This window comes from Pongo pygmaeus, chromosome 16 (assembly GCF_028885625.2).
Source record: "Pongo pygmaeus isolate AG05252 chromosome 16, NHGRI_mPonPyg2-v2.0_pri, whole genome shotgun sequence".
NCBI classification, from domain to species: Eukaryota; Metazoa; Chordata; class Mammalia; order Primates; family Hominidae; genus Pongo; species Pongo pygmaeus.
The window spans coordinates 27,085,097-27,314,445 of NC_072389.2; the positions used below are offsets into that span (position 1 = coordinate 27,085,097).

Here is a 229,349-nt window from a genome sequence, read left to right on the forward strand (position 1 = left end):
AATGTGCTTATACAACTTTATGCTACTGCCAGCTTGACAGTTCTTGTAGCTCTACATCTTCACCAATACTCGGTATAACACAGCATTTAACTTTAACTAGAGATAAACCGATGGAAATATCCAAAGAAGTGTGCATGTTCCTGAAGAACATCCAATAAAGGGCCTATTTTATTCTTCTATTTCTGGCACTGAAAACCACTGGATGGCCAGATCAGGAAGGAGGCCTGGTACAACTCCCAAGGAGGCACGTGTCCCTCGGGTGGGCTTCATGTCCCAGAAACTCCAGAGAAGGGGTAGAGAGGTACCTTCTAGGCAAGCTGGTCTCCTCTGGCTTTTCTTGTCCCCTAGGGCTCCCTGCAAAGAGACAGAGCACAGCCTGGCCAGTGAGCAGTATCTCCTACTGCGCTTGCTGTGAGCCAGCCACTCTGCCCTCTTTCAGGAATTACAAAATCCATAGGCCCCCGGCATCCTTATTTATGTATTTATTCATTTATGAGGCATGATTTTCCTCAGCTCTGTTGCATGGGTCTCTGTGAAGGGAGCTTGGTGGGGGTGAGTGGCCCCTCTCTGGAGGAGGCAGGCCCCTGGTCAGGATCTTTGGGGCTCCAGGTCTCATGAGTGGGGGCCAGGCTCCCTAGAGAAACCCTTCTTGGCTAGGGCTGGGGAGCCCACCAGAGTGACCCAATCAGTTCTCAGGGCCTGTGATGGGGCCAAGTGGTTTTGAGAAGCCGCTGTTCAGCTCCATCCTAAAGAGCACTCATGTAAGTTGGGGAGGACGGCTGGGGTGCACAGCTCTGAGCTGAGTCAGACCCACCTCAGGACTGAGCCCAGCAGAAGGAGGCCCAGAGTCACAGACCATAAAACAAGCAGATGCCTCCCCTGTGCTGGTGGAGATGAGTCTTGGGCATCAACTCTAACAATTTCTAATGCACCCAGAAATACTGATTCACACAGCAACTAGTGAATAATAGCCTTTTAGAACTAAAAAAGCCTTGTATGATTTATTATAAAATAACATATGCATTTTACACAAACTAGAGGCACCATGATGGGCAAGCAGCAGCCTGTTCAGGGGCCACAGCAAGATTGGATTTCCTTAAGTGCAATACGAGTTACTGGCTAGGGTTTAAGGTTTTAGCCACAGAAAAGATGAATGTATTTCAGAGCAATATGGGTGGATTCAAAATAAGGTTTAGAACTAGATCAATTTTTTTTTTTTAGAGAGTCTGACTCTTATTGTCCAGGCTGGAGTGCAGTGGTACTATCTCAGCTCACTGCAACCTCTGCCACCCAGGTTCAAGCGATACTCCTGCCTCAGCCTCCTGAATAGCTGGGATTACAGGCACCTGCCACCAAGCCCGGCTAATTTTTGTATTTTTAGTAGAGACGGTTTCACCACATTGGCCAGGCAGTTCTTGAACTCCTAACCTCGTGATCCACCCGCCTTGGCATCCCAAAGTATTAAATTTTTTTTTTTTTTTTTGAGACGGAGTCTTGGTGTGTCACCCAGGCTGGAGTGCAGTGGCCTGATGTCGGCTCACTGCAAGCTCTGCCTCCCAGGTTCACCCCATTCTCCTACCTCAGCCTCCCGAGTAGGTGGGACTACAGGCGCCTGCCACGATGCCTGGCTAACTTTTTATATTTTTTTTAGTAGAGATGTGGTTTCACCGTGTTAGCCAGGATGGTCTCGATCGCCTGACTTCGTGATCCATCCGCCTTGGCCTCCCAAAGTGGTGGGATTACACAGGTGAGCCACCACACCCAGCCAAGTATTAAATTTTTTATTTGAAAAATCTCCCCTCTCCAAAGATCTCCCAGCATTTCTGCAGAGGTATCTACCTAGGTAAGGAGAAGAAACAATTCTTGGCCGGGCACAGTGGCTCACACCTGTAATACCAGCACTTTGGAAAGCCAAGGTTGGTGGATTCCTTGATCCCAGAAGTTCAAGACCAGCCTGGCCCACATGGTGAAACCCCATCTTTACCAAAAACACAAAAATTAGGCGGGTGTGATGGAGTGCACCTGTAGTCCCAGCTACTCGGGAGGCTGAGGTAGAAGGACGACTTGGGCCTGGGAGGTCAAGGCTGCAGTGAACCAAGGTGGTGCCACTGCACTCCAGCCTGGGGAACAGAGTGAGACCCTGTTTAAAAAAAAAATAATTATTTGTGAGGGTGAAATTTAAATACCTTTGTGCATAGCTATCAGTTATTCTTTGTTTTAATATTTAGTTTATTGTGAAATATAACACATATAGAAACGTACATAAAACAACACACAGGGCCAGGCCCGGTGGGTCAGGCCTATAATCCCAGCACTTTGGGAGGCTGAGGTGGGCGGATTACTTGAGGTCAGGAGTTTGAGACCAGCCTGGCCAACATGGTGAAACCCTATCTCTACTAAAAATACAAAAATTAGTCAGATGTGGTGGTGCATGCCTGTAATCCCAGATACTTGGGAGGCTGAGGCAGGAGAATCGCTTGAACCCAGGAGGCAAAAGTTACCGTGAACCAAGATTGCGCTACTGCACTCCAGCCTGAGTGACGGAGTCAGACTCTGTCTAAAAAAGAAAAAAAAATAGGCCGGGTGTGGTGGCTCACGCCTCTAATCCCAGCACTTTGGGAGGCCGAGGCGGGCAGATCACTTGAGGTCAGGAGTTCGGGAGCAGCCTGACCAACATGGAGAAACCCCGTCCCTACTAAAAGTACAAAATTAGCCAGGCGTGGTGTTGCATGACTGAAATCCCAGCTACTTGGGAGGCTGAGGCAGGAGAATCGCTTGAATCTGGGAGGTGGAGGTTGTTGTGAGCTGAGATCATGCCATTGTGCTCCAGCCTGGGCAACAAGAGCGAAACTCCGTCTCAAACAAAAAACAAAACAAAAACAAAAAAACACAGTGTAACATGTTATTATAAAGTCACTGCTCAGGGACCAACTTGCCTGCTCCTGTGCCTCTAGAGGGAAGCTCCCTCCTCCCACTGTTCTTTAGAGTTTTATATCTTAAGTACAGGAGTGAACAAACTAGGCCTATGCACCACATCTGGCACCCAGCCTTTATTTATTTTTTGAGATGGCGTCTCACTCTTGTCACCCAGGCTGCAGTGTGGTAGCACAGTCTTGGCTCACTGCAACCTCCGCCTCCCAGATTCAAGCAATTCTCCTGCCTCAGCCTCCTGAGTAGCTGTGATTACAGGTGCATGCCACCACATCCAGCTAATTTTTATATTTTTGGTAGAGACGGGGTTTCACCATGTTGGCCAGTCTGGTCTCGAACTCCTGACATAAGGTGATCCGCCTGCGTTGGCCTCTCAAAGTGCTGGGATTACAGACATGAGCCATGGTGCCTGACCCGGCCTTTTTTAAAATGAAGGTTTCGGCTGGCATGGTGGCTCACGTCTGTAATCCCAGCACTTTGGGAGGCCAAGGCAGGCGGATCACCTGAGGTCAGGAGTTCGAGACCAGCCTGGCCAACATGGTCAAACCCCGTCTATACCAAAATATAAAAATTAGCTGGGCGTGATGGCAGGCACATGTAATGCCAGCTACTTGGGAGCGTGAGGCACGAGAATCACTTGAACCCGGGAGGCGGAGGTAGCAGTGAGCCAAGATCGCACGATTGCACTCCAGCCTGGGCAACAAGAGTGAAACTCCATCTCAAAAAATAATAATAATAAAAAAAAGGATGTCCTTTTTTGTCTCTCAACCCCGTTTTTTATTTTTTTTATTTTCAGACGGGGTCTCGCTCTGTTGCCCAGGGTGTAGTGCAGGGGCCCGATCTTAGCTCACTGCAGCCTCAATTTCTCTGGCTCACATGATCCTCCCACCTCAGCCTCCCAAATAGCTGGGACCACAGGTGGATACCACCATGCCCGCCTAATTTTTGTATTTTTTGTAGAGATGGGATTATGCCATGTTGCTCAGGCTGATCTCTACCTTCTGGGCTCAAGTATCTCTCTGCCTCCACCTTCCAAAGTGCTGGGATTATAGGCGTGAGCTACCATGCCCAGCCCTGCTTTAATTTAAAGTGTATTACATTTGATATTAGTACAGCCCCTTCAGCTCTTTTTTGGTTACTATTTTAATTGTATCTTTGTATCCTTTTACTTTCAATCTGTTTCTGTATTTAAAATGTTTATCTTGTAGATAGCACATTGGTGGATCATATTTTGTTCTTTAATCCTTTCAGCCAGTCTGCTTTTCTTTCTTTCTTTTTTTGAGACAGAGTTTTGCTTTTGTCACCCAGGCTGGAGTGTTATGGTGCGATCTCAGCTCACTGCAACCTCTGCCTCCTGGGTTCAAGGGATTCTCCAGCCTCAGCCTCCTGAGTAGCTGGGATTACAGGTGCGTGCCATCAGGTCTGGCTAATTTTTGTATTTTTAGTAGAGACACGGGTTTCTTCATGTTAGTCAGGCTGGTCTTGAACTCCTGACCTCAGGTGATCCACCGCCTTGGACTCCCAAAGTGCTGGGATTACAGGCGTAAACCACCACGCCCGGCCAAAGTGGTGGATTTTTTTTCTCAGAAAAATCTATTCCATTCTTTTTCCAGAAACCAAATTTGTACAAGTTAACTAAAATAAATATTTATACTCTAACTTTTTTGTTCTGAGGTTTTACTGAGTTTTTAGAATTTTATCTTTACATGTTTAGAAAAATTAGAAAATATAGATAAAACATAACCAAGAAAATAATAACATCTTTCCTTCTGTTCAAAGTTCATTACTATTAGCCGAGTTCAGTGACTCACACCCGTAATCCCAGCATTTTGGGAGACTGAGGTGGGCGGATCACTTGAGCCCAGGAGTTCGAGACCAGCCTGGGCAACATGGCAAAACCCTGTCTACAAAAAATACAAAAATTAGCCAGGCGTGGTTGCATGTGCCTGCAGTCCCAGCTACTGGCAAGGCTGAGGTGGAGAACCACCTGAACACGGTAAGTCAAGGCTGCAGTGGCGCAGCCTCTGTCCCCCAGGCTGGAGTGCAGTGGTGCAATCTCGGCTCACTGCAACCTCTGCCTCCCGGGTTCAAGCGATTCTCCTGCCTCAGCCTCCCAAGTAGCTGGGATTACAGGCGCGCGCCCACCACACCTCGCTAATCTTTGTATTTTCAGTAGAGGAGGGGTCTCACCATGTTGGCCAGGCTGGTTTTGAACTCCTGACCTCAAATGATCCACTTGCTCCGGCCTCCCAAAGTGCTGGGATTACAGGCGTGAGCCACCACTCCCGGCCGGTAGTTTTCTTTCTTAGAGGCAGGATCTTACTCTGTCGCCTGGGCTGGAGTGCAGTGGCACGATCTCAGTTCACTGTAGCATTGATCTCCCAGGCTCAGGCGATTCTCCTGTCTCAGCCTCCCGAGCAGCTGGGATCACAGGTGTGTGCCACCACACCTGGCTAATTGTTAAATTTTTTTATTTTTATTTTTTAGAGATGGAGTCTTGCTATGTTGCCTAGTCTGGCAACATGGGATCCTCCAACTCATGGCTTTGAGGGATCCTCCCGCTTCGGCCTCCCAAAGCGCTGAGAATTACACACCTGAGCCACTATGCCCGGCCTATACTGTTTTATATTTCTTCAATTTTATTTTGTGGTCGCTGGAGATCTGTTTCCTTCTTTGATTCCCCGCACCGTGCTTCTACAGCTGCTCCATGTAATCTGCTCAAGACTTCTGCTGCATTCAGTTCAACACAGAGGAAGGAAGCTCTTAGGCCCGAGTCAGCCAACCAGACAAAGATCTGTTCTCATACCCAGGGGAGCTGGTCTCGCCACTCGACCCGCGCCCTGGATAGCTCCAGTTTGTGTGAGCGCGACCACCCGCAGCCGCGTGATTAAGAGCGCTCCGGGCCAAGCAGTCTCCGTGGGAGTGAGGGCGTGCGTGCGTGCGGCGGAAATCCCGCCTTCCGGCTCCCGCTGTTGGCCTTGGCCGCGGCCAGGGCGCTCCAAGTAGGAAGATAAGCGGGATTGCTGGAAGCGGGAGAGTCGGGAGGAGCAGCGAAGGGCTCCTCTTCCCCATTGGCTGCGCCCGCGGAGCAGCCTCGTTGCGATTGGCCGTACGCGGAGGGCGGCTGTCCCGCGTCGGCCCGCCCCTCGGGCCGCGAGAGGCGCCGGGATCGCAGGCGCCGGCTGAGCAAGCGGCTCCTGGGAGGCTGCGTCCGGACGCCCGCAGGGCGAGGCGGCCGGGCCCTGCGCTTCAGGTCCTGGCCTGGGGCACCTGGGCGGCCGGTGGCGGGGGCGGTGCGGGCGCGGGGCTGGCGGGCGGCGGAGCACGGAGGCGGGCGTGGGCGCGGCGGCCGCACCGCGGCCTGCGCCGACCGCCCGCGGCGCAGCCTCGGGCCTCTCTCCATCTCTGAAGTGGTGGCGGCTGTGGGTTTTTCTGCAGGCGATCCTTTTGAGTGATTTGTTTCACGCACGCGCCCTGCTGTGGGGTAAAGCGGCAGATTCATGCTGCTGTCATTTGTCGTTAAAACGATGGGCTCCCTGTCGTGTGTGTGTACCTTTTCGATTTGAGGGCAGGGGGATGACATTGTGACTTGGCTTCCTGTGACCGTCCAGTCTCAAGGTCTGGTCAGCGTGGTGCAGAAACTCGGCACACCCTGCCTACCTTGGAAGGAGGATTTCCCTTCCCCACCTCCCTCTCCCTCCATCTCTTCCCTATTTCCCTCTCCCCCCTTCACTCACCTCCCCAGCTCTTCTCTCCCCCCTTTCTGTTCTCTCTCTTTTTCCTTTTCTGCATTAAACCTTTCGGGAGTGTCTTTGTAAACGATTAAAAAGCGTTAGGTCTTCAACATATGTGTTTACTTGCAGGCCTGAGACCTGGTAGGAAGCTGGAGAAAAGATGCCCTCTGAATCTTTCTGTTTGGCTGCCCAGGCTCGCCTTGACTCCAAATGGTTGAAAACAGATATACAGGTGGGGTTTGACATGTGTTTTTGTTGGTGTGTTTCTGCTTCCATGTTTAAATTTCTCGTGTAAGGCTTTTTTAAGGGTATGTAAAGGGAAGTCAGTTGTATCTTGCTTAATTAGAGGGGCAGGTTTATTTCTTGTAACTTAAAATGTAACAGTTTTTATGGCTGTTTTTGTAGATTGTGCACGGCTGCCTTTTAATTAGTTTCTTGCAAGTGCACGAAACTTGAGATCTATGAATAGGCAAAATTTTTTTCCTATTATTACTGGTTAAGAAATCTGCCACACTCCTAACCATATCATGGTGACTGTTGTTTTTTACTGATAGTTTTTGAGCTGTTGAGTTAACTGTGGAGGGGAAAATTGGAGAAGTAAGTTGCAGTAATTATGGCCTATAGAAACTCACTCATTTTATGAGGTCTTGTGTTTGTGTTTCTGGAGAGACAAGAGTTAGTTCAGTTGAGCTGTTTGCTTTGTATTTGTAACTCCTTGTTAAGAGGAGTGCTCAGATTTTCGCATCAAGAATGTGAGGAAACAGTGTTGGCCTTAGATCCTAATTTTTTGATTTAATGAGATAATTGCAAGCTTGTCAGGACATTATTAAATAAATACTAACAGTAATATTTCGATAGTTCTTTACACCCAATCTACTTTTATTTGGAAATGGCTTGGAAAAACTACTTTTGGAACTCCTTATCAGCAGCAAAAAGAAGTGTTTGAAATATTTTGTGTGTGTCTGTGTATTTTCCTACTCCCTAAGGTTAACCATTTTAAGTATTAAGTAATCTGCCTTGACTGTTCATCAAAAGTGGTGTAGGCTGTTAAGCAGTAGTTGATCATGGATACTTACACTGAAGTGTTATTGCCCTTTCCTAATTTTTCTTTTTCTTTTTAAATAGGTATTGAGTGTTGGTAGATATGAGAGTCCAGTGTTTAGAACTGTGTTGTGTGGCCGGACGCACTGGCTCACGCCTATAATCCTGGCAGTTTGGGAGGCCGAGGCAGGTGGATGCCCTGAGGTCAGGAGTTGGAGACCAGCCTGACCAACATGGTGAAACCCCGTCTCTACTAAAAATACAAAATTAGCCAGGTGTGGTGGTATATGCCTGTAATCCCAGCTACTCGGGAGGCTGAGGCAGGAGAATCGCTTGAACCCGTGAGGCGGAGGTTGCAGTGGGTCAGGATCACGCCATTGCACTCCAGCCTGGGCAATGAGAGCAAAACTGTTTCAAAAAAAAAAAAAAAAAAAGCTGTTGTGGATGATGGGATTGTTATTCATAGTGTAATGTTACATAAGACAGAGCACAGAGAATTGGGTCAAGAATTGGTGTAGTTACTCTTTGGGTTTGTTTCTCTTTAAACATGTCCTTTGATTTAGCTATAATGGTCTGTTTTGTCATTTTAAGTGGATGGGAGAGGTGAGAGATGAGTTCTTTCATATTTCTGAAATCCTGAGATTCAGGCAAAGTTTTAATAATTGTTTTTGTATTAGTGTTTATGTATTTTGAGAAACTTTTTGGAGTAAAAGACTTTACGTAATGAAGTTTTTTTCTTAATAATTGTAATTTAATAACTGCTAAACATGAGTTCTAGTGTCTTGATCTAAAACCAGTTTAATGCTGAAGTGAGTTCCTGTGATGGGTTAGGCAGATAAACATACAGTGAAGCACCATTTATGTCTTAGAGGGCCTGTTGTTTTGATTTATTAAGTTTAATACGCAGTACTTGGCCCTTGTTACACATTTCCGATATGATTAGAAAGTCTTTTTTTTTTTTTGAGACGCAGTCTTCTTCTGTCGCCCAGGCTGGCGTGCAGTGGCTCAATCTTGGCTCACTGCAACTTCCGCCTCCCGAATTCAAGTGATTCTCCCACCTCAGCCTTCCGAGTAGCTGGGATTACAAGTGTGTGGCACCATGCATGCCCGACTAATTTTTGTATTTTTAGTAGAGACGGGGTTTCATTATGTTGGCCCGGCTGGTGTCCTGACCTCAAAGCGATCTGCCTGCCTTGGCCTCCGAAATTGCTGGGATTACAGGCATGAGCCACTGCACCTGGCCGAAAAAGAAAGTCATCTAAATTCCTCCTAGGAGTAAGGGAAATAACTAGGTTTTGGATAGTGTGCACCAGAGGAAAAATGTGTTACAGGTCTAAGTAGCATGAAAAAAGCGATTGCTAACCTTTGTTTTATGTTCCACCAGCATTGCTTGTTAAACGCAAGGAATGAATGGTTTTGTTTTACCCTAAGGAATAAGACATGGTTTCCCTCTTTGGGGAGCTTCCCTGTATATAGGAATTGCAGATGGAAGCCTTGTGCTCTCAGGTTTTACCCTTATCTTGTTGAGGATGGCTCTCCCAGCTGGAGTGGGAAGCGCTCCACTGCTTGAGACTTTGTATTGGAAACAGAATTGACACCTGGGTAATGAATAATACGTGGGATAGGAAGATGTTTCTTAGCCATAGGATTTAACAGATCTGTTTTCCACAGCTATTTTTGTTTGAAATGCCCTTAAAAGTTTTAGTAACTTTAGAAAGGAAGAGTTTTTGGAGTGTGAAAACTTTTAATGCTTGTGTGTTATAGAGATCACTTATCATCGACTTCTTCATCATAGACATTATTTGGATACGTCAGGCCCAGGACCCTACATCCAGCAACCTGTAACGCAGGGCTCATTTTATGCCAGGCATATATATCTGGTTATTACATATAAACAGTTTAATTGTTCAACACTTTTTTTTTTTGTTTTTGAGATAGAGTCTCACTCTGTCTTCCAGGCTGGAGTGCAGTGGTGCCATCTTGGCTCACTGCAAGCTGTGCCTCCTGCCTCATGCCATTTTCCTGCCTCAGCCTCCCGAGTAGCTGGGACTACAGGCGTCCGCCACCACGCCTGGCTAATTTTGTGTACTTTTAGTAGAGACAGGGTTCCACCATGTGGGCCAGGCTGGTTTTGAACTTCTGACCTCAAGTGATCCACCCGCCTCGGCCTCCCAAAGTGCTGGGATTACAGGCATGAGCCACCGCACCCGGCCTGTTCAACACTCGTTTCTGCTTGGTGTGTGGAGTTATTGAATCACCATGTTTTCCTTCACTGCTCTCATGAAGAGTAATACATTACAGAGCTAAGAGGTGTCAGTCACATCACTTTTTATTTTTACAGTAAACGTATTTCTAATCTGATGTGATTGGTAGTTTTTTAGCAAACCAAAAAGTCAGTTAAGCAAAGGAACCATAAAAAATAGTACATGATACCTTAAAAGCTTTTTATTCTGAAAACACATGCCTGTTCGCCAGTTTTCTTGTAAGGTAAAGGCGCATGTCTTTGAGCATAGGTCCAGAATGGAGTTGTCCTGCCCCTTCTTGCATAAGCTGCACTCAGATGAATTTCCTACAGTTTCTATTTTTGGGTTCTTTTTTAAGTGGCACATGAAATTAGATATGCATGAAGCAATTTTTTTAAAAACTTTTTATTTTGAGATAATAATAGACTCAGGAAGTTGTAAAGAAACTAGAGAGGTCGTTGTATATTTGCGCATACTGCCCCAGAGGTTACATTTTATGTAACTATAATAGAGTATAAAAACCCAGAAATTGAAGTTGGTACAATGTGTGTGCATAGTTCTGTGCCATTCTATCACGTCTATAAATATAACTACTATTACAATTCCTATGCAGGACTGTTTCATCACTACAAAGATCTCTCTCCTGCCTCTCTTGTGCCACCATCTCTAACTCCTGCCAACCACTAATCTGTTCTCCATCTCTATAATTTTGTTACTGTGAGATTACCATGTGATATGTAACCTTCGGAAATGATTTTCTTTACTCAGCATAATGCCCTCAGGTCCGTCAAGGTTTGTTGAGTGTATCAGTAGCTAAACTGGGACCATTTATTTGTCTCTTCATCTAATCAATTAAAAATGACTATGCATAAATGTAAGCTTTTAGAGTTAAACTTATTGTATATAAATATTGTCACTTTGGCTGGGCGCGGTGGCTCACTCCTGTAATCCCAGCACTTTGGGAGGCCGAGGAGGGTGGATCACTTGAGGTCAGGAGTTCAAAACCAGCCTGGCCCACATGGTGAAACCCTGTCTCTACTGAAAATACAAAACAGCCAGGCATGGTGGTGTGCGCTTGTAATCCCAGCTACTTGGGAGGTTGAGGCAGGAGAACTGCTTGAACCCAGGAGATGGAGGTTGCAGTGAGCCGAGATCATGCCATTGCACTCCAGCCTGGCCAACACAGCAAGACTCCGTCTCAAAAAAAAAAAAATTGTCACTTAATTCTTAGAAATATCAGTAGATGGCCGGGTGTGGTGGCTCAGCCTGTAATCCTAGCAGTTTGGGAGGCTGAGGTGGGTGGATCATGAGGTCAGGAGATCGAGGTCATCCTGGCCAACATGGTGAAACCCCATCTCTACTAAAAATACAAAAATTAGCTGGGCGTGGTGGCACGTGCCTGTAGTCCCAGCTACTCCGGAGGCTGAGGCAGGAGAATTGCTTGAACCCAGGAGGCGAAGGTTGTAGTGAGCCAAGATCGTGCCACTGGACTCCAGCCTGGCGAGAGGGCGAGAATCCGTCCCAGAAAAAAATAAAAAAGATCAGTAGATAAAAAAAGTATAAACATGAATATCTTGATAAATTCTGTTCTCAGGCTTTCAGGTTCATAATCCAGTTGATAGATGACATGTAGAAATAGAAGAATTTGTAAATATAGGAATCTTCATTGATGTTTTTAGGACTAGATTCTAAGGGTGCTCTTTACCTCTAATATCCAAATACGCTGCCTCAATAGAACAATTTTTGTTTTCAAAACTCCATGATAAAAAAGATGTAGTAACCCTGTATATGACATTTGGCAGGTTAATTGAGAGCATTTTGCAGCAAAAAAAAAAATAGTCTTTTGTAGAGACAGGGTCTTGCTTTGTTGTCCAGGCTGGTCTAGAACTCCTGCATTCAAGTGATCCTCCTGCCTTGGCCTCCCAAAGTGCTGTGATTACATGTGTGAGCCACTGTGCCTGGCCTGGTGTTTTAAAGAACTAACTTTTAACTTTGGTTCTTGGAAAAGACTAGTAATACTAGTTATTAAAAAAAAAAAAAAAAAAGGAAAAGGGTTTAGCCATAGGACTTTGATGACAATTCCTTTTTTTTTTTTTGAGACATTAGAGTCTCACTCTGTTGCCCAGGTTAGAGTACAGTGGCAGTATCTCAGCTCACTGCAACCTCCACCTCCCAGGTTCCAGCCATTCTCGTGCCTCAGCCTCCTAAGTGGCTGCAATTACAAGTGTGCACCACCACACCCAGAAGATTTTTTATATTTTTAGTAGAGAGGGGGTTTCACCATGTTGCCCAGGCTGGTCTTGAACTCCTGAGCTCAGGCAGTCCACCTGCCTTGGCCTCCCAGAGTGCTGGGATTACAGCAGTGAGCCACTGAGCCCAGCAGATGACAATTCTTTATGAAGAAGAAATTGAGTAACTGTTTAAGGCACTCAAGAAAAGAAAATGTGAGTAAAGTATTTTTTGTTCCAGCAAAACCAACTTTTCAGATGAAAAACACACAAACTTATCAATGAGCTGTAACTTTGGAAGTATTGTTCTCATGAGCCCTTCCTTAGGAATGGAGTGGAGAAAGATCTTTGGACAACTGGATGACTGTAGATCAACCTGCAACTGATGATGGGCGTGAAACAGTTATTTGTTAAACCTAGACTGCATGAGTGTTAAGGGAGAGAGCATGGCATAGCTATGTGCTTAGACATTGTAGATTATGGTTGTGACTGTTACGCAGTGTTTCTTTTGTTAATCTCATCCATCACAATTTTCACTTTTGTATTTTCATTTCTAGAGATTCCATTTGAGTCCTTTTTATATCTTCTGTTTCACTCCTTATAACATTTCATGCTTTCCTTCTATTAGCATAGGGAGCATTTCTGTAAGAGAGCTTTTAATGTCCTTGTCTGTGAATTCCGTAATCTCTGATCACTTCTAGATCCATCTCTGTTGATTGATTCTGTCATTTCTATTGATTGATTGCCCTAGTTATGGGAGCATGGTTGTATGCTTACTAATTTTTGATTGACTTCTAGGCATTAATTTTATGTTCTGTGCAGGATTTTATTTTATTTTTTTAAAGAGCCTTAGTTTTGTTCTGCCATACATGTAAGTTACATGGGGTCAGTTTGATCTTTTCAAAGCTTGATTCTGAGGTTTGTTAGGGCTGATCAACACGGCCTTTACTCTTGGGCTCATTTATCCATACTACGAAGGCAATACTCTTCTCAGGACTCCACCTGATGCTTGGTGTATGAGAAGATCTTTCTGTCCTTCTTTGTGGAAACACAGGCTTTTCCCAGACTGTGCATCATGGTGATGCTGCTTATTACTTTCTAGTGCTTCTTTCCCCAGTATTCCGTAGTTTTCTTAACCTATGCTCAGAGCAGTACTCAGACAGATACTCAAGGGGCCCCTCCACTCATCGCTGGAGCTTGCTGTATTCTTGTCATTTGGCCTACGTACAGCTGATCTGTCTCCTGAACTCAGCAAGTCTTTGGGCTCTATTTCGGTTCCCCTTTCCTGTGCTGCAGCCTGGAAGCTGCTTCTGGGCAGTGTTTCCCTTCTCTCAGGGATCCCAGCTCTGGGCTGTCTGTTGTCCAGTTTTTGGTAACAGCTTTTCGGTATATTCTGTCCGTTTTCTAGTTGATTATAGCAAGGAAGTAATTTCTACAGAATTAATCCTTTATAGGTGGAGGAAGCACAGGCCTTCCCAATCTGTTTTTAATCAAATCCATTGAGTTTTAAATTTTACTATTATATTTTTCTATTCCAGAATTTCTATTTTTTAAAAATATCAACTTTATTGAGGTGTAATTATATTAAACACATCCCTTTAAAATGTTTAGTTTGAAATGTTTGACAGTTTCTTTAACTGCCACTTTAGGTACTTTTTTTCTAGTTTCAACTTCTGTGTTGAAATTGTTAATTTGATCTTTTTTTTTTTTTTGACATGGAGTCTCGCTGTGTCGCTTAGGCTGGAGTGCAGTGGCACAGTCTCAGCTCACTGCAACCTCCACCTCCTGGGTTCAAGTGATTCTCCTGCCTCAGCCTCCCGAGTAGCAGGGACTGCAGGTGCCCGCCACCACACCTGGGCTAATTTTTGTATTTTTAGTAGAGATGGGGTTTCATCAGATTGGCCAGGCTGGTCTTGAACTCCTGACCTCGTGATCCGCCTGCCTCGGCCTCCCAAAGTTCTGGGATTACAAGCATGAACGGTGCCTGGCTGTTAATAGGATCTTTTAATTGCTTGACCGTATTAAAGGTAGTTATTTTAAAAGTGTTTATAAACCTTGTCTGACCCCATAGATTCCTTAGCTGCCTGTGTCCCTCTTGGTTGACTCATGCCTGTGAGCTGCCCTTCGGCTCCAGTCTCTGCTGTGATGTCATGCAAGAGAGTTGGAGTATGGCTTCCTGACTGGCTACCAAGGAGCCAGTGACACAGCCTGGAAGGTGTGGTGAGCGTGGGTGTGAATTCCCTGTGGTATGAACATTCACCACTTTAGAAGGAGAGATGAGGGAACTCAGTGTTTTTATTCCTCCCTTTTTTCTTTCCTCCTTGGACTATTTTATGGTGTAGTTTCTTGCAAACCTTCTGGAAAAGCCACATATGCCTAGTGAATGTGCTGGCTGAACAATTGGTTGTATTTGCAGCTCATTGAGAAGAGATGGCACTAACATAGGGGTCAGCACATTTTTTCTGTAAAGCACCAGCTAGTAAATGTTTATGTGGGCCGTACGTGCTCTTTTATAACAACTCACCTTGGCCATTGTCCTGCGAGAAGCTGCCAAACGTGTGTGTGGCTATATTCCAGGAAAACTTTGTGGATACCGGAATTTGTATGTCATATAATTTTCATGTGTTGACATACGATTTTTTTTGTTTTTTCTGAGGGGGAATCTTGCTCTGTTGCCCAGGCTGGAGTGCAGTGGCGCGATCTTGGCTCACTGCAACCTCCACCTCCTGGGTTTAAGCAATTCTCCTGCCTCAGACTCTGGAGTAGCTGGGATTACAGGCATGTACCACCATGCCCGGCTAATTTTCTTTTTGTATTTTTAGTAGAGACGGGGTTTCACCATGTTGGCCAGGCTGGTCTTGAACTCCTGACCTCATGATCCGCCCTCCTCGGCCTCCTGAAGTCTGAGATTACAGGTGTGAGCCACCGTGCTTGGCTGACATACAATTCTTTTGATTATGTTGCAACCATTGACAAATATAAAATCATTCTTTTTTAATATATATTTTTCTTTTTTTAGGAAATTAAAGGAAATAAGAATGGCTCCTACATAGGCAGAGTAGGCTAAAATCACGCTTAGCTGACTGTGAAGTCATATACCACATACCGTTGCTTCATTGATCTCCTTGTCTCGCTTTCCCACTTCCCTCACCCCATTGACCCGAGCTGACATCTGCTGAGCAGAGTGTCAACACTTCAGTTCATTCCTCAGGCTCTTCTTTCATGACAGAAGTCTTTATATTTCTGTTTTCAGGATCCACTCTTGGTCTATTCTATTGACTTCTATTTTTTTTTCATTTTTCAATGATATGGTCTTGTATCTTTGTCATTATTATTTTTGCTTGAGTTCCAGATATTGTATATGCAATATTGTAGCAATAAATCGAGGCTCTGGGTAACAATATCTTCCTCCAGAGAGGATGTTCTAGGCAATCCTAGGTCACTGCAGTCCCGCTGGAAATTGAGAGAATGCGGAACTGGGCTGGTTTTCTGTGAAGGCTGGTCTACTTCTAACTCACCTGTATTTCTGGTGTGTGGCCCTTTGAGGTTCCAGCTCAGAGCATGGGGTCTGCCAGGCCTCTTTCTCCTGTATGAGGGCCCTGGGAGTCTCTCAGAAGCTCCATTTTGCTTCTCAGTCTCATCCCTGCTTGCTTAGGTGGTTCTCTGGGCCTCTTTCTTCCTCTCAGGGGTCTTAGGCTTTAGGAAGACCTCACTCCCTTTGCTTCTCAGATGTCTTCAAATCGACGTACTTAATGTTCCTGTCTAACCTTTTTAATTGTTCTAGGAACCTGTTCTTAACATTTTTTCATATGTTGTCCTACGTTCAGTAGGTGTTTAGTGTTTTTCTGTAGGTTTAAGAAAAAAAGCTGTATACCTTTACTCATCTGCAAATATTTGAAGATTACTTTTCTGTCAAATGGTAAGGACATGAAAAGGAAACATTTTCTAACCTATACGTTAATCAGATATTCATTTGTTATATTATTCAGTTTTGGATTTTATTGCCTGACTCTATAGTTCTGAAGGCACTTTAATAAATACCTTAACGGGCCGGGCGCAGTGGCTCACGCCTGTAATCCCAGGCCGAGGTGGGTGGATCACAAGGTCAGGAGATTGAGACCATCCTGGCTAACGTGGTGAAACCCCGCCTCTACTAAAAATAAACAAAAAATTAGCTGGGCGTTGTGGCGGGTGCCTGTAGTCCCAGCTACTTGGGAGGCTGAGGCAGGAGAATGGCATGAACCTGGGAGGCGGAGCTTGCAGTGAGCCGAGTTGGCACCACTGCACTCCAGCCTGGGCAACAGAGCGAGACTCCGTCTCAAAAAAAAAGAAAAAATGCCTTAATGGTTTGCTTGCCTAGTCCTGATTGGTATTAAAGTATTGGTGGCCTGCCTATGGGAGCGTGAAGGCTTGCCCTGGCTGCCGTGCTGCAGGTGTGGGTGCGTGTTATGGTGTTGGTGGGAAGTGAATAAGCCTTGGAGTTGGGGCCTCTTCCCAAATCCCACCTCTCACAGCCTCAGTGTTGTGTGGCCTTTGGTCAAGTCATTGAACCTCTGAGCTTCAGTTTACTAACTTATAAAAAGTGAGCCTGTTACTGCCTCTTTTGCTGGGGTCTTTTGATGATGAAAGTGCCTTTACTTGCCATGTGGTTTCAGAGGTGTAAGATAGGAATGTGAGATTGGAAAAGACTGGAAAAGAGTTCTCAGCCCAAATAACCTAATTAGAAGCTTCTGGGATCTGAACCAAAAAAGTCAAAAGTTGAAAACTTACTGGGCACGTTTAGTTAAGTCAGCTACTAATAAAAAGCTAATTGGAGACAGTTGTAGAAATAAATACTCTCACTTTACAAATGGAAAGTCCCATTCATTTTTTTCTTTTTCTTTCTTTCTTTTTTTTTTTTTTTTTTAATGAATAGGGTCTCTGTCACCCAGGTTGGAATGCTGTGGTGTGATCAGAGCTTTCTGTAACCTCAAACTCCTGGGCACAGGTGACCCTCCTGCTGTAGCCTCCCCAGTAGCTGGGATTACAGGCGCGTGCCATGCACTTGGGTAATTTTTACATTTCTGTAGAGACACGGTCTTACCATGTTGCCCAAGCTGATCTTGAACTCTTGGCCTCAAGCAGTTCTTCTGCCTTGGCTTCCCAAAGCTCTGGGATTACGGCGTGAGCCACCACGCCCTGCCTGTAGTCCTGTTCTTATCAGCGCCACGGCTGTCTTCCAGTTGTTCCCAGGCTGCTGCTTCCTCAGTCAGGATCCTGTACTGTCTGTGATCTGGAGTGCTCTTCTCCTGGGCTTCACTTTTGCTTGTTCACAGTCTAACTCTGTGGAGACCTCCTCCAGTGAGGCTTGCTTTATTGCCTTAGTAATGTTCCACCTTTAAGGTGCCCAAATTGTTTTCTGAATGGTGCTTACCACTTATTTGGGTCATCAGTTCCTAGGAGGCTTCCACAGTGCATGTCCTTCCAGGAGTCCAGTCTCCACCTTCCAAAAAAGAATTCCTTGTCACTCAGAAGGACAAGGTCTGGCCTATCCTCTTCCTTCCCAATGCTACTCAGGTAATCATTGAAAGGTGGTGGTAATTATTCTTGTTTCCATGTAAACTGGGCTTCCTCCTTGGCTTAGTCTTTAAATGTTTCATCTTTTGGCTTTTTTTTTTTTTAAATGGTACCTCTGTAACACCAGTGTTTCTCAATCTAGGCTGTACCGCAGAACACTGATGTGTGGAGCCCAGCCAGTCTGGGGCGATCTCAGAGTGCTTTCAGGGCTGGGCAAGAGGTCTCCCCTCTCTGCTTGGGTGTTGGCATCTTCTCCAGGACATCATCTATAGTCCATTTGTTGACTACTCCCAGATTTGAGTCTCTAGCCCTGAACACTCTGCTAAGATCTGGATCTATATTTACTGAGGGTTGGTGGAGTGGGGAGGAGCTCCATGTTTATGTTCAGTAGTTAGTGCAAATCTTAGTGGTTAAAACGGAACTAATTCTCATTCCTCTTCTGTTCCCTCCCTTATTTTCCCTTTCACATTTGATTTCACTTATGTGATTTGAAATAGTTTCTTTTTTTTTTTTTTTTTTTTTTAAAGTCAGGGTCTCACTCTGTTGCCCAGGCTGGAAGGCAGTGGCACCGTCACGGCTCACTGCAGCCTTAACCTCCCCAGGCTCAGGTGATCCTCCCACCTCAGTCCCCTGAGTAGTGAGACTACAGGTGCATACCACCATGCCTGGTTAATTTTTGTATTTTTTGTAGAGACTGGGTTTCACCATGTTGCTCCGGCTGGTCTCGAACTCTGGGGCTCAAGCAGTCTGCCCACCTTGGCCTCCTAAAGTGCTGGGATTACAGATGTGAGCCACCGTGCCCTGCCTGAAATAATCATAAAGACTGTACTTCCCTGTCTTGACTTTGACTCTCATCCTTTCTTTTTTGGACCCTTGGTAATAGCCTTTTTTTTTTTGTTTGAGATGCTGTCCCGCTGTGTCACCCAGGCTGGAGTGCAGTGGTGCGATCTCCGCTCACTGCAATGTCCGCCTCCCGGGTTCAAGCAATTCCCTTGCCTCAGCCTCCCAAGTAGCTGGGACTATAGGTGCGTGCCACCACACCTGGCTAATTTTTTGTATTTTTAGTAGAGATGGGGTTTCACTGTGTTAGCCAGGATGGCCTTGATCTCCTGACCTCATGAGCCGCCCGCTTCGGCCTCCCAAAGTGCTGGGATTACAGGCGTCAGCCACTGTGCCTGGCCAGTAATAGCTTCTTAATTCGTCTTCTCTGTTTCTGTTTTCTGAAACACTTTAAGACACAGGTCAAATGTTGTATTCCCTTGAGTGCCTAAAGATAGTCTGTAATTCCTGGAGAATGGCCCACATGGAGCTGTGAGTTCTGGCCACTGTTAGCCTCTTATCATGTGCACTGTGCTAGGGTTTGGACTGAACCCCAGTGCACGTATTCACTGCCCTCCTCTGACTGAATGAGTAGAAGAGTCAAACATTTCCATTCACTCGTTAAACTTCAGGGGCCCTGAATGCTTTTGGCTCACTTTTTAATTTGATTTTTTATATTAATTTTTTAAAATTAAATTTAAATTTTTTTTTTTGACAGGGTCTTGCTCTATTGCCCAGGCTGGAGTACAGTGGAGTGATCTCAACTTACTGCAGCCTCTACCTCCTGGTCTCAAGCAGTTCTCCCACTTCAGCCTCCCAAGTAGGTGGGAGTACAGGCGTGCCACCACCCCTAGCTAATTTTTTGTATTTTTGGTAGAGATGCGGTTTTGCCATGTTGTTCAGGCTGGTCTTGTACTCCTGAGCTCAAACAATTCACCTGCCTTGGCCTCCCAAGTGCTGGGATTACAGGTGTGAGCCACCATGCCCAGCCTTCTGGCTAATTTTACAATTTTTTTGTAGAGACAAGGTCTTGCTATGTTGCCTAGATTGGTTTTGAACTCTTGGGCACAAGTGATTCTCTTGCCTCAGTCTTCAAAGGTGCTGGGATTAGAGATGTGAGTCACTATACCTGGCCAGGGCTCACTTTTTAGGAAGGAGTTTACCTCTCCCCCACCAGCTGATATTTTTACCAAAAGTCATGTGTTTTGGTTCCAAGTATGTTTATGGCAGTTATCCTGTTAGTGATGTGAACAGAAAAAATAAGAGTGCTGAGAGAAAGCTGTTCCTTCTACAAAAACTGAAGGATACTGGCTTGGTTTCTGTCGCTACAAAACAAGTTACCAAACACAAATTTGGCAGCTTGTAACAACAAGCATTTACACTCTCACAGTTTCTGTGGGTCAGGAGTCTGGCCATAGCTTAGTTCTGTCCTCTACTTCAGGTGTCACAAGGCTGTAGTCAAGGTGTTGGCTAGGGCACACTGTCACCTGGAGCTCAGGTCCTCATTGGTAGAATTGGATCCATTGTGGTTGTGGGACTGAAACCCTGGGTCCTTGGAGGCTGCCCCTCCCCACAGGGAGTTCATTGGCTGCTTGCTTCTTCAAATTGGAGACCATCTCTTCAGGACGGTGCAGGGGGATGGAAAAAGGGAGAGGCAAATGGAAATCAAAAAAGAGCATAGTGGTTATATCAGACCAAATAGATTTCAAGACCAAAACTATAAAAGGAGACCAAAAAAGTCATTATGTAATGATAAAGGGGCCAATTCAGCAAGAGGCTATAACTATTATAAATACATGTGTATATTCACTCAACACTAGATCACCCAGATACATAAAACAAATATTACAGCAAAGGAGAGAGATAGGCCTTAATACATTAATAGACGGAGGCTTCAACACTCCACTTTCAGCATTGGACAGATCATCCAGACAAAATTAACAAAGAAACATCAAACTTAATCTGCACTGTAGACCAAATGGATTTAATAGATATTTCTAGAACATTTCATCTGATGGCTGCAGAATGTACATTGTTCTCTTTAGCACATGGATCATCCTCAAGGTTAGATCATATGTTAGGCCACAAAATAAGTCATTAAAAATTCAAACCTTGATACTAAAAGCAGACAAAGACACATCAAAGAAAGAATACTATGGGCCAATGTCTCTGATGAATATTGATGCAAATATCCTCAACAAAATACTAGCAAACCAAATTCAGCAATACGTTAGAAAGATCGTTCATCGTGGCCAAGTGGAGTTTATCCCTGGAGTACAAGGATGGTTCAACATATGCAGATCAATTGATGTGATACATCATGTCAACAGAAGGATAAAAACCATGTGATTATTTCAATTGATGCTGAAAAGGCATTTGATAAAATTCAACATCCTTTCATGATAAAATCTCTTAAAACTGGTTATGGAAGAAACATACCTCAACATAATAAAAGCCATGTATGACAGACCCACAACTAGTATCATACTGAATGGTGAAAAACTGAAAGCCTTTCCTCTAAGATCTGGAACATGACAAGGATGCTCAATGTGGCCACCGTTATTCAACATAGTACTGGAAGTTCTTGCTAGAGCAGTCAGATAAGAGAAAGAAATAAAAGGCCTCCACATTGGAAAGGAAGAAGTCAAATTATCCTTGTTTGCAGATGATATGATCTTGTATTTGGAAAAACCTAAAGACTCCACAAGAAAATGATTAGATCTGATAAATTCAGTACAGTTGCAGTATACAAAATCAACATACAAAAATCAGTAGCATTTCTGTGTGCCAACAGTAAACAATATGAAAAATAAATTACAAAAGTAATCTCATTTACAGTAGCCACACATGAAATTAAATACCTAGGAAGTAACCAAAGAAGATCATTACAAAGATCTCTGTAATGAAAACCCTAAAATGCTTCTGAAAGACATTAAAGAGGACACAAAAAATGGAAAAATACTTCATGGATTGGAAGAATCAATATTGTTAAAATGTCCATACTACCCAAAGCAATCTACCGATTCAGTGCAATCCCTAGCGAAATACCAATGACATTCTTCACAGAAACAGAAAAGAAAAAAATTCCTAAAATTCATTGTTGAACCACAAAAGACCCAGAATAGCCGAAGCTCTCGTAATTGAAAAGAAACAAACTGGAGGAATCAGATTACCTGACTTCAAATTATGCTAGAGAGCTATAGTAACCAAAACAGCATAGTACTAGCATAAAAAAAGACACACAGACCAACGGAACAGAATAGAGAATCCAGAAACAAATCCGCACATCTATGGTGAACTCATTTTCGACAAAGTTACCAAGAACATACAGTGCGGAAAAGACAGTCTCTTTAATAAATGGTGCTGGGAAAACTTGATATTCATATGCAGAAGAATGAAGCTAGATTCCTCTTTTGCCATATAAAAGTTAAAAAAAGTATGTTAAGTATCTTCTCTGATCATAATGGTCTATAACTAAAAATCGATAACGAGGAATTTTGGAAACTCCACCAACACATGGGAATTAAACAATATGCTCCTGAATGACCAACAGGTCAGTGAAGAAATTAAGAATGAAATTAAACTATTTCTTGAAACAAATGGCAATGGTAACCCAGCATACGAAACCTGTGGGATATAGTGAAAGCAGTACTAAGAGGAAAATTTATAACTCTAAGTGCCTAAGTCAAAAAAGTAGAAAAACTTCAAGTAAATAACCTCATGATACATCTTAAAGAACTAGAAAAGAAGGAGCTAACCAAACCCCTATTTTTAAGGACAGAAATAATAAAAATTAGAGCAGAAATAAAATGGAGTTGAAATGAAGAAAATAATACAAAAGATCAATGAAATGAAAAGTTGGTTTTTCTAAAAGATAAATGAAATTGACAAGCTTTCAGGCAGGCTAAGAGAAAAAGAAGACCCAAATAAATCAGAGGTGAAAAAGTAGGCATTACAACTGATATTGCAGAAACTCAAAGGGTCATTACAGACTATGAACAGCTATATGTCAATAAATTGGAAAACCTGGAAGAAATAGATAAGTTTGCACGCTGGGCATGGTGGCTCATGCCTGTAATCCCAGCACTTTGGGAGGCTGAGGCGGATGGATCACTTGAGGTCAGGAGTTCGAGACCAGTCTGGCCAACATGGTGAAACTCCATCTCTACTAAAAATACAAAAATTAACCAAATGTGGTGTTGCGTGCCTGTAATTCCAGCCACTTGGAAGGCTGAGGCATGAGAATCACTTGAGCCTGGGAGGTGGAGGTTGCAGTGAGCTGAGATCATGTTACTGCACTCCAGCCTGGGTGACAGAGTGAGACTGTGTCTTCAAAAAAAAAAAAAAAAGGAAAAAGAAATGGTAATTTCACAGGCACATACAGCCTTCCAAGTTTGAACCATGAAGAAATCCAGAACCTGAACGTACCAATAACAGGTAATGAGATTGAAACTGTAATAATAAAGTCTTCCAGCAAAGAAAAGCCCAGGACCCAGTGACTTCACTGCTGAATTTTACCAAACATTTAAAGAACTATTACCAATCCTAGTGAAACTATTCTGAAAAATAGAAGAGGAGGCAATACTTCCCAATATTACCGATACCAAAACCAGACAAAGACATAATCAAAAAAACAAAACAGGCCAGTATCCCAGATGAACATTGATGCAGAAATACCCAACAAAATACCAGCAAACCGAATTCAACAACACATTAAAAACATCATTCATCATGACCAAAGTGGGGTTTATCCCAGGGATGCCAGGATGGTTCACCATATCCAAATCAATCAGTTTGATACATCATATCAATAGAATGAAGGATAAAAAAACCATATGATCATTTAAATTCATGCCGAAAAGGCATTTGATAAAATTCAATATCCTTTCATGATAAAAACCCCAAAAAAACTGGTTATAGAAGGAACACACCTCAACGCAATAAAAGCCATATACAACTGACACACAGCTAGTATCATACTGAAAGGTGAAAAACTGAAAGCCTTTCCTCTAAGATATGGAACAAGACAAGGATGCCCACTGTCACCACTGTTATTCAGTATAATACTGGAAGCCCTTGCTAGAGGAGTCAGATAAGAGACAGAAAGGCCGGGTGCAGTGGCTCACACCTGTAATCCCAGCACTTTGGGAGGCTGAGGTGAGTGGATCACTTGAGGTCAGGAGTTTGAAGCCTGGCCAACATGGTGATACCCTATCTCTACTAAAAATATAAAAATTAGCTAGGCGTGGTGGCGGGTGTCTGTTGTCCCAGCTACTCGGGAGGCTGAGGCAGGGAAATCACTTGAACGCTGGAGGCGGAGATTGCAGTGAGCTGAGATTGTGCTGCTATATTCCAGCCTGGGCTACAGAGCAAGACTCCATCTCAGAAAAAAAAAAAAAGAAGAAATAAAGGGCATCAAAATTGGAAATGAAGATGCCAAGTTATTCTTCTTTGCAGATGATTGTTATATTTGGAAAAACCTAAAAACTCCACCAAAAAATGATTAGAACTGATAAATTCAGTGAAATTGCAGGATACCAAACTAACATACAAAAATCAGTAGCATTTCTCTCTCTTTTTTTTTTGAGATGGAGTCTCACTCTGTGGCCCAGGCTGGAAAGCAATGGCGCAATCTTGGCTCACTGCAACCTTTGCCTCCTGGGTTCAAGCGATCCTCCTGCCTTAGCCGCCTGAGTAGCTGGGATTACAGGCGCCTGCCACCAGGCCTGGCTAATTTTTGTATTTTTAGTAGAGACAGGGTTTCACCACATTGGCCAGGCTGGTCTTGAACTCCTGACCTCAGGTGATCCGCCTGCCTCAGCCTCCCAAAGTGCTGGGATTACAGGTATGAGCCACTGTGCCTGGCCAAATCAGTAGCATTTCTATATGTCAACAGTGAACAATATGAAAAATAAATAAAGAAAAATCATTCCATTTATAATAGCTACAAATAAAGTAAAATACGTAGGAATAAGCCTAACCCAAGAAGTGAAAAGATCTCTACCACAAAAACTGTAAAACATTGATGCAGAAAATTGAAGAAGACACACAAAACAGGAAAAGATACTCCGTGTTCATGGATTGGAAGAATAAATATTGTTAAAACGTCTGTACTACCCAAAGCAATCTACAGGTTCAATGTAATCCCTATCAAAATACCAGTGACATTCTTCACAGAAATAGAAAAAAAAAATCCTGAAATTTATGTGGAATTACAAAAGAGACAGAATAGCCAAAGCCATCCTGAGCAAAAACCAAAACTGGAGAAATTGCATTACCTGACTTAAAATTATACTACAATCACTTCCTAGTCTTTTTTGGCTTAGATCAAGTGCAAAGTTTACTAGAAAGGTATACCAAAACAGCATGGTACTGGTATAAAAACAGACACATAGACCAATGAAACAGAATAGAGAACCCAGAAACAGATCCATACATCTACAGTGAACTCACTTTGACAGAGGTGCCCGGAGGATACATGAGGGAAAGGATAGCCTCATTCATAAATGGTGCTGGGAAAATGGGACACCCATATGCAGAAAAGTGAAACTAGACTGCTATCTCTCACCATATACAGAAATCACATCAAAATGGAGTAAAGACTTAAACCTAAGACTTCAGACTATGAAAGTGCTAAAAGAAACATTGCACTGGGTAATGATTTCTTGAGTAATACTTCGTAAACACAGGCAACCAAAGCTAAAATGGACAAGTGGGATCACATCAAGTTAAAAAGCTGTGCAGCAAAGGAAACAATCAACGAAATGAAGAGACAACCCACAGAATGGGAGAAAATATTTGCAAACTACCCATCTGACAAGGAATTAATAACCAGAATATATAATTAGCTCAAGCAACTCTATAGGAAAAAAATCTAATAATCCAATAAAAATGGGCAAAAGATTTGAATAGACATTTCTCAAAAGAAGATATACAGATGACAGGCAGTATGAACAGGTGCTCAACATGGTTGATCATCAGAGAAATGCAAATCAAAACTACAATGAGATATTGTCTCACCCTAATTAAAATGGCTTATATCCAAAAGACAAGAACAAATGCTGGCAAGGATATAGAGAAAAGGGAACCCTTGTGCACTGTTGGTGGAAATGTAAATTAGCACAGCCATTATGGAGATTAGCTTGGAGGTTCCTCAAAAAACTAAAAATAGGACTGTCATGATTCAGCAATCCCACTGGTAGGTATATACCCAGAGAAAAGAATATCAGTATGTTGAAGAAATATGTACACTCTAATGTTTATTGCAGCACTATTCTCAATAGCCAAGATTTGGAAGGAACCTAAGTGTTCCTAGCAGATGAATGGATGAAGAAAATGTGGTATATATGCTCAATGGAGTACTATTCAGCCATAAAAAAGAATGGGATACTGTCGTTTGCAACAACATGGATAGAACTGGAGGTCATTATGTTAAGTCAGGAACAGAATGTCATGAGCCAGACCCAGAAAATCAAACTTTGCATGTTCTCACTTATTTGTAGGAGCTAAGCAAATGAAAGTAATTGAACTCATGGAGATAGAGTATCATGATGGTTATCAGATACTGGGAAGGATAAAGTGGGGGTGAAGTGCGGATGGTTAATGGGTATAAAAATGGAGTTAGATAGGGCTGGGCACAGTGGTTTACACCTGTAATCCCAGCTCTTTGGGAGGCCAAGGCAGGTGGATCATGAGGTCAAGAGACCCAGACCATCCTGGCCAACACGGTGAAACCCCATCTCTACCAAAAATACAAAAATTAGCTGAGTGTGGTGGTGTGAGCCTGTAGTCCCAGTTATTCAGGAGGCTGAGGCAGGAGAAACCCTTGAACCCGGAAGGCAAAGGTTGCAGTGAGCTGAGATTGCACCACTGCACTCCAGCCTAGTGCCAGAACGAGATCCGTCTCAAAAAAAAAAAAAAAAAGAGTTAGATAGAATATATAAAATCTAGTACTTGACAGCATTACAGGGTGACTACAGTCAATTTATTGTCCATTTAAAAATAACAAAGTATAATTGGATTGTTTGTAAAGTGACGGATAGATGCTTTAGGTATTGAGTACTCCATTTACTCTGATGTGATTATTACACATAGTATGCCTGTGTGAAAATGGCTCATGTAACCCATATATATATGTACATACAACTAGTGTGTATCCACAGAAGTTAAAAAAAAAAAAAAAAAGATGAGCAAACATCTGTGTCTCTTTTAATTAAAAATGGCTTTTTTTTTTTTTGCCAGACAAGGGAGCTTCTGTCGCATACGCAGTTTTCAGAATGGATGCCTTCCCCCAGTGTCTGAAATGCTCCCTTTTCCTGTTGTGGGAAGCCTTTTCTGACTCACAAATATTGACAAGCAAAGGTGTTTTTGATTTTGATGCTCACAGTTATTATAATTATTATAAATTTGGCCAGGAGTCCCTATCAGTCTTTGAACAGCTGTTTTTTTTTTTTTTTTTGAGATAAAGTTTTGCTCTGTCACCCAGGCTGGAGTGCAGTGGCACAGTTTCAGCCCACTGCAACCTCCACCTCCTGGGTTCAGGCTATTCTCCTGCCTCAGCCTCCCAAGTAGCTGGAATTATGGACGCCTGCCACCGTGCCCAACTAATTTTTGTATTTTTAGAAGAGGCGGGGTTTCAGCATGTTGGCTAGGCTGGTCTGTAACTCCTGACCTCAAGTGATCTGCCCGCCTCAGCCTCCCAAAGTGCTGCGATTATAGGCGTGAGCCACCGCACCTGGCCATGAATAGCTTTTTCTTTGAGGAAACAAGATATTCCAGGCTCATCTTTGTCTGCCCTGGCCCTTGAATCTACTTATTTTTCCAAGAGCCCTAGCATCTTTTATTGGGAAATGGTTCTGAGAGACCAAAATCTGGATGCTGCTGTCAGATTGCCTTTGATTCTAGTCCTTTCAAAAAACAGAGTAAGCAAATATATTAAAAAATAAAGTTCATAGATTTCCAATTTAAGTTGTTTTTCAAAATTTCTTTGATTTGATTTTTTTCCTCTTTTCCACTGAAAACCTTAATTTTTTTTTTTTTTTTTTTTTTTTGAGATAGAGTCTCGCTCTGTTTACCCAGCTGGAGCGCAGTGACATAATCTCGGCTCACTGAAACCTCTGCCTCCTGGGTTCATGCTAGTCTTCTGCTTCAGCCTCCCGAGTGACTGGGATTACAGGCATGCACCAGCACACCCGGCTAATTTTTTATATTTTTAGTAGAGATGGGGTTTCACCATGTTGGCCAGGCTGGTCATGAACTCCTTACCTCAAGTAATTTACCTGCCTTGGCCTCCCAAATGCTGGGATTACGGGTGTGAGCCACCATGGCCAGCCTAAAACCTTAATTTCTAATAACATTTAATACTTTATCATAAACATGTTTTATTGTATTTACATTGCTTGATTGTGCAACATGAAGTAGTTCTAAAATTGACAATATTATCAATACCAATAAATATAAGATTTTATTTTTCATTATAGTATATTCTATTAATGATATATAGTTCAAAAGTCCCTTGACATACTTTTCTTTGTATATGCACAGGTTAATTTGCATGTTGCCAGTTGTAGGTTTTGCTTTTTTAAGATTTAATTTTAATTTTTGAAGATGAAAGTCATGTATGTTTCAGAAGTAAAGACATATAAAGTATACTCACAATGTTGTTGCTTTTTCTGGTCCTGCTGCCTTTGCCCATGTCCCCTCCCCATTTCCCCATAGGTAGTCATTGGTACTTGCTTTTGGTTTATCTTTTCAGAGCACATGCATGTCTGTGTGTTTGTGTGTGTGTCTTTTTTTTCTTTTCTTTTCTTTTTTTTTTTTTTTTGAGACTGAGTCTCGCTCTTGTCACTCAGGCTGAGTGCAGTGGCGCGATCTTGGCTCACTACAACCTCTCCCTCCTGGGTTCAAGCGATTCTCCTGCCTCAGCTTCCTGAGTAGCTGGGATTACAGGCGCCCACCACCACGCCTGGCTAATTTTTTGTATTTTTAGTTGGGACGGGGTTTCACCATGTTGGCCAGGCTGGTCTCAAATTCCTGATCCCAGGTGATCTGCCCCACTCGGCCTCCCAAAGTGCTGGGATTACAAGCATGAGCCACCTCGCCCAACCACGTGTCTTTTTTCTTGTATGTTACATAAGAGGTAGAATAGTATTTACACTATTATGTACCTTTTCATTTATATTTCTTGGATGACTTTCATGGAATGTAAAATGATTAAGTCACTAATTCAGTAAATCATTGATTTTATTACTGAATGATTGAATACATAAGGGGGATTGAGATTTTTTTCCCATATCATTCTTTAAAAATTGCAGTGTGAGTGTGAGCACTCTGTAAGCTTATCTCATTTATCATTGCCAGCTTGCATTCACAAGAGATGGGCTCTGTGGTCTGTGGAATGAAATGGTTAAAGATGGAGAAATTGTATACACTGGAACAGAATCAGCCCAGAACGGAGAGCTCCCTCCTAGAAAAGGTAAGGGCCTTTAACTAGTGTTTTTTATTTTGTAAAGACCATTATAAAATGCATTTTATAGAAATTTTGTAATGTGCTTTGAGCTTACAGGAGTTTTGAGCTTAACTCTTTGAAGTTTTGCTTTTTACTTTGGAGATTGTTGTCTAAAATGGTAGTTAATACAAGCTGCCCGGATTTTATTGTTTTATGTGAATTGAAGGCATTTTTATTGCAAAACCATCTTGCTGCATTTGTGGTGTTCTTTGGGGGTGTATTAAACCCTTTTTGGAAGCCTTTGGCCTGCAAGGAAATGCCATTGAACAATCTTATTTAGGGTTGTAGTTTTGAATGCTCAGTAAGACTATCATTAGGTTGTTCATAACAGTGGCTGTGTTTCAGAGTCCCCATTGAGGTTTAAAAGAAATGGGTGCTTGTATACACCCCAAACTTGTTGAATCTGACAAGATCCTTGGTTGAGAACTGTTGTTGAAGTTTGTTGGTCCCCCTACTTGAGAGTCATCAATGTGGATAAAGCTACCACTTTAGAAAGTATTTATTCTAAGTTGAAATAGCTCAGTTGGGAGAGCGTTAGTCTGAAGAAAGTATTTCTTCTTCTTTTTTTTTAGGACAGAGTCTTGCTCTGTCGCCGAGGCTGGAGTGCAGTGGCATGATCTCAGCTCACTGCAAGCTCCACCTCCTGGGTTCACGCCATTCTCCTGCCTCAACCTCCCAAGTAGCTGGGACTACAGGCGCCCACCACCACGCCTGGCTAATTTTTTGTATTTTTTAGTAGAGACGGGGTTTCACTGTGTTAGCCAGGATGGTCTCGATCTCCTGACCTCGTGATCCGCCCGCCTCAGCCTCCCAAAGTGCGGGATTACAGGCGTGAGCCACCGCGCCTGGCAAGTATTTCTTCTTCTTTTGTGGAATGAATTGGAATGGTGTCCACTTGAAAATACATGGGGATCGGGCGCAGTGGATCATGCCTGTAATTCCAGCACTTTGGGAGGCTGAGGCGGGCAGATCATTTGAGGTTGGGAGTTTGAGAGCAGCCTGGCCAACATGGTGAAACCCCATCTCTACTAAAAAATACAAAAATTAGCCAGGCATAGTGGTGGGCACCTGTAATCCCAGCTACTTGGGAGGGCAAGGCAGGAGAATTGCTTGAAGCCAGGAGGTGGAGGTTGCAGTGAGCAGATATTGTGCTACTGCCCTCCAGCCTGGGTGACAGAGTGAGACTCCATCTCAAAAAAAACAAAAAACAAAAAACAAACCATGGGAAAAAGTATTAGTCTCCCTTTTCAGTTTCGGTGTCAAGCAGAATTACCCGTGTTGTTTTTTTAATTTATTTTTTATATTTGTTTGAAAATATTCACACACACACACACACACACACACACACACACAGAGTAACTGACAGACGTGTACAGTGAGTGACTGCAGACCCACCTCCATGTTCTGCCACCGTATTTGGCTCCACATCCTGCTGTCTGTCCATCCACTGTTTGTCTCATCTAGCTCCTTAGACACTCCTGTATGTAATTGATTCTAGTTCAACTTTGTTTTTGACTTTCAGGTAAAATTTATATATAATGAAATGCATCTATTTTGAGTTTACCATTTCACAAGTTTTGACAAATGTAACGTGTGTAACCCACATCTTTATCATGACTCTTGCTCAGAAAGTTCTCTGGTGTCCTGCCCCTTCTTCCCAGAGGAATAGCTGGCCTGATGTTTCTCCAGCATTGACAAGTTGTGCCTGTTCTAGAACTCCATAAATGGAATCATGTAGTCAGGTTCTTCTGTGTCTGGCTTCTTTCACTCTGCGTAGTGCTTTTGATTTTCATCTTTTTTTTGTTTTTAACAACATAATGGGTTTATATTTAATATAGCACTTCTCATCAGGAGGTGTTACTCAGTTAATATAAAGTTTTTTTTAACATTAAATCTCTTTTCCATGTCAATGTCTACAGTGTTTTTTTCCCTTTAACATTAAGTCTTCTCTCCATTTCAGTATTAGATACACTGAATACATTTTTCTAAATGATTTTTTTTTCTTCCCAGAGATAAAAGTTTCCCTTTTTGGCTGACTATTGGATATCTAAATACAGTATTAACTTGGGAGATGACAAAAGTCTAATAAAAATACAGAGAACAGACTCACTGATTTAGGAGGCAGTGATTACAACTGAACAGTGGCAATTTCCTAGGATTCTGGGCAAAATCCATTTATGTACCAATTTGTTCCCATTTCATGGAGTCAACTCAGAAAGTAAAACTCTCCTCCTTACTAATTCTTGGAAACTTTCAGACACCAAAGCTTAACGTTTAGTTTCAGTAGCACAAAGGTTTTCAGGGTGAGGTTTCATTCATTAGGCCCTTCAAAGTCACATCTGTTCATTTTTTTCTTTCGTGCGTATACCCGCAAGCAAGTACAAATGCCTGTAATACTGAGAACCACACCTTTAACGAGAGAGCAGTTGCGTCACTGGCTTCCACTGCCTTGATAACAAGCAGCACCAAAAGCAGTGACATAAGGACTAAGGACAGTTGTGTTGAAACTGAGGTCATGATGTTGGGATCTTGAGGGCTGAATGTTCCAAATAAATGGTATATATAGAATTCTCTCTGACTTGAAATTTTCGCTTTCTGGACCTCTGGATGCTGAGGCTAAGAGTGTCCATATGACAGTGTCTTCCAAGACAGGAATCAGCAACCTTTTTTTTTTTTTTTTTTTTTTTTATGTATCAGTAATTCATTCTGTATATTTTAAAAAGTTTTAACCTCTTCTTCCTAGCCCTCCAGTATTTGTTTATAAATTAAAACGTTTCCCAAAGTGTTTTCTGTGAAACAATAGTTCTAAAAGGTGCTCTAAGAAAAGCTAAGTACATGGCAAAATCCAAAGTATATGTTTTATTCATTACATTTGATGAATATTTTTTGTGTGTTTTTTCCTCTCGAGAGGGAGTCTTGCTCTGTCGCTCAGGCTGGAGTGCAGTGGCATGATTTTGGCTCACTGCAACCACTGCCTCCCGGGTTCAAGCAGTTCTCTGCCTCAGCCTCCTGAGTAGCTAGGATTATAGGCACCCTCCACCATGCCCAGCTAATTGTTGTATTTTTAATAAAGATGGAGTTTCACCATCTTGGTCAGGCTGGTCTTGAACTCCTGACCTCATGATCTGCCTACCTCGGACTCCCAAAGTGCTGGGATTACAGGCGTGAGCCACCATGCCTGGCTCACATTTCGTGAATTTTTTTGTCCTTTGTTCTTTTAAAAATCATGGTTAGAAAGCAGAGCATAATTGTTCTTTATGTAGATCCCAACTGGTTCGGGGTGTTAGGGAGATGTTTTGACATTCAACAAATGTTTTTGTTTTCCATTATTAAGCCTATGAATGTTTTATTTTATTTTCTGAGACAGGGTCTCAGAATTTGTCAAATGTGTAAAATTTATAGCCAGATGTAGGGTAGGGGTGGCCTACTTTCTCCAAAGGGCCAGATAGTAAATATTTTAAGGTCTCAATGGACTCTATGGTCTCTGTCATAGCCATGGGACCTTGCAGCTGTAGTGCCAAAGTAGCCACAGACAATACTGCGTCAGCGGGCAGGGGACGTGCATTCTGTAAAGTTTATTTATGGACACAAAAGATGAAGTCCTCAGAATGTTTGCAAGTCACAAAACACTGTTTTCCTTTTGATAATTTTTCAATTATTAAAAAATATAAAATACAGTGGCCGGGCGTGGTGGCTCACACCTGTAATCCCAGCACTTTTAGAGGCCGAGGCAGGCGGATCACCTGAGGTCAGGAGTTCGAGACCAGCCTGGCCAACGTGGTGAAACCCCATCTCTTCTAAAAACAAAAAATTAGCCGGGGATGGTGATGCACGCCTGTAATCCCAGCTCCTTGGAGGCTGAGGCACGAGAATCACTTGAACTTGGGAGAATCACTTGAACCTCGGAGGCAGAGGTTGTGGTGAGCCAAGACTGTGTCTCAAAAGAACAACAAAAGTAAAATACTTTCTCTGCTTTCAGACCATACACAAAGAGGCTGTGGGCTGGGTTTGGCCCCTGGGCTGTGGTTAGTGACAGCACACAGACACACACACACAGACACACACACACACACACACACACACACGTAGGGCAGAGTTTGAACCAGCACCTGTCACACACACACACACACACACACACACACACGTAGGGCAGAGTCTGGCATTTAGAACCAGCACCTGTGTTCTCACCTGAGCTGTGTTCCTGGCTGGGTTCTAGTCTGTATTCTGTGACATGAGGTGTCTACCTTGGTAAACTGGAGGCTGTTTTAGTTTGCCTTCCCATTGGCAATCTGTCACGTTTCTGTTGTTCTGTGTCTTTGTTAGCACTTGATGTTATCAGTATTTTTTAGTTGAGCCATTCTAACAAGTCTAGTGGGATCTCATTGTGGTTTTAATTTGCACTTCCGTAATGGCTAACGATGCTGAATATCATGTTCTTTTTTGCCACTCTTGTATCCTCTGTGAAGTTTCTGTTCAGATCTTTTGCACAGAAAAAGCTGTGTCATGGAACTAGTAAAATAACCAAGGAGAGGTTGATTGAAGTTCTGTTTATAATCCTAGAAGATTCCTGCCCTAGGGATATGGGATGGCTGAACATAGGACACTGACACTGGACAGATGAAATAGCAGTTTATTAGTCACGCATGCTCACAGCCCTGGGGGTGGGGGACACTGCATGCCACATGGGGGCTGCACTTGGGAACAGAGTGAACCACCAGGGGCTGTGGGAGGCACATTTTGTAGTAAGAAGAGGGTGAGGTGACCTTGCTTCCATGGGAAGTTGTGATTGGCTTGTTTGAATAACTCTGGGCCCTCAGGGATGAGCAGGCTGGGGTCAGGTCTCCACGATAAGGAGGTTGTTTGGCTTTGGGATCTTATCTGTGGGAGCAGAGCTTGGGAGAGACCTTGTGGTTAGGCTATTTGAGGCCTTCTTGATTTTACCAACATCAAGGCAGCACGTAATAGCCTTAATTTCAGGCCACATGAGACATTCTTCTATATCTACTTTCTGTAGCACTTTTCAAAAGGTTTTGTCCTTCGTGTTTAGCAGTTGATTATGATGTGCCTCGTCATGGCTTCCTTTAGGATATATCTTGTGTGGGCTTTGCACAGATTCTTCAATCTGCCTAGGTTTATGTCATTCGCTGAACTTAGGAAGTTTTCAGCCATTAGTTCTTTGGATTTTTTTTTTCAGCATTCACCTTTTCTCTCCTGTTATTAACCTGTGGGGTCTGTGCTAATTCTGGGTAGTTAGTTTCAGAATTGAATTGCACTGTGGGACACACAGCTGGGTGTCGCAGAGAACTGGAGAATTGCTTGCTTGGTGCAAAAGTCCATACATTTGGTGTCAGAAATGTTGTAAACAGAGGAACTGTTTCCTTTGAGATTTTTAGATACTCATTATTTGTAATCTGGATGGGGTATCATGTCTTTCACCAATTGAGATACATTTTTCTAATTATGTTGTTTAGATGTTTAGTCACAGCCTTCTGTGATGGAACGTGTTTACACTTCAAGGTTAAGGTTAGTTGTCTCTTCTCTTCGCTTACTATGTAAGGAGTTTTATGACAGTTGTTTTTGACTGAAACTGTCAAAAGGAGTAAGGAGTTTTATGACAGTTGTTTTGACTGAAACATTGTCAGTGGCCTAAAGTCATTTTTCTCAGCTTTTCCTTTGTGTCCCAGTGCTCTTGAATTATGCTATCAGTGACAGTGCCCCTGCATAGCAGTGCTTCCCGGTTGGCAGTGGAGTAGGGCCTTGTAAAGAGTTAAAAGATTTTTGAGTCATACTCCTGTTTTACACCCTCCCTTTTCCCATGGATACACAAGCATTGGGACTCACGGGATAAAAGCAATTGGTGTGAAATTGAAGTAGGTAAATATCAAAGACTTAAGTTTCTCAGTTGAGAAATGTACTAGGAAGTAGATGGAATATCATTTTGGAAGACATGCTTTAAATAATTTGTTATATTCGTTTCTTTTTTTTCTATTTTTGAGACAGAGTCTCGCTCTGTCACCCAGGCTGGAGTGCAGTGGCGTGATCTCAGCTCACCGCAAGCTCTGCCTCCCGGGTTCACACCATTCTCCTGCCTCAGCCTCCCGAGTAGCTGGGACTATAGGCGCCCGTCACCATGCCCGGCTAATTTTTTGTATTTTTAGTGGAGACGGGGTTTCCCCGTGTTAGCCAGGATGGTCTCCATCTCCTGACCTCGTGATCCACCCGCCATGGCTTCCCAAAGTGTTGGGATTACAGGCGTGAGCCAGCACGCCCGGCCGATATATTGGTTTCTTTATGAAAATTATACTGGGTCTCTTACAGGTATGATTGATGTATTTTATTTTTAAGTTGTCAAACATTTAGTTAATGATGTGTGTTGTAACTTTTCGGGGGGGGAGGGACATTTGCAGAGACTAACGGTATGACATTCTGAAAAGCGGTTACAGATTAAAAAAATTTTAATTCTGCAGATGATAGTGTCGAATCAAGTGGAACAAAGAAAGAAGATCTGAATGACAAAGAGAAAAAAGATGAAGAAGAAACTCCTGCACCTGTATATAGGGCCAAGTCAATTCTGGACAGCTGGGTATGGGGCAAGCAACCAGGTAATCTTGTGAATTTTGGCATTTTGGAAAGGTTGATCTGACGCTCCCTTTCTAAATAACTTGGATGGATTCTTAGTACTTTTTTGGTAACAATTTTTTAAAAAGTAATTAAAAAATTTAAATATTGTGGTAAAATATACATACCACAAAACTTACCATTTTAACCATTTTTTTGTGTACAGTTCATTGGCATTAAGTATATTCCCATTGTTGCCCAGCCATCACGCTTGACTAATTAGAGACAGAATCTCACTGTGTTGCCCAGGCTGGTCTTATACTTCTGGCTTCAAGGGATCTTCCTGCCTCAGACTCCTGAGTTGCTGAGATTTCAGGTGTGAGCCATCGCACCTGGCACTACATGTAACTTTTTGAGGAACCATTGAACTGTTTTCCACAGTGGCTACATTGTTTTACATTCTTGCAGCAGTATACTAAGGTTCCAATTTCTCCACACCCTCACAAACACTTTTTGTTTTCTGATGATAGCCATTCTAATTTGTGTGACTAGGTACAGCATCTCATTGTTTTGATTTGTATTTCCCTGTTGGTTGGTCATGCTGAGCATCTTTTTACATGCTTGTTGACCGTTTGTATACATTCACTGGAGAAATGTCTATTCAAATCCTTTGCCTGTTTTTTTTTGGAGATGGGAGTTTCGCTCTTGTTGCCTAGTCTGGAGTGCAGTGGTGCAATCTTGGCTCACTGCAACCTTCACCTCCCAGGTTCAATTGATTCTCCTGCCTCAGCCTCCCGAGTAGCTGGGATTACAGGTTGTCCGCCACCATGCCTGGCTAATTTTTTGTATTTTTAGTAGAGACGAGGTTTCACTATGTTGGCCAGGCTGGTCTTGAACTCCTGAGCTCAGGTGATCCACCCACGTTGGCCTCCTAAAGTGCTGGTATTACAGGCATGAGCCACTGCACCTGGCCCTTTTGCCTGTTTTTTTTTTCTTTTTTCTTTGAGACGGAGTCTTGTTCTGTCGCCCAGGCTGGAGTACAGTGGCGTGATCTTGGCTTACTGCAACCTCCGCTTCCCGGGTTCATGCCATTCTCCTGCCTCAGCCTCCCGAGTAGCTGGGACTACAGGTGCACACCACCACTCCTGGCTAATTCCATTTTTTAATTGAGTTTTTTGTTTTGGGTTATAGGAGTTCTTTATCATGGATGGACTTTCATAATCTCTTCCCTTTATCCAGCGCAGTAAAACCGATATATTTATTCTTTGCTTACTTTTTTTTGTGTAATTCAGTTTTTTAAATGTCTGATGCATTTTCGTTCCAATTAAAAATATACATAGAGTATTTCTTATAAAAGTGTGTAGATTATAAAAGCAGAAATTTCACCTCACTGCCCACCCCAATTTCAGTTTTCCTGTAAGAGTTAGCCACTATTATCCCTTCGGTGTGGATATTCAGACTTTTTTTTCCTTGCATGAACATACATATGTAAATGTACATATATAAAAAAATTTGTGACGCCATCCATGGTAACTCACGCCTGTGATCCCAGCACTTTGGGACGCTGAGGTGAGAGAATTGCTTGAGGCCAGCAGTTTGCGGCTGCAGTGATCTATGATTGTGCCTCTATACTCCAGCCTGGGTGACAGGGTCTCTGTCTCTTAAAAAAAAATTCGTATTTGGGGTTAATAGTAGTACCTACCTCATAGGTTATTATGGGATCAGTACAGTAGGCCAGACAAAGTGCGTATGCTATTATCTTGCATGTAGTAAGTACCAGCATATACTACCTGTTATCCAGAAATTTGCTGAAATGTGCCTTGTATTTTCTCTTTCCGTTTTGATCAGTCTTCCTAGAAGTTATCAGTTTGAGTTTTTTCAGAGAACCAGTTGTTGGTTTTATTGATATTGTTTGTTTTCTTTTTCATTGATTTCTGCTTTACTCTTTATTATTTCCTTTTTTCTGCTGGCTTTGGGTTCCATTTGCTCTTCTGTCTCTTCTAATTTCTTAAGGTAAAGGCTTAGATCATTGACTTTAGATTTTTTGTCTTTTCTAACAAGTGTTCAAAACTATAATATAAATTTCCCTCTAAGCATTGTTTAGCCACATTTCACAAATTTGGAAATGTTTATTCATTTTCATCTTCATTCGGTTGAAAATATTTTCTAATTTCCCTTTTAATTTCTTCTTTTACCCACTTATTATTTGGAAATGTGTTATTTCATTTCCAAATGTTTGCGGATTTTCAAATATCTCCTGTTAATTTCTAAATTAGTTGTAGTCAGAGAACATATTCTGTGATTTCAATGTTGAGGCTTGTCTGAAGCCCCAGAATATGGTGTATTCTGTGGAATGTTTCATGCACACGTAATAAGAATGTGGGTGGGTGCGGTGGCTCATGCCTGTAATCCCAACACTTTGGGAGGCTGAGGTGGGTGGATTACTTGAGGTCAAGAGCTCGAGACCAGCCTGGCCAACATGGTGAAACCCTGTCTCTACGAAACATACAAAAATTAGCTGGGTGTGGTGGTGGGCGCCTGTAATCTTGGTTGCACCCCTACACGTTAGTCTGGGTGACAAAGTGAGACTACATCTCAAAAAAAAAAAAAAAAGTGTATTTCACTGCTCTGTAAAGCTTAATGAGATCAAGTTGATAGTGTTCAGGTATCCTTGACTTGAAATAATTTCCTGCCCACTTGTTCTATTCACTGTTAGGAGAGGAGTTGAACTAATACACAAGATTGGCTTACTACATTAGTTTGACATGAATCTCAGAGGTCTTACCCGTTCCTGATTACTTAGTAACTTTAAAGATACAAGTAATATCCTCACTTGTGTGCTCAGGCAAAGTGGGGAGAGATGTGGGAGAGTCTGTGCAACTCCCGCAGGTCCGTCCTCTTTGAACCCCGCCTGAGAGATGAGACCTCTCACTGAGGTGTGTAGTCCTCTCACTGAGGTGTGTGGTCCTCTCACTGAGGTGTGTCATCCTCTCACTGAGGTGTGTTGTCATCTCACTGCACAGGAGCATTAAGGATGTGCAGTGTTTCCGTTTTGTAGTCAGATAGTTTATACACCTTAGGGAACGTTTTCCAGGGAGCCGTGTCCCATAAGTCCATGGATTTTAGGCATGTTTACCAAACACAATCCTAAACTAACCACATCTTGCTAAAAACATTTCATAGATAAGGACACTTCTCTTAGCGAATACCAGTCATTTATTTATAGAGAAGCCAGTCTCAGCGTTCTGGGGAGATCAGCCCCAGCAACTGGCTTTATTTCCCAGGAGTATCTCCATTGTGCTGGGGAGGCATGAAGAGCAGTTTCACTGCTTAGTTCCTCTTTCTTCTTCTGAGAATTGAAATCTCTCATGCTAATTATGGATTATTTTCTTTCAGCTCTGCAGGTTTTGCTTCATGTATTTGAGAACTATGTTATAAGGTGCATGCACTTTTAGGATTTTTACGTCATATTCGTAAATTTGACCCCCTTTATCTCCGGTGACATTCTTTGTTGTGAAATCACCTTGGTCTGACTACTCTCCTTTCTTCTGATTTGGTGTTTGCGTGGTGTGTTTGCCGAGTTTAGCTTTTTTCACTTTCAACCTTTGTGTATGTGTAAAGTAGATTTCTTTCAGGTATCATATAATTAGGTCTTGCTTCTTTATTCACCCAGACAACCTCTGTTTTTTATTTGGAATCTTTAGACTACTTGGGTTTAAGTCTGTCATCTCTGGCATTTTCAGTTACATCTTTGACTTGTCACTGTCCACTCTCAAATGGTATTACACTGCCTGAGCCATGGGGCAGTGCTCTGACTGTAGCTTCCTGCTTCTGACATGTTCTTGGTTGGTAGTGCTGCTGTGTCATATGTCCAAGTAAAACATGGTATAAATCTCACAATATGATGTTTTTGTTTTTGCTTTAAATAGGCAATTACATTTTTCCCCTCAAATTTGAAAAGAGGAAAAAAAAGTCTTTTTTTTTTGAGATGGGGTTTTGCTGTTGTTGCCCAGGCTGGAGTGTGTAATGGCACAATCTCAGCTCACTGTAACCTCCGCCACCCAGGTTCAAGCGAGTCTCCTGCCTTAGCCTCCCTAGTAGCTGGGATTACAGGCACGCACCACTGTGCCCAGCTAATGTTTTTGTATTTTTAGTAGAGACAGGGTTTCACTGTGTTTGCCAGGCTCGCCTCGAACTCCTGACCTTAGGTGATCCACCTGCCTCAGCCACCCTTAAGTGCTGGGATTATAGGATTATAGGTGTGAGCCACCACACCTGGCCTCTTTTTTTTTTTTTTTTTTGAGACGGAGTTTTGCTCTTGTTGCCCAGGCTGCCAGGATGGAGTGCAATGGCATGATCTTGGCTCACTGCAGCCTCTGCCTCCTGGGTTCAAGCGATTCTGGCTCAGCCTCCCAAGTAGCTGGGATTACAGGCATGCGCCACCACACCTGGCTAATTTTGTATTTTTGAGTAGAGACATGGTTTCATCATGTTGGTCAAGCTGGTCTCGAACTCCTGACCTCAGATGATCCACCTGCCTCGGCCTCCCAAAGAGCCACCATGGCTGGCCAGAAAAAAGTTTTTTATGTTAACTTACATTTTACCATTGTGGGCCCTTAAGGTTTTGTTTCTATCCTAGCTGCCTTGTGTTATAATTTTCCTTCAGTTTGAAGATCTCCCTTTACTATTTCTAGATCTGCTGACAGAGAAGTTTTTCCGTCTGTCTGGGTATCAATTTTGGCTTTATCTCTGACTCTACACAAATCACTTTGTCTCACCTTGGGCCTCTCATGTATAAAATAGGAATAAGTGGCCGGGAGCAGTGGCTCACGCCTGTAATCCCAGCACTTTGGGAGGCTGAGGTGGGCGGATCATGAGGTCAGGAGATCAAGGCCATCCTGGCTAACACGATGAAACCCCGTCTCTACTAAAGATACAAAAAAATTAGCTGGGCGTGGTGTTGGGCACCTGTAGTCCCAGCTACTCGGGAAGCTCAGGCAGGAGAATGGCATGAACCCAGGAGGCGGAGCTTGCAGTGAGCCAAGATTGCGCCACCTCTCTAGCCTGGGTGACAGAGCGAGACTCCATCTCAAAACAAAAAAAAAGAGGAATAAGTATAATGTAAATAATTAAAATTATATATAAAATACGTGAAAGTACTTACTCAGAGAGTTGCTGTGCAGATGACATGAAATAATGCATTTGAAGCTCCTAAGTCAGTGCCTGGCACAAATGTTTGATAAACGTTTGTTGTGATTTTAAAAATCTGTTGTTTTGCCTTTCTCCTTCTTTCCCCTCACCTAGGTATCAAAGTACCTACAGTTATGGGTGGGTAACTAGACCAAAAATACACCTTGCTTGCTCAGATTAAAGCCCAGCTTGTTGACTCAGGGCGGCTTTAATGAAGAGGGTTTACTTGGAAGCTCTGCTTGCTCACAGGTATGGAGCTTTCGCAGAACCGACTCTCTACCTGGCAGCCTTGAAGGGGCTTGGATTCAAAGCATATTCTTGAGCCACGCCGTCATTAATCAAACTGCAAGTGGAATTTGTAGCTGTTAGAATAGCTCCTATTTCTTTCATTCCTTTTTCTGTTTTTTGCTCTTTCATCTCAACCTAAAAAGAAAAACACATTAATTTGAGCCATAGGAATTTAGAACTTGTTTTTTCTTTTTCTTAGATAGGTTTGACTAAAGCTTCCTTTTTCACAGGTTTATTTTTTCCAACATTTTGTTAGAAAAAAATTATACAGAAAAGTTGAAAGAATTTTACAGTGCGCACCCACATACTCACCACCTGAGATTGTGCTGCTGGCATTATCCCACGTGCTTTATCACCGCTCTCTCCACCTTTTCGTCCCTCTATTCATCCATCAGTCCCTCATATTTTTTTTGCAGTGTTTCCAAGGAGACCTCTGGACACTTGCTTCTCAACATTGCAGCGTGTAGGCCCTCAGCAGGAGTTCAGAAGTGCACATTTCACAGTGAACCTTCTGAGAGTGTTGACAGATCACAGCTTTTCTTTTTGTCTAATGAAAAGGGCTTGCCGGCCATTGGGTGTTGTAATCTCTTAGGAGAGTAAACTCTTAGTAACTATCTAAATCATTCTCAATGACTCTCTCTGCTGTGTAAATAGGTCTGGGAGGACCCTTTCTGACATTGTTGTTGGCATAGGTTTTAGCTTAAGGTGTTGTAAATGCTGTTTATCAAGATGATGAAGTTCCCAATTTGTTGCTATTTTCTGAGAATTTTTATCATTCATGAGTATTGAATTTTGTCATTTGCTTTTTCTAAATCAATTGATATGTAATTATGTGATTTTTGTTCTTTAGCCTATTAATAGGGTGGGTTACATTGATTTTTGACTGTTGAACCAGCTTTACATTCCTGGAATGAAACTACTTGGCAATGATATGGAATTCTTTTTATATATTGTTTAATTCTACTTGCTAATAATTCGCTGAGTATTTTTGTGTCTATATATATATATAGTTCTGTACTTTGTACTGTCTTTAGGTACAGTACCTAATATTAGCTTCTTAAAATGCTAATATTAGCTTCTAATATTAGCTTCTTAATATTAGCTTCTTCAAATGAATTGGGAAGTTTTTCCTCTTCTAGTTTCCAGAAGAGATTGTTTTGAGTCTGTGTTAATTCTTTTTTAATGTTTGATGGAATTATCCAGTGAGTTCATTTGGGTCTGGTAATTTCTTTTTTTTCGGATTCTTTGAATTATGAATTCAGTTTTCTTGATAGTGGTAGGGCTATTCAAATGATCTATTTTATATTTGGTGAGTTGTGGTAATTTGTATTATTTGAGGCATAAGTCCATTTTGCCCAAGTTGTCAAAGTTACGTGTGTAGAGTTGTTCCTAGTAATTCCTAATTATCTTTTTTGGTATCTTTAGAGCCCGTTTCATCACTAATGTTGGTAATTTATGTCTTTTTTTTTTTTTTTGTCAGTCTTGCTTAGAGAGGTGTGTCAGTTTTATTGATCTTTTCAAAGAACCAGCTTTTTGCTTTACTGTTTATTGTTTTTCTGTTTTCACTTTGTTTCTACTCTTACCTTAATTATTTCTTCCTTTCTGCTTACTTTTAGGTTGATTTTGCTATTTTTTTTTTCTTTTAGGTTGTCGAGGTGGGCACTTATATTATTGATTTGTTTCCAAGTTTCTAATGTACCATTCATTTAGTGCTGTAAATTTCTCTCATCACCCACTGTAACTCTTTCCCATACATTTTGATGTATTGTACTTGCATTTTCTCTCAGTTCAGAATATATTTTAAAATTTCCCTTGAGACTTCCTCTTTGATCCATGGGTTATGTAGAAGTTTATTGTTTAGTATCTGAGAGTTAGGCAATTTTCCTGTAATTGTTCTCTTGTCGACTTCTAATTTGTTTCCATTGTTTGAGGGAACATATGCTGTGTGATTTTAATTTCAAAAAATTTGTTAGGTTTGTTTTATGCCTCAGAATATGTTCTAACTTAGTATTTGTTTTGTGGATACTTGAACAGATTATGTATTCTGCTGTTATTGGCTGGAGTGTTCTATAAATTTTGATTGGATCTAGTTGATTGACGGTGATGTTGAGTTCTATATCCTGGCAGCTTTTCTGTCTCCTAATTTTATCAGCTGTAGAGAGAGAGTTTGAGGTCTCCAACTATGAAAGTATAAATGTCTTTTTCTCCTTTCAGTTCTGTTCTTTTTGTTTGTTTGTTTGGTGTATGCACGTTTCGAATTGCTGTGTCTTAATGGTGGATTGACCAAGTTCTCATTTTGTAATGTTGCCATCTGTTCCTGGTAATTATTATTATTATTATTATTTTTGAGACGGAGTTTCGTTCCTTTTGCCCAGGCAGGAGTAAAGTGGCACGATCTCAGCTCACTGCAACCTCCGACCCCACCGGGTTCAAGTGATTCTCCTGCCTCAGCCTCCTGAGTAGCTGAGATTGTAGGCATCTGCCATCACACCCAGCTAATTTTTGTATTTTTAGTAGAGATGGGGTTTTGCCATGTTGGCCAGGCTGGTCTCAAACTCCTGAGATCCACCCACCTTGGCCTCCCAAAGTGCTAGGATTACAGGCGTAAGCCACTGTGCCCGGCCCTCCTGGTAATTATCTTTGCTCTGAAGTTTACTTTATTTGATATAAATGTAGCCAACTTCTGCTGTCCTTTCAGTAATGTTTGCATGATCTTTTTTTTTTCTATACTTCCATTTTCAGTTTGCCTGTTTGAAGTCACTTTCTTATGGACAACATGTAGTTGGATCATGTTCTCTAGTCTACTCTCCTGGTGTCTGTCTTTTAATTGATGTATTTAGACTGTTTACATTTAATTTAATGTCATTATTGGTAAACTGAGGCTTAACACTGCCATTTTGTTTTGTATTTTCTATTTCTTCTGTCTTTCATTTTTTCGGTTTGGTTCTTCCTGGCTCTTTGTGGTTTACTTGACCATTTTTAGCATTCTATTTTATCTGTAGTGTTTTAGAGTGTATCTTTTTGTATAGCTTTTTTAGTGGCTTTTCTAGGTAATATGTTACATACAGATTGAGCATCTCTAAACCCAAAATCCAAAATCTGAAATGCCCCAAAATTTGAAACTTTTTGGCACTCCAGCACGATGCCCCCAAATTGAAAATTCTATTCATAAGTACTTAGCATGAACTTTGTTTCATGCACAAAATTATTAAGCATGCTATCTAAAATTACCTTCAGGCTCTGTGTATAAGGTATATATAAAACGTAAATGAATGTATTTAGACTTGGGTCCTATCCCCAAAATATCTCATTATTTATATGCAAATATTCCTAAATTTGATAAAAATCTGAAATGTGGAACACTTGTGCTCCTGAGCATTTTATAAGGGACACTCAACCTGTGTATATATGAACACTTACCAGATTGTACCTGGTGTTGTCATTTACTAGTTTCAGGGATATAGAAACTACCTCCCCTGACGTTCCTTTCTGTTCTCCTGTTCGTAATATACTTGCCTTAAATATTTCATTTGCTTACATTGATAACCACATATGACAATGTTATAATTTTTGGTTGAACCTTCAGACATAATTTAGCAAAATCAAGAGGTGAGGGAAAAGTCTGTTGTATTTATGCATTGGTGTGCTTGTCATCTCCTCCTTCCGGAAGTTCCAGGGTTTTCTTCTTTGATGGTTGCCATTCTGCTTAGAGAACTTCCGTTAGCCTTTCTCTTGGTGTGGGTCTTCTGGTGACAAATTCTGTTTTACTTCCTCTGAGAATGTTTTACTTTCCTTTTCATTCCTGAGGGACATTTTTGCTGGATATACGAATTCTGGGTTAATGGTTCTTTTCATTGTTTGAAAAATATTTTGTACTTTCAGCTGGGCTCCATGGTTTCTGGTGAGAAATTCGCTGTCATTTGACTTGTTAATGCATGATATTTAAGGCAGTTTCTGTTTAGTGGCTTTTGAAATGTTTTGTCTTTTCTTTTTTGGCGTTTGATTATTATATGTCTTAGTTTGGATTTCTTTGGGTTCATCCTGTTTAGGGTTTGCTTACCTTAATCTGTAGATTTATGTCTCTTGCCAAATTTGGGAACTTTTAAGCCATCACTTCGTAGAGTACAGTTTCAACCCCACCTTCTTTCTCCTGTCCCTTCGTGAGTTCAGTGACCAGAGTTGTTATAGTCCCATAGGTCCCCAAGACTGTTTTTTTTTTTTTTTTTTTTTTTTTGCGGGGACATTTCTTTCTTTCTCCCTTCCCATCCTGTCCCATCCTGTCCCATCCTGTCCCATCCCGTCCCTTCCCGTCCCTTCCCGTCCCTTCCCGTCTTCGGAGTTTCTCCGTTTCCCAGGCTGGAGTGCAATGCACGTTCTCGGCTCACTGCAACCGCTGCCTCCCTAGTTCAAATGATTCTCCTGTCTCAGCCTCTCGAGTAGCTGGGATTATAGGTGCCCGCCACCATGCCCGGCTCAGTTTTGTATTTTTAATAGAGATGGGGTTTCACCATGTTGGCCAGGCTGGTCTCAGACTCCTGACCTTGTGATCCGCCTGCCTCGGCCTCCCAAAGTGCTGGGATTACAGCTGTGAGCCACCGTGCCCTGCCTTGGGGGCATGTATTTCTTCTGTGTTATTACATTGGGTAACTTCTATCTTTTACATCACTGATTCTTTGCCCTTTTTCCTCCATTCTACTGCTGTGTCCATTCACTGAGCTTTTCATTTTGGTTATTGATTTTTCAGTTCTAAACTTCCTATTTGGTTTCTTTTTTTTGTCTTCCTTTTCTTGTCTTAGGCTTTCTATTTTTTCATTTATTTCACATGTGTTTCTAATTGCTTGTTGAAGCCTTTTTATCATGACTGTTTTTAATTATTTGCCACATTATTCCCACATCTTTCATCGTGGTATTTCTATAACTGTTTTTTAAAATTTGGTTTTAGATCTTTCTGGTTCTTGGTATCATGAGTGAGTTTCTCAATGGAACATGTTGTTAGGCGACTCTAGGTCTTACTTAAATCTTCTGTGTAAGTGGTTAAATCTTTCTGTGACCCTGCTCTGGCCGGGGTAGGGCGTGCTTCACCTCATCGCTGGCAGCTGGAGACGAAGTCCAGGCTTCCCACTTTGCCTAGAGGCCCCTGGTTACTGTGAGGCAGGGGTAGGAGTTCTAACTCCCCAGTGGTGTCCATGGTTTGTGTATTTTCTCACCCACTGTTTTAGAATGTACATGAATGATGGACTGGGCAGTCAGGATTGCAACGGAATAAGCAGGAGGGTGTCAGGGAGAAGGGCACGTGGGTGCTCAAGGGCAGAGCTGCCCTCTTGGAGCTTTGGGGTTGTTTCTGGGCTCTGCAGCCAAGCAGAAGGGAGATGTATTATTTAAAAGTGGAAAATGCAGTGACTCTTCAGAAAGGGCTTAGCCCTTGAAGTGCTGGGCCAGCTCCTTGCCTGAAGGGTGGCTCGGTGGGGATGTCCTGAGAAGGGCAGGGGCACTGCTTTACCTGTCAGTCTTTCACTTCTCCATCTTGAGCCCAGTGTGCAATTCGGTATTCTTCATGTCGTTTTAAATAACGATTAGCTCTTAGCTGCAAAGCTCCAGGTCTCACATCCTACTGCTGGTGCTGGGCACAGTGTGCGCCACCCTGTGCCTTTCCAGGTAGTGAGTGGTGAGATGTGTCCCTCTCCTGCCTTCTAAGGCCCTCCCGTCCCGTGGAGAGCATATCCAGGTAATGGGTAGCTGGAAAACTGATGTCTTCTGCCCAAGGGGAGGCGGCCATAGGGGTGTTGCTATTACCTGTCAGGATCCAGGGCTGCGAGGCTGGTGGCTGGTTGCCTCCAGGCTAGTAAGCAGCAGAGAGGCAAGCACAAAAGAGACCAGCTCTCACCTCGCCACTGGGAGCTGTGGTGTTATAGGGGATTGGTGGGAGGTAACTTACAATTCCCCTATAATGATCTGTACTCTGAAGCAGACACATGCTTAATTGAAAGACCAGAATCCTTTGAATTATTTTGACTCATGTGATTGCCTTCTAGCTACTTACAAAACACTTCTTAGTGTGGAAATTTTCAAAGATACATAGAAGAAGAGAGAATAATATAATGAAATATCACTTACTAGTTAGAATGTATATTCTAACTGGTTATTTTATCTTCCTCTAAAATATGTCCATAAATGTGTTTCATGAGTCATGCATGCTGGGTAATTTTATCAAGACATCGTTTTTATTTTGAATTTGGTTTTGTAACATGAAAATAATGGCTAGTGTTTTTCTCTGTTTAGGAGGTGTGCTGCTGATAAATATTGACCAATATTGACTTCAAAGTTCTGTGTTAGTATTTTTTTTTTTTTTTTTGGGAGACAGAGTCTCACTCTGTCACCCAGGCTGGAGTGCAGCGACACAATCTCAGCTCGCTGCAACCTCCTCCTCCTCCTGGGTTCAGGCAATTCTCATGCCTCAGCCTCCTGAGTAGCTGGAATTCCAGGCACGCACCACCACACTCGGCTAATTTTTGTATTTTTATTTAACTAGAGAAGGGGTTTCGCCATGTTGGCCAGGCTGGTCTCGAACTCCTGACCTCAAGTGATCCACTTGCCTCGGCTTCCCAAAGTGCTGGGATTCCAGGTGTGAGCCACTGTGCCCGGCCAACATCTTTTGTATGATGTTTCCAGAGAGAGAGGCAGTGTGCCATGGTGGCTCAGAGTGGTCTCTGTCATGTGCCACACTTCTCTGTGTGGCCTCGGACAAGTTGCTTAACCACTCGGTGCCTCAGTTTCTTCATCCATAAAATGGATGGACAGCACTGCTTGACAGTGCTGGGTGTGAGGGTTGCCTGAGCTCATGTGTGTGAAGTGGTTAAAACCATCGTTGCCACATATCATGCCTTTGAGTACTACCTGTCGTCATCATCCATTTTCTCAACATTACAACAAACTGTGGCCACATTGTCCACAGGTGAGATGTTATCTTGTCTTGTGTTCTAGATGTGAATGAACTGAAGGAGTGTCTTTCTGTGCTGGTTAAAGAGCAGCAGGCCCTGGCCATCCAGTCAGCCACCACCACCCTCTCAGCCCTGCGACTCAAGCAGAGGCTGGTGATCTTGGAGCGCTATTTCATTGCCTTGAATAGAACGGTTTTTCAGGAGAATGTCAAAGTTAAGTGGAAAAGCAGCGGCATTTCTCTGCCTCCTGTGGACAAAAAAAGGTAACAATAAAGCGAAGAAAGAATCCTGATGCCAGTTAAATATAAAATTCAGACTGTTTTGTTTCAGAAAGTTTAAGGTTTTCAATATAGTCTGTCTTCACCTTCTGAAATTTATTGTTGCTTTCCCTTTTTGTATGTTTTGTATAATCTGGAAAATGGATTTGCCAATTTGCTCATCTGGTAACAGACCATGCTGTGTAATCTGTGTCATAATTTTATTTTATTCAATAAAATTTTTCTTTTCTTTTTTTTGGAGAGACAATGTCTTGCTCTGTCACCCAGGCTGGGGTGCAGTGGTGTAATCATAGCTCATTGTAACCTTGAACTCCGGGGCTCTAGTGATCCTCCCACCTCAGCCACCTGAGTAGCTGGGACTACAGGCACATGCCACCATGCCTGGCTAAATAAAAACAATTTGTGTGTGTGTGTGCGTGTGTGTGTGTGTGTGTGTGTGTGTGTGTGTGTGTGTGTGTGTGTGGAGATGGGGTCTTGATCCTGGCCTCAAGTAATCTTCCTGCTTCAGCCTCTCAGAGTACTGGGATTACAGGCATGAGACACTGCACTGGCTCTGTGTCATTATTGTAAGGACATTTTTCTGTCAGTAACTGTAGAAGCCAGGCACAGCTTTAGATCAGCTCAAATATAAATTGGAAAATGAGTTCTCAACGTTGTATATGTTTTATTTTATTTTGCTACTGGGTAGGAGATAGATTGTAATGTTTAGTGCCCAACTAGTTTCGATGCTTCATGTTTTTCCTTCCTAATGTGATTTTCTTATTCTTTTATTACAAGAGTTGCTTTTGGGCTGGGCGTGGTGGCTCATGCCTGTAATCCCAGCACTTTGGGAGGCCCGAGGCAGGCGGATCACCTCAGGTTGGGAGTTCGAGATCTGACCAACATGGAGAAACCCCATCTCTACTAAAAATAAAAAAATTAGCCGGGGCTTGGTGGCTCATGCCTGTAATCCCAGCTACTCAGGAGACTGAGGCAGGAGAATTGCTTGATCCCGGGAGGTGGAGGTTGTGGTGAGCGGAGATTGCACCAGCCTGGGCAACAAGAATGAAACTCTGTCTCAAAAAGAAGCAAAAAAAAGAGATGCTTTTGGGCATATGAGTTTTAATTTGTTGATGCCTGTTAATATATCACAGATTTCCCCTATTTGCTAACAGCCACTAGAATGTTTAAGGCTTATGTAAATTTATACTTTTCCAAAATGAAGCTATCAGACTTTTGTCCTCAGAAGGTTAAACTACAAGACTGCCAGATGAAACTTATATTTTGTGTAGTTAGGAGTGTTGGCTTTATTTGACTGTGATAGTGACTTTGACTCCCTGGAGAGCACATAGAAGGTACAGGAGGCAGAAAGAAACAAGAGCAAAACCCTGATCGTCTTGCTCCCCAGAGACAGGAGCGGTACTTGTAGGTTGTTTCCTTGTTTTCTTATGTTTTAATTTTTGTGTTTGTTTTCCTTTTTTGTTTCCTTATGTTTAAATATAGTTGAAATCACATTACAGTTGGCTCTCTGTATCTGTGGGTTTTACATCCACAGATTCAACCAACTGTGGATCGAAAATATTGGAAGAAAAGCAATAAAAAACAACACAACAATAAAACAAAGAAAAAACAATACAATATAACGTCTAATTACAGAGCATTTACCTTGTATTGGGTGTTATAGTAATCTAGAGATGGTTTTGTTTGTTTGTTTTGACATGGGGGTCTCACTGTTGCCCAGGGCAGTGGGGCCATCATGGCTCCCTGCAGCTTTGACCTCCTGGGCTCAAGTGATTCTCCCACCTCAGCCTCCCAAGTAACTGGGACTGCAGGCGTGTGCCACGATGCCTAGCTAATTTTTGTATTTTTTGTAGAGCCGAGGTCTCACTGTGTTGCCCAGGCTGGCCTCTTAACTCCTGGCCTCGAGTGATCTGCCTGCCTTGGCCTCCAAAAGTGCTGGGATTACAAGCATGAGCCACATAACTGGCCAATTTTTTTTTTTTAATTTGTATAGATGGGGTTTTGCCATGTTGCCCGGGCTGGTCTTGAACCCCTGGGCTCAAGCGACCCTCTCACCTCGACCTCCCAAAGGGTTGGGATTATAGGTGTGAGCCACTGTGCCTGGCTGAGATGATTTAAATTATACGGGAGGATGCGCACAGATTATATGCAAATACTGCACCATTTTATATCAGGGACTTGAGCAACCTAGGGTTTTGGTATGGAGCCAGGGTGGGGCAGGCCTGGTACCAATCCCCTGCAGATACCAAGGGACAACTGTACATGTTGTATTTTTGAAAATAGTTTTAGGGTAAGCTAAACCAAGAGACAGATGAGATTCCTGCCCATTTTGTAATAGGAGTGCCATGTCCTTTCCTTCCGTCCTGAGCGGCTGTGATGGTCATCAGTCAGAGTGTTATGTATGGGTGGGCGGTAGGTGCTAAGATTCTCCAAGCACTGTTGTGTGTTTGTCGAATCAAACTGAATTCCCTCAGCTGCAGAAATGGCTGAGAGCCCAGCTGATTTTTCTCTGCTGTTTTCTTTGTGATGACATAGGGTTGGTGGATTAATTGGAATGTATCTTTCATTAAGTGGAAGAATTCCTAAAATTTTAAAAAAGCCCTTTTTTTTTTTTTTTTTGGAGATAATTGTGGATTCACATACAGTTGTAAGAACCAGTATAGAGATTCCTTTTACTGTTCGTCCCGTTGCCCTCGATGGTAGTTAGTTGCAAACTGTGACACAGTCATCACAACGAGGGTGTTAACTTTGATAGCCTGCCTATGTTATTCAGATTTTCCCAGTTTTACGTGCTCTCAATTGCATGTGTATTTCTTTGCAATTTTTTCAGGTGTGGATTTTCTGAGACACCACCACTGTAATCGGTACATGGACAAGGGCCCTTTATACCCACATTCACGTCTTCTCTCCCCATCTTAACTGCTGGCAACCACTCATCTGTTCTCTGTGTCTATTATGTGATTTTTTTGACATTGGCTTTTAAATTTTGTATTATTGTTATTATTGTCATTTTTGGAGACAGAGTCTCACCCTGATGCCCACAAGCTGGAGTGCAGTGATATAATCATAGCTCATTGCAGCCTCAAACTCCTGGGCTCAAGCAGTCATCTCATTTCAGCTTCCTGAGTAGCTGGGACCACAGATGCATGACACCACACCCAACTAATTTTGTATTTGTAGAGACTGGGGTCTTGTTATGTTTCCCAGGCTTGTCTGGAACTCCTGGCCTCAAGCAAGATTGACTTTTTTCACTCAGCATAATCCCCTTGACATTTTCCCAAGGGGGTCGTTGCATATATCATTATTTCATTATGGCTGAGTAGTTTTTGTTTTTTTTTTTTTTTTTTTTTTGAGACAGAGTCTCGCTTTGTCGCCCAGGCCAGGCTGGAATGCAGTGGTGTGATCTTGGCTTACTGCAACCTCTGCCTCCCAGGTTCAAGCAATTCTGCCTCAGCCTCCCATGTAGCTGGGACTATAGGCATGCACCACCACACCCGGCTGATTTTTGTATTTTTAGTAGAGACGGGGTTTTGCCATGTTGGCCAAGCTGGTCTCAAACTCCTGACCTAAAGTGACTCACCCACCTCCTCTGACCACACTTGGCCCATGTGCTTTCTCTTGTAAGGACTGTGTGTCCTCTTACATGTCTATGTCTTGTGATGTTCATATTTCTCATTTAGGAGCAAAGATTTCCGTCTTCCAGGTACCCAGTGCCCTTCTCAGAGGTTCTTGTGTTTCTTCTCTCAGCTCCCGGTGCATTATTCAGGCACTTGAGGATAAGCGTGTGCTGTTGCCCCTGGCCAGCCGTGTTCTTCTTTGCCATTTTTATTACATATTGTATCTTGGGGAGATCCTTCTATAACATCCCTCTTTTTTTTTTTTTTTTTTTTGAGATGGAGTCTTGCTTTGCCTCCCAGGCTGGAGTGCAGAAGTGCAATCTTGGCTCACTGCAACCTTTGTCTCCCAGGTTCAAGTGATTCTCCTGCCTCAGCCTCCAAGTAGCTGGGACTACAGGTGTGCCGCCACCACACCTGACTAATTTTTGTATTTTTAGTGGAGACAGGGTTTCGTCATATTGGCCAGGCTGGTCTTGAACTCCGTATCACCTGTTTTTACAGGATTTCCCCTGATCATGAAAGCAAATTTTAGTAAATTTGGAGAATATAGTTTATAGTAGCAATACTGTAGTATTAGAAACATGATATAGTATAAAGTATAACATACAATTACTTGCTGTGCATGATTGAGTTGAGATTATATATGCATTTTTATTTTATTTTATTTTTTTGAGATGGAGTCTTGCTCTGTCTCCCAGGCTGGAGTGCAGTGGTGCGATCTCGGCTCACTGCAAGCTGCACCCCCCAGGTTTACACCATTCTTCTGCCTCAGCCTCCCTGTATATGCGTTTTTGTATTCTAGCCTTTTCTCTCTTGTACAGGATGATTTTTATGATGTACCATTTGCATAACCTTTTATAACACCTGGAATGAAACTGTGACTTGTGAAATTAACATGCACACGTAGTGAAAAGCTTAAAAAGACAAAGGAGGGTGATGAGCACCACCCTCAGAAGAGGGCGACTCCCCACAGGGTGGGTCAAGCATGCAGGGCTTCACCCGTGGCCAGGAGCAGACCCCGAGTGGAGGACGCCAGAGCTGGGGCGAGGGGGCAAGCCAGGCTATCCTTTGCGGCTCTGCTGCTCTTCTTCCAGCTCCTCTCCGGCCTGGTCTCCCATGTGGGGTTTATTCTCCCTCTGTTTATGTATTTATCTGCTTATTGTCTGCTTCCTCCCACTAGAATCTCACTTTGGGAGGTCATTTCATGAGTATTTTCCCAAGACATTTAAAATTCCTTATACATTTCTTTGATTCTTAAAGAGAAAACTTCCTTTACAAAAGACATTTGATGAAAGTTGTTAAACAACAAAACTAAAAATCCACTTGTGATCCTGTCACTTGAAGAAAACCATTGGTTGGATTTTGGTACACACCCTTTCATAGTATTGATTTTATTTAGTATCTGCACCCTCCGCTACTGACTGGTTGTATGTTCCGTGTGTGTCGTCTGCAGTTCCCGGCCTGCGGGCAAAGGCGTGGAGGGGCTCGCCAGAGTGGGATCCCGAGCGGCGCTGTCTTTCGCCTTTGCCTTCCTGCGCAGGGCCTGGCGATCAGGTACGGTCCCTGGTGTGTCGCGTTGTTTTGCTTCCCTAATGCATCAACAGACTGGGTTTTGAGCTCGGTTCAGCCACCATGTGCCCTTCGGCTGATCCCATGTGCTGTCTGCGCCTCAGTTTCCTTGCTTGTGAGATGAGAGGCTGCAGAGGCTGTTTGGCTTTTCACATCTGTGCTTTAAAGAAAAAAAAAGAGAGTGCATGCACCCCCACCCCCACGTCAACCACTACCATGGAACACCTGAGTACAGACTTAATTCTAGAAGGACAAGAAGTTAGTGTATTGCTCATGTGACAGCTGTGAAACACAGAATTGACTGGAACAACTGCGCTAGATTTTGGCCTGTTGAGTGAGGGATTGGAAAGGTGACAGTGGCGTCATCTCTCACTGAGGGGTGGGAAGCCCAGCGGGAGAGTAAGGGGAGTGGGGGGCTCCTCTGACGCATGTGTGCGCCCAGGCGAGGATGCGGACCTCTGCAGTGAGCTGTTGCAGGAGTCCCTGGACGCCCTGCGAGCACTTCCCGAGGCCTCGCTCTTCGACGAGAGCACTGTGTCCTCTGTGTGGCTGGAGGTGGTGGAGAGAGCGACCAGGTTCCTCAGGTCCGTCGTGACGGGGTGAGTTCTTTCCTTTCTTGCCTTCTGCACGCAGACAGCTGGTCTGCTTGAGGCTGGTTCTTACCACCCTCGCTTTAGAACTAAGAAGCCTAGTAGGTTGGTTTTTCACCTGTTTACAGCGGGCTGTCAATGCTGTGATTCTGGGTCTGGGTTCTCAGCTTTGCAGGTGATTTGATTTATGATACTCTGACTAGACCCAGGAAGCTGTGATACTAAATGAGACAGACAAGAGAGGATGCTTAGAGATTTGGCCATCAGTCATTCGTAGAGGTTTGAGTGCTTACATTGTGTGTCTCTCTGTGATGATTAGGAGCTGCTGTTCTGAGTGCGGAGTGGCGCTTGGTTTGAAGTCTTACAGATAATGTGGGAATAAACAACTACTCAAGATCAAATTCTTTAGTCCTGTAGCTGGTCTTTTTAGTGTAAAAAATTTTGAATAGGAATCATTTGTGTTTAAGGAAAAACATGAACTGGTCTTGGGTGCTATGCATTTTTGTTAAGGTTTTTAAATTTAAAGAAAATCTAAAATTCAACAGGAAGGACAGATGCAGAGGAAAAGGGAGGCCACTCCTCACTCTGCTTGCCAGAGGTCAGCATTGTGCCTTCTTCCAGCCGGCAGGAGGCCTTTGGCATTTGCGCCCCCGGCTCTGAGTCCACTTCCTGAGCCTGCTGGTGAAGGCATCGCCACAGAGTTGTAACACTGGAGGCCCTGAACATAAGGCTTGGACTTGATTTCAAAAATTCAGCTGTAATATTGATGCCATAAAATCCTTTCCTCTGCGGTCTTGGGATAGAATTTTAAAAAATTTATTATTGAGTAACATAGAAAAGTTAAAAATAGTTCATTGATCAGAGATAGAAATTAGTGTAAACATTTTGCCTCCAGATTCTCAGGTGGTTTTAGAAATTGGTTCTTTAATTCTGTAGGAGAATGCTGATACTGGTATAGTCTTACACGTCAGTGAAACTGGAAAAGATAGCTAGATATTCTTTTACTCATGTTTTAGATAATGAGATAAATTATTTTATGCTTCACATACTTGGAGTATGTCATCTACTATAATATGGTATCTGAGTGAACACTTAAAATATAGTTGTGTAAGCTAATTGTACACTTACAATCTCTGAATAAATTTGAGTAGCAAACATCAGAAACTTGATTCTAAATATTAAAAATATTTCCTTCCTTGGGAGGGAGCGTGTAGTAAACGTGTTAGTGTGATTGTAACCATGCTGTCTTTCTGGAGGTCGCTTTGTTCCTGCATCCACTGCTTTCATTTCAGGGATGTTCATGGAACGCCAGCCACCAAAGGGCCAGGAAGCATCCCCCTGCAGGACCAGCACTTGGCCCTGGCCATCCTGCTGGAGCTGGCTGTGCAGAGAGGCACGCTGAGGTGAGGGCTGCTGCAGATGGGAACACTTTGGGGAAGTGCCTCTGTATCCAAATACCTGTTACACTGTGTGCATTTCACTGAATCGTGTGTGACCGTGGTGTATGTGGTGCTCTGTACAGAAAACTAGGTCCCAGAGTTCTCTCTCTCTTTTCCTTTTCTTCACTTCCTTTTTTATGCTCAGTTTTCTAGCCTGGAAACTGTTCTTTTTTTTTTTTCTTTCAGTTTTCTTCATTTAATTATTTTTATTCCATGAATTTAAGATCCTAGAACTTTCATGTAAACGTGCTCTTTGAGCTTCTTAACTGGTCTTTCTTATCAGCAGAAGGCGGTGTCTTGTGCTAAAATCTCGGTGTCAATTCAGTGATTTAATTACCATGGCTTTACTTTAGTTTCCTTTCAAATCCCAAGTATTTGTTCACTTCTATCTAGCTATTTGCTTTTATTTTTGATCAACTGTGAAGAAAAGAAGTTAATCTGTTTTTACTAGGAATAAATATCTTTTCTCCTTTAGCCAAATGTTGTCTGCCATCCTGTTGTTGCTTCAGCTGTGGGACAGCGGGGCACAGGAGACTGACAATGAGCGTTCCGCCCAGGGCACCAGCGCCCCACTTTTGCCCTTGCTGCAAAGGTTCCAGAGCATCATTTGCAGGAAGGATACACCCCACTCCGAGGGCGACATGCACGTGAGTGTCATGATGGAACTTTGTGTTCAGGTGGCACTCAAGTCTAGTTATTTTTAAAGCAAGACCAGCGTGCATGTCCACGGCAGTGTTTTTCTCTGGCGTGTGTGTGTTTGGTGGTAATAGCAGCGAGTCAGATGAGACAGGTGTGGGAGGTCACTTGTTTGTGGAGAAGACTCGGATCAGTGAGCACTGACTTCCTTGTCAGCACAGAACCAAGCTTGAAACATGCACTTTTAAATAAATACCAGAAAAGAACAATGAAAATAGTGGCCTGCTTTGTTGGCCCTTCCTATGTACTGGGCTCTTTGCAGGGCAAGTCACCTGAGCTGTCACTCTGTTTGGTACCAGCTCCCCCCTTAACAGGTGTGGACACCGAGCTGGGGGAGGAGCAGGCGTGCGGGGCCCTGGGCCTAAACCTCCAGGACTGCTGGTCTTTACATGTCAAGTACAAGTTGGATTTTGCCAGTCTTTTTGGGAAAGTCTTAGGCATTCCAATATCGTGCTTTCGTTTAATTTTTCTATTATTAGGCAGTCTTTTTTTTTTTCCTTAGATGGAGTCTTGCTCTGTCGCCCAGGCTGGAGTGCAGTGGCGTGATCTCGGCTCACTGCAAGCTGGGCCTCCTGGGTTCACGCCATTCTCCTGCCTCAGCCTCCCGAGTAGCTGGGACTACAGGCACCCACCACCAAGCCCAGCTAATTTTTTTGTGTTTTTAGTAGAGATGGGGTTTCACCATGTTACCCAGGATGGTCTCGATCTCTTGACCTTGTGATCTGCCTGCCTTGCCCTCCCAAAGTGCTGGGATTACAGGCGTGAGCCACCATGCCCAGCCTATTATTTGGCAGTCTTTAAACTAATGATAATAGGGCTCTTCTGCCTTTAGAAGAATTAGAACTATGATTTAATTTGCAGATGAAAGTGGGTGTTCTCCAGAGTGGGGAACATTTAGATTAAAATAAAGGTTTTGGTTTTAGATTTCAAGGCCAGCTTGAGATGCTGTGCTGGGTTCCCACAGAGGTGGTTCTGCCTTTCTCCAGGGGTCCTAGGCCTGTAGGGTGGTTTGGTTGTGTTAGTAATCTGTGTGAATCAATCTTACCTGTGGTATCATAAATGTGTACATGCAGAGTCAATGTTGTGTACGTGTATACAGCAAATTTAGACATTTGTACAGTCAGTTTATATGCTGCATAACTATATAGCTGTATAGTATAACCGTATCATCAGCATTGTCATTTGATGGGTCAAATGAGTCAATACCAAAATATAAAGAGTGGTTAAAGGTTAATTGTGTTACTTTAATTTTTCCCACCATTTCTGAATGTTTGTTTACTTTTCCTTTCTAGCTTTTGTCTGGCCCTCTGAGCCCCAATGAGAGTTTCCTGAGGTACCTCACCCTTCCACAAGACAACGAGCTTGCCATTGATCTGCGACAAACGGCGGTTGTTGTCATGGCCCATTTAGACCGTCTGGCTACGCCCTGTATGCCTCCGCTGTGTAGCTCTCCGACGTCTCATAAGGTATGTGCAAGAACCGTGTTCTCCGGGTGTTTTGTAGCTAGTACCACTTCTAGGTTCTCATGCTGGGCCATTGTGGAGACTTGCTTTTTCTGGTATTGGTAGGGGGAGCTGGCCTGTGGTTTTTAAACGTGTTTGCAGTTGAAGGTGTTATCCGTGTTGAGAGTGAATGATGAGCAAGCTGAGGCACACAGGCCTGGGGACCCAACCTGGGGGCCCAGGTTCCAGGTTCAGGTGGCACAGCCCCAGAGAACTCCCCTTTATCCACAGCCCCAGGCCCTCCCACCTTCTGCAGGGGGTTCCACAGCCTTCTTTATACTCTGAATGTGGGCTGTCTTAGTATGTAACGCTGGTTATAGTAGTGACAATATAATTATATATTATATATTATATATCTATATTACATATCTATCTATCTGTCTATCTATCTATCTATAAATAAAAAGAGTGGGTTCTCCAGCCTGGCCAACTTGGAGAGACCCCGTCTCAACTTAAAAATACAAAAATTAGCTGGGCGTGGTGGCACATGCCTGTAATCCCAGCTACTCGGGAGGCTGAGGCAGGAGAATCGCTTGAGCCCAGGAGGCGGAGGTTGCCGTGAGCCAAGATCGCGCCATTGCACTGCAGCCTGGGCAACAAGCGTGAAACTCCATCTCAAAAAACACCAACAACAAAAACAAACACAAATAGTGCTGCAAGGCCTGACCTCAAACACGTGTCCTCCATGTGTGCATGCATGTGTGCCTGTGCACATGCATAGGTGAGGATGCACCCAGTGTGGGCTGGTTGTCACCAGATTGCTCCCGTACAAGTTGATTTCTCTCACCACCAACATGGATGCTGGTCTCCCAGCCTTGTGTGTGGGCTTTTGGGATTTTGCCTGCTAAAGCACAAAATGGTGACCCTGATATAGTTTGAGCATTCAAAAATATATTAGTATTTAAGGGCCATTTATAGTACTTTTTAATGGGCTCTGTTAAAATGATTGCAATGGAAATGGAAAAATAACCTGTTCAGTTGCTTCATCATACCTGTTAAATGAGGTAATACAGCATGGTACGAGCTATTTTGATGTTTTGAATCAGCATATTTTCTCTTTATTTGCTTTGTTTTTATCTTGTAATAGCTCAATGTTACTCCCAGCCTTTTTTTTTTTTTTTCTGTTGTAAAAGAAAATGTGTACTTTCTTATCTTACAGGGATCATTACAAGAGGTCATAGGTTGGGGGTTAATAGGATGGAAATACTATGCCAATGTGATTGGTCCAATCCAGTGTGAAGGCCTGGCCAACCTGGGAGTCACACAGATTGCCTGCGCAGAGAAGCGCTTCCTGATTCTGTCACGCAATGGCCGCGTGTACACACAGGCCTACAATAGTGACACACTGGTGAGTGTTCTGGGCACCGCCTGCAGTGTTCCCTTGGGGGGCAGGGTCTGTCCTACAGATGCACAAGCTCTGGTGTTTCTTTAAGCCATTTAATTTCTGAAGATTGATAAGCTTCTGCTTATTGTATATTATGTTTAATGATCTCAGTTGTAATATTGTCAAGATTTGGGTTGTGAAGATTAGGAAGTCCTTACAGTGAAACTCATTGCTAATCGTGAGATTCCCATTTGTAAACTCATTTTCCATGTGTAAACTCATTTGATGTTGGGGCCAGACAGGTGACAGGTGAGGGAGTTGGGCCTCATGGGGATAGTGGCAAATTGGGACGTGGCATGTTTTCATTGAAGCGAGGTGTTCCTCCCTGTCGGGTGCATGTCTCTGGGCATGGGGCTAGCTGCCCTGTCCCTGCATCGGCTCTGGTCTTGCTGCAGAGCACTTGGAGGCTGCCCGCTGTTCTGTTGGTGCTGGGTGGGAAGGGCTGGAGAGCCGGCCCCGTGGCCCCCAGAGACTTATGCCCCACTTCCAGTTAGAGCAGGCTTTGCTTGGGGATACATGATAACGGAGAGCTGAGCTGGTTTCATTTTCCTTGGACTGATGACTACTTTTCTTCGTATTTTTCCTTCTTTAGGCCCCACAGCTGGTCCAAGGCCTCGCCTCCAGAAACATTGTAAAAATTGCTGCCCATTCTGATGGTCACCATTACCTAGCCTTGGCTGCCACTGGAGAGGTGTACTCCTGGGGCTGTGGGGATGGCGGACGGCTGGGCCATGGGGACACTGTGTATGTATTGCTCATTTCTGTAGGGGACACACTCTCCTTTTATGTTGCTGTATCCTAAACAGGATGGAGCACAGAAGTGTGTCCAGGTGTTTTCCAACTGCCCTGACATGTAGCACTGGGGTGGAGCAGGACACTATGATATGTCCCCTCCTTGGTGATGGCTTAGGAGCTCTGCCCGTGCGTGGAGGGCAACAGGAATTGGCCTTTCTGCTCTTTTCACCCCGTGCAGCCTTGGCCAGCCTTCTATCTACTCAAACTGCATCCCCACTGTGGAGTTTGCCAAAACAAATCCCACACTGCTGTTCCTTCATTCACAAACAGTTCACCCTCTCTCTCATAGATAAGGTTGTCACCCTTTTCTTGAACCATATATTATTTTTACAGGAACAAAAGTCAGCAGTTTCTTCCTAATATTATCCTACTTGGCGGAACCTTTTATTGTGAAAGAACAGAAATGAAACAGAAAGTTGTTATAAATGGCAGGTTGTAAAAATTGGGAGGTCTGCCAGCCCCATGGAGTGATGGGAACCCTCTTGTACTTTGCTGTTGTGCGTGAAACTTTGGCATTAGGTTTAAATGAAGGATGTGTGTACGCACCAACCCAGCAAGCCCATTTCTTGCGGGCTGGAGCCCTGAGCAGGGAGCGGGCAGTGCAGAGCTTGAAATGAGCGAAGCCATGACTGCCCTTGTGGTACATGTATGCCAAGCTCAGAACAGTCCAACCCTGACAGTGTTGTAAGGGATTCAGACAAATGTAAGATGAGTGAAAAAGAAAAGATTGATCTCCTTGGAATTTATAGCTGTTACTCTCACACTGGATCGTAAAGGCTGGGATTGACATGGGGTACACGGGACTTGAAAGGCATCAAGGTACAGGACAGGGTGGTATGTCTGCTTACTTCCTTTATGGTATTTATAACTGACTTTCTATAAAATATTTCATAGTAAAACAATTCTCAGTGGAGAGTAAGTGCTGGGATGAGTAACTTATGCCTTATTCTAGGACTTCAAGGAAGGAAGAGAGATGAGTGCAGATGGCAGAAGCTGGAGATAACCTTTTGGGGAAGTTGAAACTTAAGCTGAATAAGGGAGAGTTTGTACTGGAGTGGAGTCATTGGGCTATCCCTGTGTGCGCCTGTGCAACTGTGTGTATTTTGCAAACTAGTAGGTCACAAAGTGAGTAAAGGAGAGGCCTGGCTTCTGTAGATTCTCAAGAAAATGTCATCCATCATAGGAACATATTCTGGATCCTAAGAATAGGGTATTTTGCTAACTTTGCAATTTCTTCAACTAGTAATAATTCTCTACCCTAATCCCCACTGCCTCATACTTTTCATTTGTAAAGTATAGATTGCAGAGTGCTGGCTTCATTCCATCCACATTCATTTAACAAATACATACAAATGTTGGTCAGCTTTATAAGGCTTCCATACAACCATATGCATGAGTTTCAGATGTAGAGTTGGATGGGTTTTGACAAGTGCACTCAGTTGAGTCACCACCATCAAGACGTGGGGCGCTCTCATCGCTTCCAGGGCCCTCTTTGTACCCTTTGAGTTGATGCCCCCTTCCTACCTCCAGTTCCTGACAACCTCTGATCTGTTGTTGTTATTTTGTCTTTTCCATAATTTAATATAAACAAAGCCATACAGTGTATGGTGTTTTGTTTCTGGGGTCTTTCACTTAGCTTGATGTCTTGAGATCCAGCCATGTTGGGTTGGGTGTATGGGTAATTCATTCCTCCTGTTGCAGATGGACCATGGTTTTGGGCCATTGTGAATAAAGCTGCAGTGGACTTTACATGTCTCTTTTTTTTGAGATGGAGTTTTGTTCTTGTTGCCCAAGGTGGAGTGCAATGGGGCGATCTCACCTCACTGCAACCTCCCCCTCCCAGGTTCAAGCGATTCTCCTGCCTCAGCCTCCCAAGTAGCTGGGATTACAGACACCCTCCACCATGCCCAGCTAATTTTGTATTTTTAGTAGAGATGGGATTTCACCATGTTAGCCAGGCTGGTCTCAAACTTGTGACCTCAGGTGATCTGCCCGCCTTGGCCTCCCAAAGTGCTGGGATTACAGGTGTGAGCCACCACGCCTGGCCTATTGTACAAGTCTTTAACAAACACTATTTTTATATTTCTACTGGGTACCATGTTTGGCATTGGGTTCCAACTGAACAAAAAGTCATGGGGTGTTAGGTGTTGGAATTCTCTCTTCCTTCTTTCACAAGGTACTTGGAAGGTGAAACTGGCCTGATGCTGTGATGGTCTAAATTTGGATAGTGAATTTCCTTTGCTAACATTAATAAGAAATAACACCAAGAAGAAGGGCATTCATGTTTGTTCCCTTCCTCCCCAAGGCCTCTGGAGGAGCCTAAGGTGATCTCCGCCTTCTCTGGAAAGCAGGCCGGGAAGCACGTGGTGCACATCGCTTGCGGGAGCACTTACAGCGCGGCCATCACTGCCGAGGGGGAGCTGTACACCTGGGGCCGCGGGAACTACGGCCGGCTGGGCCACGGTACATCAGCTCTGCATGAGTGGGAGCGTGCAGCAGGAGGTGGCCTCTTACAGGACTTAGTAACGGCCGTTCTATCTGTTTGAAGGCTCCAGTGAGGACGAGGCCATTCCGATGCTGGTAGCTGGGCTTAAAGGACTGAAGGTCATCGATGTGGCATGTGGGAGTGGGGACGCTCAAACCCTGGCTGTCACTGAGAACGGTACGTAGAGCTCTCGCCACCCTGGACAGGCCCACGAGGACATGCATGGCAGCCTCCCTGGAGGAAGTGAGATGAGTACAGTGGGCCTCACGAGGCTGCCCACCCTGTCGCCCAGTGGGTGTGGGGCTCAGTGGCATTGGGGAAGAGGCCTGGGTGGTTACTGGGCTTGTTTGCCTGGGGCCTGTCAGCTGGTTAGCAGCTGCCGCCATTCCTGTGTGGGCATTTTATTTCTTAAGAATGAGAGTTGAAATGGAATGATGGACACTCTGAACTGTCTCTGGTTAGTATTATTACATTTCTTAACGTTCGGCAACTCTTGATTCCCTGTGGTAATTCCTGCTATGTCTTTCTGTATTCTGTAGTCTGACGCTACGGTATCTGCTTGCTTTGAATTTTGGTTTTGTGTTTGTGTTTGTGTTCCTAAGTGAGATCATCCTTATCTTTTTTCGAGGGTACCTGATGAGGTTTGATGGTTAAAGTCATGTTAATATTTTAGAAACGACTCATCTTTCAGTATTGTGGCGGTCTGTCCTTGGCATCTTGTGTGTCTCTGGCGTTGTGGAGTCTTTCCGTTATAATCAGCTGGGGTACTGTCAGCTTGCTTTCTCTCCTGCAGAAGTTGAATGGCAGTTTGGTAATTGAGTGACTTTTGGGCATTTCTTAGGTGAAAGATGAAAAATCATTTTAGATACTTCCCTGTATGTAGGTCCCGCTGCCATTGACGGGACAGACCTTGTCAGAGCCATGTTGTTTCTGCTTTTGTGAGTCTTAGAGCAAAGATGGTCTCATCTGAAAGGCTCCTGCTATCAAGGAGCTTTCAGTTTGACATCTCGTCATTTTAAAATATCTATTATTGAGTGAGTTGCAGGCCTTAAAATATTTCCCGGTTAAAAGTTTTGTAAGGTCTAGGCTGTGTTAGGAGATTAGCCTTGCATTCTTTATGTGTAGTTACTACTTTAGTTAAAGTTTGTGATGATATGTTGAGTAAACTGCCTTGAATACTGCTGTGGATGTTGTCCTCCTCACACTGGTGTTTCTTTGGTGCAGATCTTGTAGGGGAGTGTCCCTGCTGTGCTGCTATTTTCTGAGGCGGCTGTTACAGTAGAAGTATCCTACCCTGCAGTCTGGCCTTGGGGGACAGTGGGAAATAGCCAGGCAGGCTATGTGAACAGCATAATTTTCAGCACAGCGTATGGAAATGCACGCTCTGATCTCTGTGTTCAGGTCTGCTGTGCCGCTTTCATTGACCACATAATAGTGTGTCATCTCCAGTTTCCATTTTGCTCTGGGTTGGCCTGTTTTTGCAGGTAGAGTTGTATTGGCATACAGGCGTGCCACTCATTTATGTATTGTCTGTGGCTGCTTTCCTGTGACAGTGGCACAGCTGGGTAGTTGGGACAGAAAGCCCACAGAGGCTAAAAATATTTACCATCTGATCGTTGAGGAAAATATTTGCCTATCTTTAGTTATTATAAAATAGAGTGTGGGAACTTGTGGAGCAATCTGATATCCTCTCTGGTTTCTTTTTCCGGATCTTTTACAGTTTTCACCTTTATGTAATTGCACTTTTTTTTTTTATAAGACAGAGTTTTGCTCTGTCACCCAGGCCGGAGTGCAGTGGTGCAGTCTCGGCTCACCACAACCTCCACCTCCCGGGGTCAAGCAATTCTCATGCCTCAGCTGGATTATAGATGTTCACCACCATGCCTGGCTAATTTCTGTATTTTTAGTACAGACAGGGTTTTGCCATGTTGCCCAGGCTGGTCTCGAACTCCTGGGCTCAAGTGATCTGTCCGCCTCGGCCTTCCAGAGTGCTGAGATTACAGGTGTGAGCCACCGTGCCGAGTCTAATAATTTTGTTTTTTAGCAATTCACTTTCGTTAAGTTTTTGCAAAGTTTTCAGCTTAGTTTTCACCGTAAAAATAAAAATACTTACTTTTGCAATTGCATTTTATCCCTTTATGTAATATTTAATCAACTTACATAATTATGCTGATATATGCAGTTGGGAACATATATAGTGGTACAGTTGACCACCGGTCAGCATGGTGGCAGCAGAAGCAGGCAGGCAAACGGGAGGGTGGTCCGCAAGCGTCTGCAGTGTGCCAGGCCCCAGTTACTGTGTGTTATGGAGGCAGTGGGCCTTTGGTTCTGTGAAGCAGTTAACATTGAGCCCAGGCTAGTAAGAGTCAGGACTTTGTTTTTCATGGAATGAAAACAAAAAGAAAACTCAGCTTTCCCTTTCTTTATTGCTTCTATGTCAACCTCAAGTGTCACCTAGATTTCATTTGCTCAGTAGCCACCCTTGTAGTGTTAACTATGTACATGAGTGGTCTAGATTAGTGTGCGTTTTTCATTATATTATTTTCAGTCATTTAAAATTTTTCATTGAAATGCAGAGTTGTTATTTAAATGCATTTGTATTTTTTAGGGCAAGTGTGGTCTTGGGGAGATGGTGACTATGGGAAATTGGGCAGAGGTGGTAGTGATGGCTGCAAAACCCCAAAGCTGATTGAAAAGCTTCAAGACTTGGATGTGGTCAAAGTCCGCTGTGGAAGTCAGTTTTCCATTGCTTTGACGAAAGATGGCCAAGTTTATTCATGGGGAAAAGGTGACAACCAGAGACTTGGACATGGAACAGAGGAACATGTTCGTTATCCAAAACTCTTAGAAGGCTTGCAAGGTGAGTGCAAATGTAGACTTTTAAAACCTTCAGGACAGTTTCTTTAGCAATGTTTTAAAGTTTGCAGGTTTTATGTTCTTAACCTGACATTCCATGAATGGACTGTCATTAGAAACTTTTACTGCCTACTTCGTATAGGTATTGACACTAATTGGAAAGTGGGTGTCTATTACAAAATGACTGAATTATTCTTACCAAATGTAATTTAAACCCGTTGAGTTTTACAGACACTGCCACTTTCTGTGGCAGGCACCCATTAATCACTCAGCAGGCTGGACTCAGTAAGGGTTCCCTCTGTGTGGTGAGGTCACCTGTACTTGTACTGCAGGCACACTGAGACCGTGAGTGTGCGTTGTGCTGTGGAGCCACATTGGGAGGTGGGATTGGTTCCACCTGGGACGCTCTCATGTGAACTCATCCTTGGTGGGTGATTCCTGCTTGCTCAGTTGCAAAGGTGTCCAGCATGAATTGTAGTTGGAGGCAACAGATGGAAGCCAATGTATGTAGATAAGAGTGCCGGCGCCTTCAGTGTGGGCTGCCGGCGCAGGCAGAGAGGATGGGAGCCTCTGCAAAAAGACCCTGAGATTCTTCTGTGGTGTGCTTACTAGGGATGTAATGCTGCAGGAAGTTGGGGTGGGGGCCATCAAAACTATGATGATGGAGGGATTTTTCTAAGGTAAAACTGGACTTTTCCGTACCACCTGGCCTAGTGGTTGGGAGATAGTCTTCATCCTAGTCGAGAACTGTTGAAGGGCAGGCAAGTTGACAAGAAAGTAGGAAGAAGGGAAAAGGCAGTGTGAGAGGTACATCAGATGGACTCTTTAGGGTTCTTTTCTCTCAGGGGTGGGCAGCCTTTTTCTTAAAGGGCCAGATTGTATTTGAAGTAGGTGGACCTGGCTGTGTTCCAACACCAGTGTCTTCACAGAAGCAGGCCTTGGGCTGCGTTGTGTGTGGGGGCTGTAGTTCGTTGGGTCCTGGTACTACATACACTCTTTGTGTGTTTGGTTCTTTACCAAGTGGGTTTGGAAGTGGGACTTTTAAGTGAGACTTGCCAGTTCCTTTCTCCATTAGTTTTATTTTAAAGCAGGTTAATATCTTGATGACTGAGAGTTTTGTGTGCCCATACGGTATTTATTGTTTTCTAAGCTTCTGAGATAAGTTGCAGAGTAAGAAGTTTACTCTGTGTCATTGAATGGTATTTGAATTTCATTTGCCTTCTTGTTTATATTCCCCTCCATTAGTATAGGAAAGCTACGACAATCATTAGTATAGAAATCGTTTACTTTGAAAGTATTTAAATTACTGTTGAGAAACACCTTTTTTTGTTGCTGATGTTAACTTATGGTAAGCTCCTAGGATAGAATTGTTCCCCTTACTGCAGTGTGTTTTTTCAGCTGAATTATTTTATATGTTGACATTTCTGCGAAAACACCCTTTGTGTTGGCCATGTTAGATTTACCAGGAAGGAAAAATAGAATATTTTGCTAAGTGTTTAAATAGAAACAATGTTTTAAATATTGGTATCACCTAACTCTGAGAGAACAATAGATTTCTTCTTAGGAAGCCTTCCTCAGTGAAGAGTGTGCTATGCATTGTTAAATCTGGGATGGGAGAATATGATCTAATAGTTAATTAAAAGCACCTTGTTTCTTTCTGATTGAAAATGTGAATGAGGAGGAGAAAAAAGAACAGATCCTTTTTGTATCCTAGTATTATGATCTTTGTAGACTGTGGGTCCTAACGAATAGTAGCTGACAAAATACAGCAGTTTTAATAACACACCCAAAGCAAATGAATTGTGCTTAATATTAAAGCAAAGCAGATTATCCTCAAGAAGTTAATGTTAAAAGCTGTCTGACCTGAATGGCCCAGGAAATATCTTTCTTGCAGTAGAAGTCATAGGGTTGAAGCTGCATCTGCATCTGCATCCCTTTTTCCTTGTAGGGAAGAAGGTGATTGATGTGGCTGCAGGCTCCACCCACTGCCTGGCTCTGACTGAGGACAGCGAGGTCCACAGCTGGGGGAGCAACGACCAGTGCCAGCACTTTGACACCTTGCGCGTGACCAAGCCAGAACCTGCAGCGTTGCCAGGACTGGACACCAAACACATAGTGGGAATTGCCTGTGGGCCTGCGCAGGTACTGAATATAGAGGTTGATTTGGTATTTTGGAGGATTTTGGTTTCCAGTTGTTCATTACCAGTATATAGAAAATACCACTGAGTTTTGTTTGTTGTTCTTGTGTCCTGCAGTTGTGCTAAACTCATTTATCATGAGCTTCGCTGTAGTTTCCTTGGGTTTTCTTCATGGACAATTATACTGTCTGTATAGAGGGGCAATTTCATTTCTTCCTTTCCAATCTGCTCACCTTTTGTGTCTTTTCCCGGCCTGATTGCCCTGGCCAGGACTTGCAGTGTGAAGCTGAATAGGAGAGGTGACAGTGGGCGCCCTGCCTTGCTCCTGACTGTAGGGGAAGGCAGTTCAATCTTTCACCATCAACTGTGATGTTAGCCGTGGGTATTTATGTAGATGCCTTATTATCAGATTAAGGGAGTGTCTTTAATTCCCCGTTTTAGAAGCTTCTAAAAAATCCTGACTGGATGTTAAAATTTGTTAAATGCTTTTAATCTTCTCAAATGAAATGGTCATGCAGTTTTCCTTCTTTAGTGTGTTAGTATGGTGTATTACATGATGATTTTTACTTTTTTTTTTTTAAACATTTTTTTTTTTTCTTTTTTGGAGAAGGGGTTTCACTATGTTGCCCAGGCTGGTCTCGAACTCCTGAGCTCTAGCAATCTGCCTGCCTTGGCCTCCCAAAGTGCTGGGATTACAGGTGTGAGGCACTGCACCAGCCTGATTTTTAAATACTGATCAAGCCTTGTGTTACTGGGATAGGCGTCACTTGGCCACAATTTACTACTCTATTTTTTTTTTTTTGTGAGGTGGCGTCTCGCTCCATCACCCAGACTGGAGTGCATTGGTGCAATCTCAGCTCTCTGCAACCTGTGCTTCCTGGGTTCATGCAATTCTCCTGCGTCAGCCTCCTGAGTAGCTGGGATTACAGGTGTGCACTACCATGCCTGGCTAATTTTTGTATTTTTTTTTTTCTTTTTAGTATATATGGGGTTTCACCATGTTGGCCAGCCTGGTCTCCAACTCCTGACCTCAAGTGATCCATCCTCCTTGGCATCCCAAAGTGCTGGGATTACAGGTGTGAGCCACTGCGCCTGGCCCTATTCTGTTTCTGTATTGCAAAATTTGACTTGCTAACAGGTTGTTGAGGATTTTTCTGTTGATGCTCATCAGAGATGTTGGTTTGTGGTTTTCTTTCTTTGTGTTATACTGTCTTGTCTGACTTTGTATCGGGGGAAAGCTGACCTTATACAAAATATTGGCATGTGTTCTGTCCTTTTTTATTTTCTATGAGGGATTGTGTAGAATTAGTGTTATCTCTTCTTTAAGTGTTTCTGAATCCCATCTGAGCCTGGAGATTGCTTTCTAAAAGATTTTACGCCGGGCGCGGTGGCTCACGCCTGTAATCCCAGCACGTTGGGAGGCCGAGATGGGTGGATCACCTGAGGTCAGGAGTTTGAGACCAGCCTGGCTAACATGGTGAAACCCATTTCTACTAAAAATACAAAAATTTCGTCGAGCTTGGTGATGTGCACCTATAATCCCAGCTACTCAGGAGGCTAAGGCAGGAGAATCGCTTGAATCCGGGAGGCGGAAATTGCAGTGAGCCGGGATGGTGCCATTGTACTCCAGCTTGAGCAACAAGAGCGAAACTCCATCTCAAAAAGACAAAAAAAACAAAAACAAAAAAAAGATTTTGCAACTTCAATTTCGTTAACAGATATAGAAGTATTCAGGTGACCTGTTTGTTTCTAGGAGGATTTTCCTGATTTTTGGCCCTCAGACGTGCTTTACTTCATCTTCGTTGTCTGATTTTTACGCATCAAGTTTTCCTTAGTATTCTTTTGCTGTCTGAAGTCTGTGGGGCCTGCGGTGATGTCCCTTCATTCATTCCTGATTCTGATAATTTGTATGTTTTCTGTTTTTTTCTTTGTCAGTTTTGCTAGAGTTTTTCAATTTTGTTGATCTTTTCAAAGAACAATCTTTTGGTATCATTAATTTTTCCCTTTTGTTTTGCTTTCAATCTCATTGATTTATGCTTTTATCTTGTCATTTGTCCCTTTGGCATGTTTTGCGTTCACTTCGTTCTTTTTCTAGTTTCTTAAGGTGGAAACTTAGATTGCTGATTTAGACCTATCTTTTTTTGTAACATATAATGATTTGATGCTATAAATTTTCCTGTTTAGCAGTGCTTTAATTAAACCTACAAATTTTGGTGCATTTTCATTTATGTTCAAAATATTTTCTAATTTCTCTTGAGAATTGTTTTTTTGACCCATGGATGATGATGATTATTATTTTTTTGAGATGGAGTTTTGCTCTTATTGCCCAGGCCGGAGTGCAATGACATGATCTCAGCTCACTGCAACCTCTGTCTCCCGGGTTCAAACAATTCTCCTGGCTCAGCCTCCTGATTAGCTGGGACTACCGGCACGCACCAGCATGCTCGGCCAATTTTTTTGTATTTTTAGTAGAGATGGGGTTTCTCCATGTTGGCCAGGTTGTCTTGAAATCCTGACCTCAGGTGATCCCCCACCCCGCCCGCCTTGGCCTCCCAAAGTGTTGGGATTACAGGTGTGAGCCACTGCGCCCGGCCTGACCCATGGATTATTAATATGTTGTTTAATTTTGAAGTGTTTGTAGATTGTTCTGTTCATGATTTCTAGTTTAATACCATTGTGACTGGAGAACAAACTGTATATGATTTCATTTCTTTTAAATTGTTAAGATTTGTTTTATGTCTCAGGATATGTTCTCTCTTAGTGAACATTCTGTATGTGCTTAAAAAGTATATGTATGGCCAGGTGCGGTGGCTCATGCTTGTAATTCCAGCACTTTGGGAGGCTGAGGCGGGTGGATCACGAGGTCAGGTGATGGAGACTATCCTGACTAACACCGTGAAACCCTGTCTCTACTGAAAATACAAAAAAAAAAAAATTAGCCAGGCTTGGTGGCAGGCACTTGTAGTCCCAGCTACTCGGGAGGCTGAGGCACCAGTCTGGGTGACAGAGACTCCGTCTCAAAAAAAAAAAGTATATGTATTTTGCTGTTGTTGGGTGAAATGTTCTATAAATTAGATCCAGTTTATTGATAGTGTTCCACAGTTCTCTTAGATCTTTGCCGATTACTTGTTCTTTCACTGTGAAAGGTTGTGTGTGTGTGTCATATGCATCTAACAATTCGTTGTCTAGTTAGAGTTGCTATTATACCACTTCAAGTGGATGGAGATCCTCACTGCCATCCATTAATGTGCATTAATCCTTTTGAGAGTGAAAAGATTGTTAAAAATGCTTTTACTTTTTTAGGTATGGCCAAATGAGATGGGGCTAGTGAAATGGGTGTGAAAATTGGAAGCTGATAGTGTGTGAGCTAGACACCCATGAATGCCTTTGGACTGGGCAGTTTGAGGGATGATAGATAATAATATAAGGCAGCTCCATCACACACGCTGGTGACTCCTGTGGAACAGACCAGCAGCTGCATTTGGAGATTCATTTTAGATTGTTGCGTTTCCTCTTAGAGCTTTGCTTGGTCATCATGTTCTGAGTGGTCCATTGGCCTCCGTGTCCCTTTTGTGGTGGACATTTGCTCAATGACTTTTGAGCAGCTGGATCTCCTGCTGCGGCAGGTGAGTGAGGGGATGGACGGCTCCGCGGACTGGCCCCCGCCCCAGGAGAAAGAGTGTGTGGCCGTGGCAACGCTGAATCTTCTACGACTTCAGGTATTCATGATTTCCCTTCTTCTTCCTCCTTTTATAAGTGTCTTAGGGATTTGTAAGAAGGTTTATGTATTTTGAAGGGCATGGGTTTTAGCCTGTTTGGTGAAATATTTTAAAGTAAGATTGTAATGCACTAATAATGGATGCGAGGCTTAAAAAACATGATCTGGGCCGGACGCGGTGGCTCACGCCTGTAATCCCAGCACTTTTGGGAGGCCTGGGCGGGTGGATCACGAGGTCAGGAGATCGAGACCATCCTGGCTAACATGGTGAAACCCCGTCTCTACTAAAAATACAAAAAATTAGCCAGGTGTGGTGGCGGGTGCCTGTAGTTCCAGCTACTCGGGAGGCTGAGTCAGGAAAATGGCATGAACTGGGGAGGCAGAGCATGCAGTGAGCCAAGATTGCACCTGTGGCAGCTTTTTTGATTGAGTTGTAGCCGTTATTTCTGTGTTTGGTGCAGATTGTTGGTGCGGGGTGGAGGTTGCTGTTGCTAGTTGTTTAGCTCTTCTGCTGATTTTGAGCTTTCCATATACGTGTTCATAGTGGGGTTAAAAAGATTCCTCTAGCAAACACCTCAACTATTGTGGGTAAGAGTTTTTTTAGTCCAGTTTTTAAAAATACGTAAACTGAGAAATTGTCTATTTTAAATAGTACTTGAAATTGAGTTTTATTCAGTGTTTAATAAGACTTTGAAATTCACTCATTTTTAGGGGTTCTAAGTGAAAACTGTTTTTCTCCTTTCAGTTGCATGCTGCCATTAGTCACCAGGTTGACCCAGAATTCCTTGGTTTAGGTCTGGGCAGCGTCCTCCTGAACAGCCTGAAGCAGACGATCGTGACCCTGGCCAGCAGTGCGGGCGTGCTGAGCACCGTGCAGTCAGCCGCCCAGGCCGTGCTGCAGAGTGGCTGGTCTGTGTTGCTGCCCACCGCGGAGGAGCGGGCCCGGGCACTCTCTGCTCTCCTGCCCTGTGCAGGTGGGCTCGGGGAAGGAACAGGAGAGGGCATGGGTCAGGGTGCTGGGAGGGGATGGCGTTTCACTCCAATTGCCACACACTTTCTATTTCAGTTTCAGGCAATGAAGTGAACATAAGTCCAGGTCGTCGATTCATGATTGATCTTCTGGTGGGCAGCTTGATGGCTGATGGAGGGTTGGAGTCAGCCTTACACGCAGCCATTACTGCAGAGATCCAGGTATGGCTTTGGAGGCACACATGACCTGGTGGTGCGCTGAGATCGGAAATACCACACTCACACATGTGAAGAATAACTGAAGACAGTAAAATGCTAAACTTTTATCATATCCAAGTATTTTTTAAATTAAAATTCTTTTATGTGCTAATTTACAAAATTATTGAGATATGATTTAGTTATGATAAAATACTACAGGTTTTCTGTTTCAGTGAAGTTAACAGGTAACCTGTTCATCATGTAGACCATTCCCGTCACCTGGAAAGATCCCTGTGCCCTTGGCACTTGCAGCCAGGATACTCCCCTGCCCTGAGATTAGATTCATTTTGCCTGCTCTGAGTGTCGCAGCAATATAACTGTATAGTATGCACTCTTTCCTGTTTTGCCTTGGAGAATGATTTTCAGATTCACTCACTGTTGTGTGTATTGTGACTTTGTTTTTATTATTGGGAAGTATTCCATTTTATAGGTGTAGTACTGTTAGTTCATTCTCCTATTGAAGGACATGTAATAGCTTTTGGTTTTTGTTGTCTTTTTTTTTGAGACAAGGTCTTGCTCTGTCACCCAGGCTGGATGCAGTGACCTGATGTTGGCTCACTGCAGCCTTGTCCTCCTAGGCTCGAATGATCCTCCCATCTCAGCCTCCTGTGTTGCAGGGACCACAGACATGTCACCATGCCTGGCTAGTTTTTTGATTTTTTTTGTAGACACAAGGTTTCACTGTATTGCACAGGCTGGTCTCGAACTCCTGAGCTCCAGTGATCCCCCCACCTTGGCCTCCCAAAGTGTTGGGATTACAAGCGTGAGCCACTGCGTCCAGGCTTTCTGGTTTTTGGCCATGTAGAGCTGCCACGATTGTGCTGTGTACAAGTACTTTAGTGAACATATGTTCTCCTTTTGGGTAAACACTTGGAGTGGAATTTGTTAGGTACTGGAGCAGGTGTGTGTTCATAGTTTTCCCAAGTGGCTTTGCCATTTACATTTGAACCAGTGTGTGTGAGAATTCCAGCTGCTTCTTGTCCTTACAAAGCAGCTGGATGCTGCGTGTGTGGGGCAGATCACATTGGGTTTTGTGAGAGCCAGTAGCAGGGTTAAGGATTTTAGGGACTTCACAGAAGGAGGCTGGAGAGCATCAGCAGAGGCAGCCTGGACCTTGATTCTGTAAAAAGAAGACACTGTTTGAAACTGCACAACTGAGTTAGGGTTTCCAACAGGGCAGGTGGGGGCCTCTGGGTAGGTGTGTGCGTTAGCCACAGAGGCTGGGATAGCTTGGCACTGGGGTCAGGGCTCAGCCAGCCCGTGTGTCTTCACACCTGGTAATGAGATCACTTGTAAACAATTTCTGTTTATGAATTACAGGATATTGAAGCCAAAAAAGAAGCACAGAAGGAAAAAGAAATTGATGAACAGGAAGCAAATGCCTCAACATTTCATAGAAGCAGGACTCCATTGGATAAAGACCTTATTAATACAGGGATCTGTGAGTCTTCTGGCAAACAGTGTTTGCCTCTGGTTCAGCTCATACAACAGCTTCTTAGGTAAATCGTAGTAGCTGTATTGTATTGTATGTTATTTATTTACTTTTTTTTGTGTGTGTGTGACAGAGTTCGCTCTTGTTGCCCAGGCTGGAGTGCAATGGCGCGATCTTGGCTCACTGCAAGCTCTGCCTCCCAGGTTCAAGTGAATCTCTTGCCTCAGCCTCTCGCACAGCTGGGATTACAGGCGTGTGCCACCACGCCCGACTAATCTTGTAGTTTTAGTAGAGACAGGGTTTATTCATGGTGGTCAGGCTTGTCTTGAACTCCTGACCTCAGGTGATCCGCCTGCCTTGGCCTCCCAAAGTGTTGGGATTACAGGTATCAGGCCTATTTATTTACTTATTATTTTTTTTTAATATTTATTTTTTAAGACGGAATCTCGCTCTGTTGCCCAGGCTGGAGTGCAGTGTCATGATCTTGGCTCACTGCAACCTCTGCCTCCTGGGTTCTAGCAATTCTCCTGCCTCAGCCTCCCGAGTAGCTGGGACTGCAGGCGTCTGCAACCACACCTGGCTGATTTTTTTATTTTTAGTAGAGATGGGGTTTCGAAATATTGGTCAGGCTGGTCTCAAATTCCTGACCTCAGGTGATCTACCCGCCTTGGCCTTTGAAAGTGTTGGGATTTCAGGCGTGAGCCACTGTTCCCGGCCTGTATTATATTTTAGTAGGTGATTATTGGTTTTCATATTAAGATAGTGAAATCTAGCACAAGGATCTCAAAAATTTGTTTGGTGGTTGAAGGAATATTCTGAAAATTACCTAGTATAGATGTTAGGATAAAGAGCAAACCCTTTTAAATATAGGTGAGAGGAGAAGTTGGAGGGTATGATGATACTCAAAAGTTTTTCACTGAAGAGAAATTCGGGTGTGCAGTAAACAAGTAAAAAGATTCTTACCTACTAATAAGCAGGTGGATGCAAATGAAAATCATCATGGAAGGTTATTTTTAAAACTGGTTCTATCATTGCCTCACTTTACATATTGCAGAGTTATACATACTACTTTGTAAGGTAACTTTTCTTTTCAAAACTAAAGTCAATGTGAAAGAATGGTGAGCATTATTTTGGAAGGCCAGACTAGGAGGAGGTGGGAAGAAGAAGTCAGACAGCCTGTGAACAGAGGCTAACCTTGGCAGAAGCCAAAACGGTCAGACAGTGTTGTGTAAAAATGGTCACTCAAGAAGAGCAAAAAAGCAAGGTGATTTGTGAAAGAGATTTATTAGAAAGTGAAACACATTTGTACCTCTATGTAATAAAAATCTGCTTTTTGTAAACTTGGGCTCCTGGTTTTAGTTTCTACACATAGAGAAAGCAAAGCACTGGCAGGTTGGATCAGGCAGCCGAGCACAGAGCAGGGAGCCCTGGGCAGTGGCCGCAGCTCTCAGCTGGCCTGTTCATGGGGCCAAGGTGGGTCTGTGGTGTGGGGTGGGCCTGTGGCATGGGGTGGGCCTGTGGTGCGCGGTGGGCCTGTTGTCCACAACCAGAAAAACAAACTTAGTGGACACACAGTGAAATTTTGAAACAGGAAGTTGTAGAGCTAGTTTCTATCATAGATTTTAGTAAATTCTATTTTGCAAAACCTTTTTCTGATGTTTGTTTTGTTTTTCTAATCTGACAATGCATATTTCACACATTCTGGTCTTTAACCAATGGAAATAAAGAGAACTAAACTTCATATAGTTTGTGTTAATGGAAAGAGCTTGGAATTTGTTCTCATAAAATTTCAGTTGCAACAGTTGTTCACATAGATGAACTTCCAACACAGTAACTGTAGGAATAAGAATAAAAGCCGTGTTTACTTTCATGGAGTTAATTAAGAATAAGAACATGGATGTTAAAACCTTTGTAATTAAAATGTAAAGTTACATGCAAAGTTTTAAAGTGAGCATTTTTCCAGTGGTGCTTTTCTAAGTTCTTGAATGCCCCTCCCTTTTCTGAGGAGGCTGCTTCATGGGCCGTTGGTGTCTTTGGCAGGGGGTGAGTGCAGGGTTACTGTTGTGGGTCCTTTGTTCTCACGAGGGCAGTGCCCGTTTTCCCCGTCTCCTGCTTGCTCAGACTGTTCCCGTGTGCGGAGAGACTGGCCTGTTTGACCTGCAGCTGTGCTGTTTGAGCTGCAGCTGTGTAGCCTGCCCTGGCCCGTCTGGCTACGCTCAACACAGTTTGCTGATCAGCACTTGAAGTGTATCCATCATAGCTGAAACACTGAATATTTTATCTGTTTAATTTTTATTAATTAAAATGCGGGTTTAAAAACTTGATTCCGTTATTAGGAAGCATTTAAGTATGTTTAGAATCACTTGGCCATGTGAGTCTACTTCATCAACTGTGTATTTTATGAGTCTAAGGGCAGATCAGATATTTTCAGTGCAAATTTCACTGTCCAAATTGAAATGTGCTACATATGTAAGCTACCCTGATGGTTTTCGAAGACTTAATATGAAATAACCTATGTAAAATATCTCAATAATTTTTCTTATAGTGATATCATGTTGAAATGGTAATATTTTCAATCTGTTGGGATAAGTATGATACATTATTAAAATTATTTTTATTTTTTGAGATGGAGTCTTGCTCTGTTGCCCAGGCCGGAGTGTGGTGGCATAATCTTGGCTCACTGTAGCCTCTGCCTCTTGGCTTCAAGTGATTCTCCTGCCTCAACCTCCCGAGCAGCTGGGACCACAGGTGTACACCACCACGCCTTGCTGATTTTTGTATTTTTGTAGAGATAGGGTTTCACCATGTTGGCCAGGCTGGTCTTGAACTCCTGACCTCAAGTAATCTGCCTGCCTTGGCCTCCCAAAGTGCTGGGATTGCAGGCGTGAGCCGCCACGCCTGACCATTATTAAAATTAGTTTTATTTGTTTTTTTGTTTTTTTTTTTTTAACTTTTATTAATGTGACTAAGGACAATTTTTTTTTCCCCTGAGATGGAGCCTCATTCTGTTGCCCAGACTGGAGTGCAGTGGCACGATCTCAGCTCATTGCAGCCTCTGCCTCCTGGGTTCAAATGATTCTCCTGCCTCAGCCTCCTGAGTGGCTGGGACTACAGGTGCATGCCACCATACCTGACTAATTTTTGTATTTTTAGTAGAGATGGGGTTTCCCCATGTTGGCTAGGGTGGTCTTGAACTCCCAACCTGAGGTAATCTGCCCGCCTTGGCCTCCAAAAGTGTTGGGATTACAGGTGTGAGCCACTGCACCTGGCCACGTTTATTAATACAACTAAGAACATTTTGAATTGCACCTGTAGCTCCATTGGTGTCCTGGGCAGGTGGCTCTGTGGTGTCCACACAGGTTCTCCTGTGTCTTCATCTTCGCTGCATGTGACTTTTTGGTTCCTGTGGCATGTGGGGTCCTGTATGGGACATTGGTTCTACAGCAGATTTATAATAAGGATGTACGTACTTAAAAAATACAAAATAAAAAGAATAGACACAAACATAGTTATCACCTCACAAAAATTTTGGAAAGTATAAAAAGAAAAATGCATTCACAGCTTTTCAGCAGCCGATAGTCCAGGCTGTCTTCATAAGCATGGATAAATGTGTCCCTCTCCTGCATGGATAGACACTGTTTTCTCACCTTAAATGTTTGTGATCGAAGGATTCTTGATGTGTTGATTTGGCGGATGCAGTTGTTGAACAGTAGTTTATCTAAAGATTGTAAGAGACTTTTGGAGACATTTCATGTCCTTTTTTCCGTTAGAAAACGTGGGTTGAAGAAATCACTGCTTGACAAAAATATGCCGTGAAAAGCATTTCAGAGTAAATCGTTATTTACCTGCTGGCAAGGAGCCACAGAATACCATTTGCATTTGAAAATAAAGCGCTGTGAAGCTTTCATAAGTAGTGAACCCCAACAGAATTACACGTTTTGATTATGGCTCTAAATTTTGTATTAAATAAATAAACTAAAAGTTTTATTGTATTTTATTACCGTGTTTTGCTCCTTCAGGTATAGCATACATGCTAGATTCTAGACCTGTTTCTTGTGTTACAGTGGTGTTACCCAGGCAGGTTATCAGGTAGTGAAGCTGAAAGGTGATGTCGAGTGGTGGTGGTGAGCCCAGTGAGGGCACATCCTTGCTGTGTGTGATGAGGGCCTGTGGGTTGCTGTGGGATTCCCAAACCCTGGCTCCTCTGTCTCCTGCTTCTGTCCTTACTCACACTGCTGGTGGTTTTCTGGTGCGAGCCACGGGGGCAAGTGGGATTGACAAGCCTGCTGTCACATTAGGAACCTGAGTTAAAGTGGAGCTGAAAGCATGTCCTTGCTCTTGGTGTTGTGCAGAGATCCACTTGTGCTCCTGGCTCAACGGGGTGGGTGGGTTGGGTCTGGAACCAGGCCCTGGTTGGGCTCTCCTCCCCTCCGTGTTCCCATGTCCTGTCTGATTTGCTTTCACACTGACATAAGAGTTACTTTCCTTAGGCCAGGCGTGTTCACTCACGCCTGTAATCTTAGCACTTTGGGAGGCTGAGGCGGGCGAGTCATGAGGTCAGGAAATCGAGACCATCCTGGGTAACATAGTGAAAGCCCGTCTCTACTTAAAAAAAAAAAAAAAAAAAAAGTTAGCTGGGCATGGTGGCGTGTGCCTGTAATTCTCAGCTACTCGGGAGGCTGAGGCAGGAGAATCACTTTAACCCAGGAGGCGGAGGTTGCAGTGAGCTGAGATCGTGTCACTGCACTCCAGTCTGGCAACAAAGCTAGACTCCGTCTCAAAAAAAAGAGTTACTTTCCTTAAACACACAGAAGGTGTTATTTTCCTATCATAACCTTGGTGGGTTGGCATTGCAGACTCTGGTCCCACAGCCTGACATTCCATTACCTGCACTGTCTCTCCCTTGCTTCCTTGTCTTGTTCTCCTGCCCTTGTTTCTTGGTGTTCTGCTGAGGAACCAGAAACATTCACGGCTCTCCTAACTTTACCTTCTGGGAACGTATGTTTCTTCTCTTCTCTTCTCATCTCCCATGGCTCATGGCTCAAGTCACATCACAGTGTTGGAACTGGAGCCTCTTCTACTTTCTTCGCTGCCGTGCTCTTTGGGCACCTGCTTTGGTCTTCCTTCCTGGACTCCCTGAGCCCTCGGCACCTGCTGCATGGCCCACCCCAGTGCTGCTTGCGAGTAAGGGCTCAAGGTGGACTTGCAAGGCAGATACAGCAATGCAGGCGAGTCTTGTCTTGAAGAGTAGTATCACATTGCTGTTTGAAATGCAGCTTTGGACAAAAAATAATGACACTGTGTTTTTTCTTTCTAGAGGGTTAGATATTTCTATATTAGCCTCATCAATATTTTAAATTTCGTTGTCTTAATGTTTACATTCCTTAGACATTGGGAATGCGGAAGTATTCCTTTGGAAGCAAGATCCTCTGCAGTTTGGACCACTGCACGCAGCTCCATAGGTGCACATTAGTGAAGCAAGAGGGCATCATTATCTTTTTTGAGTCTTCCGTACCCTTCTGCTCTGTTTTGGCTGAGGTTGCGCTTATTGGACACATTTGGGGAGGGAAGCCAGCTGCAGGTCATCATGTATGATCTGTGTTTGTGATACTAGTTTGTCATAATTTACCCCATCCCTTTTTCTTTTTAATAGAAATATCTTGTTTAATTTTGTAATCCTCTTCTTTCCTGTATAGAAACATTGCTTCTCAGACTGTAGCCAGATTGAAAGATGTTGCCCGTCGGATTTCATCATGTCTGGACTTTGAGCAACACAGTCGTGAAAGATCTGCTTCATTGGATTTGTTACTGCGTTTTCAACGTTTGCTTATTAGTAAACTTTATCCAGGAGAAAGTATTGGTCAGACCTCAGATATTTCTAGTAAGTTGCTTAAAATGTGAAAGTGTCTTGTATGTGATCGGGGCTCGTTAATTTAGGCTTTTGAACGTGTCTATCCTATATGCCCAGATGTGTAGTTGTTATACTACTAAATGCACCAATTTTGGGGCTTCATTTTGCATCCACTTTATTGAGTCAGACCTTTCTATAATAGCCTCGTTAATATTTTTAATTTTGTTGCCTTAGTATTTAAATTCTTTAGACATCAGTAATGACACCCTGTATGTTCAGTTTAGTCTTACCAAAGATTTATCAGATTTGTTCCATGTGCTATGGAATGCTGGAGACTGGCATGATGTAGGAAGTAAACAGTGACATCCTATTCATATGTCACATGGGGGAGCCAGCTGGGTGGAATGGGAAGAACTGTTGGAGAAAGCCTGGGTTTCAGTTACAGCTCTGCTTAATAGTTTAGACATTAGACCAAGTCTAATGGGGCCAAAGACTTCTCACCTGCAGACTTGGGATAATCCCTGAGGCAGCCTGTGAGGATCAGAATAGAATGGTGTGTAAGTGCTCAGTGCTGTGCACTGTCGAGGGAATGGTTCCCCTCCTTCAGCATCCAGGGCAGCGGCTGGCCCTCCATCATGAGGCTTTCTCTGTCAAGGATGGAAAGGTCTGCTGCTTCCATTAGTAGTTTTGTAGCTATTTTTTTCCCAAAGTAACTTAATTACTTTCTGAAGAGTTAGGCTCTTGTCAGTAATGGAAACTTTCAGGTTTCAGTAGGTGAGTTGATAGTTTGAAAGAGGTGACCATCTTAAAGACAAAGTCACAAGGACTGAAAAGCTATTAAGAACCATGTAGGAGGCTGGGTGTGGTGGCTCACGCCTGTAATCCCAGCACTTTGGGAGGCCGAGGTGAGCGGATCACAAGGTCAGGAGTTCAAGACCAGTCTGACCAACATAGTGAAACCCCGTCTCTACTAAAAATACAAAAAATTAGCTGGGCGTAGTGGCAGGTGCCTGTAATCCCAGCTACTCCGGAGGCTGAGGCAGGAGAATCGCTTGAACCCAGGAGGTGGAGGTTGCAGTGAGCCGAGATCATTGCATTCCAGCCTGGGTGACAAGAGTGAAACTCCATCTCAAAAAAAAAAAGAACCATGTAGACAGAAAAACTGAAGATTTTATGGAGCAGAAAAGTACCTAACTTTGTTTTTTGGGAATAATTTACAAGCTTTTAGGAAACATTTGTGTACTGGATATAAAATTTTAAAAATTTAGAGCTGGGTGTGGTAGTGCATGCCTGTAGTTCTAACTACTCAGGAGGCTGAGACAGGAGGATCACTTGAGCCCAGGGGTTCGAGTCCAATCTGGGCAACATGGTGAGACTCCGTCTGTTTAAAAAAAAAAACCTTTAAGTTAAATTATGACTTTAGTGTTTATACACCCAAAATTTCTAGGTACTCCGTAGTGCAGGGTATAAAACTTGACATAAAAACCCTGTCCCTCCAGTCACATGATATAGAAAGAGCGCAAGGACTAAGGGTTAACAGGCTTCTGTTTGAGAAAATTATTATAGGTAAAAGATGTGTAGATGAGAGTAGCATCATGGAGCAGTTAGTTTGTTTACAAAGAAAAATTTTAGTAGTGAAAATGAAAATTTCTCAATCCTTCTTCAAGGTCCAGAGCTAATGGGTGTTGGTTCCTTGCTGAAGAAGTACACAGCCCTCCTGTGCACGCACATTGGAGATATACTGCCTGTGGCCGCCAGCATTGCTTCTACCAGCTGGCGGCACTTCGCAGAGGTGGCTTGCATTGTGGAAGGGGACTTTACTGGTACCTTTTGTTTCCTGCTTGTGTACATGTTTATTTTAGGAGATAGATGAAAGCTAAAGTGTCTTCTTTGCTGATCAGCATGCCTGCATTTACTCTCTAAATTTTCTGGGCCTCCTGCCCTTTCACCTTCGTTTTGTTTTTTTAGTTACTGACAGTTCTGTTGTTAAGCCAGCTGGTATGGGACTCATATCACTTTAAATGTAATTGGTAATTTAGATTTATACTTCCATTATTGACATTTCAATAATGAGGTCAAATGTAATTGTCTAATTTTATTTTGACAGCATAATAAAAATTAGGTACCTATTTAAGGATCTTAAAAATTCTGATATTACCTGGTATGTTTTAACTTTTTGAGGTTAGAGCATTATTTTTTAGTGTTTTTTCCCTGATGATAAACATATCAATAAACATTTAATTTTCTGAATAGAAGACTCTTAGTTCATAGTTCTGTGATTGAAATACGGTGTTTTGGAAAATATTTTTGTAATTTAAAGGGTTCTGTTTAATAGCTATACCTGTCTCAATATAAAATATAAGACAATCCTTTAGAAATATGCTAAAGGACAAATATTTCTTATTTTGTGACTTAGCAGAATTTAAACACAGAACAAGTTTACAAATAGCTTTTATAGGATAAATACTTATTTAAATCTTCTTATTTCTTAAATGTAGGTGTTCTCCTTCCAGAACTAGTAGTTTCTATAGTGCTTCTGCTCAGTAAAAATGCTGGTCTCATGCAAGAGGCTGGAGCTGTACCTCTGCTGGGTGGCCTGTTGGAACATCTGGATCGGTTCAACCACCTGGCACCAGGAAAGGAACGGGATGATCATGAAGAGTTAGCCTGGCCTGGCATAATGGGTATGGCGTCTTAAAGGACTTTTACTGAGGAAAGTTGTATTGTCCTTGTCTAACCTATTCTTGCCTTTCAATTTGAAAGAATACTTTACAAAGGAAGACCAATTATTTGCCATTTCTACTGATGGTAGTATAAGTAAAAAAAGAAGATAATCCAAATCAGAAGAAATTTGGGTCATATATATATATTAACCAAATATATGTGTGTTTATGTGTGTATGTGTGTGTATATGAGTGTATATATATGTGTGTGTGTGTGTGTGTGTGTATATATATATATATATGTGTATATATATATATATATTTTTTTTTTTGACACTACATCTTGCTCTGTTGCCCAGGCTGGAGTGCAGTGTCATAATCTCAGCTCACTGCAACCTCCGCCTCCTGGGCTCAAGTGATTCTCTTGCCTCAGCCTCCTGAGTAGCTGGGACCACAAGTGCACACCACCATGCCCAGCTTACTTTTGTATTTTTAGTAGAGATGGGGTTTCACCATGTTGTCCGGGATGGTCTCGAACTCCTGACCTCAAGTGATCCACCTGCCTCTGCCTCCCAAAGTGCTGGGATTACAGGAATGAGCCACTGTGCCTGGCTATATTTCGGTTATATTTAAGGAAGATTTTTCCATTAGTAATCCTTGTTGAGTACTGAAATGAAATTTTACAAAATCGTGGTGCCTCCAGAAGGTGCTGTTGGGGTGGTTATCTGTGGTCCAGCTCAGGAGGCAGAGATTGATATGGGAAGACTCTCCAGAGTCCTCTGGTTGTTTGATGTTAGTGAGATGCAGAATTCCTGGAGTCATCTGAGCACAGTGCATCTCAAATTGGAATGAGACTTATCTTCTCAATGTTTTGAGTTTTGGGTTTTTGAATCTAAGTCACCATGCTTTCTATGGTTCTAGCTTCCTGGACTCAGAATCAGTCAAAATCAGGGTTAAACTTTGATTTACATGAAATCTCAAGCTGGGTGGGCTTTTTTTCTTCTCGTGTTTTAGACCATCATCCCCCTAACGTGGGAGCTTAAAACAAGAGGTGGCAGTTGTCCTGAGGAAAACAGCCCCAGGACATTGAACATGGTTTTTTATTTTTAAAACAGTCAATACTTTCAGCACCATTCTTCCCCTTTTGTTAAGGAGTGAGCTTAGTCCAATGTTATTTTGTCTCTCTATTATCATACGGTTGAGGGGCATTCATTTGATCAGATCAGCAGCTTACTCACTGTAAAGCCTCTTGAAATTGTGATAAGTAACACATACACAAAAGTACCCGGTAGATAGCTGTAATTGATCATAGAGAGAACTGTGTCACAGCCATTCAAACCTTAGCCTGGATGGTGGCAGGACCCTCCCAAACTCTGACTCATTTCTCTGAAAAGTGCCCTTCCCCAGGCTGTGTGGTCATCGCCACCTTACTTCTGATCGTCTTATACTAAGTTCTTGTCCCTACCCAACATCATTTTAATTCTGTCTGTTCTCGGAGTTCATATAAGTGGAACTAGATGGTATGTACCTTTTGGTTTCTGAGCTTCACCCTGTTATTGAGTTCTTTCATTTTTATTGCCATGTGTAGTATACTTTTGTTTGAATATACAACAACCTATTCATTCTACTTGTTGATGGAAATGTAAGTTGTTTCCAGGTTTAGGTTAAAGTAAATATGTTACCTTTTTTTTTGAGGCAGGGGTCTTGCTGTGTCATCCAGGCTGGAGTGCAATGGTGCAATCATGGCTCACTGTAGCCTTGACCTCCCAGGCTCAAGCAGGTCCTTCCACCTACGTGGGACTACAAGCATGCGCCACCATGCCTGGCTAATTTTTAAATTTTTTGTGGAGACACGGTCTCCCTCTGTTGCCCAGGCTGGTCTCAAACTCCTAGGCTCAAGTGATCCTCCCACAGTGCCGACATAAGAGGCATGAGCCAGCGCTCCTGCCAATACGTTAACATTCTTACATCTGTTTCTTTCATCATTCTTTCTGTCTGTTTCTTGGTGGGACTCTTGGTTTGTAGAGGATGCCTTTAATACAGAATGCCAGTTTTCCGTATTGTGCTGCTACTCATGATTGTGCTGCTACTCATCTCCACTGCAAAGTGAGAATTCTCAGTGTTCCACTTCTGTGCCAAGACCTAGCATTGCTAGCACTCCCTGTTTGAACCATTCTGGTGGGTGTACACTGGTATCTCATTGTGGTTTCAATTAGCATTTTCTAGATTATTAGTGAGGTTTGATACCTTTTCATATGTGCATTAATCAGTTGGAAATTCTCTTTTGTGAAGTGCCAATTCAAGTTTTGTGCCCATTTTTCTATCTGGTTGTCTTTTTTTCTTTTTAGTCATTCATGTGAGTGTTACTGTATATTTGGGATATGAATTTTTGGCTCTATTTCTGATGGAGCTTTTTCTCTCACTCAGGCCTGTATAGTCACTTAAAAGTGTTTTCTGATGAACAGAAGTAATATTCGTGAAATCCAGTTTGTTTCTATTTTAATGTTGTTCATTTTGGGCCTTAAGAAATCTTTTTCTTACCCAGATTTTCTTTTACACCTTAAAAGTTTTATTGCCTTAACTTTCATGTTTAGAGCTATAGTGCACTTGGACTTGATTTTCATGCATGTTATGAGATAGGGGTCACATGTCACTTTTTTTCCATGGGCATTTTGTCCATAGCATCTTTGTGCCAGCACCTTTGGGTGAAAAGACTGTCCTTGGTCACTCTTCTGGGGTGTCGCCTTTGTCTGAACCAAGTGATTGTCTATACTTGTGTCTGGTCTGATCTTGCAGCTTTTCCCCTAGTGACTTATTGCACTTGCTAGGACCTGTAGTGCACTGTGGAGTAGAAATGGTGACAGTGTACCTCCTTGCCTTTTTCTTAGTAGCAGAGAAAAAGCTTTCCAGATTTCACACAGAAAGTATGATGTTTGTTTTAGGAGTCTCTTTGTAAGTACTTTTGAACCTTAAGAATGTTTTCTTCTGTTGCTGCTTTGTGATGCAGTTTTAACTATGATTGGGTGTTAAGTTTCATCACATGCTTTTCCTGCATTACTTGATCATATAATTTTTATTTTTTTCTATTAATGTGTGAATTACTGACTTTTCAAATGTTGACTCAACCTTCCATTTCTGGAATAAAACTACTTTGCTCATAATATTGGTCATATGGATAGATATTTCTGGTCTTGGTTTGCTATTTTTTAAAGACAGTTTTGCATCTGTAGTTGTAATTTTTCTGGATTTTGCATGTCATTTTCCTCATAATTTTTCAGTGACCTGTAATTTTATTTTCTTGTAATGCCCTGCAACTTGTTGTTGTTATTGGTAACCACCACCCCTTTACTAACAAAGAAGCTATAATTCAGGAAGAAGATAGGTCCCATGCAACCTGTTAGTTTCCATCTATCCACCAGAGAACATTAGCTTGTCGAGGGAAACACTGGCTGATGGATCCGATAGTAGGAAAACATAATAGACATTCAGGTTTTGGTAACCAAAGTTGCGCTAATCTTGTAGAGTGAGTAGGAGAATGTTCCTGCCTATTCTTTTTTTGGAAGGGTGTGTATAAGATTGGTAAAATTTGCCATTTAAGTGTACCATTTAGTGGCATTAAGTACATTCACATTGTTTTACAGCCATCACCACCACTCATCTCTAGAGCTTTTCATTTTTCCCAACTGAAACTATGCATCTATTAAACACCAATTTTCCCTAGCACTTGGCAACTACCATTCTACTTTCTGTCTCTGAATTTTACTACTTCAGGTACCTCATATACATGGAACCATACAGTATTTATCCTTTTGGGATTGGCTTATTTCACTTAGCATGTCTTCAAGGTTCATCCGTGTTGTGGAAAGTGTCTGAATGTCCTTAATTTTAAGGTGAAATCATATTCTGTTATATGAATATGTCACATTTTGCTATCCAACCATCAGTTGATGACACTTGGGTTGTTTCCATCTTTTGGCTATTGTGAATAAAGCTGCTATGAATGTGGGTGTGTGTATCCATTTGCATTCCTTCTTTTTTTTAAATTTTTATTTGTTTATTTTTTTTGAGATAGAGGCTTGCTCCGTTGCCCAGGCTGGAGTGCAGTGGTGCGATCTCGGCTCACTGCAGCCTCCGTCTCCCAGGTTCAAGCAATTCCCCTGCCTCAGCCTCCTGAGTAGCTGGGACTACAGGTGTGCACCACCATGCCCAGCTAATTTTTTGTGTTTTAGTAGAGATGGGGTTTCACCATGTTGGCCAGGATAGTTTTGACCTCCTTACCTCGTGATCTGCCCACCTCGGCCTCCCAAAGTGTTGGGATTACGGGAGTGAGCCACTGTGCCCGGCCTGCTTTTACTTCTTTTGGCTATATAGCCAGAGGTAGAATTGGTAAGATTATATGGTAATTTTATATTTAATTTTTTTGAGGAGCTGCCATAATGTTTTTCAGAGTGGCTGCACCATTTTATGTTCCTGTCAGTAGTGTGCAGGAGTTCCAGTTTCTCCACATCCTCACCAACACTTTTTTTTTTTTTGATAGTAGCCATCAATGGGTGTGAAGTGGTATCTCATTGTGGTTTTGATTTGTATGTCCCTAATGATTAGTGATGTCAAGCATCTTTTCATGTGCTTATTGACCATTTGCATACCTTTTTTGAAGAAATGTCTATTCAAGTCTTTTGTCCGTGTTTTAATTGGGTTTTTTGTCGTGTTGGGTTTTAGGAGTTAATTATATATTCTGCATAGATATGATTTGCAATCTGTTTTGCATTCTTTCAGTTGCCGTTTCACTCTTGATAGCCTCCTTTGATGCACAGAAGTATTTGATTTTGATCAAGTCCAACTTACCTATGTTTTTCCTTTTGTTGCCTGCGCTGCTTTTGGTGTCCTATTCAAGACATGTCACCAAATTCAGTGTCATGAAGTTTTTCCGCAGTGTTTTCTTCTAAGAATTTTATAGTTTTAGCACTTATTTTTAGGTCTCTGATCCATTTTGAGTTAGTTTTTGTGTGTAGCATAAGGTAAGGGTCTACCTCTATTCTTTACATGTGCATGTCTGGATTTCCCAGTATCAGGCATTGAAAAGGCTCTTCTTTCCCCATTAAGTGGTCTTGGCTCCCATGTCAAAAATCATATGACCAAATACGTGAGGGATTGTTTTTGGGGTCTCCATTCTATTCCATTTTTCTATATGTTTGTCTCTCCAGTGCCATACTCTTCTTTATTATTGCTTTCTTCTTTCTTAGGGTTTAATCTGCTATTTTTCTTGCTTTTTGAGAAATGAATACTTATTAGCACAGTGTTGTTTTTGTAATCTGTTTATTATGAAAATTTTCTAACATAGATAAAAGTAGAAAAATAGTAAAATGAATCTAGCTTCAACAGGTGAATACGTTCCCCTCTCATACTTCTCTGTATTGTTGATTGATTGGATTATTTTTATTTTATTTTTTTTTTTAATTTTTTTTTTTAGACAGAGTCTCGCTCTTTCACCCAGGCGGGAGTGCAGTGGCGCGATCTCGGCTCACTGCAAGCTCTGTCTTCCAGGTTCACACCATTCTCCTGCCGCAGCCTCCCGAGTAGCTGGGACTACAGGCGCCCACCACCACGCCCGGCTAATTTTTTGTATTTTTAGTAGAGATGGGGGTTCACTGTGTTAGCCAGGATCGTCTCGATCTCCTGACCTTGTGATCTGCCCACCTTGGCCTCCCAAAGTGCTGGGATTACAGGTGTGAGCCACCTCGCCCGGCCGATTGGATTATTTTAAAGCATAACTCTGTCTTTAAAACATTTTAAGGCATTTTACCTCTTAATGATAAGGATTTTAAAAAACCCTACAATATCATTATCCTGTCTATAAGATTAACAGTGATTCCTTAATCTAACATGCAGTCCATGTTACATTTTCCTGGACTATCTCAAAAATGCCTTTTTTAGGTGGTAATTTTGAATTAGGACCTGAGCACGTTCTCCGTGTTGGCATTGCTTGACATATGCTTCTAGTCTGTTTCTCCAAACAGCATGGCTCCAGGCCCTCCTCTCCCTGTCTCTGATCATACCGTTTTCTTTTTCAAAGAAGCAGGTTGGTTATTTTGGAGAACTTCACATTTTCTGAACTTGGTTGATTGCATTCTCTTATTCTAGACCAACATGTTCTTCTGTTAGTTCCATTAATCTGCTGGTTAGATCTAGAGGTTTGGTTGGATTTGAATTCAGTCTCGTTGGGGTGGTGTTATGTCTGGAGTCATGCTGCATGCTTTCTGTTGGCTTAGGAGGCCTGTAGTGCTGGATGGCTCCCGCTTTAGTTCTGTGAACTAGACCAGGGAATTCATGTGCTGCGTGTCCTCTATAAAATCCCCACCAACCTTGCCCTCTGCTGTCTGGTTAGCAGGAGGTACAATGTGTACAGGAAGGACATAGTCTAAGCTTGACTTCTTGAACTGCCACCTCCCTTTAACTATTTTTCGTAATATTGAGTTGGTATCCTAGCACTTGCATAGGTGACCACCACTCAGGTTTTCTTTTTTTGAGTATTTTTATGAACTAATAGACTTTTATTGATTTGGTGTTTCTTTTCTTTTTTAGCTTTTTCCCTCTAATACACACATTTAAAGGCGTAAATGCCCTCAAGCATGCATTTAGTTGTATGTCACCAATTTTGATCTGCAGTATTTTGATTATTAATTGAACACATTTTCTAATTTTCATAGTCATTTTTTTCTTAGAATTTTGGGTTACTTATAAGTGTATTTTATAATTTTCAAATATGTGGATGAATTTTCTATTTATTTTGAATGAATTTTTGAAAACCTGTTTCTAATTTAACTGCATTGTAGTCAGCACACATGCTCTGTAACTTTATTTCTTTGAAATCTGTTGAGATTTGCTCTGTGGCCTGGCATGGCCCGATTTGATATTCATGCTGCCTAGATTTTTTTTTTGAAGCATTTTATATTTAATAGAATTTGCATGTGTGGTATTAGTTTCAGAGCTAGGTATGTATTTCTCCCATTGTGATTGTGGATTTGTTTATTTCTGCTTGTAGTTCTTTCACACAGTTTGTTCTTTTCATTTTACCTATTGGTTGATGGATGGACTGATTCTGGTTTCTGTATATACAGAGTCATTTTTTACAGGTCAGAACTGTAGAAATAATGAGGAAGTGACACTTATACGCAAAGCTGATTTGGAGAACCATAATAAAGATGGAGGCTTCTGGACTGTGATTGACGGGAAAGTATATGATATAAAGGACTTCCAGACACAGTCGTTAACAGGAAATAGTATTCTTGGTAAGATTACACTTCTTATTTCCTGGTTAAAAGTTACAGCCTGTATCATTCTAAGCAGAGTATTTGGCTTATAAATGATTTCTTTAGTTTTGTGCCAGCCCCCGCATACTTTAATGTATCGGTGGCTTTGGTGTCTGTCTTATCAACAAATTGAGCACATTTGAAGAATTTGCTTTCATTATGCATTTTTGTTTTAATACTTGGAACTCATTTCAAGTTCTGAGTCGGCCCCGGCAACCCTGGGAGACAGTGGGAGGTCATTATACTCTGGTAACCCTCACTTTTGAGTTAAGCACCTAACTTATTTCCTACTCACTATTTCTCCTATAGCTCTCCAGGCAAGCTGAATTGAACTCATGTTGCTTTTTCCCTTTTTGTTTCAGCTCAGTTTGCAGGGGAAGACCCAGTGGTAGCTTTGGAAGCTGCTTTGCAGTTTGAAGACACCCGGGAATCCATGCACGCATTTTGTGTTGGCCAGTATTTGGAGGTGAGGCTGTATGCCTTGAGTGATGCAGAGGATGGCAGGGGATACCCTCTGTGTGTTTGTGATAGGAATATTTGGATCTAGAAGTACTGATATCTGGGTCTTTTGGGGGGCATTAGGGATAAATATAAAGATCCTTTAGAAGTTTTGTCATAAATGAATTTACATTTATTCATGTTAAGATCTGTGATGTACTGGTCTTGAAAATTTGTTTTTTAAATGATCAATTTGTAAGAAATATAGACAGTGTTCCACAAGAAAAGAGGTTAAACTTTGGTTTTATGTAGAAATTTGGAATGGCTTATTATCTTGAGGTATGTATTTTTTGGGAAGAACTATGTAGAAGTGTAATTCTTTACAATAGAAATATGTCCTTCCTATGTATTCACGAACACATAGAATTTATATATTGGGATTAGCTTTCCAGGTATCCACAAGTAATAAGATGTATTAAATGCCATTAGGGCAGGGCTTAAAACATTTTATGAAGGGGAGAATTAACTTTGCTGTAAATATCTTCTGTGACTGGAAAAGTTGAACTCTTGCTTTTTTCAGATTTTTATTAGAATAAATTTCATTTCCTCTACATGTGTGGTCACAGTCCACTAATACTTGTCATCGAATACTTGTCATAGATTTGTTGCCCAGTGGGTTCTTTGTGCATGTAACAATTTATTATACTTTCTGAAGTGTGGTGTACAGTCACTTTGGAAACTGATTCCTAAGGAATATTCTAGCCAAATCACGTATCTGTGGTTTAGTTTTTCTGCAGTAGGGCTGTGCGGTTGCATTGGGCATGTGGGTTTATGTGGTATCTGCTGTTACTTGGGCACAGCAGCATCAACTCATTACAGGATGGAGGGGCAGAACGCCCAGAGCACCCCTGGGCTCACATGCGGTACAGTTGCAGGACAGAGCTGTCCTTTTGGTTTTATGTTTTTAATTAATTCTGTTTCCTCAGATTGATGATGAAATTTATTTTTCCAGCCTGACCAAGAAGTTGTCACCATACCAGATCTGGGGAGTCTCTCTTCACCTCTGATAGACACAGAGAGGAATCTGGGCCTGCTTCTCGGATTACACGCTTCCTATTTAGCAATGAGCACACCGCTGTCTCCTGTCGAGATTGAATGTGCCAGTAAGAAAATCTTTGCTTTTTGCTGATCAGCAGATTATTTTTTTGAACTGTAAGTTCCATTAAGAGTGGGAGAGGTCCAGGCACAGTGGTTCATGCCTGTAATCCCAGCACTTTGGGAGGTTGTGGCACGTGGATTGCTTGAGGTCAAGAGTTTGAGACCAGCCTGGGCAACATGGCAAAACTCCATCTCTACACAAAACACAAAAATTAGCCAGGCATGTTGGCACGTACTTGTAGTCCCAGATACTCAGGAGGCTGAGGTAGGAGGATCGCTTGAGCCTGGGAGGTTGAGGTTGCAGTGAGTCATGATCATACCACTGCACTCCAGCCTGGGTGACAGAGGAAGACTCTCTCTTTGAAAAAGTAGGAGATGGCCAGGCGGTGGCTCATGCCTGTACTCCCAGCACTTTGGGAGGCTGAGGCGGGTGGATCACCTGAGGTCGGGAGTTTGAGACCAGCCTGGCCAATGTTGTGAAACCCCATGTCTACTAAAAATGCAGAAATTAACTGAGCGTGGTGACGGGTGCCTGTAATCCCAGTTACTCAGGAGGCTGAGGTAGGAGAATTACTTGAACCCAGGAGACAGAGGTTGCAGTGAGCCGAGATCGCACCACTGCACTCCATCCTGGGTGACAAGAGTGAGACTCTGTCTCCAAAAAAAAAGAAGAGGAGGATTCAACACAGTTGATGATGATAAAAATAATAATAAGGATAGTGAGACTCAATCAGGTAGAAACAGCTGTGAGTGGCTGTCATGTGCCCTCATGGTCTGTTGCTGCAGACGAAGCTAAAAAGTGTGCAGGAATGTCTACCCGTCTACCCTGTGGTGCTCTCACATATTGCAGCCTCTGCCTGATGGGCCCAGCATGGCTTTTGTCTCCCTGCATGCCCAGAAATTGCACAGAATGTGGATCAGCTGTCCTCTCAGGGAACAGCATTCTACCTGAGGACTGCGTTTTTACCAGACCAGGCTCAAGTCAGTTATAGTTCAGGATGGCAGCCTTTGTAACCACCTAAAGTAATAAGTTCCTTCCTGTCTCCTAAGATGGGTTTACATTTTCCTTCATGTAGTTGTGCATTTCCCATCTGTCTGTCTGTCCGTCCATGTGAGCAGCTTCTGTTGAGCAGTTGTCTGGTGCAGTTAACCATGCGAGGTGTTCAGGATGCAGTGATGGATAGGACACGCCTCTGCTTTCTGGTGCCGTTACCATGCGAGGTGTTCAGGATGCAGTGACGGATAGGACACGCCTCTGCTTTCAGCTGCTGCTTGTTGATGAGCCAGCATTCTAAACAGGTCACGTTACAAGGTGGTGAATGGTGAAATGGAGACGTTCATACGTGGTTCTGGGAGAAGAAAGGCTTCACATTGGCAGCAGTCCTGAAATTGTGTGAGGGAGCATTCTGGGCAGAAAACGCAGGAGTGTCAAGGGCACTGCTGAGAGGAGCAGGGCTTTCCTGCTGCTTGCGAGAGTGGGTGTGGCAGAGGCTTGCGGGGAAGGAGGATCTTGGTGTCCACACAGCCCCCCTGTTGGGTGGACCTTTGTGCAGTGCTGGGTGCTGGGCTGCCTGTGGTGCCCTCTGAGGTGTCTGCTACCCTCCCTCCTCCTCAAGGCTCATTGCTTGCCAGAAGATGGGCTTTGTTTAAATTGGCAAGGAGGGCAGGGCTGGCGAGCTCCAGGGCAGAGGGTGCCATGGGCCCTGGCAGGTGGGTCCCATCCACAGGAGGATCAGAGGCTTATCTTGGAGCAGTAAGGAGGGGCTGTCCTGTGCTTAAAGAGAGAGGGCCAGAGAGAGTCGGCATTGGATTAGTGTTTCAGAAGAACGAATGTGTTGGGTTGGGGAATGCTCCTGAGTGCTCTAAAATCTAAATGTCCAGTAAAAGAACACTTAAGTGCATCCCCGCTTTGATTGCTTGGATTTGGAGCAGTATTTGATAACACAGATCGTTAATAGAGATCTGTAGTGGTGCACTCCCTCAAGTTGCCATAAGCGGTAGTAATTAACATTCGCACTGGCTGATCCCGTGCCTTGCACCACGCACAGGTCTCCTTTCCAGTTCATCGGCCCTCCCATCTCCAAGGATCTATCCTTCATTAAAGATTGTGTGTTTGTTAAATATTTTCTCCTTTTCGTTCCTTTGTAAGTGCTCTAGGAATACGTAGCCTACCCTGAGGATGTAATTCTTTGTAGAAACCCTTCAGATGTGCTGTTCCCTGCCTGGATACTCAGCGTCTGGGTCTTATTCCTCATCTTAGCTCAGTTGTTGCTTTCACAAGTCCCTTACTGACCCTCAGAATAGCGGTGGTCTGTCTTCCGGTCTCCCTGGTACCCCCATAGTCATCCGTTGCACATAGTTTCGGACTTGAAATCCTGTGATTATTTGTGTCAGCAGTGCCCTTTGCTGCCTTCCTTGTTAAAATGTGCAACTCAGTCTTCACACGGTGTCTGTGGAACCAGGCAGCTGCAGGCAGAGCACAGGTGTCCAGAGAATGTTGGACTGGAACTACGATCCTGAGTTCTGATGCCATGCCTGAGGCGTGTGGAATCACCAGAAAGTGTGTTCACGTAGATAGAGGAATTATAAGTCAACCTGTGTAAACATGTTAGGTGGAGCTCTTTCATATGAATGATGCTGAATTTCACCTTCTAAATTCAGTGTTCAGTTGAGCATCTTTTTTTTTTTTTTTAGTATTTATTTTGAGTTGTGCACTTGAGTTTCTCTTTCATGTTTGCATGTGCATTTTCTAGAATGGCTTCAGTCATCCATCTTCTCTGGAGGCCTGCAGACCAGCCAGATCCACTACAGCTACAACGAGGAGAAAGACGAGGACCACTGCAGCTCCCCAGGGGGCACACCTGCCAGCAAATCTCGACTCTGCTCCCACAGGCGGGCCCTGGGGGACCATTCTCAGGCATTTCTGCAAGCCATTGCAGACAATAACATTCAGGATCACAACGTGAAGGTGAGCTAGGCCTGCCCCCACTGCCACCTCAGTGCTCTGTTTATCTGAGGACTTTGACATAGGAATACTTACGTGCTCTTTGGTTAACACAGCACAGACTTTGTTTCATGTATTATTTGGAGGGTTTTGAGGTGAGAACCTGATTGTGTTAACATGCTAGCGAGGTGTCAGAAGCATTACTGACTGCAAGTGCGTCAGAAGCTGTGACATGTTTAAGATTTGTGAAGACTCACTGGGTGGCCCTGAAGTTACCTCCAGCTGTTTCTGTTGCAGGACTTTTTGTGTCAAATAGAAAGGTACTGTAGGCAGTGCCATTTGACCACGCCGATCATGTTTCCCCCCGAGCATCCCGTGGAAGAGGTCGGTCGCTTGCTGTTATGTTGCCTCTTAAAACATGAAGATTTAGGTATGGAGCTCAGTATCTGTGTACTTTAGCTACACTGCAGATTCCTCGACTAACCTGCGGTACATATTCATTCCTTCCTTGCCCTTCTTTTAAATGTCTTTTTACAGGTCATGTGGCATTATCTTTAGTTCATGCAGGTGCACTTGGTATTGAGCAAGTAAAGCACAGAACGTTGCCTAAGTCAGTGGTGGATGTTTGTAGAGTTGTCTACCAAGCAAAATGTTCGCTCATTAAGGTGATAGATTTTAATTCTTTTTATTCTGTGCTTTGCAGACAGTTGCTGAAATATTTGTTGTTAAAGTTGTCTTTTCCTGGTTAACTTTGCAGACTCATCAGGAACAGGGCCGTTCTTACAAGGAGGTCTGCGCTCCTGTCATTGAACGTTTGAGATTCCTCTTTAATGAATTGAGACCTGCTGTTTGTAATGACCTCTCTATAATGTCTAAGTTTAAATTGTTAAGTTCTTTGCCCCGTTGGAGGAGGATAGCTCAGAAGATAATTCGAGAACGAAGGAAAAAGAGAGGTAAGAATGTAAAAGGACAGAAGATACTATTAAAGCATGTGCTTCACCCTGCCACATTGGATCTGTGATTTCAGAGTGAAGTTTCTCTACTGTTGATTACATGTGACATTTCTACCTGCTGCCATCATTTTTATGTGTAGTTATGATTAAATACAGAGATCTCACTTATTTTTCCAAGCAATCAGACAATGAGGCAGTTTAGGAATTGAGTGTGGTATGATTTGATTACTAGTAAATTGATGTTGAAAACATAAATAATCTTTACTAAATTAATGGGAACAAGGAAGTATTTTTATTTTATTAGTTATCCTGGTAATGAGATATAATGGGAACATTTAAACTTATTGCCGTTCTTCTAAAGATATGTTTTTTGTTTGGAAATATTGAGTATTCTGATACATGGAGAATTATAAAGGGAAGCTAAAAGAGTTACTGACATTTTCCTGGAAGTAGCTGTGTAAGGGTACAGAAAAGTCTTTTTGCATTAAATCCAAATTTGAATAAAAATGCTTAGAAATTATAAAATAGTTTAGAATTTAGTCACTTGTGATTATAAATAAACTACAGAAATTTCTGATTATATTCTTTTTTTTCTTTTTTTCTTTGAGATGGAGTCTTGCTCTGTTGCCAGGCTGGAGTGCAGTGGTACGATCTCAGCTCACTGCAACCTCCACCTCCCAGGTTCAAACGATTCCCCTGCCTCAGCCTTCCAAGTAGCTGGGATTACAGGCACGTGCCACCACGCCTGGCTAATTTTTGTATTGTAGTAGAGACGGGGTTTCACCATGTTGGCCAAGATGGTCTTGATCTCCTGACCTCGTGATCTGCCTGCCTCGGCCTCCCAAAGTCCTGGGATTACAGGCGTGAGCCACCGTGCCTGGCCTCTGATCATATTCTTATGACTTATACTGATTTACTCACAAACCTGCTTATTGAACAGTATTAATTACTGAGTTTCTGATGGGCATTTTGAACAATAAGCTTATGAAAGACTAAAGTGTTTTAGAAGCCATCCTAATTTGATTGTTCCTGAACAAACCCTACACCATAACAGCCTGTCTGAATCCGAGGGGTGCTCTGGATCAGGAAGTCACAGCAGTCACACTTCTGTGATTCCTTTAACCCAGGCATGCAGGAACTCAGCCCGGGCCCAGGAGACAGGCTGCCTCAGCATGAGGGAGGGAGACTCCACCATTTGCCATCTCATATCCGTGGGTTCTGAGCCCACACTGTCACTTTTAGAGTTTCTTGTGGGTTTATAGATTTATTGTGTGTTGTTTCAAGCTGATTTTCTTTTTTTTTGGAAATTAAGTAACTTGAAAAGATTAAGTGATTAATATTCCTGTTGCTGTGTCAGGGATCCCTGAGCCTTCTCTCAGGCTTGATGATTCACTAAAAGGACTCAGAAGAGCTGTTATACTCACAGCTGTGTTTTTTTACTGCAAAAAGGATACAGATTAAAATTAGCAAAGGGAAGGGTGCATGGAGGGAAGTCCAGAGGAAACTAGGCACAAGCTTTTGGTGTCTCTCCCCAGTGGCATCACGTGCATGTGCTTAGCTCTCCCAGCAACAGTGGGTCACATCATGTGTGAAGAATTGTTAACCAGGGCAGCGCACCTGAGCCTAGAGTCTAGAGATTTTGTTGGGGGCCAGTCACATACACAGGCAGTGCCCATGTGACTGACCTCAATTACTCAGACTCCAATGCCCCAGTGCAAAAACAAGTGGTCCCTCGCAAGTCACGTCATTAGCATAAACTACCTGGCCAGACCACTGCCACAAGGTCCTGGGTGTCAGGTATACCAAAAAACTTATCAGTCAGGATGTTCCAAGGGCTCAGAGCTCAGCTCCTAGAAGAAGGACCAATCCTGAAGGGACAGACCTTCCTTGGGAATTTGCAGGGTTTGAGCAACCCCGGCCTGCTGTGTTAGCTCTTTACTGCCCAGGTGTATTATCATGTTGCTTATTTTTTATATTATATGCTAAAGAGATTTAGACCAAAAATTTTAAAAGAGATAAAATATAGGGAGGAAATTCCACATATCACAGTGAATTCAATTGATTCAGTTACACAGTAACAGAACCACTGAACTGGACCAGGGTGGACAAGCCAGGAACTGTGGGCCAAATTCCACCTCTTTCTTGCTTTGTGTAGCCCATGGACTAAGACCTTTTATTTTTTTCCAGTTTGAAATTGTTTTTTAAAAATTAAAAGAAGTATATTATTTTTGACACATGAAAATTACATGAAGCTAAAATTGTAGCACCATAAATAAAGTTTTACGGGAGCACAGCCACACCTGTTGCTTTATCTGTGGTTACTTTTTGTGCTACAGCAGCAGAGTTGAGTATTTGCAACAGACTGCATGGCCTGAAAGACTCAAATGTTCACTCTCTGGCACTTGAGGAAGAGCTTGCTGGCTGCCGGGCTTCCCCTGCTTCGGGGCTTCTCCCCTAGTCGCACTCTCACTTTGTCTTTTTGTTCTGCCAGGGTGATCATTTCACTCTTGTTGTTGAGCATTGCAATTTATAATGTTGTTCAGATGTTTATTTGAATGAAATATTTGTCCTTCATGCAAATCTAAGTATTTCTTAATTTAAAATTATATTTAAGTGTATAATTTTTATAGTGAATGATGTTTTAAAACACAGTTCCTAAGAAGCCAGAATCTACAGATGATGAAGAAAAAATTGGAAACGAAGAGAGTGATTTAGAAGAAGCTTGCATTTTGCCTCATAGTCCAATAAATGTGGACAAGAGACCCATTGCAATTAAATCACCCAAGGTGCAGTATTTTCTGTGATTCTGAGGCTGGCTGAATAGAATCATAGCACGTAGCAAAGGAATCCACAGTCTTGTACCTCTGTACCTGAGCATCCAGAGGGAGGGACGGGTGGTTGTTAGAAATACGGCCCCAGTGATGCTTCATGAACTTGACTTATGATGTCCTGGTCAGAGCTGTAGCTGGAGAAGGGTTTCCTTTTATTTTTGGTAGTAGATTGTATCATTAATTAGTCACCATTCATTCCGTAAATATATTCTTTGTTCCAGAAACAGTGCTGGGCCCTGTGGCTATTAATATGAACCATAACTTAACTTTGTATGCCAAGCTAGCCTGTTCCAACATATATTAGTATAGAGATTATAAATTCACTTATAAGTATATTTATAGCATAGTTTTAAAACCATGTATTACTAAATTTAACATATTTTAACCAATTTAAACCTATGAGCATTATTTATATTTTACTTGAATAACTTTTAGAGCACAGTTTAATATTAAATAGGGTAGACTAATGATGAAAATTGTTTTCCTTTGTTAGGACAAATGGCAGCCGCTGTTGAGTACTGTTACAGGTGTTCACAAATACAAGTGGTTGAAGCAGAATGTGCAGGGTCTTTATCCGCAGTCTCCACTCCTCAGTACAATTGCTGAATTTGCCCTTAAAGAAGAGCCAGTGGATGTGGAAAAAATGAGAAAGTGTCTACTAAAACAGGTAACATTTGATGAGAAATGCATGTCTGCATTGGGTAATATACATAACACTTAACTGTATGCATTGATATTTTGCAGTTGGAGAGAGCAGAGGTTCGCCTGGAAGGGATAGATACAATTTTAAAACTGGCGAGCAAGAATTTCTTACTTCCATCTGTGCAGTATGCGATGTTTTGTGGATGGCAGAGACTTATTCCTGAGGGAATCGATATAGGGTAAAACGTTAGCATATTTTTCTTAATTAAGGAAGCTGCGGCAACAAAATGTTGTTCTGTAACAGAAGTCTGGCAGTGTCCCGAGTCAAATTCTTTATCTTTATTTGAAAGGGAACCTCTTACTGATTGTTTAAAGGATGTTGATTTGATCCCACCTTTTAATCGGATGCTGCTGGAAGTCACCTTTGGCAAGCTGTATGCTTGGGCTGTTCAGAACATTCGGAATGTTTTGATGGATGCCAGTGCCAAATTTAAAGAGCTTGGTGAGTCAACAATTGCATCAATGTTATTTTATAGTTTGCCTTTAATTATATGTTGTGGAAACTTGCAAATGCCAATATTTGCTTTTGAGAAGACTTTAATAAGTTTGTACTTTGTACTTGTATAATCTGTGCTGCTATCAGCTTTCTCAGATTTTAAACAAAACTTTAAAATTTAGCAGGAGACACAATGTTGAAGTACTCTAGTATAACATTTTTACATTTTGACATTTTTATATGTATCACCACATATCCTAAAGTGTCTGTGTCCTATATTAATATTTATTTTCTGTATAGTTTGAGCATCTACAGAGAGTTGATTAGATTGGTTTTGTGGAGGAAAAGGGAGACATAACTTTTACATTTGAAATGGAAGGAATGGACTAGGGCACCAGGGTATTCAGAGAGCAACATGCTAAGTCCTGTAGACAGATGGAACGACCTGTGCATAGAATGCAGGGGGTAGGCCCATCGTGCAGCATGACAGAGCTTGCCCACTCAGTGGAAAGCCCTGGAAAATAGTCAGATGTTTAAAGTAATCGCCCGTGCTTTCTGCATTACGTTTATTCTTGTATCCATGCACAAGAAATGTAGGTGGGTGTCAATGCTTATTAGTCAGATGTTTAGAGTAATCGCCCGTGCTTTCTGCGTTACGTTTATTCTTGTATCCATGCACAAGAAATGTCAGTGGGTGTCAGCATAGTCAGATGTTTAGAGTAATCGCCCGTGCTTTCTGCGGTACGTTTATTCTTGTATCCATCACAAGAAATGTCAGTGGGTGCCAATGCTCATTAGGTATCCAGCCGGTTCCCCTGCAAACCATCACCAATGAGAACCCATCGGGACCAAGCCTGGGGACCATCCCACAAGCCCGCTTCCTCCTGGTGATGCTCAGCATGCTCACCCTGCAGCACGGCGCAAACAACCTCAACCTTCTGCTCAATTCCGGAATGCTGGCCCTCACGCAGACGGCACTGCGCCTGATTGGTAGGTCTGCACCGGCTTGAGAGCCTTTGGGAAAACGTCAAGATTTTGCCTTGATTTCTTTTCTTTTCTTTTTTTTTTTTTTTTTTAAAAAAACCTTTTTGTAAATTATGGTAAGACACAAATAGCAGAAAGTGTACCATTTTAACGTCGCAATTCAGCGGTATTAAATACATTCACGATTTTCTAGAGTCATCACCACTGTCTAGTTGTAGAACTTTTTCATCACTATAAATGCACCCGATTTAGCCATCAGTCCTCACTCCCCTGCCCTCCAGCCCCTGGTAGTCACAAATCTGCTTTCTCTGTCTATGGATTTGCATATCCTGGATATTTCATATAAATGGAATCATACCATTTGTGGCCTTTGTGTCTGGGTTATTTCATTTGGTATATATCAGTACTGTATTTTTATGGCTGAAAAAGATTTCATTGTATGAATATATAACATTTTGTTTATTCACTTATCTGTTGATGGACATTTGGGTTGGTTTTGCCTTTTGACTTTTGTGAATAGTGCTGCTAGGAACATTTATATACAAATACTTGTTTGAACACTTGTTTCTAGTTCTTTTGATTATACACCTAGGACTGGAATTACAGGGTCATATGGTACAACTGTGTGTACTTACTAAGAAACTACCAAACTTTTCCGCAGTGCCGTATCATTTTTACATTCCCACCACCAGTGGGCAGGATTCCAGGGTTCCAGTTTCTGTACTTCGCTGCCAACACTATTTTTTGTGGTTTTCTTTTTTTTTTGGATTAAGGCCATCCTAGTGGGTGTGAAGTGGTATCTCATTGTGATTTTGATTTGCATTTCACTGATGATGAATGACATTAAGCTTCTTTACATGTTTGTACTTGTTGGCCATTAGTATATCTTCTTTGGAGAAGTGTCTATTCAAGTCCCTTTCTCTTTATTTTTTATTTTATTTTTTTGAGATGGAGTCTCACTCTGTCGTCCAGGCTGGAGCACAGTGGCACGATCTCGGCTCACTGCAACCTCTGCCTCCCAGGTTCAAGTGCTTCTCATGCCTCAGCCTCCCGAGTAGCTGGGATTACAGTCACACGCCACCACACCTGGCTAACTTTTGTATTTTTAGTAGAGATGGGGTTTCGCCATGTTGGCCAGGCTGGCCTGGAACTCCTGACCTCAGGTGATCTGCCTGCCTTGGCCTCCCAAAGTGCTGGGATAACAGGCATGAGCCACTGCGCCCAGCCCCTTTCTCCTTTTTAAATAGGGTTATTTGTCATCATCTTGTTGTTGTACCAATAAATGCACTATATAAGTGTACCAAACATTTAAAGAAGAATTAACACCAGTCCTCAGACTCTTTAAAAATTTCGTGTATTATTTCGTGTATACTAGACCTTCACAGATCTGTAGACCTTTATCAGCTATATAATTTGAGGGTATTTTCTCCTGTTCTGTGGATTGTATTTCCTTTGATAGAGAAGTTTTTTATTTTGATGAAGTTCGATTTTATCTGTTTCTCTTTTGTCGTCTGTGCTTTTGATATCGTATCCAAAAAGCCATTTCCAAATACAAGGTTGATGAAGATTATCCTCATATTTTCTTCTGTAAGTTTTATAGTTTTAGCTCTTATATTTAGATCTTTGGTCCATTTTTAGGTAATTTCTTTTACACAGTGTGAGGTAAGAGTCCAGCCTTTTTCTTTTGATGATCTGATTGTTTTGATACCACTTGTTGAGGACTGTTCTTTCCCTGAAGTTCTCGGTACCCTTGGCAAAAATCAGTTGGCTGTAGATATTTAGGTTTATTTCTGGACTCTCAATTACATTATCACATTCTGTATGTTGATAATTATGCAGGTACCACACTGTTTTGAACATTGTAGTTTTGTACTGTTTTAAAATTGAGAAGTGTGTTTTCTTTCTCAAGATTATTTTGGCTACTTTGGGTCCCTTGCATTTTCACATGAACTTCAAGGCTGGCTTTTCCATATCTGCAAAAAAGACCATTGGGATTTTTGCTAGGGATTGAATCTGTAGATTGTTTTGGGGAATAGTGCCATCTTAACAATGTTAACATCCATTCTCTGAATGTGGAATGTCTTTCCATTTATTTCTGTCCTCTTTAATTTCTTTCAGCAGTGTTTTATTGTTTTACAGATATCAGGGTAATAATGGCCTCATAGAATGAACTAGGTAGTGTTCCCATATATTCTGTTTTTAGAAGAGTTTGAGGATTGGTGTCAATTCTGCTTTAAATGTTTGATAGAGTTGACCAGCTAAGCTTTTCTTTGTTGAAAGATTTTTAATTACCGATTCAATCTCTTTACTTGTTACGGGTCTATTCAGATTTTCTATTTCTTCTTGAGTCAGTTTGGGTAATGTATGTTTCTAGGAATGTGACCATTTTATCTAGGCTATTTTATTTGTTGGCCTACAGTAGTTCACAGTGTTCTTTTATAATGTTTTTTATTTTTATGTTGGTAGTACTGTCTCCACTTACATTTCTGATGTTAGTTATTTGCATCTTCTCTCTTTTTTTTTCTTTTTCTTTTTTTTTTTTTTTTGAGATGGAGTCTCACTCTGTTGCCAGGCCGGAGTGCTCACTGTAACCTCCACCTCCCGGGTTCAAGTGATTCTCCTGCCTCAGCCTCCCGAGTAGCTGGAACTACAGGCGCCTGCCACCACACCCAGCTAACTTTTTTGTATTTTTAGTGGAGACGGGGTTTCACCATGTTGACCAGGATAGTCTCGATCTCTTGACCTCGCGATCTGCCCATCTCAGCTTCCCAAAGTGCTGGGATTACAGGCGTGAGCCACCTTGACTGGCCTCTTTTTTTCTTAATTTAACAAAAATTTGTCAGATTTTTTGTTCTTCCCAGAAACTGAACTTTTGGTTTTGTTATTTTTCTATTCTCTATTTAATTTATGGCTGCTCTGATCTTTATCATTTCCTTCTTTCTGCTTTGTATTTTTTTGTTTTTGTTTTTGTCTTTGTTTTGAGACAGGGTCTTACTTTTCCCTCAGGCTGAAGTACAGTGGCGCAGTCATGGCTCACTGCAGCCTCAACCTCCTGGGCTCAAGTTATCCACCTGCCTCAGCCTCCCAAAGTGCTGGGATTACAGGTGTGAGGCACCACACCTGGCCTAACTTTGGTTTTTATTGTGTTCTTATTTTTTTAGTTCTTCCGGATGTAGAGTTAAGTTATTGATTTGAGATAATCTTTTGTAAATGCAGACTTTTATAGTATAATTGCCCCTTCAGCCCTGCTTTTGGTGCAGCACAGAAGTTTTGGTAGTTGTGTTTTCATTCATCTCATAGTATTTTCTAATTTCCCTTGTGATTTCTCCTTTGACCCACTGGTTGTTTACTGTGTGTTGTTTAATTTTCATATACTTGTGAATTTTCCACTTTTCCTTTTGTTATTAATTTCTCATTTCATTTTGTTTGGAGAAGGTAATTTGTATGATTTTTGTCTGTTTAAATTTGAGACTTTGTGGCCTAACATATGGTCTGGTCAGTCTAAGAGAGTGTTCTGTGGTATACTTGAGAAGAATATGTATTCTGCTCTTTTTGGTGAAATGTTCTGTATATGTCTATTAGATCTGATTGGTTTATGGTGGTGTTCTTTGGCTAAAACTGAGATGCTGCAGGGCCAGTTGTCAAAGTCACAGTGAAAAAGCAAGGTTTTCCCAAGCTCTTTTAATCATATCAGTCTTAGAGTTCACATTAATGCATTCAAAAATATGTATCAGGCCAGGCTGTAATCGTAGCACTTTGGGAGGCTGAGGCCAGTAGGTCACTTGAGCTCAGGAGTTTGAGACCAACTTGGGCAACATAGCGAAACCCTGTCTCTACAAAAAATACGAAAACTAGCTGGGCATAGTGGTGTGTGCCTATGGTCCCAGCTACCTAGGAGGCTGAGGTGGGAGGATTGCTTGAGCCAGGGAGGCAGAGGTTGCAGTGAGCGGAGATCAAGCCATTGCACTCCAGCCTGGGCTCTAGCCTGGGCGACGGAGTGAAATCCTGTCTTGGGGGCGGGGGGAGTCTTTCTATCTATCTGTCTGTCTGTCTGTCTCTCTCTCTCTCTCTGTATGTGTATATATATATATTATATATTTATATATATATATAAAATATATATAATTATTTTTTAATTTATATATTATATTTATATGTTGTGTTATATATTTTAATATGTGTATTACAGTTGAAAAGAATCATCTAGTAAGAGTTATATCTGATTTCTTGAGGCCTCATTAGCAACCAAAAGTTGCATTTAAAAATTACAAAGCATATCTCCATCGAGAAATGGCCTTTTTATGTTGTTTACTTTTTCCCCAGAGGTTCCAATAAGTAAAAATCACAGCACAAATCATTAAGTATGGGGACTTGTTCTGTTGCTAGTAGTCACATGTTTAAATTTCATCTGGCCCACTGACTGCAAAAAGCAAGGAAGTTGTGTCTCATGAATATCTGTCTATATTTGCAGCCTGCCCTGATCAGGGTATCCTTCTTGTCATTTAAGAAATTATAAGCATATAATATTTTATACCAGCTTAATGTATACATCCACATGTAACAGCCACAAAACATAAAGCTATGCAAAATAAAAAATTCCCCAGTTTTGGTTGCAAATTTATTCAAGCCCTTGCAATAAATTCAGTCTTTACAGAGTTAACAGTATAGCTGCCCAGGGGATCCTGGGAGATCCACCTGGAATGCAACTCCTGTCCCTTCCTTGGGGCCCCTTCCTGGGGGCCCTAAAGTAGCCGCTAGGCTAAAGGAAAGGCTGTTTCCCCCACTAGTTTATCTAAAGTTTTGCTCCAGCTCTGGGAATTGAATACCCTTTTTTGCTCTCTTGGAAGAGAGAGAAACACAAACTTTTTACATTTTTTGGTCCGCCCAAGCCCACCTTTGGGACTGTTTGGATCTTTTTCCCTCCCACCTGGAGGAGAAACTAAAATCAAGGGAGTTAGCAGAACCGCACTCCCACCCCCTCTCAGTTTAGCAAGTGGGAAAAGGGGGGTTAAAAATCTAGCCCACTCTCCTAGGGTTAGCCTCCTATTTTCAAATCCATTGGTAAGTTTTACTTCTCTCAGGTGACAGCAGCTCAGCTTCTGTTTCATGCTATGGATGACTCTGTAGCCACCCAGGGCCCCAATTGTCAGGGGTCTCCAGGTTTGATGGTTGGCCAGGAGGACTCACAAGACTCAGCATGTAGTTGTACTCAGGGCTATAGTTTATTACAGTGAAGGGACACAGAGCAAAATCATGAAAAAAGGACATGGGTAAAGTCCAGAGGAAAGCAGGTACAAGCTTCCACAGGATCCACACAGGATGAGCTTAACTTCCCCGGCACCGAGCTGTGTCAGGTGCTGTCTGCCGGGAAGCTGGGTAGAGACTCCAGGCCCAGGGTTTCCATCAGGGCTGATCACACGGGCACCCCCTGCCTGGCGCGTACCAAGTTCCAGAACAAGGAAAGCAGGTTTCAGCACAGACCATGTTGTTTGTACAGACAGTTCAGGCACAGGGAACCACACCTACCTCCTAGGGAATGGGGGAGCCCTCCTGAGATCCAGACTCCAGCCAAGGGCCAGCCTGCAGCAATCCTGTCTGAGGTTGTATCTCGTGCCAGCTGTTAGCTGTCTACTGCACAGAACCATGATTAAAGTTTGTTAGTTTCCCACTGTTAGATATTTAGGTAGTTATCTTTGTTTTTCTATTAATAAAAAATGTGATGAGTATCTTTCTAACTTAGTTATTTTGCTTTTTTGGGGGGAGTAATTCCTAGAAGTAGAGAAAGCAGCTTTACTGAGCATTTTAATATCCTTTATATCTTCTTATCCTATTTATGTATTTCGTCCTTCTGTGTATCTTCTTTTTGTCCTACATCAGTAAAATATTGATAGTATTATATTAATTGATAAAGCATATAGTATGGATTCTTCAAAATTATGATCTTCATTAGTACTTTTTAAATGTTTTGTGTGTATTAAGGGGACATTGTAGCTACTTGTTGGCTCAGCTATTGTTTTTGACGCTCTGTCAGGCCCCAGTTGTGACAACATTGAGGAAGATATGAATGCTTCTGCTCAAGGTGCTTCTGCCACAGTTTTGGAAGAAACAAGGAAGGAAACGGCTCCTGTGCAGCTCCCTGTTTCAGGGCCAGAACTGGCTGCCATGATGAAGATTGGAACGAGGGTCATGAGAGGTGTGGACTGGAAATGGGGCGATCAGGTACTCAGAGATTTGATGGGAACATATTAGCCACACATTAGTTATCTTCTGCACAGTTCTGTACGCTATTGGTGGGAGGAAATTGGAATAATCCAGGATGTGTTGATTGATCGATGACACAGGTGTTGGTTCCCGAGCAGCTGAAGGGAGTGAACACAAACAGGGAATCATAAGTAGGGCATCTGAGCAGAATCAAGTCTGGAAAGAGAAGCAGCTCTTTTCAGGAAACTCACTGGCATGAGGCTCAGTTTGATGGGTCACTGGAACAGCAAGAGTGAGAGTGAGCAAGAGAGTAAATCTCATTCTGAAAGTTGGTGTAGTGAAGGCTCTGAGGCAGGAAGCCCAGATGCTGCCCCTGTGAGCTGATGGCCATGTGCTGTGAAGTGCCCTGAACCCAGTAGTTAGGGATATACTTCATGGGCCTGTGGCCACGTCTCCATTTTCCCTCATCTCAGGTCTCTTCTAAATCTCTGCCAGGTGCCCCCAGGTGGAAGTCACTTACCACAGCCCTAGCTAAGTTAGGGCAGTGTTCACCTTCCCATGGTCTGTCTAGCTTTTCTCAGCCATGCTGGTAAGCCCCGGCTTTGTCACAGTCATCTTAGAAATAGCAGTGTCTGGAGACAGCAGCATCCATCCTAGAAACAGCTTTCTCCTGCAGAAGTGAGAGACAGAGCTTCCCCCTGGGGCCCGGGGGAAACTGAAGCAAAGGGAATGTGGAGGTGCTGGTGCTTGTTTCAGGTTTCTGCTCTTGCAAGGCCCGTGAGGGATGGAGGGGTCAGGACTTGCTGCAAAGCCCTGTCTCTGCATTGACTCAGAGGATCCTCATTGAGATGAGATTTCCCCGACTTCCTTGGTAAAGCAGCATGATCACGTTATTTTATGCCATTTAATTTAAAATGATGCAAGCACACATTTTGTAGGAGAGATGAAATCTGTATCTGGGGACAGCCCCTGACAGACAGGGTGGCATATGGCGACATCTGTGTGGCAGGTCTGCTGGGAGCCATGGAAGGACCAGGGCGGGGCACGCACCCTCCTAACTGATCTCTCCTTTGGCTTTCTCAGGATGGGCCTCCTCCAGGCCTAGGCCGAGTGATTGGTGAGCTGGGAGAGGATGGGTGGATAAGAGTCCAGTGGGACACGGGCAGCACCAACTCCTACAGGATGGGGAAAGAAGGAAAATACGACCTCAAGCTGGCAGAGCTGCCGGCCGCTGCACAGCCCTCAGCAGAGGACTCGGACACAGAGGACGACTCTGGTGGGTGACTCAGGAAGGCGTTTAGTCCAAGGCAGTCCACAAACTGTCCAGGTGCTGGCTGCCACCACTGCCATCTGGGCCTTAGAATGGGATGTCAGGACGCACCTGCAGCTGGCGCTCTGTCCTCGGAGCCTGCAATTTAAATAAGCTCCCAGGCACCTCCGATGCAGGTGCGTTGAGTGCCTGTGGGATCCGGCGATCTGGCTGGAACTGACTTTCTGCATTTTCCTCTCACGTGTGCACCTGCCCCTCTTTGAGAATGTGGTAGCCAGGCCGGGGCAGCTGCACCACCAGTGAGTCTCATGTGGTTGGCACTGAGCCTGTGTCTGAGCAAGTGAGCTGAGGCCTGGTGGAATTGCCCTGCGGTCTCAGTCCATCGCCTCCTCCTCCAGTGAGAGCCCCCACCTGAGCACACCCCACCTGCCACCTGCCTTTACCTTTCCTCTGTGGTCCCTGACTCTGAACTCTTCATGTAATGTGGAGTTAGTCAGCACTTTATCGCTTCTAGGGAAGCAGAAGTGAGAATTTAGGGGTGGACCAAGAAAGCTAGATCCTATCTGTAGAGATCCAGGTTGTGGGAGGAGGTTTCATGACATTTCTTAGCTGTTCCTAAAAGACATATGAAGCTTCACATGGCTGGGCTTGGTAAGACCATCCAAGAGGCTGGGGCTGCCTCCCAGCACCGCGGTGCCCACCATGGCTACAGTGTCGTCAGGCTCAGAAATGGCTGTGACAGTGAGCACGAGATCTTAGAAGGTCTACTCAGTAGAGAGCAGGTAGTATGAGGGCTGGAAGAGGCTATGCCATAGCGCACCATCTGGGCTTGGGGCACACAGCTCAGATCCTGATACCACCATCTTTGACACGTCACTTCTGGGGCCTGGGTCCCTCAGGTGTGAACAGAAGTGTTGCCTGCTGCGTAGGCCTGTTAGGAGCGACGTACATGGCACCTGGAACCCTGTCCCTGAGGGTGGATGTGGTGCTGGCCGCCAGTGTCCAGCCTATAGCATGCTGCCTGACACCAGTCGCTGCTTCCTCCCTCAGCCTACCTTGCCTGCAGGAAGCAGGCCTGACTCCCTGCCTGGGGCCTTTCCCCATAGGGGCATCAGAGCCTGGGCAGGGGTGGCCTCACGACAGAGGGCGGCCTCATTTGCCACACATCTCCTCATCCCAAAGCCAGCCAAGCTGGCTGCATGAGCGTCTGGTTGCCCCACTCCACAGATGCCGGTGCTTTGTCCTCATCCAGGACACAGCCAGCTCATCAGAAACCAGCACTTGACATTTGATAAGTTGTGTTTCTAAAGAAGTGAAACCTTGGAATCATTTATTGCTTCTGAGTTATATGCTAATGTTGTTTCGAGAATTATTATTTAAAAGATTCTTGAGGAAGATGGGAACAGAAATGATTAGGGTGCACATTTAGTGCATTCTGAGTTCCATCTTTTCTTCTTGTAAAGATCTGTTTCCTTTTCCAAAGCAGAAAAGATGACAGTTTGGGAGGTCGAGGTGGGAGGACTGCTTACCCTGGGAGGTCAAAGCTGCAGTGAGCTATGATCATGCCGTTGCACTCTAGCTTGGGCAACAGAGAGAGCCTGTCTGAAAGGAAAAAAGAACACAAAAATCTCTGTACTTTCAATTTTGCATGAACCTAAAACTGCACTAAAATTCAAGTCTTCAGTAAAACAAGAATGTAATATTAAAGCTGTTAAATTATGTGCAAGACTATCTTCCAGTTTTACTTGGGAATATCATTTGTTATTTTGATTATTTTTTTTAGAAGCCGAACAAACTGAAAGGAACATTCACCCCACTGCAATGATGTTTACCAGCACTATTAACTTACTGCAGACTCTTTGTCTGTCTGCCGGAGTTCATGCTGAGATCATGCAGAGCGAAGCCACCAAGACTTTATGCGGACTGCTGCGAATGTTAGTGGAAAGCGGAACGACGGACAAGACATGTATGGAATGAGAGATCGAGGGCCCAGGGAGTCAGCGCTGGGGGCCGCACACTTGTTGTGTCTGGGTGTGCATGTGGGTGGTTGTGGATGTGTGTGGATTCCTTTCCTGTGGCTGCTGTAACTAAGTACTACAAACTTGGGGGCTTACACAGTAGAAATTCTCATGGTTCTGGTGGCTGGAACGCTGAGATCAAGGGTGGTTCCTTCTGGGGCTGTGAGGGAGAAGGTGCTTCAGCGCTCTGCCCCAGCTTCTGGAGTTTGCTGATCTCTTTAGCGTTCCTCGGCTTGTAGAGGTGTCACCTCGATCTCTGCCGTCATCTTCACATGGCATTCTCCCTGTGTGAGTCGCCTCCAAATCTCCCCTTTTCATAAGGACATCATTCAGCCTCATCAAACTGATTACATCTGCAGCGACCCTGTTTCCAAACAAGGTCACCTGCTGAGGTACGGTAGAGGTTAGGGCTTCAACATACAAATTTTGCAATTCTGAATTCAACCCATAACACTGGCTTCAAACAACAAATTTGTTCTCTCAGAGTTCTGGAGACCAGAAGTCCCAAATCCAGGTGCGGGCAGGGCCATGCTCCCTCCACAGGCTCTAGGGGAAGGTCCTTCCTTATTTCATCCAGCTTCTGGGAGCTCCAGGCTTCCTTGGTGTGGGGACGCATTGTGCCAGTCTCTGCCTGCGTCTTCACATGGCCCCTGCCCCTGTGTTCTGCATGTCCTTTTCTGTCTCTGAAAGGACTCTTTCATTGAGTTTCTTTGACTCTAATCCAACATGATGGTACCTAAATTCTTACCTTAATGACGTCTACAGAGACCTCATTAAATAAGATCATATTCTGAGGTTCCGAATGTATGTGAAGTCGGGGGACAGGAACAGTTTAATCCATAAAGTGTTCGTGTGTGTGGAGAGTAAGTATGAGAAATGTGAGCTGAGGGAGTGGGGTGAGTGTGCCTGTGACAGAGTAAGCACATGTGAGTGTGGGTGGGTATGTGGGCGTGCTCCAGTGTGTGTGAGAGCATGCGTGTATTAGTGGTGTGCTGGAGCGTCTGCACATATTGATGAGAGTGAGTGTGTTAGCAGTCGATGGGCAAGTAGCTGAGCGTTTGTGTTGCAAGTGTGACGGTGTGTTTGTAGCATGTGGTTGTGTGGGTGTGTGTATGCGTGCATTTATGTGAGTGGTGTGTATGTCCATGAGAGCGTGTGAGTGGCAGGTGACTACATTCAGGTGAAGTGGGAGTGAAAGCGTCAGTGCATTGAGCCAGTGTGTGTGTGAGGGTGAGCACGAGGGAGGCATGACTGTGAGTGTGAGGGGATTACTGGGTGTGTGAGACGAAGTGTAAGTCAGTGAGGCTTGATGAGTGTGAGGAAGTATGAGTGGGTGGCAGGCACAAGTGTAAGTGTGCGATTGAGTGTGAGCATTTGTGTAAATGTGTATGAGTGCCTTGTGTCAGTGTGAGCACGAGTGACATTGTGAATGCATGTGAGTGTGAGCATTTTGCTTGTGTCAGTGGGAGATTGTAACTGTAGGTGTGAGTGTAAAGTGAGAAAGTGTGGGTAAAGGTGTGAGTGGGTGAGTAATTGGTTGTGACTAGTGTTTAGGAGTGTGAGTGCATATGTGAGTTTTTGTATGCATTGGGAGGGGTAAGTGTATGTGAGTGCATAGGAGTGTGTGTCAGCTTGCATCTTAGGTTGTGTGTGCATAAGTGTGACTGGGATTGTGTGTGTGTTAGTGATTACGACAGTGGTGTGAGTACACCTGAGAGTGTGAGGGTGGGTCTGTGAGTGCCCATGAGTGTGTCTGAATAACTTAGTATGGGTGTGAGTGTGAGGATGCATATGAGGGTGTGAGAGTGTGTGTGTGTGAGCTCATGTGAGTGTGCTGAAGGAAGGCAGGTGTCCTCATAAGCTTGGATAGCTGAGGGCAGGGTGGGGGAGGTGGGAGGGAGAGCAGGTCCTGTGGGGCTGTGGGCGGGGTCCCTTGGGGGGCCCAGCCTCCAAGCCTCAGCCTCCATTCAGGGAGTAGTGGAGTCCTGGAGCCAGGCGGAGCAGAGGTGGGCCCACTGGGGCCAGAATCCAGTGGTGTAAACCTAGTGAAAAACTCATTTTGTTAATGCAGATGTATTAAACTTGGATTGGAAACTGTCTCTACTAAAAATACAAAAAAAAATTTAAGTGGTGCAGATTAAATATAAGCAAGATTGTGGAGATATTTAAAACACGAAATTAAAAATATAATAGATGCACACTGTTGCAAATTACTGCTATTTGAATTATAGATCATTTTCCTATTGCCTAGAAACAATGCATAGCTAAAATTCCCTAACTACTTTTACTACACATACTTAGAAGGTTTTAAAAATGCCTGTAGTCCCAGCTATTCGGCAGGGCAAGGCAGGAGAATCACTTGAGCCCAGGAGTTTTAGACCAGCCTGGGCAACATAGTGAGGGCCCTTCTCTTAAAAAAAAAAAAGAAAAATTCAGAAATGTTTCTTGAACTAACTTAAAAGCCTTCTTCCACTTCTCACTTTGAATTAATTTACAAACTGCAATATATTTGTAAAGGAGCTTATTGTAGAAAAATAAAATAAGTTGATAAAAAAATAAGGATTTATCTTTAGTCTTTAGGGACTTGTTACCAAGCATGTCTATTTTCCCTCCCGCAGCTTCTCCAAACAGACTGGTGTACAGGGAGCAACACCGGAGCTGGTGCACGCTGGGGTTTGTGCGGAGCATTGCTCTCACGCCGCAGGTGTGCGGCGCCCTCAGCTCCCCGCAGTGGATCACGCTGCTCATGAAGGTCGTGGAAGGGCACACACCCTTCACTGCCGCCTCGCTGCAGAGGCAGGTAATGTGCTGCCAGGCAAAACCAGTTCCCTGAGAGCAGCCTCCATGTACTGAAGTTCCCTGCCCTCAGAGTCAGGGGCCTTTATTCAGTAACGTGTGCAGAAAGGGTCTAGAAGTGACGGTAGATTTTCTGGAGGCAAGGGGCAGAGGTCCTTGATAATTGGTAAGTTGCTAACCTTTAGTTTACCTGCTTTTCTCTTAAGTGGTAAATCCTGCAACTACTCACTCATCTGCTTCACAGAATTTGTAGTGTAATTGTCTTAAGAATTAAACTAAAAATAATTCTTTTTAAATTAAACACATGCATCTGTAATGTTGCTTTTTTCTAAAGTCCTTGGCAATCCTAATCACTAATCAACTTGAGTGTAATTACCTGGCTGTAAAATAATGAATCTCAACATTTTCACATGATTACTTGCATTATGAGAACAGAAAATAAAGAGAGGCTGGGCGCAGTGGCTCATGCCTGTAATCCCAGCACTTTGGGAGGCCAAGGCAGGTGGATCATGAGGTCAGGAGTTTGAGACCAGCCTGGCCAACATAGTGAAATCCTGTCTCTACTAAAAATCCAAAAACAATGAGCCAGGGTTGGTGGTGGGTGCCTGTAATCCCAGCTACTCAGGAAGCTGAAGCAAGGAGAATTGCTTGAACCTGGGAGGTGGAGGTTGTAGTGAGCTGAGACTGTGCCACTGCACTCCAGCCCAGGCGACAGTGCGAGACTCTGTCTCAAAAAAAAAAAAGAAAATAACAATCTGTAGTTTCCTAATCAGATTTTTTTTAATGCTTGTCGTTTTAAATTTTCTTTTATCAGATCTTAGCTGTGCATTTGTTGCAAGCAGTCCTTCCGTCATGGGACAAGACCGAAAGGGCGAGGGACATGAAATGCCTCGTGGAGAAGCTGTTTGACTTCTTGGGGAGCTTGCTCACTACCTGCTCCTCCGACGTGCCGTTACTCAGAGGTGGGTGGCCGTCTCCCTTCCCTCTGCCCTGGTGAAGAGCAGCACAGTGCCGTCACTCAGAGGTGGGTGGCCGTCTCCCTTCCCTGTGCCCTGGTGAAGAGCGGCGTAGTGCCATCACTCAGAGGTGGGTGGCCGTCTCCCTTCCTTGTGCCCTGGTGAAGAGCAGTGCAGCAGCTTTTCCCCTTGTTTCCTCCTCAGAGTCCATGCCGAGGCGGCGCAGGGTGCGCCCACAGGCCTCGCTGACTGCCACCCACAGCAGCACACTGGCGGAGGAGGTGGTGGCACTGCTGCGCACACTGCACTCCCTGACTCAGTGGAATGGGCTCATCAACAAGTACATCAACTCCCAGCTCCGCTCCATCACCCACAGCTTTGCGGGAAGGCATTCTGAAGGGGTGGGTTTGTGTTCTCAGAATTAATTTAGTTGAACGGTAAACCTGTAGGGATTGGGCAGCTCTGTGAGTGTCCCTCGTCGAGCTCGCTGTTTGGTCTGCACTAGGCCCAGTTAGAGGACTACTTCCCCGACTCTGAGAACCCTGAAGTGGGGGGCCTCATGGCGGTCCTGGCTGTGATTGGAGGCATCGACGGTCGCCTGCGCCTGGGCGGCCAAGTTGTGCACGATGAGTTTGGAGAAGGCACCGTGACTCGCATCACCCCGAAGGGCAAAATCACCGTGCAGTTCTCTGACATGCGGATGTGTCGCGTTTGCCCATTGAATCAGCTGAAACCAGTAGGTGAACTTGTGCTCAGTTACTGTATGATAAGGGAAATTGGCTTTACACTAGAACCCAGCACCAACATTAGCACTTGAAAGAACTTGATTCTGGTACTTCAAGTTTGCCTTCCAGGAAGCTGTGTGAGCTTGCGCTTCTGTGGTGAGCAGGGCCTGTCTCACAGGGCACCTAAAGCAGTGGTTCGTGTGTTTTTCAGCCTCAGAGACATGAAGAGGGCTTTAGCAACCTAGAAGGTACCGTGCATCTATGAAGTAGTTCTAATTATTTTAAAATGTGAATTTATGAAGTTTACTTTTTATTGAACAACTCAAGTTTTAAAAAAACAAACATGTTTAAACACCTTTAAAAAAAACAGCCTTTCTTCATGTAGAAAATGCTTAATTGTTTTGAGTGACGTGACTTAATGTAGCAGCTACTGTCATCTTAATCTATGAATCAAGGATGCACAAGGAGAAGGAGCCATTTACATTATTTTCATGTAGCCCAAGTGCAATCTTACTATTTATTCTTTTTCTTCTTTTTTTGAGATGGAGTCTTGCTCTTGTCACCCAGGCTGGAGTGCAATGGCACGATCTTGTCAGCCCTCTGCAACCTTTGCCTCCCGGGTTCAAGCGATTCTCCTGCCTCAGCCTCCTGAGTAGCTGGGATTACGGTGTGTGCCACCATGCCTGGCTAATTTGCTAATTTTAGTAGAGATGGGGTTTCCCTATGGTGGCTGGGCCGGTCAAAAACTCCTGACCTCAGGTGATCCGCCCGCCTCGGCCTCCCAAAGTGCTGGGATTACAGGCGTGAGCCACCATGCCCGGCCTGACTATATTTTCTATAAAGTACTCTTTTTTATTATTATAGGAATATATACATGTTGTAGAAAACTTGAAGTATATAGAAAATACCTGAGAAGATAGTAACCACCACACTGATGTAATTATTGTTGACAGGTTTGTAAAGAAAAATTAATATAGATTATACTTATTATATGTGTAAGTCTCTATCTTGCCTTTAATGTCATTTTAAAAAATGATTATTCTCAGCTATAAAAAGGCTTCCGGGTATGTGTGGCATTTCAGGATTAAGCCCATGGTTTTGATGACTTTCAGCACGTTTCATTGGTTAGTCATACTGGCCACACGCTGACAGCTTCTGTGTCCTCTCCAGCTCCCTGCCGTGGCCTTTAATGTGAACAGCCTGCCCTTCACAGAGCCCATGCTGTCTGTCTGGGCTCAGTTGGTGAACCTCGCTGGAAGCAAGTTAGAAAAGCACAACATAAAGAAATCTTCTAAACAGGCCTTTGCAGGTCAGTACATGGTGCTTCTTGATGAAATAGCTGCCGTCTTAAACTCGTGTTGTTTGTACAGTGTTCTTTTATGAGTGAGTTCACAGACGTGCTAAAGTCCTGGGGTTCACCTGGGCCCACCATTTGTTGAGTTGCGGTTGGCAATGTAACCCTGTGTTCGTGGTAATGAGTGTTTTCGAGTCAGCCTTTGTCGCCATGTTCGGAGCCACACTTGAAGAACCCCATGGCTCACACCCTCTTCTCCGTGTCACCCTTTATCCCGGAAGAGAAGTTTGTGTTCACCTCTTCCCTCCTCCCCTCTATCCCAGGGCCCCCCAGTCACCCTGTTGGACCATGGCTCACAGTCTGTTCCCTGCCGGATCCAGAGGCCTCTGTCCCGGAAGCCACCTGGCTTGCCTGTGGCATTCAGGGTGGCTGAGATTGTAGCCTTGCTTGGCTTTGCCTTCCTTTGGGTCTAGAATGCAGCTCTCCTGAGTTTCTTTCCATGTTTCTAGGGAGCTCTTCTCGCTGCTCGTTCTTTATGTCCTGGAAGTCCGTGTGGCTTCACCCATAACTATGGCATATTCTGCCCACTCTTCTTGAGTTTTCTCCCCTCTTGCTCCCACAGACCTACGATTGCTGCTTCAGCATTTATGATGTAAGCACTTTCAAGTCTGGATCTCCCATTCACATCTCTGGTTGGAGGTGCAGTGCATGCAAATCACAACATGTCCGAAATTCAGCTGGCTTTCTCTAGTAGCTGCCGTTTCCCATCGTGGTGAATAAACCTGTCTGCCAGTTAGTCGAGCCAGTGCCCGAGCGGCACCTGCAGCCCTCCTTCCTTCCCACCCCATGCTCTCTGTGCTGCTTCTGTGGCCTCTGTATTCAGATAAGCCTTGGGCATTGCTGCCATCTTCATCAGTTAAAGAGCTAGTGGGGCTGACAGATTCTCTCAGAGGAGTCTTAGAAGAAGAGTGAAAACAGCTGAAACTTCAGCAACTTGGGGAACATTTGATCATATTAATAGTAGCTGACATGGTTCTAACCGTGTTAAACCCATTGAATCCTGCGTCCTATCAAGTTAGGTGCCTGGAGAGCAGGGAAGGAAGACCCAGGAGGCAGAAGGTGCTTACCCAGAAGCACCGAGTGTAACACTGGGAAAGGCGAGCCCTTCGTCACGGACAGTGTGTGCGGTCGGCAGATTCCTGAAGGGTAGAGCGGTACTCATCGCCATGTGGCAGAGGCTTGATGCTGGTGAGGAGGGAGTCTGAGCAGGGCACGCCCTTCTCACTGAGTCTTTCCTTCCGCAGGACAAGTGGACCTGGACCTGCTGCGGTGCCAGCAGTTGAAGCTATACATCCTGAAAGCAGGTCGGGCGCTGCTCTCCCACCAGGATAAACTGCGGCAGATCCTGTCTCAGCCAGCTGTTCAGGAGACTGGAACTGTTCACACAGGTATCTTTTTAAAAAGTTCTTAAATCTTTATAAGAAGGGCAGTAGAAAGTAGACAAAGGATGTGAACAATCAGTTCATAAAAATGGACATAGGTGGCTTATAAATGTACAAGAGAGGCACATGGCCTGCCCAGCAACCACCAACTGTGAATAAAATTGTCATCGTCATCTTATAAGACAAGACTGAGGGCGTCCGGTGGGTGGGGAGGGAAAAAGGTATTTTCATGCCTTCCCGTTTAAAGTGTGGTGCATGGGTCAGCAACATTGGTGGCACGCAGGTATGTGTTAGAAATGCAGACTCCCAGGCCACACCCCAGACCAAAGAAATAGAGCCTGTATTGTAACAAGTAGAACCTAAGCTGGTTCTTCAAATGCGCGTACAGCCGCACTCCATGAACACGTTGCTGCTGGGAATTTCAGTCGGTGTAGCCATCTAATGGGCATCTGAGGAAATGAGTTGGACTTTGAAATGCATAGATGTATGTATGTATTTATATACTTTGACCCAGCAAGTCATTCTGTGGGACTTTATCACACGAAAAGGCATGTAAAGATAATGTATTCACCAGCTGGGCACAATGGCTCACGCTTGTAATCCCTGCACTTTGGGAGGCCGAGGTGGGCGGCGGATCATGAGGTCAGGAGATAGAGACCATCCTGGCTAACATGGTGAAACCCCATCTCTGCTAAAAATACAAAACATTAGCCAGGCAAGGTGGCGGATGCCTGTAGTTCTAGCTACTCGGGAGGCTGACGCAAGGAGAATGGCATGAATCCGGGAGGTGGAGCTTGCAGTGAGCCGGGATCGCGCCACTGCACTCCAGCCTGGGCGACAGAGCAAGACTCTGTCTCAAAAAAAAATAAAATAAAATACATTAGCGGACATAGTGGTGGCCGCCTGTAATCCCAGCTACTTGGGAGGCTGAGACAGGAGAATCACTTTAACTGGGGGGCCGAGGTTGCAGTGTGTGCGGATTGCAGGGTGCAGATTGTGCCACTGCACTCCAGCCTGGGCGACAGAGTGAGACTTTGTCTCAAAAAAAAAAAAAAAAAAAAAAAGTTAATGTATTCAACAGTGTCGTTATGGCCTCTTTTTTGGTATTGTTTTTGTGTTGAAAAACTGTAGACACCAAAATACCCATTCTTATGTTGTATATCCATACAGTGTGATATCATGGTGCCATTCAAAATGATGGTACCTATATAGTCTTCCCTCAATCTCCATGGGGATGAGTTCCAAGACCCCCAGTTATCCCAGAATTCACTAATGCTTAAGGCCCTTCTATAAAATGGTGTAGTATTTGCATATAACCTATGCACATCCTCCCAAATACTTTAAAAAACATAAATGATATATAGGCTGGGTGCGGTGGCTCACGCCTGTAATCCCAGCACTTTGGGAGGCTAAGGCAGGCAGATCACGAGGTCAGGAGATGGAGACCATCCTGGCTAACACGGTGAAACTCCATCTCTACTAAAAATACAAAAAATTAGCCGGGTGTGGTGGCAGGTGCCTGTAGTCCCAGCTACTTGGGAGGCTGAGGCAGGAGAATGGTGTGAACCCGGGAGGCGGAGCTTGCAGTGAGCCAAGATCGTGCCAGTGCACTCCAGCCTGGGCGACAGAGTGAGACTCTGTCTCAAAAATAAAATTAAAAAAATATATATAAATGATATGTAAATAGTTGTTATTGCTATTTTTTTAAAATTGTATTTTAAAAAATTGTTTTATTCTGAATACTTTTGATCTGTGGTTCATTGAATCTTTGGATGCAGAACCCATGGATACAGAGGGCTAGTCGTATATGTTTATTGCCGTGGAAACATGAAAACGATAAGTAAACAGAAAAGCACATTGCTATGTATATCCGTTTATAGATATGCCATAGTTATCTGTTTAGTGAAATAGTGACCCAGTAATCTTTGGTGGAATTTTGGCTGTCTTTATTTTCTTTATATTCATCTATATTTAGTTTTCTAGAATGAGCTTGTGTCACTTTTAATAGAAAAAAACATTTTTTGATCTCCTACTATTGAAAGACATTATGCTAAGTCTTTTCAGGGAAAGTCCTTTTCTGTGATCATTGCTCTCTAGGGTTTGGATGAGGAGAGGAAGTGAATGCAGATGGCTCTCTTTGTCCTCTGGGGCCAGGGGGCGGTGAGGCATGTGAGTGGTTCCAAAGGCGTCTGGAGCCAGTGGCAGCTGAGCACTGGACGGGCAGCCTTTGAAAGCTGTGGCAGACAGATGCCAGCAGACAAGCACTCTGTTGGTGGTGGACCAGGAGGAGAGGAGTGAAAGTGGCGAGTCTTTGGAAGCGTGTTGAACAGCTCTGCTCTGCTTGAAGCTCAGGGTTTGTCGATGAGTGGTGGTGCTGAAGCTAGATGGGCGGGTGACATCCTGTTACAGAGTACCTGGGAGACCAGGGTGAAACTTGAGGCCCACTTGAAAAGCTGTGGTAGGGGCCACATGGTAAGCATTGACCTTTGGATGATACACCTCCTAGGAAGGTATAGGAGTATCTGAAACCGGAGATGACAGAGATGGAGAATGGCTCCTGTGTCAGGTGATGAGGGGGAAGGCATGAAAAGGGAAAGAAGGTTCTGGTGGAAGGAAGGTGCCATCCACTGTGATGGTGTAGTCTTGTAGATGGTAACTTTGTGGGGAACCAGCAAAAAGTGGAAGGTGACTCTGCTGTTTTAAGCTTGAGTTGAGGGGAGAATAGTGAGTGGTGCGTTTGAAAAAAATAAGCAAGTCCAGTAGAATGTGGAGTGTGTGGGTTTGTTTCTTAATCTTAAGAGGAGAGGATGCTATGAAATTAATTTTAAACCTGCTGAGGATGAAAGAAATCGATTGAAAGTATAGAATCAATTAATAATAGAGGTTGTAGGGAACATGAAGATTTCCCAGTTGTAGAGATTGGGAGATTGGAGCCCAGGAATTGGATTGGCTGTTATGTTCTGCACTCAGCCCGATGAGCAGTTACAGCAGACCTGAATCAGGATGATCAAGTCTGTGCTTTGGGCCGAGCAGGGACTCCGAACAGAGCTAGATTGACAAAACTGCCGTGCACCTGTTTTTGTAAATTTTTATGGGAACACAGGCACACCACTTGTTTACACATCATCTCTGGATGCTTTTGCTCTACAGTGGCAGAGCTGAGTAGTTGGGACAGAGACTGTACAGCCCATCAGCCTAAACTATTTACTCTCTGGCCCTTTAAGAGAAAGATTTCCACCTCCTGGTCTAGTTAGTTGAAATTGTCACTGAAGAAAACCAGCACATGCAAATGCTGTGAGTACCTGGATGAGTACCTAGATTGTGTGAACTGGGCTTGAGGGCAGTGGATCTCCTTGGGGCTCTGTCAAACAGTCCTAAAGGCTGCACCTAAAGCTACTCATAACAGACAAAAAGCCATCACCCTGAGCACATGACACATTTGGAATTGGGGTCACTTAATGATCTCAACAAGGCTTAGCTGGAAAAGCTACAGCTAGAAATATGCACGTGGGATGTGTCTGTGTGAGGGGTTACTGAAGCCGTGAGTGAACACGAAAGAGAGTGTGTAGGCCAGGCATGGTGGCTGACGCCTGTAATCCCAACACTTTGGGATGCCGAGGCGGGTGGATCACCTGAGGTCAGGAGTTCGAGACCAGCCTGGCCAACATGGTGAAACCCCCATCTATACTAAAAATACAAAAATTAGCCGGGCATGGTGGCGTGTGCCTGTAGTCCCAGCTACTGGGAAGGCTGATGCAGGAGAATCGCTTGAGCCAGGAGGCAGAGGTTGCAGTGAGCCAAGATTGTGCCACTGCACTCCAGCCTGGGCAACAGAGTGAGACTCCATCTCAAGAAAAAGAGAAAGAATCAGACCAAGTGCAGAAATCTGGGAAGGAGCATTTGCTGGCTCTAAGAGACAGATGCACTAATGAAGGACAGAGACCAAAAGCAGGCAGTGAAAGTGGTTTAGAGTCTAGTTCTTTTTTTTTTGTTTTGAGATGGAGTCTCACTCTGTCACCAGGCTGGAGTACGGTGGTGTGATCTTGGCTCGCTGCAACCTCCAACTCCCTGGTTCAAGCAATTCTCCTGCCTCAGCCTTGCGAGTAGCTGGGATTACAGGCATGCACCACCACACCCAGCTAATTTTTTTTTTTTTTTTTGAGACCGAGTCTTGGTCTGTCGCCCAGGCTGGAGTGCAGTGGCACGATCTCGGCTCACTACAAGCTCCGCCTCCCGGGTTCATGCCATTCTCCTGTGTCAGCCTCCCAAGTAGCTGGGACTACGGGCGCCCACCACCATGCCCAGCTAATGTTTTGTATTTTTAGTAGAGACAGGGTTTCACCGTGTTAGCCAGGATGGTCTCAATCTCCTGACCTCGTGATCCACCCGCCTCGGCCTCCCGAAGTACAGGGATTACAGGCGTGAGCCACCGCACCCAGCCTAGAGTCTAGTTTTGGTTCGATGTCTGAACCTTGAAGATTTTGGTTTTCCATCACATAATGAGGCAGAAGTCATACCTGATTTAACATGCTCAATGCATTTTCTTTAATAGTAAAGTGGTGTTCGCAGTTGAGAATAGAATCTTACACATATTTTGTTTTTAAATTCAGATGATGGAGCAGTGGTATCACCTGACCTTGGGGACATGTCTCCTGAAGGGCCGCAGCCCCCCATGATCCTCTTGCAGCAGCTGCTGGCCTCGGCCACCCAGCCGTCCCCTGTGAAGGCCATATTTGATAAACAGGAACTTGAGGTACAGCCATGCAGCCTTGACAGTTTTTAATCCACAGTACTAAATTGTGAACAATTTTTTTCTAGATGTATATTTTCTTAAGGATCTTTTCTGAATTTTAAATGATAGTATGCAAATAATTCTAATGATTCATTGGGGTTTAACCATGTTTGTGCATAGTCTGCAGAACATTATAATACTAAAGACTGAGAGGGTTGAAGTTTAACCTAATTTTGGATTTGTGTAAATTGTTAAGAAATATTAACTAGATGCAGCATGGGTTAAATGCTCACATCTTCATGAAGGGATCTTTTTCCAGGAAGTAGAATTATTCAAAGAGGCTCGTCAGGACTCTGGCACCTGTTTGTTTCATTCACTCAGGAGCCTCTTTGGGGGTGCTTTGGTGCCACCAGCCTCTCAGCTCTCCCCATGCTATGGAGCAGGTGAGGGCAGCAGCAAGGCACACGGTCAGGGCTACAGGACGTTCCCATAGAAGAGGCGACGTGATTGAGTGTAAGAGGGATGGGAGCTTTCATGGCTGGTGACATAGAGGATTAGAGATGTTCGTTCCAGAATCTTTCTTGCTGTGTAATACATTAAAAATCTGGACAAAATATCAGAGACAAAAATAAAACTGTCAGTACTCAGTTTGGCAGTCAGAAATTACCCTAACAGAAACCCTCAGATAGCAGGGCCCTTCTGGGAGCAAGAGTCCAGATGAGGCAGCCACTGCCTTGGACAGGTGGGAGGCCTCCGCCAGTCCTAGAACGAGCTGGAAAGATGGGGGGGTGCAAAGGGAGAAAGCAAGAAATGGGTGTGGGCAGGAAGGGAGGAGGTGGAGGTTGGCCATGAGCTCTTCTGAACTCCGGCTTCTTCTCAGGTCTGGGAACCTCTGAGGTGAAGGTTCATTTTAAAGGGCCTGGTTGTGTTTCCAGTCTCCCTGGCAGAGATCAAAAGAAGACGCTGAGCAACTTGAGAGCATGTGGGGTGGTGCACAGCCTGCAGTCATGCTGGGGGATGCCGAGTGTGAACACCTGGAAGGCCATGTAGAATTGTCCTTCAGGAACTGAGAGGGACTGTTGTACAAAAAGAGACCTTCCGCTGTTTTGTCTGCATGGATTCCGATGGAGAGTCGTTGTCTTATCTCTTTTTTTGTATGAAATGTCTTTTTTCTGTGGTTGCTTTTTGTGTTTTCTGTTCTTTGGTTTTCTGCAGTTTCCCTAAGCTGGGCTCATGTATGCAATGGTGGCCCACCCCGCCCACCCCACTGTCCTCCTTGAAATTTGCTGAAGCTGCTTGCATCTTTGGCTTGATTTTTGTTCCCCTACCAATCTGGAAACTTTTGACTATTGTTTTTTCCCCCTGCCTTGCTCTTTTTGTTCTTTTCTGGAAATACTATTATACATCTGTTACACTGTTAGTGAGTTTCCTTTTACGATTTTAACAGAAAGTCTTTCTTCTCCTTGTTAGTAGCTTGATTTAGTTTGTCTTGATCTGTTTGAAAGGTCAAGATGCTTTGCTTTGTTGGGCCTAATCTGTTGTTATGTCCATCCAAGACATACTTTATTTTATATTTTTCACATCTCTTATTTCCATTTGGCTCTCATTTAATAGTTTTATATCTCTTCTGACAGTTCCTTTCTTCATCCCTTAAGTCTATCTTTTTTTTTTTTTTTTTGACGGAGTCTCGCTCTGTCACCAGGCTGGAGTGCAGTGGCGCGATCTCAGCTCACTGCAACCTCTGACTCCCGGGTTCAAGTGATTCTCCTGCCTAAGCCTCCCGAGTAGCTAGGACTACAGGTGCCTGCCACCACGCCTGGCTAATTTTTGTATATTTAGTAGAGATGGGATTTTACCATGTTGGCCAGGCTGGTCTCGAACTCCTGACCTCATGATCCGCCTGTCTCGGGCTCCCAAAGTGCTGGAATTACAGGTGTGAGCTACCGTGCCCGGCCAAATCTATCTTTTACTGTACATTTTAAAACATATTTCTGATAGTTATGTTGAATTTCTTGTTTGCTAATTCTAACATCTGCCCACCTGTTGGTCTGCTGCTCTTTGCAGTTTTTATTCCTTGATTATTGTCAGTTATTGGTTGTTGTCCTTCACATATGTGAGAATTTTTATTTCATTCTGGATTCTTTGGATGTTACATTGTATTGGCTCTGGGTTCTGCCTCCTCTGGAGAACGGGGAGTTCTCTTCTCACAGGCAGTTCAGTACCTGGCAGTCCTCCTTGATCCTGAGGTGGCTTGGTGCCAGGCTTTCTAATGATTTTTTATTAAGGATTTAGAATCTCTTCTGGGCGTCACTGGAAGCCTTGACATTCTCCTCCCCACCTCTGGTTGGTTGAGCTTGAGCCTCAGATGCTGTCCTGGCCCTGGGCAGCTGGGGAGCCCCTGCAGCCTTCCAGCGGTCCCTTTGTGCCGAGCCCAGGCTCTTCAGTGGTGCTTCAGTTTAGATTCAGCTGTAGATTTGCGGGTAGTCTGTCCACACATTTCGTGGTTTTCCCTCTGTGGTTTCTTTCTCAGGTGGGCTTTCCCTGGCATTCTGGTTGCTCTGTCAGGCCGGGACCCCAGCCCTTGCAGTGCAGGAAGGTGCGCTGTCTGTGGTTAATGTGCGTCTTGCCTGCAGGCTTCTCTGTGGTTTCCTTCTCAGGCGGGCTTTCCCTTGCATTCTGGTTCCTCTGGCAGGCCTGGACCCCAGCCCCTGCAGAGCGGGAAGGTGCGCTGTCTGTGGTTAATGTGCGTCTTGCCTGCAGGCTTCTCTGTGGTTTCCTTCTCAGGCGGGCTTTCCCTTGCATTCTGGTTGCTCTGGCAGGCCTGGACCCCAGCCCCTGCAGAGCGGGAAGGTGCGCCGTCTGTGGTTAATGTGCGTCTTGCCTGCAGGCTTCTCTGTGGTTTCTTTCTCAGGCGGGCTTTCCCTTGCATTCTGGTTGCTCTGGCAGGCCTGGACCCCAGCCCCTGCAGAGCGGGAAGGTGCGCTGTCTGTGGTTAATGTGCGTCTTGCCTGCAGGCTTCTCTGTGGTTTCTTTCTCAGGTGGGCTTTCCCTTGCATTCTGGTTGCTCTGGCAGGCCCGGACCCCAGCCCCTGCAGAGCAGGAAGGTGCGCTGTCTGTGGTTAATGTGCGTCTTGCCTGCAGGCTTCTCGGGGTCAGGGGTTGTGCTCGTTTTATTGCTGATTGCGTCAGCTGTTCTCCAGTGCCCTCAAGCAGTTTTTAAAAATATTTTATCCAGAGTTCATGATTATTATCAGCCAAGGGTTAGTCCAATGCACCCTAACTCCCCATTATCAGAACCAGAACTCTTGGCTCAATCTGGCTCTGAATTTTAAACTTTTAGGATGAAACCTGTCACTTCCAAGTTACCCAGACTTCGCTGCAAAACCCTAGGCTTTGATACTTCCTGAGCACTGGGGGGCTCCACAATGTCCTCGGTTTCTTCCTGATTCCTTCCTCACATGCTCAGTTTAACAAAATAGCAAGTCAGTGCTATGAGAGCAGGTGGGGAGGAGGACCAGGGAGTTGCAGACAGATCAGGGAAGTGCTCTTTGTGCTGTAGGTGGGGAGTTCCCAGCTGCAGAGACTGGCAGTTTAGATGTTCACTGATTAATTGCAGTGTGTTTCCCAACTAATACTCTTTTATTTCTCTTACTTTTTAATACCTTGTTTAACCTCACTGTGGTTATTTAACCCTTGAATAGTTGAGGGTTGGTTTAATGGTACATGAGAGTCCTGTGTCATTTCTGGCCTGTCTAAAACACAGGTGCCTGTGGCCCCCACCACAGTGCCTGATTAAGGCAGGGGGAATGCCTTTCTCCCTGCTCCCTCAAGCCCCTGTGACTGCTCGCTTAGGGCTGTAATGAAGTTTTCCTTAATGGACATTGATACTTGGCTAATTTAGTAGGCTCTCTGTCTGCTGAAACAGGAAAGTTATTTTACCACCAAGTATTTTCTCTGCATTAAACCGCGAAACTTGGCTTTGTCATTTTCTAACATGTTTTAGGAACTCATTGAAAAACACGCACGTGAATGCGGGCTTTCTAGACTTGCGTACTGCAGTTCGCAGTAGAAGGCCATCACCCCCGTGTTCCTAGACTGTGTAAGCTAGCCGAGGGTACTTCCCAAACCTCCCAGGACCCTCTTGTCTGCCCAGGCTGCCGCACTGGCCGTGTGCCAGTGCTTGGCTGTGGAGTCCACTCACCCTTCCAGCCCAGGATTTGAAGATTGCAGCTCCAGTGAGGCCACCACACCTGTCGCCGTGCAGCACATCCGCCCTGCCAGAGTGAAGAGGCGCAAGCAGTCGCCCGTTCCCGCTCTGCCGATTGTGGTGCAGCTCATGGAGATGGGATTTCCCAGAAGGAACATCGAGTTTGCCCTGAAGTCTCTCACTGGGGCTTCCGGGAATGCGTCTGGCTTGCCTGGTACTTCATTTTCCTGGCCTCTGCTTGTGTGTATGTGGTTTCCCGCTTCAGGGCTGTTGACTCACGGTGGCCGGTGTGCTGTGTGTGTCTCTCTTAGGTGTAGAAGCCTTGGTCGGGTGGCTGCTGGACCACTCCGACGTCCAGGTCACGGAGCTCTCAGATGCAGACACAGTGTCCGACGAGTATTCTGATGAGGAAGTGGTGGAGGACATGGATGATGCCACCTACTCCATGGTCAGTGCCTCCCATGTGACCGCCCGCACCTGGGCCGCTGTCTGTCTAGCGCTCTGACAGTCTTACACCTTGGCTTTCTCTGTCCCTTGAAAGAACTAACTATGTCTACTGTGGACTGTTCCATAAAACCAGCCTGTGGTATTGCCGGGCACAGAACAAAGCTGTGTTTCACTACTGAAGAGATGATTGGGTTTCTATATCATAATTACTTTTAGCTTTAGAACAGACCCTTGTTCAAACATCTAATGATCTTCGGTAGCCATTAGAAGATATTTTATTCAAATACCATGTTTTGACACATCGGTTTCTGACCTGAGTAAATTGTTCATAGGATTAATTTGCAAGTGCCTTGGAAATTTTGTATACTTGTAGCTTTTGAGATTCATTTCTGCCTACTATGCTACTGCTATTAGTCTTTTTTAAATGAAGATTTTTTATAGGGAAAATAAAGGATTTCATCCTCTACTTTTTAATATTATAGATTTCACAGACTTATTTCTTTTTGAGTAGGTTTATCGCTTTCTCCTGTCTTTTTCTTTGAATGTATTTATTTCTTGTAGTCTACTGGTGCTGTTGTGACGGAGAGCCAGACCTACAAAAAACGAGCTGATTTCTTGAGTAATGATGATTATGCTGTATATGTGAGAGAGAATATTCAGGTGAGTAATCGTCTTAAGCTGGAACCTCGATCCGTTTTTCACTCAGCAAATATTTGAGTATGTCCTATATGCCAAACATCAGTGGACAGAGGCCCGTGCCCTCAGGGAGCCTGCCTTCTGGTGCTGGAAGACATACCTGATCATGAGCTCATGGTACGCTAGAGGGTGCTGTGTACCCTGGAATGAGAAAGAGCACACTACAGTAAAGGGGTGGGAGTGAGGGCACAATCCAGGGATGTGGGGCTGCAATGAGAAGGTGAGATGGGTGCAAAGCCTACAGGGTGGGAAGGGTGGCTCAGCAGGATGGGCACTCAGACAGAGGCTGCTGTGGCTGCCCCGGTGTAGCCAGAGGACAGAGGGGCAGATGGGCTCGGGGGCAGCCGGAGAGCGCAAGTGGCCTGTCCACGGTGGACATGGCGCAGAGATGGCTGTTTTCTGCTAGTCCCACTTGTGACACTTCCTACATACCTTTCCTTGTTTTTCTTATGTAATTCTCATTTCTCATTGCCATCAAACTTTAAAAATCTAATTATGTTTTATATAGTCCTTTATCTACTTTAAATCATTTCTTGTCCTAATTTTCTTGTTTTAGTATATTTTAGAGAAAATCCCCCAAATCCATCTCATTTCACCTGTGTGTATGTCAGTGTGTATCACTAATAAAGAATCTTAACATAATGACATTTCTGTTTACCAGCTTTACCTAACAAAATAAATAATAATTCCTTAATATCTTATATCTAACGCTTGCTTGTAGTTTTCCAGTTTTCTCGGAAATGGCTTTAATGGTTAGTTTTTGAATTTGGATACAACCAAGATTGTATGCCTTATCTACATTTGGTTGATGAATCTTTGAAGTCTATTTCAACCTAAAGTGGTTCCCCCTTGTCTTAGCTCAGTTGGCTATAACACAGTACCATAGACTGGCAGCTTCAACAACAGACATTTATTTCTCATGGTTCTGGAGGCTGGAAATCCAATATCAAGGTGCCAGCTTGGCTGGTTTCTGGTGATGGCCCTCTTCCTGGCTTGCAGGTGGCTGCCTTTTTTTTTTTTTTTTTTTTTTGAGGCAGAGTCTCGCTCTACTGCCCAGGCTGGAGTGCAGTGGCGTGATCTCTCACTACAACCTCTGCCTCCCGGGTTCAAGTGATTCTCCTGCCTCAGCCTCCCGAGTAGCTGGGATTACAGACATGCACCACATGCCTGGTTAATTTTATATTTTTAGTAGAGACAGGGTTTCTCCATTTTGGTCAGGCTGGTCTCGAACTCCTGACCTCAGGTGATCCGCCTGCCTTGGCCTCCCAAAGTGCTGGGATTATAGGCGTGAGCCACCATGCCCATCCTGGAGTCTCTTCTTATAAAGACCCTAATCCTGTTGTGGCAGAGGCCCACTCTTATGACCTGATTTTACCTTAATGACTTCCTTAGAGGCCCCATCTCCTAATGCTGCCACATTAGGAGTTGGGACTTCATGAATTTTTGGGGTGGGGGGGGACACAAACATTCATGATAACCCTCCTTCCCTCGTCCTCTCCTTTCATGCTGTTTATTTGTGGCTGAAACCATGTCCTCCAAATGTCTTACAGTCTGCATTTGATGGTGGCTTCCTTGTGGCTAACATCTTCCTCTCTCCCTGTTTCTCCAATACAGTAGGAGTTAGGGTTGGAGGGTGATTGGACCAGGCTGAATCTCAGGCAGGAAGCTTCATAGGCATGTACTCCCTCCGGCCCCATCTCAACAGGCAAGCAGGTTTGGGTGGGTTAGGTCTTGTCAGCCTGCTCCTTCCTTGACAGCATTCTGTATTAACTGTCCATCCCATAGCTCCAGCAGGCATTAGTGTCATCACCTAGACCTATCATTAGGGGCTGCACCATAGTAATTTTCTAACTTCATCTTTTCTGAGTTTGTTAGCTGGAATTCTCCTCTGTGAAAAAAAGCTTTGTTATTAATCTTGGTTACTCTTGATAATACAGGGAGACTTTATCAGTTTTCAGAATGATGCATTGGTGTTCTGATATGTATAAAGATGACCAGGAAGCTTTGTTTTCCTTATTATCATGATGACCAATCCATTGGCTTTTAGGATGTGATGTTTCCACTGTTATGTTTTTGATGATCAGGGAATCCTTTTGAGTGAACCCAGTAATCTTTGAAAGCTCCCTTCCTTTATGACACAAGTTGATCCAGGCTCTTCCTGTATATTTCCTGCCTGAGACACAAAGCCAGACAGTGTTCTAAAGAGTTTCTGTTCCCTTTAGCATTAAATAATACTTAGAATGCACTCTGGGTGCCAGATGAAATTCTTTTTTTTTTTTTTTTTTTTTTTTTGAGATGGGGTCTCACTTTGTCACTCAGGCTGGAGTGCAGTGGTGTGATCTTGGCTCATTGTAACCTCCACGTTCCAGGCTCAAGCAATCCTCTCAACTCAGTCTCCCGAGTAGCTGGGACCACAGGCATGCACCACGACGTCTGGCTAATTTTTGTATTTTTGGTAGAGGTGGGGTTTCGCCATGTTGCCCAGGTTTGTCTCAAACACCTGAGCTCAAGCGATCCTCCCGCCTCAGCCTCCGAAAGTGCTAGGATTACAGACGTGAGCCACTGTGCCCAGTCAAAATTCTTTATTAAGAGTAGAGTAATACTACTTACCATGGCTCATTTCACCTGTGTACATGATGGACTGGATCTCCAATTTCATTTTAATTCTAGGTGGGAATGATGGTTAGATGCTGCCGAGCATACGAAGAAGTGTGCGAAGGTGATGTTGGCAAAGTCATCAAGCTGGACAGAGATGGGTTGCATGATCTCAATGTGCAGTGTGACTGGCAGCAGAAAGGGGGCACCTACTGGGTTAGGTACATTCATGTGGAACTTATAGGTGAGCACATTCTTTGTTCAGTGCTTTTGCTTTTTCTTAGAGACAGAATTCCCGTAAATGAATACTGATTATAATGATTTGTTATTGAAATCTGTAGGCTATCCTCCACCAAGTTCTTCTTCTCACATCAAGATTGGTGATAAAGTGCGGGTCAAAGCCTCTGTCACCACACCAAAATACAAATGGGGATCTGTGACTCATCAGAGTGTGGGGGTTGTGAAAGGTAATATTATCTGGGTAATAAAATTCCTGATGTTAACTTTTCATTAACGCATGTGTACTTAGTATTTCTTTTTGTTCAAGCACACAAAAAAGAAAACAAGTGTGAAGACAGAGATAGAGTGTTCCTTTGCTTGCAGTGAAACAATCAGATTTATTAATGTTAACTCATTGCAGTGCAGGAGAACACACACCCTGGGGAATGTGTGTCTCCATCAGAGGGAGTGAGCGAGGACTAATGAAGTTTATGTTGGGTATTTGTGGGAGGGGTCGAGAAAGCAGGGGTAATTCTAAGACAGGATGTCTTAATAAATTTACCTGGCAGGCAGAAAGAACAGAGCCATGCTAACGTCATGATTGGTAAGGAAGCAGTCATTCATATCACCAGGATAGGGGACTGTGTGGTTGTTTGTGGTTTGGATCAGACTCAACTTTAATCACACATGGTTAAGGAGAGGTTTTGGTTGTGCCTTGATTCATCAGTCACAGAGTGGCCTTACCTGATGTTCGTGTTCTGTCAACTTGTCCTGTCAGTTGTTCTGTGAAATGGCCTAACACTGACATTAACAGGCCAGCTCCTGACTGTCAGGACTGCTTTTTCTGTCTCCTGCCCTGACCAGGCTGGAGTGCAGTGGCGCCATCTCGGCTCACTGCAACCTCCACCCCCGGGTTTAAGCAATTCTCCGGTCTCAGCCTCCAGAGTAGCTGGGATTACAGGTGCCCACCACCATACCTGGATAATTTTTGTATTTTTGGTAGAGATGGGGTTTCACCATGTTGGCCAGGCTGGTCTCGAACTCCTCACCTATTGATCCGCCCGCGTCGGCCTCCCAAAGTGTTGGGATTACAGGCGTGAGCCACCATGCCTGGCTCTCTTTTTCATGCTGTATAAAAATTTAGGACTGAATTTAAGAAATGGAAATATGCTAATGATGGGAATTAGGAACTGGAAACAATTCTCAGATGATATTTAATATGATACTATTGAGATTCCAAATCAAATCCGTGGCACATTTTGAAAGGTATACTATGTCTGTTTTAACAGTTGCATGGGAAATAAGTATGTGTATAGTTTTATAAACTCTTGATGCCATAAAGAGATTGTTTGTTTGAACCTTGTGGAAGCCTCTCTTTTCATCAAATCGCTTAGAAAATGGCCACAGTTGGTGGTGGTTCCCCAGTGGTGAGAGGTTCTTAGAGCTTCTCATGTTACATAAGAACAAATGGATTATTTAATATTTTACTTTAAACATTTTTCTTTGCTTAAGAGATTGTTAAAATATTTGCAAATCAAAACAAGACAAATTTTAAAAATAAGAATTTGGTTTCTTTGTTTTGAGTGACACGTTGCCCTTATCAAAGGACAAAAGAAGTCTTCAAGTTATTAATGTGGTTTTTATTCCCTGAGATACCAAAGCTATTATATGGAATTGTTGACTTGGTGTAATTAAAAACCAAAATGTCCTATTTTAAACCTAATGCAAAAGTAAGGAATGTAGTTTACAATGAACCTCCATGTGCTCATTACCTGGCTTTAACGATTGTCGCCTCACGGCCAAAATTATCCATGCTCCCTTCTTGTGATTATTTTGAAACCAGGCGCTGACATCATGTATTATTTCATCCATAAGTATTTTAGTACCTGTCTCTAAAAGATAGACTCTTTGTAAAATACAAATAACTACAATGTAGTATGACATGGCTAGGTGCAGTTTTAAGTTCAGGTTTTTATTGGTGAAGAGGAAGATGGATCAGGTGATTTGTGTTCTGTCCTAGCTTTCAGTGCCAATGGAAAAGATATCATTGTCGACTTTCCCCAGCAGTCTCACTGGACTGGGTTGCTATCAGAAATGGAGTTGGTGCCCAGTATTCATCCTGGGGTTACGTGAGTTATTTTTATGATTGCTAGATGTGCTTTGGGACGAATGGTTTTCTGTTGAATTAAGTTTAATAAATGACCTTTCTTAACTCAGTTGCTATTTTACAAATAGGTGTGATGGATGTCAGATGTTTCCTATCAATGGATCCAGATTCAAATGCAGAAACTGTGATGACTTTGACTTTTGTGAAACGTGTTTCAAGACCAAAAAACACAATACCAGGCATACATTTGGCAGAATAAATGAACCAGGTATGGCAGAATGTTTATATTCTCTCTTCCACCATAGATTAATGAAATACTTACTGTGGACCACAGTGTATTGGAATTTGTTATTTTAAGGTTCCTATGTATATGGTAATTCTGTAGAGTGAGTACAGTGAAACGGAAGCGACGGTCCTACCCACTGATGACTGGCTGGCTTTTTAAAAAAATCAGGATGGGGTATCGGGGAAGAATTAGAATAACTAGGCTTGTTTGCTTGTTTTTCCATAAAGAACATTAAAAGAATCTCAAGAAACTAGTAAGTGTTTAGTTGCATGGCATGTGGAATTGGTTAGGTGGAGAGTGAGGTTTTTAATTTATATACCTTTTATTGTATTTTTCATTGTGGCAAAATATATATAACTTAAAATTAGCCACTTAATCATTTTCTAAGTTTATAATTCAGGGTATTAAGTACCTTAAGTACGGTGTTGCACAACCATCACAACTGTCTCTTACCAAAACTTTTCACCACTCCAATCAGAAACTCTGTACTCATTAAGCAGTTTAACTGCCCTACTTCTCCCTACCCCAACCCTGGTAACCTTGAATCTAACCTTGGTCTCTATGAATATGACCACTCCAGATACCTCATCTAGATGGAACCATGTAAGATTTATCCTTTTGTGTTTAGCATAATGTCTTCAAGCTTCATCCATATTGTAGCATGTGTCAGAACGTCATCCTTTTTAATGGCTGAATGATATTCCACTGTATGCATATATCACTTTTCTTTGTGAGAGAGAGTCTCACTCTGTCGCCCAGGCTGGAGTGCAGTGGCGCGATCTTGGCTCAGTGCAACCTCCGCCCCCTGGCGTCAAGCAATTCTCCTGTCTCAGCCTCCTGAGTAGCTGGGATTACAAGCCTGAGCCACCACGCTCAGCTAACTTTTCTATTTTTTTTTAATTATTATTTTTTTGAGACAGAGTCTCACTCTGTCTATAAGGAGTGTATATGTTATATACATTTTTAGTTTTATTGGTTACCGAAGATATTAATTATAACATCTATTTTTGACTCATTTAAATCTATTATTATTTAGTATATTCTCCTCCTAAACAATGCAAAAACCTTAGTTCTCTTTAAGATCATTTATCTTCATTCTGATTTATATGTTCTTAACATATTTTAATTTTTTTTTTTTTTTGAGATGGAGTCTCACTCTGTTGCCCAGGCTGGAGTGCAGTGGCGCGATCCTGGCTCACTGCAACTGACACCTCCCGTGCTCAAGTGATTCTACTGCATCAGCCTCCCGAGTAGCTGGGATTACAGGCTCCCACCAGCATGCCTGGCTAATTTTTGTATTTTTAGTAGAGGTGAGATTTCACCATGTTGGCCAGGCTGCTCTTGAACTCCTGACCTCAGTTGATCCATCCACCTCAGTCTCCCAAAGTGCTGGAGTTACATGCATGAGCCACCGCGTCCAGCCAAAATTTTATACATTTTATATAAATACAACATGCATGAGCCACCACGTCCAGCCAAAATTTTATACATTTTATATAAATACATATCTAACAGTACTATAGAAGACATTCTTTTATGCACACAGAAAATGTTCATAAAATCCAGTCATATGCTAAGTGGGTCATATGCTCAAATAGAAGTTTCAAAAAATGTCAAAGGATCGGCCAGGCACAGTGGCTCATGCCTGTTTTTTTTTTTTTTTTTTTTGAGACAGAGTCTTGGTCTGTCGCTCAGGCTGGAGTGCAGTGGCGTGTGATCTTGGCTCACTGCAAGCTGTGCTTCCCAGGTTCACGCCATTCTTCTGCTTCAGCCTCCCGAGTAGCTGGGACTACAGGCGCCCGCCACCACGCCCGGCTAATTTTTTGTATTTTTAGTAGCGATGGGGTTTCACCGTGTTAGCCAGGATGGTCTCGATCTCCTGACCTTGTGATCCACACCTGTAATCCCAGCACTTTGGGAGGCCGAGGCGGGTGGATCACGAGGTCAGGAGATCAAGACCATCCTGGCTAACACGGTGAAACCCCATCTCTACGAAAAATACAAAAAATTAGCCGGGCGTGGTGGTGGGCGCCTGTAGTCCCAGCTACTTGGGAGGCTGAGGTGGGAGAATGGCGTGAACCCAGGAGGTGGAGCTTGCAGTGAGCCGAGATCGTGCCACTGCACTCCAGCCTGGTCGACAGAGGGAGATTCCGTCTCAAAAAAAAAGGTCAAAGGATCAAACAATACATGTGGGGCATGTGATGATTTTTATGTAGTCAATATTCATTTAGATTTTTCTGCATACTTTGTAATTTCTCTCTACTTTTTTCTTCCTCTCTAATTTTCCATCTATACTGTTTTTCTCCTGCCTGAAGATACCCCTTAATATTTTTAAAAATGTGTCTTTGTGGGTTACAAATTATCTAGTTTTGTATGTCTGAAAATGTCTTTATTTCTCCTTTATTTTTGAGAAGTCTTTTTGCTAGGTGTTTTCTTTCAGCACTTTAAAAATAGTATTCCATTGCAATTTGGTTTATATTATTTCTCCTGAAGTTGGATGGAAGTCTAATTGTGGTTCATTTTATTTTTCCTTTGTCTGCTTTTCAGAGAGTCTTTTTGTTTTCATCTTGCACAGGTTTTACATGTGTATGGAGATGTTTATCTGTCTTGGGGTTGGTAGGGCTTCTGGGGCATGATACCTGCTGTCTGTTTTGGAAAATTCTGTCTTTCAGTATTTCTTCACATGTTGCCTCTGCTCTGTTTTCTATCTTTTTTGGGGGACTCTTCTTTAACTTGTGTTAGGCCTAACCTCTGTCCTGCAGATGTTTTACCTTCTTATTATGTTTTCTAAACTTTTGCTCCTCAGTTCTTCATTCCAGATATTTTACTTTCTCTTCAGCTGAGTTCAGTGTGTTCTAAACTTACTCATTAAGTTCTTAATTTTAATTATTGGATTTATCAGTTCTAGTCTTTTTATTTTATTTTCCGTAGTTTTTGGTTCTCTGCTGAAATATTATCTTTTTGAACACAGTAAGCATAGTTATTATATTAAAATCTGTCTTCTAACTCCAATATATGGAGCCCTTGTGGGTCTGTTTCTATCCTATCATTTCTGGTAATTTTTAGTCATATTTTCTTGCCTCTTCATGTGTCATTATGTACTGGACGTTGTATTTAAAAAGTTATTTCTTGACTCAATTTGAGGCTAAGATGTTATTGTTCTCCAAGGAATGGAGGAGAGAAGGTTCTTCTGCGAGGTACTTGGTAAAGGTTTGTGACTATCTGGGCTCACCTTAATCAGCATTCATTGATTGAGATGATTTTATGCTGAGGTGCAGTCTGTTGGAAAAAAAAAAGGGGAAACCCAAAGACCCTTCGTAGTTCACTCTGACTTTTGGGGTATTTCCTGTTGGGGTTCCAAGTGTGGGTTGTATTTCTGTAGCATCCTCAGCCTTCCTGGTCTTTCTGGACCCCATTCGTTTCCCTTCCCTTTACGAGGCTCTCAAAATGCTATGTGTCATCTCAGGGACTTTGCTTGGAACCTGGAGATGCCATCGGGGAACAGCAGCCTCTGATCCGTGGTGTGTGTCATCTTGACACCTCCATTTGCCTCGGGTCTTCCTGCGGTTCTGACCTTGTAATTCCTTATTATCTCCTGAATTCTGATAGTTTGAAGAGGATTTATTTATTTTTGAGTGTTTTGTCTGGCTTTACTAGTTGTCCTCGATGGGGAATGCCAGTTGAATTCCAGATTTGCCATTAATGGAAGTGGAAGCACTTTACAGTTTACTTTTTGCCTTGTATTTATAAAAGCATTTTTAATAAGAATGGTTTTTGTGAGTGCTGTTATTGAACTTTTCCCACAGCTTATTTTGTTTTGTTTGGAAATATATTAATCTGCTGTTGTTCCCTGGGAGATTTTAGTAGAATAAATCATAGCATTATGTGGACTTCATCTCATAAATTGGCGTAATTATATCTTGACTAGGGAAGCCATTTGTGGCATTTATTAGCTCCTTTCAGTTTGAGACTCTATTTTTCTTTAAGAAGCTCCTTACTATGTAATATTCTTGATCATGATGTTTCTCCCCAGTTCAGCAAGGGTTAATTCTCTTTTTGACTATCATTAAATAGGTCAGTCTGCGGTATTTTGTGGCCGTTCTGGAAAACAGCTGAAGCGTTGCCACAGCAGCCAGCCAGGCATGCTGCTGGACAGCTGGTCCCGCATGGTGAAGAGCCTGAACGTGTCATCCTCCGTGAACCAGGCATCCCGTCTCATTGACGGCAGCGAGCCCTGCTGGCAGTCATCGGGGTCGCAAGGGAAGGTAGCGTCTGATAGGGCACAGCAGCGGGCACTTTCACACAGATGGGTTTGCCTTGTACATTTTCAAAATGAACTTTGAGCAGCCTGCAAAGTTTTGCTGATAGCACCTGTCAGTACTCACGTTATGTTTTAATTTATAAGTTATTTCAAAGTTACAGAGTTTTATACCATCCAATTTTATTGTCAGAGATTTTAAACAATATGAGTAATAGATTTTATCTAACTGAGCACTTGATAGAGGATGTGGTCAGGCTTTTTCTCCTCCTCTCCTGCATAAAATGTATGAATTCAGATTTGCTTCTGGTTAGAAGTTTTTCTAGTATAGTCTAGCAAATTTGTGTTGCACATTGGAGTGCTGTTGTGATTACACCAACGCGTGGGGGCACCTCGTGGGCACACAGGTCAGACTTTAGGACAGGGCTTTTCTCCATCTCGACTCTAGTGTTTTCTGTCACTCACTTGGTGGGTGAAAGGACCACCCTAGGCCAGGAGTATATAGATACATGGTTTCTGGGGCTTAGAGTGAGACTTCTCTCTAACGATCAAAGAATGGGGTAGAATATTCTTGTTGCTGCCAGGGTGAGGGAAAATTCTCTCTCATGCTACATTTTATATTGAAAAAATCTCATGTAGATTCAAGCTTCAATGATACTATTGTAGTAGCTAAAATATAGCTGAATTTTGCTAACTGAGAATGTGATTTTTGTCCTTGTTTTTCTAAAGCACTGGATTCGTTTGGAGATTTTCCCAGATGTTCTTGTTCATAGATTAAAAATGATCGTAGATCCTGCTGACAGTAGCTACATGCCATCCCTGGTTATAGTGTCAGGTAATTCAGTTAGTTTACCTAAAAAGAAGTACCTTCTATAATAAAAACGCCTTTGTTTGATTCTTTACCCATTTTTTCCTAGGTGGAAATTCCCTGAATAACCTTATTGAACTAAAGACAATCAATATTAACCCTTCTGACACCACAGTGCCCCTTCTGAATGACTGCACAGAGGTAAGTAGCTATGCTAGTGTTCCATTTGGATGACTTACAGATGACAAGGGAGGTGACTTGGCCATTTCTTTACTAGCGTTGAGCCCAGTTTTTCCCCCTTTAAATAATTGATTTTATCTGTTTTAAATTTTGACACTTTAAAAGATACAACTTATTTTATACAACTTGAATTTGCTGCTTATCAGATCAGCTTGAAAAGGAAACAAAATAAATTTCATTCTCACTCTCTTTGGTATCAGAGGTACCAAAGGAGCACTAGGTAAGTGCTAGGTACCAAGGAGCACTAGGTAAGTGCTCCTAGCAAAAGTTGTCATCAGGCATTTCAGGTTGCTGATTGCATCTGAACACTTCGGTTTTCATTAAATATCTCTTAGTTTCTGGTGGTTTTCCTGACCATATATGTGACGCTGAAGTTGCTTTTTTGTTGTTACACCTGTTGGCGTCAAGCGCTGAACTTGTCACGGAGTGGCAATTTTTTGGTAATAAGGCAACTTTCAAAATGAGTCTAAGTTTATCTCTGGAAAAGTTTGAAAGAATCAGTGAAGGTTCTTTTAAACAGTACCCACATACTACAGATCAGCGATTCTCTCTCTCTGTCTGTCAAATTTTCAGTAAACCTTTCCACATAGGATGTCAGCATGATTTTTAATACATTAAATATATGTAAAATAAGACAAATTAAGATATTTTTGTTGGCCGGGCGCGGTGGCTCACGCCTGTAATCCCAGCACTCTGGGAGGCCGAGGCAGGCAGATCACAAGGTCAGGAGATCGAGACCATCCTGGCTGACACAGTGAAACCCTGTCTCTACTGAAAAAAAAAAAATGCAAAAAATTAGCTGGGCGTAGTGGTGGGTGCCTGCAGTCCCAGCTACTTGGGAGGCTGAGGCAGGAGAATGGTGTGAACCCAGGAGGCAGAGCTTGCAGTGAGCCGAGATCGTGCCACTGCACTCCAGGACTCCAGTCTGGGCGACAGAGCCAGACTCTGTCTGAAAAAAAAAAAACAAAAAAACAAAAAAAAAACAGAAAAAAAGAGATATTTTTGTACTACCTATATATACTGTTGTCTGGTGTAGACTAATTATAATGACAGCAGATAAAAATATCAAATAGTTGATTTTTGTATTCATTTAAAGTTTATAACTGATAAGTTTATTTTTTAATTATTAAATGCAGTTAACCATTCATTTTTTAAAAAAGTTTTCTTTTAGTTTTAACCAAATAGTAATTTGTAATAATTTGTATTTATTTTTGGAGAACACTGTGATGTTTTGTTACATGTATACTTTGTGGAATGATCAAATCATGCTAAATAATGTATCCATCACCTCAAATATTTATCACTTTTTTGTGGTGAGAACATTTACAATCCTCTCTTTTAGCTATTTTGAAATACGTAGTACATTCACAATAGTCACCATTTATTCTGGAATGTCATTGAACTATTTCATAATACACTGATTCATTATAGTCAATACCAGTGGTGCTAATAAGTGAAGAAATTGGCAAAGTATGAAAGAGAAAGATAATATTGAATTTATCTGAAAAAATTAATCTTGAGTTTTAATGCATTTTACTGGTAACTTATTGCAATGTAACCGAATACAGCCTGTAGAGTGCCTTAGTTATATAGTTCAGAGGATAATTTTACTTTAGCCAAACCAGTAACTAAGTAATTAAATCAATAACTGAGATTATCATTCATAAAAGATATCTTTAATCCAAGAAATTTTCAATTCAAAACCATTCATCCTGTGATACTTAGTGTATGTCATGTACATGAGAAATACAAAGCATTGCAGGTAAATGGAAAACTCCTAACCTAACCTGCATGCCCCCAGTTGACCAAAGAATGAGACTGTCCATTCCTGTGGAGCCACTGCATCTTAAGCATGGCCTTTGCCGTACAAATAGTTTGTTATGGGAATTTTCTTTTCTTTTTTTTTGAGACTGAGCCTCGCTCTGTCGCCCAGGCTGGAGTGCAGTGGCAGATCTCAGCTCACCGCAACCACCACCTCCTGGGTTCAAGTGATTCTCCTGCCGCAGCCTCCCGAGTAGCTGGGATTAGAGGTGCCCACCACCTCACCCAGCTAATATTTGTATTTTTAATAGAGACGGGGTTTTGTCATGTTGGCCAGGCTGGTCTCAAATTCCTGACCTCAGGTGATCCGCCCACCTTGGCCTCCCAAATTGCTGGGATTTACAGGCATGAGGCACCGCACCCAGCCGGGTTTTTTCTAACATGTAAACAAAAATAGAAAGTGTGCTGGAACCCTCACAAACCTGTCACCCAGCTTCAACATTTATCAACATTTTGCCAGTCATGTTTCAATTCCTCCCTCCCACCTTACTTCCCTGCCTCAGCAAGTCCTAGTCATGATCTTATTTCAGGAGCACTTGCTTCAATATTCATCTCTAACAGGGCTTAACAAAATATAACCCTGGTACCATTATCACACCTCTAACAAGTACTCTTTTTTTTGAGACGGAGTCTCACTCTGTCACCCGGGCTGGAGTGCAGTGGTGTGATCTCGGCTCACTGCAAGCTCCACCTCCCGGGTTCACTCCATTCTCCTGCCTCAGCCTCCCGAGTAGCTGGGACTATAGGCGCCTGCCACCATGCCTGGCTAATTTTGTTTTTGTATTTTTAGTAAAGATGGGGTTTCACCGTGTTAGCAAGAATGGTCTCGATCTCCTGACCTCGTGATCCGCCTGCCTCGGCCTCCCAAAGTGCTGGGATTACAGGCGTGAGCCACCGTGCCCAGCCAACAATTACTCTTTAATGTTATATAATATCCAGTCAGTGTCCAAATTTTCCTAGTTATTTTGTAAATGTCTTTTTGCAGTTTCTGATTCAGATGATGTTTGCATTCTACGCTACACTTAAGTCACTCTTGGTTTTTTTCCTTGCTAAAGAAAAAAAAAAGAGAAACTGAGTAATTGTTTCCTGTAGCATTCTTCGTATTCTCAACTTGGCTTTTGCATCCCTATGGTGGTGGTCAAGCTGTATTTCCTCTGAAATGGTAGATCTTGAGGTTTGAGCAGGTCATTTAGGCAATAAAAAGTAATTGTTAGTGTGTGCTTCCAGACACATCCCTCTATGTTCACATGAAATACAGGGATGGAGGAATGTTGTCAATACCACAGCAGGCATGCAGTCTGCCACATGGGGTGTGGGACATTTGCAGGACAAGTAGACCAACTCCACTAAATGCATGGCAAAGGCAGAACAGAGGAAGGTTGGGTCTTGTGTTCTGATTTGAATGAGGCAACAATAAAATGACGTGACATGATCAGAAAAGTTTGATCACTGTAGCATATTGGATGATATGGGAATTATTGTTTGTGCTATGCTAATGTGGATATGTTTCTCAAAAAATTCCTTAATTCTGGCTGGGTGTGGTGGCTCATGCCAATAATCCCAGCACTTTGGAGGCTGAGGCAGGTGGATCACCTGAGGTCAGAAGTTCAAGACCAGCCTAGCCAACATGGTGAAACCCTGTCTCTACTAAAAATACAAAAAATTAGCCGGGTGTGGTGGCAGAAGCTTGCGCCTATGGTCCCAGGTACTCAGGAGGCTGAGGTTGGAGAATCGCTTGAACCCGGGAGGCAGAGGTTGCAATGAGCCAAGATTGCACCACTGCACTCCAGCCTGGGCAACAAGCAAGATTCCGTCTCAAAAACAACAACAACAACAACAACAACAACAACAAAAACCCAAACCTCCTTAATTCAGTGATATATACTGAAGTTTTGAAACAACATAATGCCTAGAATTGTTTAATGATAATCCATACCTGAACAAGATTGGTCACATGTTGATAGCTGTTGAGCTGGGTCATGGAGTCATGGAGTTCTTTGTACTATTTGTTCTAATTTGTGTATATTCAAATATGTTTTATGTTTTAAAAACGATGAAAGGTCTGTTACTGCCTGACATTTAATATCTTCCTTAGTTAAGGCATCTTGGTTCAAGAAAGCTCTAAGAAGAGTTTGCAGTCATTCAGTAAGGCTGTTATCCTATTTAAAAATTTTAGGAAAAAAATCAGTGAGTGTCTCATGCCTCAGGTAGACATCTTGATGAGTTGATCACTTCTTTTGAAGCAAGCATTACTCAGATGTGGCTGCATTAACTTTGAGTAACTCAGTTGGTATTTCCAGAACTGAAGTAAAGGAGCTCTAACCGTGTGTACATGTTCGTGTCTCACACATCCCGTTCTCCACTTAGAGGATCTAATATGCTTGATTCTACAAAGTCTGTAGATCATGGTTTTTGTGTCTAGTATCACAGGTATATTGAAATTGCTATAAAGCAGTGCAGGAGCTCAGGAATCGATTGTAAAATCCATGGTCTCATCCTGCTGGGACGGATCCGTGCAGAGGAGGAAGATTTGGCTGCAGTTCCTTTCTTAGCTTCAGATAATGAAGAGGAGGAGGATGAGAAAGGCAACAGCGGAAGGTGAGAGCCATTTGTTACAGGTGCTCACTTACCTCCCGCTGCATTCCTGGATCCTCACTTTCGAAAGGAAACATTTAATTAGAATATGTCTCATACTGAGAGTCATTTTATGTCCACACAAATGGTAAATTACAGTTGTTTTCAAAAATTGTATTTTTTTAAAAATAAAGTGTTTAATGTAGAAACACATTATATTTAGAAAAATACCATTAAAAGAGGGAAATGAAAATGTTTAATATCTCTACCTGAAATATCACTGTTACTATTTTGGTATATGTCTTTGTAGTTTTCCTTTTTTTCTGTTACTAAATATATTGTCCTACAGAAGTTGTATGGTATATTTTAAAGCTCTTTTTGCTAAGTATTTTATCATTAACTTTAAAAAATATATTTATTTTTTATTATGGTGAAATATATATATTGTTTACCATTTTAAGTGTACAGTTCAGTGGCATTAAGTACATTCATATTTTTGTGCAACCATCACTATTGTCCATCGCTAGAATTTCCATATGATTAGTCTTCTGTAATTTTTGAGTGCAGTATTTCATCTTATGACTCTTCTCATTTACTCATTCAATTCCTTATTTTGTCTGAGCACTGTGATGATGACTGCTGTTGTATTTATTCATTCAACATCTTTTGAACGCCTACTGTGGGCCATTTCCAGTTATGTATACTGGGAACACTGTGATGAACATGCAAAATAAAATAAGACAAACACATGCATCAGTGTGCTGTTAGGGCTTTGGTAAGAGGCAGGAAGAAGTGCATGCAGCCTTGAGAGTCTGCATTGGAGCATTGATCTGTCAGGACAAGGAAAACTTCCCCCCAGGCCATAAGTACAGAAGTCAGAATTACTGAAACAAAGTGGACAGGCAAGGGCGTTTCTGATAGGGAAGACAGCATACCAGGGGAGAATGATATCTGTGAAGTTTTCGCATGCTTGTGCATTTCCCAGGGCACGTATCTAGAACTTGCATGTGCAGGGGCTGCTCTAAGCCTTGTTTACCATCCCAGCAGCAAACAGTGGATAATAATGGATAATAACAATGGAGGATAAGCAGTGTCCTCAGAGAAGTTGTATTTTCCTAGATAAATTGCTGAAAGTGAAATTGCTAAGTCAAAGGGTATGCAAAATAAATGGATATGTTGTTAACATTCCAAGGTGCTTTGGATTGCTAGTGTGACCGGGGCCCTCCAGACAGGCACAGGAGGCAAGCCGCCAGTGCTGGCTGAACTCTATTGACCAAGACACCCTGTGCTCTAAGTACTCTGCAGCATGTGACATAAGGAGACAACAGAGCACTGCCCTGTGCCGCTGTTGAGCACATTATATAGACAGAAGTAGGGGTAGCAGCTCTGGTAATAAATCAGGTTATTCTAGGGCTCTGTGATCTTGGCTTTGGATTCTGTCCTGTTTTATTTCAGAAACTTTGTGTAGAAGTTGAAAAGAAAATAGTATCTATAACATGACCTTATCTAGAATGCGTGTTATACTATATGCTATAGTTCAAACTGATTGCATCTATGGATATTAATTAAATAGGGACAATACCAGTTCACTTAAATAAGGAAGTCATTGGGATGTTTAATAAAAGGATTATAGATTAGCATTTTCTTACTCAGTAGCTACTAAAATGAATTGGACAAATAAAATTATTATTTATTTATTTTTTGAGACGGAGTCTTGCTCCGTCATCTAGGCTGGAGTGCAGTGGCGTGATCTCAGCTCATTGCAAGCTCCGCTTCCTGGGTTCACACCATTCTCCTGCCTCAGCCTCCCGAGTAGCTGGGACTACAGGTGTACGCCGCCATGCCCGGCTAATTTTTTTGTATTTTTAGTAGAGACGGGGTTTTACCATGTTAGCCAGGATGGTCTCAATCTCCTGACCTCATAATCTGCCTGCCTCAGCCTCCCAAAGTGCTGGGATTACAGGCGTGAGCCACTCCGCCTGGCCATAAAATTATTAATACTTATATTGTATATGTGGAATAACCAAAAATGTTTTGAGCTTTACTCATTGATCAGATTTTTATGTAATTGAATATATTGTCAAAAGAAAAGCTAGCTATTTGATTGTAACGGGTTTTTTTCTGGTAAGATCTTATTAATTAGCTAATAACTTCAGAATGAGTCAGTGGCCCAGGCAGTCTCCCACAGGGCTGGCACCCAACTGGGATGTTCCCACACTGACCATGTACAGCTGGCCTCCACTCTGGCTGATTGATACTTACATGGTACCAGACATTAAATATCTTGAATATCAGTCCTGGTTTCCCATATATACATGCATACATATATGTGTGTATATATATGTGTGTATGGGAAACATATATATATATTTTGAGATAGGGTCTCACTCTGTTGACCAGGCTGGATTGCAGTGGTATGATCTCAGCTCACTGCAACCTCTGCCTCCTGTGTTCAAGTGATTCTCCCACCTCAGCCTCCCAAGTAGCTGGGCTTACAGGTGTGTGCTACCACACCTGGCTAATTTTTTGTATTTTTTTTTGTAGAAATGAGGTTTCACCATGTTGCCCAGGCTGGTCTCCAACTCCTGGGCTCAAGGAATCTGTCCACCTCGACCTCCCAAAGTGCTAGGATTACAGGTGTGAGCTACCGTGCCTGGTTCCCATACATATTTTTAAGTAAAAATATATCACAAGATATTTCAATATTTTGTGCTTCTGCTTGCTCACCTGTGCCTTGTATTAGATGAAAGAGTTTTTCACTTTTATTCCAAAACATGAAATTTTGAACCCTTAAAGTAAATATTTATTAATATATAATGTGTAAAAAACGTGATACCTGTCTAGAAGCCGTCTGGTGCCTTTGGTCATCTATCCTAGCTTATAAAAATAGAGCAAAAGCAAATACAAAGGTGAAAACCCCAAACACAGAAGAAGCAATTCCTTAGCACCTGGCATCAGACTATCAGCCAAGAAAATCTAACACTGTTCGGTGTACTCTTTTCAAGTTGCAAGAATTGGAGTGTTTTGGATGCTGTTGATTAAACTTCTAACCTGCTGGGTGGGGTGGCTCCCACCTGTAATCCCAGCACTTTAGGAGGCTGAGCGGGGAGGATCACTTGAGCCCAGGAGTTCAAGACCAGCCTTGACGATATAGTGAGACCCCGTCTCTACAAAAAATGCAAAAATTAGCTGGGCGTGGTGGTGCAGGCCTATATTGCCAGCTGTTCGGGAGGCTGAGGTGGAAGGATTGCTTGAGCCTGGGAGGTTGAAGCTACAGTGAACTGGGATTATGCCACTGCATTCCAGCCTGAGTGACAGAGCATGACCCTGTCTCAAAACAAACAAAAAATAAATAAACTCCTAACCTGTCGAGGGCAGGTCAGGAGATAGATGAGCAAGGTGGAAGGAGCAAGCCCTCTGGGAAGGACAGGAGATGAGGACTTTCAGCCTAGCTGGCCAGTGATCAGGTGCCTCTGGCCGGTGTCCTGGGCAGAGGGTATAAAGGAGGAGAGAAGCATTTTACATCAGGACATGTGTCTGTATTAAAGTACCTCCATGGTCATCTGGCCACATCCGTTTTATTCTTTCTGTGGGAAGATAATTGGCCAAACAGATGTCTAGATTTGGGGACATTGCTGCAAGGCCAGACCCAGCGTGGCTCCTGGGCAGGTTTCCTCAGTGTCTCTACAGTGCCATTTGTAGCAGCTGTGCATCTGTTTCCATGACTTGGAATGATGCCCACCCATGTTCAAGTTGGTATTTAAGATGAAGGAGAAGGCCTAGTCTATCATTGTTTTCCATCAAAAATAAGAGCTGAAATTAAGTGCTAGTATTAGAAGGTGGCATAGCGGTATCTAGAAAATTTGACCCTCCAGAGGACTTACGCCTGTACATGTTTGAGGTTTTATTCTATTAAAGCAAAATTTTAAGAGTTTCTGAAAGTAACCATAAAACTTTGAGTGCTTGAGGTTGCTTTTTTTTTTATTTTTTAAATGTTTTATGCTGAATAACCTCTCTTTTTCTTTTTTTTTTTTTCCCATTTGGTTAGCCTCATTAGAAAGAAGGCTGCTGGGCTGGAATCAGCAGCTACGATAAGAACCAAGGTGTTTGTGTGGGGCCTGAATGACAAGGACCAGCTGGGCGGGCTGAAAGGCTCCAAGGTACGGCCTGCTCCCTGGGACCCAGCAGGGTGGGGCACTCGCAGCAGCCACACCTCGTGAAGTTTTTATAATAACTTTACTCTCTATATTTTGTATTGTTTCTTTACACGAACTAAAAGACATTATCAAATTACCCCTCAGAAGCGTCTCTCCTTGAAAAATTTCACTTTAGATATAATTGTCTTATTGCAGTCTTGTAAACTAGAAAATAAACTTTTGAAAAGATTCGACAAGTGCATAGATGAAAATTATAGGCTATCGATAGGTGTCTCTTGCCTCCCCTACAATAAACACTTTTGACTATCATGAACAAAACAATGTGTAAAAAGGCCGTAGTGGCCCCCAGATGAGCAAGTTGTTGTCTCTGTCCTCCAGGTGCTTCGTGCCTGAGATTCTTCAGGGTGAAGTAGCTTGCACAGAGAGAGAAGGCTTTGTGAGCACAGAGAAACAAGCAGAATGCACATGTGTGCGCATACACACTTGCCTTATTTTCTGCAGGGCTTGTGGGTGGAGAGCGCCATGATCTCATTCACCTTGTCAGTAAACCATGAAGTGTGCACGGGAAGCCGTGCCACAGCTTCTGTGTTCACAACATCCTTCATCCCCTAGGTACTTGGATGAGACGTTAATTTGTATTTTGAGTTGCTTAGGAGAAAAAGACCATATTTTGAAAAGAATAGGTGTAAGAAATGATGCATTTGAACTGGAGTTGAATTCAGCGTTCCTTATATTACTTAGTGTCTCCTGGCTGAGGAGCCACAAAGCAAATTCCTCTAAATTTCATTGCCCAGAGGCGCTCTCTGTGTTCACATGAGCTTATGCTTCCTGTTAGTATTCTGTGAGACATCACATCATATGTTTTCTTTATTGCCTGCCCTGTTGAGAAGCTGAGAAATAAAGTTAGAACTTATTCATTTGAACTCTTTCCTTTCAAGGTGCAATTAATTTTTATCTGTATTGGAGCGGTCTTGAATTGCATTTGTGTTTCAGTGAACCTGAGCTCGGTTTAGGAAGTGGGCAGTGGGCAGTGAGCTGTCAGTGTCTCAGCTGTGGGAATGCAGGGCTGTCCAGGGGTCCCTGAGGTGCAGGCCATTGGTGGGAGCCTGTGACCTTGCTCACTGCCCTACATGGAGTTTTCACTTCAAGGACAGAGTCAGTGTTCCACAGTTGTGATGAAAATCCTTTCTTCCACTGCAGTAGTGACTACTTCACCCATGGAATCATAAAGGTTTTTTAGACAAAGGGCCCTAGGAATTTTAAATTAAATTACATCCATCTACAATGGGAAATTTAAGCATATGATTTCTTAGAGATGTCAGAGTCAGAATCAGAGAATGAGCAGGACATGACTTGAAATAAGGCATAGCCTACAGGTGTATGTTTTTATCTTTACATTATATGCATAGTCATCCCTCAGTATCCGTGGGGGATTTGTTCCGGGACTTCCTGTGGATACCAAGATCTGTGGATGCTCAAGTCCCTGATATAAAACAGTGTAGTATTTGCATATAACCTATGCACGCCCTCCCAAATACTGTATATGATCTTCAGATTACTCAGAATACCTAATACAATGTAAATGGTATGTCAATAGTTGTTATATTACATTGTTTAGGGAATAATGGCAACAAAAATATCTGTACATATTTAGTACAGGTGCAATAAAAAATATTTTCAATCCATGGGTGGTTGAATTCATGGATACAGAGGACCAACTGTATTTTATTTTTCACCTTCTACTATGGAAATGTTCAGATGTACCCAAATAGAGGGAATAGCTTCATGAACCCTCATGTCCCTGGTACCAGCTTCCATAGTTACCAGCAGCTGTCTATGTTTTTCTGTCTCTATCCTCCCATTCCCCCAACTATGGTTTAAAGTAAATCACACTGTATCATTTCATTCTTAAAATAGTCTAGTGTGAATCTCTAAGGGATAACCAATGCCTTTGGTTAATGTAAGCATACATAGTAGTAGTACAGTCATGCATTACTTCATGATGGGGATGCATTCTGAGAAAGTTTTTGTCGGGTGATTTTGCCATTGTTGGAAAATGATAGAGTGTACTTAACACAAACGTAGATGGTGTAGCCTACTACACACACAGGCTATATGGTATAGCCTGTTGCTCCTAGGCTACAACATGGAACTGTACTGAATATGGTAGGCAGTTGTAACTCAGTGGCATGTGTGTATTTAAACATAGGAAAGGTACAGTAAAAATACAGTGTAAAATATAAAACATGGAACACCTGCATAGGGCACTTACCATGAATAATGGAGTTTGCAGGACTGGAAGTTGCTCTGGGCAAGTCAGTGAGAGAGTGGTGAGTGAATGTGAAGGCCAGGACATCACTGCACGTTACTGTAGACTTTAGAAACACTATATGCTTAGGCTACTTATACAAAATATTTTTCTTTCTTTAATAATAAATTATTTGTAACTTTATGAACTTTTCACTTTTTAAAAAACTTTCTGACTCTTGTAATAATACTTAGCTTAAAACACAAACACAGCTCTGTACAAAATGTTTTCTTTACGTTCTTATGCTGTAAGCTTTTTTCTATCTTTAACATTTATTCTTTTACTTTTTAAACTTTTTTTGTTAAAAACTAAGACCTAAACACATACATTAGCCTAGCTAGGATCATAGTGTTGCTGTCTTTCACCCCCACAAAGGAGCTAGCTGTCCGTTCCTGTGACAGCAGTGCCTTCTGGAATCCCTCCTGAAGCACCAGCCACAGGCTTTTTACAGTTAGCTTAAAAAACAAAAAAGTAGAAGGAATACACTCTAAAAGAATGATAGAAAGTATAGGAGAGAATATATAGCCCGGTAGCAGTAGTCTGTTATCATGATGGGTATTAGGGATTGTTGATATGTAGCTGGCAGCACAGAGGCTTGTTAACACCAGCATCACCACAGACAAATGAGGAATAGGTTGTGCTGTGACGTCGTCACGGCCAGGACACCACTGGGCAGTAGGGATTTTTCAGCTCCATTATAACCTATTGGGACTGTCATCGTATATGTAGCCTGTGGTTGAGTGAAATGTTATACAGTGCATGACTGTAATTCCTTGTATCATATAATAACGTAACATAAGTTTAAACATGCAAGTAAAATTTTTTTTTTTTTTTCCTTAAAAAAATTCTGTTGTAGATAAAGGTTCCTTCGTTCTCTGAGACACTGTCAGCTTTGAATGTGGTACAGGTGGCTGGTGGATCTAAAAGTTTGTTTGCAGGTATGATTATTCTAATCTTTAAAAATTTTTAAATTATGCTTGGCACCAAAAAACAAAAAAGTTTTTAATGTTGTGAAAAGTGAGTCCTCTCCTGGCTGTCATTCCTTGCAGTGACTGTGGAAGGGAAGGTGTACGCCTGTGGAGAAGCCACGAATGGCCGGCTGGGGCTGGGCATTTCCAGCGGGACGGTGCCCATCCCACGGCAGATCACAGCTCTCAGCAGCTACGTGGTCAAGAAGGTGGCCGTTCACTCAGGTACAAGCCAAGCACCAGCAGGCCTGTGCGGAGCGGCCTTTGCTCCTGCTTCCTTGTTAACCAAAGCCCTAATTGGTGTCCTTACATTCTTTCTTAAGTTTTTACTTAGTAGGAATAAAAATTGGATAATGTAAATCTCTAGGTGGTCTAGAATTTAGTTATTGCTGCTAAATCAAGTTCTTTACCTAAAAGTAGGCTGTTTTTCTGAGAAAGAGTCTATAACTTTCTTCAGATTCCCAAAACCATCTATGAACCCAAGTAATGAGAAAGATCCTTTAAAAGAAAATGAAATCACTCTTTCAGTGTAGGGAGTGTTTATTTTGGAAGCACTGTGCTAGGCCTTTGAGAAACGGAACTGAATTAGACACAAAGTTCTAACTCAGTTCATGCCTATGCTGAACGGGGCTCAGTGTAACCTGCATAACAGGAAATCCAAATCATGGTGGCTTAAGCAATATAGAGTTTGACTTTTCTCCTTTGTAAAAGTCCAGAGGTGGGGTCAGAGTCCAACCAGCAGGGCTGTGTCTATGAGGAGTGCTGGTCCTTTGTGTCCACCTTTGTGGGAAGATGGTCTTAGACTAGCTCTGGCCCCCAGAGTCCAGGGCCAGGCCTGGCAGGCCTGGCAGAAGAGGCAAGCACCACACAGTGTGCCCTCCCACCCACGCAGCCCCCTCTCCAGAGCCCCTCCGAAGCCCCACTCATTTCAGTTACCATCTCTTGGGGGCAGAGGAGGCTGGGAAGTGGTGTTTAGCTAAGCACTTTAACATGGGGGTTCTGTTGGTAAGGAAGGGGGAGAATGAGGGTTGGGGGGAGAAGCCGGGTCTGCTGTGATGTTCTCAAAGCCCAGGAGTTGGCAGGAACTCACTGTATAGGAGTGGTCATGCCTTTAATCCTGAGGCAGGTTGTATGGACTTTGAGAATATTCCATGCTGGGGAAAGAGCATAAGCTGACGTGTTTTGGGAAGAGTGAATATATTGCATTAATTGCAAATGATTGAATAATTTCACGTTGAGGTACAGTTCTCACAAGCTTAAATTGACACTATTTTTACATTTTGTCTAATCACAAATTATTTTTACTTTTTTCATCTAAATTTTGATTTTTCATGTATTTAACATAATAGGAACCCCGTTAATAATCAGTATTATTTTGCCTCTTTGCAAATTCTTTCTAGAGTTAAAAATTTGTAGTTTAGTAAAAATTCACTTATTTGGCACATATGTCCCAGAAAGCTTTCCTGCTAACTCCACTGTTGATCCTGTTGAGTTACTCATTTATTCAGCTCACACTCATTGAGTGTGTACTATATGCCAGGCAAAATAGGGAGCTATGCTGTGGGCTTTCTGTTCCCTGCCCTTTGGCAATCCGCACATCTCTGAATGTTGCAGGTGGCCGGCACGCGACGGCTTTAACTGTCGATGGAAAAGTGTTTTCATGGGGCGAAGGTGACGATGGAAAACTTGGACACTTCAGCAGAATGTAAGGGTACTTTCTTTGGTCTCATTTGCTAATAAGAAACTGTTTCTGACTGATACTCTTGAGAGTTATTTTGCAGAAAATTAGAATAGAATAGATTATGGAAATGGATCTTAAACAAAGTTTTGTTAACACGGTTGTTTGTGTTTTGGTCTCACCGGTTCTGCTTTAAGGTTTGATAGTTGATCTGTGGATCTTGTGTTGACTACATGTGGATCAGTATAGATGTCTTTTTTCCTTCATCTCTAAGAAGGGATGGATTGACTGTAGGGAGCTGATTTCATCTTGTTGTAGGAACTGTGACAAGCCAAGGCTGATCGAGGCCCTGAAAACCAAGCGTATCCGGGATATCGCCTGTGGGAGCTCGCACAGCGCAGCCCTCACATCCAGTGGAGAACTGTACACCTGGGGCCTCGGCGAGTACGGCCGGCTGGGACATGGGGATAATACGACACAGCTGAAGCCCAAAATGGTGATTATACACATTTTTATTGCTTGCAGAAAGCTTACCATCTGAAGATGTCAAGAGAAAATAAGCTTCGAGTCTAGGAAAGTTCATAAAGATGTGTACATGGTTGGCTTTATCTGTGGGAAAATCCCTTGCTTTCTCCATGCCTGTGCTTGATTCTGTTTTTAAATTTGTAATTGAGTAGGTAAAAGTCCTTCTCGGTCACAGAGTAATCCAGGTTGCATGTGGGAGTAGAGACGCACAGACCCTGGCTCTGACCGATGAAGGTGAGTGCCTGGCATGATTCTTTGCTTCTGGGTGGGTAGGAATGATGTGAAACGCTGGCCTGAAGTATATGTATATTCTTAAACCTAGGTTTGGTATTTTCCTGGGGTGATGGTGACTTTGGAAAATTGGGCCGGGGCGGAAGTGAAGGCTGTAACATTCCCCAGAACATTGAGAGACTAAATGGACAGGGGGTGTGCCAGATTGAGTGTGGAGCTCAGTTCTCCCTGGCGCTCACCAAGTCTGGAGTGGTGTGGACATGGTACGTAAACATCCTCCCTGTCACACTGTGTGTGCTTGTGCAGGTGCGTGCAGGGAACCTGGGCCTCGCCCCAGGCCCACCCCGGCGTGATTGTGACCTGTCCTCTTTTTACTTATGCATGCATCTTTGCCCTTTAAAGGATATTGAGTTGGGATTAGTGACAATAGTACAAGAAGAAATTTCCCATTGTAACTGGGTCATTTTGAAAATACTAGAAAAATTTTAGGCCACTTACCTTTCCTGTTTGGGTGAGATTTATAGGAAGGGTTTCTTCTGCTGAAGCCTAAGGATAAAATGGAGCAAAATAGCCTTCTGTATCCTTTGATCCTGAAAAAGTTAACATATATTTCTTGTAAAAGCTTATTTTATTAATATGCAAAAGAGCAGGTGCCTGGACTGGCCTTGGATGGTGTGTCAGGCCTCAGTGCCAATGTCATGACCAGAGGCAGCTTGAGAAAGATGTATACCAGATAGGACTTTGGATAGGTGTTTGCAGTAGTGTGTCTTATTTTCAGTCTCTTTATATGAAAACCTACAACAGTAACTTAAATATTGTAAAATATGTATTAAGGTATTAAGGTTTTTCTCAGCTGGGTGGATTGTTTTCTGCTAAGGGGTGAAAGTGGGTGAGTAGGAAGACTCCAGCTACGACTATGGTGCTTGAGTGGAGTAGGACTGAGACGGGGGTTGGACCTTCTATGGCCGAGGGGAGTCAGGGATGGAGGCCAAGTTGAGCTGATTTGCCTGCTGCTGACTTAAGTTAATTTGAATTAATGGTGTATGATTTTGAATATAAGTTCAAAGACCTTGGGTGCTGTGTGTGATGTCATTGAGCTGGCTGTGAAAGATGTGAGACAATGAGTGTCTTCTTGTATAGCATTGTCAGACCATAACCGTATTGTAACATTCCACCATGGGCCTTCTCTCAGGGGAAAGGGGGATTACTTCAGGTTGGGCCACGGCTCTGACGTGCACGTGCGGAAGCCGCAGGTGGTGGAGGGGCTGAGAGGGAAGAAGATCGTGCATGTAGCTGTCGGGGCCCTGCACTGCCTGGCGGTCACAGACTCGGGGCAGGTAAGGCTGCAGGTGGCCTGGGGGTGGTGTGCCATCCTGACTTGTGGGGAGTGGGGGTCACGACACGGCCTTCGTCCTGTTGAAATCACAGCTGTTGATGAAATCAGCTGAGTCTTACTGCTTGGAGAACCATGAGGGCGGGATCCGTCCCTTTTGCCCCCTGGTGTATCTGCCCGCTCTGCAGCAGGGGTTGGGGGCAGGGTCCTCAGAAAAGAGACGTTCCTACTCTGAAGTCCACGTGAAAAGTGTGTGGAAAGATTGTTATTCTTGAAGATGCTCCTACTCAAGGTATTAGCAAGACTTTCCTTTAGAGAATTGCTAACTGGTGAGGTGGGATTCATGCCTCATTTTAGAGACAGAGCTAGTGCCTGACAAGTGTTACACTCTCTTCTGCTTGGAGAAGCGTATGCTATGACTGGCTTGTGGATATTCAATTTTAAATTTTATTTATGGAAACAAAATTACCATTACTGTATTTTAGTCAAAATGAATTATACTTTATAATTCTATAAGGCCAAGAAGCAACTTACTTGAAAAATGAGCATATTGTTTTTGGTCATTTTTCTTTGCAAAATAAAAGGGAAAAAATTATTACACTTAGTTGAAGAGAGGACCTTCTGTGTGTCTTGCAACAAAACAGAATTGGATTAATATTAAGAAAATACTCATTTTATAGGTATTAGCAAGCATTTTCATGGTTAGATTTTCTTCAGAATTGTAGTACACTGATGCCATTTTGAAAGATTGTGAAATGGTTTGTTTTTACCTTTAAGAACTCAATTCTTTCAACTACCGTGGCATACACGTTAAGCATTTTGAAGTAAAAATTACATTAAAGAAAATGTCCTGAAATGTTGAAAAATTATAAGCTTTTTTCCCCTCGTAAACAGGTGTATGCTTGGGGTGACAATGACCACGGCCAGCAGGGCAATGGCACGACCACGGTTAACAGGAAGCCCACACTCGTGCAAGGCTTAGAAGGCCAGAAGATCACGCGCGTGGCTTGCGGGTCATCCCACAGTGTGGCGTGGACAACCGTGGATGTGGCCACGCCCTCTGTCCACGAGCCTGTCCTCTTTCAGACTGCAAGAGACCCTTTAGGTGCTTCCTATTTAGGTAACACAGATTTGTATCTTCTCTGAGATTTTTCTGTAGGTTACAGCAACCTTATAGATTTATTTAATTGTGCCAACACATTAGAGGTTGTAGTGCCATCTTAACTGCATTATGAATCTAAAGACACAGAAGAATTCTGGTGTGCTCTCATGCGATTTATCCATGCTGGAATGAAAATTTTAGAAGAAAGTATGTTGCTGATTCTTGTATTTATGATCAGGTAAACTCACAGTGCTGTCCTTCTGTGTAAACAGGACTCCTAATAACTGCCTGAGAGGTACAGGCACTGTACTGGGCTCTTTTGTATTTTTTAACAGCTTTATTCAGTTATAATTGACATATAATAAACTGCACCTATTTAAAGTATGCATTTTGATCGACTTTGGAATATGTATGATCCATGAAAGCATCACCACAGTCAAAGATAATGAACTCATACACTATTCCAGCATTTCTCTCTGGCCCTTTGTACCCCTCTTGCTTTTAACTCCCCTGCTCCTTCCTGCCATACACACCAACTTAATTTCTGTCACTATAGATCAGTTTGCATGTTTTCTTTTTGTTGTTGTTGTTGTTTAGGTTTTTTTTTTTTGTAGACAGGGTCTCACTCGAGTGCAGTGTCACGATCTTGGCTCACTGCAGCTTCCACCTCCTGGGCTCAAGTGATCCTTCCATCTCAGCCTCCCAAATAGCTGGAACTACAGGAACATGTCACCATGCCTGCCTAATTTTTGTTTGTTTGGTGGAGAGAGGGTTTTGCCATGTTGCTCAGGTTGGTCTTGAACTCCTGAGCTCAAGTAATCCTCCCATCTTGGCCTCCCAAAGTGCTGGGATTATGGGCAGGAGCCACTGTGGCAGGCCAGTTTGCATGTTTTACAGCTTACTATAAATAGAATCATACAGCATATACTCTTTTTAAAAACCTTACTTTTTCTGCTCAGCATAATAATTTTGAGATTCACTTATGTTGCATATATCAATAGTTTATTCTTTTTAAATTGTTGAATAGTATCTTAAGAAAACAAATGCAATTTTTTTATCCATTTATCTGTTGATGAATGTTTAGGCTGTTTCCAGTTGACTATACAAGTGAAATTGCTAATGGACATTTCCATACAAGTTTGTGTATGGACATCCATTTGAAATTCTCTTGGGTAAACTCCTTGGAGAGGAGTGGCTGGATCATATGGTAGGTGTATGTCTAGCTTCTTAAGATCGCTACATACTGTTTTGCAAAGTGGATGTTCCAGAGGTCCAGATCCTCCACATTTTTGTCAACCCTTGATACGTTCAGTCTTTAATTTTAGTTATACTGATAGATGTATGGTGGTATCTCATTGTGGTTTCAATTTGCATTTCCCTAGTAACTAATGATCTCAAGCATGTTGCTTATTTACGCATCAAATCCCTTTTTTGGTGAATGTCTGTTCAAGTCTTTTCCTGTATTTAAATAGGTTGATTGTTTTCTTACTGAGTTTGAGAGTTCCTTATATATTCTGGGTTACAAGTCCTTTGCCTAATATAGAATTTGCTAATATTTTCTGTCAATGTGGCTTGTCATTTTATTCTCTTCACAGGTGAATCTTAAAGATAAGAAGTTTTTAATTTTGATGATGCCTAGTTTATTCATTTTCTTTTGTAGAGCGTACTTTTGATGTTGTGTCTACAAAACCTTTGCCTCACTCAAGATTATAAAGATTCTCTTTCTATGTTCTGTTATGGAAGTTTTATAGTTTTAGATATGTATATCTGACCAGTTGATTAAATTTTATATATGGTAGGAGGTTCAGATTGAAAGGCTCTTTTTGGCATGATTGTCCAGTAGTTTCAGTTGTATTTGTTGAAAAACTATGCTTTTCCTACTGAATTGCCTTTTGCCTTTGTCAGAATTCAGTTGTCTATGGATATATGGATCTATTTCTGGACTCTCAGTACTGTTTCATTGATTTATTTGTGGATTTTGGTGGCAATGCCACATTGTCTTGATTACCACAGCTTTATAAAAGACCTGAACTCAGATTGCAACAGTTCTTTAGTTTTGTTCTTTTTCAAATATATTTTGGCTGTTGTAGGCCCTTTGCATTTCCATATAACTTAAAGTGAGCTTGTCAGTTTTTATAAAACTGCTTGCTTGGGATTTTGATGTGGATTGCGTTAATTCTGTAAGTCAATGTGGAAAGGATGGATTCACAGTATTCAGTCTTTTAACCCATGAACATAGTGTTTCTCTTTATTTGTTAGGTGTTTAGTTTCTCTCAGCAATGTTTTCTAGTCCCAGTGTTGTATAGGTCTTGCATATCTTTTGTTAGATTATTTCTAAGAATTTCAGATTATTAAATGGTCTTTTAAAAATATCATTTCTTCTGTATGGGAATATTCAGATTGCTCTTTGCTAGCATGTAGAAATAAGTACAATTGCTTTTTTTTTTTTTTTTTTAAAGTGAACCTCATCTTGTCATACAAATATTTTGTTTCTTTCCCCTTCTCTCTCAGGAGGGGACATTTAGGCTCCAGCAACATCTGCTTTTATGAATAACTGGAATGTGATCTTCTGCCTGTGTTAGTTACTGGCTGTATGAACTGGGGCGAGTGGCTTCGCCTTCCTGTGCTGTCTTCTTTTCTGGGGTAGATGAAGATAAGGCTTGACTCTCGTCTTCTCCTTTCTGGTTCAAATTACTCAGTATCTTCTTAACGTATAGCTCTTTTCGTGTCACATTATATGTATAACTTTTGAGTCTGGCTTTTTCCACTCAGCCTAATGCTCTGGCGATTCATCCAAGTTGTTACATATTACGTAGTGTGTTCAGTATTCCATCGAATACTCAACCATCGAAGGACATTTGGATTATTTCTAGGTTTTGACTATTACAAATAAAACTGCCATGTTATTCATATACAGGTGAATGTGAAAATTCACTTTATGTGAAAATAAGTTCTTATTTCTTTGGCATAAATGCCCAAGAGTGTGATGGTTGGTCATATGGTAATTATGTTTAGTTTGATAAGAAACTGCCAAACTGTTTTCCAGACTGGCTGTACCATTTTATATTCTCATTAGCAGTGGAGGATGATCCAGTTTTTCCCATATCCTCACCATCTTTTTAAAATGTAGCCATACTGATAGGTCATTGTATCTCATTGTGGTTTTAATTTATATTTTGCTTATGGCTAACTATGTTAAGCATCTTTTCATGTGCTTATTTACTGTCCATATCTCCTCTTTGTTAAAATATGTCTTCATGCCCTTTTCTAATTGGCTTTTTTTTTTTCTGTTGAGTTTAGAGAGTTCATTATATATTCTAGATGTTTCTAGTCCTTTGGCAGATGTGTGTTATGCAAATATTTTCTCCTGGTCTCTAGCTTGTCTTTTCATTTCCTTTCATAGAACAAAAGTGTTTAATTTTGATGAAGTCTAATTCATCAGTTTTTTCTCTTATAGATCATACTTTTGGTGTCAAGTCTAAGTATATTTTTGCCTAGTGCTAGTTCCTAAAGACTGTCTCCTATTTTTTCCTAAAAGAGTTATAGTTTTGTATTTTCTACTGAAGTCTTGATCCATTCCATTTGGATTTAATTTTGCATAAGGTGTAGACTTAGGCTGAAGTTTGAGTTTTTTGCCCACAGATGTCCAGTTGCTCCACCACCATATGCCGAATGGCTGTCCTGCCTCCACCGAGTTGCTTTTGCACATTTGTCAACAGTCAGTGAGGCATATTTGTGTGGTTCTATTTCTGGGTTCTCTGTTTTTCCATTGATTCTTGTGCCAGTACCACACAGTTTTGGTTATGGTATTACAACTTTTGAAACTGGGTAGACTCGTTCCTCCTTCTTATTTTTCTATTTCTATTCTTGCTCCTTTGCCTTTCCATATACATTTCAGAATAATCTTGTCTGTTGACAAAAACTCTTGCTGGAATTCCGGTGGAAATTGCATTAAATCTGTGTATCAATTTGGATGAGTTGGCATAGACACATGTCCCAGCTCTACTTGGCTCCCTCCCTCTGCTGAGACCTGGGAGTTCGCAGCGAAGTGAGCCTGATGAGACTTTATTAGTGAACATCTTCTCTCTTTGTTGTTTTGTATTCTTTTTTGTCTTGCCTTACCGGGGTAAGAAAATACAGGTAGTTATTGTAGCATTTTCATAGCTTATATGTATATAACATAAACTGTTGTAAGTGCATTTTATAAAAGCATCTACATCTTTTTGCAGTTACAGTGGAACTTTGCTGAAAATAGCTTCTTTATTGAAGTATGGATAAGTGGTTTTCTTATTCTGAAGGCCTGTTAATGAGCCTGATAGGTGCTCTGTGAAGTAGCAAAATGCAGATTGCAGTGTGTTTTGGAACTAACCTGTAAGGTCAGATTTTATAGAAATAGAGCAAACTGTGATTTTTAAAAACAATGCAAATTTTATTTTCCTCTTATAGGCGTGCCTTCAGATGCCGATTCTTCTGCTGCCAGTAATAAAATAAGTGGTGCAAGTAATTCTAAGCCAAATCGCCCTTCTCTTGCCAAGATTCTCTTGTCATTGGATGGAAATCTGGCCAAACAGCAGGCCTTATCGCATATTCTTACAGCATTGCAAATCATGTATGCCAGGTAGGCTTCTGTGCTAATTTTTGAAATTCTGCAATTGTGTGAGCTTCGGGTTTTTGTGATTTTTTTTTTCTTTTCGTTGATCAGATGTCTCCAAGAATGTTGTATTATTGTCTTTAAATGCTGTATGTTGTAAGGCACATGTTCTTTGATGGTGATTGGTGATATTTTAGTGTGTGTCTTAATGGGCATTGAAATATGAATTAGAAAACTAACTTGAACATTTTCACTATTCTTTTTGACCAGTAGACTCGAACCATTAATATTTGGGGGAAGAAAAGAAGAATTAGGTGATACTAACTTATAGTCATGTCTAAGACGACTTAGCATCCCCTTCGCTCACTTGAGAAGGCTGAGTTTTGCCAGTGTGGCATTTTGCAGTATTTTTCTGCTGCTTTCCCACAGCCTAGATAAGTTGCCCTTCTACTAATGTATCACACATGTGGACCTGACAGGTGTCCTTACATAGGAAAATTAGTCTCAGAACAAAAACAGTCATTCAGTAGAGGCCATTGAGTCCTTGCTGCTGAGTATGTGGCTTTCAGTAAACACAAAATTGCCTGCTGGTCAATTATCCAGCCCTCAGGCTCTCACAGCAGCCCAAGAAGATTTCTTTCTCAGGGAGAGCCAGAGTCTCATTCTGGTCTGGTTTTTATGTTTGGCAGTTTTTCACCTGCCATTACTCTGGTTTTTCAAATAAATAGGATCCAGGGTAAACATTTTAGCTATTAGCCAAAGGATACATGGTAATAATGTTTGGTATTTTTCCAAAACTCTTTTACATGTATTCAGTAAAAATGAGGAAATGCCTCAGTGCGTGCTAGTCCTGCCTCGCCACTTCCTGTGGTGCAGTGGAGAAGGGGCAGCTCACCACAGGCCTGGCTTTGTGTCCTGACAGAGATGCTGTTGTCGGGGCCCTGATGCCGGCTGCCATGATCGCCCCGGTGGAGTGCTCTTCGTTCTCCTCGGCGGCCCCTTCCGACGCTTCTGCAATGGCTAGTCCCATGAATGGAGAAGAATGCATGCTGGCTGTTGATATCGAAGACAGACTGAGTCCAAACCCATGGCAAGAAAAGAGAGAGGTAAAAGCGAATCGTAAGGCAATGTTAGATCAGAAAGGAAAAGGGGGTTACTTTGTGTCTAGGAAAGTCTAATTCTGTCATTTAGTTTAGGCTGTTTCTGTGCCTCCCGCTTTGATTTTTGGCTTTACTTAGAAGAATATTCTCATAAAGGAGCTTTTAAAGTGCTTAAGTGGAATTGGCTTTCTTTTTTTAAAAAAACCATTAAATCAAGTTCACAGTCCTTTATCTGCAATTCTGAAACCTTAAAGTTCTGATAGTCAAGAATTTTAGTAACATTTTGGGGGAAAGAACCAACTTGAAGATATGTGAACTCATTTTAGTCTGGTTCATGTGACCTGCTGTGAATATTAATAGTTTTTCTTGAAAATATGAATGTGCTTGAATTTGCACAAGTGTCCTAGGCCTGACTGGGGGTGGTAGTGGCTATGTCGGGTAGGCATCATGTTACCTCTGTAAAATCTGGAACATTCTAAACAGCCCAAGTCGTTTTAGATAAAGCATTTGGGACTTGCATAGGAAATGTGTTATGTTGTTGAGTTTTTCCACTTAAACTTCCCCTACTGTGCACTCTTGGACTAGATTGTTTCCTCTGAGGACGCAGTGACCCCCTCTGCAGTGACTCCATCGGCCCCCTCAGCCTCCGCTCGGCCGTTTATCCCAGTGACGGATGACCTGGGAGCCGCAAGCATCATTGCAGAAACCATGACCAAAACCAAAGAGGTGAAGAGGTGTTCTTCTTTAACTTTGTATTGTGAAATAATCTTAAATGTACACAGAAGTAGAAATAGAACTTAGGAGTGGAACACCGTCTATTCCCATCCCATTCACCTGGTCTGTCCACTTGTTAGCATCTTTGAAGCATTTGTGGGAATGCCGCGGGATTAGCATCTTCGAAGCATTTGTGGGATTGCTGCAGGACACGGTCCCTGTCACTGCTTACTGCTTCCGCGTGTATTCCTTGAGTATCAGGACTGCAGCTTGATCCAGGATTACTTTCAAACCCACAGACATATTCAGATTTTGCTCATCATCCCAATAGTATCCTTAAAGATCTAGCACTCAACCTAGGATTGCATGCTGCCTCTTTAGTCTTCAGTGTGGAACAGTCCTTCGGTTCTTCGTTTTGACAGACACGACAGGAATGGTGCAGAATTCTTTTTAGTGCCTTCGTTAGGACTCACACATTGCTGATTTGCTGCATCATTGGTGAGATAGCTTATCACTTGGTTAAGGGTTTCTGCCAAGTTTCTCCACTGGAAATGAGTAAGTGTGTTAAGTACTCATGGGGAGATACTTTTGAGATTATGTCAATGTCTTGTTCCTCATCATACTTTTACCTCCCAGTTTTTAGCATCTTAAAGATTCTAGCTGAATCCGTTATTACTGTGGTGGTTGTCACATTTTCATTGTTCACATTTATTGTTACTTCTGGAATGTAATTGTTGCCATTCTTTTGCAAGAGACAGCTTTTCCTTCTTATCCATCTGTCTTCTACCTACCTACCTACCTACCTACCTACCTACCTGTTTTTATGTTGTATAGAATCAGGAGTTCCTGTTTTAGTCAAATAGTGGTGTTTGTTACTATCATTATTTGACACCCAAATTGTCCCGGACTTGGTCATTGGGACTCCCATGGACTGGTCACTGGGACTTGGTCATTGGGACTCCCGTGGACTGGTCATTGGGACGTGGTCATTGGGACTCCCGTGGACTGGTCATTGGGACCCCTGTGGACGGGTTCCATTGTCTGATGTGTCCCCGTAATTTTTAGGGCTCTTCCTTCATTTCTGGCACAACTGTGCTCTAGACTTATCTTTCACCTACCCTCCTCCTGCGTGGAATCAGCCATTTCTCCAAGAAGCCATGGTTCCTGCTAGTGGCTTGTAGGATTTGGAAACCAAGATCTGGGTGCTTGGTAAGCTAATTGTTAGAGTGTCTTTGGTTAGGCCCTCTCAGCAAATTGACCTATACACATGAGCATTTATTTATCCTTCTGCATTTATCTATATAATAAAAACCATTAACAGCCCAAATCAGTACTTTTAATTCCAATCCAGTACCACGGGGCTTATTCCTACTTTCCCTCTTTCCATATTTTTTTGGTGTATGATGCTTTTATGTGTTGCTAGATTTGGTTTGCTGCTATTTTGTTGAAGATTTTTACATCTGTATTCATAAGGGATACGGCTCTGTAGTTTTCTTGTGATGTCTTTGGTTTGGATATTATAGCAATATTGGCTTCATAGATTGAGTTGGGGGGTGTTCCTTTCTGTTCTGTTTTTTAGAAGAGTTGGTGAAGGATTCAGGTTAATTCCTCTTTAAGTAGTTGGTAGAATTTTATCTGTTCTTCTGGCCTATTCCCATCATTCTTTGAGTATTTCCTTACTTTTTGGCACAACATAAAATTCCAGGCTCAACAAGATGTTTTATGCTCCAACATAGGAATCAGTTGTTTCTCTCAGAAGTCCTAGTTCTTTCTGGTGGAGAAGGGCATTTAGAGGTCAAGATCTGGGCCCTTTGTGTGCTGTTGCTGTTTGGGTGACAGGGCTAGAGAATGAATATGTGTGTGTGTAACATAATAGGTACATACATCAGTTTTTGTTTTTGTTTTGTTTTGTTTTTAGACAGGGTCTTGTTCTGTTGCCCAGGCTGGAGTACAGTGGCACGATCTTGGCTCACTGCATCCTCAACCTCCTGGTCTCAAGCCATCCTCAGGTCCCAAGTAGCTGGAACTACAAGCATGCACCACCATACCTGGCTAATTTTTGTAATTTTTTTTCTGTTTTTTTTTTTTTAGAGATAGGGTTTCGCCATGTTGCCCAGGCTGGTCTTGAACTCCTGGGCTCAAGTGATCTGCCTGCCTCATCCTCTCAAAGTGCTGGGATTATAGGCATGAGCCACCGTGTTTGGCCTACATCGGTATTTGTGTTGTTGTATATTTACGTATATGGAAAACCACCGGTTCACACCAATATGATTGATTGTAATCCAACTAGGATTCATTCTAGTTTTCACCCTTTCTGTATTTATAACTTTCTTCTCTGAAAGTGGGAAACCTGGCTCCTGTCGTCAGCAGGCTGTTTACTTACAGTTCAGTCCCCTTAGATAACCAACCTCCGATCTTGGCTGCCCCCACTCCGTGGTGGGCACGTTTCTTCGTCTGTACAGCCTTTGGCACTCAGAACCAGTCTGCCTCCATGGACCTCCATGGTCACCCTACGTGACCTCTGGCCCTCCCCCCACCTCCATGTTGACCCAGAGTGTGACACCTTCCTCACTTGGCCTGGCTGTGTCTCTCCAACCCCCCATGTGGTGGATGCCCTCCCCAGCCCTCGGAGGCACTCCCCACACCAGGCCAGCCCCTGCTCATGTGTACTCCCTTGCCAGCCTTCCCACCTTGGGGACAAACACTTTATTTTTAATTACATTTGGAACCCTTGATTTATTATGCTGTTACTGCTGGCAGAAAATATGTCCTACGGAAATTATTTATAACCATCCATGGTAATAAGAAAGCCTCTATTTATGAATTAGGTGCCTGGAATCAGCTTCTCATTTTTGGCAGTCTCCTGGTTTGAGGGTTTAATGCAGAACTTATTCTGAGGAAGGCAACATTTTTGTTTTAGGTAAAAGGATAATATGATTTATTCCCCCCCAATTTATTTATGAGACATAGGCATTATCCAGGTTGCAACCCTGTATTTCTATTATTTCGGTTTTGGCTTGACTCATGAATTTAAGGCAAAGCAATTTTAATGTTAGTATTAAGCTATAATTCATATTTAAGGATATGCCGCTAGTGATTTTCTTCCTTAGCAATTCTTCTGGACATATTTTCTGTGTATGTGTGCATGTTTTAAGACACCCTCATAAAAAAATGGTAGGTGCATTTCAATCTCAAGACTAAAGATATTCTTGTTGATATGTTTCACTGAATGCTTTTGCTGTCCTTCAGTGAGTTATGTTCTGGAATGTCATCATTTGTAATGAATTTCACTTACTCCTTGGGTCTCCATGCAGAGGCAGGAGCAAGGTCTGTTTCCATAAAGGGAGACAAACCTTGTTCCTAAATCAGAGTGGTGTGGTTTCCAGGGTCCACTGGTTGGGTCATGTTCCCCTTAAGGGAAACATGTGGGGCTGTCCTTCCCCCAGCTTGTTTATGTTTGTGGAAAGAGTTGCACAGGGTTTGCTGAGGTCCAGAAAGCAGGAGAGAAAAGCGGCACTTCCCTGGCTCTCGGTCTTCCTCTGGGGAGCCAGACTCTGCCTGGGGGATGAGAAGGGCTCGACATACTCCTGCTCCGCACAGGGTCACAGTGGTTCCCATGCTGGGTCGGAAGCGGTGGGAATCCCTGGCTTTGACAAGGGCCTTTCCCCTTTCCACAAGCTCAGCCCCAGTGCTGCCCTCCAGGAGGCTCCTATATCCTGACAAGCAGGGTGGGGGGCGGCCATCCTGGGCAAGGCACCCCCATGGGGTGGGAGCTGGGGGTGCAGTGATGCTGGGAATTGGCTCATAGCAAACAAGGAGAGGAGTTGAAGGATCAAGATGTGGTATGTTTAGGCTGACACGGCAGGAATGGGAAGTACACGAGTGGTAATGAGAAGACTTTTATGTATGATGTTTTCAGTGAACCCAAGGAGAGAGGGAGACTATGGATAGTGTGTTACATGCCAGTGAGTCACTTGAAATAAGATTCCAGGAAAGAATTATGGAAAGGATCTAGACAAAATATATACAATTAGAGAATACAAATTTGGTTTGTAAACGATTCCCAAGCATATCTTATGGGTAGATTATACAGGATGCAGCTTCATTCCAAAACTCTCCCTGTAGTATCTGCTTATGATCCAAACTTGGTCCCAGTAATAAATTGTCATTTCTTTATAGCTTAAGTCATCACTTTTTGATAAATGCCATTGGTAATACAACAGTTCATTGGTCTTGAAAACACAGTACATGGCTTGGTGGAGATTTTAGGGGCCGTCATTTCTTAATCTGTTTCTTAAGGTCTTAAACACCTTCCAGTTTCTTACTCGTTGGTATTCATGTGTTCTCTGAGTTTATGGGTAAACTGGTGACTCTTTATCTCTTAGCATATCATTCCTCATGTTAATTGTTGGATGTCATTTGACTTAGGATGTTGAAAGCCAAAATAAAGCAGCAGGTCCGGAGCCTCAGGCCTTGGATGAGTTCACCAGTCTGCTGATTGCGGATGACACCCGTGTGGTGGTAGACCTGCTCAAGCTGTCGGTGTGCAGCCGGGCCGGGGACAGGGGCAGGGACGTGCTCTCCGCGGTGCTTTCCGGCATGGGGACCGCCTACCCACAGGTGAGTCTCAGGGAGGGCGGGGCCGACTGACTCCACCTCCTCCACGTTGGACCACCCTCCTCTCCAAGGGAGAGCTGCTATGGATCACCGGTGATCTTGTGCTGGGTTTCATCCTAGTAGACAGCAGGTTAGGAGCACTCCTTTAGAACAAAACATTTTAGCATTTACCCCAGTGACATCCTTTACCTGTTTTTTGTTTTTTATTTTTTTGAGATGGAGTCTCGCTCTGTCGCCCAGGCTAGAGTGCAGTGGTGCCATCTCGGCTCACTGCAAGCTCTGCCTCCTGGGTTCACACCATTCTCCTGCCTCAGCCTCCCAAGTAGCTGGGACTACAGGTGCCCACCACCATGCCCGGCTAATTTTTTTTGTATTTTTAGTAGAGTCGGGGTTTTACCATGTTAGCCAGGGTTGTCTTGATCTCCTGACCTCGTGATCCACCTGCCTCAGCCTCCCAAAGTGCTAGGATTACAGGAGTGAGCCACTGTGCCTGGCCCCTTTACCTGTTTTATAACTGATTTGTGCATCTTTTTAAAATGACTTGTCAAAGTTCTTTAAGTCCCTTTTCTATCATATGTCTTACAGTTTCCACCCCAGTTTATCTTTTGATATTAGTTTGATATTTTTTGCCATGTAGAAATTTTTAATTATTACATGGCCAAATCTGTCAGTTTTTTTCATTTATGCCTTCTGAGTTTTGTATTATGCTGAAAAAAAAAATGCTTGCTTATGTGACATTGTTTTAAATAAATTCTTCCAAGTTTTCTTCTAAGGTTTTTGAGACAGTCTCCTTCACCCGGGCTGGAGTGCAGTGACACAATCTCAGCCTCCCAGGATCACCTCTACCTCCCGGGATCAAGTGATTCTTGTGCCTCAGCTTCCTGAGTAGCTGGGATTACAGGCGTGCGCCACGATGGCTGGCTAATTTTTGTATTTTTAGTTGAGACGGGGTTTCACCATGTTGGTCCAGCTGGTTTCGAACTGCTGACCTCAAGTGATCTACCCACCTTGGCCTCCCAAAGTGCTTGGGATTACAGGCATGAGCCACCATGCCCGGCCTTCTTCTAATTTTTTATGATTTCATGTATTGTTTACATTTTTTAGCCACCTGGGATTTATCTTGATGTAAGAATAAAGTAGGGATCCAACTTTACTTTTTTTCCTAGATGGTAAACCGGTTGCCCTAACATCATTTATTGATAATTCATCTTTTCCCTGGTGATTTAAAAACCAGTTTTATCATATTCTAAATTCCTGTATGCATTTGGGTCTATTTACAAAACTTCTTAGGTTCTGACACTATGGTATTTTAACTATTACAGCTTTAAAATATCTTTTAATATTTGGTAGCACTGGGTCCGTAGTACTTTGTCATTGTGGAAATGTTCTGGACTGGAGCCATCTGGGACCATTGGCACCAGCCACGTATGGCTACTGCGCACTGAAATATGGCTAGTGCACCTGAGGAACTGAAGGTTTTAAAACACTCAACTTGAGGCACATGTGGCTAGTAGCTGTTGAATTGGTCTGTAGGTCTGCAGTATAAAGTGAATGTCTTATTAGTATGTCTTAGAAATAGGACTGATCAGTCCTAAAGGCCGTGGGCTTCCTTAAGAACTCTTCTTTATCAGCAGCCATGCTCTGCCCTGCCAGGGAGCCTGAGATGTCCTTCCTGGCTGCAGACACTTCATCCGTTTCTCTGGGTGGCTACTTTGTGTGGAGGAATGTCTTACTCTGTCACTGAGTTTAGGCAGTTTCTGTGCCTATTATGATTTTTGGCTTTAGTTAGAAGAATATTCTCTTTAAAGGAACTTCTAAAGTTTTTAAGTAGAATTACAGTTTTAAAAAAAATCATTAAATGTAAGTTCATACTCCTTTATCTGAAATTCTGAAACGTTAAAGCTCTGATAGTCAGAAATTTTAGTAACTTACATGATCACCAAAACGATAAAGTATTTAAGTAGAGTTGAGCAGTCTTGAAAGCACAGCAGAGTTTGGTGGATATTTTAGGGGCTTGTTATTTCTTCATCTGCTATTCATGAAGAACTAAAAAGCTGTAGGTTTCCTTTTTTCTAGTTTTTTGAGACAGGTTACTTGGCATAATTCTAAGAGATGAAATCGAGGTGAATTACCATAAGCACTATTATTATTTTTCATAAGTTTATTGCATTTGTGAGAGGGAAGGGTATGAATGAGAACTTCAAAATTTAAAATAATGCTGAGCGGGGGGCGGTGCCAAGATGGCTGAATAGGAACAGCTCTAGTCTACAGCTTCCAGCGTGAGCGATGCAGAAGACGGGTGATTTCTGCATTTCCAACTGAGATGCCGGGTTCATCTCACTGGGGCTTGTCAGACAGTGGATGCAGGACAGTGGGTGCAGTGCACTGAGCATGAGCCGAAGCAGGGCGAGGCATCGCCTCACCTGGGAAGCGCAAGGGGTCAGGGAATTGCCTTTCCTAGCCAAGCAAAGCTGTGACAGAAGGCATCTGGAAAATTGGGTCACTCCCACCCTAATACTGTGCTTTTCCAACGGTCTTAGCAAATGGCACACCAGGAGATTATATCTCGCGCTTGGCTCGGAGGGTCCCACGCCCATGGAGCCTCGCTCATTGCTAGCACTGCAGTCTGAGATCGAACTGCAAGGCAGCAGTGAGGCTGGGGGAGGGGCGCCCACCATTGCCCAGGCTTGAGTAGGTAAACAAAGCGGCCCGGAAGCTCGAACTGGGTGGAGCCCACCTCAGCTCAAGGAGGCCTGCCTGCCTCTATAGACTCCACCTCTGGGGGCAGGGCGTAGTCAAACACAAGGCAGCAGAAGCCTCTGCAGACTTAAATGTCCCTGTCTGACAGCTTTGAAGAGAGTAGTGGTTGTCCCAGAACGGAGTTTGAGATCTGAGAATGGACAGACTGCCTCCTCAAGTGGGTCCCTGACCCCCGAGTAGCCTAACTGGGAGGCACCCCCCAGTAGAGGCAGACTGACACCTCACACGGCCGGGTACCCCTCTGAGGCAAAACTTCCAGAGGAACGATCAGACAGCAACATTTGCTGTTCAGCAATATTCGCTGTTCTGCAGCCTCTGCTGCTGATACCCAGGCAAACAGAGTCTGGAGTGGACCTCCAGCAAACTCCAACAGACCTGCAGCTGAAGATCCTGACTGTTAGAAGGAAAACTAACAAACAGAAAGGATATCCACACCAAAACCCCATCAGTATGTCACCATCATCAAAGACCAAAGGTAGATAAAAACCACAAAGATGGAGAAAAAAACAGAGCAGAAAAACTGAAAATTCTAAAAATCAGAGTGCCTCTCCTCCTCCAAAGGAACGCAGCTCCTCACCAGCAACGGAACAAAGCTGGACGGAGAATGACTTTGATGAGCTGAGAGAAGAAGGCTTCAGATGATCAAACTTCTCCGAGCTAAAGGAGGAAGTGCAAACCCATTGCAAAGAAATTAAAAACCTTGAAAAAAGATTAGACGAATGGCTAACTAGAATAACCAATGCAGAGAAGTCCTTAAAGGAGCTGATGGAGCTGAAAACCATGGCATGAGAACTATGTGACAAATGCACAAGCTTCAGTAGCCGATTCTATCACCTGGAAGAAAGGGTATCAGTGATTAAAGATCAAATGAATGAAATGAAGCGAGAAGTTTAGAGAAAAAAGAAAAAGAAATGAACAAAGCCTCCAAGAAATATGGAACTATGTGAAAAGACCAAATCTATGTCTGATTGGTGCACCTGAAAGTGACGGGGAGAATGGAACCAAGTTGGAAAACACTCTGCAGGATACTATCCAGGAGAACTTCCCCAACCCAGCAAGGCAGGCCAACATTCAAATTCAGGAAATACAGAGAATGCCACAAAGATACTCCTCGAGAACAGCAACTCCAAGACACATAATTGTCAGATTCACCAAAGTTGAAGGAAAAAATGTTAAGGGCAGCCAGAGAGAAAGGTCGGGTTACCCACAAAGGGAACCCCATCAGACTAACAGCGAATCTCTGGGCAGAAACTCTACAAGCCAGAAGAGAGTGGGGGCCAGTATTCAACATTCTTAAAGAAAAGAATTTTCAACCCAGAATTTCATATCCAGCCAAACTAAGCTTCATAAGTGAAGGAGAAATAAAATCCTTTACAGACAAGCAAGTGCTGAGAGATTTTGTCACCACCAGGCCTGCCCTAAAAGAGCTCCTGAAGGAAGCACTAAACATGGAAAGGAACAACAAGTACCAGCCACTGCAAAAACATGCCAAATTGTAAAGACCATCGATGCTAGGAAGAAACTGCATCAACTAACGAACAAAATAACCAGCTAACATCATAATGACAGTATCAGATTCACACATAATAATATTAACCTTAAATGTAAATGGGCTAAATGCTCCAATTAAAAGACACAGACTGGCAAATTGGATAAAGAGTCAAGACCCATCAGTGTGCTGTATTCAGGAAACCCATCTCATGTGCAGAGACACAGATAGGCTCAAAATAAAGGATGGAGGAAGATCTACCAAGCAAATGGAAAACAAAAAAAGGCAGGGGTTGTAATCCTAGTCTCTGATAAAATGGACTTTAAACCAGCAAAGATCAAAAGAGACAAAGAAGGCCATTACATAATGGTAAAGTGATCAATTCAACAAGAAGAACTAACTGTCCTAAATATATATGCACCCAGTACAGGAGCACCCAGATTCATAAAGCAAGTCCTTAGAGACCTACAAAGAGACTTAGACTCCCACACAATAATAATGGGAGACTTTAACACTCCACTGTCAACATTAGACAGATCCACGAGACAGAAAATTAACAAGGATATCCAGGAATTGAACTCAGCTCTTCACCAAGCAGACCTAATAGACATCTACAGAACTCTCCACCCCAAATCAATAGAATATACAGTCTTCTCAGCACCACATCACACTTACTCCAAAATTGACCACATAGTTGGAAGTAAAGCACTCCTCAGCAAATGTAAAAGGACAGAAATTATAACAAACTGTCTCTCAGACCATAGTGCCATCAAACTAGAACTCAGGATTAAGAAACTCACTCAAAAACGCTCAACTACCTGGAAACTGAACAACCTGCTCCTGAGTGACTACTGGGTACATAACGAAATGAAGGCAGAAATAAAGATGTTCTTTGAAACCAACGAGAACAAAGACACAATACACCAGAATCTCTGGGACACATTTAAAGCAGTGTGTAGAGGGAAATTTATAGCACTAAATGCCCACAAGAGAAAGCAGGAAAGATCTAAAATTGACACCCTAACATCACAATTAAAAGAACTAGAGAAGCAAGAGCAAACACATTCAAAAGCTAGCAGAAGGCAAAAAATAACTAAGATCAGAGCAGAACTAAAGGAGATAGAGACACAAAAACCCTTCAAAAAATCAATGAATCCAGGAGCTGGTTTTTTGAAAAGATCAACAAAATTGATAGACTGCTAGCAAGACTAATAAGAGAGAAGAATCAAGTAGATGCAATAAAAAATGATAAAGAGGATATCACCACTGATTCCATAGAAATACAAACTACCATCAGAGAATACTATAAACACCTCTATGCAAATAAACTAGAAAATCTAGAAGAAATGGATAAATTCCTGGACACATACACCCTCCCAAGACTAAACCGGGAAGAAGTTGAATCTCTGAATAGACCAGTAACAGGCTCTGAAATTGAGGCAATAATTAATAGCTTACCAACCAAAAAAAGTCCAGGACGAGATGGAATCACAGCTGAATTCTACGAGAGGTACAAAGAGGAGCTGGTACCATTCCTTTTGAAACGATTCCAATCAATAGAAAAAGAGGGAATCCTCCCTAACTCATTTTATGAAGCCAGCACCATCCTGATACCAAAGCCTGACAGAGACACAACAAAAAGAATTTTACACCAATATCCCTGATAAACATCAATGCAAAAATCCTCAATAAAATACTGGCAAACGGAATCCAGCAGCACATCAAAAAGCTTATCCACCATGATCAAGTGGGCTTCATCCCTGGGATGCAAGGCTGGTTTAACATATGCAAATCAATAAACGTAATCCAGCATATAAACAGAACCAAAGACAAAAACTACATGATTATCTCAATAGATGCAGAAAAGGCATTTGACAAAATTCAACAGCCCTTCATGCTAAAAACTCTCAACAAATTCAGCATTGTTGGGATGTATCTCAAAATAATGAGCTATTTATGACAAACCCACAGCCAATGTCATACTGAATGGGCAAAAACTGGAAGCATTCCCTTTGAGAACAGGCAAAAGACAGGGATGTCCTCTCTCACCACTCCTATTCAACATAGTATTGGAAGTTCTGGCCAGGGCAATCAGGCAGGAGAAAGAAATAAAGGGTATTCAATTAGGAAAAGAGGAAGTCAAATTGACCCTGTTTGCAGATGACATGATTGTATATCTAGAAAACCCCATTGTCTCAGCCCAAAATCTCCTTAAGCTGATAAGCAACTTCAGCAAAGTCTCAGGATACAAAATCAATGTGCAAAAATCACAAGCATTCTTGTACACCAGTAACAGACAAACAGCCAAATCATGAGTGAAATCCCATTCATAGTTGCTTCAAAGAAAATAAAATACCTAGGAATCCAACTTACAAGGGATGTGAAGGACCTCTTCAAGGAGAACTACAAACCACTGCTCAACGAAATAAAAGAGGATACGAACAAATGGAAGAACATTCCATGCTCATGGGTAGGAAGAATCAATATTGTGAAAATGGCCATAATGCTCAAGGTGATTTATAGATTCAATGCCATCCCCATCAAGCTATCAATGACTTTCTTCACAGAATTGGAAAAAACTACTTTAAAGTTCATTTGGAACCAAAAAAGAGCCCGCATTGCCAAGTCAATCCTAAGCCAAAAGAACAAAGCTGGAGGCATCACACTACCTGACTTCAAACTATACTACAAGGCTACAGTAACCAAAACAGCATGGTACTGGTACCAAAACAGAGATATAGACCAATGGAACAGAACAGAGCCCTCAGAAATAATACCACACATCTACAACCATCTGATCTTCAACAAACCTGACAAAAACAAGAAATGGGGAAAGGATTCCCTATTCAACAAATGGTGCTGGGAAAACTGGCTAGCCATATGTAGAAAGCTGAAACTGGATCCCTTCCTTACACCTTATACAAAAATTAATTCAAGATGAATTAAAGACTTAAATGTTAGACCTAAAACCATAAAAACCCTAGAAGAAAACCTAGGCAATACCATTCAGGACATAGGTATGGGCAAGGACTTCATGTCTAAAACACCAAAAGCAATGGCAACAAAAGCCAAAATTGACAAGTGGGATCCAGTTAAACTAAAGAGCTTCTGCACAGCAAAAGAAACTACCGTCAGAGTGAACAGGCAACCTACAGAATGGGAGAAAATTTTTGCAATCTACTCATCTGACAAAGGGCTAATATCCAGAATCCACAAAGAACTCAAACAAATTTACAAGAAAGAAACAACCCCATCAACAGGTGGGTAAAAGATATGAAGAGACACTTCTCAAAAGAAGACATTTCTGCAGCCACCAGACACGTGAAAAAATGCTCGTCATCACTGGCCATCAGAAAAATGCAAATCAAAACCACAATAAGATACCATCTCACACCAGTTAGAATATCGATCATTAAAAAGTCAAGAAACAACAGGTGCTGGAGAGGATGTGGGAAATAGGAACACTTTTACACTGTTGGTGGGAGTGTAAACTAGTTCAACCATTGTGGAACACAGTGTGGCGATTCCTCAGGGATCTAGAACTAGAAATACCATTTGACCCAGCCATTCCATTACTGGGTATATACCCAAAGGATTATAAATCATGCTGCCATAAAGACACATGCACACATATGTTTATTGCGGCACTGTTCACAATAACAAAGACTTGGAACTAACCCAAATGTCCAACAATGGTAGACTAGATTAAGAAAATGTGGCACATATATACCATGGAATACTATGCAGCCATAAAAAAGGAATGAGTTCATGTCCTTTGTTAGGGGCATGGATGAACTAGAAACCATCATTCTCAGCAAACTATCACAAGGACAGAAAACCAAACACTGCTTGTTCTCACTCATAGGTGGGAATTGAACAATGAGAATGCTTGGACACAGGAAGGGGAACATCACACACCGGGGCCAGTTGTGGGGTGGGGGGAGGGGGGAGGGATAGCATTAGGAGATATACCTAATGTAAATGATGAGTTAATGGGTGCAGTACACCATTGTGGCACATGTATACATATGTAACAAACCTGCACGTTGTGCACATGTACCCTAGAACTTAAAGTATAATAAAAATATATATATATAAAATAATAATGCTGAGCATTTGCCATGCACATCCTCGCATTCTCAGTAGAGAGGGTAGGGGTTACCTTTATATATGGATGAGGAAACTGAGGCCAAGAGGTTATTACTGGCTTGAGGACACTCACTTTGCTGGTAGGTGGAAGAGATGGGTTGGAACCCTGAGTGTCTGAGCCCCAGCTCCATCATGACCCTTCTGCAGATGATGCACTTGGCAGAGCAGCCTTCTGATGGCCAGAGCCCCTGATCAACTCTGCACATGGGCACTTGATGATGCCAACATCTGCTTTCAGTAACTCAGCCAGGTTCCAGGAGAGACAGGAATAAGGATACGGCCATTTTCAAACTGCCCTTGCCAGGTTGGCAAGGTGGCTATTTCTGTGTCCTGCCCTGACCTGATATTTGGGACTCAAAAAGAGAGACAAATTTAGATTTAAAATCATGCCTATATGACAATGATATTAGTTTATTATTAATATATAATAATATATTTACTAAGCCAAAGCTATTTCTTACCTAAATATGAGGAATAATAGAAAAAAGAATAATCTATTTCTAAAAAGTATAGAATGGGCATTAGAAGAGTTTTATTTTTTCTGGATTAAAAATGTTGGGGTTAATAGATTATTGCTATTATGACGTATTCTCTCATGTATTTTTAAAAATAACAGTTTATAATCACCACTCTTAACCTTACTCGTAAAAGATGTGAATCATCAATAATTTTTAAAATAAAATAAGAACACTGTGGATTGTTGAGAATGTGGTATGGGTCTGACCCCTAGTGTACTGGGTCAGGAGGGGTAGCTGTGTTGGGGTCGGTGGTCCCTCCTGTCACAGACTCCCTGTCTCTGTCAGGCCTGGGCGGCTTGATGGTTCCTGATTCCCGACCCTCCTACCAGGCTCCGTTGCCTCCTAGGATTGTGGTCATTTTCACCTACTGGGTGCTCCTTCCCTTGACATTTTTGTTTCCAAGGCCAACTTTCCTCACTAGGAAGTAATCTTGTCTTGGTGTAAAATGAAGCTATTGTCACCACGGTGTTTCATTTTATCAGCTGGCACATATTAAGTGTTGTGTGTGTTGGGAGCTTTCCAACTACTTTTTTTTCTTTTTGTTTTTTTGAGACAGTCTCTCTCTGTCGCTCAGGCTGGAGCGCAGTGGCGTGATCTCAGCTCACTGCAACCTTCACCTCCTGAGTTGAAGCGATTCTCCTGCCTCAGCCGCCTGGGTAGGTGGGACTACAGGCACGAGCCACCACGCTCAGCTAATCGTTTGTATTTTTAGTAGAGATGGGGTTTCTCCATACTGGCCAGGCTGGTCTTGAACTCCTGACCTCCAGTGATCTGCCTGCCTCCGCCTCCCAAAGTGCTTGTATTACAGGTGTGAGCCACTGCGCTCCACCCAATGACTTTTTTTTTTGAGACGCAGTCTCGCTCGGGTCACCCAGGCTGGAGTGCAATGGTGTGATCTCAGCTCACCGCAACCTCTGCCTCCCAGGTTCAAGCGATTCTCCTGCCTCAGCCTCCTGAGTAGCTAGGATTACAGGCATACACCACCAGGCCCGACTAAGTTTTTATTTTTAGTAGAGATGGGGTTTCTCCATGTTGGTAAGGCTGATCTTGAACTCCCGACCTCAGGTGATCCGCCTGCCTCGGCCTTCCAAAGTGCTGGGATTACAGGCGTGAGCCACCATGCCTGGCCCCAGTGACTTTTTAATACAGATCATCTCTAAGCTTCACAGCATCTTACAGGCTCTGTGCTGTCTCTGTTTTATGTGCAAGGAAGCCAAGCCCTGATTTGAACTCAATTTCTCAAACTCCAAACCCTCCACTCTGCCATGCTGTCCTTGTGGATGGAGCTCCAGAGCAGGACGGGCAGAGATGGCATGCAGGTGACCAGGTGTGGAGCTGTCGGCCTCCTCATTCATGTCCTTGCTTCCTCCCCAGGTGGCAGATATGCTGTTGGAGCTCTGTGTCACCGAGTTGGAGGATGTGGCCACAGACTCTCAGAGCGGCCGCCTCTCTTCTCAGCCTGTGGTGGTGGAGAGTAGCCACCCTTACACCGACGACACCTCCACCAGTGGCACAGTGAAGATACCAGGTACGGGGGCCGGCCCCGGGGAGGAGCTGCAGTCTTTCCCACCTTCAGAACAATGTGATTCTGTAATTGCTTCAGTAGAAACAACCATCTCCGTTTTATAAAAAGAAGTTACAGAATTGCTTTAGAATCACTTTTCTCCCCTTTTCCAACAAACTTCTTTTGCACAATAAATCATGACACAGAAAGTCACACAAAGTAAATGTTTAGCTTCATGATAATCAGACAGATACCCTGGTCTAGACCTAACCTGTGGCCATCATGACCCAGGTCTAGACCTAACCTGTGGCAAAGTCTGGAAGCCCTCAGCGTGTCCCCTGATGTTCCTCTGAGTGATGCTGTCCTGATGTTGATCCATTACTGACTTGCATTTCTGGACAGCTTCTGTTACCCATGTGTATCTCTTTCTTTTGTTTTTAACAACTCAACAAAAATTATTAAGAAGAAAATTGTTGAGGCCCCAGCCTTTGATCCGGCAGGCTTCACTGCAGCCTGGATCTGCTGACTGGACACGGGTGCTGCTGTTCAGTGTGTTCCTCAGGCTCATCCTTCTGCAAGGTGCTGCCCGATTCGGAGGCCCATAAGTTCCGGCCCTTTCGCCAGCTCCTTAGTGGTTGTGACTCAGCCTCAGCAGGCACCTCCTGCCTGCCTGTCTTTCCTTTGTGACATCAGCAGTCCCTGAGGCTTATTAGCACCCTAGGCTATTGGCCCACGAGGGGCTACAAATGGTGCTATTCTAGTGGAATCATTTCTTGCTTATTTGTTAGCTGGAATACTTTCTTGTAAAGAGACATTTCCCTTCATCCTGTAGTTAGTTGCCCAAGGTGCTGTTTGCCTGAGAAAGACAAGATAAAAGCTTGATTCTTTCTTCTGTTTACTAGAGAATGGATTGGTTTCCTATTATTTCTTGAAGGTGACCTGTTTTTTTTAAATATTATTATGAACTCATGGATTGGAACATATGTGAGTGTTTTACTCTATTGTAATTATCTTTGTTGAAGCTGAGATTATCCTGTTTCTAGACAGTGGCAGCCTCTTCAGTGTAGCTCCCGAAGTGATTCAGGTGGTCTTCAGTAGCGTCCAGGCAGTCTACACAAGGTGTCCTCGGTTTTTTGTGGGTTGCCAGTGTTCACCTGGGGTCTGCCCTGGATTCTTTTGAGTTCATACTGATATTTAAAAATTTTTTACTTTTATTTTTTTAAATATTTTATTTATGTATTTATTTGTTTAGAGATAGGATCTTGCTCTGTCACCCAGGCTGGAGTGCAGTAGTGCAATTATAGCTCACCGTAGCTATAATTCCTGGGCTCAAGTGATCCTCCTGCCTCAGCCTCCTGAGTTGCTAGGAGTACAGACGCATGCCACCTCGCCTGGCTAATATGCTGATTCCTTCTACTCAAATTCAAAAGTATGAGGTCTGTACTACTTCTGTTACATCTGCCTCTCCTTTCTTCCATATCAAATCCTGGTTCCAAGAGTGTTTGATAAAATATCTCATGATTTTTCATTTGCTTTACGTAACCACATTGCATACACGACAGACTTAGGATATAATTTCAATACTGCCAACATCAGTATAATTACTGAAATTCGTAAAAATCTTAGAATATGCCCTAATTTTCTCAAATTTATTAAAATAATTATACTGCATCTACAAGAGCATAATAGCTGTTGCATACTGTACTTTCTTTCAATCTTCGAGTCTTAGTTTTACTGACTGGTCCTCGTGGGGTCTGAAGTGCACTCTAGTGAATTCCTCATTAGTCCCTGAGATCAGACTTGTCCATGAAGAGTTTTTGTCCTTCGAATTTGAAAGGTAGTTTTTCCGGATATTTAAGCCCTGGATCATGTCTTTTTCTTCTGTGAAAGTGTGATAATGATAACATCTTTTCCCCTTAGAAGTCATGTGTGTTTTTTCAGTAATTTTACTAGAATATACGTTTGTGTGGCCATTCTCAGTGATGTTCTTGGTTAGAAGCCACGTGTGTTTTTTTGGTAATTTCACTAGAATGTATGTCTGTGTGGCCGTTGTTGGTGATGTTCTCGGTTAGGAGCCGTGTGTGTTTTTTCGGTAATTTCACTAGAATGTACATTCGTGTGGCCGTTCTCGGTGATGTTCTTGGTTAGAAGCTGCATGTGTTTCTTCAATGATTTCACTAGAATATACGTTCATGTGGCCGTTCTTGATGATGTTCTTGGTTAGAAGCTGCGTGTGTTTTTTCGGTAATTTCACTAGAATGTACGTTCGTGTGGCCGTTGTCGGTGATGTTCTCTGTTAAGCCATGTGTGTTTTTTGGTCATTTTACTAGAATGTGGGTTCATTTGGCTGTTCTTGGTGATGTTCTCGGTTAGAAGCCGTGTGTTTTTTCAGTAATTTTACTAGAATATACATTTGTGTGGCCGTTCTCAGTGATATTCTCGGTTAGAAGCCACATGTGTTTCTTCGGTAATTTTACTGGAATGTACGTTCATGTGGCCATTCTCAGTGATGTTCTCGGTTAGCAGCCGCGTACGTTTTTTTTGGTGATTTCACTAGAATGTGCATTCGTGCGGCTATTCTCGGTGATGTTCTCAGTTAGGAGCCGTGTGTGTTTTTCGGTAATTTTACTAGAATGTGCGTTTGTGTGGCCATTCTAGGTGATGTTCTTGGTTAGAAGTCACGTGTGTTTTTTTGGTAATTTTACTAGAATGTGTGTTTGTGTGGCCGTTCTTGGTGATGTTCTCGGTCAGGAGCCATGTGTGTTTTTCGGTAATTTTACTAGAATGTGCGTTCTTGTGGCTGTTCTTGGTGATGTTCTTGGTTAGAAGTCGCATGTGTTTTTTTGGTAATTTTACTAGAATGTGCGTTCGTGTGGCTGTTCTCGTCGATGTTCTTGGTTAGAAGTCACGTGTGTTTTTTCGGTGGTTTTACTAGAATATACATTGATGTGGCCGTTCTCGGTTGGAAGTCGCGTGTGTTTTTTCGGTAATTTTACTGGAACGTGCATTCATGTGGCCGTTCTAAGTGATGTTCTCAGTTAGTTGCGTGTATTTTTTCGGTAATTTTACTAGAATGTACATTCATGTGGCCGTTCTCGGTGATGTTCTCGGTTAGGAGCCGTGTGTGTTTTTTTGGTAATTTTACTAGAATGTATGTTGGTGTGGCGGTTCTCGGTGATGTTCTTAGGAGCCGTGTGTGTTTTTTCGGTAATTTTACTAGAACATGCGTTTGTGTGGCCGTTTTCGGTGATGTTTTCAGTTAGGAGCTGCGTGTATTTTTCGGTAATTTTTCTAGAATGTGCAGTCGTGTGGCCATTCTCGGTGATGTTCTCGGTTAGAAGTCGCGTGTGTTTTTTTGGTAATTTTACTAGAATGTGCGTTCATGTGGCCGTTCTCGGTGATGTTCTTGGTTAGGAGCCGCATGTGTTTTTTTGGTAATTTTACTAGAATGTGCGTTTGTATGGCCGTTCTTGATGTTCTCGGTTAGAAATCACGTGTAATTTTACTAGAATGTGCGTTCCTGTGGCTGTTCTTGGTGATGTTCTCAGTTAGAAGTCGCATGTGTTTTTTCGGTAGTTTTACTAGAATGTGCGTTCGTGTGGCCGTTCTCCATGATGCTCTCGGTTAGGAGCCATGTGTGTTTTTTCAGTGGTTTTACTAGAATTTACGTTCGTGTGGCCGTTCTCGGTGATATTCTTGGTTAGGAGCTGCGCATGTTTTGTCGTTGGTTTTACTAGAACGTATGTTCGTGTGGCCATTCTCGGTTAGGAGTCATGTGTGTTTTTTCGGTAATTTTACTAGAATATGTGTTTGTGAGGCCCGTTCTTGGTGATGTTCTCAGTTAGAAGTCGTGTGTGTTTTTTCGGTAGTTTTTCTAGAATGTACATTCATGTGGCCGTTCTTGGTGATGCTCTCGGTTAGAAGCCGCGTGTGATTTTTCGGTAGTTTTACTAGAATGTGCGTTCATGTGGCCATTCTCGGTTAGAAGCTGCGTGTTTCTTCGGTGATTTTACTAGAATGTGCGTTCATGTGGCCGTTCTCGGTGATGTTCTTGGTTAGAAGCTGCATGCGTTTTTCAGTGATTTTACTAGAATGTACGTTTGTGTGGCTGTTCTCGGTGATGCTCTCGGTTAGAAGCCACGTGTGTTTCTTCGGTAGTTTACTAGAATGTGTGTTCGTGCGGCCGTTCTCGGTTTCTTCGGTGATTTTACTAGAATGTGCATTTACTAGAATGTGCATTCGTGTGGCCATTCTCGGTGATGTTCTTGGTTAGAAGCCATGTGTGTTTTTTTGGTGATTTTACTAGAATGTGCGTTCATGTAGCCGTTCTTGGTGATGTTCTCGGTTAGAAGTCAAGTATAATTTTACTAGAATGTGCGTTTATGTGACTGTTCTCGGTGATGTTCTCAGAAGTCACGTGTAATTTTACTAGAATATACGTTGGTGTGGCCGTTCTCGGTGATGTTCTCGGTTAGAAGTCGCGTGTGTTTTTTCGGTAATATTACTAGATTATACATTTGTGTGGCTGTTCTCAGTTAGGAGTCTCGTTTGTTTTTTTGGTAATTTTACTAGAATGTACGTTTGTGCGGCCGTTCTCGGTGATATTCTCGGTTAGGAGCCGTGCATGTTTTGTCATTGGTTTTACTAGAATGTACGTTCATGTGGCCGTTCTCAGGAGTCACATATGTTTTTTCGGTAATTTTACCAGAATATGTGTTTGTGTGGCCCGTTCTTGGTGATGTTCTCAGTTAGAAGTCGTGTGTGTTTTTTCGGTAGTTTTTCTAGAATGTACGTTCATGTGGCCATTCTTGGTGATGCTCTCGGTTAGAAGCCGCATGTGTTTCTTCGGTGATTTTACTAGAATGTGCGTTCATGTGGCCGTTCTCGGTTAGAAGCTGCATGTGTTTTTCGGTGATTTTACTAGAATGTACGTTTGTGCAGCTGTTCTCGGTGATGCTCTCGGTTAGAAGCCACGTGTGCATTCGTGTGGTCATTCTCAGTGATGTTCTTGGTTAGAAGCTGTGTGCGTTTTTTGGTGATTTTACTAGAATGTGCATTCATGTGGCCGTTCTTGGTGATGTTCTCGGTTAGAAGTCATGTGTAATTTTACTAGAATGTGCGTTCATGTGACCGTTCTAGGTGATGTTCTCCGTTAGAAGTCGCATGTGTTTTTTCGGTAATATTACTAGATTATACGTTTGTGTGGCTGTTCTTGGTTAGGAGTCTCGTTTGTTTTTTCGGTAATTTTACTAGAATGTACGTTTGTGCGGCCGTTCTCAGTGATGTTCTCGGTTAGGAGCCGTGTGTGTTTTTTTGTTAATTTTACTAGAATGTATGTTGGTGTGGCTGTTCTCAGTGATGTTCTCAGTTAGGAGTCACGTGTGTTTTTTCAGTAATTTTACTAGAATATACGTTTGTGTGGCCGTTCTCAGTGATGTTCTCGGTTAGAAGTTGTGTGTGTTTTATCGGTAGTTTTACTAGAATGTAGTTCATGTGGACATTCTCGGTGATGCTCTCGGTTAGAAGCCGCGTGTGTTTCTTCGGTAGTTTTACTAGAATGTGCTTTCATGCGGCCGTTCTCGGTGATGTTCTTGGTTAGAAGCCGCATGTGTTTCTTCGATAGTTTTACTAGAATGTGCGTTCGTGTGGCCGTTCTCGGTTAGCAGCCGCGTGTGTTTTTTTGGTGATTCCACCAGAATGTACGTTCATGCGGCCATTCTCGGTGATGTTCTCAGGTAAGGGGTGCTCCTTTAGTCTGTCATCCCAAGTCTGTTTGGCAGGACGTTCTCTTGAATTGCAGTCTGCAGTGTTTGTTCTGTAGCCTTGCTTAGCAGTCTTTTCTAGGGACACTTGGTAACTCTCCATGCATTGCATAGTTCATGCCTTTTAGAGTTAATGTTGGTTACTTTCTCTTTCAAGTACTTTTTACCTCTGTTTCTTTTTTTAAAATTTCCTCCTTTTTTCCTATTTGTCTTAAGGTAGCATCTGCTGTGTTTATTTGATTTTACACTCTGTTTTAGTCTCCATTGGAATGTAGTTTTGTTTTCATTGTAATTTTGTCTTCAGCTTTATAAAAGTTTTTGGTTTTCATAAGTCTGATTTATGTGGTTCTTTCATGTCTTGTATCATTTTTCTAATTTCACTCAATTTGTTTTGAAATGTTCAGGGTTGATGTGTTTTGTGGGTGTATCTTTCTGGCCTGCTTTTATTGCCTATAGGGATGTTATTTTGTTCCTTATTCTCACTTTTCTTTTTTTTTTTTTTTTTTTGGAGACAGAGTCTTGCTCTGTCACCCAGGCTGCAGTGCAGTGGTGTGATTCTGAGTCACTGCAGCCTCGACCTCCCAGGCTCAAGCCATCCTTCCCCATCAGCCTCCCGAGAAGCTGGGACTACAGGCTTGTGCTGCCACACTTGGCTAACTTATTTTTATTTTTTGTGGAGATGAGTCTCTCTATGTTGCCCAGTCTTGTCTCAAACTCCTGGGCTCAAGCGATCCTCCCAGCTGGGCCTCCCAAAGTGTTGAGATCGTTACAGGTGTGAGCCACTGTACCCAGCCTATTCCCTTTTTCTAACAATAACTTTTTATTGTATTTGGTCTTATACTTTTATCTTGCTCACGTTTTTGTGAAATCATTTTTCTTGAACTTTTAGGTGAGGTTAGATTCAGAAAAGCTTTGTCACTTTGTCGCCCAGGTTGAAGTACAGTGGCACTATCTTGGCTCACTACAGCCCCAAACTCTGGGCTCAAGTGAGCCCTTCCTTAGCCTCCTGAGTAACTGGGACTATAGGCCGTGCCCAGCTAATTTTTAAAATTTTATATTTTAAAATATATAATTTTAAATATTATAAATATTTTATATTTATATTTTATATTTATATTTTATATAAATATTTATATATTTTTATAAAATTTTTTTATAAAAATATTATTTTTATAAAATATTTTTTTAATAAAATATTTATATTTTATATTTTATATTTTAAAATATATAATATATAATAAAATATATAGCCTGTTGTCCAGGCCTGTCTTTAACTCCTGAGCTCAAGCAAGCTGCCTGCCTCGGCCTCCCAAAGTGCTGGGATTACAGGCGTGTACCACTACATCTGGCCCAGAAAAGCATTTTTAAACTTTAAGCTATTACTTCATGATAGAAATTTAAAGAACAAAGGGTATTTTTAGTCAGCCTTTGCCTAGACGAAAATCTTGTGACCCTTTTTCTCTTCTGTTTCTCTCTCGCTTTATATCCAGTCCACCAGCAAATCCTGTTTTCTCTGCTTTTAAAATATATTCCAAATTCAACCATTTTTCTCTCACTCTAGACATTCTGGGCTAGAGCACTGTGGCGTCTCACCCGGTTTATCATCCCAGCAATCACATCCTAGCTGCCTCCCTGTGTTCCTGCTTCCACTCCCCACCTCCTGTGGCCCCCCAGAATCAGCCCCCAACAGAGCATCCAGAGATAGTATCTTAAAACCAGTCCAAGCCTGTCAACCCTGTAACTGTAAGAGAGGACTTGAGCCCCTGCCCCACGTCCCTCCTTCTTCCCTCCTTCCTCCCCTGCCTCTTTCCCAGCCCCTCAGTGCCATCCTCTGCTAGACCTTAAAGATCTTCCAGCCTGAAGGAAAACTCTTCTCTGCTCGCACACCTCTCACACCGGATGTGCGGGTTCTCCACACCAAGCGGTTCTCCAGTTCTCTGGACACGGCAGAAGTTGAGGTGCTCCTCACCTCAAATGCCCCTCACTTCCCAGGTGACCCACAACTGCCGTCTGACTTGGCTGCACACTGGGCATTCCCACAGCCCCTGGTCAGTGTGATGTTCGCTGTAAAGCTTGATCAGGGGAGTGGGGTTGCAGTAGGAAAGTCTGCCCGGGAGTGACCGCACAAAACAAATTGGCAAAGTGGAAGTGTTTTCTGGCCTTCCAGTGCACAGACATAATCTTCAGTGGGGACGAGCCGGGGAAAGGGGTGGTCAGTCTGAGATGCTTGTCTTTGAGGCCAGTTCTTTCTTTCTGCTATTCGTTAGCTGTTAAACGTGGTTTTAGTTTCACTGTTTCTACTTTGGGTGCTGATCTGGAGTGGTTGCTATGTTTTGTGCTTGCCTGTCCTCCAGGTGCAGAAGGACTCAGGGTGGAATTTGACCGGCAGTGCTCCACAGAGAGGCGCCACGACCCTCTCACAATCATGGACGGCGTCAACAGGATCGTCTCCGTGCGGTCAGGTAAGGACAGGAGGTTGAGCAGGCCATGATCTGCCCACCTGTGTCTCCGTAGACACAACCCTTCACATTTGTAGGACAGAATGCTGCTACCGTATTCTCACTGAAGTCTTAAGGAAGGGACAATATGCTATTCAGCTGTGAAACACAGTAGGTTTGCTTGCCTCTTTCCCATACTTTTAAATACAGTAATTATCTGTGATGTGTGCACCACATCCCTGTTGGATGGGCCCTGCCTTACCAGACAGTTGCAAAAGGTGCTGGAGACGTGTGAGGTGACAGGGCTCATGCGAGGTCATGGTTGGCATACTACAGAGCTTCTTCAAGGGTTTGTTTCTTACTGGCTGCAGTGAGGGCGTGGCCATGTGTGGAGTGACTTCTGTATGTAGGTGGAGGCAGCCACATGTCCGGCTTGTCTCTGCTGCTGGGCTCCACGAGGCCAGCGGGAGCATATGAGGATGTCTGTGGGAGCTTGTGAAATGCTCTTTTACTGAGTATTTTAGAACTGGCAGTGCAGGGGTGTGTGTATGCGCCTTTTAAGACCTCTTTATCCTTCATCTCGAGTGTTTCCTGTAAAGGGCCAGGTAATGCAGCCTCTGTCATAACAACATGCAGGCAGGATGCCAGTGAGTGGGCGTGGCTGTGTCCCAGGAAAACTTTATTCACACAGCGTTACTTAGTTAAGTAAAGCTTTGCATGAAGTGGTATGGTCCCAGTGGGCGTGGGTTTTTCTGGTGCTTTGACAGATGTCTGCCAGTGTAGTTTTCAGTGGTGGTGTTGGATGTGAGTTTTTCTGCATCCAGCAGAAAGCCCTTATGGGCCATCCCTGAGCTGCTGTCAGATGGTCCTTCTGAAGCAGAAATCTGGCGGGGTTGTCTTGGCCTTCTAAGATGCTGTAATACACTGCCGCTCCTGTCCACAGCAGCCAGGCCCTCTGCTCCCTCGAGGGCAGCCTCCTCTGCGCCGTGCTGAACCACACACATGGGCCTTTTGTTGGGAGAGCTAGGGTTCTTCCTTCTGCTGCCTGGCCACCTGGTTGTATCAGAGCTTTCCCGGAAACGTCCCAATGGCCCCTGGCCTGGTGTGTGCTGGAGACCCGGAGGGCACTCACTGTATCATGGCTGGTGGGGTCATTTCCCCACTGGGTGGTGGCTTCTGCCAGGGCAGTGCCTGCCCGCCTGCCCTCAGTTCCTGGGTACCTGGTACAGGGGCTGAATGCGTGTTTGCTGAAGGATGGTGTGTATTAAAATGTGAATCCCAAGAGTGATGTGTCACTGTGCACTTCAGCTTGGGAGAGCTTGGATTGGAGGAACTTGCTCTTCACACATGATGGAAATCATTCTGCTTTGCGTCTAAGGCGGTTTGTATTGATTGGGTGATGGAGTGAAGCTAACCCTGGGGTGCACTTTCCTTAAAACCCCAGGCCGAGAGTGGTCCGACTGGTCCAGCGAGCTGCGCATCCCAGGGGATGAGTTAAAGTGGAAGTTCATCAGCGATGGGTCTGTGAATGGCTGGGGCTGGCGCTTCACCGTCTATCCCATCATGCCAGCTGCTGGTAAGGGAGGGGCTTATGGCGATCAAGGTTAGATGACTGGCTGTGGATTGTTTCTGGAGCAACATGGACATGTACACATGTCCACGTAGTGCCTGACGGCCTGCCTTCTGCTGTGTTGGAGTGAGTGCTCCCACAGGCCCCGCTGAAGCATGGAACAGAACACAGAGAACTGTCCCAGCCGTCCAACTGTCAGGCTCACACTCCCCCTCACCTGGTGTGGAAGGAGTTGTTGCTGGTGTGGTTCTTAGGCTTTTGGTTGACAGTGGAAGTGTGAGTGTGAAGAGCGAGGCTCACCGACTCGCAGTGGCATGCATGGGCACACCAACCGTTGCCTTCTGGTGGGTGGGGCTGGGTGGAGCCACCCTTGTTCATTGGCGGCTTCTTATGGGGTGGTCCCTAGCTTGTGAAACCCGGGGATGTTTACAGTGTTCATTCACAGGCCCTAAAGAACTCCTCTCTGACCGCTGCGTCCTCTCCTGTCCATCCATGGACTTGGTGACGTGTCTGTTAGACTTCCGACTCAACCTTGCCTCTAACAGAAGCATCGTCCCTCGCCTTGCGGCCTCACTGGCGGCTTGTGCACAGCTGAGTGCCCTAGGTAAACGGCACCATTACAGTTACATCTGTCTTCCTGCTTGGAAGAAACCATCAGACTTCTGATACTTTCTCTCTGCTCATTTCAGCCGCCAGTCACAGAATGTGGGCCCTTCAGAGATTGAGGAAGCTGCTTACAACTGAATTTGGGCAATCAATTAACATAAATAGGCTGCTTGGAGAAAATGATGGAGAAACAAGAGCTTTGGTATGGAGCATTCTAGTACAATTTCTAGATTTGTGACCCTTGGGGAATAAAATGTTGCTTTAGTAGTCTAAACCTCTAAATCGTTGAGAGGAGTTGGGGAGTTTCACATAAGAATAAGGAGGCCTTGGACCGGGTGCAGTGGCCTGTAATCCCAGCATTTTGGGAGGCTGAGGTGGGCGGATCATGAGGTCAGGAGATTGAGACCATCCTGGCTAACATGGTGAAACCCTGACTCCACTAAAAATACAAAAAATTAGATGGGCGTGGCTGTGGACACCTGTAGTCCCAGCTACTCGGGAGGCTGAGGCAGGAGAATCACTTGAACCTGGGAGGTGGAGGTTGGAGTGAGCTGAGATCACGCCACTGCACTCCAGCCTGGTGACAGAGCGAGACTCCATCTCAAAAAAAATAAATAAATAAAAATAAGGAGGCCTTTGTCACATCCAGACTTTTCGTATGTCGCAGTGTATACTGAGTTCAAGTTGGACTTTGATTTTGTGAAAATCTGTCTCAACAGCTGTGAACATAGGATTGTGTGGATTGGACTTTACAGTGAGGCTAACTGATGGCCTCCCCTTTATTTTGCTGACTAAAGTAGTCCCTTTTGATCCTACCCATGGGAGGAGATAGGCAGCATTTGTGGGCCAGAGAGGGGCTATTTCTCTGGAAGCAGATGTTCTGAAATCAAGACCAAACATTCTGAGATGAGTCTTCAAACTCCTCTTTTTTATTTTAGTGTTTATGTTCTTTTAGCTTTTTTCCTACTTGAGAATTTTGATAAGCTTTGTTTTTTTTTTTTTAAGAAGAATTAGTACCAACATAATAAAACATTTGACCGTAGAAACAAATGGTCAGCCTCCCCCGCAACCTGGATTCCCGCGATAGAATACCGTTCTGTTGTTTCTTAGAGTTTTACAGGTAGTGCTCTTGCTGCTTTGGTGAAAGGTCTTCCAGAAGCTTTGCAAAGGCAGTTTGAATATGAAGATCCTATTGTGAGGGGTGGCAAACAGCTGCTCCACAGCCCATTCTTTAAGGTAATGTTTGACTTATTTTTTAAAGTGACAATAGAGCTGTTTGACTGAAAGAGCCACTGAGAGCTGTCATGTGCAGTGTATGTGTTTTAGGCCTCTGAGGGCAGCTGTAGGTATAGCTGAAGTCAAATATGAAAAAATCTCAAGAAATGATCATGTAATCTAAACCCTTAAACCACAAGCCTGTAACTGTTAGCATGCCTTGAGATGCACAAGTGTTCTTGTCACCTGATGCAGGCAACAAGTGTTGTAGCAGTTGTGTGGCACGTGGCTAGGAACTGTCAGGGATCGCCACATCACTGATGGTGGCTGTATCCTTGCTGTGCCCATGGCAGTCATCCTGGAATAGGAGGTCCTGCAGAAGGAGCCACAGAAACCTTGGCCTGTTCACTGCATTTCTGAGTGTCCCTGAGTTTGTCATTTTTGGTGCCTGCAGGTACTGGTAGCTCTTGCTTGTGACCTGGAGCTGGACGTTCTGCCTTGCTGTGCCGAGACGCACAAGTGGGCCTGGTTCCGGAGGTATTGCATGGCCTCCCGCGTTGCTGTGGCCCTTGACAAAAGAACACCGTTGCCCCGTCTGTTTCTTGATGAGGTATTGCATGATATTTTGGAATCACTTTGGGGATGCAAAAACGTTATTTAGCTATAGTGTAACAAGATGCCAATATTATGAGACACAGAAAAATTTCCCTTGCCAAGGAATATCAAAGAAAATAACACATAGGTGAAAATGAGTGAACTGACACTGTGAATTTCAGTGAAAGTTTATTTTTAGTAAACTACAGATAGAATGATACTGTCTAGACATTTTTAATATGTTAGACTTGATGCAGTCATTATTGGTTTTGCCCATGAACCATAACATTGCAATGTTGCTCTTCTCTTATATTTTCAGGCAGGGATTCCTTCTGTCTTTCCTTAGTATTTATCTATTTTGTTTGAGATGAGTGTTTGATTTGTAACATCATAATAATTTTGTTCAGGTGGCTAAGAAAATTCGTGAATTAATGGCAGACAGCGAAAACATGGATGTTCTGCATGAGAGCCATGACATTTTTAAAAGAGAACAAGATGAACAACTTGTGCAGTGGATGAACAGGTTATTATATTAGAAACAAGCAGTAATGTTGATCATGAGCGTGAGAGGCTGTGTGCATTGTTCTTTCCCATGGCAAATGCTCACTTGATGTGTGTTGTAGGCGACCAGATGACTGGACTCTCTCTGCTGGTGGCAGTGGAACAATTTATGGATGGGGACATAATCACAGGGGCCAGCTCGGGGGCATTGAAGGTGCAAAAGTCAAAGTTCCCACTCCCTGTGAAGCCCTCGCAACTCTCAGACCCGTGCAGTTAATCGGAGGGGAACAGACCCTCTTTGCTGTGACGGCTGATGGGAAGGTAAGGGTGCTTTCTCTGTGTCACAGGGTCACTGAGCCTGAGGCAATTGTGGCTAAAGGTGCTGTGTGGTTCTTAGCACATGCAAGGGTCTGTACTAAAACGTTTCTCAGGATTAATAGTACTATGGTATGCAGGAAGCAGCTAGAGTTCTAAGATATTTTTGTATAATCTTTAAATTTAAAAAAAAAAAAAGTTTAAGACAGAGTTTTGCTCTTGTTGCCCAGGCTGGAATGCAATGGCGTGGTCTCGGCTCACTGCAACCTCCACCTCCTGGGTTCAAGTGATTCTCCTGCCTCAGCCTCCCGAGTAGCTGGGATTATAGGCGCCTGCCACCACACCTGGCTAACTTGTATTTTTAGTAGAGACAGGTTTTCACCATGTTGACCAGGCTGGTCTCGAACTCCTGACCTCAGGTGATCCGCCCACCTCGGCCTTCCAAAGTGCTGGGATTACAGGCATGAGCCACCACGCCTGGCCAATTTTTTTTAATTTTTATTTTGAAAATACGTCATGTATACAAAAGTATTACAATTTTTGTTTGCATATCACTTGTTAGATGTATTTCTTGTTTGCTATTGTAAATAGTATATTTTTAAAAATGTATTGCTGCTGGCCCAGTGCAGTGGCTCACGCCTGTAATCCCAGCAATTTGGGAGCCTAAGGTGGGTGGATCACCTGATGTCAGGAGTTCGAGACCAGCCTGGCCAACATAGGAAAACCCTGTCTCTACGAAAAATACAAAAATAAGCCAGGCTCAGTGACACGTGCCTGTAATCCCAGCTACTCAGGAGGCTGAGGCAGGAGAATCACTCGAACCCAGGAGATGGAGGTTGCAGTGAGCCGAGATCACACCACTGCACTCCAGCCTGGGCGACAGAATGAGATTCCGTTTCCCACCAAAAAAAAGATTGCCACTGATATATAGAAATATTGGATGTTTATATATTGACTTTATGTTTGGTGATCTACTTGACTCTCTCCATTCTAGTATATCTGAAGATTTCTTGTATCTTCTTTATAGAGTGCCGTAGTCTCTAAATGAATTATGTTCCTTTCTGTCTAGCATACCTCTCTTTTATTTTTCCCGTTTGTGTGGGAGAATGGGAGCTCATGGTGCAGGCTGGGGTTGCGGTGTGATTCTGGGTGGGAGTGGGCGGAGGCTCCTGCCTTGATCAAGACTGGAGTGGGTGCAGGTGGAGCGTTCCCAGGCTTCCAGTGGGGTTTGAGTAGAAGCCCTTGATCAGATTAGGCATGTTTCCTTCTGTTTCTAGTCAACAGTGGACACTGATTTTTGTTCAACACTCTTTCTATGTGTTTTGAAATGTTCTTTCATAGATGTTTTCTTCTTTTTTTTTTTTTTTTGAGACAGAGTCTCACTCTGTCCCCCAGGCTGGAGTGCAGTGGCACAGTCTTGGCTCACTACAACCTCTGCCTCCTGGGTTCAAGCGATTCTTCTACCTCAGCCTCCCAAGTAGCTGGGACAACAGGCGCCTGCCACCACGCCTGGCTAATTTTTGTGTGTGTGTGTGTTTTTTTTTTTTTTAGTAGAGACGGGGTTTCACAATATTGGCCAGACTGGTCTTGAACTCCTGACCTTGTGATCCGACCGCCTTGGCCTCTCAAAGTGCTGGGATTACAGGCATGAGCCACTGTGCCCGGCCAATGTTTTCTAATGAATTAGTATAGCCAGTTGGATTAATTGGTTTTCTTATATTAAACAAACTTGCATTCTTTGGATAAATCCAGTTTGGTCAGGATATGTATCTGGCTTGTGTTTGTGATAGTTTTGTTTAGATTTTTGGGAGATCCTATTCATGAGTGAGATACTCTCATGTAATATTCTGTCTCACACACATTTATTATTTCATAGTTTCTCTGGGTCAGGACTCTGGAGGCAGCATAGCTCCGTTCTCCAGCTCAGAATCTCAGCAGGCTGCAGTCGTCTTGAGGCTGTCCGAGCAAGTATTCAGTCCCTCACGGGCTGAGGCCTCAGTCCCTCATGAGCTGTTGGCAGAGCCTCCCCTCACTCAGCCCTTTGCCACGTGTCCATAGAGCGTCTCACAGGGTGGCAGCTGACTCTGTCAGCGAGAGCAAGGGAGGCACAGGAGGGAGCACCAGCAAGAGAGAGTGGAGAAGACAGAGCCCTGGTCCTGTGTAACTGAATCACAGAAGTGACCACACTCCATCATTCTTGCCCTATTCTGCTCATCAGAAGCAGGTCATTAAGTCCAGCCCACACTCAGGGAGAGGGAGCTGTAGGCATACTTGGAGATATGCAGGCTTGGTTCTAAATCAACACAATAAAGCAAGTATCTTCACAAAGCATGTCACACAAATTTCTTGGTTTCCCAGTGGATATAAAAGTACTATAGTCTATTAAGTCACATCTTTAGACTCCACTTCTAATTCTAGTTCTCTTGCTGTTTCCACCGTATCTGAGGTTACTTCTTCCACTCGTGTTGAATCCCTCAAGGTCATCCATGAGGGTTGGAATCCACTTCTTCCAAATCCCTGTTAATGTTGATATTTTCACCTCCTCCTGTGAATCACAAATGTACTTAATGGCATTTATAATGGTGATGGCTTTCCAGAAGGTTTTCAATTTAGCTGGTTCACATCCGTTAGAGGAATCACTGTCTATGGCAGCTATAGCCTTATGAAATGTATTTCTTAAATAACAAGATTTGAAAATTGAAATTACTCCTTGATCCATGTGGCTGCAGAAAAGATGATGTGTTAGCAGGCGTGAAAACAACTTTAATCTCTTTGTACATGTTCATCAGAGCTCTTGGGTGACCAGGTACATTGTCAATGAGCAGTAATGTTTTGAAAGAAATCTTTTTGTCTGAGCAGTAGGCCTCAATAGTGGGCTTAAAATATTCAGTGAAGCATGCTGTAAACAAATGTGCTGACTTCCATCCAGGTTTTGTTCTATTTCTGGAGCACAGTCAGAGTGGAGTTAGCATAATTCTTAAGGGCCCTAAGATTTTCAGAATGGTCAATGAGCATTGACTTCAACGAGTTCAACTAATAGAGTCACCAGCTGCGTTAGCCCCTAACAAAAGATTTGAAGCTTTGAAGGCAAACATTGACTTCTGTCTAGCTATGAAAGTCCTAGATGGTGTCTTCTTCTGATAGAAGGTTGTTCCATCTACGTTGAAAGCCTGTTGTTTAGCGTAGCCACCTCCTTCATCACTGATCTTGGCTAGATCTTCTGGGTAACTTGCTGCAGCTTCTACATCAGCACTTGCTACTTTCCCTCACACTTTTATGTTATGAAGACAGCGTCTTTCCTTAAACCTCAGGAACCAATCTCTGCTACCTTCAGACTTTCCTTCGGCAGCCTTCTCACCTCTGTTAGCCTTCGTGGAATTGAAGAGAGTTAGCAAGCTCTGGATTAGCTTTGGCTTAAGGGAATATTGTGTCCGTTTTGATCTTCTGTCTATGCCAGTCAAACATTCTCTATATCAGCAATAAGACTGTTTTGCATTCTCATCATTTGTGTGTTTACTAGAGTTGCACTTAATTGTGCCGCAAGAACTTTTTCTTGGGTAACTGGTGCAAGAGGCCTAGCTTTCAGCCTGTTTTGGCTTTCAGTGTGCCTTCCTCACTAATCTTAATCATTTCTAGCTTTTGACTTAAAGTGAGAAATATGCAACTCTTCCTTTCACTTGAACTCTTAGAGGTCACCGTAGCGTTATTAAGTGGCCTAATTTCAATAAGTTATGTCTCAGGGACATAATAGGGAGGTCTGAGGAGAGGGAGAGAGAAGGAAGAACGCTAGTTGGCAGAGCAATCAGAATATACACAACATTTATCATTTAAGTTCACCATCTTCTATGGGTGTGGTTTGTGGTGCCTCAAAACAAGTACAACAGTAACATCAAACATTACTGATCACAGATCATCATAACAGATAAAATAATAATGAAAAAGTTTAAAATATTGCAAGAATTATCAAAACGTGACATGGAGACAGTAAGTCAGCACATGCTTTTGGGAAAATGGCGCTGATAGACTTGATCAGTGTAGGGTTGACACAGACCTTCGGTTTATAAAAAACAGTATCTGCGAGGTACAGTAAAGCAAGGCACAGTCAAATGGGGTGTGCCTGTGTACAGGAGCATGCATATTTAGAAGCAGGGATCATTGTGAACCGTGTCAGAGGCAGACTGCTAGCACAGGTGTCGAAGTGGTCTAGCCTCATAAAAAAGTTTGAAATGTAGCCCCTCTGTGTCAATTCTCAGGAGAATTCTGCTTCTTTTCATTGTTTCTCTGGTTATTTTAACATAGGTACTTAAAAACCTAAAGTTAATTAGTATTTCTCCCCTCCTCCCAGTCAGTGACCCCTTGTTACCCCGTGTTTGGGTTCTAACCTGTTCCCCTCTGCTGTAGACATTATTGTTGTTTTGGTGGTTTTATATGGACCATGGTGTTTTTTTTGGAGTTAGCCAAATGTTGCACATCTTTGCTTACTATCATTTCTTACCATCATTTGTTATGTCTCAGATCTTATAAAATCATTTCCTTCTCCTTTAGCATATCTTTCTTGATTTACTTTAGTGAAATTCTTTCCTTGGTTAATTCTGATTGTTTGTTTCAAAATATCTTTATTTTGTCCTTTTTCTAGGGTGTGGTTGGTAAGCACTTTCTGTAAAGGGCACAATAGTATTTTCAGCTTTGGGCCATATGGTCTCTGTTGCAACTACAAAAGCAACCCTGGACATATTATAAATGAGTGGGTGTGGCTGTGTTCCCATAAAACTTCATTTACAGAAACAAATGATGGGCCTGGTTTGGCCCATGGGCCATAATTTGCCAACTCCTGTTGTAGTTATGAATTCTCAGGGACAAGCCTCTGTCTCCCTGTCAGTGCTGAGGCTGAGAAGGGCAGCTTTCTGTGGTGTTCTTCTTATTCACAGGCACTGAGGGGCAACCCTTTGGAGCCCCACTTTCTATAGGAAGTCCTTGGAGGCACGCTGCATTACCCTGCACCCTGTGCACCCCAGAGCCTCACCCAGCACCCAGAAGCTGGCTTTGGGGGTGGGGCTTGTTTATCCACCTGAGTTTGGGTTTCACTTCCTGCGTTGGCACTTGTGGCTTCCTTACATTATGTCAGTGCAGCAGCACGTTTGAAAGATGTCTAAAACAGCATGGAACAGCATTTAAGTTTTTATCAGAAGGGATGTTTGCCTTCATTTGGAAAACGGCAGTCTGATCGCGTGTGTGTATGTTTTTAAATCAATCATGTTCTTTAAAATTAATCATAGATGTTTTGTGTCCTAAAACATCCCACTTAGATTAAAAAAAAAAAAGAGGTGTTTTTTCCTGTGTGGTTTATATGCTACCCTGCTGAAATATTAAAATGTATTTGTGTTCTTTTATGGGTATGTTTTTGTGGCTGTTATTGTCAGAGATTTGCATATAGTAGATAATTAAATTGTTTTTTGTTTTTCTTGGTGTTAATTGTAGTTGGTATTCTACACAAAAATGGAAGAGCTTCCAGCGAGAAGACCTTATTTTCACAATATGTTTTCTGAATTTGGAATTTCTAATAGTCATGTTCTAGAAATTTCATTTCATTTCTAGAACTTTGATAGATCATGTATAAAGTCATAAACTTATATTCCTGAGATTTTTAACTTCAAATTTTATTTCTATGTGGTAAAAATGTCTAAAGCATGGATTAGGTTTATGAATTAGTAAATTTAGGGGATATTGAGATTAAAAACTGATGTTATTATTGCTTTTTCTTTTCTTAGCTGTATGCCACTGGGTATGGTGCAGGTGGCAGACTAGGCATTGGAGGGACAGAGTCGGTGTCTACCCCAACATTGCTTGAATCCATTCAGCATGTGTTTATTAAGAAAGTAGCTGTGAACTCCGGAGGAAAGCACTGCCTTGCCCTGTCTTCAGAAGGAGAAGTTTACTCTTGGGGTGAGGCAGAAGATGGGAAGTTGGGGCATGGCAACAGAAGGTATGATGTGAAAAAATTATTTCAACATTCTATTTGTCTTTGTTATTGTTTGTTTTAATCCTGTTACAATCTATTGGCGCTTTGTTTTTCAAGGCAACATTTACAATACTCTCAAACTAAATAATGTTAATGACTCATTTGGCAGAAATAGTTTTATGTTCCAATATGAAGCCTTACCCATATGATTCCTCTGTTGAGAGGGAAAAAAAAGTCAATTCTGAGTTTTTGATTACAAGTACTAAGTAAGCGTTTTTTTGTCCTTCTCCCTATATCATCCACTGAATCACATTTGGCATTTTGTGTAACGTGCGTGATACTAGAACTGCAAATACAGAGGAAATGGCAGGGGTGAGGAAGAAAGAACACACAGTTGACACCATTTTTTAAACAAATGAACAAACTCACAAGTTTTAAAAAATTAATGAGAACTACCAGCCAGATTGGAGTAACAGGGGCCTTCTTATCCTAGGAATAACTAAACCACCATATAAAATATGTTAAACAGGTCTGGCATGGTGGCTCACGCCTGTAATCCCAGCACTTTGGGAAGCTGAGGTGGGCAGATTGCTTGAACTCAGGAGTTTAAGACTAGCCTGGGCAACATGACGAAACCCCATTTCTACAAAAAATACAGAAAAAATTAGCCAGATGTGGTAGCACACACCTGTAGTCCCAGCTTCTCGGGAGCTGGAGGTTGCAGTGAGCCGAGATTGCGCCACTGCATTCCAGCCTGGGGGACAGAGCGAGACTCCATCTCAAAAAAAAATAAAAATAAAAGGAAAAAATAATTTGGCAAACTCCAACATCCATTTCTGATAAAAACTCTGAGTAGTCTAGGAGTAAGAGGTCTCTTCCTTTACCTGATAAAGGGCATCTCTGTTAACCTAGAGCTTAGATTGTAGTTAATGGCAACAGACCAAAAGCTTTCCCCCGGAGTTCAGGATCAAGGCAAGGATGTCTGCTATCACCACTTCTCTTCAACATTGTGCAACAGGTTTAGTAAGTGCAGTACAGCAGTGCAAAGAAATAAAAGGCATCTAGATTGAAAAGAGAATTAAAACTGTCTTTTTTGCTGAAAACATTGTTTATGCAGAGAACCTGGTGGTATTTACAAAAAGCTGCTAGAACTGATAAGTGAGGCTAGCAGTGTTGCGGGATAGAAGATCAATAAATAAAAGTTACTTGTATGTCTATACATATACATATACGTAACCAGAAAGTGAAATTTTAAAATACCACTTACAGTACCGTCTCCCAGAATTGAAAAACTATGGGATAAATCTGACCCAAAAATGTGAATGACTGTGTAGACAGAAGACTACAAAGTATTGCTGAGATAATTTTTAAAAAACCTAAAGTCGTGAAGGAGCATGCTGTGTTCATGGAGCAGAAGAGTCAGTATTGTTAAGTCGCTGGTTATCCTCAAATCTATAGATTCAACACCTTCCCAATCAAGATTTCTATAGAAATTGATAAGCGGAGCATAAAATGTATATGGAGATGCAAATGGCCTAGAATAGTCAAATCAGCTTTGAAAATGAGGAAAAGGTCGGAAGACTTGAACTACCTGACTTAAGCCTCGTTTATAGCTGCAGTAGACAACATGGCTTGGTGCTGGCAAAAAGAGAGAGACAGATACATCAATGGAGCAGAATAGGGAATCCAGAAACTGGCCAGCAAATACTGACAAGACGAGTGTGGAAAAATGAAACTGGACTTCTCACAATTTCTAGTGCACAGTTTATACGAGTGCACAGCCAATTCGTTGGAGAAAATATACTATTTTCAACAAGTGGTTTTGAATAATTGGATAACCTATGGCAAGAAACGAACTTTAATTCATACTTTACACCACATCCAAACATTAATTCAAAATGAACCATAGTCATGAATGTAAAATGTAAAACTAAAAAGCTCTGGAAGAAAACATGAGAAAATGTTTGTGACTTTAGGTCAGAAAAGATTTTTAGATCGAACTCCAAAAGCATGATTCATGAAAGAAAAATAGAACTTGGACCTTATAAAAATTATGAACTATTCTTCAAAAGACACTATGAAGAGATTGAAACCACAGCTGGGAAAGGATATTCACAATCATATAATCTGACTAAGGTCTGATAGCCAAAATATATAAAGAACTTCTTTCAAAACCTAATAAGAAAACAAAAAGTTTGTTATTAGTAGTCACTATGTTATAGACTAGTGACATTCATGTTAAAACTCCTTAAATGAATTGTTAATTCATAGTGGGGGTGAGGTGCAAACTTTCCTTATAGGGCCAGATGGTAACTATTTTAGGAGTTGCATATGATTCTTTTTTTTTTTTTAAACCCTTTAAAATGTAAAACCTGTTCTCAGCTCATAGGCCTTTGAAAAATGGGCTGTGCTTCGAACTTGGCCCAGTATGTGTGGTCACTTTCCAGCCTCTGAGTCAGAGCTGGGGAAGCCCTGTCCTCTGGCCTTGTACAGGAAGGAGGTAGGAAGAGGTGACCTTTTGAGTTCAGGTCTGAATGATTCTTCTTGATTGATTTAACAATTAACTGATTAGGAAGGTGTAGATTGAGAGGTATTTAATACGCTGAAAAATGTTTAAGAATAAAAATGTGTTTCCATTATATTTGGTGACTTTTTTGCAGTCCGTGTGACCGCCCTCGTGTCATCGAGTCTCTGAGAGGAATTGAAGTGGTCGATGTTGCTGCTGGCGGAGCCCACAGCGCCTGTGTCACAGCAGCCGGGGACCTCTACACATGGGGCAAAGGCCGCTACGGCCGCCTGGGGCACAGCGACAGTGAGGACCAGTTGAAGCCGAAGCTGGTGAGGAGGCACCGTGTGCAGAGGCCGGAGGCTGCATGCTCCTCACTGCTGCTGTCAGATGGGGGCGGTTTGCCACCGTCGTTATGATTTTAAAATTCCAAAGTATTTCCTGTTCTAGATTTTTTTGGTTTTATGGTTGTTGGTCATAGCCCCATTTACAAGTAGATGTTCTTTCTGGTGGAAATAAAAACCATCTTGGCACATGTTTCTTCCACAAGTCATTTAAACAGGACAGTATTTGAAATATCCTTTTCTTTGTAATGGTAAATATTGCTTGGCGTCTAAGAAAAATGCTTTGGCTTCTAGAAGGCCCACTGTATTTTTGGGTGCAAGAAGTGAATAAACAGCCTTCATGGTGATGTAGGGTTGGCTCATCAAAGACGCTGATACCTCCTCCTGTGGTTTAGATGCATGTAGTTCAAATAGATGAAGGTGCTTTCTCTTTTATCTTATAGGATTTTAGAAATCACCTCTTTGTAAAGGCTTAAAACAGGTACCCCCATAAAAAAAAGAATGGCAGTGTTGTGAAGCCAGTCCTGTGGCAAGCCTTCTTGTGTTGTGCTCGGCCAACCCAAGTCCCTTTTCTCTGAAGGTGGAGGCGCTGCAGGGCCACCGTGTGGTTGACATCGCCTGTGGCAGCGGAGACGCCCAGACCCTCTGCCTCACAGATGACGACACTGTCTGGTCCTGGGGGGACGGGGACTACGGCAAGCTCGGCCGGGGAGGCAGCGATGGCTGTAAGGTGCCGATGAAGGTATTTCCCATTCTTGCCCTGCCCAGTGCTCTCCCAGCTCACCTCAGTCAGGGGCCCCCAGGGCCCCTCTGGGAAAACACAGCCTCAGAGCCACCATTACTGTTTCCTGTGTGTGCTCCTGAGGAGCATTTTAACCTCCTCTTTACCTTCTTTCCAGTAAATATAATGGGTAATTGGCTAGAAAGTGTATGGAGGGCCTAGAGGGAGTAAGGTGTTTTATGTACTGTGTGCATTCTCTTGAGAAGTGGATGGGATCATCCGGGCACCGTGGAGCCTTCCGGTTTATAGCATGTAGGCCTGTCTCAGAGAAGGATATCACATGGCTTACACTCTCTCAGTTTACAGTGGTGTGGAGTTGCCACGGCACGCGCTTGGGGGTGCCAGTGCTTGCTAAAGGGACTGCATCTGGGTTAGCCGGGGCCACCTCAGGTGGGTGTCCTGTGAGGAGCGAGAGCAGGGCCTGCACAGCGCCCAAGTCCTGCAGTCCTGGTGGGGTCGGTGGCTCTGCTCCACTCAAGCCCAGTGGCTCCAGGTGATTTCTTAGCTTTGCCAGAATGTCTTTTGCTCTTGTGAACGGGTGGCTGGTACGTGGTTCAGGTCCTGCACATGCTGCTCAGTGACCTCAGTGCGTGCACACCACACTGCCGTGTAGCCCAGGTGCTCTGCTGGGTACTTGGGAGCCTGGTGCTGCGAACCTGTCTCTGCCTGGCCTCCTCTCTCGTGGGGCTGTGGGGTTGCAGGTGTGACACAGGTGCTTCTGGAGCAGACCCTAATCAGTGGCATGCGTCAGAGGCCCCTCCTTGCGGGAAAGAGCCTGGGGTTTGCACTTCCAAGGCTGAGGATGCTGGGCATCAGAGGGGCTGGAGCAGGACGTCCCAATGCCATTGTGGTAGGGCCGGACACCAGGGCCCTACCACATTGTCTCATTTAGAGAATGAAGTCAGTTTTAATTAATTTGAGTTCAGAATTGAATATGAGAACTTACGTATGAGAGCAATCACAGAGGTCATGAGGAGCAGCTTGCGGGATAGGGAAAGTGTTGGCTGGCAAGTGTGCGGTGTGGAGGGTGGGTGGGGCCCAGTGCTTTTGGCCATCCCTCCCCTTGCCTGCTGCTCCTCCCCCGCGGGCCTCTGCTCTGAGAGGGCTGGGGCAGGTGAGGAGAAACACAGGGATTGCTGGAGTATGGTGCTACTGCACAGAGAAGCACGGTTGCGGGAGGCCATTCTGGGGAGAGGCTTGTAGGCCTCACCTGCAAAGCTTCCATTTCCGGTGCCCTGTGCTGGGTCCCACCGGGCCACCGTGTGCCAGCGGGCATGCTGTCAGTCACGGTCCCGCCTGCCTCCTGAGAGTGCTGAGATTAAGTGGAATATGATTTTAAGTTGCACTAATTATTCATCATGGGTACAAGTTTTCAGAATTCCTACTAGATTTAGTTAAATCTCAGTGAGGTTATAGCAGTCAGCAGGAGCCTTGTTGCTGTCTGTCTAATTGAACCTTTTCCCCTTCTAGATTGATTCTCTTACTGGTCTTGGAGTAGTTAAAGTGGAATGCGGATCCCAGTTTTCTGTTGCCCTTACCAAATCTGGAGCTGTTTATACCTGGTATGCAAGATTCTGTTTGTTTAAACCCACTAAAACCAGATTTTAATGGGGTATGTGCACCACCTTTTCATGGATGGGAATGTAGCTTCTGCAGCAGGCTATGGTTGTGTCCTGAACAGCAGAGGCTGCCCAGGAGGCTAGTCAGGGTTGTCAGTGAGATCACCTTGCCCCATAATTTCCATGCTTCATTTGTGTGCAGGGGCAAAGGCGATTATCACAGGTTGGGCCATGGATCGGATGACCATGTTCGAAGGCCTCGGCAGGTCCAAGGGTTGCAAGGGAAGAAGGTCATCGCCATCGCCACTGGCTCCCTGCACTGTGTGTGCTGCACAGAGGATGGTAGGTGGGGGCTCAGCGCCGCAGGACTGAAGCCTGTGAATCTAAGAGGGTTGAGCATGAATGATATGCGCAGCCTTAAAAGGGGGCACAGGCCAGGTGTGGTGGCTCACGCCTGTCACCCCAGCACTTTAGGAGGCTGAGGCAGGCGGATCACGAGGTCAAGAGATCAAGACCAGCCTGGCCTACATGGTGAAACACCATCTCTACTAAAAATACAAAAATTAGCTGGGCATGGTGGCACATGCCTGTAATCTCAGCTACTCAAGAGGCTGAGGCAGGAGAATCACTTGAACCCGGGAGGTGGAGGTTGCAGTGAGCCAAGATCGTGCCATTGCACTCCAGCCTGGCGACAGAGCAAGACTATCTCAAAAAAAAAAAAAAAAGAGGCAAAGGCTTATACAGTGTCCTGAGAGTCTATCTGCAATCAGCAGGGCTTTGGCCCTGTCATCTTCAGCCCCTGCTGTTAAACCTGTGAATGAGTTCTGTTTATTACTTATTACTGGGCTGTGCAGAACAGAGCTAGCAGCCAGCCTGAGACATGTCCTTAGACAGACCTGCTGCAGGCTTGGCCCTCTGCTGGTGTCTGGGAACCTGGGTTTCGGGAGGGCTCCCCTGTTCCCTAGGTGGTGAGTGTGGTTCACTGTGTCTGAACTGTCTGTACAAGCGACATGTTCTGTGCTGAAACCTGCTTTCCTTGGTCTGGAACTTGGTACACGCCAGGCAGGGCATGCCCGTGTGATCAGCCCTGATGGAAACCCTGGGCCTGTAGTCTCTACCCAGCTTCCCGGCAGACAGCACCTGACACAACTCGATGCCGGGGCAGTTAAGCTCGTCCTGTGTGGCTCCTGTGGGAGAGGACTCTGGAAGCTTACTCCTGGTTTCCCCGCTGCTTTGCCACAGGTCCCCATCCCTGTGCTGGTCTTACTCTGTGTCTTTTTGCCATAATACACTGTAACTGTGAGGAGGAGTGTATGCTGAGTCTTGTAAGTCATGCTGGAGAATCATGAGCGTGGGGGCGGTCCGAGCATGGGAGCGGTCCGGGGAACCCCAACACAATGGCGAAAGGGACTTTTCAGGTCAAATGAAGTTTGTGAGTCAGCTGACTTGATGATATGGAGATTATTCTGGATTATTTAGTGGGCCCAGTGTAATCACACAGACCCTTTGATCAGAAAAGAAGGCAGAAGAGTCAGTCAGAGATGTGACTGAAGAGGTGGTAGAAAGATTTTCAAAGTCTGAGAGCTCTCTACCCTCCGTTGCTGGCTTTCGTGGAGGAACAGGGCTGGGGAATGGGGTGGCCCCTGGAAGCTGGGAATAGCTCAGCCAGCAAGGAACCTGGACCTCAGTCCCACAGAGAACTGAGCTGTGTCTGAATGAGCAAGGAAACTCTCCCCTGGGGCCTCTGGGAAGGGAGACCCATGCCGGACTTCTCACCTGCAGAGTGAAAGGATCCTAAGTGTGTGTTTAAGCCAACTGGGCAGTGGGGATGTGTTATGGCAGCAGTGGAAAACGTGGGTGCCATCTTTCATTGCCTTCGCACAAACTGTGCTCCTTGTTAAAGCCTTTGGTGAATTATATAAGCATGCACCCTTTAATCATTTCATTGAGAGAAGAGGTTCATGGATGAATGAGCAACTTCTGTGGCCTGTAGTGGAAGGACACTGTAGTTCTTGATCCAGAACTTTTTATTTGATTTATTTAATTCTTTTAAATTTTGAGACAAATCACAGTTGGAAGCAAACCAGTTGGAAGCACATTACCCAGAACTTGCTTATCCCAGTCCACATGAGAGTGAGTTATTGTCCTGCTGCCGCGTCCTGAGCTTTTCAGTGTGTTTCCCATAAACAGGGAGGCTCATCCTGCCAGCCAGTTCACGCTCCCCCACCCCGCCTGACGCCCGTGCCCATTCGCAGCACACTGCAGGCCAGTCAGCTGGCAAGGTGTATCCTCTGTCCTGTGACACTCTCTCAGTGCCTGGCATCATCGTTTCACTTCCTCGTCTTCCTGGGCTTCTTGCAACTTGACACCAGTTATTTTGTAGCACATTCTTCCGTTTGGATTTTTTCCGATGTTTCTGCAGTAGATTCGGGTTGTGTGTCTTTGATCGTCACAGTTCATCCTTGCAGGTGACATGCAGTTTGTCCGCTTGCTGATGATGCTCACTACAGTTGCTTGGTTACATTGTCTGCCATGCTTTTCACTGTGAACATTCTTTATAATTAACAAGTATTTAGTAGGGACATCCTGAATTTACTTAAATATTCCTTGCTCATGCAGCTTTGAATCAATTCATGTATTTGTTTTATTTGAGTGGGAATCATGGATCCTAATGTATTCATTGGGGTATATAGTCTATTTATTTTGATGCTCTAGTTGGCTGGCTCTGCCCCCTTTTCGTATGTCCCGTTGTCTGGGAGTACTTCCTTGCTCTGGCAGAGGAAGATCAGCCTCCACTTGTTCCCGCCATGCCCCACGCTTTGACCTGGCCATTTCTCCAAGGAACCCTGGCGTCTGTGGAGGAGAATGGCCTTGAGAAGACAAGGTCTGGATGATGGGTGTGCTCATTGCTATTGAGGTGTCAGCACTCCCCAGGCCTCGGCAGTGGACAAAGCCAGGGAATAGTAATGTAAACAATACCCTGGTTTATGTTTGATGTCTGTTGAAAACTGAGTTCCCACCAGTATCCGCAGGTCCAGTTTGGATCCACAGGGTTCATTCCAGTTTTCTCATGGCAACCTTGCAGCTCCTTTCTCTTCTGGCGACTTGGCCACTCCCCCTGTGCATAACCAGCATCTCATCCTCTCCTGTGTGGCTCCTCCCCTTGCATGTGGGGGTCTTGGCTGACTCCCCTCGGAGCTAGCACCTGGGTAGAAGCCTTCCTCACTCTCGCGGACTCATTCCCTATGCCCGGCTGCGTCTGCAGAGACACCCTCCTCACCTTGTGTGTGCAACACCCGCCTCGTGGCTTTAGGATCAACCTGTGGAGAGCAGGCAGGGACAGGAGACAAGTACACTGCCTTTGACCATGCAGGCGTCACACTTTCCAGACACCCGAGGAGTCTCTCTGGATTTGACAAGGCTAATGGTGTCTCCAGAGAACATGAGCCTTGTTTCCATGCTGGTCACCAGGGACCTTGCCTGAGAATCTTTGCCGGTGGTATTTCTTGGTTGAGGTCCCACACGGTGCACTGAAGAGTGTGATGATTCTCGTGAATGGTGAATCTTATGTTTAGGATATGAACAGAAACTGCATGTTCTTTTCTTATGTTATTTTTAAAATTTATTTTTATTTCAACAAGTTTTTGGGGAACAGGTGGTGTTTGGTTACATGAATAAGTTCTTTAGAGGTGATTTCTGAGATGTGGGTGCTCCCATCATCCAAGCAGTGTACACAGTACCCAATGTGTAGTCTTTTATCCCTCACTCCTCTCCTACCCTTTCCCCCGAGTCCCCAGAGTCCATTGTGTCATTCTTATGCCGTTGCATCCTCATCACATGAGAATATGGTTTGGTTTTCCGTTCCGGAGTTACTTAGAATAACGGTCTCCAGTCCCATCCAGGTTCCTGTGAATGCCATCATTTCATTCCTTTTTATGGCTAGTAGTATTCCATGGTGTATATATACCACATTTGCTTTATCCACTCATTGATGGATGGGCTTTGGAGCTGGTTCCATATTTGTGTAATTGCCAATTGTGCTGCCATAAACATGCGTGTGCAAGTGCTTTTTCAAATAATGACGTCTTTCTTCTGGGTAGGTACCTAGTGGTGGGATTGCTGGATCAAATGGTAGATCTACTTTTAGTTCTTTGAGGAATCTCCACACTTTTCCATAGTGGAGCGTGGAAAATGCTTTCCATCACAACGCGTTTTCACAGATAGCTTGTTGTTAGTTTTTATCGCCCTCTAGTGGGAGAATATCTCAATGTGTTGTACTGGTTTCTGTTCCCACCAGCAGTATAAGTGTTCCCTTTTCACCACATCCATACCAACATCTGTTTTTTTTATTCTTATTTTATTATGGCCATTCTTGCAGGAGTGAGGTGGTATCACATTGTGGTTTTGATTTTAAAAACATAGATTTTCAGGTGGATCACCAAGTCAGGAGTTTGAGACCAGCCTGACCCACATAGTGAAACCCTGTCTCTACTAAAAATACAAAAATTAGCTGGGCATGGTGGCGCACGCCTGTAAGCCTAGCTACTCAGGAGGCTGAGGCAGGAGAATCGCTTGAACCCGGGAGGCGGAGGTTGAGGTGAGCTGAGATCGCACCACTGCATTCCAGCCTGGGCGACAAAGAGACTTCGTCACAGTGGTTCATGCATGTAATCCCAACACTTTGGGAGATAAGGTGGGAGGATCACTTGAGCTGGGGAGGTTGAGGCTGCAGTGAACCGTGATCATGCCAGTTTACTCCAGCCTGGGCAACAGAGTGAGACCCTGTCTCAAAAAAAAGTATAAAATAAATAAAACAGACTTTTCCTTTTCTGTTTCGCATGCAAGAGCAATTTGGAATGTTAGGGATATTGCTATCTGTTTTAATATTAGATGGATTTGGGATGTTCGGGATATTGCTATCTGTTCTAATATTATTCTGATGGAGAACTGCTGCTGTTCGTGCCTAGTCCTGAGAACTAACACTGTTGGAGGCTTAAGACCAGAGTCCTGTGCCTCTCACTAGAAGAGGCCTGGTGGCCAGCAGGGGCTGTGGAGAGTCCTGGGAAGTACACTCACCTCTTTGGATGTGTAATTAGCATGTATTCATGTTTAGGTCATACATAAAGCAGACATTCACGTCTAGGTCATATGTAAAGTTGACAACTAGGTCAACACCAGCTGAAGGGCAGGGAGCATTGGTACTGTGTGTGATGGGAAGACACTGGCAGCCATGGGTTTGTTGGCCCTAGTATACAGGTTCTGATTCTAAATGCACTTCATTCAGGTGAGGTTTATACATGGGGCGACAATGATGAGGGACAACTGGGAGACGGAACCACCAACGCCATCCAGAGGCCTCGGTTGGTAGCTGCCCTTCAGGGTAAGAAGGTCAACCGTGTGGCCTGTGGCTCAGCACATACCCTCGCCTGGTCGACCAGCAAGCCCGCCAGTGCTGGCAAACTCCCTGCACAGGTGAGTCCGGGCAGGTTGGGTGGGTCGGGGCAAGCAAAGTGTGCTCCTGTCACATGCTGCATCCTGTCGTTGTGTGTTTACAGAGGCTTCTCGGTGAAAATAATTCAGGCTCAGTAAATGTTAACCAAACAGTGCATTTAAGAACCTTGATATTTGGCTGGTTGTGGTGGCTCACGCCTGTAATCCCAACACTTTGGGAGGCCGAGGTGGGCAGATTGCTTGAACTCAGGAGTTTGGGACCAGCCTGGACAACATAGCAAAACCCTGTCTCTACAAAAATTAGCCAGGCATAGTGGCATGCACCTGTAGTCCCAGCTACCTGGGAGGCTGAGGGCTGAGGTGGGAGGATCACTTGAGTCTGAAAGGTCCAAGCTGCAGTGATTGCACCACTGCCCTCTTACCTGGGTGACAGAGTGAGACCCTGTCTCAAAAGAACCTTAATGTTCATGCCAGCCAATATTCTGTGTATACAGTGTGTATCACCTTCTGTATCTTATAACCCAAACCAAACTGTTCCACACCGAACTGTTCTGATAGTACATGCCTCATGTTTCTTAGTAAATTTGTTTGTATAGACTAATTTTTTTTTACAGTCAAATTGGACAGAATATTATTTCGAAAGCAGCACAGTGAGGTTTTGCAAACCAAACTCAGATACCATAGTCCTTCTCTGTTTTTGAAACAATTGTTTTCAGAATCCTTAATGGATGCCACACTGTGGCCCCCCTGTGCCTTTGGTGACTGAGGGGCTGAAGGCTGTTTCTGTGTTCCAGGTCCCCATGGAGTACAATCACCTGCAGGAGATCCCCATCATCGCGCTGAGGAACCGCCTGCTGCTGCTGCACCACCTCTCCGAGCTCTTCTGCCCCTGCATCCCCATGTTCGACCTGGAAGGCTCGCTCGACGAAACTGGACTCGGGCCTTCTGTTGGGTTCGACACTCTCCGAGGAATTCTGATATCCCAGGGAAAGGTATTTGAGTGGCAGTCTTTGCTCTAGGGGCAACTGCTGTCTTCAGTACATGTAACCCAATAGAATGTCTATACTGGGAATAGAACACATAGAATTCAGCTCATTCAGCAAATGTTCACGGAGTGCCTCCTGCATGCCAGGCTCTGTTCTGGGTACTTTATATCAATGAGAAAACAGACAAAAGTCTCTTCCCTTTTGGAGTTTATATTAAAAACAAACAGTAAGACGCTGCACCTCTCCTTCATAATCTCTGCCCCTCACCGCTCCAGAAGGATGAGGTGGGGCCTTCATAAACTAAGCCTTTGTTCCTGCGGTCCTTCTCTGCCTGCCTGGCCCTGTGGCATTACGGCAAGTCCCCACTGACACAGGAAGGCCGGCGATTGGGCTGTTTCTCTCAGGATGTCCAGCAGAGGGGGCCAGGAGTCACAGATGTATTACCTCCAAGGTCCGTGCCTGAATGTGTAGAGATTGCTGGCCAAGTGAGGATTAACAGGTGGTGAGTAATACAGTCATGAGTGAGGGCATCTGAAAGTCACCAGGCAGGTTTTGACCTGTAGATGTTGCTAATAATTGGAGCTTTCTAGAAGTTGGGTTAGTTTCTGGCAAGCAGCTTGACAAGATGATCTCGAAGGGGCTAATTACCATACAGTAGGGGCATCTCTGTATAGGGAAAAGTTATAGAATTGGATTGAGGACCACTAATCCTGATTGTGATTCTCTGATGTATTTTGTTGTCAAATATTGTGGCCTGTTCTTAGTGATTTAATAAAATTGCGATGTTTTGGAGTCCTGTCCCAGCGGTTACTTTTTAAAGACTGGCTTTGTTTCCACTTGGCTAGAACGATTTCTGCTGAACAGGACTGGTACATTCATTTTACTTTCACGTGTGCCTGAGGGTGGAAGTGGTCAGGCTTGTGTTTAATGGAAAGACCATCTCTCTGATGAGAGAGGCAGAAGAAATCGTGGGCAGGTAAAATGGATAGGAAACATAATTTCAATTACTGTTCAATAATAAAAAGTAGCAAACGATTAATTTTACCTTCTTTTTTTAATCCTTCAAAGTGGTGATGACAATAGGCAGTGCAGAGGAAAACACCTTTCTTTGTAGGGAGAAAAAAAGAGGCAGGACACGTCCCACCTGGCCCTGTGTGAGCGTTGTGCAGGCTGTGAGCAGGGCACAGGTGGGAGCTGGTGTGTGGTAGGGGAGCGGTGGGCAGCAGCATCTGGCACCTGCTGGGGCTGCAGGAGAGCAGGGGAGTGCTGAGGGCATCTGAAAGGTACCTCTGGTCAGGGAATGTGTAGGCAGCCTCAGTTCTGGTCCCGGGTGTGGTGAGAATCGGCCTCAGAGAGTGGGTATTGCTACTTCCGGTCCAGAGCACCAAAAGGGACTCTCCAGGAATGTGGGCGGGCTGGTGACTGGGAGGAGAGGGGAGTGCGCCTGTGGAGGGGGAGCAGCCCTGAGGTCCAGGCAGGGCCTGTGGGAGCAGGATGAGTCTGGGCTGTGCGAGAGGCATGGGGCTGGGGTGCCTCCAGGATACCCTTTCTGGGTCTCCTCTGGCGCTTGGGGCGCTCACCTCCTGCCTTCAGGGCTTGGAGTTCTTAGGCTTTGACATGGGCAAGGGCTCAGCCTCCACTGAGGGACCCTTGTGCTCCCACAGCCCACCCCTAACTGAAAGAAGGCACGATTGCCTACTTGGCCAAGAGAGCTGAGACCCCTGCTGACCTGTGTCCTCCCTTTCCATTGGCACGGCTGCGTGCTGCATCCTGTGCCCTTTCCCCACGGGCATGGCCGACCTGCTCCCTCCTGGGGAACGGCTGGGTCCTCACTGTGGTGCTCATGTTTCGCCACGCCCTGCTGTCTTCACCCCAGGCACTCCCGATTTCTTTTAGTGTGATCACAGCCAGGACCTTGTTCCCCTCCCTGGTCTCTCTTTTCTGTCCCGATCCAAGGTCTAGCTGGCTCCACAGTGCTCCGTGGCCCTGTGGCTGCTGTGTGGCAGTCAGTGGTTTAACATCAGTCCCTGCCACTGGTGGACTTGATGTTTGGCAGGGAAACCTTAACTTGGAGACCTGAGTCAGAGCAGGTGCTTGCCAGGCCCAGCCCTCCCTGTTCTGCGCCCTGCGTGTGCTGGGCTCTTCCAGACTCCGGAACGCTGCTGGGTGGAGGTAGTTTCCTGAGGGATCTGCCTCTTGCCTGGCCATTGGCACTACCTGCCCTGCCGTCTGTCCCTGTGAGCTTCAGGGCCAGCCTGTTCCCCTGCACCCTCACAACTTGAGAAAAGGGAACTGGCAGTTTTCTGTCCTTAAGAAGGTCTTCAACACAGATTTTAAACAAAACTATGTGATGATTTCTTCAGGAGTGATGCTTTCCATATCAGATTCTAAATTTTGTCTGTTTGATGTGTTTTAGGAGGCGGCTTTCCGGAAAGTAGTACAAGCAACTATGGTGCGCGATCGTCAGCATGGCCCCGTCGTGGAGCTGAACCGCATCCAGGTAGCACATGGAGATTACTCTCCGAGTCTGACAGCCTTAGAAGTGACGCTTTTTTGGGTGCCTGGGCTGGGACGAGAGCGCTGGTAGCCTGCCATCCTGTGCACCCCAACTTTAAAGAGCAGGTGCCACCTTCCTTCTTGTGGGCTTCCTGTATGTGATGTGCTGGGGCTTCCAGGAATGTCAGTGTGTTTCTTTATACAGAAGTAATGAAGATTTATGTCAGATAGTCCAAAAGCACAAACACAGGTCAGCAAGAACGGGGAAAATAAAATCAGCCCTCTTCCCACTGCATGATGATAACCGCTGCTGTTCCATTGGGAGGTGTGTGTCTATTTGTTACAGCCAAAGCAGGATCACTGCCTTTTGAAATTTGCTTCTCTCCTCCCTGCCATGGAATAGGGTCCTGTGGGGCTGCTTGTGTTTGGCAGCTGCCTGCAGCCTGCTCCTCTCTTGCAGGGGTGTGTCCTGGTTTACTCTGTCAGATTTCTCTGATGGTGCTGGGGGGCCGTGCCCACTTTTCTGTGGTACAGGCAGGGCTATCTGGGTGTATCTTCGGTCACCCCTTTTGTTAAGTTCTGAGAAGTGGAGTGGGTCAGAGGCCCAGTGATAATTTGATGATACATCCGATTATAGGTTATAACAGTTCATGTTCCCACCATCCTCACACCCTCCCCACCACTGGTAGTTTTCTTTGCCAGTTTCATAGGCCAGAATTACTAATACTGTCTCATGGGTAGTAATGAAAGAAACAACAAGTAGACCATTTCTAAATGTATACTGCTTCAAGTGTATATAAACTCACAGTTAAAAACAATTAATTAAAAACAAAGAGAAGCCTCGGCCCCTGATGATGATAGCGTGCAGAACTTGACATTTAATGCTCAAGCTGGCCTCGCCTCTTGGATCAGACAGAGAGAGCCATGAAGAACAAATTCTTTGTTCCTGTACCTTTGTATTAACACGTGATTTTTACCCTGATGTTGATTACAAGACTAGAAATGTTTTCAGAGTTATACTTGGGGGCATTTTGAATTAAGACATGAAACTCTTGTCCTTTGTTGGACAGCTCATGTGACCACATTGATGGAGCTGGTCTCTTCACTGACGTCAGAGTGTTTAATGCTAAGCTGTATGTCAGTCATGTCCTCAAATAAATAGGTTGTTTAACTAGGTTCATAAAAAAGCTTTTATTTCCCTACCTTGGATGATGGCTTCGGTTTGCTGTGCATCATAAACATTATAGCTTGTAGGCAAGGCCAGCTGATGGCTTCCGTGTTGTCTAACCCCCGCAATTGAGTGCACCTCGACTTGCACCTCCCTCAAAACCGCACGCAGACTTTTTGGGCCAGGAGCTCTCAGGGTGGATGTTCAAGCCTGGGGGGCTCTGGGAATCAGTGAAGTTTTGATAAACTAGGATGCAGGTTAGGCACCCTTGTTTCTGTCTTTGTATCATCTGAAATTTTTAAGAAGTCTTTACATGCTGAGCACCTCTTTCTTACTCATCTTGCTATCCCCAGCTTGTGTTACAAAAACGTTCAGTATGCGATTGGAAAAACAAACTGGGTAAATGGCAAACACATTTATATTAGTCCTTGGTGGTGGCTTATGCCTGTAATCCCAGCACTTTGGGAGGCTGACGTGGATGGATTGCTTGAGCCTAGGAGTTTGAGACCATCCTGGGCAACATGATGAAACCCCGTCGCTACAAAAAATACAAAAATTAGCCTGGTGTGGTGGTGGGTGCCTGTAGTCCCAGCTACTTGGGAGGCTGAGGCAGGAGAATTGCTTGAGCCCGGGAGGCAGAGGTTGTAGTGAGCCGAGATCATACCAGTGTACTCCAGTCTGGGTAACAGAGCCAGATACTGTCTCAAAGCAAACAAAAAACAACAACTTAAATCAGGCCTTTTTTTTTTTTGAGAGGGAGTCTTTTTTGAGAGGGAGGCTGGAGTACAGTGGCGCGATCTTGGCTCACTGCAACCTCCACCTCCCAGGCTCAAGCAATTCTCTTGCCTCAGCCTCCCGAGTAGCTGAGATTACAGGCGTGCGCCACCATGCCAGGCTAATTTTCTTTTGTATTTTTAGTAGAGACAATTTCACCATGTTGGCCAGGCTGGTCCTGAACTCCTGACTGCAGGTGATCCACTCACCTCGGCCTCCCAAAGTGCTGATATTATAGGCATGAGCCACTGCACCCGGCCTTTTTTGTATTTTTAGTAGAGACAGGGTTTCAATGTGTTGGCCAGGCTAGTCCTGAACTCCTGACCTCAGGTGATCCACTCACCTCAGCCTCCCAAAGTGCTGGTATTATAGGCGTGAGCCACCGTGCCCGGCGTCAGGCCTTCTTAAGAATCAGATAAACACCCTTCAGCCTAGTGTGCAATGTGGATTGACGTCTGGGGGCTGCTCTGGCTCAGCCCCAGCCCTGGGTGCCAGAGGTGGCTCGTTCCCGTTCAGGGTAGCATGCCCCTCCCGAAGCGAGGAAATTTTCTACAGATGTGGGAAATAGAAGTGATTTTCTGCCTAAAAATGAACATGGAGAAGAACATTGTATGAATTCAGGGTGTGCACAGGATGCCAGCATGGAGCCAGGAAAGCTGCACAGGCGCCTCCAACCTGCCATCCCATGGCTGCGATGATGCGCTCAGGGGCACGCCTCCCAAGAGGTTGCCATGAGGGGCTCTCACAGCTGTCTGGATCCAGTTTCAGAGACTCCAGAACACAGGTCATCTTACTGGAGGGTTTTGTTTGTTGGGAGTTTTATTTAGTTTTATAGCAGGATCTGAACATCACTACATAAAAACTTTTTTATACTTAAAAATTTATTACAGAGTTATTGCATGCACATTTCTGAAAATTTAGAGAATTCCGATTAAAGACAGTTAAAATCATCTGTGTTTCTACTGAGCAGAGAAAGTGCTGTCCCGCAGGAGCCTGTCTCCCTCCAGCCTCATGGCTGCTGTTTTCTGCAGCCTCTGTGCACAGACAGCCTCTACTAGTGGGTGTTGTCACGGAGGAGAGGCAGCCCCGTGGGCTTCGGGGAGCTGGGTGCACCTCTCCTCTCACTCGGCCGCTGCGACATAGGGCATGTCCTGTTCTTTTCTTGTAGCCTAGTCTCCTCTGGGCATGATGGAGCCTTAACAAGCTGCCGCGAGTTTCCAGGAACCCCAGTCTGTGAACACTAGCTGTGTGTGTGGCACGCAGACAAGTTCATTCTACAGGCAGCTGTGGCTTCTGTCATTCTTCTTGTATTTTTAGTCTTGGTTATGGCAGCCTGCGCTGTAAGTTGTTTAAACTCAACTTTATGTGAGCTAAAGGTGAAGAGAGCTTCACTGGAGGAGTCATCAAAATACATTCTCAGGACCATTTTTTCTTCAATTTTTCTTTTTGACATCCTTCCAGACTGGGCTTCCCAGATGATTCTGACGCACAGCCTCGGCCACCTGCCCTCCCATGTGCCGAAGTCCTTCTGTGGCAGGGGCCCTAGAGCTCCTGCCCTGGTGTCTTTGGGAACTGGAGTCCCCTGAGCCTTTGGCAATCGTAGCTTAGGATGAGAAGGATGGGTAGGGAGAGTGACTGCCTGTGTTGGGGAGGCTGAGTGGCCCCAAGGCTTGGAAATGGGATGGGTGGAAGCAGATGTGGGGAAGGGCTGGTCCCGGCTGAGGCATTCACTCACTGTGTCTGCTTCAGTCTCAGGGGCATTGGGTTGAATCTTTGAGTGCCGGGAGTCTGTTCTGGTCTGCTGGGAGAGCTGCTTTTGGAGTTCCTGGTGTCTTATTTCATGAGGTCGTGGCAAGATGGTGAAGTAGCAGCAGTGCATAGGGTGTGAGGATGGTCCGTGCCAGGGGGGTGCTGCCGGGCCGCAGCTGTGGACGTGGTAGTGGTGTGTGTCATGTTGGAAGGTGTGTTTGTTCAGACACACTAGTCCTGGGGGCTGCTGGGCACATCACTGGCGACATGTCCAATGGGGTGAGGCAGCGGTCTCGGGTGTTCAGAGTCGAGTGCCCCAGATGGTGGGGTCTGCCTGGCGTCCACGCAAGCAGGTGTGTGACCAGGGAGGGGCCCATGCACGGTGCCTCCTCCTCGTGCACTTGCCAGTGCCGCGTATCCCCGACTGTGTGCTTCCTGCTGCGGCAGCGGCCTCACGCTTGCTTGCTTCCTCCTCTCCAGGTCAAACGATCAAGGAGCAAAGGCGGGCTGGCCGGCCCTGACGGCACCAAGTCTGTCTTTGGGCAGATGTGTGCTAAGATGAGCTCGTTTGGTCCCGACAGCCTCCTCCTTCCTCACCGTGTCTGGAAAGTCAAGTTTGTGGGTGAGAACTTGCCGCGCGCTGGAGCACCTGTGTCCCCGGCAGTGGTCGCCTGAGCCCACAGGGAGCACAGAGGCCACATGGTGTGGGAGCGTTGGGGCTCTTCACACAGGCCTGTGTGAGGGGACTTCGAGTGGCTGCTTCTCCCCTGCAGGTGAATCTGTGGATGACTGTGGGGGCGGCTACAGCGAGTCCATAGCTGAGATCTGTGAGGAGCTGCAGAACGGACTCACGCCCCTGCTGATCGTGACACCCAACGGGAGGGATGAGTCTGGGGCCAACCGAGACTGCTACCTGCTCAGCCCGGCCGCCAGAGCACCCGTGCACAGCAGCATGTTCCGCTTCCTGGGTGAGCTTCTCGGCCGCTTGAGACTGTGTCTCTGTGGCCTGTGCCTGCTCTTGAGTTAAAGTATATCATCTGTTTGAGGAATGACAGTAGATATCTTGAATATCTGCTTTTAGTTTTTGAGACTGTTACCAATAAAAATGACTTTTAGGGTGAGGCGCGGTGGCTCACGCCTATAATCCTAGCATTTTGGGAGGCTGAGGCGGGCAGATTGCCTGAGGTCAGGAGTTCGAGACCAGCCTGACCAATATGGTGAAACCCTGTCTCTGGTAAAAATACAAAAAAAATTAGCTGGCTGTGGTGGCATGCACCTGTAGTCCCAGCTACTCAGGAGGGTGAGGCAGGAGAATTGCTTGAACCCGGGAGGTGGAGGTTGCAATGAGCTGAGATTGCGCCATTGCACTCCAGCCTGGGCGACACTATCAAAAAGAAAGAAAAAGAAAAAGAAAAGACTTTTAATATTGATCGTGCCTTTCACCAACATTATGGAAGCGAACGAGGTGCTGTTGACTTCCGTGCCTAGCATTGAGGGCCTGATGGTGGTGGACCGTCGGAAGCTCTGTGCACAGCTGCAGGCACTGGCAGAGCCAGCCCTGGCCACGTGCTGAGGACTGGAGACTGCCTCAGGCACTCAGAAGATGGGAGATTCTGTTTCTGCATCTTCAATGTTTATCTAAGACTTGGGATCAGAGGGGGGTGAGGTCTTCGCCATTGGCCAGTCCCTCCCTCCTTTCCCACTGAGGGTGTGAAGGGTGTCCTCGGCTGTGCGTCCCACCACAGCCAGCACCTCCTGGGCAGGGCTGTAGCTCCCTGGAGGACACTCCCGTGGGGAAGTTCCAGCTCTTTGCTGTCATAAGAAGAAGAATTGGCCATTGTGTGGCTTAAACTAGTGTGTGTGCAGAAAGGATGTGAAGAGTTAGAGGCTTATAGGCACAAAAGGATAGATTTAGAGCAGGACAGGCGGTCTTGAGGAAGGGCCTAGACCTATGATTTGGGTGTTGCTGCTTCAGAAGGCTCTGAGTCCTCAGTGTGGAGCTGCTGTCAGTGGCGTGTGTGAGTGAGCGGGAAGTTTTGTCATCCTTTTCAAGTGTCCTCTGTCACTTGTGTCCTGAATGATCAGGTGTGTTGCTGGGCATTGCCATCCGAACCGGGAGTCCCCTGAGCCTCAACCTTGCCGAGCCTGTCTGGAAGCAGCTGGCTGGGATGAGCCTCACCATCGCGGACCTCAGTGAGGTAACTCCCTGGGGCGGCAGGCGGGGCCTCTGGGGTCTTGTTAACAGGCACAGTCTGTTCTGCGTGTCCGGTCAGGCTGTGAACTCTGGCCTAACTCAGTGCCCAGGTGACGCAGAGGCTGCTGGCTGTGGACCACCTTTGAGAAGCAAAAAAAAAAAAAAAAAATAGACCAGCTATTTTCTGGTGTTTTGTAACACACACTGTCTTGTCAGATAAGGAAGCTTACTGCCTCCCCTGTGAAGAAGCTGAGCTTTTGGGCAGCTGGGGGCCGCGAGTGAGGCTTGCACGGGAGGCTCTGTCCTGGGGCGACCACAGCCAGCTCATTCCCCATGGATGTGTCATGCCTCGGCTGCAGGGAGGGAACCCTTGCTAGCCAGTTCCTGTAACTTTCTCAGTGGTTAAGTTTTAAGCATTTGGCTGAATTGCAAATTCTTCGTTCAGCTCCTTGGGTGAAGTACTCTCTTGTTGCTCCTCTTATATCTTGGTGTGTGCCGTGCACTTGCAGCCTCGAGATGCACTTGAGGCTGACCCCAGTTCCTGCTTGACAGAGTGTGCTGGGTGGACTGGAGCCTGGGATGGAGACGAGCCCTGAGTCGACACATGGGCTTTCTTTTTCTCCTTAAAAGGTTGATAAGGATTTTATTCCTGGACTCATGTACATCCGAGACAACGAAGCCACCTCAGAGGAGTTTGAAGCCATGAGCCTGCCGTTCACGGTGCCAAGCGCCAGCGGCCAGGACATCCAGTTGAGCTCCAAGCACACGCACATCACCCTGGACAACCGCGCGGAGTACGTGCGGCTGGCGATAAACTATAGGTTGGTGGTCATCTGTCTCTGTTGCATTGACATAAATAGCAAAAGTAGCAGAAAATGGTTGTGTGGACATCTGTGTTTTTCAGGAGTGTCATACACAGTAAAGTAATGGATTTGGCTCCAACTATTGCTGATCTGTGGGTATGAAGCTTATTTTGTGATCAGGGTCGGTATTTATTACTCTGATATTCCTGGCTCTAAGCAGAATACCAAGATCAACAAAATCCACCCATTTGGGTCACTGCACCTGGAGAGGCCATAGTTTTTGCCCCTGTGTGCTTTCTTTGTTGGCTTCCCTGGGACAGGGCTGTGTCTGGGACTGTCTCAACCCCCTCCAGGCTGCTTGAGTGACACAGAGCAACCTTTGCCAGGTGTCCAGGTGTGACTGTGCACAGGCCTTTGGGCGCTGTGATTCAGGCTTGGCAGGTCATTACCACCACCCATAGCTTCCACTGCTTGTCCCATGTCCCCTGGAAGCACCTGAGAGTGTCTGGGTGAGGCCCCATGTGGCGGGTGGGCCCTGTGGGCTCTGGTGGGGGTAGTCCTGGCAGGTGTCCTGGGCGGTGCTGTCCCCCGTATCGTGTCTGCTGTGGGTCAGCACAGTGTCTCGGGCCTGGGGTGGATGCACGTGTGTTTCCCCTCTTGGCTTCTCCTGGGGTGTCCTGTGGGTACTGAGAGTGGCATCTTGGGGTGTGCATAGCTGTAGGTGGTCATTAGGCCGTACCCCCTCTGCCGGACGAGATGAGCCCAGTGTTGGGAGAAGCTCTGCAATGCCGAGCTGCTAAGCATGCTTATGCCATCTGGAGCTGCTCCTCTGTCCTCCCAGCTGGGAAGTGTGCGGCCACAGTGCTGCATGCCAAGGATTGGTGTGAGCAGCATAAAGTCAGTGTCACTGAAGACAGAAGTGTAAAGTGAGCTTTTTCTTCCAGACTCCATGAATTTGATGAGCAGGTGGCTGCTGTTCGGGAAGGGATGGCCCGCGTTGTGCCTGTCCCCCTCCTCTCTCTGTTCACCGGCTACGAACTGGAGACGATGGTATGCCGACCCCCAGGTGGGGCTGCCCTGCAGCTGCCTTTCGCCTGCTGACCCACAAATCAGTGACAGTAGTTAGAGTCAGAACCTTGCCCTGTGTGTTGACTAAAGGGAGTGCACTCTGAGCGCGTCCCTCCACCCGCCTGCACGAGGCTGTGTGTGGGCCCACCCAGAGCCCCCAGACCTTTCCCTGCCCCAAACAGGCCTTGGTGTAGAGAGGGAGCATGATGGAGTCTTGCGGAAACACCAGGGTGGGAAGCATCACGCGGCCCTGACAGACATCCTCCCACAGGTGTGTGGCAGCCCTGACATCCCGCTGCACCTTCTCAAGTCGGTAGCCACCTATAAAGGCATCGAGCCTTCCGCATCGCTGATCCAGTGGTTCTGGGAGGTGATGGAGTCCTTCTCCAACACAGAGCGCTCTCTCTTCCTTCGCTTCGTCTGGGGCCGGACGAGGCTACCTAGGACCATCGCCGACTTCCGGGGCCGAGACTTCGTCATCCAGGTAGGCTCCTGGCTGGGCTTGCCAGCCCTGGGCTGATGTCGGCCGACGGTGGCCGGCTCCTCACCCACAGTCCTGTAGCACATGGAAAAATGGGCCTCTTGAGTCTTCACAGAAATGAAAATGGAAAACATCCAACTTCTCTGATGTGAAGGCTCAAAATGTTATGATTATGTGTTTTGGGTACCATTACCTATTTTTTAAAAATGTATCTGGCCATCCCCAGAATACATCACTGCGGTGTCAGCCTGCTCTAGATTTCAAACACGCGTAAAGCACTCATGCAGTTATCTGGTCGGATTAGGTGAGTCACTAAGTAACATGCTACATACTGAGGAAAATGAGGCCGCTTGTTGGATTGAGAACAAGGGTTTTGCTTTGGGTTCCAACTCTGTGGGCCAGTGGTCAGAAACAAGCTCGATGGACCTGCCGGGTCACTGAGAGGGGATGGCCTAATGCCCCCGCTCTCTGTTGGGACCGTAACAGCAGTGCCTGGGCGGATGGATTGATGGGGTCCACTGTTCCCAGCATGTGCCCAGCACAGCCTGACCTGCGTCTCTGCCAGGGTTAGAAAAGTGGCCGTCTTTCAGGGTCACCTTGGAGAGCATGCATAGTTTTTTATCTTAAAAGGTCAGTACTTCTTAGTTTTTGTCCATAATTCTTGCTGTTTCCTGGTATCTTAATCTGTAGGGGTCAAATTGGGCTGCTAGACTCATGAAGAGCTCTCCTGTGGTCACGTGCCTGGTCTTCCGCCAGCCAGGCCGCCCCGCATCCACAGGGGTGGTGTGGTCCTCGGGCCCTCTTCCCAGGATGACCATAGAGAGCCGTCATCTCCATAGTGAGGTGCTGTTTCTTACTCCAAGTTCTAGGAATTAATTGCTCATTGTTACTCCTAAAGTTGGTTGGATTATGTTTTCTGCTGTTTTGTTCTTCGCAAAAAATATGGTTTTGTGAGCACAAAGAGTCTAATGAGCACAGTAAAGTAGACTGCAGCCGTACTCAGTTTCTGATCACTTCATATTTCTGCTCAACAGGTGTTGGATAAATACAACCCTCCAGACCACTTCCTCCCTGAGTCCTACACCTGTTTCTTCTTGCTGAAGCTGCCCAGGTATTCCTGCAAGCAGGTGCTGGAGGAGAAGCTCAAGTACGCCATCCACTTCTGCAAGTCCATAGACACGGATGACTACGCTCGCATCGCGCTTACAGGAGAGCCGGCCGCCGACGACAGCAGCGACGATTCAGATAACGAGGATGTCGACTCCTTTGCTTCGGACTCTACGCAAGATTATTTAACAGGACACTAAGACGGGGAAACGTCCTCGTGAAACGAGAGCCTGAGCCAGGCGGCAGAGTGCTCGCTGCTGTGTAGACTGTAGGCTGCCTGGTGTGTCTGATGAGAAGTGTCCGTCCTCGAGCCGGGTGGGAGGACGGGGTGGAGAGACTGACTGGCCGTGATGGGAATGACAGTGAGAAGCTCCGCCTGTGTGCGTGCAACACTGTGGACGCTCGACTTCCAAGGGTCTTCTCACCCGTAATGCTGCATTACATGTAGGACTGTGTTTACTAAACTGTGTAAATGTTTATATAAATACCGAATTGCAGCATCCCCAAAATGAATAAAGCCTTTTTACTTGTGGGTGCAATCGATTTTTTTTCTCTCCTTTTTTTCAAGTGTCGTGAGACGTCTTGATTGTATATTGGAAATAACTGTGTAACAAATCGTATTATAAATATTTCAATTAATTTTACTCTGAATTTGTTTATTAAAAGCCTTTTGAACATGAAATGATTAGTATTACTTGAATGCATCCAGAGGATATTTCAACCAAAATGAAAAACCAGAAGGCCATTTGGTGTCCCCTCTCCCAGGTGTCCCCTTCTAGCATATGCATTATGTCATCTGAATTGAGGCCTTTCTGTGAACAGCATCATAACTTCTATCATGGAAAGTGTACTATATATAATGTTTGTGTCATGTATATGCCTAAATTTTAATTATCTATAAATAAAACATCTGTCATAAAAGCGTAGGCTGAGCTTTCTTAACCAGTTAGACTAGCACCAGTGGATATACTACAACCAAAAAATCAATTAGTTCTTGATACAGCAGTAAAGATTTCAGCCAAGTTTAGATTTTTTTTTATTACAAAAACCAAACTCAAGTCACAAAGAAGTGATTAGGAGAATGGAAGTTTCCACGGGACCAGCTGGTGGCAGGGGCTGAAGGGCTCTGGAGCCTTCAGGGTTTCCTCCGACTTCCTCCCCAGCCCCATCTGTCTGCACAGCCTTGGCTTCTGCTTTCATTGGCCTGGGCTGAGAGTCTTTGGTCCAGGCAGCCATGGTACACGGTTTGGGCTACTTGTGTATGGCATGCATACAAGTTCTACCCTGCAAAGGGTAGAACTGAGAACAGGCTAGGAAAACTGGCTGGCAGGTCTAACGCATCAGAGCTTGAGCTGAATACTGTCAGATTGAGGCAAAACTATGTATTTCACGTTGGGAGACAGTTTATTCAGGGACACGATGTTTAGTACTGGCACAGAACATCCAAAGAGGGAAAGTTTTATTTTTTTTCTGGGAACTTTTCCAGGACTGAATTGGTAAATGCCAGGATTAGTCTATTTTCAGCTTAGCTCAAAACTTCCGTAAGCTGTATGGTATTATTTTTGTTAATATCACCAACCCTTTTGTTGTCAGCTTTTGCAGCATAACATAATTGCCCCCGAAGTTGGTGAGAAGCAGCGTTTCTCACTTGCGCGCCTGGCTGGGCTGGCCTCTGCTGAGTGGCTCTGGGCCTGCGGTTAGGAGGTGCCGGGCTTCGCATCTCTCTTCTGGCTTCGGGCATGTGTATCACGGTGGTGACACAGGTGTAAGAGGGCCCAGAGCTGCACTGTCCCCTCCACCCACTTTCCATTGGCCAGCCCCCAGATCAGGCTGACAAATGCCTTCTGCCTCTAGAACATGGGTTCTCAAAGTCCTGGCTGAGGACCCTGGAGTTCTTGAGGCCCTTTCAGGGTGTCCATGAGAACCTCTCTCTCCTACTATGTCTCTCTGTGAGGCCAGATTTTCTTCAGCTCCTTCCACCAAAACTTCGCAATGTGGGGATGCACAGACAGAAATGAGAATTCACCTGTCTTCTGTGAAAGGAAAGAAAATCTCCACCCGCAAGCCCACTAGCCCAGAAGAAAAGCATGAGCTTGGAAATAGTCACATGGGAAACAGCCTTTTCATTCTGTGCCTGAACAGGTATCTCCCCAGGTGGCCTCCGCCACCCAGACAATGTAAAGTAACAGCTCATCGCTCCGTAAGGGACTAGAGACTAGAAATTTTCTGTACGCCCATTCCCAGACCAATGCGTATTTGACTTCTTCCTCGACTCTAGGTTGACTTTATCTGATGTAAAGTGCAGATTTACTGAGATGAGCCGAATGTATAATTGACTCTTCCTCTGCCCCCTGCGATTCAGCGAGCACTCATCAAAGCCTCACGAGGGTGTGCCTCACTTCTCTCATTTTTCCTACCCTCCCTCCTTTTTATTCTTTCCTCCTTCCCCTCCTGCCCTTTTCCCCTTTAAATATTGAAACTCTCAAAGCTGTTTGGAAGCCCCGGACACAGAGCCTACTGTGGCTTGTGTCTCTTTCCCTGGCACGTACTCAGCTGTGGCAAAATCAGCCTCTAAATGGATTGAGGCCTGTCTCACTTTTTTTTTGAGACGGAGTCTCGCTCTGTCGCCCAGGCTGGAGTGCCGTGGCGCGGTCTCGGCTCACTGCAAGCTCCGCCTCCCGGGTTCACGCCATTCTCCTGCCTCAGCCTCCCGAGTAGCTGGGACTACAGGCGCCCGCCACCATGCCCAGCTAATTTTTTTGTATTTTTAGTAGAGATGGGGTTTCACCGTGTTAGCCAGGATGGTTTCGATCTCCTGACCTCGTGATTTGCCCGCCTCAGCCTCCCAAAGTGCTGGGATTACAGGCGTGAGCCACCGCGCCCGGCCACTTTTTTTGGTTTACACTTCCATTAAGCCAGACAGTTACAGAGGCTAATAAAAATATTAATGCCATTCTCACTAATTTTTTTTGTTTTGGAAAATGATTTTTCAAAATTGTCCATGTTAACAAGTCATGGGTTTGTTTTTATTTTAAAAGTATTCAATATTTTAAATTTTTTCAGTTGTAATTTCCAATGTGATAGGTAAAACCCAGACGAAAATGATTGAGGATTGAGAGCTTTGCAGAGTATGAGAGTCCTGAGGGTGAAGCTAATGTGCCAGAGGAGGCCGGCCGCAGACACCAAGGCGGGGCCCCCATGCAGCTGCCCTGCGGGGGCTGTGTCTCTGCTTTCTGCAGTTAGAAGCAATGGCGTAAGTGTTATGTTTTTTTGTTTGTTTTTTTGAGACGGAGTCTCGCTCTGTCGCCCAGGCTGGAGTGCTGTGGCGCCATCTCGGCTCACTGCAAGCTCCGCCTCCCGGGTTCACGCCATTCTCCTGTCTCAGCCTCCCGAGTAGCTGGGACTACAGGCGCCCGCCAGCACGCCCGGCTAATTTTTTTTTTTTTTTTTTTTTTTGTATTTTTAGTAGAGACGGGGTTTCACCGTGTTAGCCAGGATGGTCTTGATCTCCTGACCTCGTGATCCGCCCGCTTCTGCCTTCCAAAGTGCTGGGATTACAGGCGTAAGCCACCGCGCGCCCGGCCTTTTGTTTTGTTTTGTTTTGTGTGTTTTTTTTTTTTTTTTTTTAACTAAAAGCATACTGGAGAGCACTTCATTCCCACAAAAAAAAAAAAAAAAGTAATTTTTGTAGCCACAGCTTCTTCATGTTTGGACAAGAGGTCCCTCTCGGACAGTTCCATGTCACCTTCAGTTTAACTTTTTACTCTCATCCAACTTCCGAAGCCTGAGGTTATATAGTTCACTTTGACAGATAAATGTGTACAGCAGAGACCATTAAACTGTAGAAAAGACAGACGACCCATCTGTGCTAGGAGTGGAAACTTCAGTCACATTGACAATTGTTTGGAAGCTCACCAGCATTGTGTATTGTGGATTAATTGGGTGGTTTCCTGCCTCATGTTTGCTTTTCTGCTGATAGAATCGGTGACAGTGGCTGTGCCCTTATGACGTGCACGAAACTGCAGTCTGCTTAGAATTAGGAGAGCTTTACATGGTGTCCGACACCGTGGGCACCCTTAGCGTCTCGGACAGGAACTTCTGTTGGTGTCCGAATACCGTCCCCCGCGTTGTCCCCAGGGGCGGACTGCCTCCCCTCCAGGACTTTCTCCTGAGCCGGCGTGCCGTGCCTTCTCCCCGCCTGTCGGGCACATCTTTGTGCACAGCCCGTGCGGCCTGGCCTGGCTCTGCGTCCCACGCTGCCGGTCCATCCTTCTCCCCAAGTGCAGCTCCACAAGCGAGGCGGGATCCGCGCGAGTGCCCAGCCCGGGATAGCCCGGTACAGGCGGCCACCCACCAGCGGGCCCTGGCGCGGAGGCATGCGGGGTGGGCTGAGCGCGGGGCCCCTGCGCCGAGGCTTATCCAGGACCTCAGAAGGGGCTTCCGGCGGTGCTGTCGCTGGAAGGCATTTTGTGCTGGGTCCTGGCGGGCCCGGGGCTGGCCCCTGCGGCTGCCGGGGCTGTTGGAGGAGGGATGAGGTGGCTGCCTGGCCGGCGCGCACGTGCTGTTTCCATTCTCAGCGGACCCGCGCTGGGGTGGCCGCCGGCGGCAGCGGTCTTTCGGGCTCACCCTCAGGTTTAAGCAGAAATCCGGGAGTAGCCGAGAGAGCTTCGGAGCTCCGTGCACTGTGCGCTCTCTTGACTTGCCAAAAAAGAAACCAGAAAAACACCCAAACCACGTTCGAGAAGAGAAGGGGGAAATCTGGGGTCTGCCCTTCCTTTAGAAAAGCCGAGGTTCACGGTGAGAGCCCCTCTGAGCCGCCCTTAGTTGAGCTAGCGGAGCGGGGAGGCTCCCGGCGCCCCTGCGATGAGGCCCCACCCTCACGCCGGCTGCGCCCCGGGACCTCCGCGAGGATTCGTCCGGCGGGCGCGCGAGCGAGCGGGGTCTCCCCGGGTTTCAAGCGGCCCCGGGGCCGGCGCCTCGTGAGCCTGCGGGACTCTCCCTCCCCGCGCGGCAGCGAAGCGCATCACCGAGGCTGGGGCCGGGCTCACCGTGGGGCCGGAGCCCGCTCCCAGCAGGATCTCGGCGAGGACCAGTCCCCGCACCCCAGCCCGCCGGGTGGAAGCCCGGGGCACCAGGACAGGCCCGGAGGCGGCCGCGGGGCCCGGGACTGCCTGCCTGCGACGAAGTCGCCTCTGCCCAGCCACGCCGCTCCTCCCGCAGCGGGGCTCCCGGGGTTGCGACCACAAACCTCGGCGCTCTCGGGGTGACGCCTGCTCCGCCACCAGGGCCCCCGCGCGCACAGCCCCCTGCCTGCGCTCGCTGTTGCCGGCAGCCGTGGCGGCTCAGGCATTTGGCGTCGCCGTGGTCGTGGGGAAATTCCCCGCGTGCGCCCGGTGCCCCCACCCTGCTGTGCGCTCCCCGCTCCTCATGCCAGGCGGGGCTGGAGCCCGGGGCCGGGAGGGTGGAGAGACCCTTGTGGACAACGAGGTCTCAGAGCACAGACGCTCAGCACTGCGGGTGACACCCCGGGTCCCAGCCCGGGAGCCCGCGGGTGGAGCCCCGCAGCCTTGCTCCTGGCTTGGCCCAGTCTGGCAACACTGTCTTGGGTACAGCCTCCTCCTGGGTGAGGGAGTGAGAGGCAGCACCCCCACCACACGCAGGCTCCCCGCACCCCAGACACACGTGCACACACACCCCCACACACATGCACACACACACCCCAAACACACGCACACACACCCCGACACACGCACACACACCCCCCACACACACATGCACTCACACACATGCACACACACACCATCCCACACCCCAAATACACACCCCCCCACACCCCACATACACACACCCCCACCTCACACACGCACACACCCCCCACGCGCACACACAACCCCCAGACACATACACACACCCCCTACAAACCTCACACACGTGCACACACCCCACACCACTCCCCACACACATGCACACACACACTTCGTACGCCCCACATGCACACACCCCACACACCCCAGACACATGCACACACACCCCCCACACCCCACACATACACACACCCCCCACACCCGACACGTGCACACACCCCACACCCCAGACACACATGCACACACACCACACACATGCACACACACCCCACACATGTGCGCGCACACGCCCCACACATGCACACACACCCCCCACACACCCCAGACACACCATACACACCCCCACACCCCACAGACACACATGCACACACACCCCAAACACCCCACACATGCACGCACACACCCCAGACACACCACACACACCCCCACACTATACACACACCACACACACACCACACACCCCCAACACCACACACACACCACACACATGCACACAAACCCCACACACGTGCACATACACCCCCACACCCCACACACATGCACACACACGCGCACATACCCCACACACTCCAGACACACATGCACACACCCCACACACACCCCAGACACACACGCACACACACCAGACACACATGCACACACCCCACACACACCAGACACACGCATGCACACACACACCACACACACACACCAGACACATGCACACACCTCACACACACACCAGACACACATGCACACGCCCCACACAAACACCAGACACACACATGCACACACACCCCACACACATGCACACCCCCTCCCACACCCCAGACACACATGCACACACACCAGGCACACACATGCGCGCACACCCAAACCCCCCACACAGGCACACACACACTCCGCACTCCCCACACCCCACACAGATGCACACACACCCACCACACACATGTACACACACACCCATGTGTACACCCTCCCCCCCACACCCCAGACACAAATACACCAAAACATAGCCACACACCCACACATACACCGCCCCAAACACACATACACCCTATACACATACACATATACCCCCCCACACACATACATCCCTCACATACAGCCCATCACATACACCCCCCCACACACATACACACCTCCCAAACACATACATCTTGGCCCCGCCACACCCACCCTCACACACGGTCTTCCCTACCCTCTCCCCACCCCATCCACCTCCCCATGCTGCGTGCAGCTGGGCAGGTGGGCAGGATGGGGAGGGAGAGCGCTGGGCCTCTGAAACATTGGAACCAGGGAGGCCTCTGAAAGGCCTGCCCTGGGTGGCCTGGACAGGAGGGTCGGGGCCTGAGGACATCCCTGGTCACTGCCAGGGACATGCCATGATGGCTCACGATGTCAGGAAGGGCCAGGCCCACTGGCAGCCAGTCTGGCGAGTGAGTCCTACCCAGGGTCCTCTGGGCCGAATCGCGCAGACCTCACTCCTCCCCGATAGTCAAGATAGTCAACACTTCAAACAGGGAATCGCTCAGGGCTACAGTGAGCTATGACCATGCCCCTCCCTGCAGCCTGGGCTGCACAGAGGGACCCTGTCTCTAAAACAAGAAAATAAAAAAGATCGTTTTAAAAAGGTCTTTGAATGGGTCCATTCTGCATGGAGGCCAGCTCCACAGCGTGGGAGGCTTTTGTCTGCAGGACCTCCTGGGCCTCATTTCTCATGGGATCCAAATGCAAGTGGAAACACACACGCACACAAATACCAACTACTCAACATCCAGAAGTAATAGCAGGCACCTTCGTCCCTCAAGCTGCAGACTCCCGTGTCCAGCTTCGCTCCCCGCTGGAGCACCAGCTCTCAGGACCCCACTTTCCACCCACCTCCACGGGCCTGGCCTCTCCATTCTCCTGCCACCCAGGGCCGCCCCTCCCCATGGAGCCTTCAGCTCAGGACGACCTGGGACTTGGGCCGGCCCCTCCCAGTCACAGGACCCACCCTCTTCAGGATGAAGTTTATAATCATTTTTATTCCTGAGTCCGTCCTGGAGTTTTTGCCCATCCCAGTCATTTTTCAAAATTGATTTTTTTCCCCACACACAAATGAGACTTTCTATTTTCCTCTAATGCATTAAAAGAAAGACATTATCGATCAGATGGTACAGAGAAGTCCCATCTACACCCACCCCACACATGTAGCCTGCCCCAGTGCACATGCTGCCTGCCAGATTGGTCCATGGGTTACACCAACACACAAGCATTATCCAGAGGCCTCGGGTTACCTCAGGGCTCACTCAGGCAGTGCCTTTTGTGGGTTTGCACGAATGTCTAATGCCTTGTATCTGCCTTACAGAATCATACAGACTAGGGCCACTGCCGTGAAATCCCCTCCAGCTAGTCATTCCTCCGCTCCCCACTAGCTCCTGACAGCCACCGATGTTTTTACTGTCTCCATAGTTTTACCTTTCTAGAAAGTCATCTAGTTGGAATCAGGCAGTATGCAGCCTTTTCCGATTGGCTTGTTTTACTTAGTAATCTGCATTTAAGGTTCTTCTGTGTCTTTTCATGGCTTGATAACTCATTTCTTTTTAGCTCCGAATAATAAATACTCCATTGTCTGGATGTACCTTAGTTTGTTTATTCATTCACCTCCTGAAAGGCATCTTGGTTGTTTCCAAGTTTTGGCATGACAAATAAAACTGCTGTAAACACCCATGTGCAGATTTTGGGTGAACATAAGTTTCCAAATAATTTAGGTAAATACCAAGGAACATTGGTTGCTGCATCATATTCTAAGAGTGTTTAGTTTTGTAAGAAACAGCCCAACTGTCTTCCAAAGTGGCTGTACCATCTTGCAGTCCCACCAGCAATGAATGGGAGCTCCTGTGACTCCACAGCTCATTACATTTAAACATGTCTTTAAAGTCCAGAATTAAAGTTCAGAAGCTAGCATCAAGCCCTCATTATTCAGTTCCTGCATCCTAAAGCTGTGGTAACTTTAAAACATGGCTCCGGCCGGGCGTGGTGGCTCACGCCTGTAATCCCAGCACTTTGGGAGGCCGAGGTGGGCGGATCACGAGGTCAGGAGATCGAGACCATCCTGGCCAACATAGTGAAACCCTGTCTTTACTAAACACACAAAAATTAGCTGGGCATGGTGGCACCGGCCTGTGGTCCCAGCTTCTCAGGAAGCTGAGGCAGGAGAATTGCTTGAACCCGGGAGGCAGAGGTTGCAGTGAGCCAAGATCACGCCACTGCACTCCACCCTGGCGACAGAGTGAGACTCCGTTTCAGAAACAAAAACAAAAAACATGGCTCCAATGTTCTTTGACATTCCTCCCCTCAAGAACTGGTGTCTGTGTCCTTCCTTGGGCTCCTTGACTTCTTGGCCAATAGAGTATGACAGAAATGACACCTGCCAGTCCTGGATGCAGGCCCTAAGGAACTGGTGGCTTCCATTTCCTGTCTCTTGGGCCCCAGCTGCCATGCTGTAAGGAAGTCCAAGAGCTGGTGCAGGGGACACATGGCGGAGCCGACAGACCCGCCCTAGAGTGAGCAAGTGCACCTCCGGATCCTCCAGACTCAGGTCATTTCCAGCCTTCACATTGCCCTGGCTGCAGTGGGGTGCAGACGAGCTGTTTCCACTGTGCCTCTCTGAATTCCAGACCCGCAGGATCTGGGAGCTTGATAGAATGCTTGCTGAATCAAGCCAACTTCGGGCAGGGGTGGGTGCATAGGGTTTGTGGGCTGAACCATGGTAGGAACAGGCAGAGACTGGGGACTGCAGAGGCCACCTGCTGTGTGGCCCCGGAGACCCTTGGGGAGGGATTCATAAAGGGAAGCTGCAGACAGATTTCCTCATGAGGGGGCTGGAGGGCTGGGCTGGGAGGCGCTTTCTTCTCTCTGGATGCTGTGGTCCGGGGAGGCAGCCCTTTCCTGCACCCTCAGGCCTGCCCAATTGTGAGAGCTTCTCACTTTCCTGGACCATTGTCCTCTGAGTCACAACTGCCTGTCCAGGGCAAGAAGCCAAGGGTGGCTTCACTGGGTCACCCACAAACATAAAATATGCACATACACGTACACAAAAGCCACACCGCATCCCAGCCCTCTGCTTGGAAGTAGCCACCTTTGGCTTTTATATCTATTCCAATGATGCTGTTCTTTGCCAAGAACATTTAGGGGGGACTTATTTTGGGATTTCCTTCTGGAATTTCCTGGGCCAGCCAAGAAAAGTATAATTCTATATCATATCTTGTTTGGGACCCAAATCTTCATGCTCAGCTTAGGAGAAACCATGTAATTTCTGAGACTGGCCCCAATCACTTCTAACTGAAGAAGCACGGTGCCCCTTGAAGGCAAGTGTGGCCGTAAGAGTCACACACAGGCTTCCATTGATGCATCTGCGGGCAACACTCACCCTCAGCCACCAGGAGAGGAAACCCCATCTAGCCCTTAGGGTCTGGCTCTGAGGGTCAATCAACCAAGGGAACTGATTGATGGCAGCTAAAAGCCCAGAGACAGTGAGCATGTGGCTGTGCTGGGTGTAGGTGCCTGTCTGCTCGCGGGGGGGCTTTGTCACCCCACAGCTGCCCCCAGGGCTGGGACACATAGATTTGGCTCACCCGAGCCAGTCCCTGCCATGGAAGTTGGGTTTCCTCCATTACTGTAGCCACTCAGGGCCTAACCCTAGAGCTGGGGTAGGGTTGCTCCCTCCCCAGACATTCAGCAGTTACACAAAGAACTGTGACCTGCAAGGCACAGAGAGCCACACGCTTGGCCGTAGCTGTCCTGCTGGCGTTTCAAAGCCCTCGTTTTGACAGATCTGCGTGCACACCAAGAGCCTTCTGCCCGCTCAGGGAGCCTCCCCCGGGCTCTGTGCCGCGGGCCCCTTCCCACCCTGTAGCAGTGTCCCTGAGGCACTGGGAGGGGAGCAGGTGCAGTGATGAACGAGGATGAGACAGTATTTCTGGGACGGGAACTGGTGCATCAGTGGTCACAGGCTCCCTGGCGCCGCCATCCCACAAGGATGGGGTCACCATGCAGGCTGCTTGCCAGCCATATCCACACCTAATGGACACGGCGGTCTGAACTGAGGGGTCTGCACATGCGACAGTGAATGTGATCTCAGAGATCTCGGGCTCTTCTGCTGTCAGGCCCCTGGCTGGGAACTTCGGTGTCCTGGAGCCTGCCATGCTGAGGACATCCTCAGTCCCTGCTACCGGGGCAAGCCCTGGCCCACCCTGTCGCTGTGCAATGTGCTTTGTTATAACGCATAAGATCTCTTTCAGCTCTGCTGTTACACTGTGGATGGAGCCTCTTACGTCCTGCCAATTCCTGTGCAGGGCCTGGCCACTGCAGCTGTGTATGTGTGTGTGTGTGTCTGTAGCTGTGTGTCTCCATGTGTCTGTGTGTGTATCTGTGTGTGTGTCTGTATCTGTGTGTCTGTGTATCTGTGTGTATATCTGTGTGTGTCTGTGCGTGTATCTGTGTTTGTATATCTGTATATCTCTGTGTCTGTGTATCTGTGTGTGTGTCTGTGCATGTATCTGTGTGTGTCTGTGTGTGTCTATGTATCTGTGTATCTCTGTGTCTGCGTGTGTATCTGTGTGTGTCTGTG

At 44.2% G+C, this 229,349-nt stretch overlaps 1 protein-coding gene across 8 annotated transcripts; it reads left to right on the forward strand.

Annotated features, from left to right (window-relative positions):
- Positions 1-6,057: 6,057 nt before the first annotated feature.
- HERC2 (HECT and RLD domain containing E3 ubiquitin protein ligase 2) lies at positions 6,058-218,813 on the forward strand. 8 transcript variants are annotated; one of them, XM_063653300.1, is made up of 94 exons: positions 6,075-6,184; positions 6,795-6,897; positions 19,271-19,372; positions 28,912-29,026; positions 35,527-35,661; positions 48,077-48,296; positions 53,382-53,482; positions 53,940-54,096; positions 55,380-55,490; positions 56,002-56,173; positions 57,515-57,688; positions 58,884-59,072; positions 59,701-59,852; positions 62,209-62,366; positions 62,452-62,565; positions 64,997-65,248; positions 67,193-67,386; positions 70,901-71,101; positions 71,846-72,074; positions 72,167-72,291; positions 73,648-73,826; positions 79,456-79,640; positions 81,278-81,433; positions 82,109-82,294; positions 89,392-89,562; positions 89,946-90,049; positions 91,034-91,184; positions 93,933-94,147; positions 94,421-94,553; positions 94,661-94,788; positions 94,881-95,076; positions 97,729-97,862; positions 98,401-98,574; positions 98,652-98,788; positions 98,900-99,051; positions 99,844-100,035; positions 106,061-106,248; positions 107,314-107,506; positions 109,284-109,466; positions 112,137-112,318; positions 113,129-113,276; positions 113,475-113,671; positions 113,776-114,006; positions 115,166-115,304; positions 116,594-116,737; positions 121,342-121,484; positions 125,617-125,884; positions 125,982-126,118; positions 126,679-126,777; positions 129,484-129,652; positions 129,750-129,875; positions 131,648-131,756; positions 131,863-132,002; positions 136,095-136,285; positions 137,008-137,113; positions 137,196-137,287; positions 141,570-141,745; positions 145,770-145,881; positions 149,043-149,124; positions 149,236-149,379; positions 150,769-150,859; positions 151,151-151,328; positions 151,510-151,591; positions 151,680-151,851; positions 152,781-152,925; positions 153,816-154,041; positions 158,470-158,641; positions 159,537-159,720; positions 160,300-160,440; positions 164,857-165,048; positions 175,336-175,489; positions 183,582-183,689; positions 185,110-185,241; positions 185,681-185,839; positions 185,925-186,043; positions 186,952-187,077; positions 187,511-187,666; positions 188,058-188,173; positions 188,274-188,472; positions 194,235-194,449; positions 197,086-197,263; positions 197,856-198,017; positions 199,527-199,618; positions 199,818-199,957; positions 204,900-205,087; positions 205,861-206,058; positions 208,469-208,552; positions 212,720-212,861; positions 213,013-213,207; positions 214,325-214,437; positions 215,064-215,254; positions 216,181-216,286; positions 216,576-216,788; positions 217,820-218,813. In XM_063653300.1, the coding sequence occupies exons 2-94, from the start codon at positions 6,826-6,828 to the stop codon at positions 218,090-218,092; spliced, it is 14,607 nt and encodes a 4,868-aa protein (XP_063509370.1). In that variant the 5' UTR covers positions 6,075-6,184; positions 6,795-6,825; the 3' UTR covers positions 218,093-218,813. The 8 variants fall into 8 exon arrangements, with proteins under 8 accessions (XP_054308255.2, XP_063509372.1, XP_063509370.1 ...); XM_063653301.1 differs by having other exon boundaries at positions 89,407-89,562; XM_054452280.2 differs by lacking the exon at positions 19,271-19,372 and having other exon boundaries at positions 6,058-6,184.
- The last annotated feature ends 10,536 nt before the right edge of the window (positions 218,814-229,349 follow it).

What these genes read in the sequence shown, in the direction of transcription:
- HERC2 (XM_063653300.1), top strand. Translation starts at nt 6,826, where the DNA reads ATGCCCTCTGAATCTTTCTGTTTGGCTGCCCAGGCTCGCCTTGACTCC. An exon ending in CTACGGCCGGCTGGGCCACG is followed by an intron (nt 62,367 to 62,451) that starts GTACATCAGCTC and finishes ATCTGTTTGAAG; the next exon opens with GCTCCAGTGAGGACGAGGCC. An exon ending in TCTGGAGCTGTTTATACCTG is followed by an intron (nt 199,619 to 199,817) that starts GTATGCAAGATT and finishes ATTTGTGTGCAG; the next exon opens with GGGCAAAGGCGATTATCACA.